General features: G+C 44.9%; 1 protein-coding gene across 1 annotated transcript; it reads right to left on the reverse strand.

Annotated features, from left to right (window-relative positions):
* Positions 1-47,156: 47,156 nt before the first annotated feature.
* On the reverse strand, positions 47,157-222,886 carry TULP4 (TUB like protein 4). Its single transcript, XM_080806973.1, has 14 exons — positions 219,953-222,886; positions 130,380-130,508; positions 116,457-116,618; positions 90,150-90,330; positions 87,590-87,724; positions 80,426-80,592; positions 72,612-72,836; positions 71,459-71,693; positions 66,882-67,026; positions 63,284-63,428; positions 61,928-62,021; positions 58,739-58,882; positions 53,556-56,074; positions 47,157-51,849 (listed from the first exon to the last, which is right to left on the reverse strand). The coding sequence occupies exons 1-14, from the start codon at positions 220,202-220,204 to the stop codon at positions 51,733-51,735; spliced, it is 4,650 nt and encodes a 1,549-aa protein (XP_080663099.1). The 5' UTR covers positions 220,205-222,886; the 3' UTR covers positions 47,157-51,732.
* Positions 222,887-288,358: the final 65,472 nt, after the last annotated feature.

Consider the following 288,358-nt stretch of genomic DNA (forward strand, 5'->3'; position numbering starts at 1 on the left):
GGAATGCGGGGGAGGGGGGGAGACCCGGCCAAGCCACGGACTGGATACCAAGCAATAATGACAAATTCCATTACCATCCTGAATCCTAAACCACAACTCTTAATGAAATGATAACAAAAGATTATTCCTCTGATTCTTTTCATAGATGCTTGGAGGAAAAGGGGTCTTCACGGCAACAAGGCCAGAGAACATAAACCAGTGCCAGATGTCCAGCATTACTTCAAGCCCTCTTTTTCTCATGTATGTATTCCTCCAACATTAACTGAGTATTCAGTGTGCGCTACACACTTCCCTCAGTTCTGGAAACACAACTCCAATATGTGGGACAATCCCTGTCCTCCTGGGACTTCTCTTCTGGTGAAGGACACAGCCAGCAAACAGATAATAACTGAATAACGACACAGTTACAACCGTGATGGAAAAGGGATCGAAGGGCACGGTGACAGTGTCTATGACGAGGGGGAAGGTGCCCAACAGATTCTGGGACTCCAAGAAAGCCTGTCTAATCTGTCACCCATCCCTCATGGGAGATTTCCTCCGGTCACTTCCAGGTCCCCTCCTCGGAGCCTCCGTTCGGCAAGTTTCCTCGCTGAGCTCAGAACGGGGCACACTTCAGGCGAGGTCTGATCGGCCCGAGGAGGTATCTGGCAGCTCCCACCCATTCAGGTCCCGATTCCACTCTCCGATGCCTCCCGGGATCTCCGCTCAGGACCACGCTGTCCAGTGACAAGAACCAGCAACTACTGACCACCCGCAAAGCCTAAGCTCCGAGACAATGAACTCTCTCAGCCACTTGATGAGTTATCCGTGGTCATTACCCTCATTTTACAGAGAGGAGATGGAGGCCTGAAAGAGGTTACGTGATTTTCTCAGGGACTACCGGTGAGAACCAGGATGACCTGACCCCAGGCTCATGCTCTTCTGATGTTGGTGTCCCAAGCGCGGAAGAATGCGACACGGTCCGAGTGACCAGCAAAGGCCAGGAGCAAACAGGCCATTAGATATATATATATAGTCTGTCTGACCTCAGAGGCTCTCAGCCCACATTTATCAACTTTGTTCTTATTTTAAAAGCTTTCTAAAATCCATATACACAATGTTTCACAGCATTCCCCAGTAATCCCACTTAATTGGGAGATTGGACCAGTGGGTATATATGTATTTGAAACCTAGCCTTGCTTCAGAAAGGATCAAAGTATCAGAAATTAGGTTGGTCTAATTAGAAAAACCCCTACTAATACTGAACGTTTAATTTCATTTTCACTTTTTTTTTTTTTTAAAGATTTGGTCTATTTATTTGAGAGAGGGACAGCGAACAAAAGCAGGGGGAGCAGAAGGCAGGGAGAGAGGGGGAAGCAGACTCCCCACTGAGCAAGGAGCCCGATGTGGGACTCGATCCCAGGACCCTGGGATCATGACCTGAGCCGAAGGTGGACACTTCACCAACTGAGCCACCCAAGTGCCGTTCATTTCATTTTCTAAGGGCCAGCAAACCATCCCTTTAAATCATTTTCTCCAGAACTGAACCAAAGTCAAGTAGTTGGCTGACTCCTTGCTGTTTTTTGAGGCTGATGGCAACATCTCAAGGGGGCCTACCTGCAAATGCTCTTGACACCCCAGGAGATGAGTCCAGGGGATCGAATTCACTTCCTAACATAACAATGAGCATTTGTCTAGCACTCTGTAGACAGACCGTGGTGATCTCTTTATATCTTATTAATAAGAATCAGTAACGGCTAACATCGGGTGCTCGTGATCTAGCTGGGCCCGGAGTTAAACAGGAAGGAAACGAACGGCGGACTGCAACTCTCTCTAACCCTTTGTGTTAGTCACTCAGGCTGTTGTAACAAAATACCGTAGGCTGACTGGCCTCCACAACACGTTTTTTCCTACAGTTCTAGAGGCTACAAGTCCAAGATAAGGTTCTGGTTGATTTCCTTTCTGGTGAGGACTCGCTTCCTGACTTGCAGACAGCCACCTTCTGGCTGTGTCCTCACGTGACCTTTCCCTGATGAGTGTGTGTGTGTGTGTGTGAGAGAGAGAGAGAAAGAGAGAGAGACAGAGAGACAGAGACAGAGACAGAGACAGAAAGAGAGCAGGAGCTCTCTGACGTCTCTTCTAATAAAGAGGCCAGTCCCATCAGATCGGGGCCCCACCCTTATGACCTCCTTAAACCTAATAACTTCCTTATTCCAAATTCAGCTGCAGTGGGAGGTTTAGGGCTTCAAACTATGAATGAGAACTGAGGGGTGGGGGGGACACAAACATTCAGTCCCTACCACCCCTAAATGGAAGATTTCTTAAAAAGGAAAACTGCCCTATTTGTGCCCTGGGATGCCTGGGCGGCTCAGTCATTAAGCGTCTGCCTTCAGCTCAGGTCATGGTCCCAGGGTCCTGGGATCGAGCCCTGTGTAGGGCTCCCTCCTCGGTGGGAAGCCTGCTTCTCCCTCTCCCACTCTCCCTGCTCCTGTTTCCTTTCTTGCTGTGTCTCTCTCCACCAAATAAATAAATTAAATCTTTAAAAAAGAATTTTTCTGTGGGTGTTCTCTATGGGTAAATATGTCTGTGACTTGTCCCCCATAACCGGCTGCCTGGCCCCACGTGCACACAGGCAGGCTCAGGAATATTGTTGGTGAGACTCGTGCTGTGTGAATGACCTCGGGAGCCTGGTTGTTTGAAATGTACTCTCTGGCCTCCAGGTCAGAACTGACCCTTCTGTTCCGGACGTCAAGAGCTACAAATCTTGTCTCACGTCCTGTCCTGCTCCTGGCGGGGCTGTTCCCCTGGAATGGAATCTAGGGAAGGGAGGCAGACACACACAGCCCAGGCTCCCTGAAGGTACAGAAACATGATAACACGGGAGTGCAGCTCACTCCAAACTGCATTCAGGCAAACAAATGTTTCGTTTTAAACCCTGTTATTGCCCCTATAAATATGTGGCCTTTATGGGGATGGTCCACGGGCAGTCTCACCGGAGGGGAGGATCTCTGCCCAGGCCTCTCCAGCGGGACCCCAGCCCGGCTCGTCTCCACGGGGCTTCCCCAATTGCCGAGGCTGCATGTCATAAATACGCGATTTGATGTAACTTTGCCTTGTTCTCATCTGTTGCCTGTTATTACCTTCATCTATGCGTAGATTCCTTTCCTCTTCTGTTTCTATTAGGTTTCTATAATAATAATAATAATAATAATAATAATAATAATAAGGTTTTGTTTCCTTTTTGAAACCGAAGCACAGCTGTCGGGGGTTAGGAATCCAGGTGCAATTAACGGGGGTCCTTTGGCTCAGGTGCTCATTGAGGCTGTAGACACGTAGACACCGTGTCACCTGGGGCTGAAGTTATCCTCAGGACTAGCGGGGGAGGCTCCGTCTGCACGCTCATGCTCGTGCTTCTGGGTAGCATCTCGTGCCTTCTGGACTACTGCCTTGCCGCCTGGGCCTTCCACAGGGCGCCTTCTCATGTGACAGCTTCGCTTCATCCGCGTGAGTGAGTGACAAGAACCAGAGAGTCAAGGCAAGACAGAAGTCACGTAATCTCACAAGGGACATCCCACTGCTTTTACTCTACTCTGTTTAGAAGCAAATCACAGGTCCATCCAACACTCAAGAGGTGGGGATCGTGCAAGGATGTAAAGGACACGGGGGTCCCTGGGAGCCATTGCAGATGGCACTTGCCACGGTGCCTTGAAACAGTAGGTTACTGTCTCTCACAGTGCTGGGGGTTGACGAGCTCAGATGGGTGGTTCTTGCTGGGGGTCTCCCTGGCGAATGCAGTCAGGGGGCGTCTGGAGCTGCAGTCATCCGAAAGGCTGACTGGGTTGGACATCCTAAACGCATCTCTCACAGGTCCGGTGCCTGAGCCGGGATGGCTGGAAAGCAGGCGGCCAGCCAGGCAGTCTTTCCCAAGTGGCTCTTCCCAGGGCTAGCATGGGTCTCCTCACAGGTCTTGGGGAAGCTGGACTGCGAATATGTGGCTGGTTTCTCCTAGAATGACGGCACTGAGCCATCAAAGCAGAAGCTGTGAGACTTCTTGTGACCTGGCCTGAGGCGTCACTCAGCATTGCTACCCCCACATTCTGTTGGTAAAAGGGTGTCAGAGCCAGCCCAGATCCAAGGGCAAGAGACAACACAGGAGCACGAACCCTGGGAGGAATGGTTCTCTGGGTGCCATCTTTGGAGACTAGCTTGCACGGTCTCGCTACACAATGCTGTTTCCTCCCTGCTCTTCATCTCCAAAGGGGAGATAACTGCGTGGAACTCTCAGAGTCACCATGAAGTTCACGACTAGTAAGGAGTTGACACACATTATCTCTCTCTATCCTCTTAGCGCCACTGAAACAAATGCTCTCTTTCTCCTTGGGACCCATGTGTTTCTGGTACTTGCGATAATGAAGCACAGTGAATAGAAGCAGAAACACCCTGCCTGAGCCCATCCCGGCCCTCGCACACGCTCACAGGGCACAGCCCTTTCTCGCCAGCCCTGCGGCTTCCACTCACGGGGAATTAGTGTCCAGCATACCAATACCCTTCACCTTCTCTTCCTTTGCTAATTTAGGATTTTCCAAGTATCAGTCTCAATTTACTGAACTGAAACCTGCCTTCCATTTTATCCTGAGCACCCGAGGGGGACCGCATGAACCAGACTGACGCCATCTTGAACTGATCCGCCATGATGACCAGTCTGTGTCCTGAAACTTTGAGCACAGCACCCCCCTCTCATTCTTTCGTTTAACCACACCCTTAAGTACACCCCCGAGGCTAGGCATCCTTGTCCTGTCCCGGAGATAATGGCCACGCCACACACCTGTTGTCAAGCTCTGTCCTCCCGGCTCGTCCCCCACATGTACTCCCAGCCTCGGGGGCTACCAAAGCCATGGGTCTTAGGGGAGATAGGGTTGCGGCCACCTATTGTCTTATGATGCCCAAGGTATGCTTCTGTCCAGAAGGTCCCCTTAAAAAACCACTCCTCCTCAAGCCGGGGCTGTCAGCCTTTTCCTTCAGCCTTTGGAGGCTGTTGTGCAGAGACCTCCCTTTCAGGAAACAAGTACCATTCCCCTACCATCCCCCGTGACTTCCCTGTGCGCCTTTATTTGTCCTCCTCTTTCCAGGGCCCAGCACCAAGCCTGGTGCCGAAAGACACCCAACACGTGTCCTGAAGGAAGGACAGAGGACTGGCAACATACCCGTGTGTTTTCTCAGAGTGAGTTCAGAGGCCGGGGGACAGCCGCCCATGGGAGAAAAGGCCAGGAGTTGCCCGGGCAGTGAGTGTGTCATTTGGAGGTGGGAAGCTGCGTGTGCACTTCCTCCTGCGAGGTCTCCTCTCCTTGCTGGTCCTGGTTTTCCTAAGACTCCTCTAGTTTTGGTCCTGAAAGCCCAGATCCCCGGGGCCCTGCCATCCCAGGCAAACCAGGACGGTTGGTTCCACTACTTCCGGCCTGCATTTCTTCTGTGAGTTACTGGGCAAAACTGTCTTCATGTTCAAGAATATCTTAGCTTGCTTCCCCTCGAAAACAGAATCTGAGGCAAGAGTTTCCATGTGAACTTTATGGGAAGCAGGTATGACCCCAGGGGAGCTTAGAGACAGCATGACGGCAGGGGCTCAGGAGAGTACATTCGAGCGAGTGCAAGCTGTCCCCGGCTTCACTATCAACACATCAAGTCATCTGTCTTGCAGGATAGTTCCAGAAAGACTGCAAACGGTCTGTTGGTTCTATCCTGTCATCTGTGTCCTGTGGGCCGGAGTCTGGCCTACACATCTGGGTGATACTCCCGGCCCCTATAAGCAGCCACTGGGGAGCCTGTGTCTGCGGGCACCAGTCCCGCCAATGTGGGGCGAACAAGCCACCCCCATCAGATGGCGGTGGGGCAGAGGTGGCCGAGGCCAGGAACTATGTGAACCTTTATCAGGATGCCTGAGGTGGGGAAGCCAGGCACAGACCGTGGTGGGGTAAGGTGGGAGAATGTGAGCAGGGCCCAGGGGCTCTGGGGATGTCGATTTGATCCTGTATGAGGAGGCAGAGAAAGTTTGAAATCGCTGTTGCAAAGATGGGGGAAATGAGCATCCTGGAAAAGCTAGCAGGATTCTAGGGCTTTGTGGAGGCCCCAGCTGAGGTCTTTGAGCTCATATAAATGATGACTTCTACTAATGCCTGCCTGGTGGTGATTTCCTCCTGCAACCGAGCAGGGTAAGCACAGAGAAGAGAGCACGGGCATTGATCAAAGACCCAGGGCTCCCAGGCAGCTAGGACAAAAGGACAGAGGAACGAATTAGTTTAGGACAACGGTCTCAAATTTTGTTGAAGTCAGAATCACTCGAAGAGCTTTCAAAAGGCCCAATACCCAGGCTGAACCCCAAACCAATTAAATCAGAATCTGAAGTAGGGCTTGGGCTCGGTCACTGTTACAGCTCTCCAAAGGGTCCCAGTGTGCAACAGGCTTGGTAACCAGTGGTCTGGGGCCCTGGCAAGAGATTAGAAACCCACACTGAATTGGTTCCAGCTCCTTCCTGAGATCCACGGGCATTTCTGCCCTTTGATTCTGTAAATTATCTCTGTATCTTTGTAATAAATTCCTTCTTTTTGGCTGAAAGTAATACTTGCAATCAATAGTCTTTTTAAAAAAAGATTTTGTTTGTTTATTTATTTATTTCAGAGATAGAGAGAGCATGTGGCGGGGGGAGAGAGGGCAGAAGGAGAGGGACAAGCGGACTCCATACTGAGTGCAGACCCGACGTGGGACTCGATCCCACGACCCTGAGATCATGACCAGAGCTGGAACCGAGAGTCAGATGCTTAACTGACTGAGTCACCCTGGCACCCTGCAGTCAATAGTCTTAAACGCTGTTGTACCTTATCTTTGAAAAGCGACAGTGAGTGCCTCTAGGTGTCCCTGACATTGCCCTCACCACGAGAAATACAGCAAAGTCATCGTTCCTATGGCAACCCGAAGGACCAGTGTTTGATTTTGCATTTCACCCTGCAGGACACTGAGGATGGACGGCCCTGGGAAGAATGCCAGGTCCAGAGCTTCTCGACCTTTCATCACTGAGCTGTAGGTGTCCTCACCCTTCCCAAATGGACTTTTAAGTAATCTCCGTTGGCCTGGATCAAAACCACGGGCCCTCCTCACCCAAGATCATGGGGCTGCAGGTCGGAAAGCCTGGACAGCTAACCTGGCACTCGGCCCACACTCCATGTCCTCCTTCACCCCACCGCACACACGTCCACACAGCACTTACACCACACCCCATGCATGCCACACACATGTATACCACACACACGCACTCCACACACATACCATACAGCACGTGCACACACATAAACCACACACACACACCATACACATACCACAAACACACACACAGACCATCCACACACACACACACCATACACATACCAGACACACACACACACCCCATATAGCACACACACACCACACATACACACACCATACACATACCACAAAAACACAAACAGATCATCCACACACACACAGACCATATACATACGCCTACACACACACACACACACACACACACACACACCTCACACACACTTTTCCCAACCTGAACTTCGTAAACCTCAGGCCACTTGGGTGACACTGGGAGGACTGTAGTCCCCTCTGCCAGGGAGGCTATCCCTGGGCCACCCCCTTCAGGCACAGCCCCACTCTCACCCGGTGGTCATGGTTTTAGAGCCAGGAGGGATCTGAGATCATTCTCTGAGATGTGCGGACCTGACTTCCACAATGGTGGCGACAGAGCCAAGCCAAGACTCAGTCCCCAGCCACACCCTCATCAGTCAGCTGCTAGTTTAGAGACCATTCGGAGGGAATCTGAAGCCGCAGCCTTGCATCAACACGCGGGCAGCCCCGTCCAAGGAGAGCCTGGTAGGGGTGGAGTTGTGTCCCCAAAAGATGTTGAAGTCTTGACCCCCGGTGCCTGTGACGGTGGCCTTATTTAGAAATAGGGTCTTTGCAGATGATCAGGATGAGGTCAAGAGTGGGCTCTGGTCCACTAGGACTGGTGTCCTCACAACAAAGGGAAAATTGGATGCAGAGACAGACGGACAGTGAGGGAAGACAGAAGAAGAGTGGCCGTGTACGAGCCAAGGAGTAGCTGAGCCCCCGAAGCTGCCAGGGAGGCCAGGCCAGGCCCCGCCCTCACAGCCTTGGACGGAAGCACCTGCCGACACCTTGGTCTCGGACTTCTGGCCTCCAGAACCGGGAGACACAAAACGTCTGCCGTGTAAGCCGCTCGGTCTGTGGTCCGGTGTCAACGCGCCCCTAGGAGACAGACGCAGAGTCACCGGCTTTCCTGTGTCAAGCTTCTGGTGTCCTGCCCCAGCGAGGAGGCCTGTCTTCCTCTGACACATGAGGCTCTTTTACTCCAAGAACTGAGTCGTCGCTGCAGCTGAACGAGGACGGCCCCGGAGAACCTTCAGCGGCTTCCGCCTGCTCTGCTCCCAGGAAAAGAGCATCGTCACCTTTTCCTCTCGATTCAGAGCAACATGCAGCTAGCTTTCAAGAAAAAAAGATCAAAAACTCTGCTGCCTGAGCCGAAGCTCTGCTCACAGGAAGGCACAGGTTAAAATAATTAATCTTCCGTGACCCACCAGAAAGAACACTGACGCGTGAACAGCGAGTCTGCTGTTCGGACCGCAGGCGCCATACACGTACCAGCGGCAAGTTCAAGGTCTTTGGGATGCCCCTGAAGCCCAGGATTGTACCACCTGGAAACACCAAATGATAAAACACCATGGACTGGGTCTGCTGGTATTATATAGTAATCGATCTTTTCAATGTTAAAACCACCTTGAGTTCCATGGCACAAGGTCCACTTGTTGGTAACAGTGTACAATCCCTTTTTTATAATCCTGTTGCTGGATTCAGTTTGCTAGCTTTTTGTTTTGTTTGAGAACTATTCTATGTCCATGAGAGATACTGATCTGTGGCTTTCTTGTGATGTCTTTGGCTTGGTATCACGGTAATAGTGTCTCTTATAGAATTTATCGGGAACAACACTTATCTAATGGCATTCCCTTGTAGTCCTTTCTTTTTCTGTGAGGTTGATAGCAATGTTCCCTCTTTTATTCCTGATTTTAGTAATTTGCATATTCTTTTCTTGGTCGGTCTAGCTAAAGGGCTATCAAACCAGCTGATCTTTCCATAGAACCAAATGTCCATTTTATTCATCTTCCTTATTTTTCTTAAATTAATCTTCACCATGATCTTTATTATTGTTTTCCTTCTGCTTGCTTTGTTTTTTGAAAATATTTTTTAATTATTTATTTGACAGAGAGAGACAGTGAGAGAGGGAACACAAGCAGAGGGAGTGGGAGAAGGATAAGCAGGCCTCTCACTGAGCAGGGAGCCTGACACAGGACTCAATCCCAGGACCCTAGAACCATGACCCGAGCCAAAGGCAGATGCTTAACGATTGAGTCACTCAGGTGCCCCTCTTCTGCTTGTTTTAGGTTTTCTTTTCTTCTCCAGTGTTTTAAGGTGAAGGTTAAGTATTGAGTTGAGCTCTTACTTCTTGTTTAATGTGGGCATATATGGCTATAACTTTCCCTCTAAGCACTGCTTTAGATGCATGTCAGGTGGTCTAGTATATGGTATCTTCATTTCATTCATCTCAAAATCCTAATTTCCTTTGTGATTTGTCTTTTGCCAAGTAGTTATTTAGGAGTGTGTTGTTTAACTTCCACATATGGGGGGTTTCCCAAGTGTCTTCCTGTAATTGATATCTGATTTCATTCCATGGTTGTTGGAGAACTTTGTTTGATTTCAGTCCTTTTAAATTTATTACATCTTGTCTCATGGATGATTATATGATCTATTCTGGAGAATGTTCCATATGTATTCTGCTCTTCTTGGGTACAGTATTCTGTGGATTTCTACTAGGTCTACTTGGTTTGTATTTTTGTTCAAGTATTCTATTTCTTTGTCAATCTCCTGGCTAGTTTTTCCATCCATCACTGAAAGGGAGTATCGAAGATTCCAACTATTATTTTTGAATCTTCTACTTCTCCCTTCAATTCTATTAGTCTTTGCTTCATGTATTTTGGGCTCTGTTGTTCCCTGCATATAAGTTTACTGTTGTAAACAGTATAAGTATAACAGTATAGTATATCTATAAGTTTACTGTTGTAAACTTATCTTCCTAAGGGATTGATCTTCCTAATGGATTGATCTTTTTATCATCATAGAATATCCCTCTTTATCTCCAGTAACATGTTTTGTTTTAGAAGTTATTTTACCTGAGAGTGGTCTAGTCACACCAGCTTCTCTAAGTCTGCTGTTCACATGATGTGTCTTTTTCTACCCTTTTACTTTCAACTCATTTGTAACTTAGAATCTAAAGTATGTTTTCTGTAGATAGGATATAAAGGGATCTTGTTTATTACCCCATGTGACAACTTCTGCCTTATCATTGATAGAGCTGGAGCTATGCCTGCCATTGTACTTTTTATCTTCTATGTGTCTCATGTCCTTTTCATTCCTCTCATCTTCCTTTACTCTTCTCTTTGGCATTAATGGAATACTTTCTATTGTAAGCTTTATTGTCTTTAATAATTTTCTGCTGTAAATTTAGTCGTGTCCCTGGTGGTGGCTCCAAAGCAACCACTGCTCAGCAAGCAATTCCCAGTTTTACTGGGGGCTCACATGAACTCTTCGGTTCATAGCTTCTACCTATTAAACATTGGGCAAATATGCCTGCCTGTAATTTAGTGAGATGTCTTCTGTTCTCTCTCCTCCATTCATGCTTCTAATGTAGCAGATGTTACTTGAGCACCTATTGTGTGATGTAGTTTGTAGCAGGTGCTCATGACATAGAGATGGATAAGACATTACTTTACCACAAAGAAGAGGGCTAGGGGACGCTCGGGGCAGAAAATAATCAAAAAGGGGACTTATGTGTACATGTGATGTTGCTCAGCTGCAGGAGGGGGGAGTCTCTGGGTCAGAGAACCCCGAGGGCAGCAACAGTTGGGGTCTCTTATAGTCACGGGGTTTGCCAAATCTATGGCTAGCAGGTGTTGAGCTCTGTTTCACAGGTATACATAGCAGGCAGACTCCAAATGGCTATAAAAATATGCATCATGGGGTCTATGTAGAGCAACTGGGTATGTAACAATTTGAGTTAGGCACCCATAGGAGTGAGTCAGGCACCCATAGGAGTGAGTTAGGCACCTGCTATGAAATAATTAAGAAACAAACAACGTGGGAGCCAACATACAGGGACCATCCTTAACTCATTTATATGACAATACGGTAGGGGAAGAAGGGAGACCAATGCATGTTGAAGAAGACAGTGTGGTTGCACCCATGAGGATAATGATGGAACAAGTACCCAGAGCAAGGGAGAGGAAAGCAGTCAAGAGTCGTGGGGGAGGGCTGCTGCCCTGGGAGGACCACATGAAGGCCTGGGTATGTCTGAGGGCGCCTGACCTGTTCTAGTGCCCACTGCTGGCCCCTCATACATGCGTTTGCTTAGGTTCTTGGTCCAGGGCCCTTCTGGGGCCTATATCTTGTTCCAAACAGAAAACCAGCCTTTCTCACTGAGCCAGATTTGTACATAACTCTACGCTCTCAAGTTTAATGAAATTATTTTTCTACCTTTGAAGTGACGAAGATAAAGAAGCTAGTTCTAAAATTCTGTCTCATCGGAGATACTTACCTTTTGCTACCACCAACAAAGACACAAAAGACAGACAGAGAGAGAGAGAGAGAGATCAATACTCTAATTACAATGACTTGTCCCCAATAACTTGAAAACAAGGAGAAAAGTTAGCCAGCTGAAATATTAACATTAAAATCAGTAGAGATGGGTCAGGTCAGATGGGTCATTCACATTAAAACCAGTACATATATGCACGTTTGCCTTAAATGGAAAAAGTGGTTCTCAGACCTTTAAATCTGCCTGTCACCTGAACAGATGCATTCACCTGAAAAGGGAGGTTGGCCAGCCTACAGGTGTGGGAAAAGACCACGTGATTGTTGACAGTGGCCATTGGGCTTTGTATAGGGGAGGAGCCTTAACTTATGATTTCTGGCATTCCTACGCTGATACCGAGCCTGTCCCGCTGAGATGGATGCATCAGGCTCTGCCAGCTTCATGCTCTTAAACATTCCACTTGCCACTCTTGGATTCTCCATCCTGACTGAGAGGCAATGACTGAGGCAATGAAATCAGAATTCTCAAGGGTAGGGCCTGGGCATTTGTATTTTTAAAAGCTCCCCCAAGTGGTTCTGATGTGCAGCTAGAATTAAGAATCTCTGATCTGGGGCGCCTGGGTGGCTCAGTGGGTTAAAGCCTCTGCTTTCTGCTCAGGTCACGGTCTCAGGGTCCTGGGATCGAGCCCCATATCCGGTTCTCTGCTCTGCGGGGAGCCTGCTTCCTCCTCTCTCTCTGCCTCCCTCTTTGCCTACTTGTGATCTCTGTCTGTCAAATAAATAAATAAAATCTTTAAAAAAAAAAAAAGAATCCCTGATCTGGTTGTTTACCTGGGCTGTGATGCCATGCCCACCATTATCTGGGTTCTGCTGGGTCTGTACCAGCCAATTACATAAACTGGCATTCTGATTCTGTACATTCATCCAGAGCTTAGTTAATGAGAAACCTTCCCCCAAGAACAGGTCCTTCCCTCCTCTCCATGTGCTGTCTAAGATAGGCCAGCAAGACTGAGGTCTAGCCCCTGAACCTGATGAACTCACCGAGGTGATAAAAAAAAGTCTTTTGGGGAGAGGACACCACCGGCATCCCTTTCCTGGCCAAGAAAACTCAAGCCCATCTTCGTTGTTCCTATATTTTATTATTTTTGAAGAATTTATTTATTTGAGAGAGCGAACAAATGAACAGTGAGGAGGGGCAGAGGCAGAGAGAGAAGCTGACTCCCCCTGAGGAGGGAGCCTGATGCGGGGCTGGATCCCACAACCCCAGCATCATGACATGAGACGGAGGCAGAGGCATAACCAACTGAGACACCCAGGTGCCCCGTTGTTTCTGTGTTTTAGAGAGGTAAAGTAATCACACGAGAAACAAAGTATGGGTCGGCAAAATGGTCAACCACAAGTTCTCTAAGAACTGGGCTCTAAAGGAACTGTATGTATCGTCCACTCTTCTTTAGCTGCGGACTATTTCATGGGCATGGCTGACTGCCTGCTCAGCATCCATTCCCCACATCTTCTTCCTAACAGCACTCCAGCTGGGCTCTGCTGTCTGCCTCTCCCTTGAGGACAAGGGCCTTGGGGGAAAACCCTCAGCTCCTGGGATGCTCCGATTTGCCTCAGTCTACTTCCATCCCTGGGACTCAAGAAAGAGCAAAGGCCCTGATGTCACCAGTGAGACACACGGGTGGGTTGTTACCAGCACCCAGACCAAGAAGCAAAATATCACTCGCAGCCAGAAAGGCCTTTCCTGCCCCCTTCCACTCACTCGTCCCTCAAGGGTGACCACGATCCTGATTTCCAACACAGTCATTTTGCCTGTTTTATACTTCTTTTTATGGAAGTAGAATCCAACGGTGTATACTCCGTGTCTGACTTCTTTTGCTCACATTATGTGTGTGAGAGACTCATTTTTATTGTGTGGAGCTGTAAGTTGCTTAATTTCATGGCTGTAGGGTATTCCATGAAAAAAAAAGCCAAATTTATCCGTATTCTCCTGTTGATGAGTGTTTGGCTGGTTTCCAGTTTAGAAGTATAGTGAATTGTGCTGCTATGAACATTCTAGTCCTTGTCTATAGAGGATACATACACGCATTTCTGCAGGGTAAATGCCCAAGAAGGATTGCTGGACTGAAGGAAATGTATCCATTCAACTTTAGGAGCAGCCAAACGGCCTGCCATAGCCCCAGATGGGACCAGACTGATTTTCCCTCCAGTCTACAGTCTGAAGCTTCCACGTCCTCGTCAACACGTCTGTCTTCTTTACTGTTACCATTTTGGTGGCGGGCAGAGATGAGATTCAAGGAGTCTTGCCGCAGGCTTCGAGTTATCCCTTCTCGTTTAGGTGAAGCCCGCCCGTTCTCCCCATGAATGTGAATGAGAAGCAATAGATGAAATGATTCCTAGGAACTAATTGAGACCAATGGCCACCAGGTTAAAATGAAAGGACTTAACGACATCATTAAGCTGCTGGATCAACAAACAACTCAATCCATTACCTCCCGGCTGCTTTGCTTTTTCTGTTGTTTACATCGGAAAGCATCTTCCATGCTCTTTCCAGAAGCCCTTGAGCCTACCACATCCTTCCTTCATTTTCTGATGTGGAAACTGATCACCAGTGAAATAGAACCATTACCCCAAGGCCAGGAAGTTAGCAAAGGTTAGACTTGAGACGGAGACCCAGGATTCCAGACCCAGCCCACTGCTCTGCCACCTATATCGTGCCAGCACCCCCTTCCCAGCAGGAAAACCTCTCAGTTTGGGCAAATGACTGCAAGTCCTCTGATCACATAGGCGCCCTTTGTCAATGATGCCAAGTCACACAGCTAATATGCCAATCGCCGTTCCAGCTAACGGAGGGACCAACCATCTTTTGCAAACAGGCATTAGCAGCTGTCTCCTTGCTGCACCCTGTTCCAAGGAAACTGTCAGCCACATGGGCAAGGCCCAGTCCTCCCATGGCAAAGATACTGGTGCGTTTAAGTCACAAGTCACTAATGAGGGCATGAAGACAGTGAGAAAAGCAGGAGCAGAAATTATAGTAGCAAGTGCTTCTTCCAGCGACGCAGACGCAGGAGCTGTAACTATCAGCTTCCCAACTTGCAAACCCAAGAATATTTCGCCTCGTTTTGTAAAGGGACCACGCACTGATATAAAAATTCAACGGAGCAATGGAAGGCAGTTCAAAGAGCTAAAGCATCTCTTCACGATAAACCAGTCTTTGTGATTCAGCCTAACTGCTCTGCCAACACACCGTATCGTAAATCATTCTGCAGCCGACTTGTCCTCGTGGCAGCAGGGCAGACGGAAGTCATCACTTTCCCCTTCCAACCATGGTCAATTCATGGTCTTCAAGATCCAGACCTACGAATGGAGTTGCCCCAGAGCACAGGTTCAGATGCTTGCCGTAGGACCAGCAGCCAAACTGCTCCTGTCACTCCCCCGCCACTTAAAACCCTTCAATGGCTTCACACTGGAATTCTAATGAAATTCATACGTCTCGGTCTAGCGTTCAAGGCTCTCTCTGTCCGAGGCCTGTCTATCTCTCTGACCGTGCTGGTCTTCTTCCTATTCCTTGAACATGCCGTGGTCCCCCCTTTGCCCGTGGTTTCACTTTCCACGGCCGCTTCAGAAGCAGCCAATCCCCCTTGTGCCATGTGATCAGCAGGTCAATCAGTCTTGTGCTACCTCACGACGCCCACGTCATTCCCCTCACTTCATCTCACCACGTAGGCATTTCAAAGTTTCATCTTATCACAAGAAGAAGAGTGAGTACAGAGGCACAGGGGGGCCTCTGTCAGGTAGGCATCTGACTCCTAATATCGGCTCAGGTCATGGTCTCGTGGGTCATGAGAGCGAGACCCTCGGTGTCAGGCTCCATGCTCAGAGGAGAATCTGCTTGAAGATTCTCTCCCTCTGCCCCTCCCCCAACTTGCACATGCGTGTGCATGCGTTCTCTCGCTCTCAAATAAATAAATAAATAAATCTTAAAAAAAAAAAGGAGGGTGTGTATAGTACAGTAAGATATTCCGAGAGAGACCACATTCACACAACACTTGTTCTATTTTATTATTAGTTGTTAACCTCTTACTGTGCCTAATTTATAAATCATAATTTATAAATTACACTTTATCATAGGTATGTATAGGAAAACCCATAGTATATCTCACAGTCAGTATTATATGTGGTTACAGGCATCTACGGGGACCTTTTTTTTTTTTTTTTTAATATGTAACACTTCATGAATTTGCAAGTCATCCTTGCGCAGGGGCCATGCTAATCTTCTTCGTATGGTTCCAATTTTAGTGTATGTGCTGCCGAAGCGAGCACCAACTGGGGCCTTAGAACATAACCCCTGCAGCAAAGGAGGGACTACTGTACCATGTTTTTATGGCCTCAGGGACTTTGGGCTTGTACTTCTTCTTCTGGAACTTTCTGCCCCAGCTCATTGGCTAGTGAGCAAGTCATTCTTCATTCCCAATCAAACGTCACCTTCTCCAAGAGCCTTCTCTGATCAGTCTCGCTGAAGTAGCACGCCCCTCACTCTTTATCATGGCACCTAGTTTATTATCCTCTGAGTGCAATGGGTAATCATTCGTTTATTGCCTATAAGCTCCACGACACCAGGGACCCTGTATCTCCACCCCCTAGAATGGCAGCAGGAACACAGGTGGTCTTCAATGACTGTTGGTTGGATAAATGGGTGAATGAATAAAGGATAATCCAGTCGCGGATTAACCAATGGTGCGGCTTTGTTCTCTTCTCTGCTACCTGAATTAAGACCATCTAGATATTCACTAGTTCCTTTGCCAAAGAAATGCTCCCAAGACAATAAAACACAGAGAAAAAAATAGAGTGGGGAGAAACTAGTGGGAAAGGAGACAGGAATATACATTAAACATAAGATTTAAAACTATCTGTGTTTTGTCTGTTTTTTACCATGCTGTCAGGTGTCCTGGGGGGCTTCATGAGGCAGACTGTGAAGTCCATCCCGAGCCACACAATAGAATCTTGGGATTATATATATTTTTAAACGGGCTTTTCCGTTTTTTGTGACCAACTTTGTGACCAATATATTAGTCAGCCACTGAGAAGCCACAGGACTTTTGAAAAGATCTGGTAAGTGTGATACATGGTTTTCTGAGCACATACATGAATATTAGGATTCGCTGTATAAAAATGAGTATTCCCCACTTTAGAGACAGCTGTGCACTCAACTGCCCATCCTCAAGCACACGGCGAGTAGTCCACCATCACTAGAATTGTCACCTTCCCCGAACCTTCTGGTTCAAGCTCCCCATGTCACAGAGCAGGAAGCTTTCAAAGCAGGGTTAGCAGATAACTTTCTCAGGATCACGGAGCTAGCGAGGGGTAAGGTCGACCGCGGCCGGAGACTCCAGACTCCAGACTGGGTCCCTTTATGACACCACAACACATCGGCTAAGCCCAGCCACGAGCGAAGGAGCGGGTTTCCCAACAGAAACACGAAACACAGGAAGGGGCAGGCCTCCTGCTGCGAGAGTCTGCAACCTCCACGGCTCACCTTGGCCACACGGGGAGGGCGACAGAGACAAGCCCAAACCAACAACTCATCCGGGCGCGTGCGGAACCATGACCCCCGGAGCATCTTCACCCAGGTGCGGTTCAGCTCCAGCGCTCAGGAGCACCCCAGCCGCCGAGATTTTCACCAAAGCCTGGGGGCCCGAGTACCTCAAATGAGAGGCCAGGGCCCGCCCTGCCTGACGCTGGAGGGGGAGTGATCCTCTCCCCAAACCAGTACTCAGCCAGGCCTGAAGCCCGTGGGGGCGGTAGGCACGCGGGTGGGGGGTGAGGGGGTGACAGGAAGGGAGGCAGAGAGGGAGGAGCAAAGCAGGGACGAATGCCCGTGGGTCCCCGTCTCCGGATTTGAGAATCTCGGCTCGGGTTTCTAGGGAATGGAAAACAGCTCTTCACCCCAGCTCTCCGGCCGGCCACAGCCAGAACCCACAGACCAGCTCCCTCTCCGCCCCTGCCCGGGCTCGACGCTCGCAGGGGGAAGGGGCGGCCCAGGGGCGGGACCCCGCAGGCGGGCAGCGCACCCGGCTGCGGGAGTCGGGCTGCGGGGGCGGCCCGAAGCTCCGGGTTGCGCCCCCTCCCCGCAGCCCGGCCCGCCGGCGCCCGCCCGCCCCTACCTGTAGTAGCGGTCATCTTTGAAAGGCGTGAGGTCCTCCTTCAGCTCCCGGTACGCCTCCTGGAGTCGCTTGCACAGGTGCTTGAGCTCGCTGCAGAGCGGGGGCTCGAAGGCAGGGTACTCGGCGTCCATGCCCGCACCGCGCCCGCCCTCCCGGCGCCGAGCCCGGCGTCCCCTCCTCCCGCCGCTCCGCCCTTTGTACTGCTTCCTTCGGCCCTCTCTCTCCCAGCTCCGGGGATCGGGGGCTGCCGGCGCACTGGGCGGGACCGAGAAGGAGGAGGAGCAGGTGGTGGGGGAAGTGGGAAGGGGGGCGCGGAGGAAGGGGGGCGCGGAGGAAGGGGGCGGGGCGCGCTCTGGGCGCCGCCGCGAGACGCCTGGAGCGGGGCCTGCGGGGGTGCGGGTGGGGTCCGCCCGGGAGCTACGGGGGCCTAAGAAGAGGAGGGTGCCGCGCCCATCGGCCGCCGCCCAGGGAGAAGGAGCCGGAGCGGGGGCGGGGGGGGATCCAACACAAGGTCATCAGACGCCCAGGACAAACATATGAAGGGCCACCCTCGCTCCTGCTCGTACTGGGAAAAGGAAGCAACTGGAGATGACAGGAAAAAAGGAAAATGGGGCTTCGAGGCGGACTGAACAGGTTAAAAACTGGGGCCGGCTCCCACGTTCAGCACCATGGACAGTCCCAGTCCCAGACTGCTTCCCCTCACCGCCCCCACCCCGACCTGGGTTCTACTTGGCCTAATCCAAAAACATTTAAAACCAAGCCCATTATGGTTATGTCGTAAGAGATATTTTTTAACGATAAAGGAATGTGTCCAAATAAGTTGACTCTTCCCACACGTTCTATAACCACGGGGGGAGAGGAGAGGCGGGGTGGGGCGGGGAGAGGCAAGGGAGTTTCTCATCCTCTACAAGTTCAACACTTGAGTATAAAATTAAAACTCACAAATCAACACGTCTTCCATAGGACTATCTGTCTAAAGATGGGGATGGTGTCATCTCTGGTGAATTTTTACAATAATAAGTGAAGAAACAATTGTTCCTAATGAGGTCAGTGTGTTTCCACCAGAATGTAGGACAGGTTTCCACGCACTGTTGAGCTTGTATGCATTGGGGGAAACATTTTACAAACATACATTTGGGGGACCCCACTTACACTATTGAATATGAATCATAGAATACAGGTCCCAGGAATCTGTATTTTTCAAAGCTCCCCATGTGAGTCTAATGATCATTCACCTTTATGTATTCTCAGAATTCCCAAACTATACTCTTAATTTCACCCATTCTTCCTTGCTCTTTTTTATCCCCATTTTTAAAACATTTTTATTTTTAAGCAGTCTCAACTGAGCCAGCCAGGCGCCCCTGTCCCGATGTTTTATTTTCTCTTCCTCCTTACATTCTGGAAAAAATTTTTATCTGCTAGCCAAGCTCTCTCGTCAAGTCTCGCAAATAACCCCATAACTTGCGTTCATCCTGCACCCTGCACAGTTCAGTTTTAGCCTTAATTTGTTAACATGAGTGTCTGTATTTAACAATCTCCAAAGGACAAAGAATGGAGCTCAGAACTGGCTCTACCCAAAATACAGAGCAGACAGGCGTGCTAAGAAGAGGAGCTTCAGAAAGCACACATGCAGATTTGTTTCCTGAAATGAGATAGAGACTGTGAGACCAGCATCTGCCACATTTAAAATATTTTATGATTGGCTACAGGGAGCTTATCACTGGAAGAAACATTAATCAGCCTCAAAGATACACCAGAATGCTTAAAAACCTTCTGGGAAGACTTCCTAACTTCTCCAGCCTAAGCCCTTTTTCTCCCTTTGAACGACAATAGCTCCTAGAGGATAATGCAAGTTTTCCCGCTCCTAAATTGTGGGGTACTAAACGATTTTGTGATCTCTTTCACCACAAAGAACTAGAAATGCTAGATAAAATATCACATGTACACACCTGCATATGCATATAGTATACATATAGTATACTATAATTACTTTTCCTTTTCTATACATCTTATTTCCTCTAGAATTAGCAAGGCCTTTTTTTATTACTTAGTTGTGTATGTACTAATCATTAATTCAAACTCAGGTCAGGTCCCTGCAAAATTGCCTAACTTCCCTCATAAGATATTCAGGCACGTGGTGCATTCTATCAATTTCATCTTTGTGAAATCTCTTCTTGGCCTTCTGACCAGATATGGACTGGTTGCCATATGCCTGATACATGGCTGTTATCTAAGCAGTGTCTCCACCGTCATCCTGGAGATCCTCTTCCCTTATCTGTTTGGATCCCACATCTTTCTCTTTATTGATGGAGCATATCTTAGAAGTGACCAGAAGTCCCTCTGACATCACTGTCTCTGCATCCTATAGGTCTAGCCCAGTATATAAGTCGAGCCCAGATTCAATGGAGTTACCATGGCTCTACCCCTTGATTGTATTGGTGTCATGCTCGAAAGAGAGGAGGGGAATTGCTTGGGACTGTCTTTGAAGATTATCTTTTATTCCCATCTCAACACAGTTCCCCTGCCCATGATTATGGCCAGTGTGTCCCAATCCAGACACCCTCTATTTCATAGCCCTAGGGAATCAACTTCAGTTTCCTGACAGTATTAGAGAATGAGGAGTGCTTAGTTGCAGAGAGTGGGAAAAGATTGGGAGATTTAGCATGGCTTCTCAGACTTTTGATCTTTCCTAATTTTTTTAATTGAAGTACAACATACATAAGATGTGCAACCTTAAGTGTATCGATTATCCAAATCTTATGTATGCATGCATTCATGTAACCACCATCAATATGAAGATATAGGACACCCTAGAAGTCTCTATCATCCTTTACAGCCACCCCAATCCCAGTGGTAACCACTATCCTGGCTTCTCTCCCTATAAATATATTCTGCCTGTGTTTTGAATAGCGTATGAATAGAATGATACAATTTGCATTCTTCTGTGTCTGGCTTTGCTTGATGAATATTATATCTATGAAATTTCTTATGTTGTTTCCTATAGCAGCAGTTTATGTCTTGTTTTCATTTTTGTTCTCTTGTTCCACAGCAGGTCATTGTTTGGATATAGGACAATTTATCAGTTCCACTGCTGACGGGTTTGGTTATTATGAACATTCTTGTATATGGTTTTGGGGGAAGTATGTGCACTTATTTTATTTGGGTTTATACTTAGTAATGGAATCACTGGGTGATAGATTAGGCAGAGTCGGCTTTATTAGATATGGCCACACTGTTTTCCAGAACGGTTGCACCATTTTACCCACTGACCAGCAATATCCAAGAGTTCCATTTGCTCCTGTCCTCGCTACTCTGAATTTCATCTGTCTTTTATTTATGGTCTGCAGGGGTCCATCCTCCTGGCTTTGCCCCATCTTCTCTCTCACTTCTAAAGAAGATGCTTGTGCTGCGGGTTCCTGAAACATGTGAGACATCTATGGTGCGGATTGGGCTTTCCTTGCTGCCATCGGATCTAGGTTTTGATATCTATTCCTTTTTTCCTATGATTTGCAAAATTTTGTTGCTTTTGATGTTCATTAGCATGGTAAATTGTTTTCCACCCCCTCACTTTAAATCTGGAGGTGTCTGTCTTTGGGTCTAAAATGAGTTTCTTGCCGACAGCGTATAGATGGGTCTTATTTTTTTATCTGCAAAATGTTGTTGCTGTTATTTCCTCTTCCATTCTTGTCTTTGTGAGTTTACAAATTTTTTAAAAATCCCTTCGTTAATTGTTTTACCATGTTTCTGGGGTTTTCACGAGGTTTCAACAGAAGTAATGTGTGATCAATGCCTTACCTTCATTTTGGCCATGCCTTATTAACAATATTATTCTGGTGCTCACCTCATATAGGCACTTGATAAATGCTTGTTGAATGCCCTCAAGATACCCCTTCTACTTTTTCACTCATCAGAAGGACCATTATCCTGTTGTGATCCTCTTACATAACAGAGGAAAGAAAAGTGCGTTCGTTCAGTTGTGGCAAAGAACACAGGTTCAAATCAGAAAGATGAGTGACCCTTTTTCAGCAATATGAAATTGTGTTGAATACTTAATACCTCTAAATTTTGGTCCCTTTCATGTGTAAAACAAGGATGATAATACTGGCTGCCTCATGAATTTGTTGGAAGGATTATGTAGAGCACTTAATATGATGATTTATAGTATTGATTTATAGTAAGTGCTCATAAATGGTTAACTCTCCCAGGGCATTTACATATTTCCTCTCCCAAGACTACTGATACCCATGCTTTCTCATTTTATTTTTTTTTATGATCTATTTATTTATTTAAGAGAGGGAGAGAGAGAGAGAGAGACAGTGCACATGAACAGGAGGGCTAGAGGGAGAGGGAGAGAATCTCAAGCAGACTCCCTGCTGAGTACAGAGCCCAACGGCTGGCATGCCCCCCATACTTTCTCATTTTAAAAACATACAGAGCACAGGGAAGCTTAGGCAGGAGAATGATATCCATCACTGAGAAATAATCACTGTTAACAATTTTTTAACAGATTTTATTTTGTGAGTGAGAGAGAAAGAGAGAGAACACGACCAAAGGTGAGGTGGGGAGGGAGGAGTAGGGGAGAAGGAGAAGCAGACTCCCTGCTAAGGGGGGAGCCTGACAAGGGGCTCAATCCCAGGACACTGAGATCATGACCTGAGCCAAAGGCCAAGGCTTAACCGACTGAGCCACCCAGGCGCCCCTACTGTCAACATTTTGAAATTTTTTTTTTAATAACAAATGTAATACATTAAATCACTTCCCAAGGTCCTTCAGTGACTGGTTGGGATATTTTCATACCTTATAGAATAATTGGTAAGGCACAAATGCAAACCATACTAACTGGTTTCTTAGAAAAACTGCCCTTGCCAACACTAATACCCAGCACCTCACTGCTAATGGGAGAGCAGATACGATCTTCTCTACAGCCAGGACACAGGCTGGATCAGAATTGGTCATTTCCACTCAAATTGGTCATTTCCATTAATCACACTCCTGCGCAGTCTCCTTATAATTTATGCAGATGTCACCAGGCCAGTCAACTCTCCCTTGCCCCTCTGCTTATTCAGCTTCTTACTTGAGACTCAGACAGAGCTAAAATTCACCTTCAAGACAAGGCAGTGTGTGTGTAAATGGCCTCACTCATTCTGTTCCCAGTCCTTGCGTACCTTTCTTTACAGTCTCGCACAGCTTCAGTGTACATACTCCTTTCCAAATGTCATACTCCTGGCTTTCTGTTGTTCCCTATAACTCTGTTTCCCCCTCAGTCTTTAACGTTTATAAACTATTTGGAATCCTGTTTATTCACTTATGAATATAGGTGACACAGCATTATAAAAACTTCTTAAGGGCGCCTGGCTGGCTCCGCGGGTCGAGCCTCTACCTTCGGCTCAGGTCACGATCTCAGGGTCCTGGGATCGAGCCCCACATCGGGTTCTCTGCTCTGCGGGGAACCTGCTTCCCCCTCTCTCTCTGCCTGCCTCTCTGCCTACTTGTGATCTCTGTCTGTCAAATAAATAAATAAATAAAATCTTTAAAAAAAAAAAACTTCTTAAATATCATTTCAAATGTTGCATAGTGTTCTAGCTCCAGGACGTACTTAACCATTCCCCTATTCTGGCCATTGTGCTCCTTTGGTTCCTTGGCTTTTATAAACAATGCTGCAATGAACATCTTGATACACACATCTTTTAATTTCGGGTTATATGCCTATAATCAGAAATGAAGTTATTGGGTCAAAAAGAACATAAATGTTAATATCACAAAAAATTTCAAACACATAGAGAGAAGAGTTAATAAACCTCATGTATCTATGAACTAGCTCCACGATGGGAATTGGCATTTTTGTTTTATGGATTTTTTTTAAGATTTTATTTATTTGACAGACAGAGATCACAAGTAGGCAGAGAGGCAGGCAGAGAGAGGGAAGGAAGCAGGCTCCTCATCGAGCAGAGGGCCCGATCCGGGGCTCGATCCCAGGACTCTGAGATCATGACCTGAGCCGAAGGCAGAGGCTTAACCCCCTGGCCCACCTAGGCGCCCAGGGAATTGGCATTTTAAAGATGTTGCTTGCTAAATCAAAATAATAAATGTCTAAGGGTAGAAATTAGGGCAATAGCTATTTGTTTACTATGTGTTTGAAAGGAGGCACTTTTCTCTAGCAGATATCCTCCTGTTAACATCTTTCAAGTCACACAAAGCAGGAACCGCTTGCTCTACAAATACTTGCCTCTTTATCCTTGAAAATAGTGTTGGCCACAAACCAGGTGTTCAATAAATACTGCTGAGGGACTGAAGAGCATAACACTGCTGAACTTCACCTAGAAATGGACACCAAGCCAGGAATAAGAGAGACTAAAAGGAGTTAGACAAACAGCTATGGAAATTAGCTTTTAGGCATAAAGAAAGTCCGATGACTAAGTATTTTTTTAATATCTAACTTGGAATAGAATTACAGTGCACGCAAGTCCATTTTGGAAGTTGAGTGAGCGTAAAGACATGTAAGAGTATGTACGAAACCATAAGCTTTCTTTCCACCTAGACAACACTCCAGCCTCATGTTCAGGAAAACAGTAGGTCTCGCTCACTGATGCAAATGGACAAGTTACCACAATCCCATCAACCACAAAAGTTGCCTTGAAAACTTAATAAGTTAACAGGCTCCTTTTCTGATTTCGTTAAATTTGATGAAAATATCCTATTACCCTGACTGGATAGACCTCTAGACTTAGGTCCCTGGGGTCTTTTCCACTAGAATGTCAACTCCTAGGAAGCAGGAACTGATATTTACTCAATTTAAAATTTTCAGTACCTCAGGGGCACCTGGGTGGCTCAGTTGTTAAGCATCTGCCTTCTGCTCAGGTCATGATCTCCGGGGTTCTGGGATCGAGCCCCTGCTGGGCGGGAAGCCTGCTTCTCCCTCTCCCTCTGCTGCTCCCCTGCTTGTGTTCCCTCTCTTGTGCTGTCTCTCTCTGTCAAATAAGTAAATAAGATCTTAAAAAAAAAAAGGAAAAAAATAAAATTTTCAGTACTTAACATTGTCTAGGATTTAATGTTTATTAAGACAAAAATGAAATTAAAGTGTCTCACTTCTGCCCCAGTGTTCATTTCTTAAAAATTAAGTATAGTTAATACAATGTTACATTGGTTTCAGGTGTACAACATAGTGAATCTGCAATGCTCACCATTGTAAGTAGAGTTACCATCTGTCATTATACAAAGTTACAATGTTGTTGACTATATTCCTACGCTGTACTTTTCATCCCTGTGACATCTATTTTATAACTGGAGTTTTGTACTTCTTAGTCCCCTTCACATATTTTGCCCTTCCCCCTACCCCATCTTCTCTCCGGAAACCACCAGTTTGTTTTCTGTATTTATGAGTCTGTTTTGGTTTTGTTTGTATATATTTTTTTGTTTTATTTTAGATCCACATAAAAATGAAATCATAGGGCGCCTGGGTGGCTCAGTGGGTTAAGCCTCTGCCTTCAGCTCAGGTCATGATCTCAGGGTCCTGGGATCGAGGCCCACATCGGGCTCTCTGCTCAGTGGGGAGCCTGCTTCCGCCTCTCTGTCTACTTGTGACCCCTCTCTCTCTCTCAAATAAATAAATAAAATCTTTACAAAAAATGAAATCATAATATATTTGTTTTTCTCTGATTTATTATACTTAGCACAATACCCTCTAGGCCTATCCATGTTGTTGTGAATGGCAAATTTTCATTTTTATGGCTAAGTAATATTCCACTCTGTGGTGTGTGTGTGTGTGTGTGTGTGTGTGTGTGCACGTGTGTGTGCCTGTGCATGCACATACTGGAGATAGATATATAAATCACATCTTTATCCATTCATCTATTAAGGGACAATTGGCTTTTTTCCATGTCTTACCTATCATAAATAATGTTACAATAAACATAAGGGTTCACAATATCTTTTCAAGTTAGTGTTTTCATTTTCTTTAGGTTAATACCCAGCTGTGGAATTACGAGATTAGATGGTATTTTTATTTTTAATTTTTGAGGAAACTCCATACTGTTTTCTCTATTGGTTAAACTGATTTGCATTCCTACCCATAGTATGTTAAGTGTTCCCGTTTCCCCATATCCTTGTCAACACTTGTTTTTTGTTTTTGTTTTTTGCCAACACTTGTTATTTCTTTTTTTTTTCCTGTTTCATTTTTTTTATTCTAGCCATTCTGACTGGTGTGAGTTGATAACTCATTGTGGCTTTGATTTGCATTTTCCTGATGATTAGTGATGGTAATCAACTTGTCATGTGTCTATTGGAATCTAAATATATTCTTTGGAAAACATCTATTCAGGTCCTCTGCCTATTTTTTAAAAATTGAATTATTATTACTATTATTTTGGTGTTAAGCTGTACAAGTTCTTTATATATCTTGGATAGTAACCTGTTATTGGATACATCATTTGCAAATATCTTCTCCCATTCGGTAAGTTGCCTTTTTGTTTCGTTGATGGTTTCCTTCACTGTGCAAAAGCTTTTTAATTTGATGTAGTCCCAATAGTTTATTTTTGCTTTTGTTTCCCTTGCCTGAAAAGATATATCCAGAAAGATGTGGTTAAGGTGTAATCTCTAGGAGTTTACTGCATTTTTTTAGGAGTTATATGATTTCAGGTCTTACATTTAGATCTTTAATCCACTCAAGTTTATTTTTGTGTCTGGTGTAAGAAAGTGGTCCAACTTTGTTCTTTGCATGCAGCTGCCCAGTGTCCCAGCACCATTCATTGAAGAGACTATTTCCCCATTGCATATCCTTGCCTCCTTTAACATAGACTGATTGAGCATGTAAGTGTAGGTCTATTTCTGGGCTCTTTGTTCTGTTCCATCAGTCGTTGTGTCTGTTTTTATGCCAGTACCATACTGTTTTTTATTACTACAGTTTTGTAGTATATCTCGAAATCTGGGAGTGTGCTACCTCCACCTTTGTTCTTCTTTCTCAAGGTAGCTTTGGCTCTTAGGCGTCTTTTGTGATTCCATACAATTTTTAGGATTGTTTGTTCTAGTTCTGTGAGGAATATTATCAGTATTTTGATAGGGATTACACTGAATCTCTAGATTGCTTTGGTAGTATGGACATATTAACAATATTAATTCTTCCAATCCAGAATATTCTAAGATATTCTGCAGGAGCACAGAATATCTTTACATTTGTCTGTTCTGTCTTCCATTTCTTCCATCAATGTCTTAGAGTGTTCAGAGTATAGGTCTTTCACCAACTTTGTTAAATTTATCCCCAGGCATTTTATGACTTTTGTGTAATTGTAAGTGGGATTGTTTTCTTAATTTCTCTTTCTGTTATTTCATTATTTGTCTAAAAATACAGAAGATTTCTATATAATAATTTTGAATCTGCAACTTTACAGAATTCCCTTATTAGTTCTAATGCTTTTTTGGTGGAATCTTCAGGGTTTTCTATAGTTTGGATCATGTCATCTACAAATAGTGACAGTTTAACTTCTACCTTACCAATTTGGATGCCTGTATTTTTTTCTTGTCTGATTGTTGTGGTTAGGACTTCCAGTACTATGTTCAGTAAAAGTACTAAGAGTAGATATCCTTGTCTTGTTCCTGATCTTAGAAAAAAAGCTTTGAGGGGTACCTGGGTAGCTCAGTCTGTTAAGCGTCTGCCTTCAGCTCAGGTCCCAGGGTCCTGGGATCAAGTCCTGTGTCAGGCTCCCTTGCTCAGGGGACTTCTGCTTCTACCGCTCGTTCTGTCCCTCCTCCTGTTCACTCACTAGCTCTCTCTCCCTCTCTCTCTCTTGCTTTCTCTTGCACGTGTGCTCTCTCTCTCTAATAAATAAATAAAATCTTTTTTAAAAAGTTTTCAGTTCGGGGCACCTGGGTGGCTCAGTGGGTTAAAGCCTCTGCCTTCGGCTCAGGTCATGATCCCAGGGTCCTGGGATTGAGCCCCACATTGGGCTCTCTGCCCTGCGGGGAGCCTGCTTCCCCCTCTCTCTCTGCCTTCCTCTCTGCCTACTTGTGATCTCTCTGTCAAAATAAAAATAAATGAAAAAAATTAATTATTGAACCCAGGTAGAGTGGGTCCAGGGGCCTCAATTTAAAAAAAAAAAAAAGTTTTCAGTTCTTCTTGAATCTGATGTAAGCCATGTGTTTGTCATATGTGGCCTTTAATATGTTGAGGTGTATTCTCTCTAAACCCACTTTGTTGACAGTTTTTATCACAAACATATGTTGCATTTTGTCAAATGCTTTTTCCCACATGTATTGAGATGATCAAAGCCTTTTATCATTTATTTTGTTAATGTGGTGATCACATTGATTTGTGAATATTGAACAATCGTTGCTTCCCTGGAATAAATCCCACTTGATATTTATCATTGAATTAGGTTTGCTAATAGTTCGTTTAGGATTTTTGCATCTATGTTCATCAGGGATATTGGCCTGTAGTTTTCTTTTTTTGTCGTTATTGTGTCTTTGTCTGATTTTAGTATCAGGGTAATGCTGACCTCATAGAATGAATTTGGAAGTTGTCCTTCCTTTGCTAATTCTTGGAATTGTTTGAATAGATATTAACTCTTCTTTCAATGTTTGGTAGAAGAGCACCTGGGTGGCTCAGCTGGTTGAGTGTTGACTCTTGATTTCAGCTCAGGTCATGATCTTGGGGTCTTGGGCAAGCCCTGGGGTGAGCTCCATTCTCAGCAGGAGTCTGCTTGAGATTCTCTCTCTTCCTCTCTTTCTGCCCCTCCTCCCCACCCCACACTCATGCTCACACTCTCTCTCTCAAATAAATAAATAAAATCTTTTTTTTTTAAGTTTTAAATGTTTGGTAGAAATCACCTGTGAAACCATCTGGTCCTGGATTTTTGTTTGTTTAGAGTTGATCACCAATTCAATTTTGTTAATAGTTATCAGTCTTTAGATTTTCTATTTCTTCCTGATTCAGTCTCAGAAGATTGTATGTGTCCAGGAATTTATCCCTTTCTACTAGATTGTCCAATTTGTTGGCATATAACTTTTCATAGTGGTCTTTCATAATCCTTTATATTTCTATGGTGTTAGTTGTCACTTCTCTTTTATTTCTGATTTGAATGCTTTTTTTTTTTTCTTGATAAGTCTGGCTAAAAGTTTACCAATTTTGCTTATCATTTCAAAGAACCAACTCTTGTTTTGGCTGATCTTTTCTATCTTTTTTAAAGCCTCTTTTCCATTTATTTCTGCCATGATCTTTATTATTTCCTACTAAGTTTGATTTTTATTTATTCTTGATATAGGCCTGTGTCACTGTAAACTTCCCTCTTAAAATTGCTTTTGCTGCATTCCAAAGATTTTGAACCATTGAGTTTCCATTTTCATTTGTCTTCAGGTATTTTTTAATGTCTTCTTTGATTTCTTCATTGACCCATTTGCTGTTTAGTTGAATGGTGTTGAGTCTTCACGTGTTTGTGTTTTTTCCAGTATTTTTTTCTTTCATAATTGATTTCTAGTTTTATACCATTGTGGTCAGGAAAGATGCTTGACATGATTGATTTCAATCTTCTTAAATTTATTGAGAATTGTTTTGTGGCCTAACTTGTGATCTATCGTGGAGAATGTACATGTACTCTGGAAAAGAATATGTTTTCTGCTGGTTTTGGATAGACTATTCTGTATACATCTGTTAAGTCCATCTCGTCTAATGTGTCATTCAAAGCTACTATTTTCTTATTCATTTTCTCTCTGGATGATCTATTTGTTGGTACAAGTGGGGTGTCCCCTACTATTATCCAATTAAAAATCAAGATCATGTAAATTAGGTTTTGAATAATATTTGAGGTTGGCAAATTTTATACATTGTCTAAGTGAAATACATTGTTCATCTAAATAAAAATTAACTGAATATACAGTTTGTAAATCTTCATGATTTTGATGCATCTTTAAAATATGTTGGTAGCAAAAAAGAAGAAATGCCACTTAAAATTAATCCTTTGCATCCCTTCCTGTTTGAAATATGAAATCACAAGAGACCTCAGAGTTATATATACTTACATTGTGTACAGAATTTCCTACAGTTACTGGCTTATTTATTGATTAGTTCTTAAAGGGCACTGTTCCTTCTGAGAACATAGGGCACTTTGCAAAGAATAAGTAAATCAAAAAGACTCTTAAGATAATTTTCATCCTTTAAGAGGGACAGAATGAAGGCATAAGAAAATCTAACTAGAAGATGAGGTGGGGAGGGCAATAACTATGGGGGTATGTATGATTATTGCTAATCAAAAACATGCAATTCTTTTCTCTGCTCTTCAAAGAAACCGTGCAATGTTTATTAATTTTTGGCTCTTAACTGAGATAGTCCCTAGATACACTACTAATGGTAGTTTTATTAAAAACAGCTATAATAACAGACCTATTTTATTGAAAATGTACTATGTGCTAGACACTACGATAAGCACTTGATGGTATTGTCATACACAGTAATCTCAACAGTTTTAAGAGATGGTATTTTAGTCCGGTATTCCAGAGAAACAGAACCAACTGGAACTGATAGACAGTTAGATAGATAATGAGAAAGTGGCTCACATGATTATGGAGACTGAGAAGTCCCACGATTTGCCTTCTGTAAGCTGGAGACCCAGGAAGTCTGATGGTGTGGTTCCAGTCTGAGTCCAAAGGCCCAAGAACCAAGAAAGCCAAAGGCATAAATCCAAGTCTGAGGGCCAGAGAAGATAAGATGTCCCGGCTCAAATAGTGAGGCAGAAAAAATGGGGAAAACTCTCCCCTCTCTGACTTCTGTTCTATTCAGGCTCTCAACAGATTGAATGATGCCTACCCACATTGGGGAGGGCAAGGTACTTTACTAAGCCCACTGATTGAAATGTTAACCTCGTCCAGAAAAAAATGTTTCATTTTGGCTCCCTATGGCCAGTCAACGTGACACATAAAATTACCATCACAGGTGGCTAGTACTGTTACCAGCATTTTGAAGTAATGGATGCACAGAGGGGTGGAAAAGATGCTCATAATTGCACAGCAACTAACAGGAATTGCATTTGATCCCAGACGAGTCTGAATTCAGAAAACTCACTTTTACTCAATATACAGTACGGCCTCTACTGAGGAACCCCCTGAAAGACCAATTATGTTTGGAGATTGAAGTGTTGTTGCTGTTAAAAAACAGCTCTGTTTCCCCCAATTTCACATAGCATCACACAACACATTGAAGATACTCCCTATTTTTAAGGACAAATGAGGCTAAAACTTCTAGAGTCTGGTGAGTGTTACAATAGTAATATTCGTATGTATATATTACATGCATACATAGTAGTATTCATGTCCTCCAGCCCCTGCCAGTCTCATGCCAGTGTGTCCTACTGACCAAACCTAACAGGAGTCAGAGAACTAGGGAGCCCAGGTGATGCAGTCCACGGATGCCCGCCTTCTGGGACACAGAAGTAGACAGCAGGGATGGGCTCAGAGATCCCATGGAACATGGATCTCGGGAGGCAGACAAAGGGAGAAGAGCCAGCACATGGTGCTCGTGGAATTTTCCTCTGGTGTCAATGAACCCATGAAGTTTGCTGCGTGATGGCAGAGAGTCGATATAAGAGAATAAAAGCCAGCCCCAAGAGTAGCTTCAGCTGAGAGGGAAGGGTGCTGGCTGGCCCAGGGCAGCAGTAGGGGCCACGGGGAGAGCTACGATCCCCCTTCATAAGTTTGTGTTAGAGCATTGAAAGACAAGGCTCACGAGCCCTTGAACACAATAGGAAATCAGCACTGTGAGGGTAACAAAGTTGAGGCCGACGTGATTAAGCAACTAATACAAGACAGCACAGTCGGTAGTGGAGTGGGAATGAGACTCTGTCCTCCTGTCTCCTGATGAGGGCCATTTTTGATGAGGGCCAACTTTTCCCAAAAAGATCTTGAGGCATGTCTAGTCCCAGAAGACTATCATCATCACCAGATACTTCTGGAAGTCTCATAGAAAGCCACAAGTTTTCTCAATGCTTTCTTCACATTTAATTTTAACACAATTTCAACCACAGGCCACATAAAAATGACTCCACGTCTTATAACGAAATTAACAGTGAGGCTCTGTGGTGAACGGGAAATTTGACCTAATCATGTCTTATAGGACTAGCTCTCCGGTCTGTAGACGGAATCACTGAGAGACACGGGTGGGCAAGGAGGTCACAGAGGAATTGCCACCACCTACTCCATTCTCCGAACAGCCCCGTGGTTACCTCTTATAGGAAAGGGCAGCCTTTTGAGGTAAGCGTGTGGTGCCGAGATGAGCTTTCATGGAAAGCATACAGAGAGGACAGAAATACCATTGGTCTAGCTCTGTTTTTGACGGGTCATTTGTAAGTAACAACTTTGGAATATCTAAAGCAGTACAGTGTCCTTCCGCCAAAGTTTACCGTAAGTGCCAGCCAGCCAGTTTGTCCTTCCGGAGCTGAGACTCAGACACGGATTCACGGGTGCCGTCAGCTGAGAGGTCCGCCCATAGGATCACACGTTCTGATTTCGTGGCTTTTTTCAAGTGAGATTCCGGGCTCGGAGACGAGTCACATAAAACACATGAAGAGCCATGGCTTCGAGGTTTGCTGATCGTTCTCATCAATGGTCACCAACCCTCTAATGCCATCTCCCACGTGAAAGGCCCAGGCCACGCCTTGGAATCCGGAGGTGGCCGCACCGATGACATTGGACAACACGAGATCTTGATCTTTCCGTTGAGCACAGGGGCGGAATTGGGCATTTTCCTTTCCTTTTAATCCTAGTGACCATTATACACCCAGCTGTCCCGGACAATGAGAGATGCTAGAAATTCAAAATGGAGTAAGATTTAGTTCCTGTCCAGTAGGGATTCACACAGTCTAGTGGGGGACACACGCATAAACAGGTCCAAGCAGTGGAATTAAGTCTACGGTGCAGGTAAGTGCAGGGAACATGAATTGAGAGGACTTCATGGAGGAGGTGATGCCTGTGTTTAGAAATGAGGAAGGAAGGGCTCACCGAGTGGCAAAGGGGAGGAAACATTCGAAGCAGGGAGAACCGTGCATGCAACAGAGCACATGTGAGAGGGATGTGCGTGGGAACCAGTAATAATTCAGCACGGGCGGACTACAGGGCTTGCGTCAGAATGGCGAGAGGTGAGTCTGCTCGTGGAGGCAGAGGACGGATCAGAGGGGACTTCTCGATTATGATAAGTTTGAGCTTTGTCCTGAACGCAGTGGGAGCCATTTAAGGACTTTGGGTTTGAGTGTGACTGGACTAAATGAGTTTTAGAAAGAAGGTTCCTGGGGAGCACGAGAGCAGAACAGAGTGAGTTGATGAGATAGGAGACTGTCACAGTTGCCCAGGTAAGTAGTGAGGTTGGCCAGAACCAGGGCGCGGTGGCTCTGGGATGGAACACAGGGGATCCTCATTGCTAGGACATTTAGAGAAGGTGGACTTTACTAGACTGGAATCTGGGAGGGAGAGGAGATCTCCGGGGTGATTCATTTATCTGGCTTGGGTGACTGGTGGTGCGGTGCCAATCGTTGGGATGACGACGACTTTGGCTTCGGGCACCCCAGGGGAGCAGCACTCAGGGGCTGCTCGCTGGAGATGGAATTGTGCTTCTGGTCCTCGTACTGAGATCCAGTGCGGGCAGGGTGGCCTGATGCTCTGGTCCCACCGTCTCATCATGGTGAGGCAGTGATAATATACGCCTTAAGTTGACTGCATCTGAAGATGACTGTTTTTCTTATGACACATAGTTATGATGGAACGGACACCGTAGTGAGAGATGTACGTTTGGAGGGAGGTCCATTTCCTCTCGTAGGACTGACAATGTTCCTCCGCTTCTGCCCTTTGGCATCCCAGGAGGCAGAGTGGAATCAAGGCATCCCCAACTAAAGGTCTGTCCTCTGCCTGGTCTGGTTCTTCTCAGCCTTATTTTAGTCCCCACTTGTTACCGTGGGACATTCGTGCAACCCATCCCGCTCCAGAGGCCACTGAAGGGCCAGGCTCGTTCGTCTGCTCATCGGATGTTCCCCCACGGGCTGTGCCCACAGCGGCTCCAGCCCCCAGGGCTGTGGGGAGTCGGCCTCTTGCTCTCGTCGGAGCTAAGTCTTCTCATGACCGCAAAAGCCTGCTGCTCTGCCTCTCCTGCTTGCAGGATGCCTCGGTCTGCCCTGCTCTCCTCTTCATTAAAAACCAAAGAAATCCTTTTTTCTGCCCTAGATCTTTCCCCTTCATTCCCTTCTAATTGTCTTGCACACCTGGGCTTCTGTGCCGGTGTTCTTGGCCTCTGCAGCCATGACCAAGCAGGTCTGTGCCGTGATCAGGCCACCCTGCGCTAAGTGCTGTCTGGTTCTTCAGCTCTTTCCTGCTGGTGCCTCCCCACCCACAGCTCAGTGCCCTGCTGGCTTTGGGGACAGTAACGTGACACTATCGGACAAGCCTCACAATGCCAGGTGGATCATGCTCGGTCCCATAGCTCGGGGATGAATGATGCTGATCCAGACAGAATTGCCAATAGTCAATCATTTGACCCTCGAAAGGACTTTGGTTCACATCAACCTACCAGAATTGGTTCATTTCTGATGATTAACCCTACACCCAGATTACACTGCGCACTCAGGCACAACTATTTCATCACAGGAATGAAGATTGAGGAGAAAATATTCTTTCCTTTCTCCCAGTCATGCACACCTTAGCTCACTGATTAATTTGTGTTCTATCTCAGCTGACATTGATGCGTCAAAATTTAATTCCAGAAATGCATTTTCTTTTTTTTTTTTTAAAGATTTTATTTATTTATTTGACAGACAGAGATCACAAGTAGGCAGACAGGCAGGCAGAGAGAGAGGAGGTAGCAGGCTCCCTGCAGAGCAGAGAGGCTGATGCGGGGCTCGATCCCAGGACCCTGGGACCATGACCTGAGCTGAAGGCAGAGGCTTTAACCCACTGAGCCACCCAGGTGCCCCCAGAAATGCATTTTATTTTAGCTGCTCGTTCATGCCCCCTTTCTACCGATATTATAGATGGTCAGTTCACCACCAGGAGACGTGGCACGTAAATGCCAACCACGGCCTCTGTACTTGCTTGGACTTAGCTGCCTCCTTGACACTCTATTATCTTATCCGTAAAGTTCTACCCATGTGATTAACACTGGCCGCTATACAGACTCATCAATGTAAGCTGTTTAATGTGACATTATTTGACACCAGGGTTCTGAGTAAGAGGATGCTTATTATCCTGTAGTTTTTGTTTTTGATGTGCTAGGAAATGCATTCCTAGATGATCACTAACACACAAGAAGAAGCAGTAGTACCTAACAGCTTTAAATTTCCCTTCCCCTTCTCTTTGACTTTTATTATGAATTTATCAAAGTATCTTATTATAGAATGTAGCTAAGCATTTCCCCCCCCGACATGTGTATTATCTAATTTACAAAAATATAAACTTTACCTCTGAATCAATTTCTCCCAGAGGAGAGGATACATAAGAAATAAATCTGTCTGTATTACATTTATGCCGCAAATATTTATTGAGGCTCATGAGCCTGGCACTTTCTAATTGCAGGGCCCTGTTCTGGGAGTTGGTACTGGGCTTTTAAAGCAGTGATGCCCTTTTCACTTCATTAAGACATTGGACTTGAGCTGAGCCAGGCTCCTCCGGGTCGCTCGAGCTCCTGGCAGAGACCCCCGCCCATCCTGACAGCTGCCGGCAGGCCTGAAGGTGAGGATAATTGGCAACTAAATTGGAAACCAGTTTCTAGCTATAGAAAAAATTAGGTTAATTTACCTTGTTTCTCCTATTGCTTGAACCTAAGTGTGAAAAATTCCAAACCAACAATAATTTGTTTAAGTAGGTGAAATAAAGGGGGCCCAACGAGCAGTCTTAAGCAGTAGGCTCATCTGCCTATTTTTCTGAGTGAAGCCGAAAAAGGAGCTTCACACTTCAGTGATTAAGTGCTGGTTATACGTGATTTGTCTGTTGAAATACCGATTTTCTAAAGGGAAGGAGAAGGGGAGATGAAATGAAATGAGCCAGGCATTTCTTAAGTCAGATGGCCTAGGATTTTCCTTTTTTATTTTGTCCTTGTCTTATTTGGGGACTAACTTCATGGGGATGGGGGAGAGTGTTTATTCTTAAAAAAAATTTTTTTTCTAGGGGCTCCTGGGTGGATAAGTGGGTGACGCATCCAACTCTTTGGCAATAACCGAAGTTGCTTTGGAAAGGTGAACCACTGACATTATTAATCAAGAATTTAAAAAGGGAAAAACATTATGAATTAAAATGCCAGGGCACCTCTGTGGCTGAGTTGGTTAAGCATCTGACTTTTGATTTTGGCCCAGGTCATGATCCTGAGGTCGTGAGGTCGAGCCCCACATTGAGCTCTGCACTCCGCAGGGAGTCCGCTTGAGATTCTCTCCCCCTTCTCTCTGCCCCTCCAGGCCCATTAAAAGAAAAAACGATTTCTAGAAGTGTTTGTACGAGAGAGGAGCAGTAAGTCACTTGCAAGTTGATGGAACTTCTCAGTAGAACTATTTGGCTCGATACCTTCTTTATAGGAAGCTTTTCTACTAATGGTTACAATTCTAAGTTTTCAAATCTCATGGTATTCAGTTCATAGTATTCTTACTCTCTAAACTGTTGAAAATCTCTATCAGAAGTCATGTCCCATTTCCATTCCCAGGGTCGTCTATTTGTGCTTTCTCTTGTTTTGTTCATGCGACAGGCCAGGCACTTGTCAAATTCATCAATCTTTTTGCAGAACTAACTTTTGATACCACGGGCCCTCTGAAATGTATTTTTGGTTTTTATATTTGTTAAATTCTATTATCTTTGCTTCCTTGTCCTTTTTTTAAAAAAAAGTTTTCTGTTGCTTTTTCCTCTATGTCTGAAGATGTGTATTTGGTCATTAATTTTCAGGTTTTTGTTCTTATATAACAATAAGCAGTTAAAGCTATACACTTATCTCCAAGTTTTTCATGGCATTGCCCAGGTTTGGCTCATTATCATTCACTTGTTGTTTGACGTTTGAAAGCTTTTCGAAATTTCAAACACTTAGACAGTAATGTCTATTGATTTATACCTTAATTGCATTGTGGGTTCTTTTGTTTTTTTTTTAGGTAGGCTCTACGCCCAACATGGAGCCCAATGCAGGGCCTGAATTCAGAACACTGAGACCAAGACCTGAGCTGAGATCAGGAGTTGGACGCTCAACCAACTGGGCCCACAGGCACCCTGTATTGTGTTCTAAGAACATAGTCTACATGGTAGAAATGTTTTGAACTTTGTTGATACTTGCCTCATGGTCTAATGTATGATCAATTTTTATAACGTTTCGTGTGTGTTGTAAAAGGTTTTATATTCTCCAGTTGAGTGCCAAGTTTTATTCATGTCCACAGAAGTTAGCTTTTGGTTGTCTGATCAATCTGTAAGCGTAAGAGGAATGCTGGCAGATCCCACCACAACAGTGCCTTTGCCAAAAAATTCCTAGAGTTCTATCAATTTCTGCTTTATGTATTTTGAGGCTACTTAAAAACCTTCATTACAGGAATTTTTTTTTTTTTTTTTTTTGGACTCACTCCTTGTCCAAGTACGTGCCAACCCGCACCCAGCTCCGGTTCTCAGCTCTCTGCCATTCTCGCTTCATCTGTGCCCTCACCATTCTGTTGTCGGGGTATTTTAAAGAAAATCCCAGATCAAACATTCCACTCCAATAGTTTATTTCGTATGTTTCTGTAGCTGACTTAGCACACCAAAGCCAAATATGCTGTGGCCACTGTGTTGGGCACCGTGAGCGACGAGTTGCTCAGTCTTTGTGAGTTCAGCCTCCATGGTTTTCAGATTCTCCTTTGGGAAGCTGACCCAGTTCACGCTTTTCTGGTAGGACAGAGTCAAGGGGTGCGAGACATCTGCTGTTAGGTCCTGTATCCAGTGGGTGCTCAGTAAGTGTCTGTGATAACCCTTGGCCACTGGAATCATTAGGAATGGCCTCGGGGAGTCAAGCTTGCTCAACAGCTGCCCGCCTATAGGTTAAAATACTTTAGCAAGGCCCCAAAGTCTTAATATGACCTTTGCTCTTCTCCTGATATGCTGGGCCCTTTGCAGAAACTAAGTAGGGCCCTTGGCAGTTTTGGGAAAGAGGGTAACAGGGTGAAAGACTTGATGCCAAATCCTACCTTTAGTCACATCCAGGCACACAGCTAGACTCTTGAATCATACTGGAATTTCGCTGAGTGAGACAGTGCTAGGACACGTGGTCTCTCAGACAGGTCTTAGATCAGCCTTGTTTAGTGAACGAGACCTACCATGTTGTGAGCGCTGTACAAGGCACTGGGCGCTCTCGTGCAGTCCACAGGGTAGGCAGGATGTGAACCATTACACAGTCATCCTCAGGAACGCCTGAGGACAGGAGAGATGTGGTCCAAAGGAATTTAACACAAGACTTGATACAGACCGGGACGGGAGAAGGCTGTTCGGCAGGCACCATGTTGACGGGGCTCTGGAGGATGAGCTGAGTTCAAGTTCAACCACACGGTGACAGTGTTGGTTGCTTCGCGTCGGCTCTGGTGGGAGTGTTTACACCGTGGGAATCAGTGAAAGCCACAAACCAAGAGTTTAGTTTTCCTGTTTCAAGCTCTGGACTAAAGAAAGCAATGAAGACAATGTTAATAACTCAGTTTAAATAGAAAAGTGGGCCGTGGTCCTTGCCATGACATTGTGAATAGCATACAAAACTGAGGACATATTCTTCAGATATTTGAAAACTATCATTAATTTCGTGAAGAAATTGCTCATGTCATTAACGCATAAGTGAAGTTCTGACGTCTCACTGGCAACGTCTCTGTTTTCACTTCTGTCTTGCTCCTAAATGTCAACGAAAGTATTGAGCAACACTTATGTCAGAATTACGTGGGTTTGCCACGTAATTTTGTAATTTGTGCCACGTAAACCACAGATTGGCTGTGGACAGAAACGTCTGGCAAAACCCAAGAGCAGCATTCTGCCAGAATCAACTGTCTCCATGGAATCAGAATGATGAGCAATTGCTCGTTTTCTTATTTGTGCGCTGGGGAGCCTCACAGTGTAGCACTTATGACAACTTCTGCACGTCCGTACGTAGATTCCCGTGCTCCGGGCTTGGCTGGTTTCTGCAGAGCCGGCTGCGGAACATTTGAGCGGGGCGCCACTGCATCCAAGCCTCGGCGGCCAGGGCTGTTCTCGTGAAGAAGGTGGGGTGAGGGAGGCCACCGCCAAACAACAGGGTGGAGGCAGGGATCGTTTTGTTCATGCGGGGACAAGGACACGGGCAGGCTGGGTTTCTCGAATGCGAGGATGGAGAGGTCAGAGCTCTGGCAAGGCTGCCGTTTGCATTTTACACTCACCGCGGCTTCTGCTGAGACCCTGCAGGTACGGTGACCGGATCAGCAGATAGTCAGATGCTCTACAAGCTTCGGGAAGCGGGGCGCCTTTAATAGTAACGCGCCGCCACATGGTCTCCGAGTTGCCTTGCCTCCAGCCCTCCCTCCTCCAGTGGGATTCAGAATCCATTTTCCTTTTCAAGATGGTATTACTATAGAGAGGTGGGAAAACTCTTATTTAAATATTTCCGAAGCAAGCAGCCTGGTGAGAGCACAGCCCTGTTACGGGGGGAGCGTCATTTCCCTTGGCTAAGCTCTATCGGTGAAGAAAATCGTTGTTCCAACTCTGCTACAGAAAATTTTGAAGCTTCCAAGAACCCACCTAGAGCACTGCGGGCGGTTTTTGTGTTCCTTGGGAGGTGAACGCAGGCAGGAAAATTAAAATGGGGTTTGTGATAAAATGTTAATGTAGCTGGAGTATGGTCTACAGAGGATTCCCTCATTATCTTTCTTACATTATCCCTGGTGGCTCCTCATGTGTTTTCCTTTACTGGTGTTTCTGAAAGTGAATGTAGCTCACGGTGCCTTTTCCATGTCTGCAAACTCAAATTAGAAACGGGGGCCAGATGCACCATTTCTGGGCAGCATGGGCTACTCTTTGTGTATTCAGAAGTAGAATTATGCCGTAAGCCATTCTTACTAATGCTGATTAATTCATTGTTCATTAGGGGTAGGTTTGTTTCATTCTTAGGACGATAAAATTCAAGAAGATTAGAAACAGAGAGACTGAATAGGTAAATGGACAACGGCCAGACCATATATAAAAACTCACTCGCAACCTACGGAAACCGTCCCAGGAGGCCAGCTTGCTTGGACTCAGACTGCTGTCCCGGCAGGATACAAACGATAACCTCTGTAACAATTGGTCCCAGAGGGTCAGGACTTGAGTCACAACGAACAGCTCTAACGTTTGTCCCTACTTCCAGTTGAGGAGCCACCAGGAAAAGCCAGAAATGCCCCCGGAAGCCGTCACACGGATGCCTCCGGCTGCCCCGTGCCCACAGCCTCCTGCAGCGCTCGCCCGAAGCCGCTCCTTTCTTCCCTAAGAAGCCTTCCCACCCGGCCTGCCTTTGGGTCTCTGCCGAGGAGGCAGGCTCCCCGCGACAGCAAGTGTGGAATGGCTAGCCTTTGCTTGTCCTCGTATGGTTGGTCTTTATTTCCACAAAAGTGAAAAAACCACCTCCAGATCATCGTGAGACCACCCTGACCCCCGGGGCTGTCTCCTTGGCGCCGAGGCGCACACTGTGAGATCTCTCCGGTGGCATTTTTTGGGCCCCTCAGCACCAGGCCTGTCCCAAGGGGGCCCTCACCAGGGCTTGAGAGCCTCCCAGGAAAACACGGTGAGGCCCCTTCCATGTAGGCAGTCCCCTAGCTGGCTGCCAGCTTTAGGGACTCCCCGGGGACCTCATTTGCTATTTGACTTTAAGGTCAGATGAATATTCTCAGCCCTTGGATCTCCTTATTTCTGACAACTAAAATGACAAGAAGCCTTTTTTGGGGGGGGGCAAGACCTCAGAAGAGACAGTTACTTTTGTAAATCACCTACCCAACCAGTTGTTTTATTTACGGCATTTCTGTATGTGAACTCACCGCTGGAGGGCCCAGACCTCAGCGCGGGGCCCAGCGCAATCCACTCTCTTCCACCTAGATGAATGTCTGGGGGGCTGTAAATGGTCCTTTTGTCTAAACTGAGTGAAAGATGCTTAGGACCACCAATTAAATGGGAAGCAGAACCTCAAAGTATTAATTAGGAACAGAAAATATGCTAGGTCAGAATGATTCTGGTTGTCCCTGTCTATTGTTTTAAGAAGACTGTATTTACATAAGTTAGAACTACAAATTGAACAAGATAAATGTTTACATTTTGGTTGATTGTGGTGGACGAGAGTTCATTTGTGTTCAGTCAGCTTGGCTTGGGGAGAAAGTACACTAAAAACAAAACACAACTCTACACCTTTGCAATTCAGCAAACATAACTTCAGACTCAAGCAAGGGTCTGGTTACTCTTACCTACTTGAGCAGAAGCAGCAAAGTAGCTCTTTTATTCTAGCAGAAGAGGGAGGAAAGAGATCTGCTTTAAGTTTTCCATAAAATTCACAGACGCACAGAATTCTATCGTTGGGAAGAATTTGGAGAGCATCATCCAATTTCACAAAGCCTGTTTCCTCCTCAGGCCACTGGTCCTCTAAGGTGCTCCCTTAACATAGGATTCCCAGGGCAGAAAAGTTTGGGAAGCAGTGCACTGCATTTCTTCCCCTTGGTAGTCATTCCGCACAGCACATCAGCACGTGGAAATAAAGGAAGCCTGTTCTACTTCATCAGCGTGCACGATGACTGCGGAAATGTGGAATATGCCTTGGGAATTATTTATTTAGTCCAATCTCATTTTTTAGTTAAGCAAAGTGAAGTCCAGAGCTGAGTGGCCCGCCAAGGTTGCACACTCTTGGTGACGGACTCTGGACATGCTCCCCAATCTCCTGGCTTTCTTAGTACCCCAACCTGCCTCTCCATGCTCCCTGGGCCCTTGACTCGCCCATCCATCAAGGTACGCTCACCGATCTAAAGTCCCTTTCACATGGTTCGAGGAGTGTTATCACTACTCAACGGAAGTGAGACCTGTGACGCAGCCTTTCCCACGGGCTTTCCATTCAAGCCCGGTCTCGGTTCGAACGCTCCCCTCCAAGGGCACACAATAGGCAGATTGTGTGTACAGCACTGTTTGTTAAGGAGATAAATACTTCGAAAGTTTTCAATAAAATTGAAACCGTTTTCGGTCCTGCTGGTTTGCCCCTAATTCCTTACTGGTAAACGAGGCACCGGGGCTGACGGGGGCAGAAGCATTTGGGAGGCAAGTGCCCCCCACCCCTCGGCAGACCACTTTACCACTCCTGTGGGGAGCGGGAGGAGGAGGAGGAAGTCTGGGCAACTCACAGCAGAGCGGCCTCCAGGAGACCCCCATGCAGGATTGGGGTCTGTCCTCTCTCTCCTGCAGCTCTCTGCTCTGCTCCTGGGGGAGGTTCAATGATCAACTCTCTCCTTCCCTCAGGAGCGTGGCTGGTGTGGAAAATTCTGAGGATACTGTTCTTTCAAGTTCTTCTCTTTGACCAGATCCCTTTTCACCCACTCTGTCGGTGACCTTCCTGTCCCCTATGTCATTTTCCTCTAAGTTCTGGCGCGTGTTTCTTGCTGGCACCTCAGGTTCCCTGATGAAAAAGTCAGCTTAACTGGAGAGTTGGCCTCTCTTCTTTTAACTTTGACCAAGTTTCTCTTTGCTTCCTCTCCGATGTCCTGATATGCAAGTCAGGGCTCTGGCCAAGACCGTGTTCGGAGCACCGTATCCCTCCCAGAAGACGGACCGCAAAGGATGAAGGGAGCTGAAGGCAGCCATCCTGGCCAGCGTGCAGCCCTGCCCTGGGCGGGAATGGCACCTATTTTCCTGGAGGGCAGGTTTCCACACCAGGCACTGGCTTCCACTCACCGCGACTCAGTATGTGTTCTGTCCTCTGTAAAGCTCACAGGAGGTCTTTCCAAGAGGAGCTGTGGTTTGACTGCTCCTGAGATTTGCTCCTGGCTCCCTTTCAACCCTGCCTGGCTTCGAGCATTTTCTACCTGGGATTTCCCCGCCTCTTAACTGGGACCAAACCCACCCACAAAGGGTTGAAGAAGAGGAAATTATGACATCACAAGGGTGTACTTTATCACTGTGGCTCGCAGAACTTGTTAAAACGGAGTTGGGTTGTTGGGGTCGTTTTTACCTTTGCTTTATTTTGGGTCGCTACACGTTTAGCCACACGTTCTGGTGTTGTGCCGTGTAGCTAGAAGACTTCAGCGGATTCAATTATTTTCAGCTGTATCTCCACAGCGTACCAAGAACATTAAAAAGTACCGGACTCCCTGTAAGGGCCTACTTAATCAGAGGGAGCCATATTGTTGCAGTGAACTTAGATTGACCCTGCCCCTCCCAGAGGAACTTCCTTGCAAAGCCTAGATGGAGGGGCGGGTCAGGCCAGGTGAAGACATCCAATCAGAGGGGCGCGCATATATCTACTAGGGTAAATTGAAATTCAATTGGCCGCCCGTGTGTAACCTAGAGGAGAGGAAGGACGAGGAGCAGCCTCATCCGGGGAGCGGCCTATCCGGGAGCGGCCTCGTCTGGGGAGCGGCCTCCTCGGGAGAGCGGCCTCGTCCGGAGCGGCCTTGTCGGGGTCGTCGTCACCGTCTCTTCATAAGAGACGGCCCCTACCAGTCAGTTTGATTTTCGATGCTTGGCGCAAGATAAAGCTTTGCTTGACTTTCGTTTTGCATCAGTCTCATTCCTTTGATCACGGACCCTAACACTCCCTATAAAAGTGTCTTGGGACAGATGCGTTCACCTGTGCCAATCTGGCTGGTTTTTAGAAATTCTGTTTTTGAATAGAAGCTTACTGGTTCTTTATTCCAGAATGATGAATCGCATGTTTCCAGCACAGTCTTGAGAGATCCGCACCGTGAAAACTACAATACTCAGACCCGAGATTGTCGGGATAGTGGCGCCAGCACCCTGTGTTGCCATCTCTGTCCTCGGGGGAGGCAGGGTGGCCGCGGAGTTTCGCCTTCACTGGCAGACAAAATCCACCAAGTGAGCCACAGCCTGGGAACTGAGGGGGTTGTTGGAATGTGGTCTGGTCCAGTGGTTGCCTGGGGACAGTCCTGTCCGGGAACGGTTTGTGGAGAAATTTGGCGGATCCCTTCCAAAGTCTGTTGCACCCGGTTCCCCTCAGTCTCCCAGGAGTTCAGCACCTGCCGGGCAGTGGGGGTTGGAAAACAGCGGTTTCTGATCTCATCCCCTGGGGGGGAAGCCCTGGAAGCAGCGGTGAGACCCACTGGAGTGTCGCTGATGAAACAGAAGGCGGGCGAACCCCACATGGCCTAAGAGGGGACAGAGATCCCGAGATCCCAGTAAATTGAACGCTGGGCAACTTTTAGAACAAATTCCCTTCCCGGCTGGCTTGGGCTTGAGGGTCAGCAAATGAACCAAGCGGTGCCAGAAAGCCTTCCATGCTGCTGGACGTGAAGACGTGGTCGGGGTTGGTCATTCTGGTGAGATGGGTGGAGACAGTCTCTTCGTGTCAGAGGAACGTTTTCTCTCAAGATTTGAAGAAGTTAAACCTCATACCAGTAAGAAACCACAATCCTGTTGTAGTCTCACAGGTACTCAAGGGAAGCAGGGCTCTGAAGACCCCGTAGGGCTCAAGCCCAGATAGAAATGAGTTCCCAACGACAATCCTTCTCCTTACGGGAGTCTGTCACATGTTCGCATCTCAAGTACCGTGATGTCTGGGCTGCTCACCTTTTTGCCGGCAAAAGAAAATGTAATATTGGCAGAGTCCTGGTTCCGTGATACCAGGCATGAAAAGAACAGAGATGAAAGGATTTCTCCCTTTAATGACAGGGACTGTACCCCTACTGGGTGAGGTACAAGATGTTGACAGGTGGCTCAGAGAAGACCCTCACGATGACACCGGGGGAAGAAGGAGATGCTGAGTTAATTTGTGAGAGACGAGAAACCACAGACCATTTGAATGAGTTGGAGGCCAAACCTAAAGGAGACACGGTGACCCTTGGTTCCCTGCACATGGTGGGAAACGGAGTCAGCACTGGCCATCCTCTATTTTGGAGAAAAGTGGAAAGAGAAAGTATGGGGTTCTCTCCACATCCTCGTGGTTGGAGTGGCTGGCGCGACTGAGAAGGCAAGCTCAGCAGTAGTTTGAGATACTGTATGGGGTCAGGCTTCACGATCCAAGCTCCCCGCATCCTGTCTGGGGGTGAAGAGCTGTGGTCATGCACACACGGAAAACGCTGCACAGCCACTGTGCTCAGAAACGGTCTGGAACAGGGCAGAAGCCAAGTGGCAAATGGGATATCTGAAATGCTGATTCCATCCCTTTGGGGAAAAGAACGTATTTCATATGGCAGGAAGTGCTTCTCGAAGTATTTGCACAGCACCCTAAGTGGCCGAAGTTGAACAGATTCGTTAAGTTGGGAATACGTTTTGAAATGGCACTGACGGCTCTCGTGAGTCGAGGGGGGTGGCTTGGATGCCCCATAAAGCACAGAGAACCGACTCCTGCCAGAGTGAGGTGATGGAAAAGCGGGAGATCCAGAAAGAGGAAACAGAAGGGATGAGTCCTGCTTTGACCCTGTAGCACCTTCTATTATTCGAAGCTATCAATTTAACAGGAACTTCATATGAAACGACCCTGTTCTTCATGTGGATGGTGGTTTCATATCCTTCAGTGCATTGAGCAGAATGTTTCCAAGATAGCAGAGGAACAAATCCACACAGACCTGCTCCTTTGTGACCACAGCCCCTGCCCCCCAACCCGCCCCATGAGTGGTGAGAGCCTAGAGCTACATGTGCAACACTGACAGCTCAGAAAAGAGCTTTCGCTCCCGGCTGCTGGGAGGATGAGCTCATGGCCTGATGGGTGAGGGCAGCCCCCTGCGCTGCCTGCTTTTGCAGAAGACTTAGTGTCGGTGGCTCACAGCTCATCACAGGCAAATTAGCACAAAACACCAGAGTGGAAGCCGGGGATAAACTAGGTCTGTTCATTAATGTGACCCAGAAATCTTGGATTCTATTTCATAATTGATTTTTGTCTATGGAATCCAGAAGTCATTTCAGGTTTTGAACGTTTCTACTTTCTTCTGACAGGAAGGCAGAAGACATCCACTTCGTAATGGAATTTAGGGACTTAGCTGTGTGTTCTTGGAACAGTGGGATGCGGTCCCCAGGAGGCAGTCCTTTCTGTGCAATGAGTTTTTGGGGCTCGGGTAGGAGAGCTAAGCCAATCCCCTCTTTCGAGATCTTTTAAGATCCCCGTTCTTTTAATGGTGCCAGGAATAGGACACTGAATGTGGGGATAAACATAGAATGTATATTTTCCAAAATAAGTTGAAGGGATTTACTACATTTTTTTACCAGAGCTTTAAAAGTCAATCACTCTGGAGACATTGATTCACACTGAATGGCCCCAAAGCTGACGCGGGGCTGCTGGAGAAGGCAATCCTACACGTGCGTCCTTAGCACTGACCCAGGTACAGCCTGGCTGTCAGGGTTTGGGTCCCTTGTTTTTGTGAGGGGAGGGAAAGAGGGAGTTCATTTTTAATCAGGTCTCCCTGCTACCTGGGTTAAGTAATGAAGGCAGAATGAGTATTAATTTGAAGCTCACAAACTTTCATAATACAATGAACACTATTTTGGTTCTTAGATAGTTCCTATCATTACCGTTGTAGGACTCCTGCTATGTAAATCGCAAATTTATAGTCCTGTGACTATTTTAAAACTTCACGCATAGGAGTTGACCGTGGTTTTGGTTGTCTCCTAAAGCCTGGGCGATCGCATCTACTTCTATCTCTGAAAAAACCCAAAGGGGAGCTGTGGAAATGTGCACGGGAACCCTTGCACACATAGGTGCATGAGCACCCTACGGCCAGAGGTCATATGATCAGAGTGGTCAGACGGAACTCCAGGACAGAGCAAGGAAGTACACTAAGACTCATCAGTAAAAACAACAATTAACAGTTACAAATTAGAACTGAGAGTGGGGTTGCTCAAAACCTGGTTTTACTGTTTCCTATGAAGTAACAAAGAAGGTGTCAGGTTATCTAACATCTCTGATCTTGTAGGTGCGAGGGCAGATGCATCCTGAATTGGGTCCTCTTAGGAAAACAAGACAAAGAATTCATCAGAAAGACAGCACAGCCTCTGACCTCTCAAAAACAGAACGATGGTAAGGATCCCAGGGTGTCCAGGTAGCGCTGGCAGTAACCCAGGGACTGAAGACACAGCTGGGAGGGTGGCGGGCCATGCCAGTGCAGATCGGGACACCTTCTCAGAGGATTCAAGACCCACCCCGGAATTCTGCACACAAGTAATTTTTTTTTTTGATCTGGAAAATTTTATTAAGCAATAGCTGGACAACTTTTACAACTTCAAATCATCAAAAAAAAAAAAAGATTAATCCATCTCAATAATAAAGACAGAAAATAATTTGGACCAACCACGTCATTTTGAATGCAAACCATGAATGCCTTCTAGAATACCTCCCACACAATCTAATACACAAAGTACATCAGCAGAGAGCCAAATAAGGGTGAGCTCATTAGAGTGCAAGTGGGACTCTCAGCAGATCTTGCTTGGAAAGTCAAACAAAGCAGGATGCTGGAATTGAGAAACAAAGCAACACGGGTGGGACTGAGGCGCACACAGCAGCGCGCTCTCCCCAAGGTTTGGCTAAGAACATGCTGGTGGTCTGGTTTGGTCAGGGACCTGTGCACCTGCACCGTGCACTTACAGTTTGGAAAAAAAAAAAAAAAAGAAAAGAAAAAGAAAATGCCAGTAGTAATAAACTCAGAAATTATGTTCAAATTTACAGTACCAAAATAATGCATTTATAAACAAATGCGAAAACAATACCCCTTTGGTAAATACTACAGTGCCTTTTTCAATCAAACGCATAACCCATGCTTCTCTACAACATGAAAAAAAATTTATCTACAACAAACAACAGGATCTTAGAAACCTACCCCCTCCCCTTTAAAAGAACTTGTAAACAGGAAATATTGGTACAAGGTACAAGAAAATTGCACAAAGCCAAAGAAATGAAAATAAAATTAGCCACAACTTTTCAGAGTTTCCATCAGCCGGAGCGAAGGGAATACACAGATGGTGATGCGATCTGAGTCGTGTGCGATGATGAAATCCCAGGAACTCAAAGAACAGTTTTGACACATTTTGTCTCAACTAACTTTGTTCACAACTACTGACCTGGCCAAGGGATAGATAGCCCACACAGGGACACGATGGGTTCCTTTCAAAAAATCTTTTCAACTTGCAGATAGCGAACACTGCAGAAGTAACTCAAGAATTCACACCTGCCTGGGCACAGACTCCTTTGTTCTTTTCTCAACCCACTCTACGGTTTGCGGGGGTAAATGGGGACTTATTCGGGGGCTGTTCTCCAGGGAGTCCACCAAGCAGGGCACACGCATGTGGAGACTCCCGTGTCTTACCTGACTGAAACCGGTGCTTTTGTGTGATTTTTAGAAGAACAAACACCATTCCAAAAGCATTTGTTTCTAGAGGTGAACCTGCTAAGGCTTATTTTAAATGCATGGGTTCATATTCACGAGAGAGCTCATTTATAGAGAAGCAATGCTTCTCTATAAAAAGGCAATGATTTTGAAACATACCTTCCAAGTTCATACAGTGGCATGAGGAGACGGTCCCACTTTGAGCCCTCAGGTTGTTAGAGCTGGACAGGAATGGAGAATTTTGTCCGGGCCAGGTCGTTCCTGTCATGTTACAGATGGACAAATGGAAGCCCAAGGTCACACTCCAACTTGGTGGCAGAGCAGGCTTGACCCCAGGTTCAAGAGGATTACAAGAGGAACGTACAGGTTTTTGCCTGTCCTCATGGGACACTCCACCGGGGAGCGATGGACACGGGGAAAAAGACTAACCTGCAAAATCCTGACTTCCACTGCCATCAGAGCCTGGGCGTTTTCCTGCTTCCTTGCCATCGGTTTTTCTTAGGATATACATTCAGTGGATATGCCGTCCACAAATCTGCGCCTTTGGTTTGATGAGGTTAGAGTTGAAACAAACTTAAAATCGGTTTTTGTGTTTGTTAATACACAGCTTCCTTCAAAAAGGGATTCTTAAAGGATTCTTTAAGTAGTTGACAGGGCTGATGGTTTTAAATTTAGAGATTCAATGAGGTATCTCAATATTCATAAGTTGCTATTAATAAACATGAAGTATGTAGAATTCTGCTGTTTAAAGCACTACTTTAGTAGTATTTAATAAATTGAGACTGAATAAAAATGACTTTTAAAGTAAGTGAAGCCATCGCCATCAACTTGAAAGATACTACATCATGAGTGCGCAGACCCGTGGAAGTATGAGGTGCGTGGGCCTGTTTTCCTCCTTTGGGCCAGAGCACAGGGCTGGGAAGCCGCTGCCCCTCGGGTATGCAGACCTCCCGGACCAGGCCTCTGTCTCCACGTGCGGAAGAGGCCTTTTGGGGAGTGAGCTCAGAATTTAGAAAGTGGAATTATTTGCTACAAATACTCACTTTCTTTTCACAAATATATCTGCAGTTTTTATTCCAAGGATTTCCCCCTCTACTTGCTCTTAGTAATAAGAAAAACGCTAAAATGTATTTTTTCATGGTTTCTGTATCTTAAGAACCAATCGGAGAATCTGGAAAGCGGACACTTACTGACAATGGTGCCTTCCTTTGCTGCTCTCATTCCTCTTTACATTTCGTAGCACCTTTTATTTTTAACTAAAAATAAAATGTTCAAAAGAGGGGGCACTATTATTTTAGGATGTGTTGTCTCAAAGAAATCGATTCCTCTGTATATAATCAATACCAAAGAATGCAAAAAAAATTGCCTTTAAAGGATTAATAGGAATTTTTTCCCAATTAGAAAAGTTACAAATTGTCCAGCAGAAAAAACCTTCTATCATATCCTCTTTATTTCTCGCAGCAAAATACGCTGCTACCAAATAACTCATTACAAACACACTATTTTTCTAAATAAATAAAATGGGCATAACTCACCAGTACATAGTAACAAAAGAATTCCTAAGAACACTATTAAAGCAAGATAAATAATCTCTTGGACAACAAAACAGGGGAACTGCATTTAAATTATTTTAGAAATAGGTCATAACCATTATTGCACAACTAATAATAAGCATTGAAACATCTTACCAAGCTACAGAAACTCCTATAAAAGAATTATATAATTCTGAATACACTGCTAAATTCTTTCTCAAAGAATTTACCCACAAAAATCAGGTTCAATATTTTAAAATACAAGATGGAAAACTCGGACGTTCGCTGGGAGCTGTCCTCATCTGTGTTTCTTCAGGGTTTGGAGAGAATGGTGAGTGATGCTGTCTTGCTGTGGGGAAGGAATGGGCCGGTTTCTTTTCTAGTTTTTAAACCAAAAGAAGGAATGTAAAAATACACACTTTCAAAAGACTTCTCTACAGTGTCTCTCATTTGTCTGCTCCAAACAAAATCCAAACGGAGGACTCCCTGCCAGTAGACAGTCCCGTGCTCCTGCCCTAAAGACATCACATGTTTGAGTAACTGACAACCGTGAACCGGGTTTGTTACCGGGGCTCAGTGCTGCCCGCGGTGTCCCCTAAGGAGGAGGCGGAGGGAAAAGATCATCTCAGGGGATTTCTGGGTTCTTTCTTTCTTTTTTCTTTTTTGTAATTAACCAGCTGTCTTAAGTACTATAATTTTAATAATGTGTTCCCAGTGGTTCATCTCCTCAGTAAACAGTCTATACAATTAATAAAGAACTTTTTTTTCCCTCCCAGTACAATTGTGGGACTTGTTTCAAAGAGATAACTATACCTCTTTTAACACCCTGGCAAATGCCTATGATTTTGTTACATTTCTAACCTATCAGGAAATATCTCTAGTCAACTGGTTTTAATGTGGCTGAGAAGACAGGCGGCTTTCAGACCAATGTCTCAGCATCTGCGGAAAGAGAAGGTGCGGCTCGCGTATCTAGTGGGAATGAGAACGGCTTCGGCCACGCTTTCCAGACTAAACAACAGAGGGGCGGAGGGGACAAAGGTGGCTTTTCAGCAGGCGAGTACCTGGTGGTCGCCCAAGGCGCTAGGCGGCCAGGTGGCTACCCCACGACACGCCAGGACCGATCCGTGCTGTCCCTCCCTTCTCCGGAAGGCAAGCCTCCCTGAGCTGGTGGAATTCTGCCATGTTCTAAGAGGAAACGGGTGGGGTCTCCCGTGCCAACAGCGTCCGAGAGGAGCCGAGGCCGTGCACCATTCCCGCCCGCCGGCTGGGCCCCTCGCGGACGCCCCCTCGGCGCTCACCCCTGCTAAGGGCAGCGCTGCGCAGCCCGCTCCTGGGAGCCCCACAGCGCGGCCTCCGTAACCCCCCACCGCCACCAAGTCGCCCCTGGGGAAGTAACAGGACGGGTGTGGACTCAACGCCCCCTCCAAGAATCTGGACCCTCAGGACTTTTGGTTCTTTTTACAAAGCGTTGTTTCCACACGAGTGGTTATGGTACGAAGGCGTCACAAAGCGAGCCCCGCAGAGCAGGGAGATCTGCGGGGGGGCGGGCGGGGTCCCTTCCTCCCGGGGCCCCCCTGTCCCGGCGGTGGACAGAAGCAAACGCAGCAGGACATCCCCACAGCAACTGTTTCCTAAAGGAACACCAGGTGCCTCACACCCTTTGCTTGCAAATCCCACTCTTCCGTATTCTTTTTGTTTAAAAAGAAAGAAGAAAGAGAAACAATAAAGGATTATAAAAGGCCAAACAAACGACAACAATTAAAGGTCAGTCCCTTCTCCTGGGCCTGACAGATTCTTCCAGTTTTGCTCTTGTCTTCTGGTCCCAGACACCGGGGCCCCGGGCGACCCCTCGAGCGAGCGGCACCTCGAGGAGGCCTCTCCGTCCGCCCCACACCAGTGTCCTCACTTCAGGCGCTGAGTCACGTTGGCCAGGGCCACGGCGAAGGCCTGCACAGCCGAGAAGGGGTACTGGAAGTCCAGAATGTACGCGTTGCCGTCAATCCTTCCAAACTGCATCACCTGGAGTCGGGTGGAGCGGGCAGAGAAGCAGAGACATGAAGAGAGCACGAGGTGGGAAACACAACCACGTCGCGCCGCTCCCGAGGGAAGGGGACGGCCAGTCCGGGAGGCCGGTGTGCCGACCGGAGAGACTCTGACCGAGCTTCTCGATCTCACCGAGAGTTTGTCAGAAATAAAGCGGGCGAGGGAACATGTCAAACGTGCAGGTGGGAAGATAATGAGAAAAATTCGGAGCGTGGAAAGCTCCGCAGCTCAAATAAGACGGTTTCCTCACCAAGGAAGCAAAAAGGAGAAGGGACAAGTTTAAGGGAGAATCTATAGGCTAGTGAAGGGTTAAGAGACACATCAATCCTCATGGAATGTCACTGCTCAGAGAGGAATGAAACACAGTCACCTCCCTCCCCTGGTGCTCCTCTCTCGAGCTCCCCTTCCTTTGTCCTTTCAGTGCTTCCCGGCCACATCCTATCCCTACACAACACTGCGTCCGTGTGTGTTTACGGTCTTTCTTCCATTGTTGCTCCACTCCAGGAGCACAGGGACTTCCCCTGTTTTCCCCACGGCTCTAGCTTCGGCGCCGGGAGCAAGCCTGGCAAGCTCTCTGTGAAGGGCTGATGATGAGGGCTTTAGGCTTTGTGGGTCACAGGGTCTTTGCCACAGCTCAAACCCCGCTGCAGGAAGAAAACAGCCTCCTCAGCCAGTGTTCAGCGGACGCACACGGCTGCGTTCCAATAAAACTTTATAAAAAAAGGCAGTGGGATGGACTGGTCTGTGGGCCACCAATTGCTGACTCCTGGCTCAGAGGACTGCCAGGCAGATGCTCACTAAATATTTGTTGAGTGAATTAATGAACATGAGATTTAAACATGCAGGGTGATGGCCATTCCCAGGATGGTAAGGAGGTGTGCGCGCAGAACGACAGCGACACGGCACGGTGAGAGCTACCGTTTCAGGCTGCAGCAGGAACCAGTGACAAGTCACCCCGTGTGTCACGTACCTTACGCCAGAGAATCAGGGAAGGACTCAGTCATAAATACACGGGAAGAGGCAAACCCACACTGGCTAATTATTATGTCTAGGGAAAGAAAAACTGTACAGGAAAAAGGAAATATAATTAAGCCGTCATCTGTGGCTCAACTGTAAATCGTATACACGGGCATAATGAACACCCACTGAGTACGCTGAGTAAGAACTGGGGAAGTTCATGTGTGCGTCTATGGCAGTGGGGTGATCAAAACCAACCCTCCTACCCCTCAGGAACAAGTCGATACATGATGTGAAAAACTGAAAAATCAATAAACAGAAGTGGGAACACGCTGTCAACTACCAGAAGCAACGGAGCTGGAGGAACGTGTGTCCCGGAGGAGAGTGGGGTTTGGGAGGGGGCTGCTCGCTGGGCAGGGAGGCGCCTGCTAGTTTTCCTCCTGGATCTTGCAGAATCATCTGACTTTGAAAAATCAGTACATGTACTGCTTTGACGATAAGTAAAAAAAAAAAAAAAAAAAAAAAAAAAGCCAGCAATGGCACCCTGTGAAGTACAGCCACGATTGGCCCCGCTTGAGAGAGACAGTTGTGTGCTGCATTTCTCCCGGGGCTCCTGCAGGCGGAAGCAGGGCCATCCTTCAGCAGGTTTTCAGCCCCCTCCCCACCCGACCGCTCAAGACCAGAACGCAGCGATCCCGGCCAAGGCCCCAGACACGCTTGCTTACCTGCCGCCCCTCCAACTCGATCTGGAAGTTCTTGGCCGACTCCTGGGTCACCCGCCCCCCGAAGTCCAGCTGGTACACCTGTGTGGCTTCGTTCCACAGAGGCTGCTTGTTGGCCATGACATACACGAAGCCCTGGCTGCCCAGCCGCCCGTCCTCCTTCTCGCTGGCCTTCCGGCACTTGAACTCTTCCAGCTCGCTGGCCGTCCTCAGGCTCCGCTTGCTTTTCCAGCCCTTCTTGCTGCCCTGGCTCTGGTTCATCAGCTCGTCCCCGCTGATGAACAGCTCGGGCTCGCTCTCTGAGCTGTCCTGGAACTCATTCGTCTTGTTCAACTTCTTTGACTTCAGTTGGTCTTTCTGACTCTTCACTTTCTTCTTCTCTCTCCCCAGGCGGGGGCTGGAGATCAGGGAGTTAAAGTCACTCAGAGTCCGCGCCTCCTTCTTCACTTTGCCCTCCGTGATGGCCTGAACGTTTCCTTCCTCTGCTCGGCTGTCCAGGCGCTTCCGGTTCTTCTTCCCGAATTTCTCTGTCCGCTGGGGGACCGGGCTTTCTGTCAGGGAGAGGACTTCTTGGAAGTTGTCTGTGGTCTCTACCATCACCTCGGTACCCAAGTGGCTTTGGAGGTCAGTGGGCGGTGGGGACACGAGGGGCTTCTCTATCACCAGGTGTGCCTTGGGGGGCAGAGTGCCCTGGGGGTTTTGCACGGGCGGGCAAGGGCTATAGGAACTCCAGGGGTGCAAGGCGATAGGTGGCAGCTGTAAACTCGAGCAGGTGCTACTTCCCGGATACATGGGGGGCAGGGTGCAGTAGGAGAGGCTGGGTGGGTAGGTGGGCTGCAGAACCACTGCCGACTCCTGTGGTGCAAATGGCGTGGGGGACAGGGCATCTTTCGGGGAGCAGGGAGTCTGCACTCCCGGCAAAGGGGGTGTGTTATAGCTTCCTGGATATGGCATTCCCATCCCATAGCCTGTGTGGAAAGTGGCAGTAGGACTGGCGGGAGACTTGGGGGAGACAAAGGGCACTCGGGACACATCCAGGTGCTGGCTCTGACCTACAATGAGGGGGGGCAGTTTCAGGGGGTTGGGCACTGCAGTCTGTGCTGTCCTTTCCTGAGGAACCCAAATGTCCTCCCCCAGCACAGGGTCCCACTGGTAAGGTGGCGGCCGTTTTACGGCCACAGCAGCTTCGGGCAGCGCGGAGTGCCTCAGCGGCTTCTCCACCTGACAGTGCTGGGCCAGCGCCTCGTCCTCAGTGAAGGCCGAGTTAACGTAGTCGGCGCGGTCGCGGGCCCCGTCCGGCGGGCTCAGGAGGCTGTAGGACGACTGGGAGGTCAGCGGGGAGGTGCTGGCGGCGTGCGCCAGGCCCGATCCCGGCTGCGCGCCCCCCGCACCCCCGGCGCCCGGATCGGGCCGCCCGGCCGCACCCCCGCCGCTGCACTGGCTGCAGGTGTACAGGGCGGGCGGGGGCCGCGCTGGGAACGGCACCGCGCCCTTGGGCTTGGGCGGGTGCTGCGGTGGAGCCCTCGGGGGCTCGGCCAGCTGCGCCGCCTTGAGCGCCACCTCGCGGTTGTTCCTGCGCAGCGTGGCGTGGATGAGACTGTCGGGCCTCTGGGCAGCGCCCCGGCCGGGCACCAGCGGGCCTGCGATTTCGGGGTACGGGGGTGGGTCTCCGGTCGGGATGGAGTAGCGGGGGACCGTCAGGCGGTTCAGGGTCGCACTGGTGCAGGGCTGGGGGACCTTCTTCTCCGTGGCGGTGAGCCTCAGGGTGGCCGAGCTGCCCGGGCCGGGGAGGGTGTAGGTGTTCTGGGAGCAGAGCATCCGCGTACGCGGCCGGCACACCTCCTCCACGTTGCCGCTGCTGTCGAAGGTGGTGATCCTCTCGTAGCCCAGGGGCGTCTGGTAATGGGCCGCTGTGGGGTACAGGGAGAAGTCACCCTTCTTCAGGCACGTGTCCACCGGGGGCTGCGGGGGTGGCAGCGGGGGCGGGGGTGCTGCGGTGGTGGGGGCTGCAGGGATGGTTCCGGGGTAGGGGGGTGGTGGGTTCATCTTCGCCACCTGGACCTCCTGTGGGGCACTGAACACCACTGCGTCCCCTTCCGCGGCCAGCTGCGCCACTGGCCGCAGGGCCTTCGCGGACTTCTGCAGGTGGTCATGATCTCGGTCTCCATGGTCCACCACAGACAGCTGGATGGCTCCCTGGGTGGGCGGCGGCAGGGACAGCTGAGCAGGGCTGGGGACGATGCGGCCCATCTCCACACCTCCGAAGATCACCTGTCCGGGGCTGGAGTAGCGGTTGGAGACGGGGTACTGGGTGGCACTGTCACTTCCATGCTCAGATGTCCCCACTGCCGTGGTCTGATTGGTCAGGACGTCCAGCTGCACATTCTGATTGGCCAGGAGGGACTGCACCAAGCCTATGCTCTGAGTAGGGGACATAGCCTGTGCCGAGCTGTGAATGGGCGCAATAGGGATGTTCACCGTGCAAGGGGGGTTGTTCTCAGGCACACCAGATGCTCCTGTCACTGGAAGGAAAAGGGAAAAAATGAATTGCTTCCAAAACAGTGCTGTGAAACTGGATCAGAATAAGTAATAAACTAATCAACGCATCCAGTCCTTCTGCATACAAAATACAATTGCTACAGACGGAGAGAAGTTTGCTTGGGGAAAAGCTAGACCTTTCACACAAGTTCTACAGAGTTTCTCTACGGTTTCTGGAAGGACCCAGGCAAAGATTTCCAACGAATATACTTTTGAACCTTCTGAACTTGGTACCTAAATGGTACCAGGGCACATACTTACCTGTTTTTTTTTAAATTTTATTTATTTATTCTTATTTTTTAATACTTAACTGTTTAAAAAGATCCTTTTTACTCATGAATTCATAAAATGGCCCACTCTTTTATACAAGAAGAGAATTATGATATGTAGCATGACATTCCACCGAGCACTCATAATGCCTAGGGTCTGGGGTAGGTTTATCCACAATTACAGACTGGTTAATATGGGAAGTGTTAAGCAGCAGATGTACATGTGAAATTTGTACACAAATTAAGTTTCTGTAAATAGAACCATGTAAAAGGCAGTAGAGATACCAAAGAAAAGAATCTTCTGGCAAATAAGCATTATTCGGGAAGGATCATTTCCTAATTTACGTGCTGTTCAGCATTTCTAACAGTGTGTAAGGTACAGCCCCCCTCTGTGAAACCCCGTAACTATAGTCTATTTGTACAGAGAGGGAACTTAATGAAGCACAAATTTGAGCGATGACCTACAGACTACAGGCGGGGGCTCAGAACCACTGTTTAGACTGCCCTGCTTAAAGTACCATCAGGCACTGGCAAGTTTGCTTATTTGGGCCTTTAAGTGCTACGTGGCAACTAGTGTATGCGCAGCAAGAAGGATCTGACTAGCCAACTGTAAAGGATGTCTGACCTTTTACCACAGCTACAGAATGAGGGCAGCTAGCTCATCGAACGCTATGCCGGGGGCACCGGGGTGGCTCAGTTGGTTAAGCGTCTGCCTTCGGCTCAGGTCATGATCTCGGGGTCCTGGGATCGAGTCCCACATCTGGCTCTCTGCTCAGCGGGGAGCCTGCTTCCCCCTCTCTCTCTGTCTGTTGCTCCCTACTCACATTTTTTCTCTCTAATAGATAAATAAATCTTAAAAAAAAAGAAAGAAAGAAAGAAAGAAAGAAAGCAGCTAAGCCCACCCTTGGTTCCAGTCCGATTCCCCCTTCCCTGGGGCCCATTAGTGAGATACAATTATCTTCCGACTGCGTGAGTCTGGGTCCGTCTCATTTTTTATTAATCCCGTTCAGACCCTCCTCCAGATGTTCACTCATCTGCACGGAGCACTGAGGGCCGGGCTCTTCCCTGACACAGAGAAGACTCTCTCCGTCGTCAGCATTAAGTGTGAGGCCTGAGAGAAAATGCTGCCCCGACTGGGAAGCCCAGACGGGAACAGCAGCAGGCCAGGGTGGAGCCCTGGGGAGAGGCACGAGTCCCGATCCGGGGGCCCAGCGAGGGCGTTATTCAGAAGGTGTGTCCGATGCTGCTCCAGATTCTGAAATGGCAGGGGACGTGCTGTATATGAAGCTCACATGTGTGAGGCTTCACCGAACTGCAGACTGATGGGGCTGCAAAACCGTGCCTGTTAGGACTTGGACAGTCTAGAACGCCGGCTGCCCCTCTGAGGAGAGCTACAACCATGGGAAAACCAAAGACGGCTCCTCTCCAGAAGTACCGTATAAATAATTTTACAGGTAAAAACCTGTGAAAAAGGTAAACAACTGGGCTAGAGAAGATAAACAACCCCCCAAGTTCAGAGCCTGAGCTGGCCTGTGTGTCCTTCCCTGTTCCACGGCGAGAACTACAGCTCCTCTGTTCCAGACCCACCAGATACAGAAGTCAGTGGCCCGTGTAGGATTCCTCTGGCTCAAAAACCAGAGACTTTCAGAACCTGCTTGGTTCTAAGTAGAGAAGTCCTCAAATTTATAAAATTACAGGTAGATATTTTTTGAGACCACTTACATAGAAATAACTGGCAGATTACTTAGAGATCATTCTACTCTGTTAATCAAAATAGGATCCCCACCCCCTAGAAAACACTTAATTCAAGTGCTATAGATATTTGAAAACTTGTAAACCGGGATTTTAAAAGCTTGTGCCAGAATTCACCTTTAACTGAGCCCAGGCTTCTGTCCACTGAGATGTGCGCTGCACACCGGGAGAGAGAGGTCTGCGTGTAAAGGCTTTCCGTCCTGGAGACGGGGCGCGTTTGAGACCCTGGGCTCTGCGGGAGTCACGGGACCAGGGGAGTGACGCTGCTCTCTAAGCGGGGGCTGAAAGGAGGAGGGCTAGCCTAGGGCCGAGAGCCGGTTTCAGTTCTGACTTTGTGGAGTTCTCATCAGTCCTGTTAACCTCTCTGACTGCGTGCATGACTGAGGACCTCTGTGAAGATGAAGCGAGATGACAGAATGCTCTGTGGACATGAGGCGTCACGGTCACCTTCATCGTCCTTGCTCTGGTAGCTCCCCGTCTCCCCAAAGCAGCGACAGTACAACCCTTCAGCACACCCACCAACTGAGGAAGTTACACCTTTTCCAAACCCAGGCGGCGGGCGCGGACGGACATGTAATCCTCTACTACTCCGCGCTCTGCCCCCGCCACGGCCCCCTAAGAACACACCTGGTAAATCATCTTCATCCTCACTGAAAACATTCGGGTTGAAGACAGGTAAATTAACATAGTCCATGGAAATCTTCCGAACCTCTGGGAGATAGATGGTCATCTGCCGCGGCTGGAGATGCAGGAGGCTGGTTTTATAGATTACTGCGGGGGTCGGGGGAAAGGAGGAAAGCGCTGTTAACAGAGACGCGCACGAGGACAGCCAAGCACCGGCAGAGTCACAGGAAGAGAAATGGGGCCGTGGCGACCCGGCCAGCAGAAGGCAGGGCAGAGTCCGACAGCGGGCCTTCGTCTCCCTCCCACACGCCACTGGCCACCCAGCCGCGCTTGGGATTCCCTAACAGCAACTCCTCTGTCTAGCCCAGTCACTTTGCCAAGTGGTCTGTCTAGGGTGCCACACATTTCAAACATCAAAAACCTGTCCTAGACTTAAATGCTTTTCTGGAATGAGCTGGGATAGGAGAAATACATTTTTTTAAAGCCTCACTTGCGATCAGAATTCTAATTTAATAAAAATAGTTGTGATAAGCAGAATGCCAAGCTCAGGGGGATCTCATGCAACCCAGGAGACAGGGCGACACGGGTCAGGTCAGAACTAAACACTGCCCGTACTCAGGACTGGATTCTCATCTTCCTGACTTTCAACTTCAACCTCATGATCAGGACAGAGATTTAGGGAACTTCCACACTGTTCCTTTACATGCTAAGGTTTTATTCAATCAACAGGGACATTTAGGACAAGGCCTGGATGGCAACTCAAATATTTAGAGATGAAATTGGTTAAAAACAATGAATTTAGGTTTCACAGTAGGTTAAAGTCAAGATCAACTTTCCTTTAGTTTAATGCTCTTTCCTGTGAGGTAAGTACAAGTTCTTGAATTATTACTGTGATTCTCATTTTTGTTAGACCCAGCTCTGTCCCCACGGCTGTCCCCGCCAGCGCCCGGTGGCTGACCAGCTCACACCCCTGCAGCCCAGCAGGACCTCACTGATGAAAGGCCTCTGTAAGGCTGACGCTTGCGCTGCTGTGGGCTAGGACGACTTTTCCAATAAGACACAGGCCTTATTCATGTGTTCGTCTCTCTCGCCCACAGAAGACAGTATGAATTTTGGCTTAAAAATTCTGGACAGTTCTCTACAGCTTAAAAATTAATGCTGTAAAGGGCTATTCTTCATTGTTCAGACCGATAAAAGAAATAAAATTGTAAAATCTCAGGAGGGATTAAAAAAATAACATCAGTTGCTTCCAGGGGGGAAAAGACTAGGTGGCCGGAGATAAAGACGAGATGGAGTTTTACTGAATACCGCTTCAAGTCTTTTGAATTTGGAATTTATTCTGTATTTTTTAAATTGAGAAAGCAAAAAATCAGAAATAAAATTTCATGGGCCAGATAATTCTAACTGAAGCAAACAAATTATCCAATATAAAATATATCCAACAGTACTCTACGTTTTGACATTAGGGTGCCAAAGATTATTTAAGAGGGTGCCGCGTGTAACTTACACATCTTCTAGAATCCAAGAGATAGAATCAAGTGGAAAATTTGCTTAGCTTGACAAATGAATAGTAATAGCTAAAATGCTCTTTTTAAAATGGTACGTGATTAGGACAGTGATTTCACTGTAGTCCTACAGAAAGTTTAATCCTGGGCACTTGAGTTCCTCACACTGGAGCACCGTGTACGGTGAGGGCACTTACAGATTCTCCCATCTCAAGGTCCTTGACTTATGTGTGGATCTATTCAACATCCAGAAGGGAAAGATGCACTAAGACTCATTCCTCTTTTCAGTGTGTACGTACGGTAGGCAGATGGCTCAGTTCCCAGTTCATGGATGGGGGCAACAGGACACTCACACTGTGGTGACGAGCACCCCCGTGTGCACCAGTGGGGCACGGTTGCGTTACTGAAGAACACGCTTTTGTGGTCATCAGAGCCTTTCCTTTCTTGGCATTATGTGCAGGAACAGCCTACTGGTATTTTCTAAGTCAGATTTATGTTTTACTTTTATTCCTCTTTTTCTTTGAGCTCAGAAACCTCAAAATGAAAAATCCGCATGCAGCACAATTTAGTCTCTTAACATGCATACATGGCACAGCTCTTTTTAACACCTGCTTTGCAAAAATTATTTAATTGAAAGGATCTGTGTCTGAAACAACTCCAATAGGCAGATTCGGAATTTTCCAAAAAACGGTTTTTAGTAGTAGGTTACGCAGAGCCATTCAAGATGGGACCACCACCCAGTGGCAAGCCTGGTCCTCCAGAGAGAGCTGTGCGTGCCAAATGATGAGGCAATCTAGCAAGGCTGGGGGGGACAGCACGTGTCCGCAGCCCATCCAGGGATGTGCCTACTGGCATGAAGCTGCTTTGAAAAGGACCTTCTGTCATTTCATTCCTTCGCTGTCCCCAAGTAAACATAACACATTAGTACTACTCATTGGAGCAAGAGTACAGAAAGAACACAAATGTCAGGTTCTAGCCCAGCTTTTACTCCCTTAGTTTTGTTTTCCTCAGTGTTTCAAACTTCTCACGGAGAGGGTACTTACCTGGGACTTCTAGGTGCCATCTCTAAGGGTTTACCACACAGAACTGTATTAACAGTTAGCTTCTCATGGTCTTTAATGCCTTTTGAACCTCAACTGTCTTCTGACTTAAGAACCTAAAGATACTGGTACCTAAACCTGCCCACAAAGAAAGGCCAGAAATCACGATAACCAGAACCCTATCAAACCTCTGTTGCAGGGGCGCCTGGGTGGCTCAGTGGGTTAAAGCCTCTGCCTTCGGCTCAGGTCATGATCTCAGGGTCCTGGGATCGGGCCCGGCATGGGGCTCTCTGCTCGGCAGGGAGCCTGCTTCCCCCTCTCTCTGTGCCTGCCTCTCTGCCTACTTGTGATCTCTCTCTGTCAAATAAATAAATAAATAAATAAATAAAACAAAAACCTCTGTTGGAGACTGCAGCTGGTTCTGTCTTTTCATAAGTCAGGACTTACACAAAAAAATGAAAGCACGGCTGGCAAAAAGCAATTGAGTATTAATTCTAATTTTTGCAAAATCACAGTGGGTAGTGGCAAAGTTTGGAGGTGAATAAAGTACATGCTAATCTTTTGGTGTGATAAGAGCTCATTTGAATGGTCTTTTTAGACTCAGTTCCAACTGACAGAGCGGGAAGAGAAGAGGACATGGTTTTTACCTGCACCGAGGTTGGTTGGCAGGAAAGCAGCCAAGCCCACAATCTTAAACTTGGTTCCCCAGATATTAGACGTGACCTGAGCAAGATAGTTGTGCTGTAGGAAGAGGGGGGAAAGGAAAAAAAAAAAATCACAATCCGTTTTCATATTTTCTATCAATGACTTAGGAACTAAGAATGTTAACATTTTTGCTTAGAAAGTCACAGGTGGGCACTGCTGGAAATACTCATTCTCTTCATCGTTCTACCCTTTTTAAGACCAGAAGCTAACGAGAACATGTCAGGCATGTGTTTCTGAGCGCTGGCTCACTGAGCTAAGATTCGCAGGTGGGAGTGAGGAGATGTGTCCCAGTGTGTCCACACGTGCGCAGGTTTAAAAGTCCACAAGGGTGCTCTGGGCACGTTTTTCTTCACCTTTTCTTTTCCTCGTCACTGAACTAGAGCGTATACCTAGCTCTGAGTCCATTTGTCCTAGAAATACTAGTTGCACTGAAACCAGTATGTCCACAAACCAGCCAATTATCTGTTTCCTCATTCAACTAAGAAGTTTCTAAAAATGATCAGTATGCTTCGGCCACGTGTGTATATGTGTGCGAAGAGTGATAACAGAGATGAATAAACTGTAGCTCCTCAAAGGGCTGATAACCCAATGCAGGATGTAGGCTTAGAATTATTTGCAGACAAGGAAGGCACTGAGACATGGTGTAAGGGAGGTACAACAAGGTGCTTGGGGACTGCTGCGGCTGAGCCAGGGACGGACGCCTTCGTGACGGTTCTGCGTGGAAGCATGCGGGCAGAAGCAAGAAGGGAAGACAGAGGGGGGAGCCAGGGCACCCTGGTGACCCAGGGACATCGAAGGCACAAACGCAGAAGGCAGCCAGTCAACAGTGAGGCTGTGGCACCTGGAGGGCATCGAGGGGAACCAGGACGGAGGGATAGACAGCACCAGATGGGGGGCCACCAGCAGGGACTGGCTCCTGTGGACACCAAGAGTCACCGAAGGGTCAGACGTGGCTTGAGGGAGCCGAGGGGAGAGGTGTGGCTAGGTCTCAACCCGAGCTATCTGTGAAAAGACTCACGTGGCAACAGAGGGGTGTCTGAGGTGGGAAGGAGGTCCTGGGGGACATGAAGGTACTGGGGCCTGCCTGAGGGCAGGGAGGTAAGGAAGGCGAACAGGGCTCCGGTTCTCTATGCCCCGTGTCTGGAACGGCAGTGACAGGCACCGAGACTGGGGTGGCGAGTGCAGGTGTGACGAGTGCCCGTGCCGAGGGCTCAGCCCCCATCAGGCACACACTGAGGACGGCAAGAAGGGCAGGGGAGCATCAGACACATGGAACCGCCCTGGACCCCAGGTGCTACCTGAGTGATGTCTTCAAAGGGAAACTCTCTTCGTGTCAGGCTGGGCGAGCCAATGGAGGGCTTGCGCATCGGCAACCGGGGAGACCTGGACATCTCCTGAGCAGCCCGGGACAGCTTGGGAGACTTCCGGGCCTCAATGTTGATCCTGTGGAGACAAGGCCAGGAGGGTCAGGCCCCACGGGTGGGGGAGGCGCCCACTGCCATGGCCCTCTCCTCCGTGCTCTGGCAGCCACCATGGGTGCCAGGTTCCCAGGGGCCAGGTCCCTTTATCCGAGCCTCTCCCACCTGCTTTTGCCTCGTGAATGTGAAGAAAGAACAGAACTGCATATCAAGTAATATATATTTGAAAATATGGTGAGATTAGGGAGTGCCTGGGTGGCTCAGTGGGTTAAAGCCTCTGTCTTCGGCTCAAGTCATGATCTCAGGGTCCTGAGATCAAGCCCCACATAGGGCTCCCTGCTCAGCGGAGAGCCTGCTTCTCCTTCTCTCTGCTTGTGCTCTCTGTCATTATTTTTCTTTCTCAAATAAATAAATCTTAAAAAAATCTATGGTGAGATTAGACCAAGTGATTCATTTGTAAGGAACCTCAGAGAATTAAATGTAGTTGACTTTCTACTGACTAATAATTAAGTTTAGAAACGTCCACACGCCTTCTGCATGTGGGAAACTACCAAGTGGGAAGAGCCATTTTTCACCTTAAGGCCACAACAATTTTACAATTCCTCCTACAATGTTAGGATTTCGACAGACTCTAGCCTTTCACCAGTTGTATTTTAAATCAAATCTGTGTATTTTAAATCAAATCCCCTGCTGCCTTTTTTTTTTTTTAAATTTTTTATTTCTTTTCAGTGTAACAGTATTCATTGTTTTTTCACCACACCCAGTGCTCCATGCAATCTGTGCCCTCCCTAATACCCACCACCTGGTTCCCCCGACCTCCCACCCCCCGCCCCTTCAAAACCCTCAGGTTGTTTTTCAGAGTCCATAGTCTCTCACGGTTCACCTCCCCTTCCAATTTCCCTCAACTCCCTTCTCCTCTCCATCTCCCCTTGTCCTCCATGTTATTTGTTACGCTCCACAAATAAGTGAAACCATATGATACTTGACTCTCTCTGCTTGACTTATTTCACTCAGCATCATCTCTTCCAGTCCCGTCCATGTTGCTACAAAAGTTGGGTATTCGTCCTTTCTGACGGAGGCATAATACTCCATAGTGTATATGGACCACATCTTCCTTATCCATTCATCCGTTGAAGGGCATCTTGGTTCTTTCCACAGTTTGGCGACCGTGGCCATTGCTGCTATAAACATTGGGGTACAGATGGCCCTTCTTTTCACTAAATCTGTATCTTTGGGGTAAATACCCAGTAGTGCAATTGCAGGGTCCCTGCTGCCTTTTGATCCTACATTCTATCTCTGGTCTTCAGTTCTGTTTGTCACCCAGGGACACGTGTATTAATGCCAGTCTACCCCACAGAGAGTGCTATACAAATGAGTATGTTAAGGTCAAGGGCAGTCAACGAGAGAAAAGCACTGAGCCTCATGAATGTTGCTTGAGAGCTTGCTATGATAGCGGGGGCTCCCAAAGTTTGGGGAGACCCGGGGACTGAGCTTGTGAAAACTCTGTGTGAGGACAGTTAGTCCGGCTGCGGCATGCAGGATGATTCAACACAGGGAAAGACAGAAGGAACGAGGACCAGTGCCAGAGACCGCCACATCCAGGAACTTTAAAAGGACATTTACAGGTGAGGAGTTTGGGTGCTTATATGTTAGGGTTAACGTTCCCTTAATTAACGGGAAAAGCTGAAACACTACAGAAGTGTAGGGAAGTTCATAATTTTATTTGTAATTTCAACATGCTTAGAATAAAGATGGAAAAAAAATCAATCAAATTACTTCAGCAACTGGTATATACATGGGGGAAAAACTCACACCATACACAAAAATTAATCTGAGATTGAAGTATGAAAGCTAAAACTACAAAGTTTCTGGAAAAGAACAGAAAAATGTCTTTACAACTGAAGAGTAGACAAAGATTTCCTAAACAGGACACGAAACACACTAATCATAAGAGAAGAAATTCATATTGCGTTAGACCACGTATGTGACACTGCGTATCTCCGCCCAAAGACTCAAAGCTAGAATACATGAAGACTGACAACTTGATGAGAGAAAAACAACTCAGTAAAAAGTGGGCAAAAGACCCAAGAGAAATCCAAATGGCCCCTAAGCATATGAAAAACTGGCTAGCAGCGGTCACCAGAGACTGCCGACACCCCTACATGCCCAGCAGAAGGGATAAAACTGTCTGCTAACAGTGACAGTGCAAACATGGGTGGGGACAGAAGCCTCACAGGCCACCAACAGGAACTCAGAACAGCGGCGCACCCTGGGATACTGGCTGGCAGTTTCTAATAAAGTTACGTGTGTGCCAGGACCCGGCAAGTTCCCCGCTAAGTGTATACCCGAGATAAATGAGTGCATGTGCCCCCAAGAAGTCTTGTATAAGGATGCCTACGACGGGCTGATTTATAACAGCCCCAAACTGGAAACTACCTAAGATCAACCTACTGGTGACAGGAATAAACAAAGTGTAGAATGTCCACTACAACGGAAACCACAGAGCAAAGAAGAAAAACCACCGACACACAGCACACAAATGAGTCTCAGTCATTATGTTGAGCAAAAAACGTCAAATAAAAAAGGAGTATATATTGCTGACGTCATTTATATGAAATTCAAGAACAAGTCAAACTCATCTGTAGTGACAGAACTTAGAAGAGTGATTACTCTGGGGAGTGGGTATCGAATGGGAAGGGACATGAGGAGCTTTCCGGGATGATGGAAATGTTACCTTCAACTGGGTGATAAATATTCTGCTTTATCAACTGCACAGGAAATTAGGTCTTTGAGATCTGGGCAGGTATGTATCTGCACATAAATTAGATCTTAATTTCGCACAGCATCACAGAATTTCAGAGCTAAAGAGAGCTTAGTGAGGATCTGGCCCACCTTTCCCTTCCACAGGTAAGGACACTGGCATCCGGGTCAGGGGTTCATTCAAGGCTGAGCTCATACAGCCTTCAGGAGTGGAGCCGGGAGCGGAGGGGGCTCTTACCTAGGACACAACAGGCCCTTTTACCTAATCTAAGCTTTTGGCCACTCTTTAGGACAAACCTGTGGCATGTGAAATTTTTTTAGTTTATGATTTATTTCCAATTACAGCATTATACGGTATTAAACTGGGCATTCCGTTCAACGCAGTACATTACACTTCCTGTAAAACCTTCTTCTTACTTTTCTTGAACTGGAAGAACAAAGTGAGCGGGGAGCTCCGGCCGCCCTGCGCCCCTACCATCGGTACTAACCCTGAGGAGTTCGGAGGCTTAGCAAACTTCCCGTGGATGGATTTTTCTACCCAAAGGAGAGAAGAAAGGAAACCTGTAATTATCGCTGGCAGACCCTCCCGATGAAAGGCAGAGATGCCCTCTTGCAGGGGCCCTTCTGGTGTCGGCTTCAACGGGACGTTGCTGCAGACAGGACACAGACGTCCCCAGAGGCCCTAACAAGGGAGACCAGCCCTGGGGAGCGAGCTTACCTTGGGAGTTTGGGTGACTTGCTAGCTCGGGAGATTTTGGGGGATTTCTTGGCAGCCCAGTCGTCACTCAGTTCCACGTCACTGGAGTCCGAGCAGTTGCAGCTGTCCAGCATGGCGGAGATCAGGCCGTTTCCGTAGATTTCATCTGGTGAGACACAACCCACAGATGCCGGAAAGTGCTATCAGTTAGGCCCTAGTGAGGATGGTTAGCACGGGAAACTATGGACAGACCGACTCTCTGGGCCAGCACTCTAAGTTCAGAGTTGAAAGAGAAAGGACCACAGTATGGTCTCCCTTTTCCGTTTTTATGCTGTAACATTTCCTAAGCAAAAGGAGGCAGTAACTTCTACTGTTATCAAAATGGGCCTGAATTTCAGTGTCTCTGGAATGTACAGAATCGTCTGGCCGCGTTTACTGTGCCCAAAGCGGGAACCTCCCAGCACAACAAGCGTCCATGTGGGTTCATACGGGTTTGGAGGCAACTGGAGGAGCCAGGCGAAGCAAGAGGCTTGCTTACTCACAGACGCCCCCAAGATCCTGCTTCTGAGCGGAGGCCTGCCAAGGCCCCTGCGGGTTCCAGGCCTGCTCTGGACCAGTGACCTGACAAGGTCGGGGCCGTGGCAGGGACTCCCAGACGTTTACACCGGCCTGCTTTGAGCGATGGCTGGAAGGCAGGCTTGGGCAGGTGCCCTGTCCCTGGCAGTCCTGGGCTCTGCGGGGGTTCCTGAACAGAAGCTGCTGGAGTGTCACTGCTGGTCACCAGGCAGGAGGTTTGAGGGCCTGCGGCGGAGGACGGTGCACACGGAGGCTGGGCCATCACGAGACTGCACTGCAGAGGAAGGTCGTGTCTGACCCCTTCCTCAAAATCCCTTCTCCCACCCTTCACATCCCTTCACTTCCCAACCCTGCTCTGCCCTCACGGTAGGAAGCCCATCTTCCAAATCACTTTTTTTTTTTTTTTAAGATTTTATTTATTTATCTGACAGGCAGAGATCACAAGTAGGCAGAGAGGCAGGCAGAGAGAGAGAGAGGAGGAAGCAGACTCCCTGCTGAGCAGAGAGCCCCATGTGGGACTCGATCCCAGGACCCTGAGATCATGACCTGAGCCGAAGGCAGAGACTTAACCCACTGAGCCACCCAGGCACCCGCAAATCACTTTGTTTTGCTGACAAAAGCCTCATTCCTCCAAGGCTCCAAGAACCTTGCCAAGTTATAAAAAAGCTGAACTATTCAACTGCAATAAAACCATTTATGGAAGTTAAGTGACTTTATCATTCAAAAGGGCTGTTTACATTTGAAAGGAGGAATTTGCTAAGGTAAACTAGCGTTTCTGAACATATGGAGGGGACATCTGTGAACAGGGACCTGTCTGAGGGCCCTGGAGGCCGAGAAGCTCCCGTGAAGCACCGGCCGAGGCCCACATCACCCTCTTCTTAAACGACTTCCTTATCAGGAGGCACGACCCGTGAGGACAGCAAGCTGGGGTGGTGAGCACCTGCGTTCAATCAAGTAAGAAGGTTTAATTCACGTGCCCTGAGCGGCGCTTTACGTCACGTAACTGAGGAGTCACTTGGGGCAACGACGCTTGGCCATGAGTCACGCCAGCCGTGTGAACACACAGAAAGCTTCTGCGGGCTTGTGAGCCCAGAGCCAGCTCACAGCCTGAGGAAACTCAGTACCGCGCTGTCCACTCAGCTCCCGGCCGGTCTGCTGACCCAGGAGTTCACAGCTGCTCTAGGTCACACCATTTGCTTTTGTCCTTGACTCATGTCTTAATCCAGCTGGGCGGCTGTAACAAAATGCCACAGACTGGGTGGCTTATGAGCAACAGAAACTTCCGTCTCAGCTCTGGAGGCTGGAGTCCGGGATCAGGTTCTGGCGATGCCTCTCTTCCCGGCCCGCAGTCGGCTACCCTCTCGCTGTGTGCTCCCGGGCCCTCGCCTCAGCGGGTGCGTGTGCGGAGACAGAGCCCTCCTGCTTTTCTGGCAAGGCCACCAATCCTACTGTCAAGTTAGGACTGTACCCGGCTCATTTCACCTGAATCGCTCCCTAAAAGCCTGATCTCCAAATACGGTAACACGGGAGGTAAGGGCTTCGACGTGTGAATGTCTGGGGGACACAATTCCACCCACAGTAATAAGCTCTGACAAAGACGCCTTTTAAAAATTGGTGGATTTTTACTTAACAAAACATGCTCTCATGTATGTTCTCAACTATAAAAATACACACTGGTCATTCAGAGGAGTGTGTGTGTTCAGCTGCCGGGAGAACACGTCCAAGAGCGGGTCCCAAGCTTTGGAGCCTGACCGTCTGCCCGACAGCAGCAGGTGCGGACGCGGCGGCCTCACCCCAGACCCACAGAAGGAGGCTACAGGGCAGGCGTGGCAACCTGGGCTCAGATAAATTCCCCAGGTGATCTGCAGGGAGGTGGCCCGGGACCGCCTTCTGAGAAGCTCCCGGCTTCCCGAAGTCAGTGCTGCTCCCACTCGGAACCCGCGGGCGCACACTGTTCGGGGGTCGGTTACTCATGTTCCGCCTCGTGACACAGCTTTTGTGTTGGTCTTGAGGTTTTCTTGATATTCTGACTGAACTTCTCAAATGCTGTCTTGTCACCCAAAAGAGGTTTCTGAACCCCCTGGAAGCAGAGACACTGGGCATCACCCCACAACCACAGGAGACCCAGCGACCGCGGACAGAGGGAGCACGGAACACGTACTGTGGGCCTGCTCTATAACTTTGACTCTTTTAATTAAAAAAATAAGGCATCTTATTCCCCAGAGGACTGCCAGCAATTGAGTCCGTCTGTGTTTGCCATGAGCTGGACGTGAACGTAAGGAGGAGCAGGTCCGGGGCGGGGCCAGGCTCCCAGCACGGGGCTTGGGAGGTCACAGCCTCAGCGCCCGCAGCTCCCCCGTCTGCATCTTCTGTCCTATTTCTAGGGAGGAATTTCTGCACTTGGGACAGAAGCAAGCTCTTCCGGTCCGTTCCCTTCAACATGCAACCCGAGGGAGGTTTCACAGACTTGAACACAAGCGGGAGCCTCAGACACAACGACCTCCCTCCGTGAGATGACCACGACGCACACCTTCCGCGCCTCACCCCCTCCGGGCATCACTGGTCGCCACCGGCTCCTCTCCCCTCCCGTTCGAGGTCAGTGGCCACTGCTCTCCTGTTCTCCTCACTTCGCCTGCCTGCCTTCTCGGTCTTCTCCCTCCCTCTGCTCCACCCACCGCCCTGTCAGCCTCCGGTTCTTCCGCTCACTTCCTCTACTTTTGGTACCGGTTCTCTGCATGACTCAAAAGACAAACAAATGGACGAATACCCAAGTTGTTAAAGTACAGTTTTACCGCTTTCAATTTTACACCGTGACACTGACCGCAGAACGAGGCCCCAGACGCCGAGCCAGGAACGGAGACCGGACAGAGGTGGGGCAGCTACACGGAGTACCAGAGTGAGCGGGCAGGCCAGGCTGGACCATGACGCTAACACGTCACGGCGCCTTCGGGGACACAAGGGGCAGGGCCAGTCTAAGAGGCAGGAGAGACAGGAGGAGAAGGGAAGTGGAGAGCAGCAGGCACCCATGAAACAAATCCCTTTCCAGGTTAGGCGCTCGCCAGGCCCTGGGGTAGAGAGAGGACTCAGTGACCCCGTCCAGGTCCTCAGGACTCGGGGCAGAAGAGCCTGGCCCAACAAGCACCACGGGCCCTGTGGGACCCCAGCAGCCCGAGTGACAGGCGGCTGGCCCAGGAGGCAGCACTTCTCCCTCCGCTGCAGGGGCCGAGCAGGATTTCACGGGGGACAGCAACCTATGGAGCCGGCAGGTAGTGCTGGCGGGGCACGGGGGCCTCAGCAGTCCCCCGCTTAGGACACTGGGCAAGCACCAAGGTGCAAAGACAAAGAGCCAAGTCCCTTTGCTCGGGAGGCTCCCAGTCTCGTGTGGCAGAGGCGAGCGAGCAGCGCGCCCCCTGAGGACAGGTGAGTAACGAAGACCGGTGGGGGAGAGAGTTCTTAGAAGGGCAGATTGAATCATCATGCCAAATCTTTATGGATGAGCAGGGAATTTTCCTTGGTAATCAGCTAAAAAGCAACTCACGGTGGATGAGGGAGGAACAGAAGTAAGATTCTAGCAGGAGGCTGAGGAGTAGGCTGAAGCTCTGAGAATTTTAATTCTATCCCTCGCTCTGGGAGGGCAGAGATGCACCTCACTGTGGTTTTCAGCTGGTCTCAACACTGCATTAAGGCCCTTGATGACACCTGATGAGTAACTAAAAGAAGAATCTACCATTCCCAGAAAGCCTGGGCCCGCTTCCCTGACAGAGAGCTGACGTTTGCTCGATCCACGGCCCAGCCACACGAAGCCTTGCAGAATGCTGTTAAAAACCCATGAGAAAGGACATTTTAAGAATCATTAACTTCGATACAACGTTGGAAGTGGGGCGGCTTCGAGGACCTTCCACACTAGCCGCAACACAGGCTCATGTTTCATACGCGGCATTGTCCTCGCACGGGCTGTCAGGAAACCCATTCCTCAACCTCCCCTGAGAACGAGGTCTTAGTGTCTCTGGCGTGGAGCCCACCTGATTTGCCATCCGTCCGGGGGTCCATGATGACGAACTCCGGCCGCAGCTTACTGACGCGCCGCCCCTTGAGGATGGGTACGAGCCCGCCCAGGTACTCCAGGTAGAGGGTGTAGCACGGACCGCCCACCTCCGGGTCGTCCTCCGTGCGCTTCATGGTGCAATGCAGGCGCTCGTTGCCGGCAGAGGGGTAGCTGACGAAGTCTCGCATGTTGTTGGGATCTGGAATTGGGGGCTAGAGGCAGGTCGTGGACAGAAAAGAGTACGGATGTCACTGAGAAATGCAACAGAGCACTGGCTGCTAGTTCGGGGAGGCTTAACGACGTGATGTGGGACGGCGGTTCTCAACTCGGGGTGCATGGAAGAATCCCCTGGGACCTTTAAAAAAATACCTAAGCTAGGATCCCACCTCTAACAATGAAATCAGAGTCTCTGTGTATTTTCTAAAGACTCCCCATGCGGTTTAATGTGTAGCCAGGGCAGAGAATCCCTGTACACAACCGAGACGGTAAAGCAGCTTGAAAAATATCACAAGATTCTAAACTGATGTTTTAAGAAAAAAAGTCACCTTGAACAAGTGCACCTGACACTTGGAAGCAGAGACAGAACACAAAACAGAGAACACAGGCAAGAACGTGAGGCGCAGAGGCTCCGAGGTTAGGGGGGACACCAGTCTGCACGTGAACAGCCTCACCAAAACCGGACAAGTGTCGAGTCACAGTCCATATCAAGGCCGAGTGACAGCAAGTGCAGGGTGGGGGACACCCCAGGACAGGGTTCAGTCCGACCTCTCCCAGAACTAGCAGTGGAGCACACTACTCCAACTTCTAGGAACAGGTTTCCCACTCTTCTGACGCATCTGCCGGGAAGTCAGGATTGAACACGGCAGAACGCGCATCAGGAATCAACCCCCCCTATTGCCTTTGCCACGAGGAAGCTCAGGCCCCTCACACAAGGCGAGTCTCTGGCAAGACAGTGGGGCCAAGGACAGATGGCACTCGGAAGCGGACATCAGCCAGATCCTCCCGTCTAGGAGCAGACATGACTTCTGCTCGCCTGCTCTGGGATGCTTGCCGGCTTTCCTGGACCCTGCCCTCCTAGGGCCAGCCGTCCGGGCGGGGGAGCCAGCTGGGGGAGGGTGGAGAGGTCTTACCTTGATGGTGGGGGTGAAGGCGGTGGAGAGGTAGGAGCAGAGGCGAGGGGGCAGGGTGAGCTTGCTGACGTCCTTGTCTTCCCGCAGGGCGCTGGCGATGGCCTCCTGGCACAGCAGCTGCAGGCTGGACACGCGGTGCTCCACGCGCACCACGTACAGGGCCGGCCCCGAAGCCATCAGCAGCCGCGAGTCCCGGTGTCCCCAGCAGATGGAGACAATGGGGCGCTGCCGGGAAGTGAGGGAGGTGACACTTAGGCTCTGCTCTTGTAGTACTCTTGTAGTAAAGCACAGATCATGCACGCGTGTGTCAAACAAAACAAAGTGACCTAATAGTTTCCGAGAATATTGGTTTTTAAAAAGTATAACACACAGTAAAATACTACAACACAGAAATTCAGTATTTTCATTGGAAACCAGGTGCTCAGACCAGAATGCAAAGCACTGGAACAGTTTTGTGCAGTTTTTTTAATGTGAATTATCTCATTTGATCTGGTGCCATAAACCCTAACTTAGCTCTGTATGATGATGTCTCTACCGGAAGACGCTTTTAGCCTGGGGTACAGTAACCCACACCCCTTACTGAGCTCTGGCTATCTGGATCCCCGAAAAACCTCTGGCTGTTCCTGTGGCTTGGGGAGGTGGTGCGGAGGTAGACCAGACAGCCGGTCCCTTTGGTCGTAACAAGTCGCATTTTAGAGTGACATCGACACTGGTCTGGAGTCACGTGCCGTGTGACCTAGGGACTACTCAACAACCCTGGGATGTCTCCCATGTTCTCAGGAGTAGAATGGGAGCTGTGAGGATTAAAGAAGAGGGAAGATGTCAAAGGTACTCCTGAGACCTATCACAGGCTACAGCCCACAGACGCTGCATCGCAGTCCTCCTTGGCCACCCTTGAGCTACGGCCAGAGGAAGAAAGCAGAATGCTCTCCAGGAAGAGGACAGTGGTGAGGGGACATAGAGCTCCTGTGCGGACCGCTCAAGTGGCCTGTGCCGACACTGCTTTGAAACGGCAGGCCAAATCCAAATAGGCAAGTCAGAAACTAGCTGCCCGGACGAGACACCAAGGCTCAGGGGCACCGGCTAAGCGAGATCCACAGCAAGGAATACAGGAGGAGGCAGAGGGCTGTGATGGGGAAGCGGCGGGAGAACTGGTTCCTTCCGGTCCAGCTGGATGGGGCTCTAATTTAGGGAGGTCTTAAGGGGCTGCAAAGATCAGAAGTGGGGTGTCAAATCACTTATAGGAGTGACAGGAGCAGAATTTTCATAGCACTTTAGTGACAAACAACAAGATAAAAGGAACAGATGAAGACACTTGCTTAAAATAGCCTCCAGGGTCAGCTAATCCTGGTTTCAACTTCGAAACAAAGCGCCAGGCTGAAGATGCTCCACCTTCTCTTTCCGTCTCTGTGAGCCCCAGCAGTGCGGGCTGGGGCCCCAGGCGCGACCCCCTGGAGGAGGACCACGGAGCGGGAACTCAAGTGTGTGGGCCTCCAGATGGGGCTCCTTACAAGAGGGTCCCACCCGTGGGGCAGACCCCACAGAGTAAGCCATAGTCACGACTGGAGACAAGGCAGACAACACACACAAAATACACAGAACACTCCTGTGCTGTCGTCAACCCCTGTAAGTGCAGGTCACATAGTTAATCCTCCTGTCCCCTCTGTCCTTCTGCTTTTCATTGTAGCAGTTAAAGTGTTTTGGGAGGATCTTACATAAAGTTATCATTATGGTAAGTCTGTATCTCATATCTTTGTACAAAGGAACTTAAACCACGTACACAGACTTTCAAAGTGGATGAAAATTCTCTTACAGCATCACAACCAATCACAGTGGCCCACCGAACCCTCTCAGTTCTGCCGTGGGGAAGCACGATTCTCACTGACCTCACCAGGAGCCCGTGAACCTGTCGCTCGGAGAGGCTAAGGACAGCAAACACGCGGGAAGCCACAGTTCTCACCCGCTTCCCTTCAACCCCACTGCTTGTGTGCCTTCTGCAGGGGCTCCCTCCTCTCCTGTCCGGACACCACACCACCGCCCGAAGAGGGCAGAATGTCCCACAAACCAACTGAACCGTCAGTCACAAGCAAAGTAAGAGGCCCAAATTGCCCCCTTAGTCCATTTGATCAAGGCACTTTTATTCAGAAACAAATTGGACATGTCTGCAGAAGAGGCAAACAGGAGGAGAAACAGGCTGCGTCATTAGCAAATGGACAATGACCAGAACGACTCTTTACAGCAGAAAAGAATCTGCAGGTCACGTGGGCACAAACACAGACAAATTAGTCCAGAAATACTGTTAGGTGCACCAGAAAGCAAGAGGACAGCCCTGTCTGGAAGGGGAGGGAGGACCGTGCTCCTGCTCGGTGCATGGCATCCACGAGGAAATAGACTTCTCCGCAGGGAGGGCTGAAAGGGTTGGAAAGAGTGAAAACCAGAACCCAGGCCCCTTCTGAGGGTGGGAGGTATGCGGCAGCCTGAGGACGTGATAACCTGCGGGGGCTCAAAGGGAGAACTATTATCCAGAGCAAGGTTACCGGGAAGTACCGAGAATACCACCAGGGATGGATAGCCAGTGTTTGGGGTGAGCATCACCTACTTGTCCGCGTCAGTGATAGTCTGTTTCAGTAAAGGGGGGGGAACACATGCTCATGTAAGTTATTTCTGCAGCATATATTCCATGTAAGATGATAAAGGAGCAGGGGCGCCTGGGTGGCTCAGTGGGTTGAGCCTCTGCCTTCAGCTCAGGTCATGATCCCAGGGTCCTGGGATCGAGCCCCGCATCGGGCTCTCTGCTCAGCGGGGGGAGCCTGTTTCCCTCTCTCTCTGCCTGCCTCTGCCTACTTGTGATCTCTGTCTGTCAAATAAATAAATAAAATCTTAAAAAAAAAAAAGATGACAAAGTAGCAAAACAAATACTGGTAACTTTCTATACTAAATTTTAAGGCTGTATCAGAGAAGCAAAGAAGAATTTACAGATAATGAGAGTTGATGCTCTTGTCTGAAGGTTCTGAGGTCTCCTTGACGTGGGGAAATTGATCACTGTTAATTCCCATTGAGTGGAGGAGGGCGGCAGTGGGGCCCTGACCTCAGGGTACCTTTAAATCCTGTAAGCCTGTAGAAAGGCTGTACCATGTATTTGAAAGTTGTTAAGAGACTGTATCTTAAATGTTTTTCCCACCAAAAAAGAAACGGCAATTATGTGTTGTGACGGAGGTGTTTGTGAACCTTATGATGCAATCCTGCGGCAGTACATAAAGGCATCAAATCCACACCCGCATACTTGAAATTTACACAACCTTCATGTCAACTCAGCAGAGCTGGAAATAAATAAGAAACCACACAGGAAATCCTTTTATACCTTTCTAAATACTTTTATACTGTTTTTATATGTCATCTTACTTTTTAAAAGTCTCATTTCCTTTTGGTGCTGAGTTTCCTGTGCTGTTTATGGGTACTTCAGCCTACAAAGCCCTCCCTACAAATGTCCTGTTTTGGAACGAACCAGACTCAAAGTGGAGGTAAGCGCACATGCCCGCAGATATGGGGTGTGAAGTGTCTTGAGTCCGCTGCCTCCCAATCCATGCTTTCTGCCCTCTGTCCCCCAGGATCTGCGATGCCGGCAGAGCACGAAGCCACGGTCTGCCCACCCACAGCCCTCGCCCACAGAGCGCCATCCTCCCTAGGAACTGCCCACCTGCCAGGCCTCGCTGCAGCAGGAGAGAAATGTACCGAATGTTTAATTCCAGTAAACCTGGAACAGAATAAGGGTGCACACTAACGCAGCTCCCACAGATTAATGCTTTTGTTTGAACAGCTGCTGTCTGCTAGGGGAAAAGCTCAGCTGTAAATCTGTGGGCTTACTCTCTCTCTCGAATCACACAAAATGACTATTTTTAGAACTGATGGCTAGAACTGTGAAGTTGGTAACATTCAAATCTTAATTTGTGTAGGGAAGTTCACATACTTTGCATGTCTAAATCCAAGGCAAAAGGACAAGAAAATGAGCTACATTTCACGGAGCGTTAGTGTGGTAGAAATCTAGTGCTTTGGTGAGTCTGATGGAACAAGGAGAGGTATTAGTTGGCTGGAGAGATGCTATTTGTATGAAGGTCTGGTGAGTGGTTGTCCCCTCAAGGACCTCCCTGTCCCTCCGTCTGATGCTGAGCCATGTGAAGGAAGCAGGAAAGTCTGTTCCCCAGACTTCCTCGGCTACAGCGCACAGATCGTATCAGTAAATGGCCGGTTTCAGCCCCTCTGGCACATGGAAACACGCCACATCCCTCCCAGCCTCACCTCCCGCTGCTGGACAGTGCGCCCCACACACTCAGCCAGTCACACATCCAGGTAACTGTCTGGTAAATGCACACAGTGGGGAAGGGGAAGACACATTCTGAGTGTTGGGGACCAATACTGAGAGAAATAAATTCCCTGTCATCACGGACCTGACACCCTGAGGTGGGAAAGGGAGAGAGATGCGTTATCTTAGTCCCTCCGACGGGGACTACCTGCTCACATCAGGTGGTGAAGAAGGGCAGGATAAGGGGCTTGAGAAAGAAGGAGGGGGTTGTTCGGACAGAGGGGCGCACAGAAGGTTGCTCCAATGAGGTAGTTTCAGCAGAGGTCTGACCGAGATGGGGGAGTTTATTTATTTTAAAACATTCAAAGTTTCCTCACCGTATTGCTATATTTGTATCTGCAGTGAGTTGCATGGAGTCCTCTAAAAATTTAAGAGGAATAAAAAACAGGATGTTCTTTCCATATTAAAGATAAGCTGCTCAAGCAAAATAAAAGACAACAGACAAGAAAAGGGTCAAAGCCAGCTGTCCCGAGAGAAGGACCACAAGGCTGGCCGAACCCAGTTTCTGGCCGACGAGGGCCCCGGGCTGAGGACAGAGGATGTGGCCCACGGAGGCGTCCGATCCTCTGGGTGTCAGGGGGTCCCCTGGGCCTCCCAGGCGCTGCACCTCTCCCCCTCCTTTCTGCAGCTCCCTTAAGAAGGTGGGATGATTTTTAGAGGAAACGCACTTCAAACGTCTAATATTTGAAGAGGATGTCTAATGTTGGTACGAGTGTGTACAAAGGGAATGTCTACTGTTTGTACAAGTGTGTACAAAGAAGGAAAGCCTTCTAGAACAGTTCACTTTTAAAACAGACCAAGTTCGGTGAGTGGTCTCCATCCAACTGTGTCGGCTGGAGCCGCGGACAGTTCCGAATGTCACGCTCTGATGATTCGGCCACTGAGGCGCAGCAGTAAAAGGCAGCGCAGCATCCAGGCGCCCACCTCAAGTTTTTAAAAGGACACACCGTTCTTGCATCGTGAAGCAGACAAGCTCAGCAAGTACCTTCTCATCTATTTAGAGCAAACGGGGGAGAAAGCACTCCCGCGGCAGCTTCGTCAGAGCACGTACAGTGAGTCCTCAGCAAAGAGACGGCGACACGGACCTCGGCTAACGGGCACTCCTGGAGTACAGAGTCGATGACCACAGACGCAATCTCTCATTTCACTTTGTTTCCACACCACCTCTCCCTCTCCCTTCTCTCTTAATTTTTTATCCAGCTATCTTATATTGACCACTGAACCTTACAGAATACACGTCGACTCCTCCAACATGCCTTTCAGGCAAAAAACATTCATGAAGCTAAAACAAAACCAACCAACCAACCAAAACCCCAGGCCCAAATTACTGCAGCCCGTGGCATCAGTGGGTAGCACTAACTCTAAGAACCGTCGTCAGAGAAACAGATATGCAATCACATATAGCCGGTCACAGAAACAGCTAATGAGGTAAACTGCAGAATTTTATAACAGGTAGAAAGGAAAATAAATTGCAGCATATTTTCTTATAAGAGCTTCAGCCACTAGCCTTGTTGTTATGAGTAAATCAGGAGAATCAATTTTAAAGCCGAGGCTGCCGCAAGTTTGTGCCCAGCAACGGCTTTGTACGCAATAGCCTACAATCTAATTAACTTAGAAATAAATTATCCAATCTAAATTGCATTTAGTTCTTTCTATAAACAGCCCAATAAATTTCCTAACTTCCTTCCTGCTATAAAAATGTCCCTGCCTTTGGACAATTTGAATAGCATAGCACAGATAACATGTGATTTTAGAATCATTACAGAAAAAGGTTGGTGCTACCTGTAATTAATGTTGTACTTGATTTTTAATAGCATCATTATTTAACTTTATGTTACTGAAGAAATTTTTTCAATGGTTGAAACAGATCCTCAAATGAAAAAAAGAATAATTTATTAAAATGCTGAGACACTATATGGTCATTTTTCCCCAAAGGAAGATCAGCTAAGCTCTCTTTTTATCCTTCAGGTCCAAATAGTGAAAAATTCAAGACCTACGTTAGCTTCACATTATAGTTGATGAAAACGTCTGCAATGGTTGAGGCCACTGAGCCTCTACCATATTCTAGGCACAATGACAATCAGAGAAATGAAGAAAATGTGGTTTTGACTTCGAGAAGATAAGACAAGTAGACGGAAAAGTATAGTAAGTATGAGAAATATCAAACACCCCAAGGAGATGTTTCACAAAGAGGGGTCGCAATCGTTGGCAGCTTTACAAAAGGATGTGATTGTGTTGGCATTAAGGATGATGGATTTTCCCACACTGAGATGGCAGGGAAGGACATTCCTCATAGAAGGAACAGAATGCCAGCAAGGAGGGGTGCCCTTAGTCAGAAAGAAGAGTGGACAATGCTGAATCTATCTGGAGTGTGTTTCGGCGCTCCGATTCACAAATATTCTAATAAATGTAGAAGCCTTATTAATTCAGAAAGAGCTGGAAATTCCCGTCCTCTCCTACTCGTCTTTCAGTTAGGCTAGGGACAGAAAGTTAGCATGATATCTGACTGAGAAGTCATACAGCTTAATGGTTCAATCTATCAACAGAAAGAATAAATGAAGCCTATGTTGACAACTATCTGCCCATCGGTCACACCAAGCAAATATTTACTGAGCACCTACTATGTTCAAGGCAATGCACTGGCAGTTTCAGTTCTGTAAGATGAAAAAAGTCTGGAGATTGATCAAATAATAATGTAATACAGTTCATGCTACTAAAATGTACACTTAAAAATGATTTAAAACGGTAAATTTTATGTCATGTGTATTTTTTCACAAATAAAAAAAGATGTATTTAAATAATGAATGTTCTCATCTAATTACAAATTTCCCCAAATCTGGTATACCTGCCTCTTAGAGCTGAGTAAGGTTAGGATGTGAGTCTCTAATGTGTTATCACCCCTGTCAATCCTCAACTTCCTGTCAGACCTGTCTCCACTACACCCCACTGAGACTCTCATCCCCCATGACAGCCGATGCAGACCTGAAGTGAACTGGTCTAAAGATCTCTGGGAAACAAAAACAAACAGGAAAGGGCTACCTGTGCCTGCTCCCCTAAAGATCTTTAAGCTTTCTTACCTAATGTTTAATAATAATTTAGTTCGGATGTAAAAGTACATTGTTGGCATTAAAAAAAAAAATCAGAGCGAATCAATGAAGACTCAGCACACACACCTGTAAGTTCCTAACTTCTGCCTGGGACTCATGATAAACACCAGTTCACTCTGCTCACTCACCATCCACTCTGTTGAGTGGGGAATGTAATGAAGTATTCTGGTTAAAGGCAAAAACTTGTTCCACCCTGATTTTTTCTGGTTTATACTCCATAATTTAATTAAGGTCAATTAGAGATTAAAATCTGTTGACGATAATTACAGTAAGCACAACCAAGTCTCGGTATCTCACGGAGCCTGGGGAGCCTACTAACACAGTGAAGGGCTGACACACATCCTTACTTGCACAAGCGTGTCCAGAGTGAAGATGTGCTCCCCGCGGACGTTGTAGAACTTGACCATGGCACTCTTCAGAAGAGGGCCATTGGGGAGCTCACCAAGCTGGGTCTGCCGTTCCATCCCAGCGACGGCCAGGAGGTCTCCCTGGGTACACCACTGGGCCACCACCTCTGAAATCACAAAGACGACAGTCAGCATGATGACATGACCCTCCCTGAACTTTCAGTGTTTAGAAAATAAAGCTGCTGAACAAGTACAAGGTGGCTCTTCCCTTTTTCTCATGAAGACAACAGCTACCCATCTGTCTGAAGACAATAGACTCTATTTAAACAGGGGTCTGTTGCCTGGATGGGGAGTGCGGCTCCTCTGAGACACAACTCTGCCAGGTAAAAGCACAGTCGCCAAAGCCAGCATGCTAAGTATCGAACCCCAAAACCTGCATGACTGAGAGCACAGGTAAGATGACCCAACTGAGGACTGTCCATCCATGGCTTGTGTCCCCGACCCCAGCAGTGACTCTGGAGTTTACAGATGCAGAAAGTAGGTCAAGAGCAAAGTCCAGATTTATATTCATTTGATTTCTGTGCACTAATGGGCAGATAAAGTTCAGATAAAGGACATAACTGCCTACAAGGCTCCTGACTTTTCTTCCACATTGGGATGTTGTGGGGGCTTAGAAAAGTAGATAAACACTTCTGGTGGATGGGAGAATTGTCGGAAATTTTCACCCTGGAGATGTGACACCCACCTATAAGCTGTTCTGTACCTCTGAGAAATGGCTATGAAATGGTTTGTCTAATCCCAACGTGAGCAATTTACTTACTCTGACTGCTCCAACAAGCTACTCACACTAATAAGATTTACAGCACAGTTCTTCCCCATTAAGACCCGAGAGCCCCACCTGGCTCACACGGAGATGACTGAAATCCAGAGCTCATAGGCCTCTCCGAGCAAGGCTGGCTGGAGCCTAAAGGTGCCCGGTCACGACAGGACACGCAGCAGAGCCAGGTCTAGAGGCCAGCAGCGCCGGGGCTCCGGCAGGTCACACGTGACCCTTTTCTTAGTCACGTCGCCTTCTGAGGTCACCAGAGCTCCCTGACTTCCTCGTGCGGTCCCCGGCACAAGGCGGCTCTCCGGACCCAGGGAGGCGAAAGCCTGCACACCAAGGGAGCCGCTGACAGGAGCCAGGGCCGAGGGAGCAGACGGCTGCGCGAAGGCATCTGCAGACGACCTCGGAGCGCAACAACTCTGCCATCGGACGGAGGGAAAGCACCAATAAAAAGAGATTCTTCCTTTTTCTTGCAAAAGGACACGAAGAAGGTTAAAGTACAAACCGGGAAATGAAAAATCACTTCAAAGAATCAACTAAATCTCCCGGTGAGTACGATGGAAAACATGACGAGAGGAGGAAGCTGGAGGATGTGTGCTCGGGAAGCCCACGGGGGCTCGGGGCTCCGCTGAGAAGCCGGCCGTGATCACCAGGCTGAAAAGACCTTCTCCGGGGGACAGTTCTTGGCAGCACAAGAAGTCAACAAGAGCAGCAGCTCACGCTGACAGGTACAGACAGACGACTGCGGCCCAGAGGCTGCCGCGGGTCAGGACCAAGCAGCACCGTGGCTCTGCGCAGGCGAAGAGGCTGGGCTCCCACTCGCGAGGCTCCTCTGCCAGCCCGCTCTGGTCAGGGGCAGTGACAGCCCTGTGACAGCCCTGCAGCACCCCTCTTGCTGGTGACTTAATTTAATAAGATTCTTTGAATTTTGCCACTCTGTGGTTTTTCCCAACAGAAAAGTGGGTTGCTGCCCCTGCAGGCCTGGCCTGGACATGCAGTCCATTCAGAAACTGCTAGAAGAGGAAAGGGTCTGCCCCCTACGCCGGCACCCTCGGTCCCCGCTAAGCCTGAGTCCACACGTCCCCAGAGAATGCAGTTATCAAGTTCTAGGGAGACAGCAGGGGTCCCCACAGGCAAGCCGTTCTTTAAAAGAGCACAAATTCCACGGGAACAACTCCACTTCTTGTTCTGCTGACAACACAACTGCACCATCAAGGCCTGCGGCCCCGTGACGTGCAGCATAAGCCAGTCCTGCTGCACACGATGGGCACACGGTCACCAGGGGAAATAGGTTTACTTAGAAAACCCTGACACAAAGAACTCAGGAGTGGGCACAAGAACGCAACACTGGAGACTGGTCAGTGTCAAGCAGGGGTGTGCGAGTACTTCCATGGGGGCTGAACTCCGAGGGCAGGAGTTCAAAATCCTTATAAATTACTACAGAGTGAAAGGAAAATTGCATATTTATTCACTATCTAGATTTTACTGGGATAAAGAAACAAGAACATAGAAATGTAGATGTGGTCAGGACAGACCTTTTCTATCCTAGAAAGTTTTTGTAAGCTATACCCATCTTACGTTAGACTAGAAAATAACCCCCAATACCTTTGTCCAATCTTTTGGTAATAATTTTATAATTTTTAAACCTTTAAAAACTTATTTTAAAATATAAGCCAGAAAAATGGGGCGCCTGGGTGGCTCAGTCAGTCAAACGTCTGCCTTCAGCTCCGGTCATGATCCCAGGGTCCTGGGATTAAGCCCCGTGTCATGTCGGGCTCCCTGCTCAGCGGGGAGCCTGCTTCTCCCTCTGCTTACCACTCCCCCTGCTTGTGCTCTCTCTGTCATATAAATAAATAAAATCTTTAAAAAAAAATTTCAGCCAGAAATAAAGAACTAATGCTTTATTTAGTAATGCTTTTTTTCACATTTCCTGAAGTTCTTGGCACAGCATCTCTAGGGATATGCGGAGTTCCAAGGCACAAAAGAGGTGCATCCTCCTAAAGTACCCATTTTTTGGTGATTCTTTTTTTAAGGTAATCTCTACTCCCAACGTGGGGCTCAAACTCACACTCCCGAGGTCAAGAGTCACATCCTCGACTGGCTAAGCCAGCCAGGAGCCCCTTTCTTAATGACTTTGAGGTGTTTGTGGAATTTTGGTCTCTCAAACATTGCACACACACAAAAAGTAACACAGTCCCACTGTTCTACTTTAGCCAGATAACCTTATGAATCTTTTTGATAAAAGCCTGGAGGGTCAAAATTTTACATGTATTATTAAGCAATGAGAAAATTCGGCACTTTTGTGTTAACAAGAGCCCCTCAGGTGCTGTTAGTGCTGGGTCCAAGAGAGGCAGCCAAGGATTAGTGGAGAAAGAACAGTGCTCTGACCAAACACCACATGTACTTGAGCTGCTGGCTAGAAGTCTGAAGTTCACAGGGGCCTCTGTCCCTTGGATGTCCATGTTGATGATTTATCATTTTACTAATCATTAGACATTGTGTACTTGCATTTGCGTACATGGATTGTGGGTTGAGAGGGAGAAGATAAGCACATGCACAAAGTAGGAAACTGTGTGATGGTAAAATAACACGTACATTTTTTTCTTTAATAACAGTGCTTCTTTTTTTTTCTTTAAAAACAGTGCTTCCAGTGAACATACTAAGGACAGAATATCAGCATGTACTCAGGCTGATGGCTACAATGTCTACCAGCCTGAACTACAGGAGTAGACAGGACTGCTGACCAAAACCCCTCTACCTCAAAATCAAAACCCCCCTCTTGAACTTCTCGGTGTGTTCTATGAAGTGACAAAAAGAGGAAATTCTGTAAAACAAAGAAACAAAGCCTAGAGGTTTCAATTCTTTGATCTTAAGACACATGTGGGGTGCAATGAACAGTGCCTTTGAGAGCTTGCCTTACCACAAGAGAGGAACTGGTTAGGCCAGAGAATTTCTGAGTACATCACTCAACTGCTTTTCCTTGAAGGGTAGGAGAATAGGACACTTCGAAATGTGCCACACTGAGATAAAAACTATTTTGAGCTAAAGGCAACTGAGAAGCAGCAGATACAAAGAAAGCTCTCTCCATCCTCCCCATCTGCCAAAATGCAGGATGTAAATTTGGGAGGGCCCCACCCCCCACTGCACCTCCTGACCATAAAGGATAGAAGTTAATCGCAGAGGACATCTCTAGACCCTTATCAGCCCACAGACAGAATCAGGAGAATCTACATGACAAACTTCAGGAATGAGCCTTATCTCCCACCAGATCCCCATATGCTTACCTTCCCACAGTCTGCTGCCCTAGAAACATCAAGCCTTTCCCTTTGTCTTGTCACTTCTCCAAAAAACATATTATTCTTTTGTTAACATACTATAACAGCCCAAGTTCTACCCACCCCTTTGAGTTACTCATCTCTGAACACTTCCACAGGTAAATGTAATGCACGTGTTAATATACTTGTTTCTTTTTCTCTCGTCAATCTGTCTTTTGTCAGTCTAACTTCTAGGGCCCCAGTCAGAGAACCCAAGATTTCTAGAGGCAAAAGTCTTTCCTCCCCTACATTGTCAAAGAAGAGTATAGTAACAAAGGGTAAAAACCCCCCAATAAGGTGAACTAATTTATGGTTCACTATGTGATAAACAGAAGTCCCCAAAGTTGGGATACTCTGCAGATTTTTCCTCAAGGCAGAATTTCCTCAGCAAATATCTGCAAAGCAAAATTACCCACCACCCTATGAATCTGCAAAGAAAGGTCTGACAGTTGTGGAGAAGAGGCTGGTCATGGGGACTGTGAGCTATTTGCCATTCTGTTATTTTGCAATGACATAAATTACAGCATTGGTGATAAATTAGAAAATATCACGAGTGATGTTAATTCACTAGAAAAGTTCTCTGATATTTCTTTCGAAACAGAAACAGACAAAGACTAGACCCTTTCAGTCCACTTTATATGACAAGCAACCGACTTGTCCACAATAGGATAGAATCCTGTGGATGGAGAAAGTTGCCACGTGGCATCTTGGCAGCTTTCTGGCTACCTCTTCCCAGTATTTATTAACATACCCCACAAAGCAGTGAACAAAAAAACAAATGAGTTAAAAAAAAATACTGCTGTTGATAATACAAGTAAGACCAAGTCCTCATAACATTCTGAAACCAAGACAAAGAGAAACTGCCTATACCCAGCCCCTATCACATGACATTGACTCACTTAAATTTCATCTAACTTCTTACAGTGAAGACGATTGTCCAAAAGCATGTCACTCATGAATGTGTAAGGTTGAAAATATTTTCATGTTAGATTTAGATTTCTAGTCAGGAAATGAAAAGAATGCTAAATTTGACTGTTTTTAGGATAAAACTCAAGTCAAAAACTTGCACATTTGGGAAGGTCACCCCGGATCACCTTCATAAGCCACCTCATATGTGTTCTTAATCTTCCAGCGCACACTTGGTGGGGATGTGTTAGAAGTACTACTCTAATACAATTTAGTTTGAAAGACAGAAAACAAACTAATGTGGCCAAGAAAGAAAAAAATAGTTTCCACAGGTAAGTAGGATGGCAAAGAATTGGAAAAATTTGCTATATGAAGAATACAGTGGAACCGAGTGGTAAGTATGCTATTTTCAGTCCTGATCAGAAAAAGGTCAGGACTCCAGATTAGAGGCAAGTTCTGATGAAATTAATAAACTTCGTTAAAGGTTTAAAAATAGTCTCTTTTTTTGTTTGTTTTTCAAGATTTTATTTATTTGAGAGGAAAAGGGCAGAGAGAGATGGAGAAGCAGACTCCCCACTGAGCAGGGAGCCCAACACAGGGCTGGATCCCAGGACCCCGAGATCATGACCTGAGCCGAAGGCAGACACTTAACTGACTGAGCCCCCCAGGGACCCCTGAAAACAGAATTTCTGATGAAGAAAAGTAGAGCTTGGATTACTAAATATATGTGAGAATTTCTGATGACCATCCCTGCATTTTAGCTCCACAAAGGTCACAACTTTCAGAAAAGAACACAGAAAAGAGCAAGGAATTTAAGTTCATCATCATCACATGCAAAAAATACTTATTCAGCTTCTAAAGGAGCCCATTTGTGGAATAAAGAGGGACTTCTACATAGTTCATGTCCCTCAGGAGTTTATAGGGTAAATAATTCCTTACAATTACAGTTTTGAAACAGCAAAATGGGACACCCATAAAAGGGAGCAGAACTTCTAAAAATATTCTATAGTTCTGAGGTGGCTGGGTGGCTCAGTCAATTAAGCCACTGCCTTTGGCTCAGGTCATGATCCCAGAGTCTTGGGATTGAGCCCCACATCTGGCTCTCCCTCTGCCCTTCCTCCAACTCATGTTCTCTCTCTCTCTCTCTCTAATGAATAAAATCTTTTTAAAAATTCTATAGTTTCAAAATAGAATTATTAAGTGCTTGGGTGTGTACAGACAGGTATGATGCATTCCAGGCAATCAACGGTTAAGTGTATGGACATGAGTCTCCCTCTCCCTGTGACTCATGAATAATTCAGACAAGAAGCACATGACAGGACTCTCTGGTCTGAGGGCCAGTCCTGAATGACAGCAGGGAGTTGAACTGCAGGTTCTGGTTGGCCCTTTACCTCTCATTCAGATTAGAGTGAATAATCCCCTTTAACTTGAGACCAGAGGCAGTCCAGAAATTTCTACATTGCACCATTTAATCCTGAAGACAGAGAACCGTTTTCCCAAAGAACTCATCAGGGCCGCAAAATGAGTAAATATTCTCAAACCGCAAAATTTGGCAAACACCAAATGCCCACGGACAGTGATTTTTCTCACGAGATAATAGATTTCATAACATCTGTCAGGAAAGTGTCGGTACTCGGCGGCTGATGTTTTACATCAGTGTCTCAGTCTGGCAACTGTGGAAGCTCTACAGTCTGCTGAGGTAACTTCACCACGCACCCATCAGCTCCTTAATAAGCCTCAAAATAACAGCGGCCGCTGCGAAGCTGCGCCGCGCATGGTCCGCCGCCTCAGGAACAGCAGGTGCTGAGGCCCGATGCTGTCCAGACAGAGAACGTCAGCCAGAGGCAAACACCACACTCCTGAGAAAGACCACTCTTGTCAGAGTAGGGGAAGAACAGAAAGCCGAAGACGAACCCCTCCTCGCGATAAGCCTGGGTATGGACTTGGCAGGTAAGCAGAGGAGGGGAGGAAATGGCCTTCATTCACAGACTCCGTGAAGCCTGGAAGAGGTCACTGCAGGGGGACGGGGATGGATAAGGACTGGGCGTAGGACCCCCCTGCAGGGCAAACGCACACCGGGCCGGGTGGGGGTCTGGGGTCCCCCGCGGCGTTCCGTACCTTTCAGCCCCGAGCGGATGACAGTAGGAGACAAGTCATCGTAGTTGTTCATTAAGCTGATGTCCCCCGAGGTGAAGCTGACGGTGAGCAGTGGCTTGACGTTCTGCACCGGGATGGGATACGCTGCTGGTCCATCTGCAGGGACAAAAGTGCCGAGTGAGGAGCAGGCAAGGTGCACGTGACCCCCATCCGGGCGCGCGGCTGCAGTCCTGCGGACGGCCTGCCACTGCAGATCGGACTCTGGGCCAGGCGGTCCCCGAAGACGGCCGCGTTCTGTACCGCTCGGAACCTACACGAGACCGTCAGAGGGTCGCTTGCCAGAGAAGTCTGGAATGAGAAGAAGGACGGGGACAGCTAGCCCTGGAGGCAGCAAGGGGGGTACCCTAGGCTCTGTTTTATGGTGGCGAGAATATGTGTGAAAAGATTATTAACTTGTGTGTTAATGTGTCATGTTTCTAAGGATGTGTAAACATCAATTATTGTAATGTCGTATAATGTGGAAGGATGGTCAAAGAGGGATGAAAATGATTTCTTAATTCTGACCCAATGCATGAAGAAAAGTTGCTTTTCAACACCAATGCTCTTTCACTGAACATTTTAGGAAATGAGGAGACATAGCAGCCACTCTGAGTCCTTTGTTCAGTTTTTATCATAACAGACCCCAAATGTGGAGAACGGCCAGGGCTGGATGTGGCTCATAAAGAATTCTGCTACATCTGCAGTGCACAGCCAGTATAAAGAAAATTCAGCCTTGGAAGTTCAAGGAGTACTCATGGATGTTAAGGAAACGCCGTGATGGGGCATGTTCTGGATTTTTTCCACGTTATTTCAAAAGTAAAAGTTGGTCCCCCCCACAGGCCAGAATAAATCAAGGTCCCCGGAGGCCTCACACCCATGCTGGGTTCATCCCCCATAGCCATCCACCCAGAGTGGATGGGCCTGACATCCCCAGGCTCACCCCCAACTCGGCCCTGCCTGTGGATGACCCTCAGTTGTTACTTTCCTTGGCTTCACTTTAAGATGCTGTAGGTACCCACCTCTATGCTCAAATTCCCTGGGCCACCAAGAAAAACTCTTCTCTAGGTGAAAGGCAAACCCCAGCCACTTCCAAACTGCCCCATGGCTCATGTTAGAGTAGCAGCCAGGGACTAAATTCTATTCTCGGACTTATTCTGAACCTGCTTCACAAACTTGGCCTCTGGATCTTGTTTCTTCCCATAATACATGGAACTGAGTAAACCCACTTTCACTCTAGTGAAGTTCTGTTTTAAAAGTACGCTGAAAAGTATCCAATGTTGTAAGACACTGACTTTATTACTATGAGGCTGGAGAAATGATCAACACTTCCCCCAGGGTTACGGTCCTAGCAGGAAAGGGTACGATGACTTCTCAAATGGAAGTCCTCTTTCTACCCCCACCCCCAGTCCCACCCATCCTGAAACAGCGCCCCCCATCTACAGTTTCTCTCCTGTACAAACATCGTCTTCTCCCTACACGAATGACTGAACGAGCATGTGTCTGTCTCTGGGAAGTACCACGTACTGTGTCACATCTGGGACAGGAGACAAAATGAGAGCACTCCAAGTACCAATGGAGGCAGATGCTGTTGGGGGACAAAATTAAAGCATAGTCTCGAGACCAGCCCTTCACAGGATGAATATGCCCACGGTCAGAGGAAAGGGGAGAAACCGTCCCGGCCATCATGGGCACTCAGCGAGCAGCGTGGACGCGGCTATCCAGGCTGAGGGCGGAAGTCCTGGAGCAGTCTGGCCATGTCTAGTCTGCCACAATTCATAACATATTTTCCCTTAAAAAAAGAGGGACGGAGTCCTGGGGAAGAGCCAAAGCCGTGAGTAGGCCAGTGCTAAATGCTACTGTAGATGATGGCCAGCCTGGACGCTAACGGCTTCTTCTGCTTTTGTGTGGATGTGTGTGCTGGGGGGAGGGGAGCTCTTACACATTTGAGGGATAAAAGATACTGCAAAGGCGAAGGAGGCCAGATTCTGAAATTACCCCAAAAGCCTGAAACCATTCCCTGCCGCGGTTAAAAAAACTGGATGCCAATGGGTCCGGTCTAACCCCACTGTGAGGCTTATGGGGGGAAGACAAGTTCTTCCAAGCTGCAAAATGAAGTTTTCCCCCAAGATAAAGAAGATGGGGCACGGACAGCAGCCCAGCGTCCTGGTCTGCATCCCAGCAGAGCTAATCCTTCCTTGCACAGCCGAAGCTGTGGGCTTTAAGGACCCTGGGACGTGGGACACCACAGACGAAGCTGCAGTAACAGCACAGCGGTTCTCATCCCAGCTCTCGGGCTTCCCGCTGAGCAGCGAAGCCGCGCAACACCCTAGGGACAGGGGCAGGGTCACGGCACATCTAGTGAAACCTAAGCCCATGGAGTCTTCTCAGCCTGCGCTGAGACTCCGGGAAAAGGGAAGGCAGAGGGGAGACCGCAGAGTCAAGGCCCGGACGTTCCGCCACCTGCGCCGCGCGTCCCCAGACCCCTTCCCAGGGGTGAGGGTGCTGTGCGTGCGTTCCCCCGCCCCCCGCCCTCGCTGGCTACCTTGGGGCGGGGAGTAGTCGTCCGAGTCGGTGTCGCTCTCGCTGCTGTCCTCCACCAGGAAGGCAGGGTAGTTCCAGGACATGCTGAGGATGCCGTCGGACTCGTGCAGGAGAACGTGGGCCAGCATCCTGCCGTGGCAGTCCATGACGATCACCTGCCCATCAGCCGTGCCGAACAGCACCTGCGAGCAAGGACCGGCACCCCTGACGGACGCGCAGATGCACTGCAGTCCTGGCAAACCTCGTCACCCCAACTTGTTCAGAAGGACAGAATGTATTTAGGACTGAGAAAACAGTCCAGTTCTGGTGAACTACCAGAAACTTAGCTGGTTATTATTGCAAGAATTTTAGTCCTCTAGCACTGAAATGTGACTGATGGCAAAAGAAACACATCTGTCATACTGTGTGGACATATACAAACAATACCAGCAAAATCACTGCCTCACTTCTTGTGGGTTGTTTTTGTTTGCATGCTTGGGTTTTCTGGTTGGAGAACAAGGGTTAAAGAAGATGATATTTATTTTTCTTGGAAAAAAAAAAGGCAGCAGCAAAGGTTCAGAAAGGATTTCACAAATTTAGAAGAAACACTTCAGCTTTCAGTTTGACAAAAGAGAAAATATATTTGGTTATATAAGCAGCTTATCTAACCACATTTGGAAAGAAGATACTCCTGAAATCGTTTGTCTAATGTTCTATTTAACTAAGAATAATATCAGTATTAATGTATTAATTAGTAATTAATGTTATAATGTACTAACAGTATTAACGCAGTCACTGAGTGTTCGCGCGCACTACGCTAAGAGCTTTACCTCGTGTATTGTCAAAACAGTCTTGGGAGTTAAGTTCCAGCACTGTCGATATGGAGCTCAGCTAGGCTGACACCTCGGTGTGCGGAGCACTGCTGCCCAGAATTCCCATCACTTCACCTGGCCCTGGAGCACATGCTCAGGAACATGCCATGGCCAGAGTTAAAGCAGAGGAAGGGCCAAGAAAGGGTTACGCCCAGCCCCCAGCCCCCCATCAGGGCAGCAGAGGAGCGCCTCACAGCTTCTAGAAGCCCCCGACAGGAGTTGTGTCCTCTAGCTGGTTCATGCACGGATGATACTAAGGGGATGAACCAAGGGGAACCTCGGCAACATGGCAAGCAGGATCTTGTAGAGAATATACCATGTTCTCTTCTGCTTTGGGTGGTGGGCTCCGTAGCTTCTGTACCTGTTGGCATTTAAAATGTTACATCTTTTGTGTTTCCTGAGATCTGTGCATCCATCAGCAAGGACTGCCAAAGGCACACAAATCCTCTCCATTCTACAGACGCAGAAACAGCCTGAGCAGTCAGGGCGGCTGACCAGGCCGTTAAGCGGTCTATCCTACTGCAAGGCCGGGATCTACACACAGGGAAAGTTACTTAGGGCTTGTTAGGTCCTTGCCTCTTTTTGCTGTTAACATTTTGTCATTAAGCTCTTTGGGGGCAAAGACTGTCCACGGCTGTCCCCCTGGTACCTAACAGCTTTGGGCACAGAGACCACTTAACAGTACTTCTTGTTAAATGAAGTAAAGTCAGTGACCATCAAAAGGCATTTTTAGGGACATAAATCCTGATGATTAAGACAGATCAACCGCAAGGGAAGTTATATTTAAGTAGTAAAAAGCTCACAGAATTTACCGAGCTGTTTTAGAATACACTGTCCATCAAATATTCCTTTAAACAGGTCTACATTTCAATGACTGAAAACTTAAAAAAAAAAAAAGGCTAAATCGGTTTTCTGCAGAGGCAGTGAGGAATCTGTTACTACACTTGTCTTAAAGAAGAAACACACAAATCACAAACTACTAGGAACACAACGGAACCTTTTAGAAGACGACGAATCTCTGGCTGCTAGTGGAGAAAGGAAGCAGCAGGCAGCGCGCCACAGAGACCTCCCGAGGCACCGACACAGAGGGACGGGGCGCCGGGGCTGGGGTCTGGCGTGCTAAAGCAGGAAGTTTTCACCGGGGATAAAGACGGGCCAGGACTTCTCGTAACTTCAACCGAAACGTACAATTTATACATTTTTTTAAAGATATTATTTATTTATTTGAGAGGTGGCAGGGCGGGGAGAGGCACTCCCGGCTGAGCAGGGAGCCCCATGTGGGACTCCATCCCAGGACCCTGAGATCACGACCTGAGCCGAAGGGCAACGCTTCACTGACTGAGGCCCCGAGGTGCCCCTAATTTATACATTTCAGAAGGAAAAGACATGTGGCAGCCTCGCTCTAAGGCCAGTGTCACGGGCGATGTCCCCAGGAAGCAGGCTGTTTCTGTCCCCCTTTCCACATCCTCCCTCATTCCTCAAGTGTGTTTTGAAGAGCAGCCACGTACCTTGGTGCTGGGTGAAGGGGTTATTTCATCATTTACGACGGCCGTTTCCTACAAAGACAGCGCACGAGCAGGCCACGGCCGGCAGTTACTCTCCACAAGGACTCCCGATTGCTGATACGGATCAATCCCAAACCCCTTCCAGCCCCTCCTGCTCCAGGGCCGCATTACTCTACAGTCTTCCACCGGCGCAATCCCCACCGCTCCTGTACTTCACTGTGCCATTATTTGATTTCTGTCTGACTTCTACGCTAGCCTGTAACCTTTTTGGGACATGGCCAATGTGTGCTCTGCTCACTACAACCTCCCCAGGGCCTGTCCCAGTAGATGACACGTGGCAGTAACTATTTGTGAAGGGAGGGAAGAAATGCTTCTGCATGGAACTATCCGTTGAGCAACACGCTCACATTTTTCCATTTTAGAGAAGAACAGATACCAGACAGTAGAACAGACAGCTAATTTCTGAATAAAGGCTGGGTGATTTAGTGAGGCATCAGTGTTCAACATTACACGAAAGCCAGCCCCCAAATTCTCCACCATGAATCAATCCCAGCTACAGCTCTCCTGGGAAGATAATGCATTATTAAGATCAGGAGGAAGGGAAAAAGCAGCACCAGCAGTCTAGTTGTCAAGCAATGATGGAGGAAGTTACTCTGTTTGGGAACAAGTACGTCACAGATAACTGAAGAACACTGATATGACATGAAATCAGATTTTTAAAAATCTCCTCTGTTTCAAGTTCCTTTCATGCCTAATCACTTCCAATGAGACAAAGCCTATGCGAGCAAAGGACTTTAAGAGAACAAGAAAGAAAAGTCCAACAATAATGATACACAAATAGGCACATGCATCAATCTCTGCTTCTACTCCCCCATTCTGGAGCTGTCGACGGGCTGGTGGCGGCTCCTCCTTCCCAGCTCTGTCTCTTCTAAGCTTGGCCCTCGGCTGTCTTCCCTCTCTAGATCACAGTTGCATCCATGGCCTCAAAGGCCCAGTCAGGGCTGACTCCCTGCTCAGGCCTCTTCCCTACACTCCAGACTCCCACATCTGATATTTCTTACCTGCCACCTACCCCTGGATGTGCCAAAGGCCCTTCAGAACCAACATGTTCCAGATGAAACGCAGGACTTTATCCTTTCCCCAGCAACACCCCCAACCCCCTGCCCACACACAGAACCAGGTCCTCTTACAGCAAAGCAAAACTGTGACTTGTGTTTTATCTCCAATGTCCAGTACGGGGTCTGGTACAGAAAGGAACTCAGACATCATGCATGAAGGCTTTGGGGACCCACCACACAGAATTATTCTCACATTTTGGGGGGGATTATTCTCACTTTAACCTGAGCTCCTTACTACTCTCAACTTTGCTGTGTTTTCGCATGCCTCTCTTTCCCATTAATCCACGAGCTTCTCAAGGGCAGGCCTGCACCCCAAGTTGTCACATGCTGCCTGTCACAAGCAGATCCTTAGGGACTACTAGTAAATGTATCTGTGCCCAAACTTCAGCCTTTGCCCTAAGTCTTCCTGCAAATGAAGCAAAAGCTTCTTTCTTTTTTAAACTATAAACCAATGCCCAAATCCTCCTATAAAACTGGCCTCCAAAATACTTCCAAGAATGGATGAAGTAAATTTCTGTCTCCTATTTTTCCTGCTATCTTCTCTTTTGGATTGCAGGCTTCACATGGGGCTGGGACAACACGCCCTCTGTCCTGCGTACACCGAGAACCAAACAGGCTGGTGGAAAGCTGCGGGCCCTCAGGCCACCCATTCAATGGCTGTCCCTCATTGCAGGCAGCGTTCAATATCAGTGCACCCCATTCTAAACGATTTTTAGATGTAATTATTTAAAAATGTAACAGAATTAATACCAGTAATTTAAAATGAGCCAAACCACGAGCCAAAGGTGGTATAGGAAGAAAATGTAAAATCATTCAGAACATTTACGTTTGGAACCAGTGATAATATCTCATCAGTACTTTTATTTTTGGAGACCGGTATTCTGGTATTCATCTATATTTTTGAATATAGACCATATTGGGAAATTTCAACTATAAAAATACACGCTCCTATAAACATTCATCTCTTTTGTAGTAGAGTTTAACTAGCAGCCATGGGGACTAGTTCCAGAAGGAGCTGAACTTTTTGTCTATGTATTTTGCTTTTGTCATTTCAGCCAGGGGAGCAGATAACAAAGTGATTATACGCTCCTCCTAGTAACCTCAGCCCCACTGCTGGCAAATGTCTAAACGTGCCACAATGGAGAGAGGAACGAAGGGACATACCATGATGTCCCTTTGCTCTCTAGAAGGATCTTCTGTTCAGAGATGCCAATGAAGTAGAACTTTATTTTTGAAAGACCTCTCTGTTGGGAGTTTCAGAACACTAGTTTTCAAATGCTTTAAGGCTAGATTCGAATATTTTGAAACTAAAGAAACAGAGAGTCACTGAAATCAGACTGTTGTAAATGACAGAATTCGTCAACCGGTTAACAGAGTATTTCCTGGTTTAAATAAAAAGGATGAAATGTAATTTCACAGTTGACTATAGCAATCTTTTTTTTTTTTTAAGGGGGAAGTGGGAGAGAGTTGGTGGGGAGGGGCAGAAAGAGAGGGAGAGTGAGAATCTTAAGCAGATTCTATGCCCAACACAGGGCTGGATACCAGGCTCGATTCCACAACCCTGAGCTCACAACCCAAGCCAGAATCAGGAATGGGATGCTACACCAACTGAGCCACCCAGGTGCCCCAGTAATCATTTATAAAACACACTCATTCTGATAAACATGGGAAAGAAATCTCACCAAAAATATCTACAATAAAAAATTTGTATCTTTGGGCTAAACATGTAATTTTGGTTATTTCATGGTTTCACTGCAGAATAACCACTTATAAATTACCTCGTAAAAATGACACACTATCCTGTTTAAAGAGTTTCAGAGAAGGAAATACTCAGTCTCAGGGATCAATTTTAATGTTAAATAACTCCTGTTGCTAGAACATTCTTCCCCATTATCTTTCAGACTCCCTTTTTAAGTTTATCCACTCTTCTAAGATGCCCACACATGGTTTCTGGTGGTGGAGGGGAACAGTCTGAGTGTAAGACTAATTAAAACACACATTTAACAAGGATATCTCCAGAAGGATACATAGTAACTGGAGAAGCCATTACCTCTGGGGAACAGAACTGGGTGGCCTGGGGATAGTAGAGGAAAGGAGATTTTCATCATATACCCTTTTGAACATTTATAACTTTCAACTGTGTGAATATACTATTAAAATATATTTCTAAGGGATGCCTGGGTGGCTCAGTTGGTTAGGTGTCTGCCTTCAGCTCAGATTATGATCCCAGGGTCCTGGGGTTGAGCCCTGCATCGGGCTCCATGCTCCGCGGAGAGCCTGCTTCTCCCTCTGCCCCTCACCCCTCTTGTGCTCTATCTCTCTTAAACAAATAAATAAAATCTTAAATATATGTACATATATTTAAGTAAGCACTGAATGAGGTAGAAAAAATGTTTCAGGAATACAGCTCTATAGCAGATCTTTAGAGTAGGTGAAAATGCCTAGTGCAGGAACTCACCATCACATGGTCCTTGGGGGGGTAAATATGTACCTTTAATTTGGTAAGGAGATGCTAAGTGACACTGGCATCTGCTTAGCCTGTTTGGTTAGACAGTCTGGTTCTGTTGGGGGAAAATGCTTTCATTTGCGAAGCACTCAGTACTGGGAGTCAGCTGGCCAGGTATCTGGTTTTATTTTCATCCCGAACTACTTATGTAACTTTGAATTCATCATTTACCTCCCTGAATGAATGCTGGCTTCCTCTGTCAGCTAAAAAAGTTTTATTAAATGGGCTCTCAGATCCTTTCCTGTTTTAAAATGCTCCAAGCTTAAAAAAAAAAAAACCTAAATATATTTCTCAGTACATGAAAACAGTAATTTCTTCCTGTGGCTACTAATAAACTTCTTCAACAGGAGAGCTAAGATGAAGCGACTTCCAAAATGACTCTCAGGAGAGTAAGTGTCTCTGGCTCACCCGTAGCCGCTGGGGTACATGGTGACAGGAGCTGACCTAACAGCACCTGTGACTGGTGTCAAAACTAAACAAAACCAGAAACTAAGGAGGTAAGCACAGATTTTAACCAGTAGGAACTACTGCCATAAGGAAGAGAGTCCAGCGTGAACTGAACTCAACTTCTATCAAGACAGAGGTGATGGCATTTTAAAGGAAGAAAGGGGGCCGGCAGGGGGTGCTGTTGAGCAGAGTCAGAAGCAGAAACAGAGACGTGGAAGGAGAGGTTGGTTTGTCAGTGTGACTGGGCCACCTGGGCTCGCTACCTGGTGCTTCCTGAAGTTAGGGTCCTACACACCCACAGAGTCTGGGTTATAGGGGCACTAGTGTCAGGTGCTATCTGGAACAAACAGGAGATTCTTTTTAACGGGGCTGGAGTTGTCATCTTTAGCGACATAGTTTGTGTTGACAGAAACTATGCTAGTGTTTGTTCAAGTCCCTTAGGTGTGTGTGTGCATGTGCGTGCATATGAAATAATTTGTGATGAGAATCCAGTTACATAGGCCAAGGTTGAGGCCTAGTTAAGGAGAGGGCTCAGTGGGGCCTGCCTAGAATTTAATCAGGAGAACGTCACTGCTAGCGGCACACACATCACCTCTCCTCAACATGACACAAGGATATATTCAATGCCAAGGGTAGGGTTGTCGGGAGCCGCAATGGAATTGTGGTTCAGGAGTGCTACAGGGAACCCTGGGAAGCTTAATTCTGAAGTTCAGCCATCTGAACAAACATTGGCGTTCATACAGCGGCTCTGCATCAAACCACAGCCACCAACATGCTATGGTACTAATAAGGGCTTATGAAGAAATTATAACAGTACATGAACAAGAAACTGACTTGAAAATAAATTTAGACCCTCAATATATTACGGTGGTAAGAAAACCTAACATGAGATGTATACCATTAACTTTTTAAGTTTACAATACAGTATTTTTAAGTACAGGCTCAATGTTACCCTGCAAACCTCTAGAACTTGATCACCTTGCGTAACTAAAACCTTATACCCACTGAACAGCAACTTCCTGTTTTCCCCTCCCCCGCCAGCCCTAGGCAACCATCATTCTACCCTTGCTTCTATGAGTCTGACTATTTTAGATACCTCATTTAAGTGAGGTCACGTGGTATTTGCCCTTCAGTGACTGGAATATTCACTTAGCATAATGTCCTCAAGGTTTATCCAAGTATTATTCAGCCCTCCTTTTTAAGGATGAATAATATTCCATTGTGCGTATATATGTGTATGTATACATATATGTGCATGTGTGTGTGTCAATCACATTTTCTTTATCCTTTCATTCACTGATGGACATTTAGGCTGTTTCCCCTTCTTGGCTACTCTGAATAATGCTGCAGTGAACATGGCTGTGCAAATACATCTTCAAGACCCTGATTTCAACTCTTTTGGAAAAATCCCAAAATAATTTTGGGATTACTGCATCACATGGGTAGTTCAATTTTTCATTTTCTGAGGAACCTTCATACTGGCTTCCGTATCTACATTTTACAACCCACCAACAGTATAAAGGGTTCCAATTTCTCTACATCCTAGCCAACATTTGTTAGTCTTTTTTTTTTTTTATAATAGCCCTCTTACTAGGTGTGAAATGATATCTGATTGTGGTTTTGATTTGCATTTCCCTGATGATTAGGGATTGTTAAGCATCTTTCATCTACTTATTTGGAGAAATGTCTACTCAAGTCCTTTGTTCATTCTTAATCTGGCTATTAAAAATTTATTTTTGCTACTTAATTGAAGGAGCTCCTTATATATTTTGGATATTAAGGGCTTATCACATACACAGTTTGCTAATATCTTTTCCTATTGTACAAGTTGCCTTTTCATTCACTAATTGTTTTCTATGCTGTGCAGAAACTTTTCGGTTTGATGTAATCCCCTTGAATAATTTTGCTTTTGTTGTCCACGTTTTTGGTGTCATAACCAAAAAATTATTGCCAACATCAATAACATGAAGTTTCCCAATGCTTTCTTCTAGGAGTTTTACAGTTTCAGATCTTGAGTTTAAATCTTTATCCATTCTGAGTAGTTTTGTATTCCATGTAAGACAAGGATCCAATTTCATTCTTTTGCATTTGAATATAGTCATTCTAGAGCCATATGTTGACAAGACTATCATTTCCTTATTGTATATTCTTGGCAGCCTTGATGGAACACAGTTGACAATATATGCATTGGTTCATCTCTGGGTTCTTTATTCTGTTCCACTGGTCTCTATGCTTGTATTTATGCCAATACCACACTGTTTTGTTAATGTAGGTCCACACTGTATTTTGAAATTGGGAAGTGTGATTACTCCAGCTTTGTTCTTCTCAAAACTGTTTTGGCTATTCCACATTCTTTTTGGTTCCTTTTGAATTTTAGGATTGTTTTTTCTATCTCTGTAAAAAATTCCCCTGGGATTTTGATATGCATTGAATCTGTAGATTGCTTCATGTAGTATGGACATTTTAACAATATTAAGTTTTCAGTCCATGAATATGGTATGTTTCCCATTTATTTGTGTCTTCTTTAATTTCTTTCATGAGTGTTTAGTTTTCACTATACAAGTCTTTCGCCTCCTTGGTTAAATGTATTAATTTATTCTTCTAATGCTATTGCACATAGGGATTGTTTTCATCATTTTATTTTCAGGCGGTTCATTGCCAGTATATAAAAATGCAACTGATTTCTGTGTATTGATTTTGATCTTGCAACTTCATTGCATTTGTTTATTCTTTTTTTTTTTTTTAAGATTTTGTTTATTTATTTTGACAGAGAGAAAGGCACCAAGAGAGGGAATACAAGCGGGGAGAGTGGGAAAGGGAGAAGCAGGCTTCCTGCTGAGCAGGGAGCCCAATATGGGACTTGATCTCAGGACCCTGGGATCATGACCCGAGCTGAAGGCAGATGCTTGAGCCACCCAGGTGCCCATATTGAATTTATTTATTCTAACGGGTTGTATGTGGGTGTGTGTGTACTCTTCAGGGTTTTCTATCTATAAGATTGTATTATCTGTAAACAGTTCTACTTTTTCCTTTCTTATTTAAATGTCTTTTATTTCTTCTTCTTGCCCAATTGCTCTAAAATTCCTAGTACTATGTTGTACAGAGATGGAGAAAGTGGTCATCCTTGTCTTGTTCTTGATCCCAGAACTAAAACTGGTATTAGCTGTGGGACCTTCATATATGCCTTTATTATGTTGAAGTAGTTTCCTTCTATTCCTAGTTTGTTTAGGTTTTTTTCCTTATGCAAGGTGTTAACTTTTGTCAAATGTTTTTTTCTGCATCTTTGAGAGGGATCATATGATTCTTATCCTATGTTCTGTTACTATGGTGTATCACATTAGTTGGTTTTCATATGTTGATCATCCTTGCCTACCAGGAATAAATCCCACTTGATTAGTGCATATGATCCTTTTAACTTGCTGCTTAATTCCGTTTACTAGTATTCTGTTGAGGATTTTTGCATCTACATTCATCAGGGATATTGGTCTGTAATTTTCTTTTCTTATGGTGTCTTTGTCAAGCTTTGGTATCAGGGTAATGCTAGCCACTTAAAATAAGTTTGGAAGTGTTCCCTGCTCTTCAAGTTTTTGGAAGAGAGAGAGAAAGAATGGTGTTAATTCTTTAAATCTTTGGCAGAATTCACCAATTAAGCCATCTGGTCCTGGCATTTTCTTTCTTGTGAGGTTTCTGATTACTGATTCAATCTTATTGCTAGTTAGAAGTCTGCTCAGATTTTCTATTTCTTCTTGATTCAGTCTTGGTAAGTTGTATGTTTCCAGGAATTTATACATCTCTTCTAGGTTATCCAATTTGTTGGCATGGAATTGTTCTTAGTATTCCCTAATGATCCTTTTTATTTCTGTGACATTATTTGCAACATCTCCTCTTTCATTTCTTTTTTCTTTTTTTAAGTTTTTATTTTTAAGGACTCTCTATACCCAATGTGTGGCTCGAACTTAAAACCCAGAGATCAAGAGTCGTATGTTCTACTGACTGACCCAGCCAAATCATTTCTGATTTTACTTGAGTCATCTTTCTTTTTTTACTTAATTTTGTCAATTTTGTTGGCCTTTAAAAAAAGAAATCAACTCTTAGTTTCATTTTTTCTATTGCTTTTCTATTTTCCACTTCATTTTATCTTTGCTCTAAATCTTAGTATCCCTTTCCTTCTGCTAACTTGGGCTAAGTTTGTCCTCCTTTTTCTAGTTCCTTGAGGTATAAAGATAGATTGTTTGAGATCTTTCTTCTTTGTCAATATTTATTACTATAAACTATTTATTTCTATAAACTTCCCTCTTTGTACAACTTTTGCTACATCCTGCAAGTTCTGGCATGTTGTGTTTTCATTTTCATTAGTTTCAAGGTATTTTCTAATTTCCCTTTTGATTTCTTCAGTGACTCATTTGGTTAATCAAGGGTGTGTTCTTAAATTTCCACTTATTTGTGAATTTTCCAGGATTACTTCTATTCATTTCTAGTTTCATTCTGCTGTGACTGGAAAGGATACTTGATGCAATTTCAGTTTTCTTAAATTTGTTAAGACTCATTTTGTGACCCAACCCCTGAACTATCCCGGAGAATGTTTCTTATGTTCTTCAGAAGAAAGTATATTCTGCTTCCAGGGGGTGAAATGTTCTATGTAGATGTTAGGCCCACTTGGTTTCTAGTGTTGTTAAAGTCCACTGCTTCTTTACAGATTTTCTGTCTGGATATACTCTCTGGTACTACAAGTGGAATAGTGAAGTCTCCTACCATTACTACATATATTGCAGTTCATTTCTCCTTTTAGTTCTATCAATGTTTGCTTTACATATTTAGGGTTTTATGTATTTAGGTTTTCTGATTTGACATGCATATATATTTATAATTATTCTATCTTCCAGGCAAACTGACATTTTTTCCATTATAGAATGTCTTTCTTTGTCCCTTGTGACAGTTTCTGACTTAAAGTCCATTTTGTCTGATATAAATACAGTCATCCCTGCTCTCTTTTGGCTAACATTTGCATGGAGTTATCTTTTTCCATCCTTTTACTTTTAGCATACATCTGAACCTTAAATCTAAAGAGAATCCTGTAGGCAATATAGGGTTGGACCTTGTTTTTTTGTTAATCCATTCAACTACTCCATGTCTTTTTACTGGGGAGTTTAATCCATTTACATTTAAAGTAATTATTGATAGGAAAGAATTTACTATTGCCACCTTATTAACTGTATTATGCCAGTCTTGTAGTCCTTTTGTCTTTATTTTCCTCTCTTGCTCACTCTGCACTGGACGAGGGGGAGGGACTATTGTGAGTACTGCCTCACTAATTCAAATCACTAGCTTAGTTCTCAGTGGCCCCCAGGCGTCCTGCTAGCCCTCTGAGGTGGGTGAGACAGAAGCCAGTGCTTCAGCCATACCCAGAAAAAATCGCAATGTTAGACATATGATTCAGTTCTTTCCTTTTCTTCCTGGGGAGAAGCTGGGGGCTGGGGGTTTTCTCTCAATCATACTGCACTTTGCCAGGGGTGGTAATTATGGCAAGATGGTATTTTGAATTTTCCTATCAGCTTTGCCATGGCTGGTTTCACACTCACCTTGGGGGCTCAGGAGCCTTTCAACCAGTTTCTGGATTTCTCACAAAGGGAATTGGTTGGTGTGTTGTTGATTTGTTGTTGTCTGTTTGGGGAAGGAGGGTCCAGGACTGCTATTCAAAACCCTTACTGATGTTGCTCCTGCCCAACATACTCTTTCAGAAGACACACTTAATAATCCATTTATATGAATAATTGCTTCCCATCTTTCACCTTTTTTTTTTTTAAGATTTTATTTATTTGTCGGAGAGAGAGTGCACAAGCAGGGGGAGTGACAGGCAAAGGGAGAACCAGGCTCCCCACTAAGCAGGGAGCTCAATGCCAGACTTGATCTCAGGACCCCAGGATCATGACCTGAGCTGAAGTCAGACACTTTACCGACTGAGCCACCCAGACATCCCTCCATCTTTCATTCTTAAACTAAACTGTTCAATGTAAATTTCAAGAAAGATTTTATTTAATGTATTTTATAATTTATCTATACCGAGTATTCTATATAGTGATTCATCAATGATTCAAGTCTAGAGATAATAAAGAACAATTTAATTTTTAAACAGCTTAATTACCGTTGTCAGTCAAATAAAACAGCATTGACAAAAAAAGTATAAACATAGTATCTGCACCTGTTTTTGCTAAAGAAATCTATTTTCTCCTATGAAGAGCTCAACAGAACTTCCAGAATAAGAAAAAAGAAACATCTAAAAAAAACTAAACAGTGTCAACAGTGAGTTGCATTAAGATAGCCACAAAGGGTGGGAGGCTATCTCCTGACTTCTCTTCCTAAGTATGTTTCTATTATTTTCTTTGTTGTTCACATCCTCCCTGCCTATTTTGGCAAAAACCATTCCTATATATGTTCCGTTTAGGACTTAAAATAAAATGGGGCTTCCCTTTTGCAGTACACACACTACCGAAAAGTCATGAGAAAAATCTAATGGGGAAGCAAGGAAGAAAATCACTCTTTCCAATGGTTTCAACTAAATCTAATTTCAAAGTTGTTCCCACAAACTGCTACATAGGAGCTCTATTCCACAGGTCCTTTAACCTACTCACAGTTCACTCATGACTGTGGGTCTTCAGCATTGGAATGGATCACTGAGGAGTCATTCTAGTGAGTTGGTGGATATTAAAAATGTTGAATAATTTGAGTAAAAGAGGTTATGTGAGAAAACTCTGCACATTTCTTTTTTGTTGTGTTGTGTTGAGCACAATGGCTTTCAAGTCTTTCCAGTGAAGCTAAAACTGGAACGGCACTTATAATTACTATATATTACTTATAATACTATATATTACTTATAATTATACTATACTATAAATAATATGTAGTATATACTACATATAGTAATATATGTAAGATATATATATAATATATAGTAATGTAATGTAATATTACTATATGTATAGTAATACTACATATTACTTAAAATTACTTATACTTACTACCTTAAAAGACCAGGTGGAAAACCAGGGGCAGTCACTCCAAGCAGAGGAGTCACTCCAAACACCAGCACTTAATGAGCCGGCAAAGGTAAATAAAAGCCAGCAAAGGTAAATATTTTCTCAAGTGAATAAAAAACTCCTTGGAAATAGTATACTGTGATTCTTTTAAATTTGGTTTTGTTAGGTTTTATTTTGTCAAAGAGCTGCCCTCATCTATGAGGTAGTCATTACATGTTTGTCAAATATCAGCCATTTACTTTTTATTTAAAAAAGCTGTGGTGGCAACATCACTTTTTCAGCTGAGAAACAAAGATTTACATGACTTTGTAAAGTTTCCTTTGTAAGCTGTTTCTCGTGTTACAGTGCAAGACGAAGAAAAACTTCAGAATGGACGCCCGTCTCCTCGGATGCAACAGATGTCCTCCTCTACTGCCAAGGGCTAATCCAAGTACCAGACAAGTTATTTGCTTCAATCTGACAAGAGCCTTCTTTGAAGTAAACAGGCGATGTCAGCACAGCTCTACAGTTGTGGAAGGAAATGCCACGTTCCGAAGAGGTTTATAATGAAATAAGCCATGCTACTGGGGATTTACTTTATGTATAGCAAATTTAAACAAATAATAAAAGGCTAAAAAGGCAAATGTGGCTATGTGGGTTCCTTATTTATTTTTGATGTGCTGATTTTTTAATAATCAAAGTCTAAAAATTATCTAATTAAAAAACCCTCCAGAATTATTTATCACTTAGAATACTTCTGGAGAGTTAGCAAATCTCCTTGAGTTCTAGGCTGGTACTTCAATCATAACCTTATACTTAAAAAGTAAATGAATAATTACTTTTTGTAACTGATTAATGTGTTCAAGTTTTAGATGTATATTAGTATCTAAGATAGTCTCTTTTTCAGCAATAGCTCTGAAAAGATGTGTAGAAATGATGTAAAATTTTTAGTTTTTAAATTCTTTGAACTAAATAAATTAAAAAGCCTGCACTGGAATCTCCCTTTTAATGACCCTGCTCCACTAAACACTCAAGTCCTGACTTGACTCCACTCCAAACGGGAAATAAATGTCCTATTTTTTGCAAGGTATGTACATAAAACCAGCTTTCCTTTCATAGATGCCGCAGAGGTGTGACAGGTACTTGCAGTGATTTTTCTCACTGCTGTCCCCGTCCCGGCACCAGCAGGATTTAAAGGTGGCATACAAACACTGAGGGACTCGGGGTCATCTATCACAGCAGTGGATGTCACAAGTCAGCTCAGGAGGGACTACCTTTTGTGAAAAACCTCCTTCCTGCTGCAGAGAAGAGCCTTGGGATCTACACTTTGAGCCCCAAAGCAAAGAGTACACCTTCCCTCTTCCTAGGTCAAAGAACACAAAAACAACAAAGCAGTAACACAGCAGAACAGAGGCTGGTGGAGAAGATGTCGCCCCACTTATACCTGTAGGTGCTAAACTGGAAAAACGGAAACTCTTACCTTGGGCCTGTTTAAGATGCACTGACCCAGACTTCTACTTAATTTGAAATCATGGTTTAAAGTACCTCAGGAAGTATTAGGTCTATTTAATTACTTAAGACCTTTTTTTTTTTTTTTTTAAGGTTCATTTGAGAGCGAGCAAGCGAGCGAACGGTAGCACGAGCCCGAGCTCGGGGAGGGGCAGAGGGACAGAATCTCCAGCAGACTGCCTGCCAAGTGTGGGGCCTGACGTGGGGCTCAATCTCATGACCTCGAGATCACGACCAGAACCAAAATGAAGAGTCGGATGCTTAGCTGGTCGTGCCACCCAGGTACCCCAAGACCTCCTTCTTTTAAAAAGAGTTTTCGTGTTTATAAACAAATATTACCTCTAGTCCTAGAAAACTACGTCTGGACATTTAGCAGAAAAAACATACTAGGTGAAGAATTCTCATTCCTCGCTAAGCAACAGCCTTCTTTTTTTTTTTTTTATTAAAGATTTTTATTTATTTATTCATTCGACAGAGAGAGATCACAAGTAGGCAGAGAGGCAAGCGGAGAGAGAGAGAGGAGGAAGCAGGCTCCCTGCCAAGCAGAGAGCCTGATGCGGGACTCGACCCCAGGACCCTGAGATCATGACCTGAGCCGAAGACAGAGGCTTAAACCCACTGAGCCACCCAGGCGCCCCCCAAACAACTGCCTTCTAATCAAGGACAATTTCTACTGAACAGTCTTTTAAACTTTTCTTTTTTTTTTTAGATTTTACTTATTTATTTGAGAAAGAGAGAGCGTGAAAGAGAGAGCACAAGCAGGGGGAGTAGCAGAGGGAGAAGGAGAAGCAGGCTCCTCGCGGAGCAGGGCGCCAGAAGCCAGGCTCATCCCAGGACCCTGGAATTACGACCTGAGCCGAAGGTAGATGCTTAACCCACTGAGCCACACAGGCACCTCCTGAATATTCTTTTAAATAGGGAAGATTCTTTTACGTCGATATTAAAATATAATCATAATTCCAAAAATTCAGTTCACTTACATCTTAGAATCTACTACATAAGGTATACAGGAGTATACCTGTATTTCATTAGGACTAAGAACACCTGCAGCAAATGCTTAAAATATTCCAACTATGTGATGAATATCTTTTTCCTAATAGAACATTCCAAAGGAGAAACTGCTGGTTCTTTATCGTAACTGAAGGTCAGGTATAGTACGTATCTGTTGAAATCATAGTTTTCCCTTATAGATTGTGCCTTACTGATCTTCCTTGACTTATGATGGGGTTAGATCCCCATGAACCCATCATAAGTTGAAAATACCCTAAGCTGGAAATGCCTACGATACACTTAAGCTACTGACCATTACAGCTCAGCCCAGGATGTTCCGCCCCTACAGCTCAGCAAAATCATCCAACACAAAGCTTAGTTTATAATGAAGTGTTGGATCTCTCCTGAAATTTATTCAATGCTGTACTGAAAGGGAAAACCACACTGGTTGTCTGAGGCCAGAAGAATACTGGCTGCTTACCCCCGCGACTGGACAGCGGACTGGGAGCTGTAGCTTCTGCCCAGCCCCATGAGAGTGCCATGCTAGCCGGGGAGGAGATTCAAATTCAAAATTCAGAATTCAAAATGTGAAGTATGGTTTCTACTAAATGCATTCCGCCTTTGCACCAGCATAATGTCAAAGTATCGTAAGTCAAACCATCGTTAAGATGGGGACCATCTACATAGTGGGGGAAGAAAATGTATTTTTAAAAGTCTAGTTTTCTTTCCTTTACTGTATGAGATTGTGCTCTTGATATCTTTTCTAAGTTCATAATCATCAGACAACATCTCTGCTGTATAATTTCATCACGGCTTGCATCTCCCATCATCTGGATAAACTCTATGAAGTAATTATCAGTATTTCCAAAACTGATGAACAACAAGCATTTGCCTTTATGATTTTTTAAAAAATACTGACTTGTGTCCCCATTAAAGGAAGTGAGGCTTAAAGTTTCCTTCTTGGGTAAATCCAGGATGTTCATCATGAATTTGTGTCATAGGCACACTGGATAAAGAGGAGAATTTCACAACTGTAATGTAAAAAAGTCTGTTGGCTCAGGATAAATAAAAATTGTCATTTCTATAGAGTAAATAACTGTTGGAGAGAGGTGAAGCGAGGACAGATATGACGCAGGAAGAACAGGTGAAAACAAGTCTTAGGGCAGGTGGTCTGTGAATATGTCATCAATTCTATCCTGCTGTCCTCAGGCAGCACTGCAGGGGCACCGTGCCAAGAAATAGGAACATGTCATCTTGCAAAGGCTTTCATCCAAGGAGATCACGTGTATTTTCTTGGCAGGGTATCCTAATATCTAATAATTCTCACTGAGCTGGATTTTCTATACCATGGGTTAGGGTTAAACTGGCAATGATTCACATCCAGAAACTGCTTTTGGATTTGAGTAGGAAGAAGAATTCAGACATTAGGATCCCCACTCAAACTGCCTTCTAAAGGAGCGATAACCATATAGTCTGAAAAATGAAAACAAAACAAAACAAAACAAAACAAAAAGTACCTAAATCTAATCAGTCACAACTAATGAAATCTCCATACCGATACTGGCAGATGTGGAAAAACCCCCAAATTTAGATTTTTCTGCATAAAATAGTATTTTCTGTATAAAACAGAATGAATGAAAAACTAAAGCTGGGTTCTCCCAGGACAGGGTATGTGGAGTAAACCAGGAATCCCTCTTGTGTATGTGTGTGCATGAGTGCGTGCGTGCGTGTGGTACTTGGGGATGGGTAGGGAATATGGCAATTCCTGAGGCGAGGCCATGGACTTAATCGTCTCCAGGCACAGAGAGGAGGGAAGCTGGTACTTCCTGGGAAAGCATTCTTCCCTCACTCACTGCATGCCTACACTACTGCCCCAAGGAGTCCCAGCTACAGGGAGGAATGAGGCGTGGTGCCTGCCCTCACATATGGGAAGGAAGAAAACACGCAACCACAGTTACAACACAATGTGGAAAATGTTACGAAATGTGCTCGTGGTACCCAGGAGGCGCTCCTGGAACACCAGCACCAGCGAGCCAGACTCACAGTAACTCTGCCTGGGTGAGGAGATGGGAGGCAGCAGACTGTACAGAGGTGACGTTTGGGTTGAGTCTTCAAGGACAGGTGGAACTTCCCTGGACAGACAATGGACAAGGGCAGGAGGAACAGCACGTGCAAAGGCAGGAGAGAAATACGGATACAGGAAACCAAGACAGTCCACTGTGGCTAGTGTGTAGGAGAGCGGGGCCCAGAGAGGAGGCTAGAAAGTGATGGAGAGTCACTAGAAAGTGATGGCCTGGACACCTTCCCAAACGCTCAGTTAACAGTAATGTGCAGGAAACTCTAACAGAGACCTGGAGAGAGGAAGCCAGCAGACAGAGAAGCCAACATCTGGAAACTGGAAGCAATGGATGCATGGTAAGTGGCCAAACAGGCCCGAGCAAACTGAAGCCCAAACCTACAGCAAGGAGGAAGACAGGGAATAAGTTGATGTCTGCCACAAAAGCCACAAAAGCCGAGGACCTTCCTAAAATGGACGTGAGGGTGGGGAGAAGACAGGAGGATTGGGTGGAAGTCCTGAAAATGAACAGGCAAAGCCCCACACAGCCTCTCCTGGGCAGGCGGACAGGTGTGCATCTGTCTGACCTGCTGGAGGAGCCGAACAGAAGCCCAGGGTGGGGGCCGGACAGACACAGCTCAGGGGCCTATGGAGAAAGCCTGGCAACTTGGTGCCGGAAGCGAGCCCACCTCAGTCACCAGATGAGGGACATGTGGAAGGACAAAGGACAGGTCCAGTGGTCGCCCTACAGTGAAGCCCGTCCGTTAAGAATGCCACCACTGCCCAGTGCCCTGGTCATTTTTGGTCTCCACCTCTTAAATATGAGCAGATGGCCAGTGCCCACAAGACAGCTGATAAAAGCATCTAAGATGAAGAAGCCAAAACAAAGCCAGAAAGAATCTGAAGGAAAAAGACAATGAAAAATACAGAAAGATACTTCAAAACCTCCAATTAATATCTTCATGTTGTTTCATCCTCCACAAATAATGTTGTTTTTTTTAAAGCACAATCAGAAAACAAAAAAGAGCTCTTAAAAATTAAAAATAGCATTAATTTTTAAAGTCAAAGAAAATTTGGAAGATATAGCTCAGAATATTGCTCAGAAAATAGGATAAGCAAGCAAAGCAAAGCAAAGAAACTGGGAGGGAAAGAACATTAAAATCAGATCATCAATCTAGAAGGGCAACATCTAAGTAATAAGATTTTCAGAAAGAGAAAAGAAAATACCAAAGAGCTGAAAGGACGGGTTGCGAAGGGGTCGCGGTGTCCCAGCTAAACATACAACCATCTTGAAATTTCCAACACCTGGAAGAAATGTTCCACCATGATGAAGGTTCCACCAGACCACAAAATAAAGGTGATTGCAGAAATAGGGGCTTCCACACCAGGGGAGAGAAGGGAACCAAGGCACAGGGAGTCGGTGTTGCTGGGGCAGGGAGCCAAGGGCCCCGGGAAGGACAGTGCCAGAAAATCACCTCCCAAGTGGTGAAACTCATTTGGAGGAGATTTCTAATATTTTCTGTTGGGGGAGGGGTAGGAATTAACCTGTGATGGATACACAGACAATTAAGCAATAAGTAAGGCAACATTACTAACTGTGGGCAAAGCCAACAGTGCACGAAGCAGGCAATGCAACCCTATCTAGTGTGTCTGTCCGTCATCTGTGAATCGCACTTTGAGCACAGGATAACCAACCATGCAGACAGGAGCACGCTGAGGGGCTGGGTATAGGAAGGGGCATTCCAAGAGAGCCAGCTTCTCATTTTCCACGTAGGAAGTTAATAGAGAATACCAGAGTCCAAAAATTCGAGATCTGACCGAACAAGCCCATCATTCAAAATATGGAGAGGAATGCAGAGAGTTAAAAGTGGTTGCCACAGGGAGCAGGAAATCAGGGAGTGGGAGGGGATAGTACTGGGAATGAAAGGTGTCTGTGTTTTGTTTGCTTTGTAAATTTTTCATTATAAGCCTAGTAGTAGTACTATTGGACTTTTAAGAACTACTGTTTTAGAACTTAATAAACAGGAAAAATAAATAGAAAGTGAGGGACCGGACTCATGTTTCTGTTATAGATCTTCCCTCAGAAACAAAATGCAAGACATATTCCCAGTTTCCTACCTAAAACAGAACTGGAGGTGCCTGGGGATCTGGTCGGGGTGCTCCCGGCCCCTCCTCCCCGCAGCTCCCTCCATCGCCCGGGAGGAACACAGTTTGCAGGCTGTGGCAGCAGGCAAAGGGAGATCTTTAAATAACTTCGAAGATTTGAAAAGTCACTCATTCCATCACTGCTCAGGAAGCTGGAAAGGGGCAGCTCAGGGTGCCAGAAGCAGCCACTGACAAAGAGAAGGAACCAGCCAGGGAACCACGCTGAAGAGGAGAAGCGACAGGGAGAACCTGCAAGAGGCCTCGGCCCGCAGCCCTGTTACAGGACGCAAGGGGTGTGAGAGGTGACGCCCTTTCACTCAAGCTGGTCTGAACGTAAGCATCTTGAGCCTTGGAACGTAAATAAATAATCGCCGACACCCAAAGACTTAAGAAGTGGAACCCCTAGGCCCTGGTGACTAAGCGGAGGGTGAAGACCAGGAGGAGGGCAAGGCGAGCGGCACCCCCCGCCGGGCGCCAAGTGACCAGCAACAGAGGCCGGGGCAGGGCGGGGGACGGACGAGCTGTGCTGGGACCGAGCTGGATCTGAGCAGGGTCCGGGCAGCGAGTGCTCAGCAGGAGGGGATAGGGACAGATGGCTCACAAAGCTCGCAGCCTGGGGAGCCTGCACGCTCGGGTGGGGGCTGACGAGCGGTGGCAGTGGGAGAAATAGGAGAGGAGAGAAGAAAGGGGAACCGCCCACCACTGGCCCGCGAGGAAAGCGGACCAGGTGCGGAGGAGGGGCGAGCGCCGGAGCCGCGCAGGCTGGGTCAGCAAAGCCGGCGGCCTGGAGGGCTGCGGGGGGCGGGCTGTGCGGGGCGGTACCGGGAAAAGGAAAGACAAGGACAGAACACGGACTGGACTTGGCCACCGAGGCCTCGCTGCCAGCTGGGAGAACGGTGTCCAGAAAGCAGGAGGCCTGGATACGCGGCCTGGGATCGCAGAGAACGCAGTCGGAGTGTTGCGGGGGTGGGCCGTGGAGGGGGGACGACGTGAAGGCCCGGGCTGCCTGGAGAACAGGCGTCCCGTGAGGAAAGAGCCCCGCAGCTCTGGGGGCCTCGGGAGAGAGACAGGTCTGCCCGAGGAGAACGCAGGAGCAGCTGCAAAGAAAGGCCAACGGGCGAGGACTGAGATCCCTGTGAGGCCGGGATGAAGCACATGACGTCTGTGTGTCACCCCTGCGCACAGGCCAAGCGAATCTCTGTATCGTCCCAACTGTAGTGAAGGTGCTGCTGAAGCGAGCACCAGAGGAGCCACATGGCATCTGACCTGGGGCTGCGCTGTGCGTGACAACGGGTGTTGCTACCTCCCTGAAGTGTGCACAGCTTCAGCGCCTCCGGATCCCCATAAAATAAATCCAAGTGGTTTAGGCACCCAAACTCCGCATGTGCCGCGCTCCAGGAGCGTGGTAGATGACGGGCACCGGGAAGAGGAGCCAAACCACCGGCCGGAGAAGCAGTTCTTGGCAGACCTCCTGTGCCCAGGGTGGAAGGGGGTTCCTGGGAGCGTGCTTCTTACAAGGTGTTCTCCTGAGAAGGGCGGGGCTGGGATTTTCTTCCCGCACAGGTGCAGGTGCGCTCCTTCTTCCTCTTCTGACCTCAGTTCCTCAGATGTGAGTCTGAGGCTTTTTCCTTCTGTCCTATCTTCCCGGGACACAGGTCCACCAGCCAGCGGCTGTTCTAGGAGAGTCACGGCTGTGTCTACACACGCGACTCATGCACTGGCCTCTCTGACTTCCTGATGGAAATGCACCTCATGTTCTCAGCAACTTTCTCTGGTTCAAAGGCTCTCAGAAGGAGCGATGCTCACGTAAGACTCGGAGAACGCTAGATGGTCATGTGTAAACGCACGCGTCTCAGAGCACTTTCCTGTAGCCAGAGGCACAGTGTTCTCCCAGAGCCCTGGAGACAGCAGAGGGAACTCTGCATTCTCCCCCTACATACTGTGCTGTGACGCTGGGTGCTTCCTAGAAATGGCAAAAGCTTCATTGCTGCATTACTCCTGATCAACTTAGGACCCACAGAAATTTTTCCCCCAGTCATATTTGTATTTATTTCTCAGACATTTTCTATTTATATCATTTGCTTTTTCTTCCAAGCCCTACAAAGACTGTTCCATTTATAAATACATCTCAAGTTTATCAAGCTAAATTTATATAAGTGTCTTCTCTGCAAACTTTCTATTCTTCAAAATATTTTCTGAAGACTCATATTTTTTTACAAGGCTGTTATGGACCGAATCTTTGTATCCCCCTCAAAATTTATACACTGTAGCCCTAAGCCCTAATGTGACAGTACTTGGAGATAGAGCCTATAAAGAGGTAATGAAGGTTAGATGAGGTCAAAAGGATAGGGCCCTAAACCAACAGAATTGGTGTCCTTATATGAAAAGGAAGAGATAATGGGGATGAGCACACAGAGGAAAGGCCACGTGAGGACACAGGAAGATGGGGGCCACCTGCCAGCCAAGGAGAGAGGCTTCAAGAGCAACCAAGCCTGCCAGTGCCTGATCCTGGGCTTCCACCCTCCAGACCTGTGAGAGAGAAACGTCTGATGTCTAAGCCCTCCAGCCTGTAGAATTCTCTATGGCAGCCCGACAACACTAAGACAGTCACATTCCCTTCTTGCAATTTAATGGAAGACAAGTTTTAACCTGACTTAAAACACATCTCTTGAAAAAATTCGATATATATACAGATGAAATTAATAAGTTTTGAAAAGTAGTTTTGCTTTTATGAAAGTTCCATCAGACTCAGCTCTCCTCATAGTGGGATCACAAGACATTATACGCCTTTTAATGTGGCTCAGTGTGAATGACAGGGTATCACCTATTAACCATCCTCACCCGAACTGTTTAGTCCAAACCTGATCTCAGCCTAACTTCCAGATGATAGAAAATAGAGGCTAGAAGAAGTTAAGTGATACTATGGATAAACAATGGTACAAACCTAGACTGTGGACTATTCTACAAAGTTACTGCATTACACTTGTGAGAAAGGTAATGTCAAAAACTAAACAAAAAGAGTTAATTTTTCTAGACAGAAGATATAATAAACAGTTGCTGTACATAACCTGGATCCCAGTTCCAAATAACAAAAAAAAAAAAAGAAAGAAAGAAAGAAAAGCTTACAAAACACATTCTTGTAACAACTGGGGAGCTACGAGCAAACAGTGCTAATTTCTTGGGGGGGTTAATGTAGGAGAAAAATTTTATTATTACAACAAACATGTTGAAGTATTTCGGAGTGATGCACACAATGTCTACAACTTATTTTCAAAAATACTACTGCAAAAACGTGTGTGTGTATGAAGGGAAAGAGAAGGAGAAAGCGGGGCAGGAAGGGGGAGAGGAGGAGAGCGTGCACAAATACAGGAAATAATGAGTTGGTGAATTTAAGGCAGGTATATATTCCTTCAGCTTTTCTGCAATGTTTGAATATATGCATACCAGAAAGTTGCGGAAGATGACCCCAAGTATCACTAGACTGTCTAGATCAGGAATCTGAAGGGGGAGTGTTCATGCATGGAATCCTACGGGCTCCCAGCAACCTGTGCAAAGTGATGGATACAAACACGTATGTATGTGTGCACATTTTTCCAGGAAAAGGGTTCCCAATTTCCATCCGATACTTAAAGTAGTCTATAATCCCCAAAAGCGTATAGAAAACACCACTCTAAACTGAAGAAAATATACGACAAGTAGGAAAAGAGCTAGACCCTCAAACTCACTTGTAAAATAGTACTGCTTACATTTTAAAAAGTTAGGGAACAACCTGAAGTCCTGTAGGGTCCGGAGTATCTCAAGATGGGAGGCGGCGGCTGCATCTGAATGACGTTTTACTCTCTGCTAAGTGCAGGGGGTCCTCCGGGACAAGGGAAGAGGTACAGCTTTGAACATCAGCTCCCACTGTAAAGAGCTCAGGGCATTACATTTCGAATCGTCTTCATACTTTTTTCTCATTAATCATTTTCGAACCAAGCAAGAGGTATGAAAGAGTGACAGACAAGGAGGAAGGAATATTATTTTTCCATGTCTCGGTTCAAGTATGACTGATGGGAGTATCCCGTCCGTCCCTTCTCTACGTTAAATTCTTAGAAGGACCCTCATTGCTTCAGGGGTCTGCAACCTTTCTTAAAGGCAGTGAGTGCGGCACTTTCCCTGAATGACACCCTACCTGTTAGCCCCAAATACAGAACCAGTAAAAGCAATCTTTTAGACAGAGGTTGTGGGCCAGGAGACCAACAACCAGCCAAAGCCACTCTCTGATCCTACAGACAGGTCTACAGAGCCAAGTCTAAGTGTCTCCGCCTGGCTTTAAAGCTGCAGCCCGTCTGAACTCCCTCGTGCCCGCCACTCCACGGTGTCTGCTACCCCAGCAACGTTGCCGGGATGCAGTACGGGACGTTTGTGGGCCCCCAGCATGACAAAGGCAGGTGCTAAGTCTTGCCCACTGTGCCCCTGGCATGTCTGGGTCCTGTGCCTGTCACTCTCCGAGTATGTCTGTCCAGCAGGCGTAGTTCATCAGGGCACTGGGACATGAGCCTCCCATGTTCCATCCCTCGAGGCAAGGAAAGAATGTGAAGCCAAGACTTCCACTTCCACATGTGTAAGTGCTTTCACATCTGTTCACTCATCTGATTACAAAAGCCCGGGGGAAAGAGCAGGAAATAATTCACACCCCCCACCACAGAGGAGGAAACGTGCAGAGAGAGGTGTCTGGGCAAGGCCACTGAATGGGCTGCAGACGACTTCTCGGAGCGACTCTAGGGGCAGTAAACACCCGAAAACACGCATATGCTGCTGGGTACATAGGAGCCTCGGAGCCGTGGAAGGAACTTGGAGTTGCAACTGTTTCTTTGCAGCTCTCATAGTAGTAATTTTGAGAAGAGAAAAAATACTGACCACTTGTATTTGAAAAAAAAAAAAAAGAATTAAAAGAAAAAAGATTAAAAAAATGAAAGTTATGGTTCCTTTTATATGGCTAGCTTTTACCAATAATAAACTGAAATCTCTGCTATGAAATGTCCTGGCATTTTATGGATTTTGTTGTGCTTGGAAAACACAAGCTTCATATTTACAAAGGTTTTACCTGGTCAAACTTTTTATTTGAAAAATGAATTATCAATATGTAGTTTTATTAGGCTATATATTATCATGAAAGTAAAATAGATAAAGAATATTTTAAAACTGGGTTTTAGAAAATGACCCAAAAGCTCATCACTGTAAAACAACCTACCTGTGGCATTTTGTCTCCTTCCAGGTCTTTCTAGCATGTGGATGGGTTTCTTTTTGTTGCAGTACGACATGGTAATCATACCACATACACTGTCTCATATTCCTGATTTTTTTGGTCAACATTATACCATAAGAGCTCTTCCAGATTATTATACCGCCTTCATAACCACAACTCACAACTTTCTGAACTACTTATTATATAATTCTTTCCGTGGTAATACACAGTTACTTAACCACTCTATTTTTAGACAAGTAGGCTGCTGCTGAATTTTCACTATCCTAAATAATGCTTTAATAACTATAACTTTTATTTTCTTCCCTTATGTTTCTTTTAGATACATTCCTAAAGTATATTAACAGGTCAAACTGAACAACCATTTTTTAAGACTTTTGACATATTCTGCCCAAACTGCTTCCCCGAACGTTCAGTACACAATTATTACCAGCAATGAGTAAGACTCCTTTGATTGAACTCTTATCATTAATGAGTATATCATCTGTATCATTTTATTTTCTTTGCTAATAAGTGAAACCATATCCTATGTTATTTTGCCTCTGTCTCCTGAAAATGCATACTTTTCCACCATATGAATACTGACTAGTTGAACTTCCTTGGTGAAACATTATGGCCATTATCCATTTATCAACTATTTATGTAGATTAAAAAGTATATTTGCATGAATATTATCTAAAATGCTAACTCAATGTTTACCATACTAATGGGAAATACTATTTCTCCACTCTATGGTTCACTTAAAGTTTTGTTTCAATTTTCACCTGGACATAGTCATTGTTCTGCACTTTTATGATTCTTTAAAGAGGCTTCTGAGCTGCCTTACCCCTCCCCCACCCCTTTCCTGTGTGACTGTATGCAATTCACCTCCTCTTCAGCTCAGATGGTTTTAACATTACACACCTGTATTCAAGAGGCTTTACCTGTTGGTCATCAGGAGTCCATATGCCACATGTGATTTGACTTTCCAAGTTGATCTCGGATGACCAGTGTCTTTGTCCGCTAACAGAACCAACCAGGACAAACCCGTCTCGATATGAAATGAGTGCTTGCGTCCCATCATGGCTCCACGTGAAATCACTCACCTTTGAGACACACACAGACAAAAGGTGTCAATTGTAATTAGAAAGGGAAAGCATTTTTATCAAAGGCTACAGTCATTAACTTAGCCTTTGGTGAAGTCAGATGGCCTTAAAGAGAACAATATGTAAAATATATGTATTATAACACTAATATATAATATAAAAGATAAAAAATAATATAAAAGATACCATTTGAAAAGCAAGTGTCAGTGCAGTGCTAAGTGCTTCACATATGTTAATTCTTTAAGCCTTGTTCGAGGGAGGTGTTATCATGCCCATTTTATGGAGAAAAAAGACACGGGAGTTGGGGGTGGTAAGTAACCTATCCTTATTCACACACATCTGGTGAATGGCCTCACCAAGAACCATCCAGTGTCCTTGCTTTCTGCCTCCCACCTACAGTAACAGATTCTCCATTAGTGTCTCTGGGTCACTTACCAAAATAGGAAAGTTCTCAGTCTATTATTTCATGACTTTCCCAATCTTGCTAACAATATTCCCTTAATCAAAATGGAAAAAAAATGTAACTGGAAAATCACACAAACTTATCAAATGAGTTTATTGCATTTATTCAAATAACCACATTTTAAAAATCTTTTATTCTATTAGTCTAGTCAATTACTTCTACAGACTTCCTCAAATTATACTACCCTTGCATGCCTGCCTAGAAGCAGTCCAGCTTGGAGGTGAAGTATTGTCTTTTATAGATACAGCTGACGTTGGTGTACTAATGAGTTTAGAACTTCTACAGCTGTATTCACGAGTGAAATAAAGTTCTGATTTCCCTTTTTGTAATGCGTTTGTCTGGATTTCTCAAGGTTATGTTGACCTCTCAGAATGAGCTGGAGAGTTCTTCCTCCACTGCTTGGAAGAATTTGTATAAACTGGGATGACCTATTGCTTGAAAGTTTGGTGTAACATGCCTATAAAACTATCTGGCTCTGAATTTTTTTGTAGGAATATTTTTAACCCTTGCTTTAATTTACTTAATAGTTTTAGTACTAATGAAACTTTAAAGCTTTTTCTTCTTGTTGAGTCAGTTTTATTTAAAAATTTTTCCAGTGTATGTAAGTTTTCCAAACTGCTGGCAGGTAGTTGCTTATAGTATTTATCTTTTTAAAAATCAATTTTACTGAGGTATAATTTATATACAATAAAATCAAGTTCCCCCTCGGAAGTCAATTCCCTACCCTCACCCTTGGTCCAAGGTAACAGTGATCTAATTTCTCTCATGGGCTGCTTATTCTTGAATTGTACACGAATGGAACCGTGTATCTAGTATGTTCACTTTGTGTATGGCTGCTTTTACTCAATACTATGGTTTGGGAGTATTCTAAATTCGTGTGTGCGTCAGCAGTTCATTTCTCTTCACGGATGAGTAGTATTCCGTTGTATCAATAGACCACAGTTTATTTACCCACCCAAATTGCCAGGCTTTTAGGTTATTTCCACTGTTTGGCTATTAAAAATTGCTATCAACGTTCATGTGCAAGACTCTTTGTAGACACATAGTTTCATTTCCCTTGAGTAAATAAATACCTAAGAGTGGAATTAATTGCTGGACCGTATGGTAAGTGTAATTTTAAATGCATATGAAATTACCAAACTATTTTCCGAAGTGGTTATGCCATGTTATACTCCCAGCAGCGTGTGAGAGTACCAGCATGTCCAAGTCTCACCGACACCTGGTACTGTCAGTCTCTTTCGTGTTATCTGTTCCAGTAGGTACGTGGTAATAGAACACTGTGCTCTTAATTTGCATTTCTCCAAGGCAGCCACATCGAACATTTCACATGCCTCCTGATCATTTGCACATCATCTCTTGGGACATGTCTGTTCAAATCCCTTGCTATAGGTATCTATTCATTTATTCATATATATGTGTTATGTGTATGAATATTCATACAGATGTATATATTATGTTTGTGTATATATGAATATATGAGTTTTCCACCTTATTGTATTATAAAAATCCCAGATACAATCCTTTGTCAGATATGTGTGCTACAAATAATTTCTCTTATTCTGTGGCTTGCCTTTGCATTTTCTTAGTGGGATCTTTCAAAAAGCCTTAAATTTTGATGAAGTCCAGTATCAATTTTTTTTCTTTTGCGGTTCATGCTTTTTACATACAATCCACTGAATGTTCACCTAATCCAGGGTTGCAAACTCAGGGTTTCCAGAGTAGTTTAGTTTTTATATTTACATCCACGATTTATTTTGAATTAATTTTTGTACAGAGGATAATGTCAGAATCAAGGCTTATTGTTGTTGTTTTTTTAATATTTATTTATTTGAAAGACAGAGTGAGCACGAGTGGGGAGCCCCCCCCCCGGGAGCCCCCCCCCAGCCATGGGTCTCCAGACCCTGAGATCATGACCTGAGCTGAAGGCAGGCACTTAGCTGACTGAGCCACCCAGGTGCCCCAAGGGCTTTTTTGTTTTTAAATACAGACATTCAGTTGTTTCAGCACCATGTCAAAAAGAGTCCCTGGATGTTGCCTAGAGTTATTATGGTGATCCTTTCACAATACAGTTGACCTCTGAACGACTCAGGGCATAGGATCGTTGACCCCTATGCAGCTGAAAATCCACAGGAACTTTTGACTCCCCCAAAACTACTATTAATAGCCTGCTGTTGACCTGAAGCCTTATGAAGAGCAAAAAACCAGCCAATTAATATATATTTTGTATGTTATAGCTATTATATACTGTATTCTTACAATCTTCTGATCTAGAGAAAAGAAAATGTTATTAACCAAATCATAAGGAAACTACATTTACAGTATTAACCTGTGTTTTTAAGTTATTTAAATTCTAGTTAGTGAACAAAATGTAATATTAGTTTCAGGTGTAGAATTTAGTGACTCATCACTCAGATTCAACACCCAGTGCTCATCACAAGTACCTTCCTTAATTCCCATCAACCATTTACCCCATCCCCTGCCCACCTCCCCTCCAGCAACCCTCAGTTTGTTCTCTATGGTTAAGTCTGTTTTCTGGCTTGTTTCTCTTTTTTAAAAATTTCCCCTATTTCAACTGTTTTGTTTCCTAAATTCCACGAGTGAAATCATACGGTATTTGTCTTTCTCTGACTTATTTTGCATAGCATAATACTCTCTAGCTCCATCTATATCGTCACAAATGGCAAGATTTCATTCTTTTTTGCTGGCTGACTAGTATTCCACTGTGTGTGTGTAATACATATCACATCTTCTTTATCCATTCATCAGTCAATGGCTACTGTTGATAATGTTGCTATAAACATCGGGGTGCATGTATCCCTTCAAATCAGTATTTTTGTATCCTTTGGGTAAATTCCTAGTAGTGCAACTGCTAGATTGTAGGGTAGCTCTATTTCTAACTTTTGAGGAAACTCCATACTGTTTTCCAGGGTGTCTGTACCAGTTTGCTTTCCTGCCAGCTTTGCAAAAGGTTTCCCCTTTCTCTGTCTCCCCACCAATATCTGTTGTTTCCTGTGTTAACTGTAGCCATTCTGACAGGTGTGGGGTGATATCTCATTGTAGTTTTGATTTGTATTTCCCTGATGATGAGTGATGTTAAGCATCTTTTCATGTGTCTGTTAGCCATCTGTATGTCTTCTTTGGAAAAGTATCTATTCATATCTTCTGTCTCTTTTTAAACTAAATTATTTGTTTTGGGGGCACTGAATTTTATAAGTTCTTTATAGATTCTGGATACTAACACTTAATCAGATATATCATTGGCAAATTATCTTCTCCCATTCTGAAGGATGCCTTTTGGTTTTGTTGTTTCCTTTGCTGTACAGAAGTCTTTTATCTTGATGAAGTTCCAACAGTACATTTTTGCTTTTGTTTTCCCTGCCTCAACAGATATATCTAGTAACAAGTTTCTGTGGCCAATGTCAAAGAAGTCACTGCCTATATTCGCCTCTAGGATTTTGATGGTTTCCTGTCTCACATTTAGGCCTTTCATCCATTTTGAATTTATTTTGGTGTGTGGTGTAAGACAGTGGTCCAGTTTCATTCTTTTGCATGTAGCTGTCCAGTTTTCCCAACACCATTTGTCAAAGGGACTTTTTTTCCACTGGATATTCTTTCCTGCATCATGAAAGATTAGTTAACCATATAGTTGTGGGTTCATTCCTAGGACTTTTATCCTGTTCCACTGATCTACATGTCTATTTTTGTGCTAGTGCCATACTGTCTTAAGCTTTATAATATAACTTGAAGTGATGCCTCCAGCTTTGCTCTTCTTTTTCAACATTGCTTTGGCTGCTCAGGGTCTTCTGTGGTTCCATACAAATTTTAGGACTGTTTGTTCTAGCTCTGTGGAAAAATGCTGGTGGTATTTTGATAGGGATTGCATTAAATGTGTAGATTGCTCTGGGTAGTATAGACATTTTAACAATATTTGTTCTTCTGATCCATGAGCATGGAATGTTTTCCATTTCTTTGTGTCATCTTCACTTTCTTTCATTGGCGTTTTATAATTTTCGGAGGACAGACCTTTTACCTCTTTGGTTAACTTTATTCCCAGGTATGTTATGGTTTTTGGTGCAATTATAAATGGGATCGATTCCTTGACTTCTCTTTCCGCTGATTCGTTACTGGAGTATAGAAACGCAGCAGATTTCCATATGTTGATTTTGTATCCTGTGGCTTTACTGAATTCAGTTATCAGTTCTAACAATTTTTTGGTGGAGTCCTTTGGGTTTTCTATATAGAGTAGCATGTTGTTTGCAAATAGTGAAAGCTTAACTTCTTCCTTGCCAATTTGGATGTCTTTTATTGCTTTTTGTTGTTTGATTACTGCGGCTAGGACTTCCATACTTTGTGAAATAACTGGTGAGAGTGGAAATCCCTCTCTTGACCACAGAGGAAATGCTCTCAGTTTCTCCCCATTGAGGAAGATGTTAGCTGTAGGATTTTTGTACATGGCCTTCATGAGATTGAGGTATGTTCCCTTGACCCCTACTTTGTTGAGGGTTTGTTATTATGAATGGGTATTGTACTTTGCCAAATGCTTTTTCTACATTTATTGAGAGGATCCTAAGGTCCTTATTCTTTCTTTCGTTAATGTGGTATATCACGTTGTTTGATCTGCAAGCACTGAACCACCCTTGCAGCCCAGGAATAAATTCTACTTGATTTTGATGAAATGATTCTTTAAATGTATACCTTTTGATTCAATTTGCTAGTAATTTGCTAGAATTTCTGCACTGTGTTCATTAGGGATAATGCCTTGTAGTTCACGTTTTTAGTGGAGTCTTTGTCTGGTTTTAGAATCAGGGTAATGCTGGCCTCACAGAAGGAGTTTGGAAGTTTTCCTTCTGTTTTTCTTTCTTTTTTTAAACATTTTATTTATTTATTTGACAGAGAGATAGAGATCACAAGTAGGCAGAGCAGCAGGCAGAGAGAGAGAGGGGAAAGCAGGCTCCCCGCCGAACAGAGAGCCTGATGTGGGGCTCGATCCCAGGACCCTGAGATCATGACCTGAGCCAAAGGTAGAGGCTTAACCCACTGAGCCACCCAGGCTGCCCCTGTTCTGTTTCTATTTTCTGAAATAGTTTGAGAAGAGTAGGTATTAACACTTCTTTAAATGTTTGGTACAATTCCCCTGTGAAGCCATCTGGCCCTGGACTTTAGTTTGTCGAGAGGTTTTTGATTACAGATTCTATTTCTTTGCTGGTTATCGGTCTGTTTTCTATTTTTCTTCCTGTTTCAGTTTTGGTAGTTTATATGTTTCTGGAAATTCATCCATTTCTTCCAGATTGTCCAATTTATTGGCATATAATTTTTCATAATCTTCTCTTATAGTTGTTTGTATTTCTGTGGTGTTAGTTTTTATTTGTCTTCTCTCATTTGTCATTTGATTTATTTGGGTCCTTTCTCTTTTCTTTTTGAAAAGTCTGACTAGTGGTTTATCAATTTTATTAATTTTTTCAAAGAATAAGCTCCTGGTTTCATTGCTTTATTCCACTGTTTTCTGATATCATTTATTTCTGCTCCGATTATTTCCTTTCTGATGGCTTTAGGCTTCATTTATTCTTTTTCTTGCTTCTTTAGGTGTAAGGTTAGGTTGTTTAATTTGAAAATTTTCTTGCTTCTTGAGGTAGGACTATCTTGCTATACAGTTCCCTCTTAGGACTGCTTTGGCTGCAGCCCAAAGGTTTTAAACCACCATGTTTTCATTTTTAAATTTCTTCTTTAATTTCCTGGTTGACTGGTTTATTCTTTAGTAGCATGTTGTTCAACCCCCATGTATTTGTGATCTTTCCAAAGTTTTTCTTGTGGCTGACTTCAAGTTTCATAGCGTTGTGGTCAGAAAATATGCCTGGTATGTTTTTAATCCTTTTGTACCTGCTGAGGCCTGATCTACACTGGAGGATATCCCATGTACACTTGAAAAGAATGTATATTCTGCTGCTTTAGGATGAAATTTTCTGAAAATATCTGTTAAGCCCATCTCGTCCAATGTGTCATTCCAAGTCATTGCTTCCTTGTTTTTCTGCTTAGATGATCTGTCCATTGATATAAGTGGGTTGTTAAAGTCTCCTACTATTACTGTATTATTATTGGTGAGTTCCTTCATGTTTGTTACTGCTTTATATATTTGGATGCTTCCAAGTTGGGGGCATAAATATTTGCAAGTGTTAGATCTTGTGGGATAGTCCCTTTTATTGTGATATAGTGCCCTTCTTCATCTCTTGTTACAGTCTTTGGTTTAAAATCCGTTTGTCTGATAAAAGTATTGCTACTCTGGCTTTGACCCCTATTTGCATGATAAGTATATCCCCATCCCCTCACTTTCAACCTCCAAGTATCTTTAGGTCTAAAATGAATCTCTTGTAGGCAGCATATAGATGGGTCTTATTTTTTTATGCACTATGACACCCTATGCCTTTGGATGGGAGCATTTAGTCCATTTACAATCAGCATAATTATCAATAGATACGTATTTAGTGTTATTTTATTACCTGTTTTGTGGTTGTTTCTAAGATTTTTCTCTGGTCCTTTCTAGTCTTTGTCACTTCTGGTCTTTCTTTCCCACTCAAAGAGTCCCCTTTCATGTTTTTTGCAGGGTTGTTTTAGTCACAAACCCCTTTAGTTTTGTTTGTCTTGGAAACTCTCTGTCATTCTATTTTGAATGATAGTCTTGTTGGATTGAGATTTTTCCCAGTTAGCATATTGACTATACCATGCCACTCTGTTCTCACTTGCAAAGTTTCTGTGGAGAGATCTGCTGCTAACCTTATGGGCCTTTCCTTGGCAGTTAGGGACTTCTTTTGTCTTGCTGCTTTTAGGGTTTTCTTTACCACTATATTTTGCAAATTTAACTACAATACATCTGGTGTTGGCCTGTTTTTATTGATTTTGATGGGAGTTCTCTATGCCTCCTGGATTTGGACGTCTGTTTCCTTCTCCAGATTAAGTTTTCGGCTATGATTTCCTCAAATAAACATTCTGCACCCTTTTCTCTCTCTTCTTCTTCTTCGGGGACTCGGGGACTATGACATGAATGTTATTAGGTTAGATGGAATCATTGTGTTTCCCAGCCTACTCTTATGATCCATAATTTTTCTTTTGTTCAGCTTCATTATTTTCTGTAATTCTACCCTCTGTATCACTTAATTGTTCCTCTACTTTTTCTATCCTTGTGGTCATAATATCCAGTTGGTTTAGAATCTCAGGTACTGCATTTTTCATTTTTGTTTTTTAGCTCTTTTATCTCTATGGTAAAGGGTCTCCCTGAGGTCTTTTCTCAAGCTCAGTGAGCATCTTTATGACTGTTGCTTTAAATTCTGCATATTACTCAAATCTGTTTTGATTAGATCTCTGGCCATAACATTTTCTTATTCTTTCTTTTGGGATGAATTCCTTGGTCCTGGTATTTTGTCTGGGTCTCTGTCTTCTTCTCTGTGTTAGAAAATCCTGTCGTGGGGCGCCTGGGTGGCTCAGTTGGTTAAGCGACTGCCTTCAGCTCGGGTCATGATTCTGGAGTCCTGGGATCGAGTCCCACATCCGGCTCCCTGCTCAGCAGGGAGTCTGCTTCTCCTGCTGACCTTTCTCCTCTCGTGCTCTCTCTCTTTCACTGTCTCTCTCTCTCTCTCAAATAAATAAATAAAATATTTTTTTAAAAAAATCCTGTCGTATTTCCCACTCCTGAGAGTAATGGATTTATGAAGAAGAGGTCACGTAATGTCCAGGGCCTGGTGCTTCAGAAAGTGCCGCTGGTGCATGCTGTATGCATTCTGCTGCTGTGTTTTGGCTGCTCTATCCCTCAGATCAGTTGTTTACAGAGGCTCTCCTTGTCTGCAATGGACAGTGTTCAGACCCTGGCCAGAGTGTGGTGAGTTTTAAGTAGGTATACTTTGGTCTGCTTGTTAAATGAGACCAGATGCTACTTCCCCTAGGAAAGGAAGCCTTGCAGAACTCTATGGTTGATAGAAATGGTGTTTATGTGTGGGCGGGGAGGGTTCTGATGGTCTTCTGGGGAAGGAGCCCACTGTGCTGGTCATTAGACACACCTAGGAGAGAAAACCAGAACCAGCAGAGTACAGAGGGGCGGGGCTTGGCATTTGCAGGTCAGCCAGCCAGTGTCTGCACTGTACTATTTACTGAGATTGGTTTATGCAGAGGGGCAGGGGAGGGGAATGGCACCAGCCAGCTCCTTTGTCCTGGGAGAGGGGAGTCTGTGCTTGCTGCTCTCAGGGAAGCCCTCCCAGAAGAGCAATTAATTTTCCTTCATGCGTCCATGTGTTTTTCATATCGCTGTTTTCACACTGTCTCTGGGTTGCTTGTCTGCCTGGAGCAGCACAGTGCACTTTGGGCGCTATCCCAGCCAAGTTGGCTGACGTTCAAAACTTCAAACTTCAGGGACCTGATGTGATGGGGACCCACACTGGTCTTCTGGTAGAGGGTCTCACTGTGCTGGGATGATGCAAGTTTGACCCAGAAAGGGAGTCACGCCAGAGCCCAGGGGCACGGGATCTAGAGCAAGGCAGGCTAAAAAGCCAGTGTCCACATTAGCCTCCCTTAGCAGGTGTCTCCGAGCCTATGCTAAGGGGCAGGGGACGGAAATGGCAACCACCCGCTCTTCTGTCCCCAGAGAGGCAATGCCACCTCTCACAGAGGCGCTCTAAGAAAGAGGAACAGTCTCTCCCTGTGTGTCTTAGGTCAGCCTCAGATTCTGCCATCTGCCTCAGGTTCCCTGTCTGCCTTCTCTCTAGGAGTAGGGCAGCGCCCTCAAGGCTCTATCCCAGCCATGCCAAGACCTCTAAAACTCCAGTCTTTGAGCCCCACCAGTTGCAAAAAATCGTGAAAATCAGCCTCTCTCATTTTCCAACCAATGGCTTTGGGGAAGTGTTCTCCTTGTCCGATCCCACGCACTCTTCTCTCTCCCACCTTTCTTTGCCACCAGGGCTCCCTCCCTTCCGCAGGACCTGCAATCGGTTTCTCCTGCAAACCACATCTCCACACTCCCTACCTTCCTTGGTGTGGCCTCTTTTCTCCCTCTAGCTGTACAGTTTGTTCTGTCAGCAATCAGGTTGGTTTCTTGGGCATTCAGAATTATTTGACTGATAATTATTTAGCTGTGTTCGAGGGACGAGGCAAGCCTCGGGTCCTCCTACTACGGCACCATCTTAGCTTGACCCCCTCCCCCCAATCTGTACTGTGTTTGTTGGAAAAAACCCACATGGAATTGGACCTATGCCATTCAAACCGCAGCTGTTCAAGGGTCAACTGTATGTACAAATATCAAATCGTTATGCTGTATACCTGAAACTAATATAATGTTATATGTCAATTACATCTCAAGAAAAAAAAAATAAAGACTATTGTTTCCCCTACTGAATTACCTTTTAATTGCCTTTGATTACCTGGTAATCTCTATAGTTAGCCTACCTTTCATTCATAAAACTGTTCCTTGGAAATCTATAACTTTCTTTAAAATTGGTGACATTACTGGATAGATCACATTTCAGGTAAAATAAACTAAATGGACACCAAAAGAACATGAACACTTGCTGTTTTCCCAGCAGGGGTTACAGGTTACAGTGGTTAGCGTGTCCACACCGTGACAACCGATGGGTTTGTGAGACGGCCCTTCAACAGCTGGTGTGAGGTTACTGAAAAAAGTTGTTTCCTTAGTAGGGTAAACTCAAAACCCTGGTTTCACTGATCCTATGTTTCAGCTAACCGCACTATTTAGTTTTTCGTAAGAAAAATTAAAACATTTTTTAGCGATAACACATTAGTACTGCAATAAAATTTAAAGGCGTTTCGTTTTGCAAAAGCAATGCTACTTATTTACATGGATTCTAACTCATTTACCTTGGTAGAGATTCGTACTAAAAAGAAAAACGTCCTACTAGGGGGTGGAAGGGTGTGGCCAGTGAAAAGCAGCTCCCCCAAGACTCCACCAGTCACGCAGCCAGAGAAAATGGTAAGAAAGGATGTCTCCATGAACTCACTGGGTTTACTGCATCAGGTCAGCATAGAGTGACAGGAATATACCACGACTGGAAAAACAAGAAGAAGGGAACTGATACCCAGTGCTGTGAAGAAAATAAGCAGGAAGCCCCCCTCCTTCTGGCTGCCCACTGAGCATGGCGTCCGACATGGATTAGCTGCGTCCGAGCCTTGTCAGGCCTCGGCCCGAGGCAGCTTTCATCACAATGGCCCGTGCCTGTGCGGGGCACGGCCATCCTCGGTGACTAATCCTACACAATAATGCACGCACTGCTCCAGACCCGCTGCTGAAATAAAGGACTCATAATCAGTTCCCGAAAAAGAAACCGTTAAGGCATCACTTAGCTTTGGCCAAGTGTTTGATTCCTTCGGGACAGTGCAAGTCACGCTGTGGAACACGGATCCCCTGTCACTTCCTCTAAAATGAATTCTTTTCCTCTAAGCAGATTTCAAGGATCCTTTTCCTCCAAGCACAGAACTGTCCTTCCTCCCAGCAGGTGCCGTTTCAGGGGCAGAGACAGCCACCGCTTCTTCAACCAGTGAGTCATCAGCCCCAGGGCGCGATGTTTCTTTACTCGGTAAGTTCTGATGCCGACACAATTTAAAGCAACCAAACCTTCCCGGGAAAGAAGCGTTCACTGCTGACAACTGCTCAGTGGGTTTTGAGGTTTGCAGAATCAGGATTCCAAACAAGAAAAATTCTATAAAAATCCAGATCAGGTCACAGATGCAGCGAGTCCTCTCCGGGCATGGCAGGGACAGGCATCTGCGAGCGTCCGGAGGCTTCCAGCTCCTCCACGGTCCGTGTAAGTTCATTCACCTCCAGCTCCGAATTCATCCTCCCTTTCTCATTTCTGAAACGCTTTTTTGTGCCAGATTCTCAATGAAAAGAAAAGCTGAGAGATGTGGTGGTAGTGGAAACCACACAGCTGCTCTCTGGGGATGACAGAAGGTCCCATCCTCCGAGAGGCTGCCGCCAGGAGAAAACAGTGTGGCACCAGCAATGCTTGGCGGAGGGGCTGGACTCTCGACAGTAGTGAAGTCTGAGCTCTTTCGGATACTGTGAATACATGCATTTCTGCTAAAAGAGAAAAAAGCGTCTTGCCTGGGAGGAAGACAGTGTGACAGAGTGTTCTGGACTCAAACCTGGTCTCCGATTCCGCTTTACCACCCATGAAGTTCCCCGGGCAGCTTACTCAACCTCCCTGACCAGGGTTTGTTCCTTCCGTTAACTGAAAATGGCATCTGCCCAGGAGGGGTCCTGTGGAGACCGAGAGACAACACGCGAAAACGACGAGCACTTAGTCGGAGTCTGTCCTCGCTCCTCTTTGTGGCCTTTCTCAGAGCAATGCGTTAGAGACCTCCAGTTGTCCAAAGTCTGAAGACACATCGGACTCGACCACTGGACCTAAGGAAAAGAGTTCATGCTCTGGTGGATGGGGGGATGAGTGTGTTTTAGAGACCCTTACACATGAACTCAGAGACGTCTCCTCTTCACAGAAAGCCACAAAGTGCTGCTGTCTCAAGGCCTGAAGACAGTCTTGGTGATGACAGTATGACTACTATTTTTTTTTTCCAAGATTTTATTTATTTATTTATTTATCTCTCTATTTGAGAGAGAGAGAGCGCGCATGCATGTGCGAGTTGGGGGAGGAGCAGAGGGAGAGAATCTCAAGCAGGCTCCCCATGAGCACAGAGCCCAACACGTGACCCAGCTTCCCGACCCCAAGATCATGACCTGAGCCAAAACCAAGAGTCAGAGGCTCAACCAACTGAGCCACCCAGGCACCCCCGACATTTTGGCTGCTATTTAAGGGCAGGTACATTCTGTGGTCAGGGGTACAAGGTCGCAGTGCCTCCTAATACTATAGGCACCAGAGCAGTAAGCAGTGACAACTGTCATGTACGGTGTCCAAAGTACTTTCTACATTTCATCTTACTTAATCCTTCTAGCGATCCTCTGAGGCAGGTAGCATTAGAGTCCCTATGCTACAGATGAGAAGACTGAGGCACTGAGAAGAAGTATCTCCTACTGAGAAATCATGGTGTGAGACTCTTGGTCTTGCAGTCTGACTCCAGAGCCCATGTCCTTGACCACAATGTCTACTGTCTGGGTAGCATGAACTTCGCATGGCCACAGGGATTTCCACATCTATGGCTCTATTTCACGGTGGCTGGTTAGCAGTTACAGGGCACTCCGTGGAGGTTCACAGGAGACTGGTGCGGCCTTTTCAGAGTCAGTCAAAATGGTCACATTTACTCTACCAAATACATGAATTCACTCAAAAGAGAATGTTCTCTTTTACCTCGGGGTGGATTTGTCTTCTGTGATGACTACTTACAAAGACCCTTAGTGTAAGAGCAACTGCTAATGGACCTTTGTTCCTTGCAATTTTGCGTCACTTCACTGGTCGTATCTTTAAACTTGGGGAGCTCGTAGCTTATTTAAGCAACAGATGGGAGAAAAGAGGGTGAGAATCCACTTCCTGAGAAATGTAAAGAAAGGCAGTCCCAGGGAAACCATCCCCGGATTGGGAAAACAGTCTAAGACAGCCCTCATGGAGAAAGGTTCCGTGAGGACTGGGTTCTGAAGCCAGAGTTCTGTCAAATCCCGGGGTTGGGACCTGTGTCCCTAAGTACACAAGACAAGACATGGGGCTCCATACGGCCCATCCACACAGGGAGAAGAGGGAAGAGCCAGATCTGTACCAGAAACCAGAAGAATCTCTGGAGCAGGTTTAAAAATAGCATCGCTCAGCAGGGAGTCCCTAGAGCGCCTGTTTTCTTCAGAGCAGAGACAAATTTGTATCCGAAAGGAAGAGCTGAGGGGTGACAACAGGTGGCCACGCTAATTGAAACCTGACAGAAGAGAGTGTTAAAAACTCAGCTTGACGAGGAGGTTGTGAGAACAGTCGTGTGGAGCTCCCTGCGAGAGAACTATGAAGATTACAACACAGGGAAAGTACCTTTCAAAGGGAGCAAAAAAGTGATATGCCATAAGCACTTCAGAGGATCCAAATTTAACATGTAATCACAACAATGAATGGTAAAAAATGATTTCACAGATTTAATTAAAGCTTAAAACTTGGAGAGTTCTCACAACAGCAGAATAGTTGAATAGAGAAGAAGGATCGTTCTCTTTTTATCAAGTGATACACTCGAGAGGAACGAAAAGCAGGATTCTACTATTAACTTTTATTTACTTCTACTCCGCCTATTTCTGGAAGGAGCTTCCATTTGCCCTGGAATACGTGCTCTGCATTCTCTCTCCAGCAATGTCTCACTGGAAGAGACTCCTGCCCACTCACCTGAGCCCCTCGATCGTTGACCAATTCCACAGACCACCTCCCTTCATACTGAATCCACACAAATATCCCTCCATCTGCGTCACACGTGGCCAGCTTCTGGTATGGCTCATTCCATCTCACCAGCACAACCTAGAAAATAACCAAGAAGATATTTACCACAGGGAATGAAGCAGTGGGCCAGGAGCATGTCTCTGAAGAGAGGAGACTTCAGAACTGAAGAGAAGGCATCGTCAAAGGGAATGAATGGCTGAGGGCAGTGTGGGGATCAGCAGCGGGGACAGGGCACAACCACAGGTAGCAGAATCACAGGGAACCAGCCGCCCATGACAAGGCTTCCTGACAAATGGCAGACACCTGGGCAAACAATAAGCTGTGGCACAAAAATGCCCATTGCCAAAAAACAGAGAGGAAGCCCTGCCTCTGACAAGTACAAGAACGGTTCAGCATCGAAACAACTTAGAAAAAATACAGTTGGTATGTCTAAGTATTTCACATTTACCAGAGAGGAAATATGAAGAAATTATAAGCTTCAAAATCTGTGAGTTATAACAACTTTATTTTTTTAATTTGAAAAATTCTGATCCTGGACAAATCACTCTCATCTTTCTCAACTATCACTCCTTCATCCCACCTCTCTGGTGGGTGGTCTGTGCGATCAGGGAAATGCCCAAGGAGTCTGAGGGCAGGGCTCACAGAGCCCAGTAAAACCCGTCAGTACACATGGCTTTGAGGTGGGCCTGGGAGCCCACGAACCACAAAACCAATACCCTGACTTCACTGTGGGAAATGTTTCCTGGGTGTCACCCAACTGGCCTATGCTGGTGATCGTGAGGAACTCACTCATTCAGTCAGACATCTGGTTTGTATTTACTAGGTTCACACTGTGTGATGCTACATGACCAATGCCCCGACGGAGAGCACCCGGCCCCACACGCGGAGGTAAAAGTCCATCTGACAGTCAGGCCATCCATGGATGCACAGACATACACGAATGTGTGTCAGTCACACGAGCACTGTTGTTAACCAGCCCAAGCACAGCCACTGCTCATAAGAAAGATCTGAACCCCATCTCCCCCAGGACCTCACTTCATGACCCTGAGGAACAGGCAGCACCCGTGTAAACGGTCTCCACACTGTAAAACAGCAAACAAGTAAGGCCAAGGACAGGCCGTCAAGGACCTCTGCAATGGCCTGACCCCTCCTCAACCCCCCACACCCCCCCCCCCACCGCGTCCAAACCAGACTCACATGAAAGTCCTGTCGCTTCTCAAACCTGTGCCAAGGGCACACCTGATTTTTAGGTCTTTCCGTTGGTTTTCAGGGATCAGAGAGCTGTAGAGGCCCCCAGCTTTGGTTTGCCACACTTGGTGGCATCAGCACTGGTTGCAAGATGCATAAAAAATTGCAAGAGGAAATTATTACCCTCTTAAAACGTAAGGACACTGCAGCTCTTTTTTAAAACTCTGCAAAAAAATAAAAAACAGCTGTGAAACTGCAATCCTTTGAGACCTGGCAATCACAAGATAAATCTCACCTAGTTGATGGCTTCCCTGCCAAAGGCAGCTTTCAGGGATGTGGACGCCAACCACGCCCTCGGCAGCCCCATCCCGCTCTCTCCCCGCTGGACCCACCGCCTCCCTCTGGCACAGCTCTGCAAGCACGGCACGTCCACCATCCTCCCTGACCACTGGTTTACACGCTCGCCTCCCCGCTGAGCTGGGTGACCGAGGAAAGGGACAGAGGCCGGCTCATCACTGAATACTGACACACAGTAATTCTGAGTGTGCTGGGCCAAAGAGTAATACATAATTAGAAGTCATGATCCTTATTCAATTATATCTTTGAACTGTAAAAGGTTATTGACAATGACATCCAGAAGGTTATTTTCAATGCCCAAAGGCATTTTAATGACAGCCAACAGTGCCTGCCCGCCTCCCTACGATGGACTGTAGGTGCTGAGGGAAGAGATTAAGACATCTTTGCACTCACGGAGTTCAGGTCACTCAACAGACCAATACAGTGCTCTAACATAGGCAGGGACTGAGTTGTGAACATACACAGGAGGAGGCCTCAACCCAGGTGGACTGCGGGAGGGGAAACAAACCCAGATTCATTTTTTAAGTCAAGTTTTTTAAACTTTCTATTTAAAAAGTAAACAAAAATAAAATTCTCTATATAAATTACTGATCTAGTTAAGAAAAATCCAGTAACATCATCATCAACAGAAGTCTTTAGATGACACTGAATGTGTCATGAAGTTTGGAATTTCCCAACAGTCAATCAAGGCCAGGTTCATAGACTTCTCTCAGCCCCACAACGACTTGGCCCGAGCACTGCAATCCACAGGCACGCGTGTAGCTCCGATTTGGGCCTTTGAGACCCACAGGCACTGCTGAAGCCCACGGTCACTACTGTACTTCAGAATGGCCACCATAAGGTGGAGTATGACAAGTAAGAGCATGATATTCACAACTGATCAGTTTTTAAATTATTTCCTGAATTAACACAGAGCCCATTCATTGCCCTGCCCTGCCCTTCCCTGTGGATAACATTTGATGACAAGGTGTCGTATTTTAGAAAAGAAAGGTTGGTCACATTTTCTGTACTTTTGCTTTTCTGCCTTGATCATCCATTGCCAGGTTTGGCTGAATGTTAAGTTAACATCAGTAACAAAAGCCTCATCTTCACGAAAACTGCCACGGAGTCACAGCACGACACAGACACAAGAGAGCAAAGGCAAAAAATATTTTGGTTATTTTTCACTTTAAAGATTTCTTGGCCTTTTGACAACACAGTAGTAGTTGTTGAATAAATAAAGGGTTCACAAACTTAGTTTCATCTTTTTGCAATTCTGGATCCGTGCAGGGGCAGCAGGGGACGGGAACGCAGTCCCCGTCCACACACCTCTGCTGTGGGTTCTAACCAGTGTAGCTGGTTTCTCTAAATTAGAGAAAGAAATCTTTCCAACGATTCTTGGTTTAAAAATGAAGTCAAACTGCTAATGTTGTTTCCCTGGATTAGAATTCTCATTTCCTCTCTCGTCTACAATTCATAGCTGCCTGCCTTATCTCCCAGCAGCTTATTTCCTGTTCTCCAAATCCTTCCAGTCTAGCTGGCAAAGCCAGGACATACCAGAGTGCTGAGAAACTACCAGCCAGGGGTCTAGTCGCCCACATTACGTGGCAAGATGCTCAGCCTCTGCCCAGGCATGCGAAGGCAGAGCTCCCCTTCTCTTGGTAAAGGAAACAGGGCTCCAGCTCACTCTGGGCACTAAAGAACTCGGGCGTTGAGGGCACTAGCTGAAGGGTGTGTTATACTAAAAAGTCAGAAGATAAGCTAAATACTGATGTAGGTCTTCAATTATTCAAAAAAAAAAAAAAAGCCAACCTGTCACTCTCTCCAATGTTAGACGAACATTCTATCATTTTACAGTTATTGTTATTAATAAATGTTTATTGAGGACTATTAAAGGTATAGAAATCTACATTAAAAATATAGGGCAGGTCTGCTGAAAGTCTATTTGGGATGTAAGGTAAGGCTCTCAGTAAGCCACCTTATTTCCTACACCCCATCTACTTTTAGGGAGAACAAACAAGTATCAGTTAACCCATCTCAAGGATGTTTATCTTTTTAGGCAGAAACTTTAAATGGTGTTGGGAGACACAAATATTGTATTTTATACAAATATATAGGAAACCGCCTCAGTGAATGACCAGTATCACCAACGTTTGGAAGTATTTCCCTCAACCTAAAAAGAATGTAACTTGAACAAGTACTAAACACAAACAGCTCGAGTAATAAATCCCTGTGATTATCACCATTCCGTTTTTCTTATCCTGTAATTTTTGTTCAGTGAAGTAAGAAGTAAGTTCAATTGTGCCAGCTTAAGTTTAGATACATTTAGTGAAACAAAATGAATTTTAGAAATGATATGAATTTTAGATACATTTATCATTATAACAAAGAACCAAAAGCATCTTGCAATGGAAGCTGGAAAGAAGTGAACACACACAGTGGTTTTGCAGACTGACGCCCAGCAGCACACGGGCCTGAAATGCTCTGGGGGCCACGCAGGCTCTGGACCTGGGGCCCGGCCTGGCCACTCACCAGAGCAACTCACTGACTGGCTTGGGGTTCTCTCCTGCCCAGGGGCCAGCAGCAGCACATCCTTCTGTTGTGTATGAGGAGTACGTTGAGAAAGAACTTAGTACAGTTCCAGGCACAGAGCAAACAGCCCATCAGTGAGAGCTCCGTGTTTTTCAAGTGTGAGCTAAAACTTCCAGAATAGAGAGACTTGCTAGCACAGTATTTACATGTACAGTTTCCTCTTCTCTGATAGAAGATAAACGGTTGGAAAGTCAGTTCCTCTTCCCAAGCCCACCGCGCAGGCCCACTCCCCACCCAATTCTGTACCTAAAAAATCACCACCACCACACACTTCTTGGCACCTTTGGCCTAAAATACCCCTCTGCCCTTTGACACAGGTGGTAACGCCTTCCCTGACATTGCTATAGCTCCCTCTTGCCGCTCCCACAGCACCTTCCACACCGTTCGTGCCCTGCATTTATTTCCTCCCTCAAACATCCCGGCTCCTCATTGCCTGAGAACGTATTGCTTTCCTGGTCCTGGAGCCCAGCACTGTGCCAGGCGCACAGGGGATATTCCACAAATCTTTCTAAACTGAACTACTCCTGAATGATGATTAGCCATGTTTCCGTAGAATTTTATAATATTCTCTCTCAGCAATAAGATTCGTTAAGATTAGTTCAAATGAGGGGCGCCTGGGTGCCTCAGTTGGTTAAGCATCTGTCTTCAGCTCAGGTCATGATCCCAGGGTCCTGAGATGGAGCTCGGCATGGGGCTCCTTGCTTCTCCCTCTCCCCGCCCCACCCTGCTCCTGCTCTTTCTTGTTCTCTCTCTCTCATAAATAAAGACAATCTTCTTAAAAAAAAAAAAAAAACAAGTTAAGATTAGTTCAAATAAGATGTTTGGTGGGGGGGGGGTACCAGCTTGTGACAAAATTCATATACCATACAATTCATCCACTTAAAATGTACAATTTAATGGTTTTACTGTATCTACAGAGCTATGCAACCATCACAGTAAATTTTAGAACATCTTCATCAACCCCCCAATAATCTCCCCTCCAGCCCTAGGCAACCACTAATTTCTTTCTGTCTGCACTCACTTGCCTATTCTGGACATCTCACACAAATGGAATCATACAACATGTGGCCTTCTGTGTCTGGCTTCTTTCACTCCGCATACTGTTTTCAAGGCTTACCCATGTTGTCAGCGTATAACAGGACTAACTTCCTTTCCATGGCCACATACTATCCCATTGTGTGGATACATCACACTGTGTCCATCCACTGAGCTGATAAGCATCCAGGGTTGTCTCCATTGTTTGGCTATTATGAATTAATATTCCTAGGAACATTTCTGTACAAGTCTTTGTATGGACACATTTTTCTTGGGTATATGCCTGGGAGTGGAGGTGCTGGGTCAAATGACAATTCTATGTTTACCTTCTAGAGGAACTGTTTTCAAAAGTGGCTGCACCAACTCACATTCCCAGCACCAGCACCACTGGGTGGTGAAGGTTACAGTTTCTCCACATTTCTTTCTTGCTATCGTGTCTTTCTTAGTACACAGCCATCCTAGTGGATGCCCAGTGGTTGTGATTTGCACTTTTCTGACAGCTAATGATGTTGAGCATCTTTTCAAGTGTTTATTGGGATTTATATATCTTGGCTGGAGAAATGTCTATTCAGATCCCTTGCACCTTTTTTTTTTTTTAAAGATTTTATTTACCTATTTGACAGACAGAGACATAGCGAGAGAGGGAACACAACCAGGGGGAGTGGGAGAGGGAGAAGCAGGCTTCCTGCAGAGCGGGGAGCCTGATGTGGGACTCGATCCCAGCACCCTGGGATCATGACCTGAGCTGAAGGCAGACGCTTAATGACTGAGCCACCCTCCCTTGCACCTTTTTAATTCAGTTATCTTTTTTCTTACTGAGTGGGAGAAGTTCTTTTTAAGCCCACTGAAACACTGGCCATATCTGGGGAAAAAAAAACAAAACAAAACAACTTCAGCTTTTATTCCCATATAGTCTTATTTCCCTCACTTAAATGTCGATAAATCCAGTCCTCATACATGTATTCATCTAGATCAAGTTGTTGATGAAGAACTCCAAGAAGGCAATGACCAGAGACTATACAGGAATTCAGAGAACACAGGTCGGCGGCCAGATCCTAGAATCCAGGGACCACAGGGCCTCTGAATAGTCCTGACTGGGAATGCGCCGGGGGACGCCCTTCTCAGACACAGCTTCTCTAGGACTCTGCACAGGAAACTCACAGCTACACATTTCTTCCTGCACTGACTGAGGTTTCAAAGCACCTTACCATGAGGAACTTGCTAGTTGTTTCCAGCATCATTTCCCACTTACTCTCACAAATCTGTACTGGGTGTAGACAGTAGTATTGGCCTTGGCCAATTTAGAGCTCACACAGCCATTCAGTCTCACCAGGAGGAAAGGGAGGCTAATGGGGTGAAGAGGCCTGCCTGAAGTCACATAGCAGGTTCCAGGTGGGTCAGGGTCCGGGCCAGAGCCGCAGTCTCCTTGCCTATTCTGGGCACTTGTGTCCATTCCCAAGGTCAACCAGACTGGACCGTAGCCATCTGTCACTCAGCACCACCTAGGTGCTGCTCACAGGGACACACTCAGATGGAATAAAGGCCTTGCCCTCAAGCAGCACGTGACACAATGCCTGGAGAAGCTCCCCCACTTTTCCTTTCTCATTAGTAAGCATGCAGTCCTGCTGTCCTACCTCTGAGAAGCATACATTTCTGAAAAACAACTTTTACCAACAAATTCTGTTCTGACAGAAGAAAACAAAAATCACACTAAGAAGAAATAAACTAAAAAAAGAAAAAAGAAGAAATAAACTAAAATGTTAGCATTAGCAGATTATCATTTTTATCAGAATTTTTCTATATCTTCTGATTTTCCCAAAATGAACACATGTCAGCTTTTCATACTCCCTTGACAGGAAACTTGAACAATTTCTTTTAGCAGTAATAATGATAATAAATAGTTTGCATCCTTTTCACATACATTAGCTTATTTTGTCTTTGCAAGTATCTTAGAAGGAGGTATTACCATTACTATAACCTTCCCATTTTATAGACCAAAAAGGTAGAGCTGAGAGAAGGTACAAATCTCCCCAGACTTTTTAAAAAAACTTTTTAAAAACTGGGCAATATTTATGATATATATAAAAAAGTGAATTAAAAAAAAAAAACAACTTTTATCTCCTCAAAGCACTTTCCCCATTCAGCTTAGGAAAATACCAGCAGGGCAATTTGAAAGCCCCTGTGTGTTCTTCCCACACCTCAGCCTTCCTCTTCTAAGGAAAAAATGCTTTCCTGGGTAGTTCATGTTTTCAATTCACATGCATTTTCATACTTATATACTGTATGAATGTATACAGAAAAATTTTAACATACACCAAAGAAATGTAACTAGGATAACAACCTTCCATGTGCCCATCATCCAGCTTTTAAAACGTACATTTCTGCATGTTTTCAAGCTTTAAGAAACTATGTGTTCTTCAACTCGGTGTCATGTTGTGAAGTTCACTCCCATGGACAGCTCTAACTCATTCATGTTCACCGTGTGAATATACCACAATTTATTTATTCGTTCTCTTGCTGATAAACATTCAGGCTGCCTCCTTCTTCCTTCCTGCTTCTTCTAACAACGCTGCTCACGAACATTCTGCTGCAAGTGTCCCTGGGAATGAGCGCCGTTCGGGGTAAGTGGACTAAAGGCCCGTGCAGACCTTTACAGAACTCACCAGCTTCCCTTCCAGAGAGCCCAGAGCAGGTGATGCTCTACCAGCACCTTACCTTTGCCTTGTTTCCTAACTATACCTGATGACGCCAGACTCTTCAATTTCTTCCAATCTGACAGGTGTAAAATCATTTACCTTGTTTCTAGTTTTTATTTATCTCCAGACTTAGAGTCTCTCCAGCTTGGAAGGCCTTAGTGTCATGCTCCGATAAAACATGCCAAGGTTGGGGCACCTGGGTGGCTCAGTGGGTTAAAGCTTCGGCCTTCGGCTCAGGTCATGATCCTGGGGTCCTGGGATCCAGCCCCGCATCGGGCTCTCCGCTCAGCGGGAAGCCTGCTTCTCCCTCTCTCTCTGCCTGCCTCTCTGCCTACTTGTGATCTCTGTCAAATAAATAAATAAAATCTTTAAAAAAAAAAAAAAAAGACATGCCAAGATTTTTTCCTTCTCCCTGGTCTCCTCCACTGGGCTTAGGGAACAGAGTAACTCCATCCCACGCCATGCCCTCCACCAACTATACCTGACTCCCTGATCGTCGCCAAGAAGAAACCGAGTCTTAGGGATGCAGGAGTCGTTACTAGGCACCTGCAACACGCACAAGGCCTTGTGAGGGCTGAGAAGAGAGAAGGCACAGCCGTGGCTCTGTGAAGCGCAGACTGCAGCCCCGGAAGAATGGGGCAGATGGGGAAGGTGGCAGATTCAGACCGGCCACAGATGTGACAGCTTCAGGTAGATTCACATAATTCTGTGTCTTCTTCATTCCTCTTCGGCCACTTGCTTCGGCCTGAACAGTGAACGGTGCAGAGCCTGCCTGGAGAGCCCCTGAGGCGGGAGGCCGTGGAGGGGCAGCTGTGGCTTTGGGTGGATCAGAAGAGAGGCTGTAAAACCCAGAGCTGAGCCCGCCAGAGCTGACGACGGGGCTTCTCCCCCACCCAGCGCGAGGAAAGCCTCAAAGTTGGTGCAGGATTTCCTTCAACATGCAGGAAAGTGTCACCACCTCTGTGACAACTAAGAGGCCCCCCCCTCCTGCGTGCTGCCCAGGCCCTCTGCTGGTCTCTCGCCCCGGTGTGCTCTCATCACCTCCCCGAGCCCTGAACTAGAGGCAGCCTCCTCCTGTCTGATGTGGCCCAGGTTCAGGACCCTTCCCCAGTGGAGCCGGGACTGGGGACAGGAAGAGCATCCCTGCTGTGGGGAGAACACCTACCGTGAGGGAGCCCCATGCCGTCAGGAAAGGGGAGGACAGCTAGCTACCACTTACTCGGTGCTTTCCTCATTCCTCAACAAACCCTCCACGCGTGGCATCTTTAGTTAGAGCCTGAGAAAGGGATCCTTGTGCACACAATGGTTTACTGTGGTTTCTCCGGAGCGCTCCCAGGAAGGGGTGTTGGCTGGAGACCAGCTGACTCAACCTGATCCCAGGAGAATGCCAGACTGTGAACTGCACCACAGGTGCTCCCGCTTTGAGGCAAGGGGCAGCTTCTGTGCCCCCCGGGGGTCAGTCCTTGGCTGCTGGCTGCTGGGTGGGATGGGCTGCTGGGACATCCAGTTATCCCGGAAGGATGTGAGCCAAAGCAGCCCGCACTCATAGTATCCACTACCTGTGGCTTCCACTACGCTTTCCAGCCTTCTCTCTGCCAGCTCTTCCTCCTCCATCCTCTGCTGGGGAGCACCAGGGCTCCGTCCCGACCCTCCTCTCCTCTTCCTGGTTTCCTAGTGATCTGGTCTCATCTTTAAACCCAAACATTGATGACCTCCAAATTCTTCCTTCAATCCCTTACTCTACATCCTATTCAAGATCTCTACCTGGATGCCTAACCGACAACACACACTTAATATATCCCTAACGGTTCTCTGGACCGATTTTCCCATCAGGCTGCTCCTCCTCAGTGTTCTCCGGTCCCATGAATGACCCCATCTGCTGCCCGAGTCACAGACAGCAAAGCAGACTCCCTTCCCTGCCTCTCGGGTCATCAGCTGGGACAGTGGCGGGGAGGCATCTGGGCAGAGACATGGTGCTGATCCCCAGGCTCAGGCAAGGCTTCCAGCAGTGCTACGTCCCTCTGTGCTGGTGAAGTAACCGGCTAAAGAAAAGCAGCCGGTGCAAAAGAGATCGCTCTGCACTTCATCTTTACCACCGCAGCTGTGTTTACAGTGGTACTAGGTCCTACATGCTTTTTAGATACGAGTTTAGTGCTCATAAAAAAAGAATTCCCTTGCCTAACTAGCAACTACAGAAGGAACTCAAAGAAAGGAACTGTAAATGTGTTTGAAGACACTGATACACTATATAAAGAGGGGCTCTTGAAGTTACTGCCAAAGGGTAAACAACTCTTTAGATTTCTAAAAAACTTTAAATTTTAGAAGAGTTTTGGATTTACAGAATAATCACAAAGATAGTAGAGGTCCCACATGACCCACAGTTAGTCCCCATTATTAACATGCTACATGAGAATAGTGTAGTTGTCACTAATCATTGGCCAATATGAATACATTATTACAGACTGAAGTTCATACTGTTTTCAAGTTTCATTAGTGTTAATCTGGTGTCATTTATCTGTTCCTGGATCCCATGAAGAATATTGCATTTCATGCCACGTCTCCCTAGGCTCCTCTTGACTGTGACAGTTTTTCTGACTTTCCTTGTTTTTGGCGACCTTGACAGTTTTAAGGAAAACTCATGAGGTATTTTGTTAAATACCCCTCAACTGAGTTTGGTGTTTTCCCATTCTAGGCTGAATGTAAGGGTTTAAGAAGGATGACCAGAGGTGAAGTGCCCTTCCAATCACATCACATCATTGGGTGTATACTCTCAATGTCACTTATCAATGTTATTACCTTTATGAACCTGCCGGAAGTAGCATTTGTCGGGTTTCTTCACTGACGTGTTACTTTCTTCCCCCTTTCCACACCGTGCTCTCTGGACGGGAGTGGCCACAGGCAGCCTACGCTTAAGGGGTAGTGGATTGTGCTCCACCTCCTGGAGGGGGGTATCTACATAATTTAGTCATAATTTCTCTGCCTGGGAGATTTGCCTATTCTTCTCCATTTATTTAGTTATTTTATCAGTATGGACACATGGGTATTTACTTTATAGTTTGACTTATAATCCAATACTATTCTATTATTTCATTCCTTCAATTTTTCCAGCTTTGGCCACTGGGAGCTCTTTCAGTTGGCTCCCATGTCCCTCTGACATATGCCCATCACCGTGTGCTTTCGTTTTGTTTTTTGAGCACCACCTTACTTTCTGACACAACACGATGCTCCAGATTTATCATGTATATTTCCTGTTCCAGTTCTTGAATTACACATTTCTCCACAGTGTGGTTTCTTTTATTAGAAAATGGTATGAGGAACCAAGATCTGCATGCTAGACCTAAAAAAACAGGATCTACACGTGGTCAGTGTTGCTAGAATGGGTAAATAGCTTTTGATACAAAAAAAAAACAAAAAAAAAAAAACACCAAACCACGTTACAAACCTGGGACATCTAGTTATTCCAGAAGGCAAGGCAAATACAAAAAGGCCTCTAGAACTTGGGGCACTTGGTGGCTCAGTTGGTTAAGTGTCTAACTCTTCATTTTGGCTCAAGTCATAATCTCAGGGTTGTGGGACCGAGCCCTGCACTGTGCTCTATGCTGGGTATATAATCTACTTACGATTCTCTCTCTCTCCCTCTGCCCCTCCCTGCAAAGAAGAGAAAAAAGTTCTCTAGGACCAACCTGAAGGGGTTTCCATTAACCAAAAGCGTCAAATTTGAGCATCAAAAAGAATTAGTACAAGGCACTGAAACAAGAATGCTAAAATTCACATATGCTGAAATCCATGCATTCATGATGATCTCAAAAAGCAAAACAATTCTCACTGTTAACCTTTGAAGAATGGTATAAAATGCATTACTCTGAAAACTGGTAAGCAAAGGGAAAAAAAACAAACCCACATTTAGCCTGCCATCACTTGCGAACAGTACCCCATAACAAATAACTGACAAGGCAAAATTTTTCTCAGTGTAAGTATTCTAGTTAATAAATAAAGAAGAAATGACAAAATTAAGATATCACCATTTTTCAAGTACTAAGGAAACAATGGGTCTAGGCAATGATTGTCAATGTTGCTAAAATCGTTAGGTGAAAGGTAGATAGGACTATAGTTAGAATGATCCAAATGATGACCCTTAACAAACTAGTCAATTTTAACATCACAAAAAGGCAGACAGTCATATATTATATACCTCCTGATGGTAGGCATGACATTCCCCATAAATTAGTACCCCCCCCAAAAAATATCAAATTTGAAGTTTCTAGACCTACACAACTAGTTTACAAAAAATACACAACACAGAAAAACATATCAAACAACCACAGGGGGTGGGGGGATATCATTAGGAAAATGCATTTACCCTATAGAATTTCTCTTGTTCTGGGTTTTCCTAATGCAAGGAAAACAATAAAGAGATGAGGAATCTATAGATTAAAAGATTTTTAAGATTTTATTTATTTATTTGACAGAGAGAGATCACAAGTAGGCAGAGAGGCAGGCAGAGAGAGAGAGATGGGGAAGCAGGCTTCCCACTGAGCAGAGAGCCCAATGCGGGGCTCAATCCCAGGACGCTGAGATCATGACCTGAGCCAAAGGCAGAGGCTTAACCGACTGAGCCACCCAGTTACCCCTAAAAGATTTTTTAAAAACATATTAACCTAATGCATGTAATGGATGTTGTTTGGATCTGACTCTTACAATTCAAAAATAAGGACAACCCAATCTTTTCTAAAAGGTACAAGAGCTGGGGCACCTGGGTGGCTCAGTCGGTTAAGCATCTGACTCTTGATCTCAGCTCAGGTCTTAATCTCAGGGTTGTGAGTTCAGGCCCCATGTTAGGCTTCACGCTGGGCAAGGAGCCTACTTAAATTAAAAAAGAAAAAAAAAAGAGGTACAAGAGTTGAACAGACCTTTCACCAAAGAAAATACACAAGTGTCATATGAAAAGATGCTCAACATCATTAGTCACTAGGAAATACTAAGAGCACAGTGAATAACTCTACACTTACTAGAAGGCCTAACACTAACTTCTGAGAATACTCAGCACTTGTGTGTTCAAATACTATTTTTCTTGGCTGATCCCTGTACTCCTCTGATATAAACAAAGGAAATATAATACCTGTTCCCCTGGTGTAATTTTTTTTTTTAAAGAGAGGACGCATGTGAATGGGGAGGAAGAGGGCGGGAGGGATAAGCAGTCTCTGTGCACAGCCTGCGTGGGGCTCCATCCCTGGACGGGGATCGCGCCCTGAGCCAGAATCAAGAATCAGATGCTCAACCAACTGAGCCACTCAGGCACCCACCCCTCCACCTACCTTGGGTGTAAATTTCCCAAGTATTAAGTCAGATCTAATAGTGTTTTCCAATAGAAATGCTATGGTCTTGGACTTTCTCCCGTTGGTAATGGAAAGTCATTTAAGGCTGTTATTCTTTTTAAAATAGGTATACTTTTTATAGATATCAGATTGCTGTCATACATATACAAAGAGAACTAAGAGCATTCTTTTTGAGGCTTAAGGCTATATTTTAGTTAGTATCCATTCAATCCTACAGTAACACGCTAGGCAGTGCATCTCAACAAGGGAATGGAGAATATACCAAAATCATAAGATTTAGGGGTGGGGGTTGGGGGGCAAGTGGGGGGATGTGAAAAGCATATTAAGTCTAATTGTTCTGATTTGCTTTCAAAAAATGTTACTGAAACATAATACGCTTTAATAGATTTTTAGTCATTTCCTTTCAAAGTTTAAATAATATTAAAGGAGGATGTAAGAGTTTTATCAAAAAAGGACATGAGGTTTAAGAAACACTGGTTATCATGATGAATTAAGCCTTACATGGGACACCTGGGTGGCTCAGTCGGTTAAGCGTCTTCCTTTGGCTTAGGTCATGATCCCTGAGTCCTGGGATGGAGTCCCGCAGGGATGGAGTCCCACATTAGGCTCTCCGCTCAGCGGGGAGCCTGCTCATCCCTCTCCCTCTGCCTCTCACCCTGCTTGTCTTCTCACTCTTTCTGTCAAATAAATAAATAAAATCTTAAAAAAAGAAAAACTAAGCTTTACTTGTAAAACAGTAATTCACACATATACACAGAAAGCTCAAAACTAGTGTCACAAGCACCAATTTCAATTAAAACACTGTATCACTATTTCCTTTTAGTCATATTTATTACTTCCCAAAAACAACTGTGAAACAATCTCATTGCATACCTTGGATTAATTCCTCAATAAGCAACACACTTTCATTTGGTGAGATAGACAGTGTTTGAAAAAAACTGAAAATGGAAAAGAGCATGCTAAAATAAATTCTAACAGGTGTAGCATTGTCTGTGACTTTACATTAGTATTCTGAATAAAAAGCAATAATCCCATAAAAATTAGCAAGTCATTAATTTCTTTTTAAGTTTTTTTTTTTTAAAGATTTTATTTATTTATTTGACAGATGGAGATCACAAGTAGGCAGAGAAGCAGGCAGAGAGAGAGGAGGAAGGAGGCTCCCTGCCGAGCACAGAGCCCAATGTGGGGCTTGATCCCAGGACTCTGGGATCATGACCTGAGGCGAAGGCAGAGGCTTTAACCCACTGAACCACCCAGGTGCCCCAAGTCATTAATTTCTTAAAGTCACTATTGTCTATTAGCAAATGATACTCCCTACTCACGGCACTTAGATTGGATTCGAATTTGTAGCAGGGATCCCAACTCAAATCAAGATCTTCACACAGACCTGGACTAGATGTATGCAGTGTTAATTTAAGCCGACAAATCTGGTACCGTGTTATAACTCATATATTTTATTTATTCTTGAATTTCTTTAAGACTCTTCCCAGTCTCTATAATAAATACAGAAAAGCATAAACTAAACTGTCAACCCACATATTCATGGAGTTTCAAGACATGCCAGAAATCATCATCTGTTCTTTTCAGCATACCTTGTGTTATCTAAGCTCCTGCTAAGTCGTATTTATGATTCAAAATGTTCCATTCTAAAACAAGAGAGTGAACATCCTATACTTAGAAGAAAATGGATAGAATACAAAAGGATCTGATTCTCAAAACGACCCCATGGAAATGGGACCTGGAGCAGGCATTATCATCTTCACTTTGCCAAAAAAGGAAACTAAGGTTCAGAGGGATGAGTTGGCCGCAAGTCCCCCATCAGCAAGGAGCAGAGCAGGGGCCAGGAACCAGGTATTTCCATTCTGGCCCGGTATTGTCTCCCTTCGCTAAAAATAAAGGAAGGCAGAATCATTTGACAATCCCGTTATTTGGGAACACCTATTCATCCTGGGGAAATGACTATTTGTGAGGAATGCTCAAACTGTTTAAATTAGAAAGCTGAAATTTCTGGTAGAACTTTTGATCATCCAAAATGAGCTATAAAAAAATGTTCTGAGAAAACCAGAAAAAACCTCAAGGCAGAACTAGGAGATGTCAGCACAAATTAAAGCAGCACAATGTTTACTACGAAAGAGAACTTCCTCACAAGGAGTGCTGTCCCTTAATGGAAGGGGCTGTCTCCAGCAGGAACCAGGGCACACTATACGGGGTTGAAGCACTGCTGAGGATGCCTGGAGGCAACTCACCAAGGCGGGGGCGTGGGGGGGTGATGGCTGGATTCTAACTGGAGGACCTACCTGAATGTCACCACCCAACTCCAAGACCACAACATTAACAGTGCTCTTGACATCAGTAATTGTATGCCCCCCCCCCAAAAATCTTAAACATGCCCAACCTCCACTAAATTTGCTAAAGGGAAATTCAATTACACTTTTAAATATTTTATTTATTTATTTAAGAGAGAGAGAGCGCACACGCACACATGGGCCGGGGTCGGGGGGCAGAGGAAGAAGGAGAAGCAGACCCAATTCAGGGCTCGATCCCAGGACCCCAATTACCATGACCTGAGCCAAAGGCAGATGCTTAACCGACTGAGCCACCCAGGCACCCCAAGGGAAACTCAATTATTATAGTTAAATTCAATTAACTTGGCTACTTTGATTAAAAATTTGTATTTTAAATATTATAATAATCTTGTCAACCAGGTGCATACTGTAGTCCTCATTTACATTTAATCTACTATATTAATTTTCAAGATGTTCAATTCTCAGAGCAGTAAAACAGCAGGATTTTCAACATCCTGATCTTTAAAATCCCTCCCTTTCAGCCCAAAGCATCCAGCATTTGGTCAGGAAATGGCACTGCTCCAAACACACTGCTGCCACCCTGATCCGTAGCAAAGTTCGCTTGGCTGGCAGCTGAAGATGGAACCTGAGCTCATCTTCTGACAGCCCAACTATCAACACAGTCCCAAGCATGCCTCCCAACTCCAAGTGAGCAGAGCAAAGCCCGAAGAGAGAACCTGTTCTCAGCTGACGACAGAAAATCTGAGTGATAGTCTGCACTTTAACCTCTGCTTCTTCCCTTTGTTTGAAATATCAAGATGGCCGACATAATTTCTAAGGAAACTTCCAGATCTGATACTTTGATACATCAGCTTCTATTTGGTCAAGTACTAAGCAAATATAACATACCTATTTCTAAGTGCAATATCCTGCAACTATTAAATATTCACCACCTAAGAAAAGAATCTGGCACATAGATCAGGCCATACGCTGGTGGGAGGTGAGTGAGGAGATGATGGCGGAGGGGAGAGCTCAGTGAATACTGGAGTAATATTTCAATTCAAAGTTGGTATGTTACCTGTTAAATAATTAGTTCAAGAGTTACACATAAATTGAGTTTCTATGCATTGTATCACATTGCCTGGGATGGTTAATTTTATGTGTCAATCTGATGGGGTCCCTTTGGATTTTGGAAGCAACATAGTTTTCATTTGAGTGTGATAATCTGGACTATTTACCTAGTGACCCCAAAACCTGCTAGTTTTGAGCAGGGCCCAGAACAAGAGAGGGCTTCCCAGCAGGTCCAGGCCACCGTGCAAGCTGCTCTGCTCCCAGGCTGGGGCCGTAGGATCCAGCACCGCCAGTGGCACCTGGAATGTCAGAGCAGTCAGGGTTGCCGTCTGGAGCCTTCGGCAGGGCCCTAGAGGTGAGTAATAAAGCAAGCCCTTAGGATTTTGGACCCAAGCCTTGCTATCACCGCCCCCCCCCAATGATTCTGCTTGTGAGAATAGCTCTGGGTTTGCTACTGGGCCTCAGTAGAGACTAAACGCCTACCCATGGGCCCCCAAGCTACCCACCGTAACTGGAGCTGCCATCGTGAACTGGGTGTTATCTGTCCCATCGGGCCATGAAGTTGGGCACGCAGGGCAGCACCCCATCAGCAAAGGGAAGTGGAACGTATGTGAACAGGCCCTACGGGGACAAGTGGCCCACATGCCCACGGTCCCTACTCTGGCTACACCATCTTCCCTCTCCCAGCCTGACCTGTGGCTGCTTGGGGAGTTGTCAAAGGTCAGTCGACAGATGAAGAGAAGACTTAGGCCTGGTTTACAGATGGTTCTGCATGGGATGTAGATGCCACCTGAAAGCAGACAGCTACAGGACCCTCTTCCCAGTACACCCCTGAAGGACACAGTGAAGGGACAGCCTCCCCGTGGCCAGAACTTCGAGCAGTGCTCCCGGCTGCTCATGCAGCTCGGAAGGACAGATGGCCTCATGGGCAACTAATTCCCTGTCCATTCTTGGGCTGTGGCCATGGATGGGCTGATGGATGGCAGATATCTGAAAGGAACAGGACTGGAGAACTGGTGAGAAAGACATTTGGGGAAGAAGAATGTGGACAGACCTGTCCTCAAAAAAGTATAGATCTCTGCGTCCCAAAAATGCCCGTGAAAGATGGCCTCAGCAGAAGAGGATTTTAATCTTCAAATGGCTAGGATGACCCAGTCTGTGGACACCAGTCCACCTCGTTCCCCAGCTGCCCTGGTCACGTCCCAGTAGGCTCCTGAACAAAGTGCCATGGTGGCAGAGACCAAGGTTATGCGTGGGCTCGGCAACGTCCACTTTGCTCACCAAGGTGGACCCGGCCAAGGCCACTGCCGAGTGCCCAATCAGCGAGCAGCAGAATGGCAGTACTGTGCCATTACCCCAGGGGGATCTGTCTGCTATCTGTCTGTCTGCAGCCGTCGTGGAAGGGGAAGCATTTTGGTCTTACTGAAACAGACATTCTGAATATAGATTTGTCTTCCCTGCACACTATGCTTGAGCAAAAATGACCAACCACGGATTTGTAGCATGCCCTGTCCACCACCATGGTATTCCACATTGCGCTGTTCCTTATCAAGAAATTCACTTCACAGTAAAAAGGGTATGGCAGTGGGCCTGTAGTTACGGAATTCACAGTCTTAACCATGTTCCATGCCACATACTAAAGCAGATCCTATTAAACCGGAAGTTAAGACTGCCACCCAGCCAGCCTGGGCTCCTCATGCTAGCAATCAGCCAGGAGAGAAGGGAACTGCTGTGCCAGCTGGGGGCTGATCGTGACTACCCGGGGAGGGTGGGCTGCTTCTTCGAGGTGGAGGGAGGAAGAATGCATTCTACTGGCTCTGACCCCAGAAAACCCTGACCACTACACGGCCTAACCTGAGAATCACAAACACACTTTGTTCTGAATTTCTGACTGCTCCCCATCTGGCTCAATATTTACGCTTCAGTTAAAAATACCTTAAAATTTTTGTCAAATATTTATTATAATTTCCCTTTTTAATCTTTTTCCCCCCTATGAATGTAGTCAATTTACAGTAAGCAAAATTCAGACTACACAGGAAAAAAAAAAAGAAAAAGAAAAAGAAAATAGAAAATGCCTTGAAATTCAGTACTTCCAACACAACTGTCTTAACCTATTTGACACATTCCTCCCAATTCCTCCTGATTCCGCCCCCGTTGAATGGATGTACATGACACCTTAGTCCAAATAAATGGGCACTCATCCTCCTCGAAGTGTTAAGTTCCTCATATCCCCCCGCCAGGGACCGCATTCCCTGTCAACCTCTGTGCACACATTAAGAAGTCTCCAAATGATTTCCCATTTCTGTATTTTGTATTTAAGCTAACCCACAAACTCATGGACAGAGAGACCACTCTCCCCAGACTTCTCCCCACTTCACAGGGCCCTGGCGCTAGGCAGAAGTGGCTCCCTTAGTAAAAGTTCTTATTAACCAACTAGGACATCCCGGCAGAAACGGACAGGAGCCCTCCCTCAGTGATACCACCAAGTAACCTTCCCCAGAGTCCTGGGACAGCTTCCCTAAAGGGCTGTCTCCACCGAGAGCTCCTCGGTACTCCTGGAACTGGCACGGCCTTCAGTTAGACAAGGAGCCTAAGGGGGTGCTGCCCGGCTTTCTCGGCTGACAGCAGCACAAAGGCCGGAGCCAACTGGTACTGGGCAGCAGTCTGGGGAGCAGAGGTGACAGCATACACAGAGGACCAACTTCCATGGGCCAGCTATAGCTGACTTGACCTCCCACAGCAAGCTTTTCTTGCCCCCATGTCCCACTTCGCAGCTACCCTCCAACTTGGCTGCGTTCCCCTGCGCACTGCGCTGTGCCGTGACCATCGGCGCTGCTGGGGCCTGGAGGAGTCCTCCCCTAGGGGCAGTGCTCAGCAGCTGAAATGGAATTGAAGTGGAAAAGACAGTGAGTGCACGATGGAGTCATGGATCGGTTTTTCTTCTTTTATTCAGTGAGCAGAGAGTGCTGACCATGGTTACTGTTATAAAATTACTTGTAGTACAAAAATGAGGATAATGAAGAATGGATGTCGGTGAGAAAACAGGAATGAAGATGCGGTGGTCCCACAAAGGAAGTCGTGGTCACCAAAATTAACTGAAATCTCTTTTACTTCCCAGTTAAAGGGGGGAAGAGGGGCAAAACTTCAGTATTTAAGTATTATTGCTGGATTCTCCTTGATGCCTTAAGAACAGCATTTCAGTTTTTTAAAGGCATGGTTATTAAGAAGATAATGCCATATGGAAGACATGAATCATCTACAGGAGGTCAACTCAAAACTAGGTTTTTGGAGATGCTTGTGCTTCTTTTTTTTTTTTTTTTTTTTTTTTTTTTAAAGATTTTATTTAATTTGACAGACAGAGATCACAGGTAGGCAGAGACGCAGGCAGAGAGAGAGGAAGGGAAGCAGGCTCGTTGCTGAGCAGAGAGCCCGATGTGGGACTCGATCCCAGGACCCTGGGATCATGACCTGAGCTGAAGGCAGAGGCTTTAACCCACTGAGCCACCCAGGCCCCCCAGATGCTTGTGCTTCTTAAGCTCAAAGTAGCTCAAAAGAATTTCATTTAACTTGTCCTCATAATATCCATGGGAACCTTCATAACGTTCTCATCAGTCAGAGAGCATTTTGCATATAAGACAAAACACAGAAGTGTTACCGAAGACCCTTCCCTGCTTTCTGCAAAGCCGGCACTAAGATTCAGGCTCCTGAGTATCATTCCAGAACACCGCACTGCTCCTGAGTGATTAATTTCAACCACAGTGAGATGCACATGGGGACGGAGGCAGGGTTACAGAAACCGGTCGGTCACTCAGAATTACAAAGAAGTTGTGTCCATCTGAAAGAACAAAACAAACAAAAGAACAGAGCGTGGAGGTGTAGCCCCCACCTCCCAGGGCATTTCCGAGGCGCAGTACAAGTTAGGAGACAGCACTTGAAGGGCAGCACCTGAGGCGGCCTGGCTCAGGCAGCTACAGACCCGAGGATGAGAGGTCAAGCCCACGAGAGCCGCCCGAGCTGCCCGTCGGGCAGGATGCTGGGGAGGCCGCGCCCACACCCGAGGCCAGGGCATCACTCCACGGGGCACCTCCCAGTGAAGGAGGCCCCACACAGCTCCATCTCGTCACTCACCCCTGTCTGACACGTGCTTTTTACTTCTTGGGTTGTGGGACACTTAACACTCAGAACCCAGAACAAGGGCAGCAGACAACAGTGGACAGCGCCCACACACACATGCACCATGCTTTCTGCAGTCCTGGCTCCTTTCCAGGAACAACTGGTTGGCTCACAACTACCCGGAGCTCTTCCCAATTCAGAGGCTTTCCTGAGGCCTTCCTGAGGTCTTGGTTTCTGCTCACTTCTAAACACAGCTGCGAACACCATCGTGGCTCTGTATGAAGAGCTGAAATGTCATCATTCTTTTTCAGTTATACAACACACAGAAATACACAAAATAAATATGAACTAGGAGGGAAAAAAAAAACCCAGCTGTGCTTCGTATCAAATTCAAGTATGAGTCTTTCTGATTTCAAAAGGCTAGGAATGAAACTCTGCATTGCCGAAACTATTACCAGGATGATGTAAGTCATTTCCAACGCAATTCTTTACAAGTATGGGCCTGGTGAGACCACAGAATTAATATGCAAGTGATACTGGCTACACCCCAATTAAAAGGTATGAGGGGGTGCCTGGGTGGCCCGGTCCGTGAATTGGCCAACTCTTGGTTTCAGCTCAGGTCATGATCTCAGGGTCCTGGGATGCAGCCCTGTGTCAGGTCCGCACTCAGCAGGGGAGTCTGCTTGAGGGTTCTCTCCCTCCCTCTCCTGTCCCCCCACCTCCTCCACTCGCGCGTGCTATCTCTCTCAAATAAATACATAAATCTTAAAAAATAAAATGTATAAAAAGGTCCTGGAGGACTCTGAGGGACTTCTTACATTTACAGAGCACTCACCGTACGTCTGACACCGTGTTGGAGCCAGAGATCTAGCTGAGTACGGCCCTGGGCTCACACACCCGAAGTGCTCTAGGCAGGGAGACAAGCAGGTAAGTCACTACCCAGCAGTGAGCTCTGCCGGCGATGCTAGGATATGTGCGGAGAGCTCAGGAGCGGCGCAGAGAGGACCAGTGGGGAGGCTTCCCTCGTCACATGTCTCCAAACACCCAAGCCAGGGGACTTCAGCACTCCCTGCTGAAACCTGAATTGTCTGGAATTCCTTAAACAAACAAGAGACTCCCCTCCTGCCCAGTGCTCCCTTGTAGAGTGGAAACTGGAGTGGGCTTGTGACCAGCTGCAAACAGAACATTTTCACATGTTCCCTAACATATTTAACACCTAGGGTCCCCCCCCCCCTTAAAATATGTCTTAGGGTTGAATTTTCGGTATCATGTGCTTCTGTAGCGTGACTTAACATGGGCTCCTGGTCAATATCTGAATTACCTGATATATACCTTGAATTCTTTTTTAACATAAATTCCATCTTAGCAACTCTGTATTTGCATTCAGTTACGTGTTACTGTTTATCAAGGCTTCCTTTTTTTCATTATTCCATACATATCTGTAGCCTGTTGACAGATGTGAACATAAACTCCTTTTGAAGGGAATTATCAAAGGCAGCTTGGATGGTCAAAGAATTCAGCCACCTCTAAACGAAAAACAAGAGTCAACTGTATTCCATCATGAACACTGATAATCAAAAAAGACACAGGTGACTTCCCAGGAGAGTGTGGCTATGGGTGAGTTGTGTCACCTCCCTGAGCCTCAGTTCCTGCATCTGTAGAACAGACGTACCCACACCTAACAGACAGGACTGCTGCGAAGAATAAAACTGCTACACAGAATAATAAACAGCATTCATTCTGGACTTACCAAGACTGGGCACTTTGCACATCATCTCATTTAATCCCCATGCAAAACAGCTAAGGGTCATTAGGACCATGCCCATTGTAAAACTAAGGGAACGGAGTTTGGAAGTATTCATGAATTTGCCCCAAATCTCTCAGCAAGTGGGATGGAGCCAGGGAGGACCCTGATCAGTCAGATTCCAAAGCCCACGCTACACCACACACAAAAATTAACTCAAAGTGGATTAAAGACTTGAATTTAAGACCTGAAACCATAAAACTCCTAGAACAAAACATAGGCAGTAAGCTTGTTCACATCAGTCTTGGTGGTGGTTTTTTGGATCTGGCTCAAAAAACCAGGGTCAAGGTAAAAACAAGTAAGTGGGACTACATCAAACTAAAAATAGCTTTTGCTCACCAAAGGAGATGATCGGGGTTAATATGCAAAATACATAAACTCCTGCAACTCAACAGCAAAAAACCAGACATCAGATCAAAAAATAGGCAGAGGATCTGAACAGACATTTTTCCAAAGAAGAGATACAGATGGCCAGTGGAGCCAGTGCTCCACATCACTAATCATCAGAGAAACGCAAATCAAAACCACACTGAGATGTCACCGCGTACGTGTTATAATGGCTCAACTAAAAAAGACAAGAAATAACAAGTATTGACGAGGATGTAGAGAAAAGGGAACCCTTGGGCGCTGTTGGTGGGAATGTGAACCGGTGCAGACACTACAGGAAACAGTATGGAGGTTCCTCAAAAAATTAAAGACAGAATTATCATATGATTCAGCAACTGCACTTCTGGGTAGTTATCTGCAGAAAAAGAGAACAGTAATTCAGAAAGAAAAATGCACTTCTATGGTTATCGCAGCATTATTAATAGTAGCCAAGATACGGAAATAGGCTAAGTGCCCATCGACGGATGAACAGGTAAAGAAGATGGGTACACACACACTGGAATACTCTTCAGCCCCCCAACCTTGCCTTGTTCGACAACAGGGATGGACCCTGACAGTATCATACTAAGTGAAATAAGTCAGAGAAAGACAAATATCCTATGACCTGACTTACACACAGAATTAAAACAACAACGACGGTGACATTCAAGCTCTACAGAGTCACCACACATCGGTGGTGACTAACGCTGAGGGTCGCTGGGTGGGCGAAACAGGTGAGGGGGGTCCAAAGTACACAAACTTCCAGCTACAAAATAAATCATGAGTTTGCAATGGACAGCGTGGGGACTACAGTTAATGATACTGTGCTGCGTATCTGAAAGCTGGGAAGAGAGTAGATATTAAAAGTCCTAGTCAAACACACAAACTTTTTCTGTAACTCCGCGTGGTGATGGATATTAACTGGACTTGTTGTGGTGATCATTTCACAATACACATGCAAAACTGAGTCATTATGATATACATATGAAACTAGGATGTCGATTATACCTCAATAAAAAAAATCTTTACATTAATTCACTTTAGTAACCTCAGAAAGGTCTCTTAAATAAAATTCTTTAATCCGATAAACTTTGTCAAAATGGTAATTCTCAATAAATTAGCATAGTTAATGTTGCTTAGTAAACCCCTCATCCGTTAAACGCGATCCGTGTTCTTCGCCTGAGGCTGCCACACGGCCGAGCGAGAGCAATACGAGGCCAGGCCGTGCCTGCTCCAGGCCCAGGACCGGAAAGCCTGGAGAGAATCCCCCCAGGGTCGCAGCTGACCGGCGAGCCAGAGACGGACAGAAGATAAAACTCTCAGTCCCTTCTGGATTAGCCTTTTATCAAAGTTCATGGAACTGTTAAGGAGCTCCGAGCCGGTGTGCTGCAGGCAGGCAAACTTGGGAGAGTACACGAACTTGTGCTCTAGCCCCTCGGCACAGAGAGAGGGTCTGAGGAGTCAATGATTAAAAGCAAGCAGCAGCGGGCACGCGAGCCGTGTGACACCTCCTCGCAGGGACGCCCGCGCAGCAGCGGGCCGGGACACGCTCTCGGGCAGTGTCTCAGGCCAGCGGCCCCACCGCGGGAGCGCGCGGGACACCCGGCCGGCCCAGCGCAAAGGATCGCCCCTCTCTCCGGAGAGTGTGAGAGGGGTCGGAGCACACGGGCCTCGCCACGTTCCCCAGCGAACCGCACTGGGCCCGCGGCCGCGACTCTCCCGGCTTCATGGAACGTCGCCTCCGGACACACCGGTTCAGCGCCTTCTTCGGAGCGTATTTCCTCAGGAAGACTCGCGCCACGTAAAACTCCCACGGCAGAAACCCGCGCGCTCTCCTCTTGTTCATCGGGGCTCTGTTAAGAGATCCGGCTGGGGACCTCACGTGGGTAGAGGAGACGTGGTTTTCGTCCCCGCCATCCGCCGGACTGCGGGAGCCGGAGGGGGTAAGGCCCAGGCGGATGCCGACGGCATCTGGGACTCGATCCGCCCCCGCCGCCCTGCAGAAGGTCCGTGTCTTTCGGACTTGCAGACCACCGACTTCCAAGTTCGCATGATAAGTGGAAAAACGGGGGCCGTCAGGATTCACTGCAAGAACGAATAATGCTGCACCTCTCCCGGGCCTGGAAGGGCACAGGGTGATTCCCCGACCACGCTTCACCCCCGCGTGTGAGCTGGGGGCTCGTGGCACACTGTCTTCACGCGGGGACCTGTGCCATGGCCAACGGGGGGCGGGGAGAAGGGGGCGTGGGAAATCAGCAGAGCTTCCCGAGGCTCCGCCCGAGATTCACTGCACACGGCGAGCCGACCGAAAACACCGAACCCCAAGCGAAGGAGAAGGGCCATCCGGACGTGTCCCGGTCGGGGGAGAACTGACGGGTGATACACCCGCACAGCGGTTTCCCGTCTTGCCCACATTCCAGAAGGCACTTCGGACTCTGGCCTGGCCTGAGCCGTGCCCCTCAGGGCGACCCTGAGACACACATGCCCCCGCTCAAGGCAGTGTCCATGAAGTCTGTCCCGTGAACAGCACCCCTGCTGCTGGGGTTCCTCCAGGACCATTTCCCAGGATGCCCTCTGGTTCCTCCCCACGCAGTTGTCAGTTTCCGCCTAAAATTCATCTTATTGTTGAAAATATTTCTCCTGCTGAGCAAACACATTCTTGCTTTTCATAATTACCTCAGCTATTCAATCCCATCACGATCCACTTTCTTCAACCCCGAGTCAATGTGGTATAAAAATGAAGCAGCCTGAAGCCACACCACCTCCCACTGTGCTCCCATGAGAGGAGGAACAGAAAGCAGGCTCCACCAGTTCCTCCAGCATTCTGAATGTCTGTGCTTCAGAAAAATGGGTCTGTATTTCTTGTAGGGATTTAAAACAATCAAGTCTCTTTTTTTTAAAGGAAAAAAAACCTCTAAACCTCTCCTACTTGTGACTATTTAACTGAATTAAATGATATCACAATATATGTGTATGTTTGTATACAAAAGCAGTCTGCAAGGAGATACCCCAATGTAACAATGCTTATCTCTAGAAGATGGGACTATAAAAGGTTTTCATATTCTTCTTGGTATGAGGGGTTTTTTTACAAAATAAATATATTATTTATATAACTTCATACATGTGATTACATAAAAACTAGAAAAGCTGTAGTAAATTTGGTCCCTTTAGTGTATTTTCAAAGATCTATTTCATAATAATTAATTCCTCTTCCATATTCAGTTGACCCTTGAACAACATGGGGATTAGGGATACTGACCTCCTGCAAAGTCAAAAATCCATGTGTACCTTTTGAGTCCCCCAAAATGTAACTGTTATTAAAAGTTAATTGTTGACTAGAACATTTACTGATAACATATTTGATTAACATTATTTTGTATACATATTATGTACCGTATTCTTACAATAAAGAAAACATTGAGAAAATATTCACATACTGTACTGTATTTATTTTTTTAAAAAAGTCTGCATATAAGTGACCCACACAGTTCAAACCCATGTTGTTCACGGGTTAGCTGTGGTACCTCTTCAATGCTACTTTTTTTTAAAGTATTGCCCCCAACGTAAGGAAAGCAAAGCTGATTACCACAGAACTTTCTTGATTCGTAAAAATGCACCTCTGTCTCAAAAGAGGCACACAAGGAATTAAGCTTTTTGTAAATGTTTCTTAGTCATCTGACTGAACTGCTGAAAAGCAAGGATGATTCTTGCCAAGAACACACAAGTGATAAAGTCAGCATGAGAACCAGACAAAAGGGAAGAGAGAAGCAGGGCTCCGCTCTTCCCATGACAGATGTGACCAGACGGGTAGAGGGAGAGGGGATGCCAGCCGGGGCGGCACTAACAGCAGCAGCTGAGTGCACAGGGCCAGCACTGGGCCAGCACTCGGCCGGGCTCTCGGCTGACAGGATCGCACGCATGTTCTCATTTACGCTGGAGGATTACTCTACTAGTAAGAGCCACTATTATCCCTACTCTCAGCAATGGGAATACGGAGGCACAGAAAGATCCCACAATGTGCCTGAGGTCTCAAAGCTGCCGTGGCCCGGAGCCGTGAGGCAAAGTCAGCAATCTCACCCACGTCACATTTCAGGTCAACTCCAGGAGGACTGAGCATAGTAGAGAGATATCAAAACACAGCACAGCCAGTGTAAAACAGAGCTGTACAGATATGTCATCTTTAAACACTGACAATTACCAAGCTTCGAGGCAACAGCAGAAAATCAAAGAAAATATGTCTCTATAGAGAGACATATGAATGCTCCTGTTCAGATCCCCAGTGGACACCCCTGCTTCTCTGTGTCTAGCACTCCTGGTTTCCACAAGGGAGGGAGCAACTCCTCACCCACCCACGTGTGTGTGCCAGCACGCCATGTCCCTGTGCCTCCCGGCCTGCTGGCTATAGGGAGGACTCTCATGTACCCCAACCAGGCCTTCCACCCAGATGCTCATGGTGACTGCACCTGGGGGAATATGACATGGTAGGCCTGGGGGACAGGGTGTCTACCTTCTACCTGGCTCTATGAGCTGTTGGGGCCACAGAAGCCTGGGGCTATCAAAAACACCTACTGTGTCTCTTCAACAAATGGTGCTGGAAAACTGGACAGCTACATGCGAAAGAATGAAACTGGACCACTTTCTTATACCATACACAAAAAGAAATTCAAAATGGATTAAAGATCTAAACGTAAGACATGAAACCATTAAAATCCTAGAGAAGAACACATCCAGTAACTTCTCTGTCATCGGCCATAGCAACTTCTTTCAAGATACACCCGCTGAGGCAAGGGAAACAAAAGCAAAAATAAGCTACGGGACTTCATCAAGATAAAAACCTTCTTCATGGTAAAGGAAAACAATCAACAAAACTAAAAGGCAATCTAGAGAATGGGAGAAGATATTTGGAAATGACATATCTCATAAAGGGCAAGTATCCAAAATCTATAAAGAACTTCAAAAACTCAACACCCAAAAAACAGATAACCCAATTAAAAAATGGACAGAAGACATGAACAGACATTTCTCCAAAGAAGACATACAGATAGCTAACAGACACATGTCAACATCACTCATCATTAGGGAAATGCAAATCAAAACAACAGTATCCCCTCACACCTGTCAGAATGGCTAAAATCAACAACACAAAAAACTACAAGTGTTGGCAAAGATGTGGAGAAAAAAGGAACCCCTGTGCACTGTCAGTGGGAATGCAAACTGGTGTGACCACTGGAAAATAGTATGGCGGTTCTTCCAAAAGTTAAAAATAAAACTACTTGACAATCCAGCAATTTGATTACTAGGTATTTACCCAAAGAATACACGAACAATAATTCAAAGGGCTAGATGCACCCCTATGTTTATAGAAGTATTATTTACAACAGCCAAGATACGGAAGAAGCCCAAGTGTCCATCAACTGATGAATGGATAAAGATGATGCCGTATAGATACACAATGGAATATTACTCAGCCATAAAAAAGAATGAAATCTTGCCATTTGCAATGATGTAGATGGCACCAGAGTATAATGGTAAGCAAAATAAGTCAGAGGGAGACAAATACCATATGATTTCACTCATATGTGGAATTTAAGAAACAAAACAAACTAGTAAAGATGGAAAAAATGAGAGAGAGAGAGCAAGAAACAAGCTCTTAAGTATAGAGAACAAACTGAGGGTTACCAGAGGGGAGGAGCGTGGGGGTGGGGAATATAGAGGATGGGGACTGAGGAAGGCACTTGCTATGATGAGCATAGGGTGTTGTAGAGAAGTGTTGAATTACTATATTTTACACGTGGAACTAATATAACACAGTATGTTAACTAACTGGATTTAAATTTAAAAAATCAAAAAAGCAGCAAGAAATAACTAAAAAAATGCACTGCAATGAAAAATAAAAGATACTTTGGAAGAACCTATGGAAGAGAATATAATCAACACATGGAGAAAGCAGAGCAGAAGATGCCCCCTAAGTGTGTAAACCCCGGGGAATTTCTGTCACAAGAGGCAATAATCTTCTAATTTGGTTAAGTTAAAGTCAGATTTATGTAACTCGCAACCAAAATAGATATAACTAATGCTAACTGAAACTGCTAAATGAGTAAACTTAAAAATTAAAATGAATTTTAAAAAAGTGTCTACCAAATACAAAGAAAAATGAAGAGAAAATGCTAAATAATAAATTAGGGGAAATGCTAATTTTCCTAGTGAGCAAAGAAATACCCAACGTGCTCCCAACCCCCACCCCGCAGTCAGGACCGGCCAATGAAATGTGAGCAGAAATCTGCGCAAGCCACTCCATGCTGCTTTCTCCTGCCTTTACCTCTCGAGAGATGGAGTGAGCTGCAGCAGCCAGCTTGTGGTGGTGAGGCAAAGGCCAAGAGAACTGCAGAAATGTTACCTCAGGTTTCTGAAAAATGGCAGGAGCCACTTGCCTCTGGGCTTCTTATAATGGGACTCAGATTCCTACTCTGTGTCAGCTACACTTGGGCAGATACTGTTACTTCACTCAACAGCATTACTGAGTGCCTGCCACATTCCCGGCACTATTCCAGGCTCTAGGAATACAGAGTGAGCAAAGGAGAAAAGCCCACCCTTGCGGAGCTTCCGTCACCCCCAGGGAAAGCAGGACAGGTAACACAAACTGTCTATTCCTAAGCCACAATAACGACAAGGGGTCACTGCCAGACACCGCACCCAGCGCTGGCAAAGACACAGTGAACACCGCTGCCCTCACGTAACCATGTACGCCAGAAGCGAGCGGAGCAGCCCGCTGCCACCTCTACGGCAGGCTCCCTGATTCCTGACCCCGGAGTTCCAGGTCCTTCACCCCACACATGGAAATACATCTGGAAGCCCCTGCCATCAGTATTTCTGGTCTGTTTTAAATATTATCTTAAGGGAAAAAACATGGTGTTGCCAAGAGAAAAATACATGGAAAAGTATTCACCAAATTCGCCTTGTATGTTTAAAAGTCCTAAGAGAGGCCTCATCAATTACAGCTGATTCTAAACAATGGCTACTGATTGTTTGGTTTAAGTCGCAACTCCTTAATCCTTGTCTGGGGCATGCAGCTCTTTACACTTGCGATTATTAGAAGGAAACAGAGAATGACGGCTAATGACCTTGCTGTATACAAGGCCTGTGCCTGTTACTGTTTTTCAAGATAGAGCCATAGTACTCCATTTCATAATAAAATACTTCTTTAGGGGCGCCAGGGTGGCTCAGTGGGTTGGGCCTCTGCCTTCGCCTCAGGTCGTGGTCTCAGGGTCCTGGGATCAAGCCCTGCATCAGGCTCTCTGCTCAGCGGGGAGCCTGCTTCCACCCTCCCCCGCCTCTCTGCCTACTTGTGATCTCTCTCCGTCAAATAAATAAATAAAATCTTTAAAAATAAATAAAATGCTTCATAGTTTTATTTTACATTTTACAGAAAGAAAGAAAGAAGCAATAAATAAATAACTAAATAAGCAATACTCTGCCTCCCAAACATCAATATACGAATACTACACACTAAGAAATCCTTACAACATTAGAGTGCCCATACCATTTCTTATTACAAATATTTGTTTTACTCCTATATTAAACACAGTACCCATGCAAAATAAAATAAATGTACTGAGTTGAGTAAAATTCTACAGGCTTGAGTTTTCAATTTCCACAAAACCATAAATGGTGTGCTTTTCTCCTCTTGATCATCAGACTTTCCAATTACTTGGTACACAGGCTGTGATCTTAGCGTGCTGTCAGCTCCTTTTCCTGCTGTGATCTGATTTTCCATCTGATGGGTAGAGGAATGACTTTTCTGCATCTAGGAAACTGCCATATAAACCCCATCCTATAGACAGTCTCTGAAGACCCTTCCACTTACAAATGTATCTGATGAAATGAAGTATAAAGACTAACAGGCCCAATTTACCCTAGGGGCCAACCATGTTAAATTATGTATAAACACTCTGCTGCATAAAGTCAGCTTTTGGGAGAGGTCAGCAGTGCAAGCAACACAGTTATTTGTAGATCCTGCTCCCTAGCCAGGAGCACATTGCCATACGGTGGAACTGACAGAATTCAGAGAATCAGACTGGAATTCACGTTGTTACTTTTTTTTTTGGAGATGCTAACAAGTCAATATAGACAAAACAGTCTCCAGTACATGGCTGGATAATTACTTAATGGTACCTCCATTCATTTGAATAACAATCCTTTTCTCTTTTTTTCTTCTTTCTTTTTCTTTTTTTTTTAACGTACTGACAAAAGAAGTTCACATATAGTTAATGTACAGAAAAACAAACACGCCAACAAATGAACAAGCTGCTGATTAGGTATACCATGATTCAGTCTGTGTTAGAAAAAGCTGCGTTCCTTTGTATGTACTGCACGTGTCTTCTGGCCTGTTGTGTGCAGGGAAAAGCGCGCGAAGACGACCGCGCTGCCAGCAATGGCTGCTTCTCCAGATACTAGAGAGGACATTTCACTTCACATACTTCTTTATTTCTCACTGTGCACAGGCATGACTTATGTAATTAAACATGTTTTAACACTATTAAAACTAAATACAACTACTTAGCCTAACTGCCAGTCCATGTGCACAACTTTTTTTTTTTAAGATTTTATTTATTTATTTGACAGAGAGAGATCACAAGTAGGCACAGAGGCAGGCAGAGAGAGAGGGGAAGCAGGCTCCCCGCGGAGCAGAGAGCCCCATGCGGGGCCCGATCCCAGGACCCCAAAACCATGACCCGAGCTGAAGGTAGAGGCTCAACCCACTGAGCCACCCAGGCGCCCCAACTTTTGTTCAACAAACCTGAGCCGAGCTATAATCTCCCACAGATACTCTAACCTCAAACCAAAGGGCTTTTCCGACACATGAGGCGTGAAGGGTACCACTGGGCTCTGGCAATCTTTTGGACAAATCCATACTGATAAGCAGAAGTCTTGTCAAAAGCACTGTTTGCCAGCTCCCAGGAAAAAAGCACACACCACACGCCTCATACGCACCTTTACAGAGTTTTGCAATTAATTATTTTAATTAAAGCCTAAGAGATAATTTATACAACAATATCTTGTTTGTTGGAAGTATCCAACAAAAAAATGTATCACAGTGGGCAAAATTATGACATTGCTTACTCTGGCTCCATGATATCTCTTTGAAACTACGAATTAGCAAGCCATTTTCTTGAGCTGGGACATTCCTTTTTGAAAGCTCAGATAAGGGATGAGAGATACTGAACACTGGACAGAGTGACACAGGCCTGTGTTCTCCAAAGGAAGTCCTGGTGTCCACTACGGTGACTGCCTGGGGCAAGAAGTATCATCTTTGCCGTCACCAGAGAACTCAGTGCAGTCGAGTCTGTGCTATATAGTTCATACTAAGATTTCCGTGATAACACAGACCATAAGTTAGAGTTGATTTACTGTGATGACTTCAGAAACCTATTTTTTTAAAAACAGAATTTTAGTTTTGGGGGTGACTGTTTTGTTAAACAAAACCTATCTATACTTGCCCAGAAAACCATACCTGTGATGAGGACTTTGTTTGATTCATTAGAAAATGAGGACACTATTTTTCTCTAAGCACTTTATATGATGGATAAAACCAATTTTATTACCACTCTTCTATAGAAACAAAATCTCAAGGCTAATTATTTGCTAGTTAAGCATAGAAACCACTAAGTCCTGTGCTGTATGAGTTCGATGGGATTTGGCAATTTGCTAGGAAAATGGAAAAGATACCATCATTTAACCATTTTAGATACTCGAATCTCCTAAAGCAGTTAGTTCTCTCCAAGTAACTATGTGAACAAATCCTAGATAAAACAGCCAAACCGACTAACTATAGAATTCATTCTTTGGGGGAGTGAGTTTGAGGTGTTCACAGGCACATTCATGAATATGAATTTTACCATGAACCTAAGTTAAATTTGCAAAGACTAAATAAAGGCAGGTCACTAAAAAAGATTTCAGTTGAATTAAGTGAGGGTGATACAACTCTCAAAAACCAGAGAAAATAATCTAGGAAGAGGGTGCACACCGTTGGCTTTCCTTTCCTGGCGGCTTTAGAGTCCTACTCATAATAAATGATTGTTAACTATTAGATTATAAACGGAAATGTCAAATAGGTGAATTTTATGGTATGTGAATTATATCTCAGTAAAACTTCTAAAAAAAAAAGTGTGTGTGTGCATGTGTATGCATGTGCATTTGTGTGTAAGAAAGACAAGCTGTGATCCCATCAGAGCCTCTCCCGAGTAAAATACCGGCAGTGCCGTGTTTCACATCGAGTAGCACACGCCCTGGGCAAGGGGAAAACATCACAGGATCCAGGCAGTGAACAGATGGGGAAATTATTCAGTGGTTAATATGCTACTCAGAAATTATGCTTTAAGTAAAATCTTTAAGGTGCCTATGTGTCAGTTTTTAATGATTCCCTATTTGAAGCAAACTTTCTCTCTTCCTTTTTTTTTTTTTTTTGGATTAATCAACTACCTGCCAGTCCCGCTCAATCCCTTCAAATAAGGACATCTATTTGGTAAGTACTTCATGAAACTTTAAGACGCATGTGGGACAGACGGGTGGTCATTCCTATATAAAGCATATAGCAATTCTGATACTCTAGACGAGACATGGGCTTCAAATTTGGGTTTGCACTGCGGTGTGGTACAAAGAACTTGCACAAAAGCATTAACGGACAGAACTATAAAAAGAGCTCCACGCTGATTATGCGGTGACATGACTTCCTCTCCTCTCTAGCCCCTACACGCTCAACCCACTCTGCCAACTGCACTGCATGCCGTTTCTGCCTGATTTCATCCTCTGCTCTTACAACATTTTTCCATTTGACTTTTTCCCAAAAATCTGTATATTTCTGCAGTCATTTTGAGATCAAAGAAATTAACAAAATAAACAAATTTTTCCTCAATTTTCAAAGTTTTAGAAACAGCTAACACACACATGCTAGACATAATTCTAACTGCTTCCAGGTATTAACTCAATTAATCCTCTCAACAGCCCTACAAGACAGAAACTATTACTGTCCTGATTTTGCACAAGAATATAGAAAACAGAGAGGTTTAGGAACTTGCCCAAGGTGGTTCAGCTAACAAATGGCTAATTCAGATTCTAACCCCAGTGGTTTGGCTTTCATTTGGCACTTAGCCACTGCAGTATGTACCGCCTTTCCAAGTAAGGAATGTCCTGTCTGAACTTTGCAACTCTGTCAAACTACAGTCATAGTCAAGGAGTTAAGGGTTCTCATACATGAAATAAATTACATTTATAAATGTAATTTATAATTTATAAATTTATAATTATATAAAAATTATAATTGTTATATATAACATAATAATTATATAAATATATATTATAAATTTATAATTTATAATGTAATTTATAATTTATAAATGTATTATTTTATTTGAAAAATGTATTTTTAATATATACTAAAGTAGTAAGTAGTAAAGTAGTAAAAAGTAGTAAAAAGAAACTGTACTGTACTACACTGTTTCTATTAGAACCTATAGACATTTTATGCAAATACTACTCTTCTGAAACAGGACTAGAAGTATATACCTACTAGTACTTGACTAATAAATATCATTTTGTCACCACAAAAGACTGGATGTCCTCCAAATTATTTCTAATTGAAAAGGTTTTATTTGTTAAATTTGGAGAATTCACTGCTTTATTAAGGTCTGAGCTCTGGAATTCCCAATTTATTATTCTAATTCAGAAACCAAGCTTACCTGCTGTGTAATTTATAATGAAACTATTAATAGGGAGAGTGATCTGACAATTGTGGCAAGGCTTAAATAAAATAAGATTTGGGGTAAATATTTCAGCTAGACAACTGCAATCTTACGATCAAGATATTATACAACGTATTTGTGAACTTCTGACTGACAGAAGCCAAGCCATACGGCCCCATGGCTGATGGCATGACTAGTGAGGAAGGAGAATAAAAATTAACCTTAACTAAGGAACTTTATATTATGTGTATGTAATTATATGTGTAGATATGTCTTATTATACATATACATATTAGTTTAACCATCACAGCAATTTGAGGCAGGTGGTATCACCATTTCAGAGAAAAATCTGAGGTTCCAAGAGTAGCCTGCTCAAGGTGACACATTATTACTAAACTGCAAGGCAGGATCCTAAGCCAGAGTCTGTGGACTCCAGAGGCCATGCACTTTCTGCCACAATGTGTTCCTTGTTTTGACCAAAACCCTCCTGTCAGCTACCATCGACTGCACAGCCTAATTAAAGGGGGCGCCGAGCTGGAAGCCCTGAACGCAGAGAGGTGACACATCCTGGGAGCCAGATGCACCAGAAAGTCGGCAGGAAGAGTCTTAGAACGTTCTGCCTGTAATGAACAGTCATCACAAGCCCTTGGTGTCTTTACCAAGATGATAACTGGGGCTAGGGGCGGGAGGCCAGGAGGTGATCAGGCACTGTTTCTATTTTTTCTAATTACAGAGTGCTAAACTCAGAACCCACATTCACACCAGCAACCCACTGAGACAGGTGAGAGCAACCACTTTCCAGATCAAAGCATCTCTTTATTTTAGTCAACCAACTCTTAACCCAAATAAAAGCCTGACTTTGGGGCTGGGTACTGGGAGATACAATCTAGAATTAATTTTAGAATTTCTAAGGCTACCTCCGGTAAGTTTACCAAGCAGATAGTTTTTTTGCAGTCTCTTCACATGAAACACTCTAGACATTTATGAGGTACGCCCTTGACTGTGCTCTGAACCAACAAGCCCCTCGGCGCACACCCCAGAATATCTTGCTGCCAGAATCCATCGGCCACAAAGAGCAAGGACAAGTTCACATCCGACACCTCAGACAGACACACAGTCAACTGCTCATTCTAGTTAGGGTGATAATGTTGCCTCAACCCAATTCAGACAGCTGTCTAATGACCTGTCAAGCAAATTAAAACACTTGGACTGAGGAAAGGACCAACCACTGCTAATTAATAAGGAAACAGGAAAGTTAAAAAAAAAAAAAAAAAAAAAAAGGAAGGCGGGTGCAGGCGCCTGGGTGCTCAGCCAGTTAAGTGTCAGACTCTTGATTTCAGCTCAGGTCATGGTTTTAAGGTTGGGAGATCGAGCCCACACTGGGCTCTGTGCTGAGCATGGAGCCTGCTTAAGAGTCTCTCTCCCCCGCTTCTCCTGTCCCCTCCCACTCCCCTCCCTCCCCACACTTTCTCTCAAAAAAAAAAAAAAAAAGAAGAAGAAGAAAAAGAAGACGACAGGAAAGTTAATGTTAAACAAGTATACAGTTCTTATACTAAAAGTCAAATTTCAAAATTAAATTACCTCGTCATAACGTGTACTGTGCTCAGGGAATCAATCAGTTTTAGGGGCACTTGGGTGGCTCAGTAGGTTAAACACCTGCCTTCAGCTCAGGTCATGATGTCTGAGTCCAGGTCCTCAGCAAGGCGCCTGCTCCTCCCTCTGCCCCTACCCCACTCAGGTACCCACCCCCTCAAATAAATAAATAAAATCTTAAAAAAAAAAAAAGAATTGGCTTTAGATGTCAGAAAACACTTGTGTTCAGAATCTTGGAGACGACACATTTTTTAAAAACAGAGTATTACTGCTTCTACTACAGTCCAGGCAGCCCCTGCTGGACCCACCTCTGGCATCCAGTCTCGTGGTAAGATCTCATTCTGCAGCACGGATCCTCACCCACTTACTCCCTGCCAAATCCAGCTCTTTTTTTATTCTCCTTTTCTACCAAAACCTTTTGTAAGCCACATTCAACTCCTAGAAGAGTAAGAGTCACCTACTTTGGAACTCTTTAACGGGGTTCACCAAGTGTGCCTATCCAGTTGGCCCTGCTGAAAGTTACCATTTAATCCCAAAGATCATGACTCCGTGTGAGGTCTGCAGTGAGCACATCAGGCCAGTGCTATTGTATGGTGCCGTGTGCCCTGAGAAGCCATTCCCAGGTTTTGGGGTTTTTTTTAAGATTTTATTTATTTATTTGACAGAGATCACTTGTAATCAAGTGATCAAGGGATTACAAGATCACTTGTAAGAGATCATTTACTAAGTTAGCAGAGAGGCAAGCGGGGGGGGGGGGATGGGGGGGGGCGGGCGGTGCCGTAGAAGTAGGCTCCCTGCTGAGCAGAAAGCCTGATGCAGAGCTCAATCCCAGGACCTGGGATCATGACCTGAGCCGAAGGCAGAGGCTTTAACCCCCTGAGCCACCCAGGCGCTCCATCCCCAGGTTTCTACTCTGGCTGCGCCCGCACATTCAGAGAGGCCTGCCTCTGCCCACCCGCATCCCTCAGACCTTTCAAGTCCAGCTCAAAACACAGTTCGCAGTCACTGTGGCCTCACCTGCCAGCCCCATCTCAGGTGTGGGTTGGTTATCTGTCCCTCCTGTAATCCTCATGGCGCATTTCTATTCACTTTTATAAAAGCTTCACCTCCAAATTACTTATCCATGACCTTAAAAACAGGCACTACTCTAATCCAAACAATGTAAATCCACACCTTGATAATGAGACCTAAAATAGCTGTAAAATTGTGTGTGTCCCTTTGACTTAAACCATTCCATTGTAATCTTCACAGAAACACTATAGATATAAATATCCCCATGTTACAGGCAGGAAAACAGGACACAAGATGTCACAGACTTCACAAAGTAAAATTTTATCATCACTGACACCTATCAAATGTACGCTGGGTAGGTGGTGGTATTCTAAGAGAGGGTAAGGTGGCAGGAAGCACCTCATATCTGAGGTTGCAAGACTGAGTTTGAATCTAGCTTCTACACCGGAATGATGATGGGACTTTGAGGCAGGTGCTGAGCAGAATGGTCCACGGCAGGATGGGCTGCACTTAGTTCCAGCTTCAACAAAATCTGCCACATGGCTCCAGCAAATGCTTATGATCCACTGGTAGCTAAACTGGCTGTGACCTTGATCCTTGACCCCAAGTTCTCATTCCATTTTGAGCACTGCTCTCTTTGCCTCTTGGGGTTTCCTTTTCAACTTCCCGAAATTAATGGTATTTATTATGGTATTTGACTCGCTTACGTGAAAAGGACATTGCTCTAATTAATATGTCAATCCTTGCTGTAACGACATCTCAACTTCCCAGATAAATACCAGACTTAGCTATCCACAAGTCTCCTGGCGCACAAAGAGACAGTCAGTGATCAAAGGAGACTGTCATTGTTCCAGGCTTACTGGGTGGCATGTCCTGCACCACATTACTGAAAGTACCTAATTTCATCTCTGTTGCAGACCCGTGACATAGAACTTATCTATTAATCATTATTTCAGAGATGAAAACCTAGCTCAGAGATTTAAGGTAGTTTTAACAAAAAGTAACTAGTAAGGAATGGCAGACCAAGGACTCAAACCCTAGTCTGCTGGGCTCCAAAGTTCTTGCTTGTCCACTCGGCTGCCCAGAGGAACGTGGCAAATGAAGAAGAAAGGAGGGATTCCATTATTCTCTTAGAGGGGGAGACGTACAGTGCTGGAAGGTTTGTCTTCCCATTCAGCTACAAGGGAAAGTCCCCAGAACTTCATGGGGCACAGAAACCAACTTCCTGCCTTCCACTTCTCAAGGATTAGCAGGTACAAGAGACCCTGGGCAGAGCCCAGTACTAATCAGACAGATAGAGGTATATGTAAATTTTCTCCAACCCCAGAGCAGTCACCTAGGCAGATGACTTCCTAGAAATCTGTTTCTTAAAGTCTGCCTGTGAGAGTTTAGTACAAGAGAGCACACCACCACCTCTGGAAGCTTCTGATAAACATGGGAGACTTCGGCATCTAAGCATCAAGCTGCAGCTACATCCCTACTCCTCCTCCTATTCCTGCCTTTCCTACACACATGTGCAGGGAGACGGGTCTCCTATGCGAGGCGCCGGCACATCACCAACCTGAAAAGAGCTTCCTGCCTAGTAAGGGACACCGACAGGCAAACAAATAAGCTGGCAAGTCATTCTGCCTGAAGTTTCATAAAGAGAAATTTGGATAGGGGCCCCTGGGTGGCTGAGTCTACCTTCGGCTCAGGTCACCGTCCCAGAGTCCTGGGATTAAGCCCCGAATGGGGCTTCCTGCTTGGCAGGAAACTTGCTTCTCCCTCTCCTACTCCCCTGCTTGTGTTCCCTCTCTCGCTGACTCTCTGTCAAATAAATAAATAAAGTCTTTAAAAAGAGACAGAGAGAGAATTTAAATACTCATAATTTGAGCTTTTAGACAGACAAATGAAACTATATTATCCTTCCTCAAGAACAAACACGCCTGGGGTGCCTGGGTGGCTCAGTGGGTTAAAGCTTCTGTCTTCGGCTCAGGTCATGATCCCAGGGTCTGGGATCAACCCCTGCATTGGGCTCTCTGCCCAGCGGGGAACCTGTTTCCCTCTCTCTCTGCCTACCTCTCTGCCTACTTGTGATCTCTGTCAAATAAATAAATAAAATCTTTAAAAAAAAAAAAAAAACAAACACGCCTGCGTCTTCGGATAGCGACTGGCTCCGACAGCTCAGAACGCAGAGCTCACCCAGCACGGGAAGCCACAGGTTCGGTCCCTTCACCCCGCGTCCTAAAGCGTCCCCCACAACACTCGGGACCATCAAGCTCGTAAAAGGAGAAGAAAATAAAACACGGAGTCCTACACTTGGAACAGGAGTCCACCGTCAGTTAGCCACAATTCTGAACTCTCAAAATCTCTGAAAATCTATTACTTCTCACTAACTCGTTTGATGACAAAACCTGAGCCGATTTCTTTGGCTACAAAAATCTGTCGTGAACCGGCCCAGGGCTCTAGGAAGCCTTTACTCCCACCGCTCGGTGAGCGTGGCTGCAGCGTGACGTTTGATCACGAGGTGATGCTCCCTCCACGCTCCGTGCTGTGTGCATCTCATACCTTCTACACCCCCAACGTCAGAACATCAGTCTCACATAAAATGATGGCATGGCATTTGCCTTCCGGAGGCACAGAGCACATCAGAAATCAAAGAGACACTACTTTGAAAGAAAGAACTCCCTGTCCGGTGCAACCATGAGGCGTCTGCCTCCCCCCCACCCCCAGCAGTCCTGCCCACACCCCGAGACCCAGGGCCAGCGCCCCCGCCCGAAGCGCTCTCCGGCACTGACCCGTATCACGCGGGGCTCTGCCCGGCTTTCCTCCTGGCCGACCCACCGTGCGGCAGCCACGGCCACAGCCACGGCCACAGCTGACTTCCTCACTAGAGGAAGAGCCTCAGGGCAAGCACGTTGTCAACCTGTCTTTCTGTCTGGAGCCTGGGTTCTTATCAAATAAAAAATCATCTGTGTAGCCCCCGAGTCCTACTCAGTCGGTCCAACTTCTCATACAAACAACCTAACCAAACTGCCCTTGCCTCCCGAGCAACACGGACTAAAGCCTGGGTCGGGAGCGTTTCTTCTAGAACTGTTTTGCTTGAAAGTTGTGAGACAGAACTGAGTGAGCTATTTAAGGCCTGGCTGCTAAACATAGAAAGGCCATTTCAGGGCTGAGAAATATTTGTTCAGCAAAATTGCTTCCTAACACTGCGGTACTGCCAGAGCGAAGGGGACGGTGTGCTTCAGGCGCTGGCGAGGGGCTCTGCGGAGGAGAGCCTGACGACCCCCTGCGGAGCTCCCCCTCCCCCACCCCCCCCAGCCCCCTGGACCAAAGGATCACACCTGCTGCCTGGAACAAAGATGAAAGTAATAAACTGTCGCTGACAAGACCTTAAAGTAAACAAAACCAAGAAGCTTCTCTGCTCTTATCTTCGCACTCCTCCTGAGATCCAGGAGATACCTGTAAAGTCTCCTTTTTCTTAGGGTCTTAAATTGTATCCCTCACCAAGTCCTGTTCATTTTTCTTTTAAGTAATTCTTGCATTTCCCACTTTCTGTCCCTATTGCCACCACCCTGAATCCAGCCCCGATCGCATCCTGACAGCACCCCTAGGTGATCTCATCCAATCTAGTGGCTTTTGCTTAAGTGGTGTTAAGTATCAGGTACACACGGACAATCCCAAATTTTCACCTCCAGTCTCAGTTCCTCCCTGAGCTCCAGACTGCTGTGTCAATGCCCCCAACGTGGCACTCGCTCATCCCCGCCTCGGTACGCATCCTCCAGCTGATCGGCCCAGAAAGCTCTAAGTCCTCTCTTCCTCTTTCACTTCTCAGATGGTAAATCCTGTCATCTCTACTGATATATATGTGTGTGTGTGTGTGTGTGTGTGTGTGTGTGTATGTATATGTATATATACGTGTATATGTATATATATGTATGTGTGTGTGTGTGTGTGTGTGTGTATATATATATATTTTTTTTTTTTTTTGAGAGAGAGAGAGAGAGAGAGAGAGAGAGAGAGAGTGCGCGCGCACTGGAGGGAAAGGAAGAGAGAATCCACAGGAGACCCCGGCCTGAGGGTGGAGCCCTAAGACCATGACCGGAGGTGGATACCCAACCAACTAAGCCACCTAGGAGGTCCTCTGCCTTCAAAATATGTCCCAAATACAGCCACTCCAACTGTCCTCACAGGTGCCACCAGCCTGGTCTGTCTCCTGAGTGACTCCAGAGCCCCCACCTGGTCCCCCTGTTCCAGCCTGGCCCCCCCCAAGGCCAGTTTACTGCCAAGAGCAGTGAAGATTTCCTCTCTCCTCCCTCAAAGACTGAAATGGTTCCACTTATTACTCTCTCTTGAACCCTGACTGCGCCAGGTCCAAATTTCCAATTAAATACAAGTTCACTTCTACTTGGATAACCCAGTCACCTCTAACTCGACATTTCCAAACTGAACTTACCTCCCTGCTAAAACTGCCCCACCATCCCAGTCACCCAAGTCCTGGGCCCGGTATCACCACACCCCCCAGACAGAAACCCTGGAGACTGTCCTGCGAGTACCGGTGCACTTGGCACACATTTCTACTGTACTGCTTGAGACAAACTGTAGAATGGTCGGCCACAATTCACCTCTTCCCCTTTGCCATGTGACCCTGCACAGTCACTCTCCTCAGGAGGGAAAGCCTATTTACCGACCCCTTGAATCTGGGCTTGCCCTGTGACTGTGGCCGACAGAACAACGCCCAAAAGAGGGTGTGCCCGTCCCAAGCCTAGGGCGCAAGAGATCCTGACCACTTTGGCTTCTCTCAGGTTCCAGCACGTTGCCATGAAAACAAGCCCAGCCCAGCGTGCGGGATGAGGACACGGAGCCTGGCTGCCCCTGTCACGCCAACTGACAGCCTGCCAGGCCACAGAGTAGAGCGGCGTCACTCCCTGCAGCTGACCACAGATACCCAATTGGGTCTAGATAAGCCCAGAAGAACCACCTTGCTCGGCCCGGCCCAACCGCTCACCGACAGCATCCTGAGCTACATCTGGTGTTCTAGGTACTAAGTTCAGGAATGGTGTGTTACACTCCACGGTAAATTCCCATTACAAGATTTACCTCCATGTACTGCAAGGGAACATATTAAAATGTCCTAGTTCACAGAAGGCCCTCAGTAAATGCTGTGCCATTCCAAATGCGAGTCTGGAGAACTCAGCCCCCCGCTGGATTGGCTCCTCAGAGCCGAGCTCCCATCGTGCTCGTTCCACACCTTCGACCCCCGGGGCGGCGGCTAGCACAAAGGCAGAGGCTTGGATGTGAGCTAAAGGACTGTCAAGTGAGGGTCAGAAAATTCTACTTCTAGAGCAAATTCTTCTTACACTAGAAACAGCAGCATAAAACTATAATTAAATTTCAGCGGTTACTTAACTTTTCTAAGCATCTGTCTCTTCATCTATTAAAAATATAGGTAACTTCTTCATTATTTCCGACTTTGATTCGATAATTCAAGTAACATCCAAGCTTAATACCTGGCACACGAAGAGCGGCAGTATACATATGTCTATTGTTATGACCCATTTGCTTTTCTCTTTTCGGGTAAATTGTAAGTTACTTAGCAACAGTCATGTTATTTGGGGTTTTATCCCCCTTACACATAATAACATAGTGCTAGGCATGGAGCAAACTTGTGAGAAATATTTCATTAACAGACTGATTTCACACTCTATACAAGAAGCTCAAAGTGGCTTCCCACTGCCCATTAAAATTTCATGTAGTAATAATTTTAAAAAATGTTACCAACTCACCTATGCCATATTATGTAATATCATGTACTATCTCCATAGAAAGCCTTCAGGTGTAGGCCACAGAAATCTGAGAGACAGTATCTCAGACATAAAAAGTTTTTCCTTTCCACCATGTGCAGTGACAATGGGTAGCTGGCAGTCTGTGACCCGGAAGAGGGCCGTGACCAGAACATGACTGTGCTGGCACCCTGAGCTCAAAGATCCAGCCTTCAAAATGATGCGAAATAAATAAATTAAATAAATAAATAAATAAATAAATAGTTTAAAAGCCATCCAGACCATGGTCCTTTGTTACAGCAGCTTGAGCCGACTATGAGCCTGCCAGAGCCAGCCCCTTTGACTCCTTCGGCCTTTTCCTCAGGGCCACAAGATGGCTGTCACAGCTCCTGGCCCAACAGCCATTTTCAGTAGGGTAAGCATGGGGGGGTCACAGCCATGGCTACTCCTGTTATGTGGAAAATAAAAGTCTCCCCAGGGCTGCCAGCCAACTCCTCCTTGTGGCTCACTGACATCCCTTCAGAGAGCCGAGAAAGCAAGCTGCTGGCTCTTCCGGACTCTGAGGCTGTGACAGGTCGTATTTCCCAAAGGCGGCCAACTAATATATCTTGTTCCACATGCTTTTACACAATGACACTGAAACTCCGCCACTACAGGTCCTTCCTCTTGAATTCGGGCAGGCTTCTGACAACAGCAGAGGGGATGCGGGTGAATTCCATGTGACTTTCAAGACTAGGTCAGAAAAGGTGATGCAGCTTCCACCTGCATTCGTCCAGGACACGGATGTGCGCCTCGGGAGCCCCGAGGTTCCAAGTGAAGAGTCTGGCTATGCTGAGGAGACCACGTAGACAGACCACAGTGAGACAGAGAGGCCCAAGGAGGGCTCTCCCAGCTTGGGCGCCAGACATGCAAATGAAGAGCCTTCCAGACAGCCCCAACCCTAGTCCTCACCATCCGACTGTGGCTTCATGTTAGACCCTAAGCGAGAATTGTCCAACAAAGTTGGACAAAGTTGGACAGAAACCACGAGAGATCGCAAATAAAACTGTTGTTTTAAGCCACTGAGTTCTGGGGAGACTTGTAAGGCAGCAACAGATAAGCAGTGGAAGGGTGGCAAGAGAGAGGGGCCTGGGGAGGGGCCTGCCCATCCCATGCCGTCCTCACTTTCCCCAGACACCGAGTGCTCTCTGCGGCCCTCGCGCCTCCGTTCTCCCTCACCCGGAACTTCGGCCCCTGCCAGCGAAGCACAGATGCCTCCAGGCAGAGCGCAGCCACCTCACCGCCACTAAATCACAACCAGCTCACTCATCTCTGCCCGTACCAGTTTAAAATTTATATTCACTCACATTATTCTTTGTCCCCATTATTCTGGATTCTTAGACTGAGTTCTAGTGCATGGAGATCTTGACATATTCCTGCATTTTATATACTGGTTTAGTCTTTGCCAGGTAAGGAACGCAAGGGAGTAAGTACTGGCCCAGTGGAACGAACATCTGTCTGTGCTTTCTGCTATGGTCAGTGTCTCTTAAAAACTCCTTTTTCACCAAAAAGCCAGGCTTCCCTTCACCACTTGGTGATGGTCTGTCTCTGTCCACTTCAAAACTCAGACCAAATCCAACTTCTCTGTAAATTTTGCCCTGGTTAATGCCTCCCCTCCTCAGCGAGAACGGCTCTCTCCTGTCTCCGTGTTCCTTAGCGTCCTCACATCCTTCTCTCCTGGTCCACTATACTGGACTTGTGCGGGCCTGTCTCCTCACCAAACCACTTCATTACCGAGGGAAGGACCATATTTTGTTCAGCTTTCTGTTCCCAGCACCAAATGCTGTCACACATTAGGCATGCAGCAAAGGTCTGATGAGTGAAGGGAGAAGGACATGTAACACATACTGAATTGCCAACAAGTAATGAAAAAGAAAATCCTAAATTAAAAAAAAAAAACAAAACACCTCCCATCTAATTGTTTAAATTATGCTTGAGGACCTGACTTCTCTAACTTTTACTGGGTTTAGGCAAGCATAGCAAGGCCACAGTTTTAAAGATAAAAATAATAACATGACAACTACATAAGCACTCCAAGAAATATCCTTAATAAGCTACTATAGGAGGATATTACATTTCAGACCTGTTTTATCGTGACTCCTAGGAGGTAACATTCACAAACAAATTCATTGCTGAAAGGTTGAAACCAGAAACTCTCACATTACGCGAGCTGGTGGTGTAGAGTATAATCTGTGCTCACTGCAGCAGTGTTGTTGGGAAGAGTAACGTGCTTAGAGGCAACCCTGTCTGGCCGCTTCTAAGATATCAGGAGTAAGACAGGGACATGTCTTACATGAGACGACATGAGGAACGTAAGGGAGGGACCACCGCCTCAGTAGCAGCGGGCTGACTGCAAACTTCCTGACCTGCTCCCCGTCCTCTCCCACCTGGTGGAGCTCCAAACTGGGGAGCCAATCCTAAAAAACTAATGAAGTACATTATCTTTTTTGAATTTCGAAACTCATCCCCAATTTCTTTCCATTTTTGGAAAATCAGCGTAACCCACAAACCACTCATATCTGCAGTACGTCCGCCGAACCACTCTCCTCCCGGCAAAGCTCTGCAAGTTGCCTCCAGGAGCACCGGCAGCCCTGCAGGCCCGGGCGGTCCTGTTACGGGCAGTGCCCTAACGGCACCACCAAAACAATGAACTCCAGGGACAGCGTGTGCGGTCACAGTTCCCAAAGAGCAGGACGCATCCACACAGGTTCAGCCTCCTCGTCTGATGTAACCTTCCAGAACCAAGGAAAATAAGCCTTCCTCACACTCACCTCTGAACTACACTTGTTGCTCACATTTAGATCTCCTGTCTCTCAGCCTGTGTGGAACCTGCCTGGTCGTCAAGGGCCAGTTGGGTCCAAAATCCCATCCCCAATGACTAGAACACAGGAGGGCCTCAGCAAACATCTGCTGAACGGATCAACATGAAAAATAACTAAAAACATACGTTACAAGGCAGTGGGTAAATAGCTATTATGAAAAAATCCTAGGGAAAAATCCATGTGGACTTAGGAGGATAAAGGGAGCCTCTTAGAGGAGGTAACCATTCACATACCGCGGGGTTGCTCTAACCCGTTTAATCCAAATGTCCTTTCCTCGGGAAGCACTCCCGTCACTCAGACAGTATTATCACGTAGAGACCAACTCAGAAACTGTAAGCGGAACGGAACAAATTGTTTTTCAAGACTCTCCTACCCTGTCAAGCCTGGCGTGGCCTCCCAGCATGCTCCAACTGCAAAAAGCCATCAGGGACGATGGCAAGAAAGGCGTGCCCGGAGCTCGATCAAGTTCATGCTGCGCTCTCGCAAGTGACGTGGTCTCTGCGGCAGCAGCGCGCCTGGGCTCTCTCACCCAGGACTCACCGGCTCACCCAGAACGCTCCACCAGGGAGGCAGGACAGGTGGGAACGGACAGCACTAGCTCCCTCCCTCCACACTTGCAAACTGCCGGGTGAGTCACCTCGGCATCCCGAGCCTCAGCCTCCCACAGGACTGGGCGGCGGCCACAACACCTGCGCCAACACCTGCGCCGTCTGAAGGCTGCTGGGAGGACTCAGTAGTCTAGTTCACAAAGGGTGCTTCGCGTAGTACTGGGACCGCAGGGACAGCTGTGTCAGAGCTACATTAAGTATAAACTATTACTGTAGCAATTCCTCCTACCACCATTATTAGACTACATTTTCCATATAAAGACTACATCTTCTCTGTAAGAACTGACCTCACGTTTATTTACAGTCAAGCTCTGCACTCTGTGCATTACCTGTTTTAATCTTCAGGGTCTTTCTGTCTAAGCAGCGGCAAGCTGGCCAGACCTTGTTCATCATTAGTAATTTACGCTGATGTCATATGCAACCTGGTTTCCATTATTACCGCATGGAAATAATCTAAGTATCTGCTTGATTTCCCAGTTCTTGGATATTTGTACCTAATGTTTTCTAATTTGCTATAGTGTGTGCTCCTGTTTCAGAATGTGAAAGTAACGAAGCAGCAAAAACAAAAACAAAACCATACATTGCATGTTATACTTGTGGGTAATAAAAAAGAGACTCTGGAAATACGGTGTCTGGGATGAGATAATCATATAAAGTCCTAAGGGGAAAAAATGTCAAGACTATTGTAGATGGGGGCCATGAGTTCCACATGCATTAGAAACACTTTCATCTTAAAAATCAGGTTAGCTAGACTGTATAAAATGCTTGTGTTTGAGAGTTCATTTCTATTATTGAGAACAATGATGCTCAACCATTACTGAAGCACTCCAGGGCCTTCCCAATTATCTCACAACTCAAATTTTCAAAATACAAATTGATGTTTAATTCAGTTGAATCTTTAAAAAGTATGCCACACTGCACTTTTAGGAGAGTATTGCAATGTCAGAAAATAATGATATTTCCGCTATCGTGTAATACAATGGGTTCTGGGGTTCAATGTTAACAGCTTAAAAAAAGAAGTCCCATCTCTATAGTTGCCTGTTCTAATTTTTCTGCCTCGGTGGAGCTGAAGAAGAAGCAAGGGAGTCAAAATCCTCGTGCAGTGGTATCTTCTGAATGGCTGATCAGTCCCTACCTATTTCACGACTATGGAATTCCTGAGGGGGTTTGTTATTCTATTCTATTTTATTTTATTTTTTATTTAACTCACCCAACACAGCTTTTTTTTTTTTCTTTTCTTTTTTATTTTTTAAATTAGCAGATAGAACGGAATTGTGCTTTGTTTTTTTCTTTTTTTGAAATTAGAAAACAATAGGGGACTCATTCAACTCGGAAACTAAGCAGAGCTACTGCTTCCTGGCTGCAACATATCAAAGGGACTTTCATTTTATCTTAAATTATTTGGCCTTGAATAGAAGTATATTTGTGCCAGGCTAAGTAACTAAATAAACACTTAGTTATTATCTTTCTTGTAGCCTCTACTTCACCTTAGAGCAAGTTAATAACATGAGATGGACTTCTTAGTAAAATGTGAGATGGATGGCTAACCAAATACTCTAAAAATTACCACTGAGTGCTTTCTATGTGCTACGCACTGCACTTTTTAGATAAATGCCATTTAATTATCCGGAACCGTGAAATTTAATTATTACCCTATACCACCTGGGCTTTTGTCTTCTGACATACATGACAAGAGGGACTAACTAAAGCCAAGAAGTGTGTTTCTTAGCTCATGGAAGTGGGGAATCGAGCCATGGGTCAGGGGCAGAATGAGTTTCTGATGTCACCGGTTCCATGGTCTCCCCCATGTTGGCTTTTTCTCCAGCTCCAAACCTCACACACTCTTCTCACTCATGTCAAGTGAGAAAGAAAAAGAATTTTGTTCTCAGATGCACTACCGGAAGTCGGAATACCCCATTCCTGAGTCAACTGCTGTTGGCGAGGGAACTCCAAAGCCTAGGCCTGGGTCATCAGACCACCCACAGCCACCCTAGAAGCTGTGCAGGAACCCGGCGGGAACAGGTATGTCTGGCATGAAGACTGGATGGAGACTGGATGTCAAACACATCCGATGTCTACCCACGTTCCTCATCTTTTAAAAGAGGAAAAAAAACAAGACATAGAGACTTTAAATAAATTGCCTACGCTTAGGGATGCCTGGGTGGCTCAGTCGGTTAAGCATCTCCGTTTAGCTCAGGTCACAATCCCAGGGTTCTGGGTTCAAGTCCCACATCAGGCTTCTGGCTCAACAGGGAGTTTGCTTCTCCCTCTGCCTGTCACTCCCCCTGCTTATGCTCTCTCTCTGACAAATAAATAAAATCTTAAAAAAAAAAAATGCCTTTGCTTAGATCTCCTATCTGACTCCACCAACCTCTTGTTACCACTATATAACTGACCACAACCAGCGGCAACCAACGGTTAGCATTTGCCTGTGCATCCTTCTGGAGGCAGTCGATGCATACAGAAGCATACATATACGGCTTACCAACACCAGATGACAGCATCATCTGCTCTGCACCTTGCTTTTAAAAACATACTAGAAACCCCATCAGCTCCCACCTTTAAAAGTCTCAAGTGAAGACATCCTGGTATGAGATACAATGAAGTTACTCACCCAGAGGGACACCCTAAGTCTCAGGGTCCCCTTCTTGCCCTGGCCTCTACACATGGCCAAGGCTAACTCACATTCAATTTCTCTCCCTTGTAAAATGACAGTCATCGCAAAGCCACTGTAACAAAATAGAAGCTGCACAAAAATAAGAGCTATCTTAAGGTTAAAATCATGGTCTTTCAGTGAAAATCAATTTATATTTTTTTAATTGATTCAAATAAGATATAAAAGAAAACGCTTCTTGAAATGTGGCACCGTATTTCTACCATGGCTCTTTGGCACTATAAAATAACTCTAAGAAGTACCTTCCAAAGAGATAAAACTACATCACAGCACATTTTCCTGCAAAGTTACAGTCACCGAGAGACCTAGAACCCCATGATAAGGATTCTTTGTACTACAGTGATGAAGAAAAATCTCTTGAACACTGTACAAATCCTGCAAAGATCAAAAACGTACTTAAAATTGAACTCTTTGCCTGTCCCACATCAGGGGCAACTACATAATTATGTGTTTTGGAAGAGTATGTGTGTGCTTAATGACAGAGGTATTGATGCACACGCCATGCCCAAGTCATGCATCCTGAAATTGTTTCTGCAGTGACAATATGAGGATCCCTTCCTCTTCTGGAACCAAGGCTCTGTGTTCAGAGAACTGAAAATAATCAGCTGGCCAACTCAGAGGCTGCAGCCATACTGCCCTCTCCCCAGCAGAGTGCTTTAACCAACCGGGCGATTCGCCCCATTCACAAATGCCATCAAAGACTATCAGGGATGGGTTCCTGATATGCTTTAAACATAAGACAAAAGACCTATCAGATGGTATTCCAAAGGGCTAAGAACATTACACTGAATCAAGCAGTTAAATTGAAGAGAACAACTCAATTCTGTTATAAATCATTTCAGCATTAACAATCATAATACTTCATGCAAAAATTCTAATCATTTTATAAATAGTCTTTTATTCTAAAGACAAACCAAAATAGAGGCAACAGAACCAACAAGAGCAAATTTGTGGACAGCTCAAATGCTGTGAGAATTGATACATCACTTTGTCAGGCCCGCTTTGGGGGGCCCGATGTTCTACAGATCTGGGAGCACGTGTGCATGCCTGAGTTCAGGCGTGACAGAGTGCAGGCCCAGGCATTTGGTCCCAGCAGCACCACCTCCTCCCCGTGAGTCACTAAAGAGTTCGTCCTCCTCCTCCATTATCACCTACTTCTTGCCTTCCCTCCTAATGCCAGGCCCTCATTCCCTCTTCTCTAGTAGCACCTGATTCCCTAAAATTGTAGTCACCTGCAACTTCTTCTTCTACTGAGGTTAACAATAAGAGAATCATTGAGAATCATCACACTGGAATCAAACTCATATTTCCTCAGAATTTCTGCCCACCAAATTTAATGTACTGTTTGTAATAGTTTAAAATTCTTTAGTCTAATTTTAAAATTTAACCAGAAGGGTTAAATACCATTTTTATTAAAGTGGAGGGAGTGCTTCCCTTTGTGTTCAGCCTTTCTGTAGGGCTATTTTTTAAAACAAACTGTACCTCCAGTTTTAAATAGACACCCCTTGGCTACTTCCCAAGGTATTTATTTTTCAAAAAACGTTAACTGCAATGTTGGCAGTTCTACATTAAACACGATTTGTAAAACATAAACAGCTCTAGTGATCATCCACAAAGAGACCTCAGAAGCTTGTAGAAAAGTAAATTCTGCCTCCTTCTAACAATGACCCCTCCTTCTGGAGTCCCCTTTGGGCCATGCTGGAATAGTCAGATTGCTAGAAAAATCTGTCACTTCCCAGTAGAAAATGAAAACAAGTCCCAGTTCTTAAGCTGTTTCTGGAAGCACCCAGGTCTCTGAAGTCATGCCAGACGCAAGAAGATGTACGTGGGGAGATGCAAAAGATAGGGGCCAGCTCCATTCCCACGGCTATGCGATCCCAGGGCCAGTGAGAACCAAGACATTACTCTTATGGTTTGGAGAAGTTTGGCGTTTGTTTTTTTCCTACAAAGTCCAGTGTGAAAAAAATAACTGGGAAGGCAAATAATGGCTGGAAGGGCCTCTGTAGAGGCCTCCCCACTTTAAACCTCTTCTGAGATCACTAATTCACGAGCTTGTTTTGCCCAGATCAGTAGGGACCGCAGAGTGAGGGGGTTGCCGGTGCTGTGTCAAACACGTGACTCCACAGGTAACTCCTCTTGTGGCCCCTAGAACCTCTGGGCAAGCTCCAGTTTGGGGAGCGGGGAGGGACCTTCAAGATTACTCAGGAAAGAGGACGAAACTAAAATGTAGAATTTCCAGGCAGGATGCCCTGTGAATTCAGGTTTTAAATACTACTCCCTACTCCAAATGACAGCAATAATAAATAAAACGTCTTTAGGAGGAAAGGAAGTGGGGGGAAGAACAGAGGAAGGAAGTCAGTCGTGTTTAGGAACAAGAGAAACAAGACCGTGGAGCAGAAGCGGCTGGCGAGAGGACCGAAGCCCGGCCGCGCTGGCCGGAGTGGAGGCGGCCCCAGGGCGCACCGGGCAGCCAAGGGCACAGGCAGGCCCGGGCCGGGGAGGGCGGAGGGGAGGCAAAGGGTTCAGAGCCAGACGCGGCGTGAAGGAACCACCCGGGGCCGGTGGAGAGAAACGGAAGAGGCCTCCGGGACCGCGGCTGGGGGCTGCGGTGAAGCCAACACCCGGCCGGCGGCGGGAAGCAGAGAACCCGCGACCGAAACCCGGCGGAGGGCGAGACCGGCCTTGCCCTCAGCAGCGAGGACGGAGCCCCAACCTCCCGCGAAGACCCGGTGCTGAGCAGGGGCCTGGGCTGAGGTGGACACAACAGAGGACCCACAACACAGACAGAGGTGAGGGCAGCGAGAGGGACAAAGATTCCCACTTACGAAGGCTTCTGAACAAAAAAGCCCAACACGGGGGGAACGAACTTCAAGGACGACTGACCCGCGCTCAGTCACTGCTGACGAGTGAAGAGGCGGCCACCCGAAAAGGACTGTTAATATCCATGTGCAACACCTTCAGAGACACTAGAGAAAAATACCCACTTACCCCCCCCCTTTTTTTTTGGACACAAAATCTGCCTAATAGTGAATCAAGAGGTAAATGTGAAAACAAAAGTTCACCTGAAATCCTAAAATGACAAATGTGGTCCCTGATTAAAAACTCCATAGACGGGGGAGCCTGGGTGGCTCAGTGGGTTAGATGTCTGCCTTCAGCTCAGGTCATGATCCTGGGGTCCTGGGATGGAGTCCTACATCAGGCTCCCACCTCCATGGGGAGTCTGCTTCTCCCTCTGACCTTCTCCCCTCTCATGCTCTCTCTCTCTCTCCCCCCCTCTCTCCCTCAACTAAATAAATAAAATCTTTAAAAAAAAAAAAAAAAAAAACTCCATAGACGGGAGGAACTCCACACCAGGAACAAAGGGAAAACTAGTAAACTAAGTCTTCCTTAGATTATAAAAAGGAGCTAAAACACTCCCAGACAACGGAAGGAATCTAACAGGTAAACTGAGAATAAACACCCATCTGATAGCACTTCTGGAAACAAAGCTAGAAGGAATGGTGGGAAACAACATCAGAACGAACGCTGAACATTTCCAGAACTAAAGATGTGACTCTTGATGCTGAAAGCTCACAGTGATGTGGGAAACAGAGGCAGAAGAAAAGTTAGTAGATTTCCTTACTATCTAGAGCCCACTGACGAGTCCTCGACACCAGAGTGATGTTCCTCTAGGGACTCAACTGCCTCCACCCTAGTACTTCGCTAGGGGCAAAAGGCAATCCTAGCCTGACCACTTCCCACCCCCAACCAGGATCCCGTGGGTCTACTTTAACATATAAAAATTCCTTTGGAAACTTCCTTGATCTCTAAACCCTCCAAGATACGTGCTGGCAATCATCCCCAAGCATATAGCGCACCGATATACATCTGAAGGGTCTCAGGACAAAGGTTTTATTAGACGGCAATAAATGACCTTTTCCCAACAACAGCTAGCCCCTCAATGTCCTGGAAACCTTGCTTCTAAAACTTCTTAGAGACTTAGCCATCCCTAACCCCCTCCCAACTTGCACGCAAATAACGGACCACCCCTCCCAACCCCAGGGCAGCAGCTCTTTCTGCCCAGGCGTCCTGACCCTGTGCTTTAATAAACCACCATTTTGCACCAAAGACATCTCAAGAATTCTTCCTTGGTCATGGGCTCCAGACCTCACCACTCTGAATCTCACTTATACTCTAAAACTTCATCAACAGTGAGTGCTAAGAAGACTGAACAAAAATCAGTCTCCTCCTAGGCGGGCTGCAATGAGGCTGGAAAACACCAAGGAGAAGGAGGAAATGTTGAAGATTAAGAGAAAGTGAAAAAATGGGTTCAAAGGGAATGATAATGAAGCTGGCGGCAGACTTTTCTGGACAGCAACAAGGAATACCAAAAGGCAATGAAATCATATACTCAAAGTTCTGAGGGAAAAGCTCTGTGACTCTAGCATTCCACACCCGAGGAGAGTGAGGAGACATAAAGACTGGGTTTACCTTCCACAGACAGTTACTAGAACGACTGAAGGGATGCAGAGTTCAACAAAAGTCATTTTAAAAACCCAAAGGGAAGGAAGGGGACCCAAGATGCCAAGACAGAGAATGAAAAGACTTCTTTCAGGTTTCCTAAGTCGAAAGTGACTCAGACAGATTAGAATCCTGTGTAACTTGAGTTCAGTATACTTTCCTCTAAACTAACTTTGTGCCTCTTAATTTTTCAGTTATACGTTGTTATTTCTAACTTCCAGCCAGATATAAAACCACGAGTTGACAGCTCCTACTATTTTTCACGACATTCAGATCCTTATCTCTCCTTTCTAAATTTAAAAGCTTCCCTGCAGGGTGATTATAATGAGGGAGAATGCCTGGAGAAGTTATTTACTAGTCATTTCACGTACTGTGCGTTTCCTTTGTCAGTTGGGCAGTATGCTCCGTTTCCTCCATACTTAACGAAAATTCATGATTCTTTTCACCTATTTTAAAAGGTGAAGTTATAATTCCTAATTGTCTTTGATTTGCACCTAAATGAAGAGAAATTCTGTGCCTCTCTAAACAAAGTTGCGATTTTCCTTTAATGTGATATTATTTCACTATTCTAATATGCATTCATTAAAGTAAGATTTTGCAAATACCAATTTGGTACTGACTTAATAAAAATGAAAACATCTGTGACTATCCTATGTTTAACTGAAATGGAAATAGAGATTGAAATGACAATAGATAAAAATCTAGCTAGCACTCCAATGAACAAAAAGAATTGGGTGTCTTCAAAGACATAAGAGCGACTCATATACAAACAGTTGGTTCCTTTACACAATCTGCAATACATTAACATGTTCCCTAAAAAAGTCATCTCAGAATCTCCACATCTGGATCCCAGAGCAATCATCTGCCTGTTTTTAGGCTCTGTAAGTTATCTGTAACCTTGTACATTTAGCCAGCAAGAGGAGGGTCTACAGTTTCTCATGTGATAGAACAGGCAATAAAGGGAGTATTAATTTCAAACAGCATGTAGCTGGAAAACACACGCTGACCCTAAACCAGACACTGTGACCTTGTACCTGACTTTCTTCAAGTCAGATTTACTGCACGGCACTTTCTGTGTATGGGTGAAGCGCAGATAGAGACAATCTACACTCCCAGGCACCAAAGACCTGAGAGAAGCAGAAATAGAATTATGAAAATCCCTCAGTGCTGGCAGCTCAGATCTGGACAGACACCAAATGCAGTCTGTCTGCTGTACTGTCAGCAACTACAACATCAGACTTCACTGGGATAGGCTTGGTGTTTTCTATAAAGGATCACTTGGCAGGACATGCTGGAAGCCAGTCTGTGGTCAGAGTCAGTATAAATTACCACGAGTGCGGGTTCATATCCCTGGGCAAGAGCTGATGCTACTCAGCTGTTATTTTTAGACACAGGACAGTTATGCAACAGAGCTATTTCAATGATGCTATGGGACCTTCTGTGTAGAATCCAATAAAAGTAATCTAAACCAGTTTTTCAACTACCAGAGAAATTTACAAAGCTGCAGAGCTTGAATATTCTTGAGGCAAAATGAATAAGCCCCCTAAAATTTTTATGTCGATGACTGTAAGACGTTCTAAGCCATAAGGAAAACTAGATGGAACAGGCAGAGACTCATCTGTTAAGTTAAACCTCAAAAATCAGGAGGAAGTTGGAAGAATTTGGAGGAGTACCTGCTCTTTATTAGAAAGAAAAGACGCACTACACATGAAAGTGGTAACAGAGCTCAGGTCTTTATGAGAATGTACGTGTATTCATGCTAAAAAAGGAAAAAAGATACTAAGCAGCTTGTATCTCTAAAAGAAGAAAACATTTAAAATGCTAACTGATTTGAGGTCCAAGCTATCAGCAAGGGATTCACTTTTGATTAAATGAAGTATACTAATATTATACTAATAATATACTAATCCACCAATTAAGGAAAAACTACTGAAAAGCCTGACAATTTGGAATACTGACTAAATGGGCTTTTTAGGTTTTCTTAAGGACCTAAGGCTCATCTCCTTCAATGTTAAGGGGCAACTCATCACTACTTTCAAACAGTGAAAAACATTCTACTTATAATTCTTTTAAAATTTTAATGAAAACTACAATTAAATATAACTCTATTCAAATAATCAGTAGATGTACTGTCAATAGCAACGCAAAGCTTCTCTTGATCCTCTGCTTAAAAATCTCCAACAGTCCAAAAAACAAAACAACAAAACAAAACAAAACCACCCTCCAACAATCCTAATCTCAGAGTAAAAAGCACCATCCCACCGCCACGGCGACCTGGCGGGGGAAAGGAGGTCAGTCAAACTGTGCTGTTGCAGGGCTCCTGCATTTGAGCAGGAGTGAGTCAGTGTTAAAGCATATTGTGGTAAGTCCAAGATGAATGCTATAATCCTGAGAACAATCACTAAAAAAATACAGCAAAGAAACAGAAGTGAAAACCAACAGAAAGATTAAAAAGATACATGAAAAAAAGTCCTGGTTCACTCAAAAGAAGGCAGGAGATTCACAGGAACCAAAAAAGGGTAGATAAATAGAAAACAGCAAAATGGCAGGCCTAAGTCCAACCACATCAACAATTACGTGTTAATTCTGTCAACAGCACATAAATGCAGTAACAAGCTGATTTCTGGTGGGTGTTGGGGGACAACATGGCTGAACTTCTTGCTAGACTTCTCGGGTTTCACTTACCAAAGCCTATTTACCTGCTCAGAGCCTGTGAGATACTATTCTTCTAATCTTCCACATCTTCCAGCATTTAGTAAGCATATGAGCAACAAAATCTGCCAAATAAATATTCATTTCTTTCTTCCCCTTCTACCCGATTTTCTAGTTATTGCTGCCCACTCATACTTCTGTAACACAACCCAATTCTTCACAAATGCAATACCCCAGCTGCTGCTGTTGCATGCCGACGATATTCTTTTGAATTTAATCTTCCACATCGCTCAGAAAGACAGCTACCAACCTGGAAACCCGAAGGTACATGACATATAAGAATACATCCTCCTGGGCGGACACCGGTACTCTCATGAGACCGCACACCCAGAAGCAGGTGAGTTGAGGGTCTGTCAGCTCTTGGAGGTCTCTGCTTCCACTGGACCCCAGCAAACACTCCCGGAGGGACAGGAGGACACCGAGAATCAGAGCGGGACGACAGGAGCAGAGCTGGGCGGAAGCAGCCCCCAGGCACCTTGCATCAGTGCACAGTCTGTAACGCCTGTCACATACGGCTCCACAGCCTCACATGTGCGGAGCAGAACGTGGAGGGCAGGGGGACACACAACGACTTCAATTCCTTTAACAAAATCAAAACATCAGCTTTGACCCTTGGTCCAACACTGCCTAACAATCACCAAGTACCCCAGGCCAGGGGAAATGAACAAGCAAAGGCCAAAAGCGGAACGACACACCAAAAGGTAATCTGTAGGGCCCAAACCCACAGAGCAGCTCATCACGTTAATTAGACAAAAATGTCAATCTTTTGTGCCAAGGTCCATTTAACTGAGAAGAGGAAAAATATTCTGGGTTTTAAGACATTTAGTTCAAAAAAAAAAAAAAAGAAAGACAAGAAATTTAGCTTACAGGTTAGAGATATTATCTGCCTTTGATATACCTAGGAAGGAATAAAGCAATAATTACCTGTCTTCCTATGAAAAGCTACCTTACAACAAGATACCAGAGAGTCTGTACTGAAGAGAAACGTGCATACAACGAATGACCCTTGTTTACTGCATAAAAAGATCCCACAGCTTGGATTAGCACTTTCTTCTGGACCTGGCCCAACTTGTCTCCAACCTGTCTCCAAACCCAGCCCTCCCCAGGCCCCTACCCAACACCAGTTGCTTGTTTTCACATCCCCCCCAACCAGTGCCTGGGATGGCATGACTTGGTTTCCATTCTTCAGTGAGGGAGCAATCACCTGTCAACATCCAATTCAAATGTACTGCTTCTGGAGGGTTCTCTGACATCGTCAGAGATATCGAAGTTATCACAGTGCTTTTAGTCTTTCAGTACTCTGGAATTTCTCATGATTTGTAGATCACTGGCCTACAGATGTGTTACCTACCCGCAAGTAAGAGCCCTGTGAGTACAGAACCATTTCTCATTAAGTCTTTTTATACTCCATGCTAAGGAAATGACTAGCCTACAGAAGACACTTCTTTGACTTCAAGAACCAATAAATTCATTTGTTATCTCGTGTTACCCATAATGATACTGAGAAATGCTTCACCTTGAAGTTCTCCACAAACCAGGTGCTAACTGCCCAAGCAAGGCATGAATTCCCATAGTCAATTTTTCCCAACAGGACCAATTCAATTAACGTTCTCCCTCGCCCTCTCCCCCCCACCTCATAAAACACCACATACTACCAAGGACTGATGGGTTTATTTAAATAAAGAAAATACCTTAGCAGAGCGAGGGTAGAGCATTCTGACCTCCATAAAGAAAAAGCACACTTAAAAAACACACACACAGAATCACTTTTGCCTCTGAGTAGATTTTATACATCTGTATCATTACCTTAATTTAACCAAGTCTAGTTCAACAAAACTTTCTTGGGTCCCATCACTGCCCATCCCCCACACCCTCAGTATGGTTTTACAAAAAGGATGTTGAGAAACACATCTTTGGGTGGCATGGGAAGGGCTGAAAAGACTGAAAATCAGGGTCTTCTCTGCACTTGTAACGATAATAAAGACAACTAACATTAGTGTGGTGCTTTACACTTTTTGAAGTGTTTTGGTTAGGCCCTCTTGTTTCATGCCTAGGGCATGCCAGTGCTGTAGGCAGGACAGACTTAGTCGTAATCTAGCTTCCAGAAGTGAACACTAGGTGCAAAGGGTAAGTAATACAACACCTCATTTCTTAACTAAGTGGTGTACCTGGGACTTCAACCCCAAAGGGTCTTCAGAAACCCATGTATGTAGCCAAGGTCCTGAGTTTTACAAACAAACAAATCAGGAGGTCAGAGAGCCCAGTAAGCAGCAAAGAGGGACATGAAAGCTTTCTGCCTGGCTTAGCCCAACAATCCAGCAACTGGAAAACGTCAGACACGCAGGAATTCCTGGTAAAACGGCCTGATGCCGCGCTCACTGCAGGGCAGGGCCAGGCCTCAAACCAGAGAAACATTTTAGGTTCCAGGAGACATTTCCTTTTCTGGGCACAGGATCACAGCAAAAGGTGTAGCTCTCCTGGCCAGTAAAAACAACAGCAAAAACCACATCTTTCTCCACTAATCTGTTTGAATTGCTGGTGTCTGGGGTCCTATGCACTTACTGCGGTCACAGTTAATGTAGGATCCCAGATGTGCTTTATGTGCCAGTATGGATTCCTGGGAAAGACAACTGTTCTCAGGGTGGTCCTCAGACCAGCAGCAAAGATTTACATTTACATTTCAAATGCCTGTTAAAAGACAGACCACAAACAAATGACTCTGGCCTAATGGCTCAGATTTAAGGCCGACATAAGCCCTGTGCCCAGCTCCACTGGGCAACACCAACTGCTAACCCTTCCACGTGTTTTCATTACGAAAAGCGCATGCTCAGGGGAAGATGGGGGAAGGGGGTCAAAAGGTACAAACTTCCAGTCATCAGGAGGATGAGTTCTGGGGCTGCAACATACAGCACAGAAACATAGTTAATGCTTTACTGGGTAGCTGAAGGGAGCTAAGTTCTAGAAAGCTCTCACCACCAAAAAAACCCTGTAACTCTGTGAGGCAACAGATACGATCACTAACCTTATTGTGGGTACTAGTCATTTTGCAACATTCACGTGTACGAAATCATTCCATTCTACACCCTAAACTTACACAACTTATTTGTCAATTACATCTCAATAAAGCTGGGAATAAAAAAGAACACATATCCTCTTCGAGCAAAGGGCTCTAATTTCTAGCAGAACAAATCTTTACCGGGGGGAGTCACAAAGTCAATCACCAATACAACTCCTACCAATCTTACTTCCAGTGCGTGTGGGTCACAGATGGGAGGGCCAAAGGGCCCATGACGCCCACCCTCCTAGACAATGCTCTGTATTCCCTGGGAACAGGGGCTACGAATGGATAACCTTGTGGCATGTAAAGTAATGCTTCTTAGTAACCAGATTAAAGACAACGTTAATCTGATGACCTAACATTTTGTACGTTAGTGACAGCAACCTGCCTTTCTGAAATGCTGGGCACACTGAGAGACCAGAGCCTGCAGTCAGCACTGCCCTGTGGCTTCTGGTCTCAAGGCTTACCTACGCCCAGCTGTCCTTCATTCAGCCTTGGCCAGGCCCCCTTCCTGCTTCTGGGAGGCCATGTCAAGGCTTCACCATGTTCTGGAAGCCGCAGGTCGGCCCCGTCCCCCGCCTTCCATCCCCACACGGACTTCCTACTCGGGCATCACACCTGACACCTCTATCCGTCCGCTTTTAGAGAAATGGGAAATGGCTTTTCTCCTTGGGTCAAAGCCTGACCCACCAGTATCCTCAGAGGACGTGCCCACCAACCGCCTCGACCTAAAACCTGGCCTTTGCCACAAGAGCCTCTCAAGCTACCCCCCAAAAAAGATAAAAGGACCTTGAAGTTGTTAAGAATTAGACCCTGACTCCCCCAACCTCTCACCACTTCTCCAGGTCCATTCCTAGCCAAAGTTCCCAGCAAGGACGCCCGGCCTGCGCCTTCATTCGTCTCCCGCACCCTGTCAGCCTTCTCACTTCAACAGACAACTGTGGTGTCACTGAAAAGCAGTGACCTCTGAACTGCTAACTCTTACAGTCCCAACCTGACACCTTGGCGGCAAGCAGAACCTCAGCCCCCCCCACCCCCCCCGACGGAATTCTCTTTCTAGGATTTATGTCACTGTCCTCTGGTTCATCTCCACCCCTAACCACTAGCCTTGTCTCCAAAGGCTCCTCTTCCTTCCCGTGTCCTTCAAGGTTGGTTTCCCCGACCTCTTTCTCCGGCCCTCTTTTCCTCCTCATACTTGACAAGGATAATCTCACCAACCCCTGGAATTTCAACCACAACGTAAACCCTACTAACCTTACCCCAAAGTTTACTTACCTTTGGCCCAGACCTCCCTCTTGAACCCGAATTTTTAAAAATCAATTTTATTGAGGTATAACTTACATACAACAAAGTGCACACATTAAAGTGTGCCTTTCAACGAATTTTGAGCACAATCAAGATTCCATCACCCCAAATAGGTTATGCTAAGGCACCCCAAACCATGCTACCCACCAGACAAGCACTGGTCTGTTTTTGGACATTAGAAATTAGATTTGTCTCTTCTAGAGTTTCACTGAAATGGAATCACACACTTTGCATGGAGTAGTCTGTGTCTATCTCCCTCACTCAGTATGACGTTCCGGAGTCTCATCCGTGTTGCTGTGTGTATAAATTTGCCTGAACTTTAAACAGACACTGTATCTGATCCTCAAATGCAACTAACCAGTCCCAAAATGAAGTCTCCATCAGCGATCTCAGTCACATCTGTTCATAGATTTAGGAGTCCGAATTCTGAGTCCATCCTTGCTTACCATCCCCCTCACACCTGTCAGCAGTCCCACAATTTGACCTCCTCTGTCTCTTTCAAATTTGCCCTCTTTATTCCCAACACTACGGCCTGAGCAAACTTGTGCCAGGATTCCTGCAAAAGCCTGGAGCCCTGGCTCCCAGTCCCTCTTCTCTTTCAATTCAGAACCTACGCTACACACACAGCTTCAGTAAAAGCATTTTACAGAAATGCCTTCAGCTGCTGTCATGGGATAATGTTATCCCATAAATGGGAATAACATTATCCCTTCCTTGGTACACATGGCCCCACTTACTCCACAATATGCTCACCCTTGAACAAACGAGTCTCCTCACAAACTTCTATTTACCCTTCGAAACCACTTATAACCCAGTCACTCTGAACCGTCCCCTGAAGAATTCTGTCACATTCTCCTCACTGCTTCCAAAACACCTTGTACACACACCTCCAGCCAACTACGCTCTCACTGTATGGCAATTTTATTTATACCCGACAACAACCATTCTTTATTCGCATTTGCCACCAAATCGCACCACGAGTATTTGGGTGGTGTTGTGTTTTTTTTTAAGTGAAGATAGAGGAGAAAATGGACACTCGGCTGAGTCTGCCTATTACACACATTCCAAGTCTGTCCCAGAAGACGGACTTCTGTACTTGCTCATGGTGACACCGACCCGCAAATGCGCTAACACAGAATGGAAAAGGCTGGCCTAGTCACATGCTAGAATGTGCACTTCGCCGGCTCAGGAATGATATCATGCAGCTGGACGCTCTCCAAACGCCTCAGAGACAAACCAAAAGAAGTTAAAACACAGAAAAGTTACTCACACTTTTGCTTCTATCCTTACTAATTCACTCAATTCTTTCTGTCAACTAACCATTATTAAATACTCTTCTCCAAGAAGAAATGGGAATATTGGAGAAAATAAAAGACAGTAATCCTCTAGTAAAATCCCTAAGGTACAGTGGTTAAAACAGAACTGCGAGGGTTCCAGGGGTGCTCCGAAAACCAGCAGTGATGAAGAACCTCACCTTCAGGGCAAGGACGCGCCATCTCCGGGGTCCATGGGAAGATGCCCTGGAGATTCCGGAGCCAGTTGCACCAGCAACCACTGTGGCTACTTCCGAGAGGATACTGTTCTCTGACATTCTTAACAAGTGCCCACGTAAAACCACTTCAGAGCATCTCAAAGTCAAAGGCTTTATTTAAAAGAGTTTTATTGTTCAAGAATTCACATTATTCAATCTCCAGAAAAAACTAAATGTTTTAGTTTAGGGACTTTAAGAATGCTCTATTCTTGGGGCACCTGGGTGGCTCAGTTTGGTGATCCACAAACTCCTGGGTTTTAGCTCAGGCCCTGATCTCAGGGTCGTGAGCTCAAGCCCTGGGACAGGCTCCATGCCCATGGGAGAGCCTGCTTATGGATTCTCTCTCTCCCTCTGCCCCTCCCCCTGCTTGCTTGCTCTCTAAAATAAACAAGCAAATCTCAAAAAAAAAGGGAAAAAAAAAAAGAATGATCTATTCTCAGGGATCTAAAATAAAAACAGAAAATACTAATACCACTGTATCTGAACATGTCTTAACACACAATTGTCCTTCTATGTCTCTCAACCAAGAGCACTCCATAAAGAGATGTCTGGGGGCGCCTGGGTGGCTCAGTGGGTTGGGCCTCTGCCTTCGGCTCAGGTCATGGTCTCAGGGTCCTCGGATCGAGCCCTGAATCAGGCTCTCTGCTCAGCAGGGAGCTTGCTTCCCCCTCTCTCTCTGCCTGCCTCTCTGCCTACTTGTGATCTCTCTCTGTCAAATAAATAAATAAAATCTTAAAAAAAAAAAAAAGATGTCTGAACTAATTAGAGAAGCTGTAGCTCGAAGGTGGAAAGGTATTTTCATGTAGAGTAGAAAAGAGAACATGCTGTACATTTTACTAAGTACACAACTTTGGAAGTTACAAAGAATACTGAAATATACATATATACTAGATATGTTTACTGTCCTGTGGCTTCAAAATTTTAAGAAATTAATAGAGATCTATATGATCTGGAAGTGAAATTGTAAAGCAATCATATCTTCAATAAGCGTAGTTTGGGGGAATTAAAGTAGGATATAAGAAATCTATTTAAAGAAAATTATAAAGCCTTAATGACAGATAAAGAAAGACAAATGGAGAGAGACATTAGGAGTCTATCTGGGATACTAAATATAGCAACGGAGGCATGTGCCCAGTGAATATGCAGGTTTGAAGCATTATCAAACTCTCCGCGGACAACTATTGGCAAAGCCACAGTGGGTGCGGATGGGAGAAGCAGACAAATGACCGGAGCCGGGCAGTCTGGGAGGCAGATGGACCACACGCCACAGATCAACATCAATCCTGTGGGAGCATTTCTATCTGGCTCACCCTTATTTGGGGCCCAAATGTTTTTCAGAGCTAGAACCTGCTCTCTGCAGTCCTGGCTATCAGGAATTTAAAAAAGACAGTAAAATTTATCAGAAAAAAGTAAGTAGTCATAAATACCAAAGAATATTCTGAAAGGAAAAAAATCTTATTTGCCCTTCCCTGTCTTGTTTAAATGATAATAAGAATTTAGAACAGAGACATTTATGTATTTATTTTAACTATAAAATAAAGCTAAATGTGGTTGTTAGAGATACAAGGGTGTGGTTAAAGGTAAAATAGGTTGTTGATTTTTTTTTTAAGTACCCAATATTTAAATGGGTAGAGAAAACAATTTTAAATATAACATATAAAAATTTGCTATATCCCCAAAGTTAATCAGTGTCTGTCTACACAAATGACCAAATATTATTTTTAAAATTTCAACCTAATTAATAAATGAAGAAATAAAAACTAAAACCATAATATACTACTTTAAGCCCCTTAATTAGCTGCAAAAAAAAAATTAAGACTCCATATGAGCTAGAACTACTAGACTCCAGAAGTCTTCAAAATACCTGGTGTTAGTCATTTTGCCAACCCTTCTGGAAATATACGACAAACATTTAAATTACTCAAGTTGGTAATCCTATTAAATCCCACTTTTGAGAATGGAGCTCTAAAACATAATCCCAAAGGAACTTATAAAAAGAGAGTAGCACTATTTACTCTTAGGAAAACCTGAAAATACTTTTTAAATGCCCTCAGTGAGTGAATGTTTAAATCAAGAATGGGATGGCTCTATGACAAGATGCTACTCAATCATGACACACTGAGCTTTAGCGACGCAGACAACCCTGATTTGCACAAGACAGCTAGTCTGTGAGTCCGCAGCACCACACTGGCTGGCTCTCGGTTATAAAAGGGAGCACTACCACCCAAGACTTCTTCCCAGGAAATGACACCAGTGTTTCTTCATCTCTTAAGAACACAACCCGTGGGGTGCCTGGGTGGCTCAGTGGGTTAAGCCTCTGCCTTCGGCTCAGGTCATGATCTCAGGGTCCTGGGAACAAGCCCTGCATCAGGCTCTCTGCTCAGCGGGAAGCCTGCTTCCCCCTCTCTCTCTGCCTGCCTCTCTGCCTACTTGTGATCTCTGTCAAATAAATAAATTAAATCTTTAAAAAAAAGAAAAAAGAACACAACCTGTGTAACCATTAAGTGTAAATGAAACAACACCATTTTAAGTTAATAGCAAGGCCTACTTTCACTGTTGCTAATGTGTATAAGCAGGGGGCTGGCCCTACTCCGCTCAGGAAGTCAAATTAAGTCTTGCTCAGCCTCTGCCTCAAGAACTCAAGAACAGACCTGACACAGAGCTGGAGAAGCAAAAATGCAACCACCACCACAAGAACCACTCACCTTGGTCCACAGGCTGAGCGAGGGATTGCAGCAGGCCATGACAGAGAACCAGCTTAACCAAGCACCTTCATTTTATTCTGGTTTTTCATTGAGGAGCCTAAGTGAGTGTGAGCATGTGTGGCTCGGTACCACACAACTCAGGACCATCTGATGTACGTGAAAATACAAGTACAAAATACCAAAGGACAGGTGCATACCCACTCAAGCTCTAAAAAAGCATACACAAACACGGAGAAAGACCCTAACATAAAATCATGCATGTAGTCAGCATTTGGGATTTATGACATTATATACATAAATAATAAAAAATAAACAGGTTATTTATGACACTATTAAGTGACCCAATCGTTAGAAGCGTCTCAGCAAGGGAAGGGACTCTAAGTACACTGTATAAAACATAAATGTTCACATGACACAGTAAATCAAGAAAGAAATCCAACTAGGAGAGTTTGCATTTGATACCAATTTAGAAAACCCTTCTAGATTTTTAATCTCAGAGGTAATGGAATCCAAATGGGATTTCAAGGAACAAAATCTAATTGTGATAGGCAAGAGAGCTGGAGAAGGGTAACTTGTGGCTTGGTCAGGGAAAGCCCCTTGGAGGAATCAACCTTAAATAACAGGGCATCTAAGTGAGAAAAGGCACCAACTGGGCAGAAGAGCTGTGAAACTTGGGCCTTGCCCATCAGAGCATAGAAGGTGGTCAGTGCACAAACTGCACTTCAGGGGGGCCAGGAGGAAGTCAGAGGAAAGGGCAGGTCAGGAGCTACCTGAGTCAGAGAGGTAAGGGATATCCAAATGCTTAGAAATGATATTCTGGCCACAGTGCGGACTAAAGGAAAGTCTAGAGAACCAGATGACCAGCTAGATGACCAGTGCAGTAATCCAAACCAAAGATCATGGCGGCTCAACCAGGCTTAGCAACAGAATGGGAAGAAATGATTAGACTAAGAATGTATACATGTATTTTCTATATCAATATTTATAATTATGTACATGTATACATATATATGTGTGTGCATATATGTAAGTATATATACACATATATGTTTATGGACCATACATCACTTTTTAAATAAGAAAGTTCTTGGGGTGCCTGGGTGGCTCAGTCAGGTAAGTGTCCGACCCTTGGTTTTAGCTTTGGTCATGATCTCAGGGTCGTGGGATCAAGCCCTGAGTTGGGGAGGGGGGTCTGCACTCAGCAGGGAGTCTGCTTGAGATTCTCTCTCTGCCCCCCACACCCCACTGTGCTCTCTCTCCCTCTCTCAAGTAAATAAATATATATATAAATAAATATATCCAAAAAAGTTCTCATGTATATGAAATATGGAGAGTTCCACTTTTCAAGTAATTATCATGCAATAACATTTAATGAACGAAAAAACTCAAAATAACCCTGCTATAATGGTGAAGACGGCACTCTGGAACACTGTAATGCCTTAGGATCACATTATTCATGCCAATTACCCTTGCAGTGTAGGACTGTAAGGCTTCCAATCTATCGAAAGCTACATAACCATATTTTACTGTAATGGTTTATTTTAGGGGAAAAGTGCAACAAAAAATTATTTGCTAGGAAAAAAAAACCTACCTAACATTTCCATTATGGGATTTTATAACCGAACTTTATCTAGCAGTTTGCTACAGATGTGATCGCACTTTATATCCAAGTTTTGAAAAAAAATATGCACATACATTAAAGTGCAATGCCAAATTAGCTGGTAGCAAAGATCAAAGAATTATGGAATCATAATTATTCCTGTCATAAAGTAAGGCTAGAAATGTAAGCTTATTTGTATTTTAGAAAGAAAGGAAAGGAGTGGCTCAAGGGGTTTTGTTCCAGCCAAAGCTGAAAGTCTAGACCAGTCTTAAATCATTAAAGTAAATACTTTGCCTAAGTGAGTCTTTAAAATTGAAAATACTGGACCTTTTAGCACTAAAAAGAAGCCCACATAGATCCTTTTTATATCTGATAAGCTAGGCAGAGTGATAGGAATAGTATATATACTTCATTTTATTAGTATTTTCATTTTAAGTGAAACTATTTGTCCTGTCAGATTAAAACAAAATAAAACAAAAAGGCAGTGAAGAGCCTTTAGTCTTTTCATCACGGCCCCCTCCCAGCATTAACTTGTGTTTTGTTTGGTTAGAAACACAAAAAAAGTAAAAGCATACCCACGGTGACTCAACCAGCCAAAGTCTGGAGAAGCTAAATCACAACATTGTTTTGGACTCAGTTTCAACCAGCATGAGCTCTGTTCTCACTTAGCCCTTTGATAGGAATTGGAGCAACACTTTGTAGACAAAGCACAAAGCCCAGACTTGCTCACAAGCAGTTCCAAGTTAAGCATACCCAAGGAGCACAATTTGTGCACAACTCCTACCCCACCCGGAGTCTACTAACTGTGAGCCTTGGCCAACCTCAACATGCCACCGCCCTGAAACCCCATTTTCCTCTGCCGCAATGGGTCTGCTTTCCCTCACCCCCTGGGGCCGGTCCTGGTGGGGCAGCCCTGGCGGGGGGTGGGGGGAGCAGCACTTCCCAGGTTCCACAGATCCACACAGCAAACCACTATTCCTTTTTTTTTTTTTTTTTAAGATTTTTATTTATTTATTTGACAGACAGAGATCACAAGCAGGCAGAAAGGCAGGCAGAGAGAGAAGGAGGGGAAGCAGGCTCCCTGCTGAGGAGAGAGCCCCATGTGGGGCTTGATCCCAAGACCCTGGGATCATGGCCTGCGCCGAAGGCAGAGGCTTTAACCCACAGAGCCACCCAGGCGCCCCAGCAAACCACTATTCTGCTGATTATAAGTGTGAAGCAGTATGCCCGAATTTAAAGGTTTGGGCCCGAGGCACACTGTTCATTTTAATCTCTCTGTCCTACAGAAAGCCTAGGAGTTATCTGTTGAGCAGCTTCTCGGGGTCAAACACTATTCCAGATATCTTCTGTAGGAAGTAAATACGCATTATCCCATTTGGTCCTCATGATAGCCCTACAGGATTTTATAATCCTTGCTTCATAGCTAAGACACCGTGTTGAAGACGATGCAATCACTAAGTAGTAAAACCCGGAACTGTTGCAAGATCCATCTAACTCCAAATCCTGTGTCCTTCATACGACGGTGTCTGTCATCTACCCTTTTGAAAGATAGGTAATATGGGCAATGCACACATGGTCTTACACTTGCACTTGGAAGTGTCAAAAATCCCAAACACGTATTATAGAATGAGTTCTTCCGTTGTTCGAGGAAGCCAACATGCCCAGGATACCAGGTTAGCTGTGCACTTACCTCCCCAAATGACTGAGCCATACAGAGACACTGTCCCTCCACAGACGACCCAGGCTACATAAACGAAACACTAGTTTTCAGGATTTGGGTCTAAAGTGTGTGCAAATGAACAACAAAGTTCAGATGCTACTCATGTTGATAAATAATACACACTTATGTAAATAAACTTTTTAAGTGCAGCAGTTTAAGCAGACTTTGCAAAGAGGGACAGCCTTAAAATTCATTAATTCTTCAGTCTTACTTCCTCCGTGCCATTTCCAGCAGCTCAGCAGTCCTTCAAAGGCTCTAACTCAAACAGCATAAACCAGATGATGTGCACGTCCCCAAACATCGCAGAAGGCAAAGGGTTTTCTGTGCAGCGAGCGGTCCAAGCAACGAGCGGCAAGCGGTTCAGCGGGCTGAAGTGGGAGGCAGGGCACTCTGAGAAAAGGCAGGACGAAATGGGAGTCCAGAAAACTGAACCATTTTTCCCTGGTGATGTCAGAGTGAAGGGAACTCCCCTCAGGAAGGTGAGAGGCAGGACTGCGACAGCACAGTCACAGAAAGCCCAGGGACAATGTGCTTGTGGTGAACGGTTCCAGGACCGAGTCCAGGCTCCTCTGTGGGACCACCTCTTCCTCTGACAGGGATAATCCCACCAGATTCATATGTGTGCGCTTGTGTGCCCCCTACCATGCCCTCACTACCCGCCCCAAGGCATGCATACACACAGGAGAGATGCACGCACAGCAGAAGGCAGTGGGGAAGGAAACTCACCTAGTGACTCAGGGACAAACTTAAGAAAATAGATCTAAATTACTAGGGACCTAATCAGTAAACACAATTTGTACTCAACAGTTACCAGTGGCCAAAAACTTAATGTGTACACTATGCTTGAGGTTTGCTAAGTCTAGTGGCTACATAAATCTAAAACAATTCTGATAAACTTTCCCCCAAAAAACACATTTTCACTGGTCACCAAATTACCAAGGTTAGTGTATGCTCCACTGTAAAATGACAGATCTCTATGTCTACTAGTGGCTATGCAGTTCCAACAGCGTTGACGGTCAACAATGTTGGAGGTCACCACCAAAGGACAAGCAGCTGTCCTCAAGGTCCCGGTCAGACTACACTCCTGCTTCTGGCCTCACAGTGAGCATCATTCATCACCCAGGAGCAGATCATCCTCAACTAAGCTCACTTGGCCACTGGATGAACGTTCCCTGAGCTCTGTAATCCCTCTGAGAACGGTTCTCACTGTTGAGCACGGAGAAGGCCCGACCAGAAGGGATTACATTCACATGAGAAGAGGGGTCCTCAGGGATTCCCAGGAGGGGAGACCGCAGACAAAGTGAGGCAAAGCTCCCACAGTCAAGAGCAAACTCTGTCACAGTCAAGGCCTATCTCAAAACCATGCTGGAAATGTTCTGTGATCACCCTTTCACCTTCAAACTCCCTTCTTCCATGTCTGGTCCCTCCGTGGTCCTGGCTCTGCCTCGTGGCAGTGATTCAAGTCCCAAAGCAAACCTCACCTTGCAGCCCACTGGCCGGCTCCCCCACAGAAAGTACAACAGAAGGCGGTGTAGAAGGCTCCACAGGACCCGGAGCTCGTCATCACTGCCTTGGGGCAGTCACAGGTCAGCAGCTCTCCCGCAGCACTGACCTGGACCAGAGAGAGCTCACAGGCACAGAGTCAACAGGCTTGCTGCCCCCAAATGTCCAAAACAAGGTTAATTTCCATGGGCCTTCACCACATTATGTTTCCTTGAAGCATGTAATCTTAAGTGTCCATTTCTCATGTTGTTACTCTTCATACTTTTCAGCTAGGTTTGTACTGAAATCTCCTGCCAGGTGCTCCTGCAGCAGCCTGCATTTTCTCCATCATGACGGTGCCGCCGCGGCCACCACGGCCACCACTGCCACCACCATAGAGGCTGGAAGGCAGACACTGGCTACTGCTGACTCCATTCACTCTCTGCTCCTAGGGTAGAGCCTTGATCTTCCCCTACGACCACCATGCCCTGTTTTCAGTCTAATAAAGGGATGACTCCATCCACCCCTGGCTCAGGCTTGGCCCATCAGAGCACTGTCTCCCTTTGCCCACAATGTCTGGTTCAGGTTTAGGCCTATGACCAGCTCCACATAATCAGAGTCAAGCCCAGCACTTTTACTGGGGAAGAGCAGTCTCTCTTTTTCAATGCAGTGAGAACTCGGAGACTGTTAGCCTGAGGAATGAGCCTGTCTGTGAAGCCAACACTGACAGAAACAGAGATGGAGAGACACTAGGTCCCAAGGGCCCCAGCCATGACTCAAATCTGATATCCCTTGAGGGTTCTTAGTTTCACAAGCCAAACACATTTCTTTTACTAAATGCTCAAATCAGTATGAGTGCGTTTTCTGTACTTGCAACCAAATACAGCATAATTAATTAAAATCTGTATTCATCTTATTTATCCCTATAATCACAGCACTTGGGGCACATAGGTGACTCAGTCAGTTAAGCATCTGCCTTTGGCTCAGGTCATGATCTCAGGGTCCTGGGATTGAGTCCCACATTAGGCTCCTTGCTCCGCGGGGAGCTTGCTTCTCCTTCTGCCTGTTGCTCCCCCTGCTTGTGCTCGCTCTCTCTCTGACAAATAAATAAATAAAATCTTTCAAAACAAACAATCAAGCAAAAACCCACAGCTTTTGGCATGGTAGCTAGCACAAAGAAGAGGCTTAGTGTTTTTCAAATGAGTTGAATGAAAACTTAAGTCAAATATTTGAGATATTTTTATTTTTTTAAACATCAACAGTAAAACAATTGCCACAATTCAACATCACTAAGGAAAAATTATGAGGGGGCGCCTGGGTGGCTCAGCCATTAAGCGTCTTTGGCTCAGGTCATGATCCCAGGGTCCTGGGATTGAGCCCCACATCAGGCTCCCTGCTCAGAAAGGAAGCCTGCTTCTCCCTCTCCGACTTCCCCTGCTTCTGTTCGCTCTCTTGCTGTCTCTCTCTCTGTCAAATAAATAAATAAAATCTTTAAAATATATATATCAGAAGCTGACTTTCCAGGTATAAATCTATTCTAGAAAAGCAGCTTTCCATTTATAGACGTTATGGTAAATCCACAGAACTTCAGTAAATTTCACACTACATGAAAGTCTTGGCCTTTCCTTCTACATTAAGCTAAATCTATGACAATCATTGGCTGTTATGTGGCAACATGAATTATTTTATACTTTTGATCATTAAAAAACGGGATGTGGGCTACTTCAAGAGAACATCTGGCTCTGGGTCACATCTTTGAAAATTTAATTGGCTCTTTTTCCACATAAGAAAAATAAGATAGCTGCTCAACAGCAGGGCCAAATGTTCCTAATAAATGTCATCCCAACTGAGAATGGATTCTCTTTTAATAATTAAATTATCCATTTTTCAGACATGAAGGAAATCCCATTATACAAATGAAACAGCAGAACATAAAGTTCTGTTGGGGGAGGGGAGGTTTGAGGGTTTTAATATGAATTCATTACCGTATTTTGAATTGTTTTTCAAGTTGCCTGAATGGGTCTGTAAGGATCAAGCTACACTTTCACCTCATTCTTTCTGCAACAATGCATTTTCATGACCTCTGGCCATACTTATACAATTCAGGGCCATGAAACAAAGTCAAGTCACTGGTCTATATGGTAATAAACCTGAGTCATTAAGGCCTACCTCAATGTCACTAAGCCCCTAGAATTGATTTTCCCTTCTAGAACTAAGCCACACTAAGAAGAAATACACTACTTACCATTTATTTTAAGGTGCCAAAGGCAACTCCCAGCTCCCATGGAACTTACACACACACAAATGACAAAATATCAAGTACCAATCAACTTATCTGAACACTGTTCTTAAGACTAAGAATTTTCAGAATAATGTGAATATTTGGTTTATAAAAGAAGAGGGGGTGGCAAAAGACTCAAGTACTTAGCAGTTGGGGAATAGAACAATTAAATGTGTTAAAAGTAGGAAATAAAAGAAACTCGAAGAATTTGGAACCTTGGAGCTAGACAAGTTCTTAAAGACTGCATGATTTTTAAAGACAAACAAAATTAAAGGTCAGAAAGTAGCTGGCCCATGGTCACGAATGCAAAGACTATCAGAACTGGACCAGAACCCCAGGCTCCTTCCTGCTTATTCAGGTCCATCATCACATGGGGAGTTTCAAAGAGACGACAATAGCTCAGTGTCAAGTGACTGCTCCCAGGCACCATCTTCATTTCTCACTGTGTGAAAATGATTCACCACATTATTTTCAATTACTCAGTAAGAAAAGGGAACTTGCTCCCTCCCAGCCTCTGGACTGCCGTGAGCTCATTAGCAGAGGGGGCCTTTCACATAAGTCTCTACAGAGAAAGGAGGTGAGGACCTATTGCTTAGTACCCGCCTGTCCCAATCAGCATCCCAAGTCTCACTCTCCTCCGTGAGGGTCACAGGGAACAAGCTAAGAAATATCATGGCCTATAAAACCTCTCTCCAGATAACTGCAGCCCTGAGGTCAGACAGACAGAGCTCTAAGATGTTGATGAGACTAAGCAAAATGCTCCATCGAATTGGGGAGAAACCACCTGAAACGAAGGACCAATAAACAGACAAGAATCTCAGGAAGAGTGGCCTGGTCTTAAGGATAACTCAAAATAAACAAATCAAACAGAGTAATCAATTATATTATCACCGCGCCTGGGTGGCTCAGTCAGTTCAGCGTCTGTCTTCAGATCTTGGGACGGAAGCCCGCATGGAGCTCCCTGCTCAGCAGGAGGTCTGTTTCTCCCTCTCCCCTACTTGTGCTCTCTCTCTCTCCCAAATAAATAAATAAAATCTTTTAAAAAATAAAACAAACCATATTCTCAATACTATGACTGACTAAAATTCAAGCTTTACCTGGAGGGTGACCTCTCTGCTCTTTAGATTATCCATTCGCATGAATTTAAAAGCAAACTGCCTGGCAGGTCTAACTGTGCTTAATTACCATTGGTCCTATTATAAGAAAGCCAGGCATGAGAGATTCTATAACAAGTACAAAGTATACGTTGCTTTTCTTACTAGCAATAGTCTGTTATGAGTCTTTTCCTGAACCTAAAGAAAATATGAGTAAATTCACCTATAACTGAGGTATAGAAAGGGGTTTTCTATTTATGACTTAAAATCCAGAAGCAATAAAAGACTGATAAATTTAACAAAATAAAAAGTTTTCAGAATTTCTGCAGGCCAAAAATAAATAAATAAATAAATAAATAATAGTAATAATAATAATAATAATAAAGTGGAAAGATAAATAAAAGAGAGAAAGCGTACATATCACAAATAAAAAACTAATGTCCCCAGCTAAGAGCTTTTAAAATTTGAAGACGGCAAAGTGATTAAAAATCCTGTAGAAAGATAGACAAAAGGATGTGACTACACAACTCATAAGATAACAAAAATGGCCCTTAAGTATTTGAAAACATGTTCAAGTGCACTTGTAATAAAAGAGAGTCAAATAAGAACTATACTGAGGTGCCATTTCTTATCTAGCAGATTGGCAAAAGCTTAAAAGCTTGATAATACACTCTGTTGGTGAAGCTGTGGGAGAAAAGGTATTTTCATACATTGCTGGTAGGAATGCAAAATAGTTGTACCATTACAGAAGGGAGTTTGGCAATATATAACAAAACCACATATGCTTTCACATTTGACTCAGCAATCCTACATCTAAGAACTTACCCCGAAGACACATCTCCAATAATATGAAAATACATATGCACAAGTGATTCACTGCAGCATTATTTATAATTACAAACTACAGGAAATTCCCTACATACTCGAACTTGGAGGCTGCTGAATTGATCCTGGCACATACACATAGCAGAGCACCGTGGGCTGAAAGGGGCTGTGGGCGATCTGCACGAGTGGACATGAAGTCACCTCCAGATGTTAAGTGGAAAAGCAAAGTGTAAAAAAGCATTTGTATGTATATAACACACACACATACACACACATCCCTAAAACTAATACAATGTTATATGTCAAATTATATCTCAATAAAACAGGCAAAACACACACATATATATGTATGTGTGTGTATATATATATATGTGTGTGTGTGTGTATACACACACACACATATATATAAAAAATGCTCTTGTCAACCAAAGAAGAGGAAGGAAGAAAACATTTAAATCATAGAGACACTAACTTTTATAGAAGGCAAACAAATATCATAAGGTAACAAGAGAATTTATCAGGTGGGTGGAAAGGGTAGAAGAGATAAGGGAAGGAATGTCAGTTCTCCAAGAATACCTCTTTGTGTGTTTTTTTAGTTTTCAAAGGATGTTAATGTTCTACATATGCAAAACAAAATAAAATCAACAAGAACGGATAGAGGGGAAAATCCAAAAAATGAAAACGAAACTGAAACAAATAAACCCAACTGTGTTTCAGATGAATTACTTAACTAAACTGAAGAAAAAGTAGAGGGGAACTAATCCAAGTCATTTAAGAACATCAGTAGTTACCTAGTTGTCCCTAGTGTGGGGGGAGGTGGCGTGCAGGGACACCCTGCCAGCAGACCCTGAGCTCTTCTCTCTTAGCTCAGTGGCCATAACATAATACCATGGACTGAATGGCCTAAACAACCAAAATTTTCTCTCTCACAATTCTAGATGCTGAAAATACAGGGTTCAAAGTGACCGACAAAGTAGGTTTCATAACAAGGCATCTTCTGTGGCTTGTAGATGGCCAGCATCCCACTGTGTGTTCACCTGACCTCTTCTTTGCACACTAAAGGGCGAGCAAGCTCTCTGGTGTCTCGTCTTACAAGGGAGCGAATTCCATCACAGGAGCCTCACTCCATGGCCTCCTCTAACCCAAACCACCTCCCTAAGGCTCCATCTCCAAATACTATCCCATTGGCAGTCTGGGCTTCAAAATATGAATCTTGGGGAGACACAAACATTCAGTCCATAACATCTTTTTATGTAGGTGTGTTTCTGTATTAGGATGGGTGAAGAGACCCTAAGACTATTTCAGATGTACTATGAGATTGCACAAACTATGGAAGGAAAAATACAAATTTGAAAGGAAGGAAGCCATGGGGGTAGTATGGAATTGGAAATATCGGCGTAAACTCAGGACTCCTAAATACACACATGTGCTATACGTGTGTGTGTCAGTTTATCACCTCTCAGCTCCAAATACACCTTTCCATGTCTGCACTGGTAAGACAATGGAATTCTCTTAAGCGTTTCTCCTTTAATGTGAGCGTGATGTTAAACTTTTTCAGTACAGGGCACTGGAGGGACACCATCGGGGAAAGAGAATTCCCCAGGGCCATGGAGGTGGGGGGATGCTGGGTGGGTGTGAGGAAATCCAACAGAAACTGCCACAGCCACTGGCTCAGAACAGTCTCTCTTGTGACCCCCTGGCCTTTGGCTAGTGACATTTCTGCAGTTCCCTCACCACAGAAACCAGAGCCCCTGCCACCTGTTTTCTCAGCTGTCCATGGCCTGGAAGGCTGCACACGAGTGGTCACTCCTTCTGTGAGCCCCATTCCTCCAAGCCCTCATGTGGCCCATTCACTCTGAGAACCTTCTACCCCCAGACTTCCCCTGCATCCCACACCACCAGCTGGTGATCACTCACTCCTCTGACTGCTCTCCGAAGCGCTGTTTACTGCTCGCCTTCAGACCGCTCCAGTCTCGCTCAGCCAACAAACTTCTCTGCTATCTGCTGGGATGAACCACACCTTTGCCAGAGAGATCTGAACCCCCTTCCAAGCGTGTCTTTCCTTGGGTCCTCACCCCCAGTCATAGGGTCCCATATAGTTTCTTTGTATCTACTGTAATGCTTTTATCAGTTAATAATTTCTCTGTTAAACTTTCCCTGTTTAACCTACAACGGGGTTTCTGTCTCCTAACTGACCCAGACCTCCACGGTACATATATTCGCAGATAAATATCCACTGAGAGCCCAGTGGCAAGGAACACCCAGAAGCAATGGTCACATCTAGAGGCCAGATCTTGGTTTCTAATACCACCATATCCCTCCATACCCCGACAAAAGCAGAATTTCTCCTCAGAGAAATTATATATGAGATGAGGCTGGGACATCTTGCTATGTCCCAAAGAGGCACCCCCGATGGCTGGAGTGTATTGAAAGAACACATCAGCCTGACAGAGCTTCCACTGACCAAATCTGAAACAATCTGAGCAAACTGGGTATAATTAAGGTAGTAAGTCTTGAAAAAAAAGAAAAAACAAGTTCAGAAAACTGAGATCAAGAGAAATCCATGAGTTCCCACAGGCGACAGACAGGTGGGTGGATGGACGGATGAACGGGGAAGAACAAGGAGCTCTTGCTTCCACAGAATATCCATATATGCAGGGAGGACTGGAGATTAAAATCAGCGTTTTGCAACCATCACAGTAAAGACTGGTTCAAGCAAGAATCAATGGATGATCAATCCACATAGGAACAGGAAATGTGCGTTGTTTTAAAGTATCCTCCCACTGCCTGCTTGTAAATGCAAGGGGAAAACACATTAACTACACAGCAAGAACACTGGATCAAAATTAACATCAGCAACGAGGAGCAGACAGATGCTGTGTGCCTCCACACGTGATACCTTAAGACCCAACATCCAACATAACTCATGGAGGACTCAGCTGGGGATGATTCACCTGAATTTAATAATTATAAAAATCAGACACACTCCAAATGCAGAACATTCTATTAAAGAGGGGGAGGAGTATTCTTTCAAAATGCCGATGTCATAAAAGATGAAAAACAAAACCAAAACCCTAAAGAACTGTCCCAAAGTAAAGGGGCTTACAGATACATAGTAACTAAATGCAATGTGTGACCCTAACCTAGATCCTGTACTAGAGAAAAAAGTTCACAAAAGCGGAATATGGACAATAATATATTAGAGTACTTACCCTACAACCCAGCAATTGCACTACTGAGTATTTACCCTAAGGATACAAACGTAGTGATCCGAAGGGGCCCATGCACCCGAATGTTTATAGCAGCAATGCCTGCAATAGCCAAACTATGGAAAGAGTCTAGATCTCTATCAACAGATGAATGGATAAAGAACATGTGGTATATATCTACAATGGAATACTATGCAGCCATCAAAAGAAATGAAATCTTGCCATTTGCGACAATGTGGAGGGAACTAGAGGGCATTATGCTTAGTGAAATAAGTCAATCGGAGAAAGACAATTATCATATGATCTCCCTGATATGAGGAAGTGGAGATGCAACGTGGGAGGCTTGGGGGGTAGGAAAAGAATAAATGAAACAAGATGGGATCGGGAGGGAGACAAACCATGAGAGACTCTTAATCTCACAAAACAAACTGAGGGCTCCTGGGGGGTGGGGGGGTAGGGAAACGGTCGGGGGGGTTATGGACATTGGGGAGGGTATATGCTATGCAGAGTGCTGTGAAGTGTGTAAACCTGGCGATTCACAGACCTGTACCCCTGGGGCTAATAATACATTATATGTTAATAAAAAATTTTAAAAATTAAAAAAATATATATATATTGGAGTACTAAATTAATGCTGTATTTGCTGAAGTTGGTAACTGTACTATAGTGGTTATGTGACAGAATGTCCTTATTCTTAGGAAATATACACTGAAATACTTCAGGATAAAAGATCAAGATAAATATTCTCAAATGATTTGGGAGGGGGACACACACACACACACACATGGGGCATGGGAGGGAGGGCTCAAGAGAAGGAGGGAGCACATAAGAGAAATGAGTGCAGGTTAACAAGAGGTGATTTTGAGTAAAGACTCAGTGTTCTTTTTACTTCCTGGCCACTTTGGTATTAGTTTGAAATTATTTCCCAATAAAAACATTTTAAAAATGCCTTTCATCCAAGGTTCTAAGACATACATTAAAAATCTCTCTGGAGTAGGCATGCAGCTCTGCCACAATACTCAAAACAGTGTTGTCCAAAACTACATTGTCCAAACGAGCCACAGATGGCAACTGAGCACGTGAGATATGGCTAATTCGAATCGATATAGACCAGATTTCAAAGGTTTAATATGAAAAAAAGAACATAATAGTTTTTACATCGATTACAAGTTGAAATATTTTAGATATATTGAGTTATATAAGCATTAATATTAATTTCATTTGTTACTTTTTATTTTAATGTAGCTACTAAAAACTTTAAAATTATATATGAGGCTCATATCATGTTTCTGTCGCACAATGCTGATCTAAAATACAGTAATTTTTTTTTTAAGATTTTATTTTATTTATTTGTCAGAGAGAGAGAGAGAGCACGCGAGAGAGCAAGCACAGGCAGACAGAGTGGCAGGCAGAGGCAGAGGGCGAAGCAGGCTCCCCGCCGAGCAAGGAGCCCAATGTGGGACTCGATCCCAGGACGCTGGGATCATGACCTGAGCTGAAGGCAGCCGCTTAACCAACTGAGCCACCCAGGCGTCCCTTGTAATTTTTTTTTTTTAAGAGGTATTTTATCTCGGGCGCCTGGGTGTCTCAGTCAGCTAAGTGTCTGCCTTTGCCTCAGGTCATGATCTCGGGGTCCTGGGATCAAGCCCTGCACTGGGCTCCCTGCTCAGCGAGGAGTCTGCTTCTCCCTCCTTTTCTGCCCCTCCCCCCCTGCTCATGTGCACATGTGCTCTCTCAAATAAATAAATAAAATCTCTTTAAAAAATAAATAAAGAGGTATTCATCAATTAAACAAGTATGTAATTACTAGGGGAAAATGTCAATTGACATTACAGATCCTAACTACCTTAAAATAATTTCAATCTTGGAACTAAGGTAGATAATTAGGCTTTTTGAAGGCATAACTAAGGTTAAAGAAAATTTTAAGGCCCAGAACACAGGAAAAGAGCTCTTCAGTCGTATTGTTTAGGTAAGTCCCTAATTAGTCACAAATGCCATCTATAGCAAATTTCCTGAAGAGGGGAAAAATAAAATCTAAGATCATGAAAATATCAAGTAAATGGAGAGACAATAGCTGGTTTTTTACATTTTTGTTTTCAAACTCTGAGTAAAATGAATAAGATCAACTTCCCAAGCCCTCAACATTAACTTACAGCATCTTATCAACAAAGCCATTAAACATTTATTTCTTCTACAAAGGAGTTTATAAAATAGACCTTACAACCATGTTATTTCCAAGGTTATTTATTTTTTTATCTTAAGGCTCTGATTAACGACCATGTCCTTAAACTCTACAACCTAAGAAGTAAGGAAAGAGAAGAGCGCTAAGACAGACAAAATTGGCTTCTGTCTTGAGCACCGTTAGGGGGGTCACAAGCAGCAGAAGAGGTTAGAGGTGAGCTTGAACAGAAGGGTCACTCCAGGACAAAGGCAGGCCCCTGGGATGGAGACAATTTCCTCTGTATTTAGTAGACCAAATCTAAGTAGGCCAAGTGGAAAAACAACAAATGCCAGTAAAGATTCCATAAAACAGCAACAATGAGGAAGAGAAACCAAATGTAGGTTGCCAGAAGGTACAACAAAAACACCCAGCAGTGTAATCTTGGGCAAAACGCACAGGCATGTTTGTTTTGGAAGTTCAGAGTCAAGCATGTGGGCGGACCCAATTAGAAATACCCAACTGTGGCACAGTACAGATGCTCCCTTCTCGCTCCCTTCCCGCACCCTCCCAGGCCCGGCCAGACCATATCCCAGAGAGACGACTTTGCTCAACTTCGGCCACAAACCTCCTGTTAGAGCATGACACCCACTGCCCCGCGTGCTACGCACCCACTGCTGCATCATGCCTGCCGGGGGATTGACAGACGGCTCCCCGACACCTGAGGGCACGAGTCAGGTGCTGTGAACTCAGATGGAAGTAGGCGGGATGAATGAGCCCTGCTTAAAACAAAGTCAAGAATGCCTTACAGGTAACAAATAATCCTAAAATTTATATGGAACCAGAAAAGACCTCGAATAGCCAAAGGAATATTGAAAAAGAAAGCCAAAGTCGGTGGTATCACAATTCCAGACTTCAAGCTCTATTACAAAGCTGTCATCATCAAGACAGTATGGTACTGGCACAAAAACAGACATATAGACCAATGGAACAGAATAGAGAGCCCAGAAATAGACCCTCAACTCTATGGTCAACTAATCTTCGACAAAGCAGGAAAGAATATCCAATGGAAAAAAGACAGTCTCTTCAACAAATGGTGCTGGGAAAATTGGACAGCCACATGCAGAAAAATGAAATTGGACTATTTCCTTACACCACACACGAAAATAGACTCAAAGTGGATGAAGGACCTCAATGTGCGAAAGGAATCTATCAAAATCCTTGAGGAGAATGCAGGCAGCAACCTCTTTGACCTCCACCGCAGCAACTTCTTCCTAGGAACATCGCCAAAGGCGACAGAAGCAAGGGCAAAAATGAACTATTGGGATTTCATCAAGATCAAAAGCTTTTGCACAGCAAAGGAAACAGTTAACAAAACCAAAAGACAACTGACAGAATGGGAGAAGATATTTGCAAACGACATATCAGATAAAGGGCTCGTATCCAGAATCTATAAAGAGCTTATCAAACTCAATACCCAAAGAACAAATAATCCAGTCAAGAAATGGGCAGAGGACATGAACAGACATTTCTGCAAGGAAGACATCCAGATGGCCAACAGACACATGAAAAAATGCTCCACATCACTCGGCATCAGGGAAATACAAATCAAAACCACAATGAGATACCACCTCACACCAGTCAGAATGGCTAAAATTAACAAGTCAAGAAATGACAGATGCTGGCGAGGATGCGGAGAGAAGGGAACCCTCCTACACTGTTGGTGGGAATGCAAGCTGGTGCAACCACTCTGGAAAACAGTGTGGAGGTTCCTCAAAAAACTGAAAATAGAGCTACCCTACGACCCAGCAATTGCACTCCTGGGTATATATCCTAAAGATACAAACGTGGTGCTCCGAAGGGGCACGTGCACCCGAATGTTTATAGCAGCAATGTCCACAATAGCCAAACTGTGGAAAGCGCCTAGATGTCCATCAACAGATGAATGGATAAAGAAGATGTGGTATATATACACAATGGAATACTATGCAGCCATCAAAAGACATGAAATCTTGCCATTTGCGACGACGTGGATGGAACTAGAGGGTATCATGCTTAGCGAAATAAGTCAATCGGAGAAATATAACTATCATATGATCTCTTTGATATGAGGAAGTGGAGATGCAAGGTGGGGGGGTTTGGGGGGAGGTAGGAAAAGAAAAAATGAAAAGATGGGATTGGGAGGGAGACAAACCATAAAAGACTCAATCTCAAGAAACAGACTGAGGGTTGCGGGGGGGAAGGGGGATGGGAGAGGGTGGTGGGGAAATGGACATTGGGGAGGGTATGTGCTATGATGAGTGCTGTGAAATGTGTAAACCAGACGATTCACAGACCTGTACCCCTGGGGATAAAAATACATTATATGTTTATTAAAATAAAAAAAAAAAAAAAAAAAAAAAAAAAAGAATGCCTTACAGGTAAGGAAGCAATATACATGAGGTGACCAATGTCCCAGAATCCCAAACCTATAATAAAACTACTGGCACGAGCCCAGCCCCTCCTAGCAAGAACACCTCCAACCTGCTCCTAACCCCTCACCCGCCTCCCACCTCACATTCCACTCCCATATTTTGCAAACATGAGGCTACTCCTCAGCAGAGAAGCCACGGCTCCACTGTTTTAGCCTTGAAAGGAAATGCAGATGGGTACAATACCCAAGGATGACAGTGAGTCTAATAGTAATTAAGAAAGAACAAAGACTTATGAGCTCTTTCATGTATATCATCTGTGGATTCCAACTTCGGTCACCAGCACTGCAGGAGGCAGGTGTCATTGTCCTTTACAGATAATACAACCACAGCACAGAGGCAGTCGGGTCCAAGAACCCATGGGTTCACCTATTAATAAATCATGAACACAGATTCTATACTGGGAAAAATATTTATTTGCCCAGAACTTTCAGTAATAATCTCACTCACTCTCATTTTGACATGATGTAGCTTGAAGCTGCTTCCCTAGGAGGCTATTACCAAAAAAATTATTGCCTTGCGTCCACATTCCTCTCTCATTCTCTCTAGCAGAAATACACCCAAAAGACCATGTTTTCCTGTATTGAAGTTACTTGCAGACATGATTATTTATTTCTATTAGGAGAAAAAAAGTTTTAAACAAACTGCTAAGGGAAAAAAAATTAATGCCATCATTTCAGCAAAGTATAGCTTCTTAATAAAATAGACTTGTATTATATTCTGGCTTTTGTTTAGGGAAAAAAATCTATATTTAGTGCTTTTAAGAACCTTCAAAAATATCTTAACAGGAGATTTCTGATTTATGTCATCAAACTAAAGATGATCCTAATCCTTCTCCCAGAAATCACTTCACAGGAGTGCCTAGGTGGCTTAGTAGGTTAAGTGACCAGCTCTTGGTTTGGGCTCAGGTCATGATCTCCTAATGGGGAGATCAGGACAGCTCAGTGCGGAGTCTTCTTCCCCTCTGCCCCTGCCCCCATAGTGCACTTTCTTTCTCTTTCTCTCTTACCCTCTGTTGCTCATGAAAAAGAAAGAAAAAGAGAAAAAGAAAGAAAGAGATGAAAACAAACACGAAGGCCATATTCCACGACGCCCAGACCACAGCAGATGAAGACAGAAAATGGATAAGGAGTGGCAAGTGGAGTCCCAGAATAGCACAAGGCCAAACTGAGTGCCTCCAGAGAGATGCCAGCAGCGGAAAGCCTAGAAAGGTTCAGGTATGAGCCCAGGTGCCAGGAGAAAAGCCACACACGAGTCAGCACGGCACAGGCCAGCAGCGGATGCTCCTTCCCTCAGAGCACTCCTGATGGAAGCAGGCAGGCTTGTCCCTCACAGTGTCAGATGATGACAGCTCATTCTCCTGGCACCACAAACCAAAGACAGCAGCCTTGGGTCCTGGCACCGTGAAAATGGTACAGGGACTGAACCCTGGGTGATTTTCCAAGAGGTTAAGAGGATGAATCTATGGGGCTCCTGGTTCAGTCTCAACTCTGTCAATGAAAGAGATATGTCACCTTGGGCAAGCTGTTTAACCCCTCCCTCTGTACCTCAGTTTCCTCCGCTATAAAATATGATAATAACAGGTTCAAAATCGGAGAGCTGATGTCAATATTAAATGAGTTAAAGCTCTTAGAATGGCGTCTAACACACAACTGCACTAAGTGAATACCAGCTGCTTCACCTCTTCCTATCGCCTCCTCTTCCCCAGCGCACATGTGTGTGCGCGCGTGCGCACACACGCGCGCACACACACACACACACCCCTTAGCTCTCTAATGCTGGCAGCAAAAGTAAATTCACAGGCATGTAACTGCAAAGGCCTTATCTAGAGAAACTGAACAACCCCAGAGAAATACGCCTGGATGCTGACATTTGGCAGTCAGCAACGAAACTGTCGGTTCTCCCCCAGATTATTCCACAGTAAAATCCACCAGCTGAAACGCCCTCCCATGCACACATACACAGAGGTGCCAAACAGCTTTATGGTATATTACTTTTAAACATCATCGTGAAATTCCAGAATATCTACGATAAAGAGCAGTTGCAAAAACTTCCAGATTTTTTTTAACAGATCACATATAGAGGATTTAGAATAATAACAGTCAATTTATAAAGCCCCCATGATGTACCAGACACTGTTCTAAATGCTTTACCTACAGTTACTCACTTAATCCTTACAACAAATCTACACAAGAAAAGTACAATTTGTAAACCATTTCACAAATGAGAAGATTAACAGTACAGAGATGTTAAATAATATAAAGTTAGGATTTGGAGTCTAGCTTCAGGGTTTGAACTACTGAGCTTCTCAATAATAACTCTCCAAGTCTGAAGACTATGGAAAAATGCTGTCAAAATGTGGAAGGAACCAACCTAGAAATCTATACCTAGACAAACTATCAATCAACGGTGAAGGAAGAATTAAGACATTTTCAGACAAACAAGTCTTGAAATTCATGACTTACAAAATCTTTCTTGGGAAAATACTGGTGATTATGCTCCAACGAAAAAATGAGGTAAACCAAGAAAGAGAAAGATACAAAGTCAAAGAACCAAAAGATGTAGCAGGAGTAAGAGGCAAAGGAAATTCTCAAGGTGATGAAAAAGGGAAGTTCAGGAAGTGAGTGGGACAGCAAGTCCATAGAATTACCAATCCAAAGAGTAGCAGGAGGACAAAGGACTCCCAGATAGAGGTCCCAGGGGAAAAAAACAAAAGCAAAAAGAACGAATAAATCATCTTACTGCTCTGAACATGTAGAAAAATACTGAAAATGCTACAAGATTTGCAACAGATAAAGAAACCAAACCACTAGGGAAAATAGGCCTTTTTTAAAAAAAAAGATTTTATTTATTCATTTATTTGTCAGAGAGATCGAGAGAGCGAGAGCGAGCACGTGAGCACAAGCACAGGAAGCAGCAAGCAGAGGGAGAAGCAGGCTCCCCACCAAGAAGGGAGCCCGATGTGGGACTCGATCCCAGGACCCAGGGATCATGACTTGAGCTAACAGCAGCCACTTAACCAACTGAGCCACCCAGGCATCCTGCAAAATAAGACTACTTTCCTCACAAAGGAAAAAAGTCCTGAACAGTAAAGGAAATATAATCATTGTATCCTACTTGACTTGCCTGGGCACAATACTGACACAGTTTAAATAATGTAAACACTGAATAATGAGTTAACCAATTATGACAGAGCAATACCAGGATGACTGGCTTGCAGGGCAAGGCTGGGCTGAGTGACCAAGGAAGGGAGAGCCAGATCTCCACCTGCCAAGATAGGAAAGAAGCCAACATACAAAATCCCAAAACTGATTAATCAGATAGGTAATAATACAAGCCTTCGGTGAACAGCCTGAACAGGAGGTGGGGGCAGGAAACAGAAGTGAAAACACCGCTATTTTTCATTATTAGCATTTCTCGCGTGTGCGTGTTCCTGTGATAAAGACAAACTCACACTCCTGAGCTCTGGCATAAAAATAGTTAAGTCAGGTTAGGTGAAACAAAACTCTGATCTCAATATAGAGAAATAGTCTTATTTTTGCCTCTTTGCTAGAACAGTTCCCTGTTGAAAATAACAATTCATAAGACACATTTAAAAGAGCTGTTTCTCACATACACCTTCCATCTATGATACCTGGTTATACTCTGACTCAAGAGTCTTCCTAAAGCCACCCATACACTATCATAGTATTACGACAACAGGTTTAGACATTACTTCTTGAAGACTATTATTTCTATAATAAACTATCTTAAAATTATAAATATTATAAATATTATATTTATATATAATTATATATAATTATAATTATAAAATTATAAATACAATAATATAAGTTAAAGAACATAATAAATATTAAAATAATCAAATAAATTCCACAATAAATTAAGTCAATGCTGTCAATTCAGCTTTCCACATCGGTGGATCAACGCACTGAACTGAATGCTCATTTTTACATGGACATTTGAATTTTTCAGCACTTCTTTCTGAATGCAACAGTCTTCTAATGGTCTTAGAACGCAACCCGAACCAAAAGCAGCGCCCCTTCTGTCCCTCGAACGTTCATCACTACTGCGTTTTCATCCTGACTGCTCGGGGCCCAGACAGCTGCAACCCTTCACACCAAACTTCACCACCCGAAACACAGTCACTCCTGACTCTGTTTCTCTGATCACCGAGGTTCACCTTTGCTGAAGCAGCATCTCACAGAAGGAAACACAGTCAGACATGAATTTTATCCCAGGCCTGCCATCATCCTCTAGTTCCATGCCTCGGACAACCCCAGCACGCCTCTGAACTTCAGGTTCTTCAGCTGCACAGAACTGTTACGAGGCCTAAACAAAATAACACACATAAAATGCATAGAAAGTTGTGGCCACAAACACATGGCAACTGTCACCAGCAGTTTCTGTCACCAACTTTATTTCCATGCAAACCACATCCATCTACTGACACACGCACGGGTCACCTGGGCAGAAACTGCTCCTTGGTGCTTGTGGCCAAAGCCCAGCAGCGGCCAACCAAAGGCCGAGATCCAGCTCCTGCCCCAAGCCGGTCCCCAGAAAGCACTGCCAGCCACTCCCGGCCCCAAGACTTCCTCCTGCAGACTGCAGCACTCCACACCTCAGCACGCCCATCACCCAGGCTTTCGAGTCTACTTTAAAAAAGAAGACAGGGGCACCTGGCTCAGTAGGTTAAGGTCTGCCTTCAGCTCAGGTCATGATCCTGTGGGATGGAGCCCCAGCAGGGACTCAGGAGGGTACTCAAGGGGGGAACCCGCCTCTCCCTCTGCTACGCCCCCTGCTTGTGTGCACTCTCACGCATGCATACACGCTCTCTCTGTCCCTCTCCCTCCCCACTCCATCAAAGAAATAAATAAAATCTTTTTAAAATAATAAAAGTTAAAAATAAAAAAGAAGATACATCCCTCACCAGGAAAATTAAATTAACTATGGCTACAATTGGGAAATTTAAAAATAAAAATTTTTAAAGATTTTATTTATTTATTTATTGACAGTGAGATAGAGAGATCATAAGTAGGCAGAGCAGCAGGCAGAGAGAGTGGGGGAAACAGGCTCCCCGCTGAGCAGAGAGCCAGATGAGGGGGGTTCTATCCCAGGACCCTGAGATCATGACCTGAGCCGAAGGCAGAGGCCTAACCCACTGAGCCACCCAGGCGTCCCCAAAATAAAGTTTTTAAACACATTTACTTCATTCATATATTGCTCCACCCTCCCAGCCTCACTATGAAGATCCTCTTATCCCATTTTTCCCACTCAGAAAAGCTTTAATACTAAAGCTGGAAGATAAAAATGGATTAACTTAGTAGTACTCTTTAGTTTTAAATGCCCTTCCAGCATATAAAATTAGGTAAGTTCCCACTGTTTGTTTCATTGTTATTATGTACAAGTTTCCCTGAAAAACTGTAAGAAAGGCTGAGGGACTGTGGTTTTGCAATTCATATCTTTAATTATCTGTATACAATTAAACTTTCAAATCTCCTGTGCACACCAACAAAGCCCCCAATTCCACCTGGCAGCTGTGAGCTGCTTCTGCCCCCACTGCACCAGCAGGGTGACCCTAAAGAGAGCTTCCCCCATCGACTACAGGAAAGAACAGCGGCCTCTGGTTCATGCTCTCTGAATGCGATGCATCTACATGGTGAGCACTTAGAAGGCCTACTGGGAAGGAGACAAGACAGACATGGTCACCTAGCATACTCAAATATGCTCCAATAAACAGAGCTCGTTGCTTGACCAGAAGAGCCACCCAAAGTGAGTCACTAACAAATTATATTTAACTCAGGTCGTGAAGACGAGCATGTCAATTTTCAAACTTGACTGCAACTGCAGGCTGATACATTAAGCCCAGAAACAGCTACATCTGAGCACTGTGTAAATCAGATAGATTATTAAGGTAGCACCTTGCTTAAACCTTCTGCCCTGGATTAACTGGAGTACAGAATGCCCCGATATGAGTAAAATCCCCATTACAAACCAGGGTATACCTGTACACAGTAAACATTTCATAGTTCAGCAGGAAGAGCTAAGCATGTCAACTTCCTATCGACTATGGTGGATTTGTCCCAGGGATGGCAAAATATACATACAGGTCCTGTCCTTGTCCAGCCAGACCCCAAATGCATCTTCCTGGGGGCACACCTGGTGTAATAAGGTGAATACAGACACGTGCTTAGGTTGGAGCCAAAGGAAACCCAGCACCTTCATGTCACACAGAAGAGAGAAACTGCTTCTCTGAGGCCAGAATGTAGCTTAATCTTCTTGCATCACTCGGGGTGGGGGGGGGGGGGTAGGCGGGAACCTATCCAAATTCTATTTCTCAAGACCCAGCAGAAAGGTCCTCTTCATAACAAAATCTGTGGAAACTTCAGCCTTAGTTCTTTCAATGACCCAAATCTTTCTGTCCATTCTTAACTGAAACACACACAGAGAAAGAGATATCCAGGTGCACACGTTGCCTTTACTGTCAGATGGTGGACTCCCAGCAGGCACAATCCGTAATTCATCTTGGCCCATGGTGGCTAGTCCACACAGCACCCAGCACACCGCAGAGATGCAATGAACACCTACTGATTGCATATGTGTTTTCAAATCTTAACTGTGAAACAAAAATCAAAAAACACTGTCTCTGGCCTCACGAGTCAGACTAGTAAGGAAATGGAAGGGTACTAAGTAGCATGCAAGGCTAGATGGTAAGAATACAGTTAAGTAAATCGGCGTACGAGGCACACAATGTCATCATCCACACACCCAGCACCCGCCATTTTCAAAGCCCTTGCAAAACCATATTCTCACAGATCCTTACAACAACTCTGAAAGAAAGGAATTATTATTTCAGTTTAACCATGAGTGATCTAATGACTTGAATGACTCGGGCAGGACCACACCAGCTAGTTAAACGGTGGAGCTAGAACTTCTTATAACAAACATATGGGGAAAAAAGGAACAGAAATGGGAGAAGAGAACCGCACCCCCGGAAATACAGCCCAGTCCTCTCTTGCAGCCATCACTAGGATACCACGACGGGTGACCACAAATCCACCAACTCACCTTTTTGTGAAGAATTCATAAGGAAGAGAAAAAAGATTTGCAATGATTTTTCATTGGCTTTCACCCCAAATTAGTCATATTTTCTCACTAGAGTTAGTGCACAGATCCTTAAATGTTAAGTGTGCAGATAGAGCATAATATCAATATCATACACCCAACAGATAAGAAAAACAATGGCTCTTGTCCAGTTGATTACTGTCACCTCTGCCCAATTAACTCCTTTGTTCTTGCACCTCCAAGTACAAAAAATACACTGCAGGTGTTAAACCGACACCCAGAGCAAGGCGGCAGTTAACCGTTGAAGGTGAAGAGGACAACACCACCTTCCCTGTGGACAGCACCAGCCTCACACAGGGGCAGTTAACTCTGTTACACAGAAAGGGTGACTAAAAAGGCCGAGAGCACGACACGCTGGTTAGGATCATCCAGCCGAACCTCCCAGCCTGGGCAGAGCCGCCCTGGTGCCAGCACCCGTGCCGCGCGTAGCCCGCTGCCAGGAGAGGAGAGTGAGGGCGCCCAAGAGAACAGACACGCTCGGGGAGGGACACAGGCTACTGGGAACCGTGTCCACCTTAACGCATTGCCACTGGGACATGGGAGACAGAATTCACAGTTTGAAAAGTGTCCCTCGGCAGCAAGTGGAGAAAACGACCAAGCAAGCTCTGAACCCACGGGGAGCAGGCTCAAGGCCACGGGCGATGAGACAGAAAGTGCAACGAGCCCCAGCTCACCTCGCTGTTGTGGCCCCGCAGGTTGAAGTTTATTCTCTGCGGTGTGTTTCTGTCCCGGCGGCAGTGGCTCGAGGTGAAGGTCACCCCGACGACGCCGCGGCCGTTGCCCGTGGCCAGCCAGCCCTCCTCATAGTAGCGCCTCCGGCACACGGGCTTCTCCTTCTCGCTCTTGGGCACACGCCCCTTCCAGGACAGGCAGAGGATGTTGGAGTCACTGCAAAGGACAGGCCCATGTTCCACTGCTGCATACATACTTTTTTTCAGTGAACCGTTTTATTTAAAAAGTAATGCTGAATGCCGAAAAACTCAAACTAATTCTTTTCATGGATCAACTGATGTGGTTTTGTGGTTGGCTTGCGTTGTTTTCCCCGACCCCTTTTAATGAAGACTGACCTGGATCTACTTACAAGGTCAGTATTTTATAAAGATCCACCCAAATGCATAGTGAAAAAATTCCTCTAGAAAAGATGATGGCAGTCTGCTAGGAAAAGGTAATGCTTAAAAACAACATGTGTCCATTTTTATTTTCAAGTCCTTAGAGGAAGAGCGTCATTACCACGTGCTGATCAAGAAACGGGGTTTTCTTCTTTTCACTCAACTTGGTTATTCTCATTCAGCCTGAGATTCCAGTTTAGTGTAATATGATTCCAGAGACAAAGGGTTGCAAATACATAGATTTCAAGTAACTTAAGGCTTTAAAGAATCCCTCGAGCTGGAATTTTCTCTTCAAAAGTTCAGATGCAGAGACAGAACACATGGGATCATCTTCCTTCTGAAGCCACCCTCTGGCACGTTTTCTCAACTAGACAAATTTCTGTTGCTGAAGCTGAAAAAGATTGCATAAAGGGAAAAAAAGGCACACAAACCGTGCAAAACAGACCAGAGTTTGTGCAGACAGCAGTCCAAGTTCAGGAAGGAAAAAAGACTCTCCCCACTGTTCTGAACCAGAAACTTCCCCCCTCAGGGCCCAGCCTGGCTTCCCGGCAGGCAGGTTGCTGTGTCCTGGCAGAGAGCTGGGCTCCATCTGACCGGCCCGCCACAGACCGGTGCGCTCCTCGGTGCCATAGAGGTGGAGAGAGAAAACCGCTTCACTCGGAGCCAGAAGGTTCTAAAGCTCTTGAAGTGGTAGAGTGTTCGCTTTGGGTGAAACCTAAATCCTCTGGTTGACAAAACCGAGCGTCACTACAGGATTCCGTCTCTTTTCCCCGTCTCCTTCCTCCCTCCCCAACTGGCTTCTCCCCTTTCTGCTCCTAAAGATCACCTATTTCTCCATCTTGAAGCAAAAGACGCGTCTCAGAATTAAGACCATCCAGTACTCTTCCTCCTATCTGCAGGGCTTCCTGGACTCGACAGGGAAGAGAAGCCCTTCAGAGAAAGCGCAGACAAGAGTCAGGGTCTCCCGCACTCGCTCCCTAGAGAGTCAGCCTGTCCCGCTGACGGGCGCTCTCCGGCTCATATTCAGAGATGCGTGCAAACGCCACGGGGGCAGTCCGAGGGAAAGAAGCTTTGCTTGGATGTTCCTTGATACTTACTTTGTAAATATTGGTTTCAATTGCTACTTTAAAATATTATCCTATAGATACGGGAAAGGAAAAGGAAAATAATAAATTAAAACTTCGAGAACACAGTTAACTGAAAAAGGCAAAGGAACCAGTTCATCGTTCAGATTTGTCCCATCATACCTGACCTCGCTTTCCTGAAGTCACACACAGCCAGAATTACTTCTCAGTCCAGAGTTTTGAAGTCTGTCCAAATTACCAAAAACACTGGAAAATAAAGTGCAAAGCCCACTGCATGACGCTGCCCGCGCCGCTCGACACCACACTTCTCCCCCGGCCACCTTCTCACTTAGTTCCTTCTTTAAGCTGCAGAGGTATTTTTGAGGCTTGAACGGTGCAAGTTTTTTTTTCTTCTTTTTGCAAACTTTCTTTACCCGTGAAGACCATGTGGAAAACTGACCATCAGTAACATATTTTTCTCCCCGGGCTCCTGAGCCCAGTAGTGTCAAGTTGATCCATCTGATTCTTAAATTAATTTTCATCAGTTGTAAAACTCTTCAAGTGTGCACAAGAATGAGCCTGTCTTCTGGTGTAAATGTGTGTGTGTACAAAGAAGGTCTTAGATATACACAGACATATGCTCTCCGATGGGCACCAAAGCATCCGCCTTCCCAGTCATTTCAGGAACCATCTGAGTAATCACAGCTTGAAGGCCCTGGAGCCTCACGAATCTGTAAAACAAAATACGATATGAAGAAAAGAATTTCAACACCCTAATGGAGAAAGGTTCTAACTGAATAACTGCTGTAACTGAAACTGGGGAGGGGGGCATCTTTACACATACACACACACACACACACACACTATATATATATATACACACATACATAAACACTCACCAAGTAGAGCTACTGATTGCTCAAATTCAAACAGGAAAGTGGTGCACCTATCCCACTCAGAGCCAATGGACAACAAAGGGAGTCTGAATGCCATGTAGCACTTATTCAATCTGCGAGCAGCTGGGCGTATCTGAATAAAATCATCCCCTCCACTCTCCCAAACCGCACCGTCCTTTCTAAGACTCGTCTTGCATGTGCCAACTCTGTCCCTCTGGGGGCCATCATCCTAATTAAGTGGGCAACCTCGAAAAGGAGACTCAAGAGGCTCAGGCAAGTTACCTGACTGGCTTTTTCATTATAGGTAAAAGCTGTTGCCTGAAGACACAAGAAGCAAGGGCCTTTCAGAATGCCTCCATCCGTGACTGCTGGCCCGTCAGAGCAAAGAAGAGCTGTTTTCATAGCTTATAAGCTATCTACTAGTGATAAAGTCCTGGAGAATCTATCTCCAGCAAATCCACTCTCTCTCTTCCTTCCTACTGCCATCAGTCCAGGCCTGCATCCCATCCACAAAAACACTGGACAATGCCACACTATCCCACACTATCCCACCTTCCAGAGGGCCCTCAGGGTGACCTTTCTAAGTTTCAAGGTTACTTGACGAACCTACACTGTTCTCCCCTGGCCAAGGAAGTCCCCTAGAGGGCAGTTAAACAGTCTCGCTCCACCAAAAACACCTGCCACTGCAAGTCTTTGCATTTCTGACCAGTTCCACGGAGATGCTGATGCTACTAGTTTGGGGACCAGGTTTTGAGAACCTCCAGTCTATGGGATCAAACCCCAGCAAGACCCTTCTCCTCTTCTCTGGCCACAGCCTCTGGGTCCAGCCCTGCCTGTGTTACTCTGTTGCATCTGGACAGTCCATGCCCTCAAGAGTACTGTGTCGTTCCTCTCCTTCACGTCTCCGCTCCTTGCCAGGCCCCTACACACCTCCTTTAAAAGCCACCTACAAAAGCAACTGCCCGGCAAAGCCTCGCAGAGCACCTCGCACTACCTTCCGTAATAGCACTCAATCACTGCATTCGAACACTCTTCTCTAGGCTCCTAGGGGCGGGGAACCTGTCTTTCTCATTCCTGGCGTAGAGTTCCGTGTAAAGTAGGTATTCAAGTAAAAGTTTACAGGAGGCAGGCAGGAGCAAGGCAGCAGCTACATGTAGTTTCCCTGAGACACTCTAACTCAGATGAGTCAAGGTATTTACGTTTTGTATGAGCCCATAAATCAAAACCACTAAATTCTCTCAGGAATTCTCTCAAGGAAGCACTTGCACCTGAGGGGGGAGAAAAGTAAAAACAAATGCTATAAAATTCAAAGTAACACCACGTTCTTCTTTCTAAAATGCTGATACCACTGTATAATACAGCCTTAGTCCCTATTCTGACATGGGGCAGCCACAGATGCGAAAAGCAGACACAACTTCTCAAGAGCCAGCTATATACACACAGGTTTTAAACTATTTAATAGGAGAACCTGTGATTATTAAAGCATCCACATTATGTATGACAGGGTAAGCTGTCAATTCCCCTGAAATCCTCCCAGGGGATCCATAACGTCAAAATTATTTTCATAATAACACTAAGGCATTATTTGCCTTCTTCATTGCACTGACAGTTGTATCAACGGTGCAAAAGCAACAGTGGGTCAGACTCAGCTCGTTAGTGCCAGTGAAGGCACCGGTACCAAAAGGTACCGGTAACTCATGGGGTTTTGTAAAAATGTCAGCTTCACTTCACAGTATTCTTGATGCCGGGGCACCTGGGTGGTTAAATCAGTTAAGTGACCAAATCTTGATTTTGGCTCAGGTCACGATCTCCGGGTCCTGCGATCAAGCCCCGAGCAGGGCTCTGTGCTCAACCGGGAGTCTGCTTGAGATTCTCTCTCTCACTCCCTCTACCCCTCCCGCTTGTGCTTTCTCTCTCTCTAAAATAAATAAATAAATCTTTTTTTTAAAAGAGAGAAAATAAAATAAATAAAACTTTTTAAAAAAAGAATATTCTTGATGCAGTACATATTATTAATTTTATTAAGTCTCAACCATTAGCACACGGTTGGTTACTAGTCTGCGTTTCAAACCACCCAGCACACAGGAAGCATCCCTGCTTTCTCGTGAAGCACAAGGGTGACCCTGGGAGAAGCACCTGTGCTGCTGTGTAAACTGCAAGCTGAGCTGAGGTCTGTTCCATGTTTACTGGAAAGAATGAATGACAAATTATGGTAATCCAGGCTTGGGTCTTCAACAGACATTTTCTCGAACATGAACAAAGGGAGCATGTCACTTTCAGGAAAACAACTGCCGGGATCTGCGGCCTACTACAAAAGTTGAGTGCTCAAGTTAAAACCAGAACTTTGGGAAAACTAGTGTCTATCACCATGAGCTTGACCGCTCCCTAAGATTTAAAGATATTCTGCATGCAACTGAAGGTAAACATTAACAAATGTGCATTTTTTATATTACATGTCATATCTCATCGTGTGTATCTGGAAGATTCACATAACTTGGTGAACCAATATTTTCCAAGTGACCAACCCGTAAGGCTACAAGTTACACTTGAGTAAAAGGGCCATCGAGGTGCAAGAAAGACAAAAGGATTTTGATCTAACCAAGTACGAAGAACTCACCAATAACATTTAAAATTCCCTATTGCTACTAACCTTTAAGAAGCTGTCACTTGTTAAGTTTTAATATAGTATTTTAAAAAATCCATGATTATCTGAAAAGATTATTAGAATACTTCTTCCTTTTCCAACTACGTACGTGTGATCAGATTTTCTTCATATATTTCAGCACGAGCAGCACGCCGCCACAGCTGCGGAAGCAGACCCGAGGCCCGGCTATCTTCTACTAAGTCAGATGTTAAAGGTATTTTGTAAAAATGTAAAATAATGTCACTCTTCTTGGTAAATGTTTTAGTGAGAAAATGTGGTTTTTTTTTCCCCATAGGAAACATATTTAAAAGGTTTAGTAGGCTTATTATTTTTAAATGAACCAATAACTGTTAAAAATGTCTCAGTTTTAATTCCTAGTACGGTAAATATCAACAGCTAACATGCACATCAGCCAAAGCTCTTGTGGGTCCTCTACAGTTTTAGGACTATGAAGGGTCCCTGAGACCAAAAAATTTGAAAACCACTGGTATATGCTAACTCTCCAAAATGTAAGCCTTCAATAACTATTATACTAAAGTATGTAGGATAAATTCCTGTAGTAAAGCATAGACAAAAGTGTTTCATTTTTTATATGTGGCTATGGTTTTTAACCCAACTTTTAAAATTATAAAGCACTATATAGGCTAAACAAATAAGGCAGGTATTTAAAAAAAAAAAAAATGACATATGGGCACCTGGGTGGCTCAGTGGGTTAAAGCCTCTGCCTTCGGCTCGGGTCATGGTCCCAGGGTCCTGGGATCGAGCCCCACATCGGGCTCTCTGTTCAGCGGGGAGCCTGCTTCCCTTCCTCTTTCTCTGCCTACTTGTGATCTCTGTCTGTCAAATAAATAAATAAAAATCTTTAAATAAAAAATAAAAAAAATTTAAAAATAAAATAAAAATTAAAAAATTAAAAAGAAAAAGAAAAAATGACATAGTACTTTATGATGACTCAAATGAATAATGGATACAAAAGTCAGCAACAAAATACCGGTATCCCGGTCACTGAAAGGCTGGCCCCTATTCTAGCGTGACCACGGACAGCAATCAGTGACGCTGCACACTTCCCTTCCTTCAGCTTCGTGTATTTGGGAGGATGAGAAACTGAAGATATAACTGATCGGCTTCGGAGAGCAGTTCACTATCAGTGCAACACTCCTAAGTAAAAAGGGTCTGGTATAGAAAGGTTAAAAAGCAACTATTCACCTGAAAGCAGGGACTTCAACAGTATTTTACACCCACGTTCATGGCAGCATTATTCACAACAGGCCAAAGGTGGAGGCCACCCCAGTGTCGACAGCCAGATGGAATGTGTAAGTGAAATGTGGTCTACACATACAGTGGAATCTGACTCAGCCTTCAGAAGAAAGAACTTACAGACACCTGGGTGCCGCAGTCGGTAAAGCGTCCAACTCTCGGTTTCAGCTCAGGTCATGATCTCAGGGTCCCAGACTGAGCCCCGCACGAGATTCTCTCCTTTTGCCCCTCCCCACCCCTCACATGTGCACATGCTCTCTTAAAAAAAAACAAAACAAAATGAACAAACAAAACAAAACCCAAGAAGGAGAAGAAAAAACTTTCTGTTGGACACGTGCTACGACAGGGATGAACCATGATGACATTCTGCTCAACGAAATCACAAGGCAGTCACATAATGACAAACCCTGTAAGCTCGCGTTTATGAAGTACCCGGAAGAGTTACATTCAGAGACTGAAAGTAGAATGGTAGCTGCCAGGGGCTGGCAGTGAGGAGCCTAGGGAGCTGTTATTTCATGGGGACAGCATTCCAGTCTGGGATGATGAAAACATCTTTGGAGATGGGCAGTGGCAACGGCTGCAAAATAATGTGAATATTCTTAAGGCCACTGGGTTGTCTACTTTAAACGTGGTTAAAATGGTAAGTTTTGTTATGTATATTTCACCTTAATTTTAAAATCGAGTAAATTAAGAAAAGCAATTGTTCTTAAAAAGTCTTTCAATAATGGATTGAAAGTAAATACTCCTAAATCTGACATTATGGTATTTTTTACCCTAAACACTATAATACAGGCCCAGACCTGTTTTTGGTAATTAGAGCTTACTTTCAGACTATTCCTATAAACCACTGAAAAATCAAGCCCTGCTTTCTGGAGATTACAGTCTTACACAGTATGTGTGTCTGCCTGACTTCATAACCTGACAGTGGTGAAAGAGTCAGTAAACTTTTAAGATGTTTCCCACTCTGACTCTCCATACCACCCTGTTCTTGATGGCAAATTAGGAGCCCTAGATGCGGAAAAGTACAACGCAGGGACAGGATGGTACACTGTTCAGAAGAGGAAATCTTGCAGAACTAGACACTCCCGGATTAATCAACCAACAAATCTTAACTAAGTAGTAGGCAAAAGTCCCCTGTGCTGCATTCTCTGCCTCCCTTGTCTGTAATTAGATACTTTATTTTCTAATTAGAGTTATTTCACTATATTTTGTTCTGATTCCTACTTTCCACCAACATGGATAAAATTCACTAGTGGGAGAGGTGGGGAGAAAAATACATCCTTGATTTATTTTTAATCATTTGAATTAATGTTAGAGATCAGAGATAAAATAAATTAGGAAAGATTTTTTTCATTTCCACGACTGACAGAAATACATTCACTGAAAGTTGTAAGAATGCAACTGCTCTGGGGTAGTAGCTAGGACCACCACGGATGTGAGTACCCGGCAACCAGGTAGCCTACTCTGAAATGTGTGCACCAGACACAGGGCTGGGCTCCCCGGGACTCCATGCTGGACGTGTGGCATCGTGTGCAAGAGCCAAAACAATGACACCAACCTGAATGGAGGGAGCGCCTCAGATTCAAACAGCAGAATTGTATACAGTGCTGTAATGAACACAATATAGAACATGGATGAATTTCACAAAAATAGTGTTGAGCAAAGGGATCCCACGAAAACATACCTATAATATGAATCCATAAAGTTCAAAATTGGCCAAACTAATTTTACCAGTTAAGATTGCAGACATAGATAATAAAACTAAAATTTTAAAGGCAAGGAAAAGATAACACAAAGCAGCACAGTGGTGACCTTGGGCTGCAGACTATGAATGGGAAGGGGCACACACACGCGGTGTTGCTGGGGTGCTGGCGATATCCCATGTTCTCATCGGGGTGGTGGTTACAGGGTGCTAACTCTCTGATTATACTTTACTACCTATATGTCAAACATATTCAACATGTATGATATCTCACAATAAACAGGTTTAACAAGCTATGAAACTAGATAAGGCCCCAATCCTTTGGGATTTTTAGAAAACTTAAATCAGCTAGTAAGAATTTTAAAAATTATTATATCCAACCTTAACAAGTACTCTCCCAATCTAGAAAATCCCAATAAAGTTCCAAAGACACTAAGTTCTCAAATTAAGGAGGCATCCACAAAGAAAATGCATGTAAGGAGTAATGAATGGAGATAAAATTTTAGAATAAAGCTCTATTTCTTCCTAAAGAATAAAAATTTAATAGAATGGTTAAGCAGAAGACTGAGATGAGAAGCAAACAGTCAATTTCAGGAAAAAAATATACGGATGTTAGATGAATACAAAGCAGAGAGAGAAAAAAAAACAAAACACCGTAGAAACTTTTGAATAAAAATGTTCCAAACACCCTAAAGTTGTCTGGAGGTGGAGTGAAGCAAAAGAAAGGAAAATGAGTATTATCCTACATGGTGAAGGAAATGAACCCACCCTAATTTCCCCCTTTTGCTGTCCCTCATCTACTGTGTGGGACTCAGCTCTATGGCCAGACAGCTCTCTCCATAACCCAGGCCTCCCCTGACTGCCCCCTTCCACAGCTGGCAGCAGACCCTGAACTTTACATTTCTTCTTAACTAAAGTAACTACAACGACCTGCCTCTAATTACAGTCACCCTGTTCCCTGGGGAATTTTCCACAACCCACAAATACCGACCTAGCCCAAAGCAGTTCCAACTGGTTCCTAAATAGTTTCAAAAGCTGCCTAGAGGTCAGCTCAAGTTTGCCTTCCAAGACTGCCTTTTAAGGCAGGGGTACCCCGAGTAGGGACTCGTCCTGCAGCTACCTACAGACGAACAACCATACACGTGAAAACACCACAACACCCCTGCAAGGATAGCGGAGTTCAGTCATGATCTAATGCATTTACTGTGTTCTCATTCTCCAGCCCTGAATTCTTAAAACATGCTAGTGAGATAATGAAGCTGTGTGTGCGTGGTTATGCCCAGGCTTATGCAAAAGATGCGTGCTTACTACAAGCATGTTCATATCCAATCATTTTTCCACTGACTTGCGCCGTCAATTTTGGACACGCATTCCTCAGAGGGCTTCGGTCTCACTCTGAACAGCACCATCTCCTGCACATGTAGTGCAGACACCAAAGCGCTGTGCAGACTTGCATAGCAAGGCTCTTTTCTGACTGTGGTAGAGCTATCTTTCTGTGTCAGTCATCAGATCTACTAAAAAACAAACTCCTACAGACCAACTTCTATCCACTACCCACCAGCACTGCATTCAAGTAAATGTTCAATAAGGTACTTCGTATGCTACAGAGCCTCAGTCGTCTAAGAAAAAGGGAAGTAAATGCTAACTGATAAAGTTCTCTGTACAGACCCCGGGTCAGCACCAGCCACTCGGAATCTGGGTCTCCTGAAAGCCTACAGCAGACAGGCACCAAAGTACATGTGAGTAAGCGAGGAAGCTAGGGGCCTACTGCTGTGTTCAGAGTACGGCAAAGAGGTACATTTCCAGTGAAAGCTACTCCCTATTTATTTTCTATGCCTGATTTCACCAGCCAGTACTAAGAACATGAACATCTATCTATCTACAGATAGAGGAGGATACGAAGGCTATAAGACAAACCTCTTGACTAGCAGTTCCGCTGAGAGTGGGGGTGAGACACTTCTAAGAACGAATGCGTACCTGAAACCTGGCTGTCGAAATACGGTGGTACCATACATAGGGCTCACTAGTATCAAAGATCATGTCCCTTACTTAACAAAGGAGAGCATTTTATTATTTCTCAAAGTGATAAAGACTGAAAGATATGATAATTCCCAGTGTCATACAAGGCGTAAAGAAATGGGAAACCAATGTGGCAATATGGTTCAAAAGATTTAAAATGTTGCAAACCTTTTGATTCAGCAATTCTACTTCTGGAAATTTATCATAAGGAAATAATGTTGAATTGTGTGAAGATTTAGCTGTAAGGATTTTCACTAAAGCATTTTTCATATATTGATTCAGTAAGTATTGGTACAGACATAAAACGGAATCCTATGCAACCCCTAGTAATTATACTGTAGAAGACTATGGAGTAACATGGAAACACGTTCTCAATAACTTAAGTAAAAAGTAAAATTACAGGTTATGCTTCCAGGATGCTCTGAAGGGCTTGCCCACTACTATATCACTAGATCTTGGGTAAATGATAACAGACATAATTTTTCGCTGGACTTGTAGGAAAGTATGAGAAATCTCCAGGGAAGCCACATACATACAAACATAAGAAAAAGCCAGGGTTATCTCGCAAATGCACATGTAAGACACATGTATGTCCAGAATTATCTGGGAAAATGCAAATATAAACCCTGGAATCAGAATTAGAATGCCTCATCATCCCGGTTTGCCCAGAACTGTCCCAGTTTTACCCTGAAAGTCCCATATCCCAGGAAATCTCTCTGTCCTGGGCAAACCAGACAGTCGGTCACCCTATCAGATATCCAAACTTTGGTCCAACCTCAAGGTGGAGAAACTGAATCATACATATCCTGCAGGGGCCACAGAGGAAGCGAAAGCTATTCCTAGCACTCCATGGTTCTGGACTGGAGCAAATGCAAATCTTGTCCACGTGAAAATATTCCCAATTTAGGACCTAATGATTCCTACAGATGAGGTTCAACCAAAAATCAGTTACCAATCAAAAATTACCAAACATACAAAGAAAAGAAGGCATCACAAACTGTCAGTAGAAACAACAAATTTAGATCCACTGGACTTCAGAAAGTGAAATGAACATAAACAGAATTTAAAATAATTTAAGTTTAGAATTTAGGTTTGGATTTCTGGGTTCCAGTCTGCCATAAAAGAAGCTCAGAAATCATCACTCTGTCCTAATAAGAAGTAAAAAGCTAAACAAACAGAAAAATCAACTCTTCTCAGATCTGTAAAAAGTGAGTCACCCACTGCACCTAAAACTGGGAAGTCCAAAAGGCTCTTGCAAAGAACTACAATGATCAGAGCAGAAACCAGTGTGCTAAAACCTCTGTGCACACCAGCCCCGGGGTAGGCAAACCCAGACTGTAATGGATAGACGGCCGGAGGTTTGGTGTGGCCAAGTTTGAGAGAGAAAAACGACAGGGGACCCAGCCATTGGGCCCCTAGACTCTTGTGAGTTTTACTTTCAGGAGCTCACTAGATCTTCGCAGTAATTATCAGAGGAAAATCCCCCTGTGCTTCCAGCTGGGGAAGGGGAAAAGGAATTATTCTGAAAGACACCAGAGCATTCTGTTCTTTTTAAAAAGTCTGTCTTCAGGAAAAACAATTTAACCAAGGTATAACCAATCAGGATTTTATCAGAACCTAACCAACCTGAGGGGAGAGAAATACCCAACTGCAGCCCATTCTGGCCATCCCGTCCCACCTAAGAGGGATGGGGGAAACAGAAAAATATGTGAAGCCTGTCCAAGGCAAAGGCCCACAAAAAGGTGGAGACCCAGAGTTCTGGGGATACACAGCATGGTAAGTATAGTTAACGGCATTGTGTTAGATATTTGACAGCTGTTGAAAGTAAATCTTAAATGTCCTCACCATGAAAAAGAAATGGTAGTTACGTGAGGCGGTGCAGGCATTAACTAACCCACTGCGGTGGCCATTTTGTAAGACAGGAGTGTATCATATCATTGTGATATACACCTTAAACTTCCACAATGTTATATGTCAATTATATCTCAATAACAAAGGAAGGGAAAAAACTCAGAAGGAAAGGGGAGGAAGAAACACAGAGAAATCTTGGGGAGTGAGGGACCGGTTCCATATTTTTGATGCGGTGGTGGTTACACAACTGTTTATTTGTCAAAATGCACAGAACTACGGTGGCGCCTGGGCCGGCTTCCGGCAGTAGAGTATGTGACTCTTGGTCTCGGGGTCAGGAATTCAAGCCCCATGTTGGGCGTGGAGCCTACCATTAAAAAGTGCATAGCGCTACACATTAAAAACGGTACTTTACATATTTTTTTAAAGATTTATTTATTTGAGGGAGAGAGAGCGTGTGAGCAGGGGGAGCAGCAGAGGGAGAGAGGGCATCCTTAAGCAGACTCCCTGCTGAGTGCGAGCCCAGATGCACGGCTCAGTCCCAGGACCCTGAGATCAGACTGGGCCAAAAATCAAGAGTCTGACGCTCAAACTGAGCCACCGAGGCACCCCAGATACTTTACATATTTTTAAAAATAGTATCCACCACACAGTAAATGCTACACAGTACAAGCGATTATTAGTGTTGTTGTTGTTATGTATCAGGCATTAAGTTGGGTGCTGAAAAGACAATTTTAAGTAAATACAGATATGGTCCTACCTTGAAGGAGCCTACAGTCCAGTGATGAAGATTAGGCATTAGTCATGTAATTATGGCTATGACAAATGCCACAAGGAAGAGAGGTACGGTGTTCTGCAGGCTTCGATCTGAAGAGTAGACGTTAGACACCGGAAGAAGAGGCGGAGGAGGCAAGAGGAGCCGCTCCATGCAAATGGGACACACGCACAGAGCCCATGGCAGAAGAGAAAACGGCATTTTGAAGAAACTCTGAAGAACGTCAGTAGGACACCTATTCTCACACGTACCTACGACGAGGCACCACTTATTAGGATGGTTAGTACAAAACAAAGTGTTGGCAAGGATCTGAAGAAACTGCGGTGCTGGCAGGACTGCAAAATGGTAGAACCGCTATGGAAAACAGTACAGAAGCTCCTCGGCAAGGTCCCGTAAGATCCAGCAACTCCACTTCTAGATACACTAGGTACACAAGTATCTAGCTGTATATATATCCAGATACACTCCCAAAGGAGTGTACCTCTGTACCCACCATGTCCACAGAAACATTACGTACAACAGCCACAAGGCAGACGCAATCCCAGGGGTCCATCAGATGAATGGATAAATAAAATGTGGTATACACATATAAAGGCATATTACTTGGCCTTAAAAAGGAAGGAAATTCTGACACAGGCTACAATATGGATGAACCCTGAGGACATTATGCTAAGTAAAATAAGTTACTCACAAAAAGATAAGTAAATTATTCCATTTATATAAGGTACCTAGAGTAGTCAAATTCACAGAAACAGAAAGTAGGATGCTGACTGCCAGGAGCTAGGGGAGGGAGGAAAGGGAGGCTGTTGTCTAATGGGTACAGAGTTTCAGTTTTACAAGATGAAACAATACTGGAAACTGCTTGCTCAACAATGTGAATATACTTAACACTACTGAACTACACACTCTAGACATGGTTGACACGGTATATTTTATGTTATGCATTTTTTACAATTAAAAAAAAAAAACCTGTTCACACACGCCCACACACAGACTGAGATGTAGTCATATGACTGTAGAATGCTTCTCCTCCCCCCACACCTCACCACCTATTTACAACAGTTCCTTTTAACCAGTACATTATATCCCCTTTTCAAGGAAAAGTTACAAGACATATCCAGCGACAGAAAACAAATTTGAAGAGGCAGAGCAAGCATCATACACCAGACTCAGAAATGGCAGAGATGCGGGAATGATCAGACCAGAAAGTAAAAACAACAATGATTCACATGCTAAGGGCTCTAAAGGATAAAGGAGACAACAGCATATAAGAACAGATAAGCAATATAAGCAGAGACATGGAAATTCTTTAAAAAAAAAAAAAGAAAAGAAAAGAAAAGAAATACAAAACAAAAAAAGAAATGCTACAATCAAAAAAACCAGGGAGAAAACAAACACTGTAACAGAAATGAAGAATGCCTTTGATGGGCTTATCAGAAGACGGGACACAGCAGAGGAAAGAAACTCTTTACTTGAGGATTTCTCAGTAGAAACCATCAAAACTCAAAAGCAAACAGAAAAAAGACTGGGGAAAAAAAAAAACCCCACCATAGCCAAGAACAGTGGAAAAGCTACAAAAGGTGTGACATACACATTACAGGAATACTAGAAAGAGAAGACTGAGAGCAGGGAAGGGAGGAACATCTGAAACAGTAATGCCAGGTTCATATGCCAAATTGATGTCAGACACCAAAGCACAGATTCCGGAAGCTCAGAGAACACCACACAGGGAAAATGCCCCCAAAGCCATACCTAGGAATCACTTTCAACTACATAAAATCAAATATAAAAGAAAAAAGTCCTGAAGGAAACCAGAGGGGGAAAAAACACTTCACCTATAGAGAAAGAAAGACAAAAACTATACCCAACTTCTCCTCAGAAACCACACAAGCAAGAAGAAAGTGAAATATTTAAAATCTTGAGAAAGACCCACCAGCCTAGAATTCTGTACCCTGTGAACTTACCTGCCAAAAATGAAAGACAAAGACTTTCTCAGGCAAACAAAATTGAGGAAATCTGTCAACAGTAGACATACCTATAAGAAATATTAAAAGAAGTTCTTTGGAGAAAAAGAAAATGATATAGGTCAGCAACTCAGACCCACACAAAGAAAGAGAATCAAAGAAGCAACAAGTAAAGGTAAAATAAAAACTTTAATTTTTCTTATTTTTGGGTTGCCTGGGTGGCTCAGTTGGTTAAGCATCTGCCTTCAGCTCAGGTCATGACCCCAGGGTTCTGGGATCGAGCCCAATATCAGGCTCCCTGTTCAGCAGGGAGCCTGCTTCTCCCTCTCCCCCTGCTTGTGCTCTCTCTCTCAGATAAATAAATAAAATCTTTAAAAATTTTTTCTTATTCTTAATTGATCTAACAGGCAAGTTTGTTCACAATAATAATACCAAAAATATTCAATTACGTTTGTGTGAAAATATATAAATGCTTATTTATTAATGAAACAAATGACAGCAGTGATACAAGGGACAGGAAGGAGGAATTAGGGTTATTCTGTTATTATAGGATACAAAAACTACCCATGAAGCTGTATAGCGTTATCTGAAAGTGGACTTAGAGTAGTTATAAATATATATAGCAAACTCTAAGGCAACCATTAAAAAAAAAGTAAAAATAAGTATAACTGATATGCTAAAAGGAAAGAAAAAAAAGGGAAACATATAAAATGCTCAATTAAAACCACAGAAGACAGAAAAAGAGTGGAAAATGAAAAAAAAATAGAATCAAAGGACAAGGGCAACAAATAGAAAACAGTAAGAAACAGGTGGATATTAATCCAACTGTATCAATAATCATATTCTCTCTCTCTCTCTCAAAAATAAATAAATAAATGAAATCTTTAAAAAAAAATTTGAGTGCCTCTAGCCAGGCTAATTAAAAAAGGGAGAAGACACAAATTACTAATATTAGAAGTAAAAGAGGGGACATCACTACAGATCCCATGGACATTAAAAGGATAATCAAGGAATACTATCAAGAACTCCATGTCCACAAATTTGAAAATCCAGATGAAATACACCAATTCCTTGAAAGACATAATGTGTGAAAATTTAAACAAGAAGAAACAGACAATCTGACTAGTCCTATATCTATTAAAGAAATGGAATCAGGGGCGCCTGGGTGGCTCAGTGGTTTAAAGCCTCTGCCTTCGGCTCAGGTCATGATCCCAGGGTCATAGGATTGAGCCCCGCATTGGGCTCTCTGCTCAGCAGGGAGCCTGCTTCCCTTCCTCTCTCTCTGCCTGCCTCTCTGCCTACTTGTGATCTCTGTCTGTCAAATAAATAAATTAAATTAAAAAAAAAAAAAGAAATAGAATCAGTAATTAAGAACATTATAAAACAGAAAGCACCAGGCCGAGCTGGGTTCACTGGTGAATTCTACCAAACATTTAAATAAGAAATTATACCAGTTCTCTATAATCTCTTTCATCTCTATAATCTCTATAATCTCTTTTCATCAGAAGGCAGAAGCAAAGAGAATACTTCCTAACTCATTCTATGAAGCCAGAATTAACCTAATACCAAAACCAGGCAAAAACAATACAAAAAAAAGAAAACTACAGAATAACATCTCTCAGGGACACTGATACAATAATCTTCAACAATGTATTAACAAACTGAATCAAACAATGTATAAAGAGAATTAAACACCACAACTATGGGGGATTTATTCCAAGTACACAAAGCTTGTTCAGCATTTGAAAACCAACTAATGTAATCAATCACATCAACAGGCTAAAGAAAAACCACATCAATCAATCAAGAAAAACCACATCAATCAATAAGCACACACACAAAAAAAGTATTTGACAAAATCCAACACCCATTCATGACAAAAACTCTCAGTAAATTAGGAACAGAGGGAAACTTCCTCACATTAATAAAGAATATCTACAAAAAAACATTTCAGCTTCTTAATGGTGAGAAACTCAAAGCTTTCCCAATAAAGTGGAGAACAAAACAAGGCTGTCCCCTCTCACTGCTGCTTTTCAACATTGTACAGGAAGTCCTTGCTAATGTAATAAGACAAGGAAATAAACAGTGTACAGATTGGGAAGGAAGAAATAAAGTAGTTGAAATGTTTAAAGGAATGAAAAAGGAAGCAATGAGACATGATCTAAAATAACCAGAGAGAATCAAATAAGACGTTCAGAAAAGGAAGACCTCATCATTAAAACTGCATACAGTAACATGAGCACAACATCAGCCAAAAAAAGGGAGTTAATGAACTGGGTCTAATAGCTCAAGAACTCTGTGAAATCTTTTGTAGCACAGAGAAACCTGGAGATATAAAGGAGAAATTAAGAGAAATGGAGGATAGATTGAGGAGAACCAGTTTAATTAGAATTCCAAAAAGATAAGAGAAAATGGAAAAGATCTGAAGACATAATGACAGATTTTGCCAGAACTGATATAAGATCCACAGATATAAGAAGCATAATATATTCCAAGCAGGATAAATAAAAAAGAAATCCACACCTGGGCACATTTTAGTAAAACAGAGAAGGGAGCTGAACAGCAGCCAAAAACAAGACAGGTACTTCCAAAGGAACAACAATCAGACTGATGGCAGGCGTCTCACAGCAACCATGGCATCAGAAATCAATGAACCAATATATTTAAAGTACTGGAAGAAAAATACAGCATTAGATTTCAGACAGCCAACACAGAATTATACATCCAGAAAAACTGTCTTTTAAGAATTAATGTTGAATATGGCTTTTTAAAAAGAACAAAACCTAAATTTTAAAACCAACTGACGTCAAAAAATAACTTCTAAAGGATACTGATCAGATTAAGTGGAAAATGACTCAGAAGGAAGGTCTAAGACAGAAGAAGAAACAATGAAAAAAACACAAAAATACAGGTAAAATAAACTATGTCTTTTCAAAAAAAGAACAGCAATGACATCAAACACTTTTACAGTACTTGTTAACTGCTAGGTATAGTTCTAAATGCTTTTAGGCACTGCATTTCTCATTTAAAAGCCTTAGCCTTATGACAAGGTCCTTTTACTGTCTGCACTTACAGATGAGGAAATGGAGGTACGGGAAAGGAAGCACCTTGCCCACAATTACTCATCCGCTAGGAGAAGAGCTGGGATTCAAACCAGGCTGCCAGGTTCCAGCTCATGGCTTAAATACCAAGCTGTGTCTGTCTATTTGGGGGAGGAAAGAAAAAATTTAGGGAAGGGGAAAAAAAAATACTTTTATCGGAAGGATGACCAGGGCTGAAGTACTGTAAAATGCTGATAAAACTTCATAATTGATTAGGTAAGCATGCTGAAATTTCAAGGGCAATCACTAAAAGACCAGAAACAGGTGGGAAGAGGTCTAGGCAAGACACTACACCTCAAATCAGTTCCCTGATAAGAGGAAAAAGAAAAGGCGGAATAAAATAAAAGAGATGGTAGAAATGCAAATATATCAGCAATCACAACATGTCAATGATTTAAAAATCTATTCTTGACAGTTAAAGTAACAGATTACAGAAAGAAAAAATTACAGTAAACCCCCCAATGCAGTCGAAAATCCACATAAAACTTTTGACTCCCCAAATACTTAACTATTAATAGCCTACCATTAATTGGAAGATTTACTAATAATATAAACAATGAACACATATTTTGTTATACATATTATATACTATATTCTTATAATAAAATAAGCTAGAGTAAGGGAAATGTTATTAAGGAAAAGAAAATACATTTACAACACTGTACTGTATTTATCCCAAAAAATCCACATTATCATCTGCTCCCTCAATTATAAGCTAAAAAAAAAAGTAAACATTTAGAAGATGCGAACATCATAATTAACAAACTTGGTCAAGGGGCATCTGCTTGGCTCAGTCATGGCTGGGCATCAGACTCTTGCTTTTGGCTCAGGTCATGATCTCAGGAGTCCTGAGATCAAGCCCCACATCCACTGCACTCTACACTCAGTTGGGAGTCTGCCTCTCTCTCTTCCTCTCCCTCTGAACCAGCCCCCCCCGCTCATGCACTCTCTCTCTCTAAAAAAATAAAATAAATAAAATCTTTAAACAAACAAACTTGGTCAAAATGAACACATATAGAACCTTGTATCCAATTGAGAGGATGCACATTCTTTTCGAGCACACAGAACATTAACAAAAACTTACCACATAAAGTCAGTTGCAACATATCTCAAAGAATAAGTGTCACAGAGACTTCTTATATGACTTAAAACTATTAAGTGTCCCCCAAAACTATTAAGTTAAAGGCGATTATAAAAATATAAATTAGGGGCACCTGGGTGGCTCAGTGGGTTAAGCCTCTGCCTTCGGCTCAGGTCATGATCTCATCAGGGTCCTGGGATCAAGCCCCGCATCGGGCTCTCTGCTCAGCAGGGAGCCTGCTTCCTCCTCTCTCTCTCTGCCTGCCTCTCTGCCTACTTGTGAGCTCTGTCTGTCAAATAAATGAATAAAATTTTTTAAAAAAATATATAAATTATAAAACCATATGGTGGAAATTCTTAAACTTAAGAAAGACATTTCTAGGGGTGCCTGGGTGGCTTAGTCAGTTAAGCGTCTGCCTTCAGCTTGGGTCATGATCCCGGGGTCCTGGGATTGAGCCCCATGTTGGGCTCCCCGCTCAGGGGAGAGCCTGCTTCTCCCTCCTCCTCTGCCTGCTGCTCCCCCTGTTGTGCTCTCTCTCTCTAATAAATAAATAAAATCTTAAAAAAAATTTTTTTAAAGAAACACATTTCTAAATAATATGAAACAGGAAAATCATAATGGAAGGTTTAAAATACTCAATATTAATTAATATATGCCAAAACATGTCTGCTACAGAAAAAGCATACTTTGTGGGAAATTTATTTCCTTAAATGCTTATAACAGGAAAAAAAAAAAAGAACTGTTGCAAATTGAGGAGCTAAATGTTCAATTAAAAACTACAGCATAAACCAAGACAGTAAGTGAAAGAGATGATAAAGACAAAAACAGAAACTCATAAAATAGAAAAGGTAACATTAGAGAGGCTAACCCAAGCCAAATGTTGACTTCAAAAAAAGTAATCAGAGACACAAACCTCCGACAAGATAAAGGAGAAGAAGCACAAATCAACAATGCTGTCAAAAGAAAGGGGGTATACTTATAGCTACAGTGAAGATTAAGGAGACCAAAAAATATCATGAACAATTTAATGCTAAAAAAATTTGATAACACATGAAACAGACAAATTCCTAGGCAACATAATTTAACAAAACTACCTCAAGAAGGAGAGATGAAGTCTAAACCACTCCATAACCATTACAATGGGGACTCAGTAGTTTAAAATCAGCCCATAAAGAAAACACCAGGTCCAGATATGCTATAGGTAAGTTCCACCGCCACTCAAGGAACAGATCACAGCAGCACTACAGAAACCCCTCCAGAGAACAGAAGTTGTAACACCCACAACTAATTCTAGGAGGCTACTGTACCTTGATACCAAATCAGATATGGGGAGTGCAAGAATGGACAATTAAAGACAACATCACTCATGAGTAAGACCTAAACTAAGCGTTAGTAAATCGAATGGCATATAAAGAAAACTGTGATCAAACTGGGTTCATCACAGGAATAGCCTTCATCACAGCACTGGACCTCATTTCTGCCTAAGGACACCCTCCTCGGGCTGTCATTCAGGGCTCTTCACAGGAGAGACCCACACCTATCTTTTCAGCCTATCTTCCACCCTGACCTCTAAAAATTATGCTCCTTTCAAAGTATACTTTCTGCTTATACACCAAGCCCCAAACTTACCCTGTTGATTGCAAAGCTCATTCCAAATCCCCCAATTTTAGCCATCTTTCCAGATGTATCTTCAAATATATCCACTCCACACATCCTTGCCAGCGTCTCCCTACTGGGCATGGACTTCTCCTCTTTAATCTTCACAGAATACTTCTCTATCTTTCTTGAGTTGTTCATTCAGTTCTCCACCACACTGCAGGAATCTGGGCCCCTGTATTCCCCACTGGCCTGGGCATTACTTAAGGGTAAGGACTTCTGGATGCCTGTTGGTCAACACATCTTTTACACTGTATACAGTAAGGACTCAACAAATGTACATTCAATGGAATAAAAGTGCTTTTATTTATATGTGGTGTTAAAAAATGTTTTCCCCTAGGAACAAATGATCCTATAAAGCAATAAAAATGCTTTCTCAAGAATGTTATTATAAATTACATTTTTTTCATAGGCCAGTAAACTACAGGAAATCTTTCCTACTGCCACATGCAGAGATAAACAGACTCATGCACGCACAACTCTGGTGACACAAATGCCTCACAGAATTTAATACATTTCACTCACCCTGTAATTTGAATCCAGATCTGTCTGGATCCCAAATATATATACCCCCAGCCTGCCTTCCTAGGACTTTTGTCCTGGTCTATCTTTCCTATTATGTGGCCAATCTTCTGAGAGAGGGAAATACGTCTTCTCACCGAATCTCCAGACCAACACAAGAACTCAGTATTGCTAAGGGAATGACGATTAAATGTAGGAAGAAGCCCAACATGCAAATCCTTCCAAGAACAACAGTCTGTGTCCTCACAAAATAATAAACTGAAAGCCCTAAATGATAAATCACAGGTTCTATTATATTCATTATCCTCTGATTAAAAAGGGAATTGCTTATTTTGGAAATGTTTCCATTAAAAAAGCTAAAAATCTGGGGGCTCTTAAAAGGCTAAGTTCCAATCATCTCAACACCATAGTCTTGGATGACGTAAATACGTCAAATATAATTATATAACAAGTAAAACTGGTCTTGAAATACTAACCATTATTATTTAGTTAGTGAGAGGGTGTGCGGGTGCATGGGGGGGGGAAGGGCAGAGGGAAAGAATCTCAAGCAGACCCCCTGCTGAGCGGGGAGGCCAGCTCCAAGCTCCATCTCAGGACCCTGAGATCATGACCCGAGACAAAATCAAGAGTCGGATGCTCCCCTGACTGTGCCACCCAGGCGCCCTCATAAATACTATCATAATATAAACTTCAGTGTAGCTAAAAATGTTCCCAGCTCCTGCCAGTGACCCTTGGGCAGTGTTCAGGCCGTATCACCACAATGACGTTGACTGGGAACACCAGCCACACAGGACCTTTCCCCCAGCTGCAAGGCAATGCGGGCCGGTCAAGCCAGTTACGGCCAAGCGCATTATCCAGAGCAAACAAGTTCAGGTGTAGCGAAGAAACTACCCTCCCGGTCACAGCCGCAGAGCAAACACAAAATACAAACGACTCCCTTTGTAAAAAAGAAGAAACATAAAAATAAATGCCAGAGAAAAATAAAGGCTGTGGGCCATACAACTATACATTAGTTCCCCTACCACATTCCAGTTCCTGGAAACTATTGTATCTACACAAAACAGGTAAAAATGATTATAATAGATCTGAATATTAATATGTCTTGTGGATTCTCAAAATTTTTTCAGCTTATTGCAATACTAACATAAATTTCAATAAAATTTTTAACTTAACAACTTGAAGTTCTTTCCAAAGAAACTGAATTGGATTATAATAGATAATCGCAATTTGTTATTTTTCTTAATTTTTACAGCCAAATATTTTCATGAATACCTATTTATTGTTAAACAAAAATAAAAACAAAGCACCAATTTACATCATGATGAGTAAATCTGTTTTCACATCTGCTACCATCTTTTTTGCTTGCAAAAATAATCCCCTGGCACTTTCATGTTTTTCATATAGAAAGGGCTCAAATGGATGGCTGAAACGCAGCCAGCCACTGCACAGAGAACAGAGTCCTGGCTCTGGCCCAGCCTCAGATGGGTTCTACGGGAGGGATCACTTCCAAGTGATTCCTCCCTGCTTCCAATGGTAAGCAGGAGTGCCTGACCCTCAGCCAACAGATGGACAGTGCAGACACAGAAAGCAGGCCCAACCGTTCTTCGAGGCCTGGCACTGGGGCAGAGGGCGGGGCGGACGGCAAGGAGGCAAGGGACCAGAACTAAGTGATGACCCTATGCCCATACAAATGGACACATCTGCAGTTGCAAACATGTGCTTGGGGTTACAGAAGCAGTTGTGGGGTATCTGTAAGTTTTAGCACCCAGAGAGAGCCCCAGCCCAATGATGACCATCCCTGGCGCCGAATGAATGGGCAGTCCTGCATCATAATGAAAACTACAGCAGAACACCATGTGGGGATCATCTCCGCAATCAGGGACAGAGAGAGAAGAATACAGATGTCTACTTCATAGGCGGCCAGCAAAAGCATTTTTTTATTTTGCCAAAATTCTCACAAAAGGACCACAGTGACTTCTCTGGACAGAAGTATTTTTATTTCCTCATAACAATGGCATTATGTGCTTAATCAAGTCACAATAAATGAGTACTATAAAACACCTACCAAGTAACCAACCAAAGACTAGATTATATACAAATAAATACACTATATATATATATATATATATATATATATAAAACACAAAATCTGGTCCCTGGACTTTTAAAACAGTTCACAATCTACCCAAGGCAGCAAAACTAATAAACATGAAATGATCATAGAACAATTAATAGTGAAAATGTGGGACTCTGTATGGGCTTGGACAAATAAAGATCTTGTGGAGTCAAACAGCAAAAGAAAAGCATCTGGGCTGAAAATCGGGAGGACTAAGTCTCTGTCCTATTTGAGACTATCTGAGGGATGGAGAAGGAAGACTAGGCCTACTTGTGGTAGATGATATGTTAGTTATACTTTCACTGTCATAGCTCCGCTTTGGGGTAGATACTACCCCCATTCTACAGACAAGGGAACTGAGGTTCCTCTTGGGCAGATTACCTGACCACTGTGGTCTCGGTCTTTTCATTTGTAAAATAAAGGAACTAACATAAATCAATAGTTTTCAACCTGGGACCAGCCAAACACCAGAGTTTTCTGGCAGTGACTCAGAGCCCTCAAGCGGGCAGGGCCCTGAGCCAAATGTACCGAATCCTCAGGTCAAAACCCAATTCCCATTCCCCAGAGGAAAAACTTTGCTGAGAACAGTACCCAGTATATAATGAATGATGCATAAAAACTTGAGGAATGTGTGGGTGAATGGATGGAACAAATGGCACACGACGATCCACTTTAAGGTGACCCTCATTCATGGTGGCTCATTTCCTTCTATGGTTAGTAATGTTTCGTTTGCTTGTACTCCAGAGCTCTTAACCAGTGGGTTGAGGGCATCGTTCTTCCAGAGGGAGTCTGTGTTTACTTCTGCCAAGCCCTTAGGTGCTTCCAACCCAGAAATACTGCGATGAGTTTCTAAGCCTGGGGTTTTCTAAACCACATAGGTAACATAGATAGATAACATAAATTTAAAAGCCTAACAGATTCACCAAAAAAAAAAAAAAAAAATTTTTTTGTTTTGTTTTTTTTCTTTTTAAAAAAGCCTCCTCCCTTTGCTAATGGGTGTTCTCTCCAGACCCTCAGCCCAGCCTCACCCTTCAGAGAGGTTCTTATTAAACTCCAAATCCCTGGACTCCAGGAGCCCAGTATCAGCAGAGCTCCCCTTGGTGTCCCCTCCCACTCTTCCTCTTTCTCTCAAGAATGCTCACTCCTCATTCTCTTTTTCCCCACTTGCGAGTTTCTCACTTTCTTGTAATAAAGATTATAAAAGGGTATTTATCTTCTCCAGTATTTCTACTGGAAGTGTTTATAGCAGGAAGGCTTTCCAGAATACCCAGTCAGCCTCATTTCCAGGAGCGGAGGCCGTATTCTACCACCTTTCACCTTCACATGTAGGTTTAGAAATCGTCTCCAAGGCGAGCAAGAGCTGAAACCAGGTAAGCAATCCAAGTAGGAGATGCCCAGCATGGGTGAGGGAAACACAAGAAGTCAACAGGAGAGCAAGGCTAGGATTGGCTAGAAAGGAGGCCAGCCCTGGCGCGGCAAGACAAGAGCGGCAGGGGCAGAAGACAAAAGGCAGCTGACTTCCTCATGATAAGGAGACCAACCTCAACTTTGGAAAGAAGTTCTGAAGGATGACTGGACAGCAAACACCACAATGCTTATATTTACTGGACTGTCCACCAATTAAAGAGGATAATTCAGGAATACAGTACTATCTCTGTATGCAGAACTTACAAAAAACAAAAAAAAATGACAAGCACACAGATCCAGAGTTAGATCAAATTCAGGTAGGAGGTGTGTGGCAGAGAACAGGAGAAAAGTAGGAGATATGGCAGTGGAAATGATGTACATAAAATGAGATGAAGTAGATGTTCCATTATTGGAAACAAGTTACCAGTTGTGCTATGCTACCGGAAGACTCAGAGCACAGGCCAAATCATGTCGCATTCTACATCAAGGAGCCATTTCACACAAGAATTTGGTTATTCACATTGGGGAATAAGTGGACCATCACCAAAGGCGTGGACTCAACTATTAAAGGCCTAACGCTTCAAGATTTTTAATTAGTATTTCCTTTTATTGTAACAATAACCAAAGAGTTACCAGTTGGCAAAATAAATTTCAAGGAAGCTGAATAAGGACCCACAGTCACACCGCTACATTTTAGCACTTACAGACGCATATCTCCATAGATGGGCATGTAATACAACATTCTGTATATGAAACAGTTAAAAGATTTCAAAACAGAAATGGTTGCTATGAAATGGGTTCATCAAGAAAGACGTCTGTGTCCCTGCAGGTTCCAGCTGCCTGCTGCCCACAGGTATGGTTATAATAACACCAACAAGAAAGAAAAGTGGAAGGGAAAATTCAGTACATTTGTAGTACTGTTGAGTAGGTATGCAAATAAAACATAAGAAAATGTACAAGGAATTTAAATCTCCACTGTGCTTCCACCTGATCAGTAGAGTAACACTCTTCCCCAGAAAACAGTGTTACTTCAACTAAAAGAGCAGACACTGGGTAGCAGGAAAAAGGATAATGATCCAAATCTTCCCTTAAACCACATTTCAATTAAGGGCTATAATCATAGCTGGAGATAATGAACATGAGTCTTGTGTTCAGGCAATGATTTATATCACCCAGGTTCTCAGAAGGGATTCATAATCATTCATCAAAAGCTTAGCTTTCCGAAGAAAGAGATCAGCTCTATTTCCTTTTAAGTTCTTTCACCACAATCTTAAGATCTTAAATAAAATAGTATGTGAACACATACATTTGGAGATACTGAGCAAGGCCAAGAAGAAATAAGAAAGAAAAACTGGGGCGCCTGGGTGGCTCAGTCGGTTGAGCACCTGACTCTGGATCTCGGCTCGTATCTTGATCTAGGGGTTGCGAGCTCAAGCCGCGTGGGAGCCTACTTAAAAAAACAAAGAAAAGAAAAGAAAAACTGACCAGAATTAGCAGGGAAAAAACTTGTAGTACCAACAAGCATAAACTCAAAATGAGTATTTAATGACTAATGAATATGTAGTTTGTTTTAATGAATCTATAAAAAACATGACTCTCTCCAGAAAAAAAGCACTTTATAAAAAGCACATACAAAATAAGATTATCATCTTATAAAACAGAATTTTAAAAGGAGAAACAGTTAAGAAAATGGAGACAGTAAAAATGTTAATGCTATGCACAAAAAACTTGGCCTTCGGTATGCCTGCCATCAAAGCAAAAGGAGACTCAGGCCGGCGGACAAAAATCTTAATAACAGGGCGCCTGGGTGGCTCAGTGGGTTAAGCCTCTGCCTTCGGCTCACGTCAGAATCTCAGGGTCCTGGGATCGAGCCCCACATCGGGCTCTCTGCTTGGCGGGGAGCCTGCTTCCCTCTCTGTCTGCCTGCCTCTCTGCCTACTTGTGATCTCTGTCAAATAAATAAATAAAATCTTAAAAACAAAAACAAAAAACCTTATTATCAGAAATGAAGAAACAGGAAAGACAACTTTTCTTTAGTACTGAAAGCTGAAGGAAAAACAAGCCACCATTAAAGCAGCACAGAAGAGCCACGGGAGGATGGAAAGGATAATATCTAAACAACCCCACACAAATACACAATGGGATTTGTAATTATTTCCCAGAGCAAGTATGAATAAAGGTTCGACACTAATGGTAATTCTGAAAAAGCAACTGTTTGAGGGCTAGGATAATATGGTCCAAAATGTACTACAGATCGAATGGACACAGAACATGCCCTTCCCATCGTTCCTAAAAAGGAAGACTCTCAGTCAAACTAGTTAATGAACAAGATTAATGGCTCTAAGGTATGTACTCCATCTCCCTGCCTCCCTGTTTACCCATGAAATGTTGCCACATGTCCCCGTCATCTCTTTGGACTGATGAAAGAATAAAAATCAGGATGGGGAAAAAAAGACTTCAGGGTTTAAGCTGGTTCTATAAATCAGGGAATTAAGGCAGTGACTTCAGTCTGGGAGCCCAAAATCTGAATTAACTCTCTCAGATACTAGTAAAATGCATGGAAACAAATGAGATTCTGTTTCTTTCTCCTTCTACCTTTTTGAGTATCCTTCCCAGAACATTCCGGAGCTGCGGCAACTCCACGTGGCCCCATGTGATGGTCCACTTCCCTCCCAGGCACGTGCCCAAGGAACTGGGAGCTGGAGGGACTCAAAGTGGTTTTTTCTCAGATTTTACATAAGATATCTGTTGCTGTTTTTTTTAAATAAAATATTTTTAAATAAAAACCAAGTAAACTCATCTACCTTTCCATCTGTCCATCTATTCATTCACTGAACAAACACTTGACCGCCCTACATCCCAGCTTCTGTGCTTAGCAGTGCAGAAACTATGAATAAAACACAGCCTTGACCTTCTAATTTAGGGGACAAATGACAGTGTTTCTCCCAATTTGAACAGTTAAAATGTGTACTGCACAATAAGAATGCACCTTTAAATACCATTAGAATGTAAGACTATCTCCTGCCAACCTGAAGATGGCTCAGGGCCTCAAACACAAAATCATATCTTCAGTTAATCACCTGACTTTAGCCACCCTCCTAAGGACAGCAGGGCTTTGAGCTCTGTCCCCAGGGACTGAGCCAACAGTTTTCACAGCTACAGAGGCACTGAGGGCCACCATTTAAGTGTGAAATCAAACACTTGCGACGGGTTCTTCTAACCATGGTTTTCTCCTTTGGTGTGAAGTGGTTTTTAATTTCAGTGAAGAATTTCTTTAAGAACTCAGTCTTCATAATAAAAATAAAATCTACAGTTAGGCTGCCACTTATTCCAAAATGTCAAGAAAATGGTACTCCTGATGAAGAAAACAAAGAAAAGATGACTTTAAAAAACAAGGGAGGATAAGGTAATAAATGGCCGGTGTTAAAATATCAAAAATAAAAACACCCAGCACCAGGATGGCTCAGTCAGTTGAGCGTCTGCTTCTTGGTTTCAGCTCAGGTCATGATCTTGGGTCGTGAGATCGAGCCCCAGGTTGCATCGGGCTTGGTGCCCACTGGGGAGTCTACCTGGGATTCTCTCTCCCCCCCACACACACATTTGCGTACTCTCTCTCTCTCTCCCATAAAATAAATAAATAGATCTTCAAAAAAAAAAAAAAAAGCAATATCCTCCCCCCAAAATACAATGGCATAAAAAGCATATTCACTCAGTCATTTTATAATATCTCAGGTTTCCTTTCGTTAAATGTATTCATATTAGTCTTGCCACCACAAGATGAATGTCATACTCTAGTTCTAATTAAAATTCACACTGAGGCTTACCTTTCAACAACATTCAAGCTGATAAATAAGAAAAAGAAAAAAGAATACATAAAGAAAAATACGCCATTCTCCTACTTACTGAATTGTCAATTTTGACTCCTCAGTTACTGAGAAAGTGAGTCTTCCCTCCACCATGATGCATCTCCTGCCCATCCTAGTTAATGCCACACTTTTGGCTTGGTCCTAAAGAGGCACCACCTGACAAGAGCATTCCGAAATAACAGCCATATGGTCTAGGGAATGACCTTCTAGGCAGAGGTCAAGAGGTTCACATGCTAAATTCCAAGCCAAACCAAGTACCAACTGTGCCTGAAAGCTCTTGGAAGAGAAGCACCAGGTCTGCTGTATGTCTCAGTAAGAACACAGGGAGGACAGGGGAAGGAGACAGGCCAAGGATGCTGTCCCAGTTAAACCAGTGTCAAATGACTGGGCTGGGAGAGGGAGACAAGCCATTTTCTTCTCTTTTTCATTGTAATTATCCGAAGTTAAACACCAGTGAGGTCATTTGAAACTAATTTTTTGCACAGTTTAAATAAGCCACGTGTTGAGGACTCCTCATGCACATAGAGAGGGTACTGTACACTTAGAGTAGGAAGTATTTTCTAAATATATTACTATCAAGCTCTATATTATAATCTTCCCCCGACATTAAGGTCATAATATAAGAGAGAAAGGAAAGATCACATCTCCTATCAGGCCTGAGCTAAATCATGGAAAAATCTTAAAGCAGTTTATATGTAAATTTAATGGCATCTTTTAAAGGTTTCAACTAGATGGTAGAAAACATATCCAAACAAGATAAATAAATATATTTTTCCTTTATATTTTGTCTCCCTCCCAAACCCGGGAGGGAGACAAACCATAAGAGACTCTTAATCTGACAAACAAACTGAAGGTGGCTGGGGGGTGGGAGGGTAAGGAGAGGGTGGTGGGGTTATGGACACTGGGGAGGTGAGGTTATGGACACTGTGCAATGGTGAGTGCTGTGAAATGTGTAAGCCTGATGATTCACAGACCTGTAGCCCTGGGGCAAATAATACATTATATGTTTATAAAAATAACTTTAAAAAAAAGAAAACATATCCAAGATTTAAATTCTTCACAATCACTAATTGTTCTACATTATCAAAAACCATGTCCAGTCCTCTGAACACCAACACCCCAGACTCCCATGTAAAGGAAGGATGACCTCATTCACACAACTCCCTAACACAGAAACTGTGATTTATGTCTGAATCTCCTAACACAGTGCCTCGCAGAGAGTGGGGCCTCCAGAAGTATTTGTTCAATTAGATGTTTAAAAGGGGAAAAAAAAAAATCAGGATCAAACACTCGTTGACATGTATTACAAACAAAATAGAGTAATAAAATAGGTAAAATGATCAAGAAGAAAAAATTCTCACTGGCAGAGCAACTGTTCTTCTAAACCCATGACATAAAAATTTCCTCATATTAAGCCAGGAAAAAGGTATTAATTATCAAAGTAACATCTCACTTTTTCCTAGGAAAGATCAAAGCACAGGTCTTTAAAATTAAGCACTTCAAATCAACACAAGCAAGAAGACCATCTTGAGTTCTAATAACAAAAACATTTTTGGAAAGTGCTAGATCATTTACATTCGAAGTAAGGAGTCAAAAAAATCTATTTTATTCTTCATTTCCCCTCTAAACACTCCAAAATATACTATACCAAAACAACTAAAGGGAAAGGTGAGGTGCTGACCTAGGTTCCTGCTTCACGGAGCTGTAGGACTGTCAATACCACTCACCGTATTATACGCCAAGACAGGACACCTCTGGGTCTCCAAGGAGCTGTGAAAACATTCCCCCAGCACCGCATCTCAAGTAAATACAGTGCAGCCCACTTGACTGACAACCAACAGATTGAAGATCCCTTAAAAGCTCTGTCACTCCCGCCGGGGATGCTAAATTTAGCACTAAAGGAAGGGAGCCCACACCTGCCTCCACCCCTTGCCCAAAAGGCCCAACATGAAGTCGGGCTTCGGGATCAAAGAAGTGGGGAGAGAGTCAGTAATCAGGTGACAGAGGTGACAGGACAGTCTGTGAGTGAAGAAAGCCGAATTCAAGCTTGAGATGGCCCAGAAAGACCACAAAGATTACTGCTTTCGGAAAAAGAAAAGAAAAAAGAATATTCCCGGTGCCCCCACACCTGAGACTCACGCAGGAAGGAGCGAGCGCTTTCAGGCTCTCCGCATCGGAGAAGTGTCCTCTCCACGGCCTGCGAATCATCCTAAGGTGTCCTGGCAGAAGGTCTGATACTCAGGTGCAGAGTGACAGCTTCCACATAAAAGCCACCAGGAAGTCAGAGTGAGCAGGCCTAGTGTGACACTGGAAACAGATCCTACGCGGCCCACACTGAGCCCTCCCACAGAGGACAGCTGGAGGCGAGCTGTTGCTCTTGCCACGGCGGCCAAGGCCTATCCTTGCTTCTGGGGGCCCCAGCACAAACTTCCCCAACTACCCCACACGCTAGGGGGTTAAAGTCTGTTTGTCAAAGGGTTCCTCAAAACTCTAGGTAATTCTAAAGAAGTAATGTCTTAAGCACCATCACTGCTAGGCAGGTTAGTCCACGAGAGTCACTGTAACCCACAACGTACTGGGGCTGTCACACCAGCAGTACTTTCCCCGGTCATACTCTTCACTGTCTGAGGACTCTCATTTCCCTGACCTCCCAAACTGAGGGGCTGTTAAAGGTGACATTCGGCACCAGGGAAAGCCAGGCGAACCCACACGTGAAGATTCTAGTAACTTGGGCCTTGCCTATTGGCATAACACAAACACCTCCGTACGTTTGCAGAGGAGAAAACGCTGCTTTACCCCCATCACTTCCCAGTTAGTCCAACTTTAAGAAGAGCAAATGCTGGAAAAGGGTATCATGGGGCGTGAGTGCTGCCAGGCTGGGGCCATCCGTGCTGGCTGGCTATTACCTGTCTACACCATGAGGTTCGGACCAGAGAACAGCTGAAGCAGTCATTAACTAAGGTCATGTTTACCCTTCCATTGTCAACTAAGAACATATTGTTTTTGTTACTTTAGAAGAAAGGTCTCCCTGGTTCATTACAGTCATTACTTGCGGTCAGTAAGAGATAACGCGCTCCAATTGGGCAAGTATGTGTGCACGGCTCACTCCTACGCCTCCTAGCAGGGGCCCATCCGCACTCAGTACTTCCACAGACACAGAATGACAGTTCTCTGGAAGTCACAGGGTCTTAAATAAGCTGATAATTTACTGTCCTCCACAACAGAACTACAAACAAGATCTTAATTAATTTGCTAACAGTTATTGCCTGTTTACTAAAATTAGCCTAAATTCCTTTTTGCTTACTCCAGGGATGTGCATAAGACACATTTTCTTGGACCCCATCCTGAGAAAATTAGTACTGAGCAAAGTAAACTTGCCATTAAAGTACTTGTATAGCTAAGGTGGTTCCAGAAGAGCCCTAGGGACAGCGGCACAGAGCTGCAGAGGAACAGGGTGGGCACCAAGCGAGAGCTAAAGCAAGTTGTGCCTGTGGCCATCCAAATATCTCAACTTGGCCTTCAATCTGTATATCAATGCCAGAAGAAACAGAGCTGATCACAATTGCACTGGGATCTTAAAGGTCACCTTATCCAATGGTCGTTCCCTGGTAGGGACAGAGCCAAACACTCGGATGCTCCGCCCCTCACCGTGGGGGAGAGCGCCCCTGCCTGGCTTCCTTCCGCAGCCCAAAAAAACGCCAGCATGATCATGCCGGGCACCAGTGGTCTCCCGAGGGTCGGGTTGAGTTCTGTGGTGCCTAAGGCAAATGGGTAGGGCTGAAAGTGAAGTAACGAAAACGCAGGTGTAAACGTCCTGGGACTCTTATAGACCAGGAGCCTCAGAAGCGGCAGGACTGGACAAGCACCTACAACGTAGCGAAGCGTTGTGTTCCTGTCTACAGAAGATTCAGCCCTTTTGGAACTTAGAACGCATTTTCTGAAAGAGGGAAAATTTAGGTTTCTAGTGCAGCCTAAAATTTAACCTATATTTACTCTTTCAACAAATATTTACTGAGCTCTAGACATCCAGGAACTTACATTCTAATGAGGGATGAACAGCCAAAGGGAAGAGACAAGCACAGAAGGTTCTTGCCCTTGGCAGTGAGGGCGCAGGAAGGAGAAAGCAGGAAGGAGAAAGCCCTCCTCCGCGGGGCAGGGAGGGAAGGTCCTCTGAGAAGGGACCCCAACACAGACCAGAGAAGCGACGCAGCCAGGGTATGGCGGGGCGGAGAGGCAGGGAAGACTGGCACACACGAGGATGTGATAAAAGACCGGGGAAGGGGGGGCCCAGAGCAGAAAACCGGGGGGACAGGATAAGGGTTAGGAGGGGCCTCGTCGGCCGCTGAAGGGAGCTCAACTCTAATTCTGACAGCAGCGGGAAGCCTCTGCCCGGTGCTGAGCAGCGGACTGAAATGTTCGACTCTCACGTCGGGACCAGCACCGCGGGCCGGGCCCGGAGTGGAAGTCAAGGACGGCAGGAGGCTGCCGTGATCCAGAGTCAAGGCAATGGGGCCAGCTCGAAGCTGCTCACTGGTCAGAGGGAGGAGCGAGCAACCTGGAGCCCTGTTCCGCAGAGCCAGAAGCAGGAGAGGAAACGGAGGAGCGGCCACCTCGTGTGTGCAAAGGAGAGACTCACTAAAACGCAGGGCTAGCGTGGCACACGCTCAGTCTCTGCCGAGACCGTACTCCCAGCCCCACCACTTACTGCCTGAGGGACCCTGAGTGCTGTGGGCAGGAACTTCGTCCCTCTGTGCTTCAGTATCTGACACCAATCAAAGAGTGTCACAGAATCTACCTCCCAACTGGCTGTGAGACTTCAGTGAGGTGGGACTTACACTTGCAACAGTGCCTGGTTCATGGGAGCTGCGTGATCTACTCTTTTACTATTACCTGTTGCTGGTATTTGGACTAAGAGCCTGAGTGAATTCACATAATGCCTTTAAGGAAATGCCCGGCACATAACACGCTCAGTAAATGTCAGCCCTTACTGCTACCGTCATGAATGATTCCCAGGTGGTGGCAATAACCGAGGTGAAGAACAGAATAGGGAGGGGGCTACTATGAAGAGGTCCAGAGGGCCTATGGAAGAGGATGCAGTTGGTGTGTTAAGCCTGCAGTATCCATGAACATATGAATCTGAACCTCAGAGGAAAAGTCTGGACTGGAGATATTAACTTAAGAGTCATCCACACAAAGATGAGTTAACTACAGAAAATGGTAAGCTCGGTGAGAGAGATGATTAAGGTGGAGGAGAGATGGTCTAGTGGTGAGCCCCATGGAACCCCAACACCCCAGGTCAGGCCAAGGTAGAAGAGGCAGCAGAGGAAACTGACAAAGAACAGTGCAGAGGAGAAGGAAAGTCAACAGGGAGTAGGGTCCTAACAGTCCTAACTTCTGAAAGGTCAAGTTGGATGAATACACGGGAAGTAGCCACATGGAGGTCATCCGTGATGTTGACGGGAGTGTTTTTAGCATCTTACATACTCACTTCAACACTACCTAACTTCCATTTACAACACCGTGAAAGAACATGCATTTCCAAGGGCAATGTGCAGTGGGGGAAACCCTGACCTCTGAGTCAAGAAACCAAAGTCCAAGTTCCAGTGAAGTCTTAGGTAAGATCCTCAACAAAAAGGGCATCCATTCCTCCACAGGTAAAACGACAAGGCTGGACCAGATTCCAAAACACAGGTCAGGGGTTCCCTATGTCTCTAAAACCACTAATCAAAGTCTACAACTATTTTTCAATATTTAAAACATGTACTGATCACTCCTGAACCTTTTGGCTAAGATCAAGTGTAAAATATGCCGAGACTTCCCATCTGCCTCAGGGGAAGTTATACAAACGAAACTGTGACATTTGTTTCTGGTTGAAATTGTAACTGAGTGTGGTAACACCTGTAAAGATGGGAAGCAGCGAGGGGCGCCTGGGTGGTTAAGCAACTGCCTTCAGCTTAGGTCATGATCCTGGAGTCCCATGATCCAGCCCCACATCAGGCTCCCTGCTCAGCAGAGAACCTGCTTCTCCCTCTGCCTACTTGTGCTCTCTCTCTATGTCTCTGTCAAATAAAAATAAATTAAAAAAAAAAAAATGGGAAGCAGCCACAGTTAAGAACAGAGCCTCTGGAGTCTAAATGCCTGATTCCAAACCCTGGTTCTATCACTTACCACCCCACTGCCCGAGTACAGCTGTGCTGTTCAACCACGCAAAGTCTCAGTTTCTCCATCTGTGAAATGGAAATTATGAGAGTCCCTATCTCACAGAGTAGAGGAAGGTTTTAAATACACTGGTCTTTGAAGATCTCGGCAGGAACTCTCCGTTGGCCTTCCTCCTCCCTCTTAACTGTTCTTTGTTAATCTCCTCTCCTGGCTCCTCTACCCCAGCCTGACCCTGACATGGGCTGCGGGGACTCCCCAGGGCTCACCAGCAGATCCTCTTCTCCATCCCCATCCTCTCCCTCACTGGGGTCATCATAAAGCATATAATTATGTACTGAACAAACAGAAGCTGTTAAAGCCATGATCTTACACTAAACCACTCTTCTGGGAGCAATGAGAGAATAGGATCTATATAGAAAATAATAAAAAGAATAGAATGGTGAAAATGCGGGGGATCACTGGTAATTCCCAACTCAAAAATTCTTTTTCTAGATGCCTGAAACACATCTGCCACTCCACTGCATGAAACTCAGCACCTTAATTATGGATGATAAGGCTTTGTTCCCTACTAGAGGATATAACTTTCCTGAGGGCAGCACACAGACAGCCTACAATCAGGGGTAGTAAATAAATCCTTTAGTACTCACCCTCCTGAATTCCTAAATTCCACTCCCAAATTTCTCATTTAGAAATTAAAGATTCTAAAATTTTATCTGCAAATACTTTTAAAGGTTCCCCTGCGTGAGTGCCCTATGAAGGTTTCCAAGGCCCTACATCACCTGCCCCCCCCCACTGCATGTCTTCCCTCAAGCAAAATTCTACAGATTTGCACATGTAACCTTCCACAAAGTTTCCACAGCAGATTCATTCTCAGTGCTTTCTAACTTTAAAACCCAAGTTTTCAGAACATTTTATTTTACTTTGGGAAGATAGTTACACCTGAATCAAAGCAACACTTTCAAAATTTCTAAAGGGCAAAAAAACAAACAAACAATAAAAACCCCACAAACTCTGAACTACAGGAGACAAAGCATATGTGAGACATTTCAATGCCCTTCCTCCCCTTAAATGACTCGGCACACAGCCCTGAGGAAACTGGACCAAAATAGCAACCCACCTGACTAAGATTCTAGTGGTTTCTTGATTACCACGTGATAACCAACAATTGATAACAGAACAAAATAGAACAGAGCAGAGACTACCGAAAAACTGCTTATACTAAACAAACCAATCACTGGGGCGCCCAGGTGGCTCAGTCGGTTAAGCAGGTGCCTTCGGCTCAGGTCATGATCTCCGGGTCCTGGGATGGAGCCCCACATCGGGCTCTCTGCTCGGCGGGGAGCCTGCTTCCCTCTCTCTCTCTGCCTGCCTCTCTGCCTACTTGTGATCTCTGTCAAATAAATAAACAAAATCTTTAAAAAAAAATGATTAAGATGGTAAATTCCATGTCATGTATATTTTACAATAAAAAAGTTTTTAAATATCCCAATGAAGATTTCATAACAATCTAGGACAAAGTTAGACCAGGGTTCTACAGATATAATAGAAGATTCAGATCTGGGTGGCAATTTCAAGAGGGAATAAATGAAATTACACTGCCAAGGTAAGGAAAAAGTCATAATGATACAGATTAGAATTAAAGTATTCAATAAATACGAATGCTCTATATTTAAGACTTGCTATCTAACTTCATAATTTATTAGCTTTTCCAAAAACCCAGATTTATTTTTTCTACCTATGTCTCTCCACATATAAACAAGAGAATAGGCTTAGGAAGCCAGAATAAAGACGACGAGCCCTTCAAGCCCCAATGGCAGTGCGGTGGCCGGAGTCAGGCCCTTAGGCAGTGCAGGCTGGGTCACACTCCTGAGCCGGGTGACTTTTCATGCAAGTTTCCCATGGAACAGAATTGTTGGCAGGATTAAATAAATACATGAAAAGTACCTTAAACAGCTGCCTGCCACATATTATAACTGCTCAATAAACATTAGACACTCTTGTTGTAATTTTATTTATATTCCGCCCATTAAACAACATTTAAAATCTGGCATAAACTATTAAAAGAATACGTAAAAAATCACCCTAATTCAACTTAAAAATTAAAAGACAAAGAATTACTTATCTGTAATTAAAATTAAAGTCTGCCAAACCTTTGACAATTGCTGCAGAACGGCCCAACTGTGTTGATGAACCACTGGGGAGAGAGGAAGAAGCATGGGGCAAAAACTGAGGATTTCTGCGCTACTAAGGACCCACTTTACATCTTTCTCCACTTTCCCGGCCTCCCTGTGAGATACTAAAATCCCCATTTTACAAACGATTAAACCAAGGCTCAAAGAGTTTAAGTTAAGCTTATCAAAATTCCCCAGGCTGTTAGTGACAGAGCAAAGATTTGCTATCTGACTCCAATCCCATACTTTTTCCACCAAACTGTGTTGCTAGGATTAACAGTAATTTCCATTCTACACTCGTGTTGCTTTGGAACAGGGAGAGAAAGTTATGTATAATTATTTGATGAGAACCAAACAATGTATGAAACTAGGCCAACTCTGACCGTTCTCATGGACTCCAGAATTTCTGGAGGAAATAACAAATGACCAAACCCAAATTTGATGTAAAAATGTAAGAACCACAGATCAGGAAGAGCCTTCCCAATGCCCTGGTCACTGAGCACTGGGGAGGAAGTGGATAATGCACGCACTCCAGTTCCAGCCCGTCTTCCCAGAAAGCGGTCTGGCAATGGGCAGAAAGTAAGTAAAGCCGACAGTGCTGAAGGCGGTCTGGCTAAGGGGAGGATTAAGCCCAAGATGTTCACCAACACTCTAGATATTCCAGGAAGTGCATTAGGACAGGAAAAAAAGGAAGAACTCACATAAAAAGGGAAAGAACCAAAATCACCCTTATTTGTAAATATTTTTTCATCTGGAAAACCCAACAGAATTGAATGAAATTAGGACTATTAAGAGAATCCAGTAAAATGGGAAAAAATAAACAATGTGCAGAAAACAGAGACAGGTACACTGACGGGCCACTGAGGAATTTCTGAAAGACACGGAGCAGACGGGACGGGACTGACAGGAAAGTACCGGAGAGCCTTCATCCCGCCAGGCGAAGCAAACACCACACTCCCCGCTGCAGAGACCGAGGCAACGGCTGTCGGCACCGGGCCTGCGGGGGGAGTGGGCGTCGGACCCGGCGGGCCTGCACGGCCTCCGTGGGCCTGATGGCCACTGGGGTGCCACTGGAGCACCACAGCAACGGGTGACCGGCAGAGGAGCGAGATTCCCCAGTGATCTGGAAGATTCCCCAGAGGACGGCCACGACCCGCGCACAGAGGGCTACCACGGCAGGAGCCGGCGCCGGAGCCCGAACTGAACTCTCCTCCAGCCTCTCGGGGCCTACACGCCCCTCCGTCTAACGACGGGCCAAATAAAAAGCAGTGAAGGCTGCCTTCCCTCTGGGTAAAGCCAGGCTGGATCCTCGGCTCACCGTGGCTTTGCTTTTCTGTGCGACAGGTTGGCATGCCAACCCGGACGCGCGACCTTTGAGGGCAAGACGCACCTGTCATTGTAGCTCTGCGCTCCCAGACGGGCCGGTGACCGGCAACCGCGAGACCAGGAAGCCAGAGCGATTCCTCCCCAGCACGACCACCGGGTCCCGCAACTATGACGGTCTCGGCGTTGCACGTGCATCACTCCTGAAGACTGGTGTGATCACCTCGCACCCGCCCCCCACAGACCCCTGTGAACCGTCTTGACATCGGTTCAGCCTGGGAAACAGCAGTCACTTCTGACATCTGCAGCCACTGCACTCTGCTCTCGCTGAGGCGACACCCCGAGGGAGGGAGGAATTCTCCGGATGGTCCTTCCTCCCTCAACTGAGGTGTGTTCACGTAAACTGCAGAGTAAAGCATTCTGTTTAGCATACACCTAAATCCTCTTCAGCTAAAAGTTTAGCCTAAACTCGAACTGAGTAGAGAGCAAACACCACCAAGCATGAGTGTTAGCATAACCCAGTCAAAAGAAACCACCCAGGAGGATCAAAAAGTAGGACTATATTTATCACACCTTTAAAAAAAAAAAAAGTCCCAAATTAGAAGCAATCCAAATACCCCATAACAGCCAAAAACTGAAGTTTAATTTCTGTGCTTGATGGAAAACTACAGTCTTCAAAAAAGTATAATTACCCAAGTGTCCATCGACAGATGAACGAATAAACAAAGTGTGGCATATATATCCCACGAACTATCAGTCAACCTTAAAGAAAGGAAGGAAGTGCCGGCACATGCTCCTACATGCATGAACCCTGAAAACCCGGTAAGTGAAGGAAGCCCGTCGCAAGCACACTGTAAGACATCTGGCGCGCGACCTCACTCACGCGAGGAATCTAGAGTAGTCGGGCTCAGAGAGACAGAAAGCAAAAGGGAGGCTGCCAGGGGCTGGACCCGAGGGGTGGGGAATTACTGTTTAACGAACACAGAGCTCCAGCTCTGGAAGACAAAGAAAGTTCTGGGAGACGGAGGGTGGTGATGGTGGCTGCAAACAATGCACACGTCCTTATGCCACTAAATTGTACACTTTAAAACAGTTAAAATGATAAATTACATTTTATATATATTTTATCACAATAACAGTATAATGATGAAGAACATGAAAAATATTTATGCCATGTTAAATTTTTAAAAGCACTCAAAGGTGTTTGTAGGCTTTTTTTTTTTTATTTATTGGAGAGAGTGCACATGTACAAGCAGGAAGGGCAGAGGGAGAGGGAGAATCTCATGCAGATTCCCCCCGAACCCCCAGCGGAGAACAGAGACTGACATGGGGCTTGTTCTCATGACCCTGAGATCACGACCTGAGCTGAAACCAAGAGCCGGTCGCTCAATCGAATGTGCCACCAAGGCATCCCTAAGGTATTTGTAAGTCTTGATTAAAACTATGAAAAAATGTGTATGAGAAAAGGATTAAAAATAAAGGTCTGGTGAAGAGTTGTAATAATGGTGGAGACCAGATGATTTTTCTCCATTTTTTAAATGTACTATAATATTTTGCTGCTTTTTATGCTTCAACTTATAAAAACATCAAAAATTAGCAGATGTAATAGCAAGACAGCAAAGCCAAGGTGTCTGCAACCACAGAGTTCCCTCATCTGTTTACTCCTTTCCCCATTCATCCAATCCTAAATTCGGGACAAAACAAAAAGGTTTTATATAATGCCTAATATTTGCAGGCTGGGCAATGACCTAAGATCTGGTAGGTAACTCTGGGTGCACAGCGAGGATTTAATTTTCATCAAATAAACAGTTTCCCTATGATCCCATTTTAAAGTTTAAGAAGAAAGCCAGTATCTCCCTTACTTAAGCCAAAATTTTCTATCAACACAACTTCCTTTTCAGTCATTACTTTTAAGCAACCTCAACTCTTTTGTGGGAGAAGCCCAGGGTCTAAATAAGTAAATGAAGTTTTCATCAAATATAAATTCTCTTGCCTTTTTTTTTTTAAGATTTTTATTTATTTATTTATTTATTTATTCATGAGAGACAGAGAGAGAGAGGGAGGAAGAGGCACAGGGAGAAGCAGACTTCCCACTGAGCAGGGAGCCCAACGTGGGGCTCAATCCCAGGACCTGGGATCATGAACCAAGCCGAAGGCAGATGCTTAACCAACTGGGGCCCCCCAAGGTGCCCCCAAATACAAATTCTCTTAAGCTGGACAGGCAAGGAAGTAAGCTGGGAAAGAACCAGAACAGGAAGCAGAAGAGAGGATCTGGTCAGCTCCACTGGCTACTGGCTGAGAGCCTTGAGCGTCATGCAGCTTCCCCAAACTCAGTTTCCCATCTGCAAGTGTGCAGACTATTTGCTCCACACTTCATCAACAAATAAGAATCAAAAGTGACATTCATAAAAAATGCTCTGAAGAATGTAACATATGTTGTAAACTAAAAGGTGATGCCTTGTCAAATTCACAATCTTAACTTGATTGTTTTCTATGCTGCCATGAGGTAGCACATGAAATTAGTGCTTTCCTATATGATTTTCTGCTTTTACATTATTGCTTCTAACTTGTCATTTTGAAGACACCGAGTCGCCCCAGTCCTCAGAACTCCCCAGCCTCTGCATTTTTGATGAGAGAAGCAGGGCTCAAGGCTTTCTATTTAAGACCTGACATTTCAGGGGCATCCCTCAGGGTCTGTGGAAAGAAGCCCACAGAAGAGAAAGGTCAGGTGGGATAAAGGGCTTTCCATGACCTACATGCAACACTCCCAATTTTTATTCAATAGCAGGGCTCTTCCGGCACTATTTTAGAATACCACTTGGTTTTTAAATCCTTTAAAGCAGTAGGAAATGTTCCCCAACCTTCTGAAGGCAGGAAATCCAGCAGAGTAAGGGGCATTTTCGAGCCGCTGTCCGGAGGGTGTCCTCCACCGCAGCCACGTTTATTCAGGTGCGGACCACGCCTTCCCCTCAGCTCCAGTAACCTGGCATACTTCACACAACCCACATGGTCGAAGGAGGGAAAACTGTTTGAGTTTTAACTTGAGATATACTAAAACTCAAATGGGTAAAAAAAAAAAAAAAAAAAAACCAACACACTTTTACAACTGTCGTGCAAACAAAGTAGATCATGCACATTTGGGAAGATGACAAACGAACACATTTATAAATTCCCAAATTCTCAAGGGGCACTAATTTCCAAAATTATCAGGCCCCTCTTCTTCAGCTTGCAGTCACTGAGCGATGCTGTCAAATCTCCTTGGGTAATTGCACACAGGCTCATAACTCACAGGGAGTACTGAATCCCAATTTAATTCCAGCTCACAGAGGGTTCTCAAATGCACACAGGGGATCTATGTGTGCACCCAAACCACTAAAAATAGGAACAGCTCTTCCTCATAACCTCGGAAATCAGTGGAGTCCATGACCTGCCAACGAACGACCTGGAGACCCGAACGAGATAATGACCGCAAGGACGGCCAATCCACAGATACATCTTTTTTTTTTTTTTTTAATTTCTTTTAATTCCAGTATAGCTACCATACAGTGTTGTATTAGTTTCAGGTGTACAATATAGTGATTCAACACTTCCATACATTACCCTCATACATCTTGAATTAAGTGACTGTGATGCAGGAAGATTCAAATTTACAAACTAGCCAATTTTAGAAAAAAAAATTACAGACGGACTTCCACTAGCAAGCTCTCCCTGTGCATTTTTTTTTTAAAGATTTTATTTATTTATTTGACAGGCAGAGATCACAAGTAGGCAGAGAGGCAGGCAGAGAGAGAGGAGGAAGCAGGCTCCCTGCAGAGCAGAGAGCCCAATGCGGGGCTCGATCCAGGACCCTGGAATCATGACCTGAGCTGAAGGCAGAGGCTTTAACCCACTGAGCCACCCAGGTGCCCCTCCCTGTGCATTTAAAATATAATTTAAAATATTTTATTTATACTCAAGTTTTCAAGAATATGTCTCCCACATCAAGCTATCCTGCTTGATTAAACTTCGATCACAATTTCTCTGAACTCAAACAACGTGGATATGAAAATAAGCTATAATGCATTCTACTAAAAAAGACACTTAATTTTAGAAAATGTAATTCCAGAATTTATTTAGTAGGTTTATCTTCTGAACTTACAGGATTTTTTAGTTGGTAATGGTAGCATCTTTCTGATGGTAGCGTCCTGATTTAGTTTTTAGCTTTATTGTTTCATTTTGCTTTAAATTTTAATGCAAAGCTGAGGTGCTTTTATAGTCTGGGTCCTTTCATAACTGTTAACACTTTTTGTAAATTGTAGCAGAGAAGTCCTTTCTGCTAAACCTCAGTGACCTCGTCAACTGTCCTGTGTCCTCCCACAGTGTACCACAAGTGTCACCATTTTCCAGGACCACTCTCAGTTCTTCCCAGGAAATTCTAGAACAAAGAAAAACCATTCTCTCTCTAGACACTTAGTTCATAATATGGAAAACCTGAGTGATGGTGGCCATGTCTGCCATAGGGAATAAGGAATAAAGAAGGCTGGTCTGTGACAAAAAAAGAATAAGTCAAAGGCAGTGAGGGAAGCTAAGAGGGGGAGAGAGAGAAGGAATGAGCCAACAGGACCATTTGTGGAATGTCCCAGTCTCTGGGTTCTGATCTGAGACCCCCCTGTATCCCTGCCAAGACTGCAGTACACAGCTCAGAACAGTTACACTAAGTTCCCTTTTTTGCATAAGTTCACTTAGGTCTCTGACTTGTAACCAAGAAACCCCTAATAGAGGGCTCTACAGTCCTTTCTGTTGACTGTTTCAAAAAAGGCAAGACAGAAACCTCCAGGTGGGACCTAGCAGGCTCCGCGCCAGGAGGCAACAGGCACTAGCCCAGACCCTGCTTCTCCGGCAGGGGTTAAAACCAGGGTTAACTCCAGCTGCCCACACCCTCACCAGACCCCCACAGTTCAGCTCCTGTAGCTAACACAGCAAGTGATGCTGGGTTCAAAGAGAAGTGAGTTGTTCTCTATTCCATATCCTTGCTTTAAAGTATCTATCAGGAGACACAGCGGCTTTTCAGACACCACTGAAAACCACTGTGCCTGGCCGGTAGGGCCTCCCGGGGCAAGGGCAGCAAACCAAACCCAGAGAAACGTGGGCACAGCACCTCCAACCCACCTAGCCAGCTTCCATATGGAAAGGAAGCATATTCCAGCTTAAAATCCAAAGGGACATCACATTAGACAGAGTGTGCTCATCATTTTTTATATACATTTGATACACGGAAAAAAAGAATTCACAATTTTTTAAGTATGTCAAAGTACTTGCTAAAAATATCACGATGGTCGCACAACAGTAAGAATGTACTTAATGCCACTGAACGGTACATGTTATAAATGATTACAATCATAAATTATGTTAACTATATCTCACTAGAATTTAAACAACAAAATAACATGACACATTTAAAGAGGTACGGAGACAAACCGAACCCCTTCAGCGGCAAATAGCACGCACACTATTACACGTGAGCGGTGTGAGCAGGGTGTTGCCTTACCATGGGAAACTCAGTGCAGAACTGAGCCCGACTGGTCTGGTCAGCCTGGGTGGGCAGAAAAGAGCTGTGGGTCTTCAGGGGCTGGGGGTGGAGACTATTCGACCCAAGTAATAATGAAAAATCGCTACATACAGTCTTATTTCCCCCCACCTCTTAATACCTGATCAGCATGGTCTTAACATTACTAATTCCTAAGTATTTCAACATAAACTCCTCGGAAGTCACTGCTGGTTTCCTATCAGCCACAAACAGATGGCAACTCAGAAGAGTCCTGTCCCCATTATGCCAACTTGGCGGGAGGCTCACCTGCCACTACCTGAAACACGGATCCCTCCCACTTGTACACAGAAGGCTCCCAAACACGACTAAACTCCTGCCCGGATGCCCACTGATCAGCATCCTTAAAAGCATGGGGGGGGAAGTCTCATTACAACTCCACTAATTAATAAACATAGGGAGGGACTACATCACATCCTAATATAATTACAGGAACACTGCAGCTTTCATTGCACTTCCACTCTCCGGTTCAGGCTGGTTCCCCGCCTGCTTACACTGGGATGGAATCCAGTTTTGCTAATATATCCATATGTATGAGATTCAGAGCAGATCTTATTATATCGAACCTGGAGAAAAACCTTCGGAGATGCTAAAAGTTCAATTTCAGATACATTAATGCACCCTTAAAATTTTATTTACGATGAAACCATCTATACTGTTTCTGTAACCCCAACACAGATTTCTTGGCTGCAATTTTTTAACTTAAATGATTCAAACCCTAAGAGAATGACATTCATTCACAAATTATGCTTAAATTAAAACACATGAAAGCTGCCTGTGTGTGTGTGTGTGTGTGTGTGTACTGGGAAAGAGAAAGAAAAGAATCTGGATTTTTTACTTCTAGGAGATTCCAAGCTGAGACGCTCTTCTGTGCTTTCTGGATGCACCTGCTAATCACCAGGGCCTTAACCACTGACCACTCCTTGCCTGCTCAAATCAAACTTGACCCTTTGGAATGTTAAGCAAAGATTTTCTTTAGCAGGAGCGGCTTAGCTTAACTATAGCTCACTGCCCTCCTGCCATACCCTTCAATGTATTTAAATCCTTCAATGGCTCGGCTTTTGCAATAAAATTCAAAATCCTTAAACATGGGATATAAGGCCCAGCATGAAAAGGAAATCTCCCTCACCAAGGCCTCTGCCATTTCCTCAGGGAAGCCATCTCTGACCCTCTGACTAGATCAAATTCTACCTTTATATCCTGTACTTCTCCTTCATGTACTTCTCCTAAATGAATCAAGCAAGCAAGCAACCCATCAACCTGGTAGCCACTGCATAAATTAGCATGTCGTCAGGTCCAAATAACGAATAATACCAATTCAAATTGCCTTAATCAACAAGGAAACTTATTTTGCATAACAAGTCAAAAGCAGGATGGTGGTAGGCTCTGAGAAGTTTTCTGTGCTGTTTTCTTGGCTCTGTCCTCTCCAGTACACTGGCTTCACGTTCAAATTGCAGCAAAATGACTGTAACAGTTGTAGGCATCACATCCAGACAGTTTTCAGAGGAAAGGGAGTAGCTGGTGTTGCCATCTTAAGGTTGAAAATTTTCCAGAACCTCCTGGCAGACCTCTCTCACATCTCATTGGCCAGGACCCGGCAGGCCTCTTGCTCACCCCTCCAGCAATCACCTGCAGCGAATGGGACCAGCAGGAGGGGCTGAAATACATCAGGATTTATCCCTGTAAGGGGATAGATCACTTTCTCTGCAGTCACCCGGGGACAGGGAGGAGGTCTAAACAAAACCCAATCCCATTATGAAGGAAAAAGGGAAGAAAAGTGGTAGACATGCACTCAACAGGTCTGCTGATTATCCATCTGGCATATATGCTCTGTCCCCAATAGTATGTAAGACTGGCCAACAGCAAACACCCACCAGCCTCACCTGCGGCACACCTACAAGCTGACAGGACCAGCTCGGAGGGGAGGCCAAAGGGCGAGGAAGGGGTACAGGACTGTCAATCAGCTGGTGCTGGTTCAAGCCCCAAGACTTCTGCTTAACAGCTGTATGACGCCAGGCAAAGCCCTTGGCCTCAGATTCCTCATAAAATAAGAAAATATGTGCTTGACATAATGTACAATGTTGCTGTGAAGACCAAATAAAATGGCACAGGTGGACAAGTGCTTTGTGAACTACGTGTTATGCATATGTGAACGATTATTACTACTTGCAATGGAAAGTCGCAAACTATTGAGAAAATCTCCAGGAAAAAAAAAAAGGCTGACTCCTACTTGGCCAAAAAGAAGCCAGTACAATCCACCAACGGACATTCTGCTTTAAAAATTATATTCCTATTGGTTACCTGTGGCTTGGCTGGAGGCTTTCCAGTATCATCAACTGATTCTACCAGTTGGGATGGAGTAGAGCAACACCACCGAAAATGGCTACAGAAATCCAAGGTCTATAGAAAACCAAAGCCAATGCCTTCTTTGCTCCTTCACCGATCTCTCCTCCTAAAGCATGCGTGGCCGTCACGTTCTCACTGTTTCCTAGATGGACGAGCAGGGCAGGAGTATCTTCCAAGTCAGGAAAAGTTAAGAATATGTAAGTGTTTTCAGCTAGGAGAAGGGAGACTGACTTGAACGCACAAGCAGAAGCTACTCATTACCCATGAGAAAGCTCAGCCCAACTCACAGGAACCCGCTAGAACTGTGAAGCCTACAGACCGACGTGCGAAGGCATCTAAGGCCTCCCCGGCTGAAGCTACTTCTATCAAGCAGTGCAGGCACGAAGCCACCCGGTATGGCTTCTTCCACCTAATCCCTGGCCTGCCCTCTCCACCCCTTACTTTTTTTTTTTTTTAAGGTTTTATTTATATATTTGACAGACAGAGATCACAAGTAGGCAGAGAGTCAGACAGAGAGAGAGGGGGAAGCAGGCACCCTGTTGAGCAGAGAGCCCGATGTGGGGCTCGATCCCAGGACCCGAGCCGAAGGCAGAGGCTTAACCACTGAGCCACCCAGGCGCCCCATCCACCCCTTACTTCTGTTCATCTGTCTCCACTTCAGGCCAGGGAAGAGATGGGCAAAGAAGCCACAGAGATTGTCAGAGCTTTCGAAGGAGTAAGACATGCATTTATCTGTGTCAACCACACTGTTCCCATTAGGTACAACACAATTCCTCCAGGCAGTACATCAGAAGACCGACCGTACCTAGCACCAAGATTCTGAAGGGTGAAAGCAGTGAAATTCTGGGTTTACCTTGATATCTAGAATATAAAAAAACTTCTTCACGGTAAAGTGCCTTCCTCTCCTAGAGTTACAAATCAGGAACATATCATGATGTTCACACTCTAGTCCAGGAAAAAGAAGAATGAGATGACAGGGTGGGAGCAAAGACACCTGAGGGAGTCACCAGGAAGGAGAAAGGGAAGCAGCACAGTCAGTGTGGACAACCTGAGAGGCATCTCCAGGCCCCAGTTGCGTCCCATTCCACACACACAACAGTGCCGCGGCCAGGACGTCTGCTCCCCGGGGCACACGTGTCTCACAAGGCCAGCAATCAAAGATATTCTCCATCTAAATCCCGTCTGTGTGAAAGGACTGTAAACATTCCGCACAAACCTGCTGTGGACACAGCTACTGTGTGGAGCACCCCGCCATTCAGAGCCGCCTCTTTAAAACCCACCCCGTTACATCAGCACGGTGCCCTAGGAGAGGACACTTGCAAAAAAACTGATGAACTCTAAAAGAAGTTGAAAGTTTAGTTAATAATGCACCAGTATCTTAGTTTTGACAAACGTTCTGTAGTTACACAGGATATTAACATTGGAGGAAGCTGGGGGAAAAGGCATACGGGAACTCTTCGTACTACCTTTGTACCTTTTCTGCATATCCAAAATCATCCCAAAATAAAAAGCTTATTTTAAAAAGTTTTAAATACTTGTCTGCTTAAAAAAAGAGAAAAAATAATCTATGGAAAACTTTCTAGGCAAACCATCAAAGTCAAAGCATGGAAAAAAGACTGGTAGACCTGAATGCATGGCGAACTTACACTTCTATATATCAAAACACGTCATGAACAGGGTAAGAGTTGAACGGCAACCAAACAACTGGGAAAAGATAACATACACAAAAGAAAAGGGGTTCAGTATCCATAACATAGTAAACTTTTTAAAAAAGATATTTTTAGGGGCTCCTGGGTGGCTCAGTTGGTTAAGTGTCTGCCTTTGGCTCAGGTCATGATCCCAGAGTTCTAAGATAGAGCCGCACATCAGGCTCCCTGCTCAGTGGGGAGCCTGCTTCTCCCTCTGCCCGCTGCAACCCCTGTGTGTGCGTGTGCATGCACTCGCTCTCTCTCTTTCTCTCTCTCTCCCCGTCAAATAAATAAAGTCTTTAAAAAAATAAAAAATAAAAAGATTTATTTATTTTAGAGAGGGCTTGCTATGCAAGGAGGGGAGGGGCAGAGGCAGAGGGAGGGAGAGAATCTCAAGCCGACTCCCCACTGAGGAGCGCGGAGACCTGGGCTTGATCCTACATGGAGATCATGACCTGAGCTAAGATCAAGAGTGGGAAGCTTAACCAACTGAGTCACCAACACACCCCAGTAAATTTTTTATTTAAAGAAAAAAAAATCTACATGTGCAGGTCCTCTATCTGCCACACTTATTTGCACACACACTTCAGGTCTATGACATATCAAAACTCAAACTCAGGGCCTCCATAAACCACGTATCTCTTCCCACTCAGCCCACTGGCTCCGACTGCCCCGGCCTGGGAGTTCTGCTAGAGAAAGCAGAGCTTCCAAGCAGCGTTCCCCAGAGGCAGCTACCTTCTGGTTAATTCATTCAACCAGTCCTAACCAAAGTCTCCTTCTAGAATCCAAAACTCTTTTCCTCTTTATGTGCTGAGTCATGTCAAACTTAGCTACTTGGTGCCCACAGTCATGAAAACAGGTCAAACCACAACCAGAAGTGGGAGCCCTGAACAAACACAAAGGAATACGAAGACCCTACAAGGCTCAAAACTTCTATCCCAGCCAATCAGGCAGACAAAAAAAAGGAAGCAGGAAAGCCTTTGCCACAGGCGAGCAGTCACGCCCACTTAGATCCTCATTTACTTGAATTTACTTGAATTTCTAGAGAGATTTGGTCAAAGAAAAAGCATCTTTCTAAATAACATACAGTTACATCTAGGGCCGCCTGAGTGGCTCAGTCGGTGGAATGTCTGACTCTTGATTCCAGCTCAGGTCATGATCTCAGGTTGCAGGACCAAGCCCACATCGGGCTCCGTGCTGGCCATGGGGCCTGCTTAGGATTCTTTCCCCATCTCCTTCTGCCCTTCCCCGCACCCTCCCATTTCTCTCTTAAAAAAAAAAAAAAAAAAAAAATCCACTTACAAGTAACTCAGAAGTTTATATTCAAACCAAACTACCTTAGTAATTTACTGGTTGCTCTTTTGTTTTTAAATTTATCAGGGGACTGAGAATTCGAAGAGAGAATAGATAGAGTATATACATTCTCAAGGATACATTCCCAACCCCCCCAGTGGATGCCTGAAACCACACATAGTTCTGAACCCTATTTATGTCTTGTTTTTCCTGTATACTTACCTGTGATAAAGTTTAATTTATAAATCAGGCACAATAAGAAATCAACAATAACAGTAAAATAGAACAATTATAACAATATACTCTAACAAAGTTATATGAATGTGATCTCTCTCCCTCTCTCTGGAAATACCTGGTGCTACTCTCCCCCTACCTGTTGTGATGATGTGAGAGGATACAGTGCTTACGTGAGGACACGAATGACGCCAGCCCTGCGGCAGAGCTCTCGGCCACGGTGACCTTCTGGAGCTCCATCAGGAGGAGGACCATCTAATTCCAGACTGCAGCTGACAGGGGGTAAGTGGAACCACAGAAAGCAAACCTGTGCACAAGGGAGGACTACTGTGCTTCTTTCTAGATGTCCCAATATATATGTCATGTATGTTAAGTCAGAGTGAGACTACTAACAATATTAGCCAGGTTATTATACTGAAAATTAAGTAAGCAGAAAGTTATAAATCTCAAGCAATGCTGAAGTTCCACATATAAAACAATATAGAGGCCAAGAAACAAAATATTTTTCACACAGAAAAGTGTGACTGTGATTAAAACCACTGGATTAAACATTCAGTGGTTAAAAGTCTGCATCCCAGTGGACTATCCTCACCCAATACCCCCAGGCAGATCTCGATCTCTGTTACCCTTCTTGCATGGAGTTTCCCACTCAACGAGACAGTTCACTTCTCAAAATCATAGTATGTGGTAACAACAGGTAGACATGAAATGAAGAGGAAGGGGTTAAACCAAATCCTAACTTCTGGAAGCTCATTCATGATCTAATTCGTAAATAAGTCCAGTCTCCCCAGCATGCCTCCTTCTCCAGACATTTCACCTTGGCTCCAACTTTACCACTCATTAGCATCAAAGAGGTTCAACTCAAACCAATTTTGCCAGTCATTAGCAATCCAGTAAAAGGTTTGATGATAACAGAATAAAATTGAAAAGTTGAAGGAATTGGTTTAAATTGACCTCCACAAATTAGCAGCATCTTTCACAGGACAGCACTTACCCTATCTCCCACAAAAAGTTCTGGCTGTCTTATATACACCAGAGAAACAAACTGATTCCCCCAAACCAAGCACATGCCATCTTTCTGTGTCATGTGAAAGACAAAGAACTTCACCATCTGAACATGGGCAAAGGACAGCCAAAGAGATCGCACCACTATGACCATTAGTCCACCGAGCAGACCAGTTACGTGCAACACACAGAAAGCTAAGAAAGGGAAGGCACTGTGACATCCCTGGGCTCTCAGAATTAAAAAAAGATACACCATTCCGGAACCATACGATCAACCCCATGACCCCTCTATTTACTTGCAGCAAACTCATTACATTAAATTCACAGAAAGCTGATTTCAAAGCACCTTCCAAACACTATTGCTTCTGTATATGCCTCTGCACAGGAAAGCATTTTTAGGCTAGGAAGGACCCCCGATGGTACTTAATGCTTCTCTAGCACATTCCTTGCACATAAATATACATAAGATACAAATATTATTCACTGTATTTTCATAAAATTTTTCAAAACAACATTAATTTTAATTGATGAAAAACTTAAATCTATTTCACAGAGCAATGAAATTGTGAGGCTTGTTAATGGCAGTAATTACTTAAAATTAAAGGTTGACATAATTAGATAAAACTGAATTATGGTGATAATGTGTGGACTGCATATATCAGCACTTGGCTCTCCCCTGACAACACAGTCCTGGCTGTCACAACCATTACAATGGTGAGGTGGAGGGAGGTGCAAAATCAAACACAAACAGGACGCCATAAATCCAAAAAGGCTGGGAACTGATGCTCTAGTAAGCTAGAACAGATAGATTCTGGGCAGCACCCCAATCCCATACTATTTAATTTATTCCCAAGTCCCTTAGAATCAAAGCTGGGGAAGGAGACAAAACAATATGCATGCCACTTTCCTTCTCACTTGTCACAGTATTTAAAATTATTACTAATGGAATAAGATAAGCAAACTGGGAGGTATCTTCTGCTAAGAATTGTGTTTTTATCCAAGCATTTCAAATTATTACAGAATGTATTATTCAGATATCAGAAAATGAGTCCAGAAAAGTTAACTTCCTACACAGGAAACACAAGACGGGGTTTCTCATTTCACAGGAGAAGAACACCGGAAAAATGAAAAAGGTTCAAATTATTTGTAAAGGCTGCAAAAACTCAGTGACTGGAGCTCAAACCATTCATCTACCTGGTTATGCCCATAATTCAACCTCCTTCAACTCATTCCTCTAAATTAAACATGGGTATCGTTTTTTCGAAGGCATTCCTCTCTAATTTGACAAATGTTGACACACAGTTAAATTTTCCGATTATTTAACAATTCCCAAGAGTAAGTCCGGCTGCCTAAAAATGTCAGCTTTGGTTGACCAGGGTTTTCATTCACAGCATAAGCCTAACTTCTTATGATGCATGTTGTGATATCTAACCGCTGGAACTCAATCTGTCCATCTGGTTTTATGGCTAAGCGGGTTGTCTGAAGCCTAAGAAGCAGATTATGTGCAAAGATAATCCTGCATATTCTCAGCATATGCTAACATCGCCACTGACCAACTTTCCAGGAATAAGAGAACAGTCCCAGGACTAAGCTCAGCCTGCTGCTCACAGAGGACTTCTGCCACTGTTCAGTCGCGATGCTCAGTCCTAACGTCATGAGCTCCCCTGGGGGAGGTACCATGTACGCTCAGTAGCTGCACAGGAAGGAAAAGAACGTAGGGAACAACAAATGTGGAACTGCAAGGATTTTCTGCACAAGACTCCTGATTTCCCTTGCGAGAGACCGAAAATTATACACACACACAAATCAGGAGTAACTGCCTCAGAAGTTTAAATGAACCTTCCCTTTGTCACTTGCCAGAAACTGGTAACAGGAACATTCAGCAGGATGAAAGAGCGCAGTGACATCAGTCTATAACATTTAAGTGGAATCTGAAAACACCGAGGGAAAGTTTTTGAAAGTAGATACAAAAGAGCCTTTAGAACCCAATGTTCCAACCATTAACTAGCTGGATCCACAGCTGAGACTTAAAAGTAAAGGTGGAGACTTTTGTCATAAAAATTATTCAATAAAAAGGCCAACTTCAGGGCACCTGGGTGCCTTAGTCCGTAGAGCACGCGACTCTTGATCTGAGTTATGAGTTTGAGTCCCACACTGGGTATAGAGATTACTTAAAATCTTTAAAAAAAAAAAAAAAAAAAAAGGCCAACGGCCAACTTCTGGGACTCCTGGGTGGCTCAGTAGTCATGGTCCGGGAGTCCCAGGATCCAGCCCCATGTCCAGCTCCTTGCTCAGCGGAAAGTCCGCTTCTCCCTCTCCCTTTACCCCTCCCCCTGCTCCTCTCACCTTCTCTCTCTCTCTTTCTCTCTCTCTCTCTCGGATACATAAATAAAATCTAAAAACAAAACAAGAAAGTCCAACTACTTAGCCTTAACTAGACATGAAAAAGTCAGTACAACAAAAACTTTGAACCTGTGGCTCGAGCCCATTCCAAGCTAGGAGGAGATACCCACGTGTCAAGACTACCAAAAAGAGAGCAGAAATAACCGTAACGACAGAACACCTTATACTATGCATTTCCAACTCCTCCACACCCACTAAGGTCTAAATTAAATCTTCCATCTTGCAAAAGTAAGAAATTAATATCTTTTTTTTTTAAGATTTTATTTATTTGACAGAGCTCACAAGTAGGCAGAGAGGCAGGCAGAGAGAGAGAGGTGGAGGCAGGCTCCCTGCTGAGCAAAGAGCTGGATGCGGGGCTTGATCCCAGGACCCTGAGATCATGACCTGAGCCGAAGGCAGAGGCTTTAACCCACTGAGCCACCCAGGTGCCCCAAGAAATTAATATCTTAAATCATAGTGTGTGCTTTCTCAGAGTTTTCACACCCATACTGACTCTAATTGTGCTTTTGATTAAAAATAAGTGAGAAAGTTGTTCAAATAAGTCTATATTATCTGCACAGCACCTCTGCACACCTAAAGAATAATTCGTTACTCAACTACAACCTACTACACCATTACTATTGGAGGCTGTCTATAAATACTACTTTTCATTTTATTTTATTTTTTCAGTGTTTCAAGAGAAACACGACTTTTCAATTCTATTCTTAAAATTCTCTTTTAAGGGTGGGTATCACTGACACAACACACATGCAAGACTTCTATTCATACTCACTGACATTGGAGAAATATATGTGATCTTGATTTAATCACATTTAAAGGGAAAACGGCATAACTTTTAAAATCCATAAATAACCCAAAATTTTAACTTCAACCCTATGTTTTCCACGAAAGCAAGAAACCAAATAGAACTGACCCACTGCTATAGGTTCTACCATGCCAAAATGGGATGGTAAAGGGAAAAGAAAGACCAAGTTTATCAGAGTTTGCAGTAATTTATGGAAATGTGGTAATGAATTCAACATTTTTCAGCAAAGACTTTATTTAATGTTAACTAAATATGTACTGGCATTTATCTCCTGTCTTCCTAGAATGTCTTTTCCTTTCTTTAGCTAAAAGCACCCCAACTCTTCTTGTGACTCCTCCTGCATTCCATAAGGTCTTTGTGAAACAACTGAAAACAACCATTCATACATATACACACACACACACACACACACACAGCAAATTACCCCAACTAGGCCAATCGTATGCCCTCTCTCCAGGAAAACTGAATCTTATTATACAAGAATGAAACCAGTTGGTACAGCCTTAAGACACGGCGACCAACCAGACTATCCAATAGGTGGTTCCCTAAGTCTAGGTCCTCAAAGGCCTGGTTCTTGGCGTCCAAAGCCTGGTTGTTCAGCATTTTTTTATGCCTATATTTTATGGAAGTGCTATGCTTACAGTCCTGTAACCTGCCTTTTTAAATCAGTAATATATCACAGACATCTTTCCAGACTGAAAACAGTACAGATCTATATCATTGTTTTCAATGGCTGCATGGAACAAAAGTACCATAATCTGTTCAATCAATTCCTTACTCAAAGTCACTTACTATGTAACTGCATACAGTAAGTAGTTCTTTATTATGTATTTATACCCTGCACTAACTTTTTCTACTATATAGTTCTTTAGGATGAATTCCTAATACGGACTTGCTGGACTAAAAGCTATGCAAGGTTTCCATTTCGATACATACCAACTATTCAGAATGAGTGCATCAATTTACATCTCCGGTAGACCAGAGCACACATGTCCCTTCACCTTCACCAGCCCTGGAAATTACCATCTCCCTTACTCCCCTTCCAGACTGAGATGCCCAAATATTGAGACTACCAAGAGAGGTTATTAAAAAATCTTATTAATATAATACTTTACATATATTACACTTTACCAAATCATATCACATCTAGTAAGGTGTAAATTGAATATGAGTAACACTGCTAATACAGGGGCGCCTGGGTGGCTCAGTCCGTGAAGCATCTGCCTTCGGCTCAGGTCACGATCCCAGAGTCCTGGGATCCAGTCCTGCATCGGGCTCCCTGCTCAGCAAGAGGCCTACTTCTCCCTCTCCCTCTGCCCTTCCTCCAACTCACGCTCACTCTCTGTCTCTCACTCTCTAATAAATAAATAAAATCTTTTAAAAAAAAAAAAAGGTATTTCCAATACATTAAAAATGGTGTCTTAGTTCGCTCAGGTTGTCATAACAAAATACCACAGACTGACTGGCTTAAACAACAGAAATTTATTTCACACAGTTCTGAAAGCTTGAAGGCCAAGATTTAAATGCCAGCAAGTAGGCTTCATTCTTGAGGCCTCTCCTCTGGTTTGGAGGTGGTTGCCATCTGGCCATGTGCTCACATGACCTCGACTTTGGGCATGACTGGGACAGGGGGCAATAGGTTCTTGGTGTCTCTTCCTACAAGGGCACTAATCCTATCATGAGAGCTCCACCCTCGTGACCTCACCTAACTAGCCTACTTCTCAAAGGCAGCATCTCCAAATACCATTACACTGCAGGTCAGGGCTTCAACATATGAATCTGGGGAGGACACACTCAGTTCATAACAAATGGCATCTTATCATTGCTTTGAATTTCATTTTTTTTAATTACTAGTGATATTGCATATTTTAATATGTTTATTGGTCATTTATTTTTCCTTTTTTTCCCCTTCGAAAATGGTCTGTTCTGATTCCAAAGCTGGAATAGAAAGGGTACAAGATGAGCCTGGAACATCTCGTGACAGCAGAAAGCAAAGGAGCTACTATACATTATTAGAGGCATGTCATAAGGATTTGGAGCCAACCTGACTAAGCCTTAGTCACAGATAGGGCAATTTGAGCATCAAAAGGAAGCTAACTGAAATGGACTGAAATGTATCATAAATGCTAAAACAGAGGTGTTCCTAAAGATAACTCCAAAAAAAGAGAGAGAGACAGAAAGAAAGCCTCATCTGTCACCATTGGAGGATGCTAGGGAAGTAACACATGATTCTGTTAAGTGGTAAATAAAGGGAAACAGACACTTTCCCCACCCCTCCTATACAATCTATACCTCAGGGTGCACCCTATACATTCTTCCATGCAGCAAAATATGCCACATTACAACATCAGCTGGGAAATAGAAGTATCATCTGTGTCACCCGCAGATTTGAAAAAGGCGTGCCCTATGTCACAATCTACATGCAAGGGGAACGACAGGACCCCGCAAGGTCATAACATACATATTAGCTTTCCCCTCCATGGATCTTGTATTTTTTAAAGCTACTGCACACTAAATAACCAACTTTTCTGTTTTAACACAGGTATCTACAATTCCCAGTGACAAGTTCCCGATCATCATGAGGTTACCATGATTATTAACATTCAGTATAAGATTTAGAATGTTTATAAACAAAATGTGGTGTACACATGTGTACGTGGCACATACATACACTAATGGAACATTTATTAATCAGCCTTAAAAGGGACAGAAATTCTGACACAAGCTACAGCATAAATGAACCCTAAAGACATGCTAAGTGAGGTAAGCCAGTCCCGGAAGGCCAAATACCGTATGACAGCACTTATCTGAGGGGCCCAAAGTAGTTCAACTCCCAAAGAAAGTGGAAAAGAAAAGTGATTGCCAGGGGCAGAGGCAGGAGGGAATGAGAACCCTCATCTGTTTAACAGGTTCGACGTTTCAGTGCAGGAAGACGAAAAGTTCTGGCCGTGGATGGCGGCGACGGCGGCACAGCAATGGGAATGTACTAAGGCCACCAAACTGTTAAGATGATAAATTTCTCTTTTTTTTTTTTTTTAAGACTTTATTTGACAGAGAGAGAGAGCGCGCACAAGCAGGGGGAGTGGCAGGCAGAAGAAGCAGCAGACTCCCCAGAGCCCCACGCGGGGCTTGATCCCAGGACGCCTGGATCATGACCTGAGCCAAAGACAGACGCTTAATCCACTGAGCCACCCAGGTGCCCCAAGAGGATAAATTTCATATGTATATTTTGCCACAGAAAAAAGCAGTACTTTTGGTATGTTAAAATTTAGTAACTGCATTAACATTATCCCAGCCAAATTAAAAGCAATTTTACATTTTAATTACATATTCCCTACTGTCTCAGCAGTCTTACTAAGGGCAAGTGAACAACTTCAGTAAGGTAATACCGAAACCACTTCACAGAGTCCTACACAGGAGCCAATGCAATAACAAAATCAAAGTATTTCGTAAGAGAAGTTTTACTCAATTTTTAATGAATTTTTAGGAATCACATGCATCACTGGCCCACTCAATCTCTCTTCAATCTTTCTCCACACGCAGAAAAGAACGGGGAGCCTCCAACTGACACTGTAAATACAGTGGAACAGATGAAGAACGACGTCCTAGCTTCGCCACACACGTGGTAGGCACTCAGTCAACATTCCTGACTTCCAGTACTCAGTGAATCTGCAGTAAAACCGAAAAGAAAACCTGGGCTTCCCCTTACATTAGCTAGTGAGAAGGCGGACATTCCACGGGAAGGAAGGCTGCTGTCTCTTTACCAGTCTTCCATTACTTGGGATCTGGGCATTAAGGCTGAATCAAGTTTCATGTACCATGTATCTTTTCACAGGTCAAAGAGTTTTTCTGTTGTTGTTGCTGTTTTTCAATTCAGAGTTTTGGTGGGAAAAGTGTGTGAATAACCAAACTGCCACACTTACAGCTCCATATGAAAACAAAAAGTTCAATATGACACACACATCCTTTCTAAATGAGGTCAATTTTAAAGTATACAGTAGAAAACACATTATTATTCTTTCTCAGGCACAGAAAGCCATGCTGGTTTTCCACTCGTCCCCTGTCTGAGAACTCCACTGTGTTAGAAATTTTCCCTGTATGACTCTATCTAACTCAGGTCTACATACTTCTTCTTCTTTTTTTTTTTTTTTTTTAGGTCTACATACTTCTAACTCTAGAGGTCAACCACCTCCCCTGTCACATGAAGATCGTGCTACTTTCATCGCCCTTACTAAAACGGAGTACTTAAAACTCTTAAAATTTCCATCTTCAAATAACTCTTTCCTACAAATTAAGTATTATTCTTTAAATTGAGGAACTAAACACTGGATTTGGCTTTTCACATTTGATTCACAGGTTCACTTCCACAACAGGAAACTATCAAGACGCAAGGGGGACACCTGAGGTCCTCCCAGTCTGAATGTGGCTATCATTGCACAATGTTGAGATCAGCTTCCAAAATGCCCCACCAGGCAGCCAGGAGGCTGGGCGGCTGCTCCCTGGATCGCAGTGTGGCTCTGTGCAAGGTGCCCTGTCAAACCCTGGCCATCTGATGCTGCCGGGCCTGCTGAGGAGCCCTCTCCAGGACCACAGCAGTGTTCCCAGCGGCCCTGAGGGCAACAGCTCAACTCCAGCTGACAAGAAAGGGAAACCCAAGACAGAGGCAGAAAGAAAGGAACCCCCGCAAAGGTAGATTTTTACAATCTTCGAAACCTTAGAAATGATTTTTCTCTGTGCTTTTTCAAAAACCTGCCTACTGGGCGTCCTTAGGGCGCTGCTGAACTGCAAAATACAAACAGGAGAGCCCCCAAACACAGAAATCGAGGAAACAGCTCCCTACAAGGGAAGCTGATTGTCCCCAAGAAGAGAAGTTAGAAGACTTTCTGATCACCACAGCAATTTAGCAGGTAAGTCACATCCATCCCCGGTAGGACTGTGTCACCCTCATTTCCTTCCACAAAGCTAGATGGCCCTCACCTTTCCAACCTTGAAGTGGTGTGACAGGAGAAAGTAGACACCTCTCCCCGCTAATTGCCCAAGCGGGTCAAACTTCGGAACCAGCATCCTACACTTTGTTTTTAAGCGCAGGTAAAAGAGGAAGGGTTGGTATTCTGAGCGGAATCTCCGTGATTTGCCAGAGGAAAAAGCACAGACCAGACAGCAGAAGCGCCAGCATTTCCATGCAGCTGCCACGACAGGTGACCGGGCCGCTTTGCAGACACCCCGCTCGCTCGGGGGTTTCACCGAGGTGGAGCGGGAAGGGGAAGGAGGGAGGGAGACAGACTGGAGGACGAGAAGGTGGGCAGAGGCAGGGAGGGAAATCCACTCCATCCAGACGTTGGGGAGGAAGAGGAGGAGCACAGCCCCGTCTCCCCGGGGAAACCGTTTTAAGGGATTTTCTCTCTCCACAATTAAGAAAAAAAAAATGGCTCCAAGCCAAACGCCTCCTGATTTACACACACACACACGCACACCAAGCTCTATTTCGCCCCATTTTCTTGTACGCTGAAACAAAAGACTAAAACAGCAGAACAGCAGCCAGCGCCCCCCGGAGCCCGGGGTCCGCCACCCTCTCCCACCGCGCCCTCGGGAGAGCCCACCCAAGGCGGCCCGCCCGCCCCCCGCCCGGGGACCGGCCCTCCCGCCGAGCCCAGGCGCTGCCGCCCTCCCGGCCCGGCGCCGCCCGACGCGCCCCCCGCCCGCGCGTGCACAGGGGCCTGGCCGGAGCCGGGGGCCCGGCGCCCACCTCGAGGGACCGGCCGCCGGCCGGGACTCGGGAGGGCGCTCCCGGCGGCGCTGGGGCCCGCCGCCTCCCCGCCCGGGAGGGCGGCAGCGCCCGGCCCCGGACGCCCGTGACAGCGGCCCCGCGCCCGCCTCACCTCCTAGCGCCCGTGGCGGCGGCCCCGCGCTCCTCCGCGCCTCTCCGCCTCCGCCTCCAGCAGCCCCGCGCCGCCGCCACAGCCGCCGCCGCCGCCGCCGCCGCCTGGCCCCCGCCCCCCCCCCCCGCCGCGTCTCGGCCGAGTCTCCGCCTCCCTCGGCCGTCGCCGCCGCTGGGCCCGGCTCCGCGCCACGTGACCGCGCCACGTGACCCGGCGCGGCTGGCAGGCGCCTCCCCAGCCGGCCTCGCGCCCTCTCGCGCTGGGGACCCGCGCCCCGGCGGTTGACGCCCGCTCCCCACCCCACGGGCCAGGCTGGGCACCCTCCCCACCCCCACCCCCACCCTGCCACCCTCACCTGGCGCTCTGCCCCCGCCCCAGCTGCCGCCCCGCCGGCCACCTGCTCGCACTCACGAAACCCCCAACTCCACAGACCCGCCGGCCCTGGCGCGCTCACACGAGCACACACTCACGCGTGCACACACGCACACGGGTGCACACACGCACACGGGCACACACCGGCTCTCACAAGCGCGCGCACTCACGGGCACACACCACACTCACGCGCGTGCACACGCACAACTCGCAGCCCTCGCCTTGCAGGGCTACTTCCCAGCCTGTTACAACAATGAAAATGGTTAAAAATAGTCCAGTCTGGAAACACCTAACTTGAGCAGCCCTTCCCACGGGGTCATGTCATGATGTGCGCGCGAGCCCAACTTCATTTGAGCCGGAAGTGGACATCACATTTTGTCGTAAGCCGAAAGCCACTAGAAAGCGCAGATTTGCTTGGGCTGTGAATCAGGGCAGCTAGCTTCCCATGAAGACAGTCATTCAAGTGTCTCTGATGGTGATCTCAGACCTCAGTATCTCTTTCTCGGTTGGTCTTATAGAGAGAAGACTGGAGTCCGTCGTTTTAACATCAGAGAAAAAGAATTCACAGTTTTCCTCCCCTATTAAATTGATGTCCTGTTAGGAACGGAAACTTTAGGCATCCCTCCTTCCTTTTCCGTATGTACGAAGAAATAACAACGCTGATTGTGATTATTCACAAATGTGCACTTTAAAAAAAGAATAGACAAGATCAGGGGCGGCTGGGTGGCTCAGTCGGTGAAGCCTGCCACACTTGATCTCGGTTCACGTCTTGATCTCAGTATCGTGAATTCAGTCCCCCTGCTGGGCTCCAGGCTAGGCTGGGCTTGGAGCCTGCTCAAAAAAAAAAATTAATTGAAAAAAAATACGATCGGCATCCTTTCTTGCTGAAGGCATAAATGTCCTGTGTAGTTAAGTACAGCAGCCACTCTTTGCATGGGTTCTGCACTTTTTTCTATTTTGCCTATTTGCCAAATCTTGGAATCAGCTTCAGCTTTAAGAATTCCTGCTTCTGTGAATTTCGGATTCAGAAAAAAAGGGGAGGGGGGAGTTGGACAAGGCGTCCTTTAATCCTGAAATTCCATGCCTATGATTTTGCAAATGTTGGAAAGTGCTACCTAGACTTCTTTTAATTTTATAAAAGTTAAGTTTTAAATGACAATATTTGCCTCCATGTATGTGCATAATATAAAACATTTAATAGAAGTATTTATATCAGCATTATTGGATAATATTTTATAAGCAGTCCTATTTAGGTCTCAGAGTACCTTAAACATAAAAGATAGCCTTCACTCAATTCAAGGTAATGACTATTATGCTTCAAATGACAATTCATTATTACATTTAACATTGTGGAGAAACTAAAGGAATTATCCAGGATGGTCCTTCCCATAAAATAATCAACTTCTAAATAGAATTACTTTAAAATATATACATAACATATTTTTTAAAGTCTCTTTTTCTCACACACACACACACACATACACACATACACACACTAATTGGGATCAGCAAGCAGGGCCTGGAACAAATCATGAAAAATCTGATCCTTACTGTCAGACTTGTAAAAGTTAGCAGCAGAAGGGATTAAAGATGAAAATATGCAGTTAAAGAACTTCCTTGACCTAACGAATGCCATCTATAAAACAGTATAAATATGATGTAACAAGTACCGTCAGGAGGCAGCAGTACTTTCTTCTGCAAAATGAAAAAGCATTAACCTTGAATCCACTCTCCCAATACCATGGTTTTCCCTAGGGCCCACATGTATAAACTCTTTTATCCAAGCACTGTTGGGCATGCATACAGCCAACTCTCTGCAAAACTGCAAAAGCCCTCAAGTTTATTTTCTGCCTCTGCGTCTTCCCACAGTGTCCGGGGCTACATGAATGGTCTTGGGAGCAAGCGTCTTCATTGAAGTCTTGCTGCTACCGCTTATGAACAAGTGACAACCAGAACAACATGCCTGACACTATTTCCTTAACCATACGTCCGAACAAGAATATCTACCTCACAGGGCTGTTGGAAGAATTAAATGGAATAATTTATGTAAAGTACTTAGCATAGTGCTGTATGCATAAGAGGTACCCAATCAAAAATAGATCAGGTTTATTAAATGCTTACCACAGGACAAACACTGGGCACCTGCGCAGGCGGGGGAGTGGCAGAGGGAGAGGGAGAAGCAGGCTCCCCACTGAATGGGGAGCCTGATTTAGGAGCTCCATGTGGGGCCCGATGCAGGGCTTGATCCCAGGACACGGCTATCCTGACCTGAGCCAAAGGCAGACACTTAATCAACTGAGCCACCCAGGCATCCCTGCATTTTGAGCTTTTAAAAAGAGTTTTAAATTATGAAATGAAAATGATTGCTTCTTGTTTAGAAATCTGAGGCAACTGGGAATCATTTGAAAGGAGATTGGTGATAAGAACCCTTCCACCAGGGATGCCTGGGTGGCTCACTTGGGTAAGCGTCTACCTTTGGCTCAGGTCACGGTCCTAGGGTCCTGGGATCAAGCCCTGCATTGGGCTCCCTGCTCAGGGGGAAACTTGCTTCTCCCTCTACCACTCCCCCTGCTTGTGTTCCCTCTCTTGCTGTGTCTCTGTCAAATAAATAAATAAAACCATTAAAAAAAAAAAGAACCCTTTCACTAGCCTTTGAGATCCCGCTGGGTCAACAATTCCCATTTTGTTGTGTTTCTTGGCTCATTTTGTGTGTTTCATTGTGTTTGTATTTGTTGGGTTTAACTAGTAGAAGATTTGGCAACACATTTGAAGAAATGAACCAATCTGCAATAATTGTTAAATGACAGTTATTAAAAGAAAGTGTCTCTCATATGGCATTCATGATTTGACTCTGCTAACTGCTGTCCTTTACCTCTAGGTTCGAGCTTGAGAAAAACTTCTTACTACCCTGCTCAAGCTTCCAAAAGTTCTGAGAAATGCGTGACCTTTCTTTAAAAGTTCTGCGATCCTTACATCTGCCTTGGGTCTCAGGATAAGCTCCGATGCTATCTGAGAAGCATCTTGGTAACATTATGACAACCTGGTTGTGACATAAATATTTTACACTCAAGATTCAGCCGTGCACCTGTGAAGGAGAGTGGAGCTAGCACAGCCTCTGAGCCCCACTGGGCTACTCTAAGCAGAGCCTGAAGGAACAAGGGATCGAAAGCCACAACCGGGGGGCCTGGGTTGATCTCTGCCCTTCCCTCCCCACCTTCTCTGCACGCCTCCTGCAAAGACATTCAGATACTGACAATCCCAAACTCTTCTCCTTAGAGGCCTCTTTCCTGTCCCCCTACCCCCCAGAATATGGTCACATTTTCCCTTCCTCCCTCCCGGCCACAACATAATTCTGAGCCCAAAGTTTCTGCTGGTTCAAGCCCTTCAACCACCAAGACACTCGGCACAGGGATTGGGAAACTGGATCCTGGATACAGAGAACCAGAAAGTGTCCATGGCAAGGAGCTAGAACCTTTGGAGAATAAGATCAAGCCTTTTGTCTTCTAACATGTCCTGAGAACCAAAAATGCCAGACGCAGTTAGGCTTCATTATGGAAATACAGCGTTCAGAATAAGGAAGGAAATTCCCATGGTGCCCTGCACTCTAGTTAGGATAGCTAACCACCTCCAGACCATTTCCCTCAGGTCTGGTTACTACCACTGTCACGTTTTAAGAAGGACCTTGATAAGTTGCGGCTAACCTGTGAAGGGTGACAGCCACGGGGGGGCGGGGGGACTCTAGAAGCTCTATTACAATGTTACCCAGTTTTATAAATAGCTGTTGAAGAAAATAAGAATGTTTAACCTGAAGAAAACAAAATAAAACAAAACAAAAACCCCAGAAGACGATGCTGGTGAACATTGTAGGTTTTTAAATTCCTTTTAAATTATGTATTAAGCTCCTTACTTTGGACCAAACACATTCCAAATCAAGAGCTAGTGTGTGTGGGTTTACAGGAGGGGGATTTGGTTTGGATAAGGGAGGGCCTTGTCCTAGGGTGGTCCTTCGGGGGAGCGGTAGCCTTGTAAAGTGGCCTTGAGCGGCGCCCGGCCTCTCTGTTCATCTGGTGAGTCTCGCTGGACACACGGAAGTGACTGCGCCAGCCGTCTCCCCGCGGAGGAGAACCTCTCCTCAGCTACCGTTGTCCTCTCCCCCTCAGGCCGCCTGCCTCCTGGGCAAAGGTAACCCCAGGGCCACTGTCTAGGACCAAAAGTACTTCTCTACTTACTCTGCAAAGGAAAAAGAAGGGAAACAGGAGAAAATGGCTTTTTTATTATTTTTTAAGATTTTATTTTTTATTTATTTGACAGAGATCACAAGTAGGCAGAGAGGCAGGCAGAGAGAGAGGAGGAAGCAGGCTTCCCGCTGAGCAGAGAGCCCGAAGCGGGGCTCGATCCCAGTCCCCTGAGATCATGACCTGAGCCGAAGGCAGAGGCTTTAACTCACTGAGCCACCCAGGCGTCCTGAAAATGGCTTTTTTAAAAAAGAGAGAGAGAGAGAGAGAGCGCCTTCATAATCACCTCCTTCCCCACCCCAGGAGCGTGAGGAGGTGCGAAGGCCACCGTGCTTGGCCCACCGTTGAAGACTCATTCTCCTTCCTTCCAGTCACGTCATCCCGGAGGTGCTTCTCCGTGTCTTCCAGGCCCTGTCCGAATCGAGCACAAGCTTCTCAAGTGGAGCCGTCAAGGTTCTTCCAGACGGCGGGGCAGCGGCCTCACCGACGCCGTCGTGACGGCAGGTAGGCAGCACTGACCGGGGCGAACGATTCGGTTCAGTCTCGCGTCCCTGGCAGGGTCGGAAAAGGGCCTCCGCTCTGGATACGCAGACTGGTCTCTGGGAGGGAGCAGTGACTCGTACCAGCGACCTATAACCTTCCTCCGTAAGGCTCGACGGTGAGGCCCGAGCGGCCGGCCCCGGGCTGGAAGGCCTCTGGCGGGAAGGCGATGGGAGAGCCGCGCAGAGCCGGCTGGCACGGCCGGGGCTGGGCCGGAACTGGTCTTGACCCGAGCCTCAGGAGGCCTCTGGGAAGCCGCTGGGAAGGAGGGCCACGGAGCTGGCGGCTGCGGCCCGTGATGTCCGGGACAAACGATGGTCAGGGAAGGAGGCCGGGAGCTAAAGCAGCGCGTGGTGGAAATGACTTCACTCCAGTTTCAAACTCCTGCAACATGTAGGTCTGATTCCGTTACAGATAACCTGCTCCTCCTATCTCGGTTTTGGTTTTGGTTTCTTTGCTTCAACCACCGCGAGGAAGACCTAGTGAGAACTTCCGAAGAACACACGAGCTCCCAGGGCCTGGGTATGGTTCGTAGCACCACTTGGTGACTGGGGGAGCTTGGGAGCCTCCCTCCATCTCCGGCCTCCTTTCCTCGGACTCTACAGCTCGGAGGCGTCCTTTCCACCTCCCAGATTCTCTTAGTTCTTTCAGTGAAATCCACTGCCAGGAATATAAAGGGCCCTTTCCTACCCTGCAGCTTCTCTATAGCTTGGAATATTTGTACCGACCTCCTATAAGTCACCCAACAGGACCAGTGTCAGGTATTTCTGGATTTTGGAGGAATCAACCATGAATTTTCTGAGAATGTAAGTGCAGCAAACGCCGTTGGTTGTACCAACAGCCATCGCCCCTCTTGTGTGTTACCAAACCCCAATTTATTAAGCTATCCCTGCCCTCCACATCCCAGCGTGTTCCAGGAAGCCTGGCCACCCTCCCCCTCCCCCTCCCTGACTGGTCCACGCCCGGTTCTCATAACGGGTGCCCTACGCTGACAAGCAGCAGCACCCCTACAAGGGAATTGCTAGAAATGCACATTCTCAGGTTCTACCCCAAACTTCTTGAATCAAAAACCCTAGTGTTGGGAGTTTAGCAATCTGTTTTAACAGATTCTGATGCACACAAAAGAATCATTGGCATAAGCCAGTCCTGCCAATTCGATTCTCTTCCCTTAGAAATAGGCAAGCGATCCCGCGCTGGTTAATCACAAGGGGGAAGCCAGGGGAGGGGGGAAGCCTTTTGGGAACATCTTCTTAGCTCTGAAAAAAAAAAAAATAAGGACCCCCCCCCCTTTTCAGGGGACTGTGGGATCTGTTTTCATAATAATACCAAGATATCATTTGCATGTACACCTACATTGTCTCATTAACGTACCCTGGTCTTTTCCAGAGGTTACACATCGTGGGGTATCCCCGCCGATGGCATGCAGAAGCAGATATGAGAACCCACCTGCTCTCTGTTGAGCCAGACATTACAGAGCCTCATAACAAATGCAAAACAATGCCACTCTTCTCACTACATTTGTTTTAGAAAACAGTGTTGTTGTTGTTTTCATAAAAATGGTGATTTATGTTAACACATAAAGGTTTATTTGTATTAATAAATTGATAAACATGCTTACATTTTCTCAGTTCTGATTTACAAAATTGGTAAACATCAATACAACCCACATTAAAAAAAAAAAAAAAAGACAAGCTCTCTGAGGTCCTTCAGTCTTTAAGAGTGTTAAGGGAAGCAGTCCTGAGGAAGTCTGAGCGGGGCTTCTCCCCAGGACACGGTGGCAGCTGGGGCTTGCTGCTGCCATCTTGTGACCACCAGAGGTACCGCCCACACAGCCAGGAGGGTGGGGCCCGGAGAACTGGTTTCTGAGGTCCCTCTGACCCTCTCAAGACCCAACCCTGGCGTGATCCTACACACCTTCACTATCTGGAAGCTTCCTGTCCTCTGAGACGAGAAATCCTCTTTCCGCTTCAGCAGTGTCAGGTCGAGTTTCTTCTGACAAGCTGAAAAATCTTCCCAACCATTGTAATTTACATTTAGCTCTGAGGACCTCAGTGACTTTTTACATCTGTTTGGTTTATGTTTCCATAAAAAAAGATTTGAGGTACAAGTAAAGGAAGTTAACAGAAATCATCAGCTCTCTAAAAACACAGAGGCCAAAACCCAGGAAAAACATTAATGAAAATATAGCGGAACCAACACACATTTAGGAAAGTGAACCTTTTGATTAAGACTGCGTGCTTAAACTTTGGAATTCCTATATTTTTTTAAAGATTTTATTCGTTTTATTGAGAGAGAGAGAGCACGAGTTGGGGGAGGCTAGAGGGGGAGAGAGAGAGAATCTCAAGCAGACTCCACCCTGAGCACAAAGCCCAATGCGGGGCTTGATCTCACGACCCTGAGATCATGACCTGAGCCAAAATCAAGAGTAGAATGCTTCACTGACAGAGCCACCCATGGACCCCTGTAATTCCAGTTTTGTGCCCATGTTAATTTTATGTTAATTGCTATATAATGTTAATGCTAGCCATTTTTAGTTTAACTCAGTAAAAAGCTTGGATTTTTTAGCTGCAAGTTCTGAGAATCACAGCCTGATGAAAGTGATGTTTACCAGTGGGACCAATTGCGAGAGTAGGACCAGCATGGCTCCAAAGAGAGTCACTTTTTAGAAACTTAGTAACTTTTATTACATATATTTTAAAAAAAACAGGTAGAGGGAGACCATCTCCGGAAGACTTAAGTATTAAGCACTATTTAAGAATAGGACTACAGGGGTGTCTGGGTGGCTTCGGCTGGGACAATGTTTCCTAGCCTCCTCCCCTCCTTGTTCCGGTGCTCACCAGCGGAGCATGAGAAGTCATGGGGGCCGCTTCTGGTCAAGGCATTTAAATGAGTGTGCTTTGCCATCCTCCGCGGGCTAGATGCAAAGAGCCCTGGGCCCCAGGAAACAAAGCCACCAGACTTAAAGGGCCTGGATTTCTGAATCAGTCCTGATGGGGAGCCGCCAGAGAGGAATGCCTCCGTGAGCCTGCTAAAGGCATACAAAACGAGTTTCCTCCTGGTAAGCCTCCGAAAAATGCAGCTCACGTGAACTTAGATTTACGCTCTTTTAAACCATTGAAGCTCTAAGGAGGCATCAGAAAAGTTTTTGACCTTAGGAGAAAAAAAAGAACAACCTCATGTTTACTATTGTATCTCCATCTCTAGTGTCTAGAACAGTGGCAGATAGTGGTTAATTTGTGATGACTAAATGAATGAATGAATAAATCAATCAATAGATAATAGATGGGGCACCTGGGTGGCTCAGTGGGTTAAAGCCTCTGCCTTCGGCTCAGGTCATGATCCCAGGGTCCTGGGATCGAGCCCCACATCGGACTCTCTGCTCAGCGGGGAGTCTGCTTCCTCCTCTCTCTCTGCCTGCCTCTCTGCCTACTTGTGATCCCTGTCTGTCCAATAAATAAATAAAAATTAAAAAGAAAATAAATAATAGATAAACAAGTTAGGGATTCATGTGAAAGCTATAATACTTTAGAATGAAATAATACTGAATTTTTATGGAAAATATTTGTCCCAAATATTTGTGAGAAAGGTTAATATGTTAACTAGTATTTATTTCTGGCAATTACTTGGTGAAAGTACGACATATGATAGAGAAAATTTAGCTTAGAAAGATAATTGTACTAATTTTGTCTTGATAGTCTCTGATCTATTAAATAAAGTGATTAGATATACTAATTAAGGATTCTATATTCAGCTATTTTAATAACGGGTACATTTTTATATTTTTAAATTATTATTTTAAGAAGTAAAAATAGATGACATAAGAAACCCATAACTCTAAATGGTTTTGAGATTACACACCAAAGTAATCATTCTAAATTAAGTACATATAATTAGAGGCAAGGTACCCTACAGGAACTTATCAGTTTCTGGAATTCTGACCTTGCAACCCTAAATGCATATAGTGATAATAATGATTATCAGTTGGTAAGACAGTAAGAAAAATATTTGGTTTTGAT

The sequence above is a fragment of the Martes martes genome (assembly GCF_963455335.1).
Source record: "Martes martes genome assembly, chromosome: 6".
Taxonomy (NCBI): domain Eukaryota; kingdom Metazoa; phylum Chordata; class Mammalia; order Carnivora; family Mustelidae; genus Martes; species Martes martes.

Bases quoted from the DNA above. Each gene is read 5' to 3' on its own strand.
- TULP4 (XM_080806973.1), bottom strand. From the start codon at position 220,204: ATGTATGCAGCAGTGGAACATGGGCCTGTCCTTTGCAGTGACTCCAAC. The intron at 116,619-130,379 runs GTGAGTGGGCAG...TGTGTCTCAAAG, and splicing joins TCAACGATCGAGGGGCTCAG to GTGAGTGATTTCACGTGGAG. The intron at 63,429-66,881 runs GTAAGCTCGCTC...TTGTCTCCACAG, and splicing joins AAGTCACCCAAACTCCCAAG to GATCAACATTGAGGCCCGGA.